At 36.1% G+C, this 288,358-nt stretch overlaps 3 pseudogenes; 2 read left to right on the top strand and 1 right to left on the bottom strand.

The window, feature by feature from the left end:
* The first annotated feature begins 180,920 nt into the window (after positions 1–180,920).
* Positions 180,921–181,282, top strand: LOC140507801 (small ribosomal subunit protein eS24 pseudogene; annotated as a pseudogene).
* A 6,397-nt stretch (positions 181,283–187,679) lies between these two features.
* LOC140507800 (group 10 secretory phospholipase A2 pseudogene) lies at positions 187,680–188,105 on the bottom strand (annotated as a pseudogene).
* A 90,979-nt stretch (positions 188,106–279,084) lies between these two features.
* On the top strand, positions 279,085–280,183 carry LOC140509089 (THUMP domain-containing protein 1 pseudogene; annotated as a pseudogene).
* The last annotated feature ends 8,175 nt before the right edge of the window (positions 280,184–288,358 follow it).

The raw sequence follows: 288,358 nt of genomic DNA, 5'->3' as shown, positions 1-288,358 counted from the left end.
AGCCAGAAAGTAACAATTCGAGTATTGTGCAAACACAATCAGGATAACACAAGATCTAGCAACTTCCACATCAAGGGATTGAAGGGCTTGAAATTTGAAATTCCAGAAGTCAAAGGAACTGGGATTAAAACCAAGAATCACTTACCCAGCAAAACTGAGTATAATACTTCAGGGGAAAAAATGGTTATTCAATGAAACAGAGGACTTTCAAGCATTCTTGTTGAAAAGAACAGAATTGAAATGAAAACATGACTTTCAAACACAAGAATCAAGAGAAGAATGAAAAGGTAAACAGGAAAGAGAAATCACAAGGGACTTACTAAAGTTGAACTGTTTACATTCCTACATGGAAAGATAATATTTGTAACTCTTGAAACTTTTCTCAGTATCTGGGTAGTTGGAGGGATTATACACATACACACATACAAACACACACACACACAGAGACAGACAGAGAGACAGAGAGCACAGGGTGAGTCGAATAGGAAGGGATCATATCTAAATAAATAAAATTAAGGGGTGAGAGAGGAATATATTGTGAGGAGAAAGGGAGAAATGGAATGGGGCAAATTATCTCTTATAGATGAGGCAAGAAAAAGCTTTTCCAATGGAGGGCAAAAGTGGGGAGGTGAGAGGGAAAAAGTGAAGCTTTACTCTCATCACATGTGGCTCAAGGAAGTAATAACATGTACATTCAACTTGGTATGAAAATCTATCTTACACTACATGAAAGTAGGTGAGAAGAGGATAAGCAGGGTGGGGGGATGATGGAAGAGAGGGCAAATGGACGAGGAAGCAATTAGAATAAACACTCTTGGGGAGGGACAAGGTCAAAAGAGAGAATAGAAGAAATGGGGGGCAGGATAGGATGGAGGGAAATATAGTTAGTCTTACACAACATGACTATTATGGAAGTCACTTGCAAAACTAAACATATATAACCTATACTGAACTGACTGCCTTCTCAGTGAAGATGGGTGGGGAGGGAGGAAGGAAGAGAAGTTGGAACTCAAAGTATTAAAAACAATTGTTGAGAATTGTTTTTGCATACAACTGGGAAATAAGAAATACAAGTAATGGGGTATAGAAATTTATTCTTGCCCTATAGGACAAGAAAGAAAATAGGGATAAGGGATGGGAGGGGTGTTAGAAGGGAGGGCACATTGGTGAAAGGGGAAATCAGAATGCAAGGCATTTTGGGGTGGGGGAGGGCAGAGATGGGGAGAAAATTTGGAATTCAAAATTTTGTGGAAATGAATGTTGAAAAAAATGTAAAAAATCTGAAAAAAATAAAAAAATAAAATAAAAGAATCTTTAAAAAAAAAAGACTATATGGGGAAATAAGGAAAAGAATAGGGAGCAATTTTATTTAAATTTCTCTTCCTCAGTGGTTAGCATAGTGCAATTAACACTTTTGCAACAGGGGATAGAGGAAAACAAGTTTATACTAACTGTTATGTGCAATAGACATAAACCCCTTCTCTCAAGAATATATTTCCTGTTAAAATGTCTACCTCTGGGAGTAGGTATAGACATAACAAGGAAGATTATTTTTTTTATTTTTTTATTTTTTTTGAATTTTTAAAAATAAGTTTTTATTCATATCTTCTGTTTCTTACAGCCATCTCATATGATAAATAATTTTTTTTATTTTTTTTTTTTATTTTTTTTTTTATTTTTTTTTTATATATTTTTTTTTTTATTTAGCTTTTAACATTCATTTTCACAAAATTTTGGGTTTCAAATTTTTCCCCTTTTCTCCCCTCCCCCCCCAAACGCCAAGCATTCTAATTGCCCCTATGACCAATCTGCTCTCTCTTCTATCATCCCTCTCTGCCCTTGTCTCTGTCTTCTCTTTTGTCCTGTAGGGCCAGATAGCTTTCTATACCCCTTTACCTGTATTTCTTATTTCCTATTGGTAAGAACATTACAGCTGATCCTAACACTTTGAGTTCCAACTTCTTTAGCTCCCTCCCTCTCCACCCCTTCCCTTTGGAAGGCAAGCAATTCAATATAGGCCAAATCTGTGTAGTTTTGCAAATGACTTCCATAATAGTTGTGTTGTATAGGACTAACTATATTTCCCTCCATCCTATCCTGACCCCCATTACTTCTATTCTCTTTTGATCCTATCCCTCCCCATGAGTGGTGACCTCAAATTGCACTCTCCTCCCCATGCCCTCCCTTCTATCATCCCCCCCCACTCTGCTTATCCCCTTATCCTCCACTTTCCTGTATTGTAAGATAGGTTTTCATACCAAAATGAGTAGGCATTTTATTCTTTCCTTTAGTGGAATGTGATGAGAGTAGACTTCATGTTTTTCTCTCACCTCCCCTCTTTATCCCTCCACTAATGAGTCTTTTGCTTGCCTCTTTTATGAGAGATAATTTGCCCCATTCAATTCTCCCTTTCTCCTCCCAATATCTTTCTCTCTCACTGCTTGATTTCATTTTTTTTTAAGATATGATCCCATCCTCTTCAATTCACTCTGTGCACTCTTTCTCTATGTGTGTGTGCGTGTGTGCATGTGTGTGTGTGTGTAATCCCACCCAGTACCCAGATACTGAAATGTTTCAAGAGTTACAAATATTGTCTTTCCATGTAGGAATGTAAACAGTTCAACTTTAGTAAGTCCCTTATGACTTCTCTTTGCTGTTCACCTTTTCATGGTTCTCTTCATTCTTGTGTTTGGAAGTCAAATTTTCTTTTCAGCTCTGGTCTTTTCATCAAGAATGCTTGAAAATCCTCTATTTCATTGAAAGACCAATTTTTCCCCTGAAGTATTATACTCAGTTTTGCTGGGTAGGTGATTCTTGGTTTTAGTCCTAGTTCCTTTGACTTCTGGAATATCCTATTCCATGCCCTTCGATCCCTTAATGTAGAAGCTGCTAGATCTTGTGTTATCCTGATTGTATTTCCACAATACTTGAATTGTTTCTTTCTAGCTGCTTGCAATATTTTCTCTTTCACCTGGGAGTTCTGGAATTTGGCCACAATGTTCCTAGGAGTTTCTCTTTTTGGATCTCTTTCAGGCGGTGTTCTGTGGATTCCTTGAATATTTATTTTGCCCTCTGGTTCTAGAATCTCAGGGCAGTTTTCATTGATAATTTCATGAAAGATGATGTCTAGGCTCTTTTTCTGATCATGGCTTTCAGGTAGGCCCACAATTTTTAAATTGTCTCTCCTGGCTCTATTTTCCAGGTCAGTTGTTTTTCCAATGAGATATTTCACATTATCTTCCATTTTTTCATTCTTTTGGTTTTGTTTTGTGATTTCTTGGTTTCTCATAAAGTCATTAGCCTCCATCTGTTCCATTCTAATTTTGAAAGAACTATTTTCTTCAGTGAGCTTTTGAATCTCCTTTTCCATTTGGCTAATTCTGCTTTTGAAAGCATTCTTCTCCTCATTGGCTTTTTGAACCTCTTTTGCCAATTGAGTTAGGCTAGTTTTCAAGGTGTTATTTTCTTCAACATTTTTTTGGGTCTTCTTTAGCAGGGAGCTGATTTGCTGTTCATGCTTTGACTTCATGTCTCTCATTTCTCTTCCCAGCTTTTCCTCCACCTCTCTAACTTGATTTTCAAAATTCTTTTTGAGCTCTTCCATGGCCTGTGCCCATTGAGTGGGCTGGGACACAGAAGCCTTGATTTCTGTGTCTTTGCCTGATGGTAAGCATTGCTCTTCCTCATCAGAAAGGAAGGGAGGAAATGCCTGTTCACCAAGAAAGTAACCTTCTATAGTCTTATTTCTTTTCCCTTTTCTGGGCATTTTCCCAGCCAGTGACTTGACCTCTGAATATTTTCCTCACACCCACCTCACCTCCTGATCCTCCCAGCCAGTGTTTGGGGTCTGAGATTCAAATGCTGCTTCCAGCCTCAGGGCTTTGGGCGGGGGCAGGGCTGCTATTCAGTGTGAGATTAAATTCAGATGCTCAGGTGAGGGCAGGGCTGCCTCTCAGGCTCAGTTCCCTCAGCGAGTTTATGCACAGACCTTCAACAATGGATCCAGGCTCCTGCCTGCTTGGAGAGCCCTGGTCTGCCGCTGCCCCTCAGCTTCTGTCTCCCGAGGGGGCCCGAGCCATGGGGGCACCCCACTCCCCCCTCGACCCACCAAAGGGACTCTCTCACAGACCCCCGTCACCTGTGGTTGGAGGTACTTGTGCGGCCGCTGGAGATCCCGTCCCTGAAGCCCGCTCGGATCTGTTCCTCTCGGTGCCGCGGCCACGGCAGGGCTGTACTCAGCTCCCAGTCCCGGCGCCCAGTCCGCAGCACGAAGGACCTTTTACGAGAGGTTTGCAGGTCTCTCCGGAACAGAAATCTCCCTCGCTCCAATGTTCTGTGGCCTCTGGGTGCAGAATTCGCCGTGAGTTACTTCTTTGTAGTTGTTCTATGGGTTGTGGGTTCGGAGCTATGTGTATGTGCGTCTTTCTACTACGCCATCTTGGCTCCGCCCCCCAACAAGGAAGATTATTCAGGAGTATTGTGGCAGAAAGTCAAAAGAGATTGAAGAAAAAGGGATAGTTGAGTGATCACTTGTGACATCAAGTACAGATTATCTTTTTAAAAAATTTAAAAAATGCTATTTTGAACTTAAATACAAAAAGTAAGAAGAAAAAGAACAGTTCCATGTACATTGCACAGCATAAAAAGATGATTCATTATAAAACCATGAATTTCCATTTTATCTTGTTAACTTTCTTCAAAAATCTATGAAATAAATACTACATGTTGTTTTCAAATCTACCCTGCTTTTCTGTGCTTCCAAATTTTGTTTTATTCTCTGTGGCACATTTTTAAATATTTTTGATTAGTTTATTCTAGTCTTCAACATTTATTTCCATAAGAGTTTGAGTTCAAAATTTTCTCCCCATCTCTCCTTTCCCCCAACCTCAACATGGCATGCATTCTGATTACCCTTGCCCTCCCCTCTATTATCCCCAATTCCCCCTCCTATTTCCCTAACTCTTACTTTCTTATAGGGCAAGATAGATATCTATACCCCATTGCCTGTACATCTTTAATAGCAAGGACCTTCCTACAAAATAAATCTCCCATAATCAAACTTCCCTTAATGGGCAGGCCCATTAATGGGTGGGGAATATCTTTAACTCTCATTAACATAATGAACATAACGACATCTTATTTCCCAGTAGCATGTGAAAACAATTTTTAACATTTGTTTTTAAAACTTTGAGTTCCAAATTCTCTCCCTGCTTCCTTTCCCCCCCACCCTCACTGAGAAGACAAGCAATTCAATATGTTACACATCTGTAAAAACTTATGCACAACACTTCCATAATAGTCATGCTGTGAAAGACTAACAATATTTCCCTGCACCCTATTTTGCCCCTCTTTTATTCTGTTCTCTCCTTTGACCCTGTCCCTTTTCAAAAGTGTTTGCCTCTGAATATCCCCTCCCCCACTCTGCCTTCTTTTCTATCACCCCCCCCCCCCCATCACCTTCCCTCTACATTCTTGTAGGGTAAGACACCCAATTGAGTGTGTATGTTATTTCCTCCTTAGGCCAAATCCAATGAGAGTAGGGTTCACTCATTCCCTCTCACCTCCCCTCTCTTCCCCTCATTGTAAAAACTGTTCCTTGCCTCTTTTATGTGAGACAATTTACCCCATTCTATCTCTCCCTTTCTCCTTCTCCCAATATATCCCTCTCTCATCTCTTAATTTTATTTTATTAGGTATCATTTCTTCATATTCAACTCACCCTGTGCTCTTGTAGTATTAATTAGATCTTCCCTGCCCATTGGTAGACCTCAAATACATTTTGTTAATTTCTATTGAGGCACTGGGTAAGAGTGTCCTGATCTCCAGCTCTGAAAAAGTGAATAAATACTCTGAGGTGAGGTTTTTTGGGGGGGCTTAGTTTTTGGAAGAAGGTGTGTGCCAGATGAGATTCTGGGAAACCATAGAGAAGTTAAAGAATCACACAGATTTGAAAACCCAGAAGTTGGTGCTTCCCTCTGTGGCAACTAAATAGGTCTTACTTAAGGTCAGACGGTTGGAAGCTCTATCAGTGGATCTTTATTTCTCTGCTTGTATTTTCTCTGAATTTCAGGGTGCTGATTTTTCCCTTGAATTAAGTGAATGATAAGTGGTTGATTAAAGTGATTGTTGACCCCTCAAAGGTTTTTTCCTTTTAGAAATGCAGATCCAAGAGCATGTATATACCAAGGTCCCTGCTGATACAGTGCTCTGTTTACACACACACACACACACACACACACACACATACATACATGTACACACCTATAGACATATATAGACACATACATATATAATACACATGTATAAATATGTATGTGTTTACACACACATATATATAGGTGTTTAGAATAATACATACATATGTATGTATGTATATACATACTTATATACATACAGTTATACATATACACACATACATACATACATGCACACACATATATAGCTACAGATATAGATATAGAGATATATTAATTGCCCTAATACTGAAAAATATCTCTTGAGTCACAAACATCATCTTTCCATGTAGGACTATAAACAGTTCAACTTTAATTAGTCTTTTATAATTTCTCTTTCCCGTTAACCTTTTCATGCTTCTCTTCATTCTGGTATAAGAAAGTCAAATTTTCTATTCAGTTCTCGTCTTTTCATCAAGAATATTTGAAATTCCGCTATTTCATTGCATGTCCATTTTTTCTTCTGAAGTATTATACTCAGTTTTCTGGGTACGTGATTCTTTTTTTAAAAAAATTGAATCATTTCTTTCAGTGCTCAACAATCACTTCCATATATTTTAGATTTTTTTCCCATTAGTTCTCCACTCCCTCCCTGAGAGGGCATGTAATCTTATATAGGTCCTATATGTACATTTCTATTAAATACATGTTGCATAGAAGAATTAAAATGAATGGGAGAACCCATAAAACAAAACAAAACATAATACAAAAGAAAATGATCTGTCTCTTTCTGCAATCCAATTTCCTAGTTCTTTCTCTGAATGTGGAAGGCATTTTGCCTCAAGAGTCCGCTGGAAATTTTTTAAGTCCATGCATTTCAATGAAGTACTAAGTCTACCAAGAAAATTCCTCACACACTGTGGTTGTTGCTGTGTACAAAGTTCTCCTGGTTCAGCTCCTTTCACTCAGCAACATTTCATATAAGTCTTTTCAGGTTTCTCTGAAATCTTCCTGTTCATCGTTTCTCATAGCAAAATAGTATTCCATTACATTCATGTACCCCAACTTGTTCAGCCATTCCCTAAGTGATGGGCATCTCCTTGATTTCTAGTTTCTGGACACCACAAAGAGAGCTGCTATAAATACTTTTGTACATGTGGGACCCTTTCCTGTTTCTATGATCTCTTTGGGATAGAGTCCCAGAAGCGATATTGCTGGGTCAAAGGGTATGCACATTTTTGTAGCCTTTTGGACATAGTTCCAAACTCTTCTCCAAAATGGTTGGATCAGCTCATAATGCCACCAATAATGAGTTAGTGTTCCAATTCTCCCACATCTTCTCCAACATTTACCATCTTCCTGTTTTCTTATGTTAACCAATCTGATAGGTGTGATGTGGTACCTCAGAGTTGTTGTGATTTGCATCTCTCTAATCAATAATGATTTACAGCAATTTTTCATATGGTTATAGATAGCCTAAATTTCATCCTCCCAAAATTTACTGTTCATATCCTTTGACCATTTATCAATTGGGAAATGATATGCATTCTTCTACATTTGACTCAGTTCTCTATATATTGTACAAATGAGGCCTTTATCACAGACACTAGTTCTAAAAGTTCTTTCTCAGTTTTCTGCTTCCCTCCTAATCTTGTTTGCATTGGGTTTGTTTGTACAATGACTTTTCAATTTAATGCAATCAAAATTTTCCATTTTGTACTTCATAATGTTCTCTGTCTCTTGTTGGGTCACAAATTTCTCCATTCACCATAAATCTGACAAATACACTATTCCTTGTTCCCTTGATTTTTTTCTAGTATCAATTTTTATACCTATATCATGTATCCATTTGGACTTTATTCCTGTGTACGGTGTCAGGCATTGGTCTAGGCCTAATTTCCACCACACTGTTATCCAGTTTTCAAAGCAATTTTTGTTGAACAGTGAATTCTTATTGCAGAAGCTGGGGTCCTTGGGTTTATCAAAGGGTAGATTGCTATATACATTAACTACTAGGTCTTGAGTACTTAACATATTCCACTGGTCTACCCCTCTGTTTCTTAGCCAGTACCAAGTGGTTTTGATGATTGTTGCTTTACAATACAACTTGAGAACTGATAGGGCTAGGCCACCTTCCCTAGCATTTCTTTTCATTAGTCCCCTTGATATTCTGGACCTTTTGTTCTTCCAGATGAATTTTGATATTATTTTTCTAGCTCTATAAAATAATTATCTGGTAGTTTGGTTGATATGTTACTGAATAAGTAAATTAATTTATGTAGAATTGTCATTTTTATTAAATTAGCTCAGCCTACCCAGGAGAAACTGATGTTTTTCCACTTACTTAGATCTGGCTTTATTTGTAAGAAAAGTGTTTTGTAATTGTGTTCGTATACTCCCTGGGTTTCTTTTGGCAGGTAGACTCTCAGGCATTTTATAGTTTCTACTGTAGGTTTAAATGGGATTTCTTTTTCTATCTCTTACTATCGGACTTTGTTAGCAATATATAGAAATGCAGATGGTTTATGTGGGTTTATTTTGTAACCTGCAACTTTGCCAAAGTTGTTTATTATTTCAGGTATTTTTTTACTTGATTCTCTGGGATTCTCTAAGTATATTATCATATAATCTGCAAAGAGTGATAGTTTAGTTTCTTCTCTGCCTATTTTAATTCCTTCATTTTCTTCTATTACTACAGCTAGTATTTCTAATACCACATTGAATAACAGTGGTGATAATGGACATCCTTGTTCACCCCTGATCTTATTGGAAATGCATTTAGCTTGTCCCCATTGTATGTAATGCTTGCTGAAGGTTGTAGGCAGATACTACTTATTATTTTATGGAAAGTTCCATTTATTCCTATGCCTTCCAGTATTTTCAGTAGGAATGGGTGTTGTATTTTGTCAGAAGCTTTTTCTACATCTATTCAGATAATCATGTGGTTTCTTCTAGTTTTGTTACTGATATGATCAGTAATGCTAATAGTTTTTCTAATAATGAACCAACCCTGCATTCCTGGTATAAATCCTACCTGATCATAATGTGTTATTCTCATGATAAGTTGCTGTATTCTTTTTGCTAATACCTTATTTAAAATTTTTGCATCTATAGTCATTAGAGAAATTGGTCTATAATTTTCTTTCTCTGTTTTGTCGCTTCCTGCTTTAGGTATCCAAACCATATTTACATCACAAAAAAGAATTTGGTAGGACTCCATCTCCCCCAAGTTTTCCAAATAATCTATATAGAACTGGAATTAACTGTTCTTTAAATGTTAGATAAAATTCATTTGTAAATTTATCTGGCCCTGAAGATTTTTTTCCTAGGGAGTTCATTGATAGCTTGTTCAATTTTCTTTTCTGAGATGGGGTTATTTAAGTACTCAACTTCCTCTTTTGTTAATCTGGGCAATTTTTAGTTTTTAAAATAGTCATCCATCTCATTTAGATTGTTGAATTTGTGGGCATAGTGTTGAGCAAAGTAATTTCTATTTCATTGAATTTCCATTTCTCCCCTGAAGTATTATACTCAGATTTCTGGATAGTGATTCTTGCTAGCACTTCTGACCTCCAGAATATCATATTACAAGCCCTTTGGTCTCTTAAATTAGAAGCTGCTAAATTCTGCATTATCCTGATTGTGTTTCCACAATACTTGAATTGTTTCTTTCTGACTACTTACAGTATTTTCTTCTTGACCCAGGAACTCTGGAATTTGGCTGTAATATTCCTAGTAATTTTCTTTTTGCAATCTCTTTCAAGAGGTGATAAGTGAATTATTTCCATTTCTTTTTCCCCCTCTGGTTCAAGAATACCAGGGTAGTTTTCCTTGATAGTTTCTTTAAAGATGATGTTAAATCATGGCTTTCAAACAGTCCAGTAGTTTTTCAATTATCTCTCTTGCATCAATTCTCCATGGTGGTTTTTCCAGTGAGATATTTCATGTTGTCTTCTATTTTTTTTCCTTCTTTTGGTGCTGTTTTATAATTTCTTGATTTCTCATAAAGTTATTGTCTTCCCTTCACTCCATTCTAATTTTTAAGGAATTATTTTCTTCAGTAAGTTTTTGGACCTCCTTTTCCATATGGCCAATTCTGTTTTTTAAAACATTCTTCTCTCCATTGGCTTTTTTGGAACTCTTTTGCCATTTGGATTAGTCTGCTTTTTTAAGGTGTTATTTTCTTCAGTATTTTTTGGGCCTTTTTAGGAAGCTGTTGACTCATTTTTCATGATTTTCTTACATTACTCTCATTTCTTGTCCCAATTTTTCCTCTACATCTCTTACTTGATTTTCAAAATCATTTTTGAATCCTTCCATGATCTGTGATCAATTCATACTTTTTGGAGGATTTTGATAGAGAAACTTTGGTTTTGTTAGCTTCCTCCAGGTGTATGTTTTGATCTTGTTTGTCAGCAAAGCAAGATTTTGTAAGATGAGGATTATTTTTATACCATTTGATCATTTCCCCAGCCAAATATTTTACTTTCTAACTCTTTTTTAAGGTAGGATTCTGCTTCCACATTGTTGGGTGTCCTTCCCCAGATTCAGGGATTTTCTGCAGCTGTTTTCAGAGATGCTTCCAGGGGCCTATAAATTTTCATTTCTTCTAAGGTGGTATGATCAAAGTAGAGGTGTTTACTCCTTCCTGGTTTATACTATGGCCTGTGAGTGATCACAACCACTCTTTTCTGCTTTGGGACTTTGAGGAGGATTCTCTCTCCACTGCAGGCACAAGCTCTGCCACATCAGTGTTCCTCTTTGCCCTAGGACCACCATGCAGGACCATGATCCAGATCCAAGCACGGGGAAAGCAAAAAAATCCTGTCACGCTGACAGCAAACAGTTGCCTGCAATAGCCCTCTAATCAGCTGTTCAGTCCTCATGCTTTATGTGGGCCAGAAACTCTGGGAACAGCTGCTGTTGCTGCTGCAGCCACCACCACCACCACCTCCACCACCCTGGGGCTGGGAGTGGATCATGCTCCTCTCTCACCATGCTCCAACAGAATTTTCCCACTAACCTTCTATGCTGTCTTTGTCATTTTTTTGGCTGAAGAGTTGGAAAACCACCACAGCTGTCAGTAATTCAATCCCTTGAGACCTTCTCTGACCTGTCTATGCTGGTGCAGTCCATGCTCAAGTGTACTCTGCTCCCAAAACAGTGTGATAGACCCTTCCTCTCAACCTTCCAGGCTGGAGATTTGTTTCACTCCATCATTTTGTGGGTTCTGCAGCTATGGAAGTTTTTAGAGTCATTTTTAAAGGTATTTAGATAGGTTTGGGGAAGAGCTCAAGCAAGTCCCTACTTTTACTCCAGCATCTTGGCTCACACTTAACAAATTATCTTTATAAAGACTCTTGTTCATCTTTTGACAGACTGGGAAAAACATGGTAAGGCAAGTGAAGCATTTTCATGATTTTTCATAGGGCATAGCAAAAGTAGGAGCTCCAAAATATTTGAATGGTTCACTAGATCTTTATGCAAAAATAAAAGATTGTACCAGGTCTCCTTTCCCATAACAGATAAAAGCAAAGCATATGTCTTAACGTTTTTCCCCATGGGATCTGAGAATTGGACTAATTCTCACACACACATACACACACAAAATTTACATGAGTTTCTACATATATGATTGTGTGTATGTATGTAACTTTAAATAAATAAAGTATATAACTGTAATACGACAACCAGAGGCCTGTAATCTTTCTATTTATTCCTATTTTCCTAGAATTAAATATTTTGCTCATATGGCAAGTAATCCTAGGATCTCCTATGATGTAAGCACTATTTTGTCCCTGCTACTCTCTAACAGATTCATTGAATGAACCAGTTTGGTCTCCTTACCCTCTCTGAAACATGAGATACTTTCTTCTTAGATCCAAGAATCTAGATCAATTCAGATCTAAATTCAGATCTAATAAGATCCATACCCTCCCATCTCCTTTAATCATTCAAGTTCTACCCATTCTCCAAGCCTTGTTTGAGGCTAATACTCTGCATGAAATTTTTTATTGTGGTTCTGACCTTATCATTCTCTAATCTCCAAAAGCACTTATGGCCAGTGTAATACAGTTTGAATCACATTTTAAGGGCCATTCTAGAGATCATGCACCTGGAGCTCCCCTGGAAAATTTTGGGACTTTCATGAACAGTATCACTTTTTTTTTTTAGCACATAATAAATTATAAAGTACTTGGCTTCTGCTGGACATATCTTGCTAAAGTGCTGAAAGAACTTTGAATTTTGATATTATATGACAAATTCTGAGTATTGCCTTGCTTTTTCACTTAGGAACCAGGTAGAGCAGTGGAATGAGACATTAGGTAAAAAGAAGGACAGCTCCCACCTCATTCTTTTGTGTTCTGATATACAGGTAAAATCACAAAACCATTAGATATCTATTGAAGGAAGAGGACAAATTATTGTTCACTTTAGATTATCATGACCTCAACAGAGCATCTAGTGCAGGGAAATTCAAGTAGACAAGCGTGTGACTGTTACCAAACTACCTTTTCTGCTTTTATGTTGTTCTTTTTTCATCTTAGGTAAATAAGTGCATATCCTAAGATTCATGTATCTAAGTTTAAAGGTAACTTTCCAAATTAACAAGAACTGATGACTTCAAGGCAGAGCCAAGATGGTGGAGTAACAGCATGCACTTTCTAGGGCACTGTCCCCAAACTCTGTCAAATACCTATAATAAATGTCTCTAAACAAATTCTCAAGCTGCAGAACCCAAGAATGACAGAGTGAAGCAAATCTCTAGTTGAAGACAACCTGGAAGGTCACCAGGAAGTGCCTATAGTGCCATGTAGGGGGCAAGGCACAGTCCAGCTTGGGCCATGCCTGCACAGATAGAACCTCAGCAGGCCTTGGGGAGACTGAATCTCTCATGCCTGTAATGGTTTCCAGACTTCAGGACCCTGGTGAGGACAAATTGGAAGGTCAGTGGAAAAAGCCTGTGAGACCAGTGTAAGAAAGTGGAGGGTCCAACCCTAGCTTCAAGGTTTCAGAATAGGAAGGGTGTGCTGAGCAAGCAACAGCAACCACAGCAAGGGCAGAGACGGTGACTGTTTCTGGGGCTCTAGGCCCACAGAATGCAGGGGAACAGAACAGCTGAAAATATACTCCCACTTCCACTAGAAGTAGACATTTACCTTGACAAAGATCTCAAAAGTCAAGTAAATGACTGGGGAAATGAGGAAAAATTGAAAAAAAGAATCAGACTATAGAATCTTACATTGGTGACAAGGAAGACCAAAACATTCAAACAGAAGACAATAAAGTCAAAGCTCCTCCATCCAAAGCCTCCAAGAAAAATATGAATTAGTCTCAGGTCATGGAAGAACACAAAAAGGATTTTTAACATCAAGTAAGAGAAGTAGAGCAAAAGTTGGGAAGATAAATGAGAGTGACACATGAAAATTATGAAAAACAAGTCAACTGCTTGCTAAAGGAGATCCAAAAATCATGAAGAAAATAACACTGTAAAAAATAGACTAATCCAAATGACAAAAGAGATCCAAAAATCCAATGAAGGAAAGAATGCCCTTAAAAGTAGAATTGGCCAGGTGGAAAAGGAGTTCTGAAAACTCACTGAAGAAAATAATTCCTTAAAGGTTAGAATGGAGCAGATGGATATTATGAAAAATCAAGAAATTATGAAATAAAACCAAAGGAATGAAAAAAGAGAAGGCAATGTGAAACATCTCATTGGAAAAACAACCTTCCTGGAAAATAGATCCAGGAGAGGCAATTTAAAAATTGTGGGACTACCTGAAAGATATGATCAAATAAAGGTACCATCCACCATCTTTCAAGAAATTTTCAGGGAAAATTGCCCTGATATTCTAGAAGCAAAGAGTAAAATAAATATTTAAAGCTTTCACTGATCACCTCCTGAAAGGGATTCCCAAAGAAAAACTGTAGTCAAATTCCAGAGTTCTCAGTCAAGGAGAAAATATTGCAAACTGTCAGAAAGAAACAATTCAAGTACTGTGGAAATGCAATCAGGATGACACAAGATCTAGCAGCTTCTACATTAAGGGTTTGCAAGTCTTGGAATATGATATCCCAGAAGTCAAAGGAACTGAGATTAAAACCAAGAATTCCCTACCCAGCAAAACTGAGTACAATCCTTCAGGGGAAAAATTGGACATTCAATGAAATACAGGACTTTCAAGCATTCTTGATGAAAGGACTGGAGCTAAAGAGAAAATGTGGCTTTCAAACACAGGAATCAAGAGAATCATGAAACAAGAAAGAGGAATCATAAGGGACTTACTAAACTTGAACTGTTTATATTCCTACAGGAAAAGATAATATTTGTAACTCTTGAGATTTTTCTCAGTACTAGAGTAGTTGGAGGAATTATATACACATAGACAGTGGGCACAGTGTGAGTTGAATAGAAAGGAATGATATCTAAAATAGTAAAATTAAGGTGTGAGAGAAGAATATATTGGAAGGAGAAAGGGAAAAATAGAATAGTGTAATTTATCTCTCACATAAAAGAGAAAATAAAATGCTTTCTCGATGGAAGGGAAGAAAGGGGAGGTGAGAGGGAAAAAGTAAACCTTATTATCATCACATTTGGCTGAAAGAAGGGATAACATGCATACTCAATTTGCTATGAAACTCTATCTTACACTACCAGAAAGTAGGAGAGAAAGGGAGAAATGGAAGGGGGGGGGAATGAAAAGAGGGCAAATATGAGGAGGGCATAATTAGAAGTAAATATTTTTGAGGAGGGATAGGATCAAAGAAACAAAATAGAATAAATGGGAGGGAAAGGACAGAATGGAGGGAAATGTTTTCCACAACATGACTTTTATGGAAATCTTTTGTATAACTACACATGTATAACATATATATCAAATTTCTCACCTTCTCAGTGGGGATGAGTAAGGATGGAAGAAGGGAGAGAATTTGGAACTCAAAGTTTTAAAAACAAATGTTAAAAATTATTTTTACATGTAACCAGGTGTAATATATACAAGCAATAGGATATAGAAATCTGTCTTGTCCTCCAAGAAAATAGAGGGGATGGGGATAACAGAAAGGAGGGATTTATTAGAAGGGAGGCAGATTAGGGAAAGGAGTAAATCAGAAGTCATGCTGTCTTGGGGTGGGCAGAGGGGAGAGATGAGGAGAAAATTTGGAACTCAACATCTTGTGGAAATGAATGTTGAAAACTAAAAATAAATAAATAAATTAGAATTTTAAAACTATCCAATTACTGATGACTGCATGGGTTTAGGATGTCCACTGGTCTTGGATCCATGAATAAAACTGGCTGGGATCAAGAAGAAGTTCTTTACAAAAGAAATCCAATAACAGGGAGAGGACTGTAACATATTACCCATTTTACCAGCTGAAACATATCAAAAAATTTGGGGGGCAGTAAAGTGCCAAGGTAAAATGTAAAATTCCTAATCATAATACCCACAAGCTGCTTTATATTTTAATTATGTTTAAGCATCAAGCTCTCAGTAGATTATAACAGTAATTCTTTTACTTTAGGAATATGGGAATTCTTATTTTTAATTGAATACCCACCTTTTTTCATTATAGTTAGGTTCAGAATTGCAAGGTAGGTCACCTTGGCCTACATTTTGAGTTTCTCTGTTCTTCAAAATCACATTATTGCATTCCCCCCTGTGGCTTTTAATGGATTCAGAAGAGTCTTGTTCAATTGGAATTTTCTTGCTTTTATATAGAAAAATTTTGTTCCCCGTTGCTGCAGACTTTGTTGTTCGTTTGGAGAATTGTTCAATTTAACCAATATGTATGTGTCTTGAAGTCTGCAACACAGGATTTTCTTGTAGAGGTTTTGCATGGATTATTTTCAATTGGCACTTTGTTTTTGTGCATGTGTTCAGAAGTTCTAGGCCATATTTTATTATTTCCAAATTTATGATGTTCACATTTTTGACCTTTCGTGTTCATCTGGGATATCAATAATCTTAAAGCTGTTTTGCTACTTCGTTTCTTCAATATAAAAATCTTTTGTGTGTATAAAAATTATTTTGCAATGGGCTTACTTTTTTATTTTCTTCTAGTTTGTTTTTCATTTCCATGTATCTGCATTCCCAGGGTTTGTGTTCAAGTAAGACTAGTACCTTTGGTGTGGGGGCTTGCCAAGCTCCTTTCAGGGCTTCTCATCTAACTTTGGTGTTCACCTTCACTCAACTCTCATCTGTACCTCCAAGCAGATATAGTATGCATAGTGATCACACCGCAGTAAACCATTTCAGCAGATGCGCTAAACCAGGGTTGAGGGTAACCAATGGGCCTTTAACCACAAATGAGTTAGAAGGTGTACACTCTAAGCATGAAAAGATTTCCCTGGGTAGAATGGGTAGATGAGAAAAATTTGTCCAAATGACCATGAAGGCAGCTAAAGCAGACACTGTGGAGTCCTTAGAGATTGGTCTGACATTGAAGAAGCCAAAGTCATCTACTACATCCTGAGCCACTGCCAATTGTCTTGGATTTCTTTCTTGTTGCTGGGTTTCAATGACTCTGGAAGAGAGCATGAGACATAATTTTGTGCATCTCTGCCTCACATAAATCTAAATCATGCACAAGTCAAGGCATCATCACATGATGTAATTGGCTCTCTTTAACAATGATAATTTGAATTTCCATTCAATTGTGTCCTCTTTTGTTTCCTTGGTAACACTTGTCATAATTGATTAAAATTTTTCTGTTTTGTCAATTATTTCTACTATGCAGGCTACAAATTCTGCTTTCACAACTCTTGTTTCTCTTTTATACCATTCAAAAATATCAAGATGAGTTTTGAAGACCTCTTGTGAATTTACAGGGTTCTTTGACTCATTTGATGTTGATTAATTTTCCTTTATCTTGTAATAGTTTTTCATAGATATTTGAAATGTTTTATCTAATCTGGAGGAGGCATTCCCTTCTCCTACTATTTTCCCTGTGTGCTTATCTGCTTATGTTTAGGGTCAGCCACTTATTAAATGCCTACTATGTACCAGGTACTATATTAAACAATGGAGTTATTTAGAAAGGCAAAATACAGTGCTCTCAAAGAATGCAGAATTTGATGGGGAACAAACCACCATGCACAAATTAGATATTTTCTTGGAAAATTGGAAATAAGCCACAGAGGGAAGACACAAGACTTTTGTGATATAAAGTTTGAAATGTCTAATAGGCAGCTGGAGATATGAGACTAGAAGTCAGCAGAGAGGTTAAAGCTAGATAAGTAGCTATTAGAATTGTCAGCATAGATAATTCACAGAAAAGGTTTCCTCTAGAATGTGGAATTGAAGTTGCAACTTTACAGAAGCCAGAGAAACAAGGAGACAGAGATAAAGGGGTAAAGTATTCTAGGCGTAGACAAAAACCAATTAAAGAACCTCTAGAATTAGAAGCTTTAGTGTTTTGTGTGAAGGATAACAAAGAGGCCTTTGTCACTACATCCCAGAGTACATGGCAGGGATATACGGTGTAAGATAAATGTAAGTGGAAATTTTATAAAGGGAGATTGCAAAGGACTTTGAATGCCAAAACAAAGGATTTTTATATTTTATCTAGGAGATGATAAGGAGTCACTGATGTTGATTCAACGTGGAGGAATGCTATCATTGGAAGTGAACTTTAGCAACGTCGTTTGCAGGATGTTGAATGGAGGAAAGAATGAAGTGGGGAGAAGCATAAGACAGAGACCCACAGAAAGGGGCCAGGTATGAAATAATGAGGACCATTACCGAGATTTTGGCAGTGTAAGAGAAGAGAATGATGTTTATGTCAGGGATGAAAGTACAATTGATGGACCTGAGTTTATGAGCCTAGATACCTGGGGGATTGATGGTACCCATGAAAGCAATAGAAAAAAATAAATATAGGGAAGAATTTGCAAAGAAAGATGAGCTCAATTTTGTATACTTTTTTGTGATATAAAGTTTGAAATGTCTAATAGGCAGGTGGAGATATGAAACTAAAAGTCAAGCTAGTTAAAGAGGTTAAAGCTGGATAAGTAGCTATTATAATTGTCAACATAAATAATTCAACTTGTGGTAGCTGATGAGATCATAAAGTGAAACGAGAGAGAGAAAGAGAAAAATAGAGAGACAGAGGCAGAGAGAGAGAGAGAGAGAGAGAGAGAGAGAGAGAGAGAGAGAGAGAGAGAGAGAGAGAGAGAGAGAGAGAAAACAGAATTAAGGAAAAGCTCAAATTATATGTTTACTGTATTCCATTGATTTACCTTTCTATTTTTTAGCCAGGATTAGATAATTTTGATAATTTTTGCCTAATAATATAGTTTAAGATCTGATACTGTTAAACAAACTTCTTTTACATTTTTAAATTATTTCTTTTGATGTTTCATATTTTTTACTTTTGTTCTTCCAAATGAATTTTGTTACTATTTTCTATCTAATTCAGTAAAATAACTTTTTGGTAATTTAATTGGGATATCATTGAATATATAAATTAGATTGTGGAGTACAGAGCCAAAATAGTGGAGTAAAAGCAGAGACTTCCCTGAGTTCTCCTCCCAAACCCTCCAAATACCTGTCAAAAATGACTCTAAGCAAATTCTAGAGCTACAGAACCCACAAAAGGACCGATCCCTACCTAGCCCAAGACACCAGAAAGTCTACAGGAAGGGGTTTCATACCAGGAGCACAGTACAAAGTGGGCCACACCAGCACAGATGGGCCAGAGCAGGTCTCAGGGGACTGAATCATTGACAGCTGTGGCAGTTTCCAGACTTCTCAATCCAAAAATGCCAAAAGGTCAGCGGGAAAATTATGTGGGACCTGGGTGAAAGTGGAACACATAGCTTGCCTGGGTCTGGCCCCAAGGTGGTGGGATTGGTGGAGGCATCACCCAGTGGTTGCAGAGGCAGTAGCAGAGGATACTTACAGAGCTCTTGGCCCATAGACAGTGTGGGATTGAGTTGCTTATATAAAATCCTTGAAGGGGGGATAGTACACCTATACCACCACCCCCTCACTGGAAGCAGAGTCCTACCTTAAAAAAAGAGTTAGAAAGTGAAGTGTTTGGTTGGGAAGATAAATAAACATTGTAACATAACTCAGACTATAGAATCTTTGGTGACTAGGAAGATTAAAACATACAACCAGAAGACAACAAAGTCAAAACTTCTACATCAAAACCCTCCAAGAATAATATGATTTGATCACAGACCATGGAAGAGTTAAAAAATGATTTTTAAAATCAAGTTAAGACACATAGAGAAAAAAATTGGAAAGAGAAATGAGAGTGATGCAAGAAAATCATGAAAAATGAGTCAACAGTTTACTAGAGACCCCCAAAAATGCTGAAGAAAATAACACCTTAAAAATAGACTAACCCAAATGGCAAAAGAAGTTCAAAAAGCTAATGGGGAGAAGAATGACTTAGAAAACAGAATTTTCCACATGGAAAAGGAGGTCCAAAAGACCACTGAAGAAAATAATTCCCTCAAAATTAGAATGGAGCAAAAGAAAGCTTCATGAGAAATCAAGAAATTATAAAATAAAACCAAAAGAAGAAAAAAAAATATAGTATAATGTAAAATATCTCACTGGAAAAATGACTGACCTGAAAAATAGTTCTAGGAGAGATAATTTAAAATTTTGGGACCATTTGAAAGCCATGATCAAAAAAGGAGCCTTGACATCATTTTTCAAGAAATTATGAAGGAAAACTACCCTCGTATTCTAGAACCAGAGGGTAAAATAGAATTTGAAAGAATCCACTGATCACTTCTGGAAAGACATCCTAAAAGGAAAACTCCTAGGAATATTGTATCCAAATTCCAGAGTTCCCAGGTCAAGTAGAAAATATTGGAAACAGCCAGAAAGAAACAATTTGGATATTGTGGAAATAGCATCAGGATAGCACAAGATAAAACAGCTTCTACGTTAAGGGATAGAATGGCTTGAAATATGATATTCAAGCTATATGTTTTGCTTTTCTATACTCAGCAGAGGGGCAACTAGGTAATGCAGTGGATAGAGCACCAGTGCAGGCGTCGAGAGAACCTGAATTCAAATCTCATCTCAGACACTTGACATTCACTAGCTGTGTGACCTTGAGCAAGTCACTTAACCCCAATTGCTTCATCTTGGGTTATCTCCAGTCATCCTGATGAATATCTGGTCCCTGGATTCAGATGGTTCTGGAGGAGAAGTGAGGCTGGTGACCTGCACAGCCCTCCCTCACTCAAAACAAAGTCAAGTGCAAGTCACGTCATTATTTCTCTGATGGCATGGTCCTCTTTGGCAATGAAGGAGGAACACACACACTCAACAGACAAATTTAATGTAAAACAAAGACGTTTACTGAAATGTCATAAAAAAACAAAGTGACTACAAAGCACTCTGGAAGACATTCTTCCATACATATTCATTACCAATAGGCATAGTGGGCATACACAGAAATCACAAAAAGATAGGCATACATGTAGGTTTTGATTCTCCTTGACACAGTCTGGCAGGGAACCTAGAGAAGAACTTCAGTAGAATCAAAAGCAGGAGACAATGAAGATTATGGTCAAATGAAGGGACCATTTTTCTAGTAATAGGAAACAATAATAACCAAAAAAAGAATATTTCCCAGTGAGCTCAGCAGAATGACATGTTCAAACAAGACATTTCACCTAGCAAGAAGTCACTAAGGAACTTGCCAAGAGGATGTCAATATTCTTTCAGCCCTGTATGGACAGAAATAGGAGTTTCCAGTTCTTGCATATGTCTTAAACACATTTAACCTATATGTATGCTCCCTCTCTTTATATCCTCTGGCTATACATGCTTCCTATGTGTGTGCTTTCTACTCATGATGTGAATACACTGGTATACTGGTAAATGCTTAGCAATTAGCTTTCTGGGTAAGAAAAATAAATAAGTAAAAGTATGCATGTCACACTTTTAATTTTAACCTGAATTATGAACATTACTTCATCATTTTCTAAAATCCAGACAATCAACAAGACAATCAAGCCCTGATTTGTAGAATTTGCCGATTTTTGAGGTGTAAGTGATCACATTGAAAATTTAACAATTGGCCCTCTCTCACAGAATTGAGCAGACTCTGGAATACCTTTGCTAATGTCTTCACACTTTTCCTCAGGTTCGAGCACTCTTAGAACTGTAGATCACAAGACTCCACTGATGAGTTTAACTTTCAGTAGTTGGCTACAGAATATAATTAGCTTAAAGTAAAGCCATTTGCTGCAGAGTATACTGTAAGAGGACTTAAAATACACTATTTTCTCATAAATTGCAATGCCTTATATGTCTGGCCACTTTCAAACTGTCACTTGCAGGTCAAGTACCACAGGGGAAGACAACTATAACTTTGCTCAAGATATTTTCCTTTCTTGGAATTTACTCACCTTCACTTCTAAGTCTTTGAATTCTTTGGCTTCACCATTGCTCAGCCTCAGTACCTGACCGATTTTTTATGAAAGTTTTCCTAACTTCCCTAGTTATTAGTCCTCTGTCATTCTTAAATTATCTTATTAGCTGTTTTTAGCTATACAGCCTATATGTGTCCATCTTACTAAGATATTCCTAGCTATATAAGTTATATGTGTCCATCTAGGTCTCACTGTAAGTGATCCATAGAGATGCATGAATAGAAATCTCTAGAATCTAGAGATATCTCTAGAGGTGTGGTCCTTTGATTTAATCTAAGTTTCACTAAACAAATCCCCTTAATAAAAGAATTTGTTTTGTAAAACTTGGACTCAGTCAAAAGACTGCACCCAAGGACCTAGAAGGCCATATGTGACCTTGAGGTCTAGAAGGCCATATGTGACCCCACCTCTATTGTAGATTCTCCTCTGTCTACCACTCTCTGCAGTGTAAGTTATTTCTTGCCATACCAGTATCAGGAGATGAGACATGAAGCTAGCCCCTTTAATCTTCCAACAAATGGGTAATAAGTTATAATTATATCTCTCTTTTCCTCTAAATTCTGTTAGTCTAAGGGAAATGATTTTTATATTCAAAGTACTCCTCTGGTTCCTATTCTTTTAACTGGGAAGGAGTACTCCAAGTTAGAGCCAGAAGTCACTGACTCACTTCCAACCAAATCCAAATTGCACAAAGAATTTATACATATCAAATAAGAAATAAATTCATTTATGAAATTCAATAGCAAATATAAACTGGAGAAGTTATTCACATTAGGATACCCCAGCAATAAACAGAATTAACGAGCTCTCCCACTGAGAGCAAGATTGGTCAATCAAGAGAAACTCCCTGATCTCACTGAAGGATAATTCGCCTAAAGTCTCTAGTGTGGTAATCAAGCATTTGGACAGGGACATGCTCATAATGCTGGTTCTTCTACTGACAGCTTCTTCCCATAATCTTTCTCTACCTTCTGGGTCCTCTCTGAAGATAGCCTAGAACTTCCTGTGTCCTCTTTCAATACCAGAAGCCAGAAGAACAAGAATTAACCCTCCCTTGTACCTAGACTGCTACATAACCTGCTGGATGTTCTATCTGTGACAAGTCTCTCCTTACTCTAGTGTATCCTTCATTAGGAAACCAGAGTGATTTTCCTAAAGCATAAGTCTGACCTTATGACCCCACTGCAGAATAAAATTCATTGGTTCCTATCACCTCCAAGATCAAATGCATGTCATCTCTATGGCATTCAAATTCTTTCCCAACCTAGCCTCCCTTCACCTTTCTACTCATCTTACACCTTACACTGGCCCACTCTCCCAACACATTATTTGATTCATCACCTCACTCCTCCTTGCAGGTATGCAAACAAGACACTCCATCTCTCAGATCTAGGAATTTTGTGTGACTTTCTGCCATGTCCAAAATATTCTAACTCTTCATCTCTACTTCCTGACTTCTCTGGATTCTTTCAAGTCACAGATAAAATCCTATCTTCTTTAAGAGGCATTTTTCAATACTTCTTAATTCTAATGCCTTCACTCTATTAGTTATTTCCTACTAATCTTGTATCTAATTTGTTTGTACATATTTGTTTGTTTGTTGCCTTCTCAATTAGAATGTGCTCCTTGAAGGCAGGGACTGTTTTTTGTTTCTCTTTGAATTCCTTTCCCTCAACATAGTGCCTGTCACAGAATAAGCATTATTGACTAACTAGCTAATTACTTAGATGATTATTAATTGTTCCAATTAATTTATTTGAACATCTTGGGTTCTAAGATTAGAAGTTACGTGAGAAAAATATATACCAGTTCTTTAATAAAGGTCTTATTTCCAAACTATATAAGGAACTGATTTAAATTTATGTGAATGAGTTATTCCCCTCTTGATCAATGTGCTCAGTCTGACTTCAAACAATTATTATCTGTGTTACTTAGGGCAAGTCACTTAACATGTTTGTCTCAGTTTCCTCATCTGGAAAAAGTAGATTAAAATAATGCCTATATCTTCAGTTTGATGAGAATAAAATGAGATAATTTTTATAATGCATTTGACATACAGTAAGTGACATATTTTTGTTGTTCAGTCATTTTTGACTCTTTGTGACTCAATGGACCATAGCATGCCAGCCAATACTGTCTGTGAGATTTTCTTGGGAAAGATACTGAAGTAATCAGTTATTTCCTTCTTCAGTGGATTAAGGCAAACAGAGTTTAAGTGACTTGCCTGGGTCAAATATTAAGTATCTGAGGCTGGATGTGAACTTAAATCTTCCTGACTCCAAGTCTCTTGATCTGTACACCAAGCCCTTTAGCTTCCAATAGTTTGCTATTGCTATTATTAGTATGCCATCTCATTTTTTAAAAAAATCTTTAATTTATTTCTTATTCATATTTTTGTTATTTTGTCTAGGTATTATTTTGGCCTTTGTCTTCTATTATGGTCTTTACTCTAAAAAAAAATAGTAAGAATTTTGACTGTACTTAGATGTCTGATTCACAAATTAAATTGGCATTTGACCAAAAAAGAGAACACCACATTAAAAATATTTGTTTCCTCTTTTAGATATCAATTTCATTTCTATTTCTGTACTTTTGGGGCTTAGCTCTTAGCACAATGACTGGCACATAGTGGACACTTAATAAATGTTTATTCATTGTTTGAGTCAAATGTTAAAAAAGAGTAATTTGGACTATAATAGTGACCTTTCAGTTTCTATTTTGATAGAGATTGTGTGTGTGTTTGTCGTTCATTGCTGAATAAGACCATGCCATCAGAGAAATGATGACATGACTTGCACCTGACTTTGTTTTGAGTGAGGGAGGGCTGTGCAGGTCACCAGCCTCACTTCTCCTCCAGAACCATCTGAATCCAGTGACCAGATATTCATCAGAATGACTGGAGACGACCCAGGATGAGATGATTGGGTTAAGTGACGTGTCCAAGGTCACACAGCTAGTGAGTATCAAGTGTCTGAAGTGAGATTTGAACTCAGATCCTCCTGACTTCTGCACTGGTGCTCTATCCACTGCACCACCTAGCTGCCCCTTAATAGAGATTAGTCCCTTGATAGAAATACCAATGTGTTATATCCACAAGTAAGAAAGAGATCAGGTCTGGGCTCATGTTTCCATTACACTACAGGGAAATAAGATTAGAAGTCAATATTTCCCACCACCACCACTGGGGTTGGAGGACCAAAGAGGGAGCTGAATTCTAATAGAAAAAAAATTATCATACATGGCTTGAATTTGGATAGGCTTTTGTGTATAGAACATATAATCCAGAAAAAGATCAAATCCCTTGTTTTATTGCTAGAATTATGAGTTCTTCAAAAGAGAGATGTGATTCACATTTACAAACTAAGTGAAAAATTTCTAGTTCCTTCTTTTTGCAACATAGGATTAGAATGAATAATGCAATGTTATAATCTGGACAATTAAATTCACTAAATATTTATTAAATACTTAATATCAGCAAAGTAGAGTATGAGGCAATGAAGTTACAGAGATAGAAAAAAAAATAATTCTTGCTCTACCAGAACCTGGGATTCTACTGTGGGATATAACATAAAAATATATAAATATATATTTATAAAATATAGAATATAAATATATAGCATAAAATAGTCATATAACTCCTCAGTGGGGGAAAATATTGTTTTGCTATACTTTTGTCCATATCTGAGTTGCTGTGAGGCAATTCATTGACTAAAAGGCACAATTATTAGAGAGTTGACCCTAGAGTTAAGAAGATCTTAGTTCAAATCTGGCCTCAGACGCTTGCTAGCTGCGTGACTTTTCCTCTTAAAAATCCAGTTATTGATCATTTAACAATAGACAGTTGGATAGGGAGCACCTAAAAGGAGTTTATAATAGTACATTTCTTTTGATGTCTTGCAAATAAAATAAAAGGGTTAAATTGAAAAGAAAGGTGGGGAGGGAGGAGAAGAGAAAATTGTCAATATATATGCAACGAGTGAAATGCCATGAATAGTAGCTGTACTGTCCACAAAAGAATAGAAATTGAGATACTTGAAAGTTCAAATGAGGAAAAAAAATCCAAGGAAAAAGTCTACAGTAAAACTCAAGGTCTGTTAGAGTAGAAAATATAGAGGCTTTTAGTAAGATGAGCTGGGTTCAAGTGTACTTTTAACATTTTCACTTGAAACACTTGGACAAATTAGTAATCTCCCTGGGCATTGGTTTGCTCATCTGTAAAATAAAGGAATGTTGAGTTCCTTGAGGGAAAAACAAACTAACAACCAAACAAAACAAAACTTTTCTTCTAAAGTTTCTTTGAGTCCACAAAATTTAGTACAATTCCTGGAATATAGCACATACTAGTAAATGTTTCTGGGATAATTTGCTAATTCTCTGACTCTAAAAAATACACTAAGTATATGCAAATAGAAAGATGAACTAGAGTTCCTAATGAAAGGAAGAAAATTTGACCATATGTAGTCACAGGGAAGAACAGACTTGAGTAGAACAGAATAGCAGAAAGGTATTCTTTATTGTTTTTTTAATGATATACAAAATGAGGAGAAAGGAGTAAATGCCTCTTTATGTGTTAGACACTGTGGTAGGCTCTGAGGATAAAAAGGTAGGCAAAAAAAATTTTTACTTTTCTAGGAGTTCATAGTCTAATGGGGATGGCAACATGTAAACAACTATGTTGAAACAAGAATAAATGATAGATAAATTGGGAGTAATCTCAGAGAGAGGGAACTAAGTTTAATTATTAGTCTAATAGAAAGTGTTCAAAGGGTTCTGAGGAAGAATATTCAGGATCATACAGGAAAAAATCTGATTGGGGAAATCAAACCAGTATTAAATTCTGAAGGCAAAAAGAGGGAGAGAAGAAAAAGATGAATTTTCTGAAGAAACCAATGTATATGTACAGAGAACTTGCCAACTAAATAGCTAATTATAATTAGTGCTTATATAGAACTTTAAATTTTGTAATGTACTTGAAATATATTAATTTATTTGACTTTTGCAACAGATCTACCTGGTAGCTGCTATTATTACCTAAATTTTACAGATTAGTAAACTGAAGTTTATGAAGGTTAAGTGACTTACCAAAGTCATCAAACTAGTAAGTTTCTGAGTCACCATTCAAACTCGGGATTTCTTAAGTCCAGGACTCTATCCAATGCTATTTAGCTGTTTCCTACATAGAAAAATATGCCAGGTCTAGAGGCCTGAGGGCTACCCGAGTCTTACCTTACCTATCGCAGGTCTTCGGCTGGCCAAACCGGATAAACGTAGGAGAGAAGAGACTTTCCAGAGTCGAACAAGGGTTAGGCTTTATTCAGGGTCCTGGTTACATGTGCAGGGGGATCTCTTCCTTAGGAGAGAGAGAGAAATCTCCCAAGGAGGCAAAGATCTTACAGTAAGAGAATGAAAGCAGAAGTGGAAGTGGGGAGAGAGGGGGGAGGGAAGAGCGAAGAGAGGAAAAGGGGTCTTCTGTCCTGTAAGGGCCCCTCAGCGCTAAGAGAGCCTTCGGGCTTTCCTGACCCTACTTAAGCTCCCCTGCCATATCGTTTGCACCTCAATACCGTGCCTGTTAGATGACAATAGGTGTGCCCAGATCCGGGCCAGTCTGGAGGGCGGGGATGCTCTCTCCCATCACGTTCTCACGGGAAGAGGCGGAAATACACGATATCTCACTCCTCAATTCCCTGCTGTTTCCTGGGGGGCCTCATGAGAACTCTAAGGTTTTAGAAGTCCTCACCTTTACCCGTCCGAGACTGTCCACATGGAACTGAGCTTACACCCCCAACAAAAATATATCTATAAAAATGAAGGTAAGGGTTGGTAGCAGTGGATGAATACAAAATTGTTGCTCTAAGTGCAGAAATATAAATGTTTAAATTCAGGATGAAGTGAAGCTAGTGTGAATAGTTAAGGTGAATTAAAAGAGTTGTGCTTGTGTGCTTCTGTTTCTCTTTTTAGCCATATTTGGGAAAAGAAAAAGAAGGGATAGAACCAAAGCATAGTACAGGAGTGAATAAGGACTAATGATAGAAAGAAGGTGGAGTACTTAAATTTTTATTCACAACCTCCCACCCTCATTTCGTTTCTGCCAAGAAAAAAATATTGGTGGTTAATTGGGGAAAATGGTTAATTGGGAGCTGAAATCTAAAACTATAATTACAAAAAAGATAAAACATAAATAAATTAGAGGATCAATGAAGAAATTTATTATCACAAATATTGGTCAATTATAGTTCATGACCAAACAATGGTTAAAAAAGGATCACAGATGATGACAGGGACAATTTTATTATAGAAAATTTTAAAAAAAAGTTATTTTTTCCACAAACACTGGTAACCTAAAGCCCAAAGAGATCAAAGAAAGAGGAAAATATCCTATCTTTGCAAAATATTTCCAGAAGCTCTTTTGTGTGTGTGTGTGTGCGTGATGAAAAAGAACTGGAAAGTATATTGATGCATAATTGCCAAACAAAGTATATTTGACTGAACTGCAATAGTTTTCCAATAACATAAGAAGTGTTGAAAAGAAAGTTTCAGAGAAACCTGAGAAGACTAGATTAAACTGATGCAGAGCAAATAAGAAGCATCAGGAGAAAATTGTATAAGATATAACAACATGGTAAAAACACAATACTTGAAAGAATAGAGAACTCTGATCACTTCAGTGATGAACCATAATTTCAGAAGATTGCTTATAAAACAGACCATGAACCACCTGAGAGAAAGGGGATAGACTAAATATACTGAATGAGACTAATTTTTGGACACAGCCTTGGGGGAATTTGTTTTGCTTTATATGCATTTGTAAAGACTTTTTTTTTTCTTTTCCAATGGGTGAGGTAGGGAAGAGAGAAAAAACACTTGTAAATGGAAAATATAAAATAAAATTTAAATTAAAAATGGAGCATGTTTGTTTTCTGTTGACATATTTAAATATTAATCTGGCAACAATGAACAGGAGAGATTAGAGGGGAGAAGATGGAGACAGTGTTACTAGTTAGATTACTGAAGGTGTCCAAATGTGAGGGCCTGATTAGGGATTGAGAGTGTATTAGAAGTGATAAATGTGAGCATTATCACAGAAGGAGAATTAGAACTTAAGTTGGAAAAAAGTCTAACAGAATATGAGGTGGCATGTTTTTTCTTCTGAACTAAAGGGAAAAAATCTGAAAAAAATCCTCAATTGTCATAGGTATAGTGGAGTCTAGTACCATAGATGAAGTTATTTTTCTATTCATTAAGTGTTATTTGAGAAGCTTGAAAGTTAAAACACCGTTTCTCAGGCCTGAAATAATGTTTCTGTATGTATAAGTACAAATTTTATAATAACACAATTTTGAATAGAAAACAAAAAACCCAAGCAAATCCAGTTTGGAATGATTTGCATTGCTTGGATGATAATGAAGACAGAGGCATAACAGTTTCAATTTGGTGCCTCAGGACTGACTTCAATAACCCTTCAGAGACCAAAACCCTTATAATCTCATAGGAATGGACATGCCCTTTATGGAAAGGGAAGAAGAGGGGGCAGAGCATTGTCTTCTTAAATCAAGCTATTTATTGTCATATATTAAAAAAAATCTTTATATCATTGTTTCATTTTTCTTTATTGAGATAAAAAATACCTTCAAAGATCAGAGGTGCTAAGAAACTCTTCATACTCTACTCCTTACAAAAACAAAGCGAATCAAAATGTTTTACTATTTGTTAACTTTATGATTCACACTTGATTGTTGGAATAATTAACTGATCACTCCAGTGATGCAGAAATATAATTCAGCATGTCAGAGAAAACAGAAGAATATATACTTGGTGGTATAAATGTGAAGTGAATTCATAAATAATATGGGTAAAAGTATTTTAAAAACTATAAAGCATTATGTCAGTAAGGAATAGATACTACTATCATATTACTATTGTCATTATTAGTATTAGTACTCCTACTACTACAACCACTGCCAATGCCATCCCCACTATTCATTCTACCAAAGCCACTGCTCCAACTTCTCTTATTCCTCATCTGTCTCCTCTATCCTCCTACCAACATTGTTACTGCTAACAGTATTATAACTATTATTTTTTCCCACCACCATCACTATTCCTATTCCTGTTACCACTGCCATAACTATGATGGCAACAAAAACTATGACCACTACTATCAGCACTACCACCACTCTCACTACCACTACCATCTTCATTACTACTGCCTTCACCACTCCTGCTACTATCCCAACTACTTGCACATCTTTTCTTTGACTACAACTACTATTACTACTGTTTTTACTACCTCCACCCCCCTCACCACCACCATTACAGCTATTACTATTACTGCTATATCTAGCACCAGGAAATTAAAGTGAGCCAGGGGACAAGGTAGATAGAAAGCTGGGATTTAAGCCTGAAGATTCTGGGTTTAAGTCTCATGTACCTGTAGACAAGCATTTTATAGAGTCCTAGTGAGTCTTTAAACCTAAATTACATAACAGCTGATGATCTGGTGGGAAAATTCTACCAAATGAATAAATTACAGACCTAGACAAAATGTTGTTATTTCATTCTTCCTATGTCTAAGTTTAATGTTATTGGACTGAAATGTTTCAAGTATTCAAGTGGCTGTTTTATTTTTAATATTAGACATTCTGTTACATGCTTCATTGATTGTGGGTGACAGTTAAGCTTTTAAGTTTAGGTTTGTTGCATGGGGGCTTATTGTCTATTAGTTTCTGAAAAATAATGAGTTTCTAGTATGCAGTTCCAACTACTTGGTTTTTCTTTCTAGATATTTGTAGGTGCTAAATTCTGAAAACTTGTAGTAAGATGTGAAACAATTTCTGTGGACTGAAATATCTTCATATAATGAACGATGATGCTTTAGGAATACTTTTCTGTAGTTTCTACAAGTAATTATTTGATCTTGTATTGCTTCCATCAATCCCTGCATTTTGGAAAAAAAATATATATTTGAAAGCACGCTGTTCAACAATTGCTAGTATATTTTGGTTTGAGTTCATGTGAATGTCACCTATACATTTTGGTTCCCGTCTTTGATCTTCAGTTTTTATAGGTCACATCTGTTATGAAAAAAATGTATACTTATATATACATACACACACACACACGCACACACACACACACACACATACAGAGAGAGGGAGAGAGAAAGAGAGAGAGAGAGGTTTTTTCTTGCTTTATGAAGTAGTATCTCTGTTCAGGATATAGCTTGTAAAAGTTTATCTCTTTATGAAGAACCATAAGAATAACTATCAGTTTTTTTTTCTTCTAGGACAAAGCAATCCAAGGAAGTGTTTCTTGTTCTGGCTGTCTTTGGTAGTGATATCTTTGCTAAATTAATGTTGTATGATATTTTATTTGAATTCTTTATAAAATCTATTGTTTACTTTATTTTTCCAAAATATTTTATTAATATTGGGAATGTATTAAATGCTCAAAATGTGTTTAGCTCTAGTCTTTTGATATTTACTACCGCTACCTTCTCCCCAAAAGTTTTGTGCTCAATGTGTCTTTCCTTAAAAAATGGAAAAAATTAATCTCATTTATTAGTTTCATTTGACACCTGATTCAGGCTAAAAGTTTTCATTCTTTATTATTTGTTGGTATATGTTGATCATTTTTTAATTATTGTGTCTGAATTATATTTTGATAACCCTGGAAAATATATCTGTGAAACAAAAAATATTTAATGTTTTATTGAGCCATAGAACTTGATATTATGCACATATATCAGGTGGTAAATGGGATGTTTTAATGACTCCCTCTTTGATTTCAAAGCCATATTCATGTGAATATAGAACTGATCATAATGACTTTGAGTTTTGTTGTACTAATAATGGTTTAAGTGTTCTCACTGAATCATACTCATTTAATGCCATTCTTCTTGACTTTCTTATATCAGATAGGGGCAGCTAGGTGGTGCAGTGGATAAAGAACTAGCTCAGGAGTCAGAAGGATCTGAATTCAAGTATCACCTCAAACACTTGACACTCACTAGCTGTGTGACCTTGGGCAAGTCACTTAACCCCAATTGCCTCATCCTGAGTCATCTCCAGTCATCCTGACAAATATCTGGTCACTTGATTCAGGTGACTCTGGAGGAGAAGTGAGGCTGGTGACTTGGTGACTCCGTCACTCAAAACAAAGTCAAGTACAAGTCATGTCATTATTTCTCTGATGATATGGTCTTCTTCAGCCATGAAGGATGAACATACCCATTCCTATATCAGGGTGTATGATTTTAATAGTGAACAGTTTTCCAGGTACATATCAGACACTCAGATATTCTACTATTCTTACAGTAACTGCATCCATTTCATTATATCTATTTAATATATAAATAATCCAGGAGTTCTAATTCAATCCAAAAGCTTTATGGGAAAAGAAAACAAAATAAAACAAAAGCAATGTAAATATTATAGAGCTTTTAGATAGCTTCATCAATAAGTATCAAGTACATAATGACCTGCTCTCCATACTCCTTGGGCTTTGGAGAGAGCATTTTTTTACTCCTCAGTCAATATACTGTGAATCTTTGTGTGTTATAAATTTGGGGAGAGATACTACATTTGATTTCTTTATATAGGGTACATTAATATGTAATTGGCCTTTATTTAGAGGGGTCACTGGTGTTCTTATCTTTCAGAAATAAGTAGGGGGTGTGATGCCAAAATGGTAGAGTAAAAACAGTGACCTACTACAGCTCTCTCTCCAAAACCCTTAAAAAACCTATAAAAATTACTCTAAACAACTTCAAGAATAGCAGAAGGACAAAATGACAGATTGAAGCAAATTTCCAGCCTAAGACAAACTGTGAAATCAATGAGAAGGGTCTGTTGCACCAGTGGGAGCAGATCATAGTATGGCATGGATCATGCTTGTGTGGGATGATCAGGAGCAGGTCTTAGGGGATTGAAATGGAGGCTGCTGCTGTGGATTCCAGACTTCTCAACTCACAAATGCTAAAGACAGCTTCAAAAGTCAGTGGGAAGGGTCCATCATCTGGCTGAAAGAAGATTGTGGTCTTTCCCAAGGATAGGGCAGCTGCAACAACTGCTCTTGTAGTGGCTGCTTCTGGAGCCCTCCACTGAACAAAATTCAAACATCAAGTAATTTGCTGGGAAACAAGAAATCAGGGGAAAAAGAAACAGATTATAGATTCTTACTTTCTTGGTGAAGAGATATTTTCTTACTTCATTGGTGATGAAGAAGATCAAAACATACAGTTAGAAGAAGACAACAAAGCAAAAGATCCTGCATTCAAAGTCTTTAAGAAAAATATTAATTGGTCTCAGGCCACGGAAAAACTCAAAAAGGAATTTGAAAATCAAATAAGAAAGAGGAAAAACTGGGAAGAGCAATGACAGTGATACAAGAAAATAATGAAAAATGAGTCAACAAGCTGCTAAAGGAAATCCTCAAAAATGTTGAAGAAAATAACCCTTTTAAAATTGGATTAACCAGGGGGTGGAGCCAAGATGGCAGAGTAGGATGGACCTGTAGAAGCTCCCCTCCCAATAGGTCATAAAATACCTGTAAAAATGACTCTAAACAAATTCTAGAGCAGCAGAACCTGCAAAATGACAGAGTGAAATATATTTCCAGCCCAAGACAGTATGGAAGGCTGACAGAAAAGGTCTACCACACTGGGAATGGAGTGGAGCCCAGCCAAGCCTTGGCTATGCGGTACAGCAGGGCTAGGACCAGAACAGGCTTCAGGACACCAGCAGCAGCAGAAGTTTCCAGATTGCTCAACCCATAAACGCCAAAAATGGTTTCAAAGGTCAGTGAGAAAGCTCTTTCACCTGGTTGAGAAGGGAATGCAGTCTGACCCATGAAGCAACAACCACTGCAGAAACAGCATGCATTTTTGAAACTCTCAACTTCAAGACCTGGGGAAGTGGGTCTCAGCCCTGAGTGTCAACCCTGGCATGAGAAAGAGTACTGGCTGCGGCAGTGCAGGTGGTGGAAGCTCTGGAGTGAAAACCCTACTCACAGATCCCGGACAGAAGAGTGCTTGTGCTTGCTCCCAGACCGGAGCACAGGCCAGGAAAGGAGGAAACTCCTCTCTCTTGATTGTGACGTGTTGGAGGAACTGAGAACTTATAGGTCCCCAGAGTATACCTTCCACCTGACAAAAGGACTTAAAAGTGAACTGGCTGGGAAAATGCCCAAAATAGGGGAAAAATGAGACTATGGAAGGCTACTTTCTTGGTGAACAGGTATTTACTTCCATCCTTTTGAGTAAAGAAGAACAATGCATACCATCAGAGGAAGACCTAAAAGTCAAGACTTCTTCATCCAAAAACTCCAAAATAAATATGCAATGATTTCAGGCCATGGAGGAGATCAAAAAGGATTTTGAAAATTAAGTAAGAGAGGTGGAGGAAAAATTGGGAAGAGAAATGAGAGAGATGCAAGAAAATCATGAAAAGCAAGTTAACAGCTTGCTAAAGGAGACCCAAACAAAAGTTAAAGAAAATAAAACTTTAAAAATAGGCTAACTCAATTGACAAAAGAGGTCCAAAAAGTCAGGGAGGATAAGAATGCTTTGAAAAGATGAATTAGCCAAATGGAAAAGGAGGTTCAAAAGCTCCTTGAAAAAAATTGTTCTTTAAAAATTAGAATGGAAGGGGGGGAGCCAAGATGGCGGAGTAGAAAGAAGCACATACGCTTAGCTCTTACCCCATAGCCCATAAAATACTTGTAAAGAAGAACTCTCAACAAATTCTAGAGCAGCAGAAGCCACAGAACAATGGAGTGGAGGAGATTTCTGTTCCAGAGAGACCTAAAAAACCAGCAGAGAAGGTCTGTCTCACACCAGCCTCAGGACAGAGTCCAGCCCTGCCTTGGCCAGGCAGCACTGAGAGGAGCAGATCTGAGCAGACTTCAGGGACAGAACTCCAGCAGCAGCACATGTCCCTCAACCCACAGGCACCAAAGGTCAGTGAGAGGGTCTTTTCAGCTGGCCAAGAAGGGAGCAGGGTGTCCCCATAACTCAGGCTCCCTCAGGAGGCAGCAGTAGAGGCAGCAATGGACAAGGGCTTCCAAAGCAAGCAGTAGCTGCATCCATTGTTGAAGGTCTCATTGTAAACTCCCTGAAGGAACTGAACCCTGTGTGGTGGCCCTGCCCCCACCTGAGCAGCTGAACTTAATCTCACACAGAATAGCAGCCCCGCCTCCACCGAAAACCCCTGAAGCTAGGGAGCAGCTCATTTGAATCTCAGCCCCCAAGTGCTGGCTTGGCAGAGCTGGAGGTAATGTGGTTGCAGAGAGGAAGCTCAGAAGTCAAGGAACTGGTTGGGAAAATGCCCAAAAAAAGGGAAAAAATAAGACCACAGAATGTTACTTTCTTGGGGAACAGGTGTCTCCCCCCATCCTTTCAGACAAAGAAGAACAAGGCATGCTGTCAGAGGAAGTCAAGGCTCTTGCCTCCAAAGGGAACTTAAACGGGGTGCAGGCAATAGAAGACCTTTAAAAACAAGTTAGCAGCTTACTAAAGGAGAACCAAAAAAATGCTGAGGAAAATTACAGCTTTAAAAAGATGCTAACTCTAGATGGCGGACTAGAAAGTCACACTTACACAGGCTCTCCCCACACAGCCCACTAAATACCTGTAGAGAAGGACTCTCAACAAAATCTGGAGCAGCAGAAGTGGAGAACAACAGAGTGGAGGGGATTTCCAGCCCATGGTGACCTGAAAGGACCATGGGAAATGCCAGTTTCAGAGCAGAGTGCGGAGCCCAACCCAGCCTTGTCCATGTGGAGCTGCTCGACGAGAATCTGGGAGGAGGACACTTTGGGGGTGGAATCTCCAGTTACAGAAGCGGGTCCTCAGATCTCTCAAACCACAGGCACCAAAGGTCAGTGATGGGGTTTTATGAGCTGGTCAGGAAGGGAGAAGAGATTTCCCATAGCTCTGGCAGTAGGCAGTGGCCACAGAGGCTGCACACCAGCCTCTTCATTGTTGGAGTGTAAAAACTCCTGGGGCCACTGAAGATCAGAGTCTTATCTGAGCCCTAGGTGGAGGCCCTGGTGGAGCTGGTCTTTGTCTCACACTGAATGGCGGCCCTGCCCATCCAGATTATCTGAAAATCAGCCCCAAGCACTGGCTTGGAGGAACTGGAGACCAGGTGGCTGTGGAGAGGTAAATGCTAAAATTCTGGGCACAAAAATAACTCTCTCCATCCAGACCAGTACACGCTTGATCATGCCACCTTGGAGGAACTGAGGTCTCACAGATTCCCAGAGTATACCCTAGTCTTGACAAAGGACCCAAAAGTCAAGTAACTGGTTGGGAAAATGCCCAAAAAAGGGAAAAAAAGTAAGACCATAGAAGGCTACTTTCTTGGTGAACGGATATCTCCTCCCATCCTTTCAGATGAGGAAGAACAATGCTAACCATCAGGGAAAGACATGAAAGTCAAGGCTTCTGCATCCCAAACACCAAAAATAAATATTCAGTGGGCTCAGGCCATGGAAGAACTCAAAAAGGATTTTGAAAATCAAGTTAGAGAGGTGGAGGAAAAACTGGGAAGAGAAATGAGAGAGATGCAAGAAAGCATGAAAAGCAGGTCAACATCCTGCTAAAAGAGACCCAAAGAAATGCTGAAGATAATAACAGCTTGGAAAATAGGCTAACTCAATTGGCAAAAGAGGTTCAAAAAGCCAATGAGAAGAAGAATGCTTTAAAAAGCAGAATTAGCCAAATGGAAAAGAAGGTTCAAAAGCTCCCTGAAGAAAATAATTCCTTAAGAATTAGAATGGAACAGACGGAGGCTAATGATTTTATGAGAAACCAAGAAATAACAAAACAAAACCAAAAGAATGAAAAAATGGAAGATAATGTGAAATATCTTATTGGAAAAACAACTGACCTGAAAAATAGATTCAGGAGAGACAATTTAAAAATTATGGGACTACCTGAAAGCCAGGATCAAAAAAAGAGCCTAAACATCATCTTTCATGAAATTATCAAGGAAAACTGCCCCGATATTCAGAACCAGAGGGCAAAATCAATATTGAAAGAATCCACCGATCACCTCCTGAAAGAAATCCAAAAAGAGAAACTCCTAGAAACATTGTGGCCAAATTCCAGAGTTCCCTGGTCAAGGAGAAAATATTGCAAGCAACTAGAAAGAAATAATTCATGTTTTGTGGAAGTACAATCAGGATAACACAAGATCTAGCAGCTTCTACATTAAGGGATCAAAGGGCATGGAATATGATATTCCAGAAGTTGAAGGAACTAGGACTAAAACCAAGAATCACCTACCCAGCAAAACTGAGCATAATACTTCAGGGGAAAAAATGGTGTTTCAAAGAAATAGAGGACTTTCAAGCATTCTTGATGGAAAGACCAGAGCTGGAAAGAAAATTTGACTTTCAAACACAAGAATCAAGACAAGCATGAAAAGGTAAACAGCAAAGAGAAGTCATAAAGGACTTACTAAAGTTGAATTGTTTACTTTCCTACATGGAAAGACAATATTTGTAACTCTTAAAACTTTTCAGTATCTGGGAAGTTGGTAGGATTACACACACACATACACACAGACACAGAGCAGAGAGTGAATTGAATAGGATGTGATCATATCTTAAAAAAATGAAATTAAACATTGAGAGAGAAATATATTGGGAGGAGAAAGGAGAAATGGAATTGGGCAAATTATCTCTCATAAAAGAGGCAAGCAAAAGACTTTTCAGTGGAGGGTAAAAGAGGGGAGGAGAGAGAAACATGAAGCTTAATCTCATCACATTCAACTAAAGGAAGGAATAAAATTCACACTCATTTTGGTATGAAAACCTATCTTGTAGTACAGGAAAGTAGGGGAGAAGGGGATAAGCAGGGTGGAGGGGAGGATGGAAGCAAGGGCAGTGGGAGGAGGCAGCAATTTGAAGTCAACACTCTTGGGGAGGGACAGAATCAAAAGAGAGAATAGAAGAAATGGGGGGCAGGATAGGATGGAGGGAAATATAGTTAGTCTTATACAACACAACTATTATGGAATTCATTTGCAAAACTGCACATATATGGCCTAAATTGAATTGCTTGCCTTCTCAAAGGGAAAGGGGAGGAAGGGAGAGATGAAGAGAAGTTGGAAGTTAAAGTTTTAGGAACATCTATGGAGTATTGTTCTTGCTACTAGGAAATAAGAAATACAGGTAATGGGGTACTGAAAGTAATCTGGCTCTATAGGACAAAAGAAAAGATGGGGACAAGGGAAGGGAGGGATGTTAGAAGAGAGGGAAGATTGGTGATAGGGGTAATTACAATGCTCAGCATTTGGGGGTGGGGGATGGAAGAAATGGGTAGAAAATTTAGAACCCAAAATCTCGTGAAAGTGAATGTTAAAAGTTAAATAAATAAATAAATTTAAAATTTAACAAAAAAAAAAAAAAAAGATGCTAACTCAATTGGAAAAAGTGGTCCACAAAGCCAGTGGAGAGAAGAGGTTTTAAAAAGCAGACTTAGCCAAATGGAGGAGAAGTTTCAAATTCTCACTGAACAAAATAGTTCGTTAAAAGATAGAATTGAGTTCAGGGAAATGAACGACTATGAGTTAAAGCAAGCAGTTAGTAAACAAAACCAAAAATTTAAAAAGGTAGAAGATAATGTGGAACAACTCATTGGAAAAACAACTGACCTGGAAAATAAATTCAGGAGAAATAATTTAAAAATTATGGGACTATCTGAAAGCCATGATCCAAAAAAGGAGCCTAGACATTATCTTCCATGGAATTATCAAAGAAAACTGCCCTGATGTTATAGAATCAGAAGGCAAAATGGATATTGAAAGAATCCACTGATCACCTTCTGAAAGAGACTCGAACAGAGAAATTCTTAGGAATATTGTGGCCAAATTTCAGCATTCCCAGATCAAGGAGAAAATACCACAAGCAGCTAGAAAGAAACAATTTTAGTACTGTGGAAATACAATCAGGATAACAAAGGTTCTGGCAGCTTCAACATTAAGGGATCGAAGGGATTGGAGTAGGATATTTCAGAAGTCAAAGGAACTGGGATTGAAACCAAGAATCACCTACCCAGCAAATCTGAATATAGTACTTCAAGGGAAAAAAATGGTCATGCAGTGATATAGATGACTTTCAATCATTCATTTTGAGGAAAAGACCATATCAATATTTAAAAATTTGAATTCCCAAGACAAGAATCAATAGAAGCATGGAAAGGTAAACAGAAAGGAATAATCATGAAAGACTCTCTAAAGCTGAACTGTTTACATTACCACATGGAAAGAAAATATTTTTAACTCTTGAATCTTTTCTCAGTATTTGGGGAGTTGGAGAGATTGTACATGTGCACACACACACATACACATAGATAGAGAGTACAGGGTGTGTTATATCAGAAGAGATGATACACACACACGCACGCACGCACACACACACAAATAAAATAAAATAAAAATTAAGGGGTGAAGGAGGAAAGTTCCGGGAAGAAAAAGGGAGTAATAGAATGGGGCAGTCTATAACTCCTAAAAGAGATAAGAAAAATCTTATTCAATGGAGGAGATAAGGGAGAAGGAGAGAGGAGGAAAAATAAAGCTACTCTCCCCACACATGGCTGAAGGAGGGAGTAACATGCTCACTAAATTTGATAGGAAAATTTATATCACACCACAGGAAAGTAGGAGAGGAGACAACAAGTGGAGCGAGGGGAATGTTAGAAGGGAGGGCAACTGGGAGAAGAGAGTCTCTAGAAATAAACACTTTTGAGAAGGCACAAGGTCAATTGTAGGGGGAGAAACAAGGGGGGATACGGTAGGTCAGAGGGCAATATATTTAGTATTACACAACATGATTATTATGGAAGTCTTTTGCAAAACAACACATATTCAATCTGTATTGAATTGTTTGCCTTCTCAATGGGGCTGGGAAGGGAGTGGGGGAGGTAAAGAATTTGGAATTCAAAGTATTAGAAACGAACGTTGAGAATTTTTATTCCATATAATCGGGAAATAAGAAATATAGGGAATGGGATATAGAAATTTATCTTGCCCTGCAAGAAAAGAGAGAACATGGGAATAGGAGAGAGGCAGGGTGTGATGAAGGGAAGAGAACATTGAGGGAAGGAGCAATCAGAAAGCAAGGTATTAGGAAGCAGGGGGAGGGGAGTGATGGGGAGAAAAATTGGATGTTACAAAGTGAGGTAAAAAGCAATTAGGATTAAAACAATAGACTGAATTAGTTACGAAGAACAAATCAGTGACATCTTTAGTTTGGAGAAAAGAATTTTAGTCTAAATTTCCTAAAGGAAGGTAACCTTGGGTAAAATTTGGCATTGATGGAAAAGTCAAGGTTTTAATGGTAAATTTGATTTTATGATTGCCATTTAATCAAGAACTAGAACATGCATAGAAAGGCATGTAAGCCACTTAAGACCTACCTCAAAAGATGTTCCTTAGTCAAAGTGAAGCTATAATCACATTTGAAACCTGGTTATTGGAACTTTCCATTTTTAGATGCTATGGGACTATTAAGTGACTGTTCTTCTGAGTCTAACTCCAGTCATGGGTAGCAAGAAAGGCGATCTGAGCCTCCAATCCATGATGCCAGTAAGCTGATGAGATGCTGGTACGAACTGCATAGGTGATCTCAAGGGAAGGGTAGGAGAGTGGCTGTTCAGCATGGCCTGAGGTGGGATTCTCCTGAGTCAATTTCCCCACTGACACCTGGAAGACTTTAAGCCTGACTGAATGCAAATGGATAATCTAGTCCTGTCTGGAATTGACATGAAGTTGGGGAGATATTGTATCCCTGCAATGTTCTTCGTATTGGTGGCAATTTCCTACAGTCAAAAGGTTTGTAAGCTTAATACCAGATCTATTCAATTATAGATCATGGGTAGGGGAACATCCAAGGTTGTCTAAAATTAAGCTATTAGGCATAGGACTTTAGACCAACAACAATAAGTTAGGGTCCTTTAATTCTTAGTAATACTGTGGAGAAATTAGGTCAAGAGCTTGTGAAGTTAGCAACATAAATATTATTTGTGTCTCAGTTGGTTAATGTTTAAAAAATAATAATTCCTTTGGGGTCCATATTGTAAATGCTTTAAAAAGAAATATCACTTGACCAAAAGTTTGAATTGCTTTATCTGCTATAAACTGTGTTAAAAATAAATAGTAGTAAAAAAAATTATGGCCTATATTGAATTGCTTACCTTCCAAAGGGAAGGGGTGGAGAGGGAGGGAGGTAAAGAAGTTGAAACTCAAAGTGTTAGGATCAACTGTCGAGTAATGTTCTTGCCACTAGGAAATAAGAAATACAGGTAAAGGGTATAGAAAGCTATCTGGACCTACAGGACAAAAGAGAAGATGGAGACAAGGGCAGAGAGGGATGATAGAAGAGAGAGCAGATTCGTCATAGGGGCAATTACAATGCTTGGCGTTTGGGGGGGAAGGGATAAAAGGGGAGAAAATTTGTAACCCAAAATTTTGTGAAAATGAATGTTAAAAGTTAAATAAATAAATTTAATTAAAAAAATTAGATGGAGTAGATGGAAGGCAATGACTTTATAAGAAATCAAGAAATTTCAAAATGAAACCAAAAGAATTAAACAGTAGAAGATAATGTGAAATATCCTATTTGAAAAACAACTGAATTGGAAAATAGATCCTGGAGAGACAATTTAAAAATTATGGAACTACCTGAAAGCCATGATCAATAAAAGAGCCTAGACATCATCTTTCATGAAATTATCAAGGAAAATTACCCTGATATTCTAGAACAAGATGGTAAAATAAATATTGAAAGAATCCACTGATCACCTCCTGAAAGAGATCCAAAAAGAGAAACTCCTAGGAATATTGTGGTCAAATTCCAGAGTTCCCAGGTCAAGGCACAACTATTGCAAACAGCTAAAATGAAACAATTCGAGTACTCTGGAAATACAATCAGGACAATGTAAGGTCTAGCAACTTCTACTTTAAGGGATTGAAGGGATTGGAATATGAAACTCCAGATGTCAAAGGAACTAGAATTAAAACCAAGAATCACTTACTGAGCAAAACTGTGTATAATTCTTCATGGGAAAATGGTCATTCAATGAAACAGAGGATTTTCAAGCATCCTTGAGGAAAATACCAGAGCTGAAGAGAAAATTTGACTTTCAAACATAAGAATCTAGAGAAGTATGAAAAGGCAAAATCATAAGGGAATTAGTAAAGTTGAACTGTTTACATTCCTACATGATAAGATAATATTTGTAACTCTTGAAATTTTTCTCAATATTTGGTTATTTGAAAAGATTATGCACACACACACAGATACACAGACACACAGAGGGAGAGCACAGGGTGAGTTGAATCGGAAGGGATGATATCTAAAAGAATAAAATTAAGGTGTGAGAGAGGAATATATTGGGAGGAGAAATGGAATAGGGCAAATTATCTTTTATAAAAGAGGCAAGAAAAAGCTTTTTATTGGAATGGAAAATGGAGGAGGTGAAGGGGGAAAACTGAAGCTTTCTCTTGTCATATTTGGCTTAAGGAGGGAATAACATGCTCACTCGATTTGGTATGAAAATCTATCTTACACTACAGGAAAGTAGGGGAGAAATGGATAAGTAGGGTGGGGGGATGATAGAAGGGCAGGCAAATGGGAGGAGGGAGCAATTAGAAGTAAACACTTTTGGGGAGGGACGAGGTCAAAAGATAGAATAGAATAAATGGGGTGCAGGACAGGATGGAGGGAAATATAGTTAGTTTTACACAATATGATTATTATGGAAGTCTTTTGCAAAACTACGCATGTATAGCCTATATGGAATTGCTTCTCAAAGGGAATGAGTGGGGAGGGAGGAAGTGAGAAAAGTTGGAAATCAAAGTTTTTGGAACGAATGTTGAGAATTGTTTTTGCATGCACCTAGGAAATAAGAAATACAGGTAATGGGGTATAGAAATCTATCTTGTTCTACAAGAAAAGAGAGAAGATGGAGATAAGGGAGGAGAGAGGTGTGATAAAATGGAGGGCAGATTGGGGGAAGATGTAATCAGAATGCATGACATTTTGAGGTGGGGGAGGGGAGAGATGCTGAGAAAATTTGCTACTCAAAATATTGTGGAAATGAATGTTGAAAACTAAAAATAAATAAATATTCAGAAAATTAAAAAATAAAACAAAAATTACACTAATCCAAATGGCAAAAGAGGTCCAAAAGTTCACTGAAGAAAATAATTCTTTAGAAATTAGAATGGCACAAATGGAAATTAATGACTTTATGAGAAATCAAGAAATTATAAAACAAAATCTAAAGAATGGAAAAAAATGGAAGGCAAGGTGACATATCTCATTGGAAAAACAACAAAAAAACACCAGACCAACTGGAGAATTGATCCAGCAGAGATAATTTAAAAGTCATTGAGCTACCTGTAAGGTATGATTGAAAAAATAGCCTGGATATCTTCTTTCAAGAAATTATCAAGGGAAACTGCCCTGATAGTGTATAACCAGAGAGGAAAATAGAAATGAAAAGAATCCACTGATCACATCAGAAAAAGATCTCTAAAGAAAATCTCCTAGGAATATTGCAGGCAAATTCCAGAGTTCCTAACTCAAGGAGAAAATATTGCAAGCAGCCAGAAAGAAACAATTCAAGTATTGTGGAAACACAGCCAGGATAATACAGGACTTAGCAGCTTCTTGACCAACTGATCAGGGGTTTGGAATATGATATTCCAGAGGTCAAAAGAGATAGGATTAAAAGCAAGAACCACCTACCTGGAAAAACTGGGTATAATACTTCATGGGGAAAAATGAATCTTCAGTGAAATAGAAGATTTGCAAGCATTCTTATTCAAAAAATCAGAGCTGAATAGAAAATTTGACTTTCAGTTGCAAGAATCAAGAGAAGCATGAAAAGGTAAACAGGAAAGAAAAACCATAAAGGACTTATTAAAGATGAACTGTTTAATTTGCTACATGAAAAGATGGTATTTGTGACTCATAAGATCTTTCTTTGTATTAGGTTAGTTGGAGGGAATATATATCTTTATATCCATATATATTTATTTCACATATATATATATATGTTTTGATATCTATACTTATCTCAAATTATATCTATCTATCTATCTATCTATCTATCTATCTATCTATCTATCTATCATCTGTCTATCTATCTATCTGTCATCTATCTATCTATCTATCTATCTATCTGTCTGTCTGTCTGTCTGTCTGTCTGTCTGTCTGTCTATCTATCTATCCATCTATCTGTCTGTCTGTCTGTCTATCTATAGGGAGAGACAGAGAGAGAAGACACAGGGTGAACTGAATATGAAGGAATGGTATCTCAAAAAGAAAATTATTAGTTGAGAGGAATGAACTAGGAGAAAGAGAAAGGGAGCGATACAATGTAGTAAGCCATCTCTCATAAAAGAAGCAAGAAAAAGATTTTGCGGTGGAGGGGAAGAAGGGGAAGGTGAGGGAATAAGTGATCCTTCTTTCCTTGTATTTGGCTTCAGGAGGGAATAACATACACATTCAATTGGGTACAGGAAAGCAGAGGGGAAGGGAATAAGAAAGAAGGAGTAATAGAAAGGATAGCAGATTGGGGGAAGGGGTAATCAGAAGCAAACACTTTGATAGAGGGACAGGTCAAAGTAGAGAATAGAATAAATGGAAGATGGGACAGGATAGAGGGAAATATAGTTAGTTTTTCATAACATGATTGTTATGGAGTTGTTTTTTATGACTATACATGTATAACCTATATCAAATTACTTACCTTCTCAAAGAGGGTGGATGAGGAAGGGAGAGAATATAGAACTGAACTAGAAAAATTTGTATCAAAAATATTTTTTACATGTAACTAGAAAAATTATATATAGACAATCGAATATGGAAATCTATCTTAGCACACAGGAAACTAGAAGGGATGAGGATGGGGGGGAGGTGATAGAGGGGAAGACAGATTGGAGGAAAGGGCAATCAGAAAACAAGGTGTCCTGGGTTGGGGGTAGGGGGGAGTTGGGGAGAAAATTTGGAAAAATTTTGTGAAATTGAATGTTGAAAACTGGAAATAAATTTATATAAAAAAGAAATAAGAAAAAATGTGACTGAATTTTTCTGCAAAATAAAAATGGCATCAAACTTAAATCGGAGATGATGTTATGGAAGTGCATTGCTAGCAATCCACATATTCCTATGAAGCATGAATGGCAAAAATTATACAGTGTGTTTCAATTATGAGTTTTATAGGACTTCTTTCCTGATAATCTATAAAAAGGAAAACTCAATGAACAAGATGAGGCTATAAAATCTATATTAGGAGGGTTGTTTCACAAGGAGGAATTATTTCAGAGGTATCTAAACAGCTAAAGGAAACTTGTAAGTGGGAAGAAAGTAAACCTTGGAGAAATTCAATTTTCTTTATCTTTATTAGAATATATAAAGTATAATGTAGGAAGAGACACTTAGTAGCACATTCATATAGTCCTTCCTACCATGGGTGACTATCATGGTGAATCAGTTAAGCTTGAGTTTTGAGAATCAGTGGGAAAAGTCATTCAGGTATTTACACTAAGTCCAAAACAAATATGATGGATCTCTGAGACCTGGCGATGGTCAAGTTGCCTAAAGGACAAGTAAACTGGATCAGGCCAGAGATAGAGAATGTCAAAGCTATCATACTGAACTGGTCCCCAACCTCTTAATTCCTCAGCTTATTCTTTTCACACGATTTACTCCTTTACCTGACCACGGCCATACACAAAGATGACCATACCTTTTATCTTTCTTTTACACACACAGACTCCCAGAGTTTCTTTTACACACACAGAGTTTTGGGGCAGTTAGGTGGTGCAGCGGATAGAACACCAGTGCAGGAGTCAGGAGGACCTGAGTTCAAATCTCACCTCAGATACTTGACACTCACTAGCTGTATGACCTTGGGCACACAGATGGCTCTGGAAGAAAAGTGAGGCTGGTGACCTGCACAGCCCTCCCTCATTCAAAACAAAGTCAAGTGCAAGTCATGTCATTATTTCTTTGATGTCATTGTCTTCTTCAGCAACGAAGGATGAACACACACACAGAAATGTCACTTTCATGTTTGTTAACTCTCTTTGTTTGATTAAAATCTATTGTTATTTCACTTGTCTCTCTGATTTACAAGCCCAAACTCTGTTCTTCATCCACACAATGACATCAAATTCCTCAAGCTCTCAGTTCTTTCTCAGGTCACCATCCTTGCACTACCTTGACCCTTTAGTGAATCAATTTAATTCTGAAGTGTTCTCTTCCTTTGAGGTCCCTGCCCCCTCACTATATTGATGAATCTACCATACAAAGTCTTAGATCGGAATCATTCTCACCAACCATTTTTTCCCCTTGGCATGTACAACTGAATAAAATTGGAGAAAATCTCAAAATTGTCTGACTGGGTCTACTGCAAATTTATGTGATATGACCTGAAATGGGACCTCACTTTCACAGAGCAATCCATTAATACCTTCTTAATTAGCTTACTATCGTATCTACCTTCCCTTCCAAATATTTTCATCCCTTTTTAAACTTTCCATACTTATCTCTCCCTCACTTCTCAGCTAATAACCTTAACTCTTATTTCAATGTAAAAAATCAAGGCAATTATCCCAGCATTCCCTTTTGGAGAAATTCTCCTCCTCTTCCTGTCACTTCTTCCAGATGCCTTCTACCACTATATTTTGGTTTTTGCATTTACCTCTATCTGAAATCTGCTTGTCCAGCTCTAACTCCTCTATTGACTAATTCTTAGAGGGTATGAAAACTAAAAGGATAAACATGAGTTATAACTGATGTCCATTGTACAACTATTTATATTCTGCAGAAAAACTTGGTAATCAAAAGTAAAGGTAGGCGAAGATAGGTGGAGGGAGGGGTTTTTTCCAGAGAATATATATATATACAATTTTAAAGACTTCCTAGAAGTTTTAAGAATGATAAAAAGCAGGAGAAGATCTCAGGAGATGCATTAAGGTAGTTACAGTCTGCCTGTTTTAGATCTCTGAACTTTATTTTGGTATGTTTCTGCTATTTTTGTTTGCTTTGAAATGCCTTGGTTACTATGGAAACTATCCTTGAAATGGATGGAGGATATGTAGCAATAATAGTGCAGTCTGAAGTCAGTTTAATAATAACTTCTTTTGCCCCATGTTTCTAGGTCTTGGCTAGTGTTTAGAAGAGGGTGAGAAGGGTTTAAAATTATAACAATGTTAAATATGGCATTACTTGCAACTTGAAGATGAAAAGATAAAAGAATCATAGAGCTAGAACTGGAAAGAACCCCAGTGACCCTCTTGTCTAATCTTTTCATTGAACAGATGGTGAAATTGGGGCCCAGGAAAGTTAAGTAAAGATCTGTCCAGAGTTGACAAAAACAGAGTCGTTTTACAGCTATTGTTTGGGGCCAAATGGTGATAAATAATTTGTACAGATCATACATGCCACTGCGTTCAGGAAAATTGGGATGGAAACGAAAGTCGTCTCAGATTCCTCTTTCTTTGCTTGTTTGATTCACGCGATACCAATTTCCTGGCCTGATCACACCCACTGCCCTCATGTGCTTTTCAGCACTACTATTACCACCAGCAGCAAAAGCAGCAGTTCAAGGTATTATGAACCTGCCATCCCTCTTTAGCAAAATCTGCTGTGGAAAAAAAAAAAAAATTCTGTTGTAAGTCACTTCTACCTTAGAGTGAAATTAAATCAGTATATCTCTTTATCTTAAACTAAAAGGATTTATCCCTTTTTAATAGAATTTAGGAGTTAACTGTTTTGTGTTTACTTCTTTGTTTTCTGTAGGGGAGAAAAGGAGATCTTCCCTGAACTCCTGGTATAAAACATCACCACCACCACCACTACCACCACCACCACCACCACCACCACCACCACCACCACCACCACCACCACCACCACCACCACCATCATCAAAATAATCTCTCAAACACCTATAGAATATTTAGTACTATTCTAGTTTCTGATCTGATTATTAGAGAAAATCTGGGTATACAACATACTCACCAATTACTTATGTACTTCTGAACTCCACAGGAGTTCACTTCAAGTCTCTGACTCTTTTTTCACCTTCTTCCTTTACTGCCCTGTCCTTTTCCCTTTTATTTTCCTTTTCCCTTCTGTTCTCTCCACTCATCTCCTCTCCTCTCTCTTCCTTTCCCTTCTTTTTCTTTCATTTTTTCCCTTTTTTCATTTCTCCTTTCCCCCATCTCCCTCTCTATTTCTACCACATGAAAATCAAGCAATACATCTGTAAATTATCTGCCTTTTTGTAGTACAAATAATAAAATGTTGTCTCTAAATAAAATATTAAATTTCTACATAGAGTAGTTAAATATACAAGTTAGAAGCATAGACTGTACAAGTATGGGCCTAGAGGTTGAACCCGGGTCTCTGCTTAGTCATTCACACATATGCACCTTTATTTCAAACCACCCACAGAAATAAGAGAACACAAGCATATGCCTGTCATAAACATACCTAGGAGTTTTCTCCTAAACATGGATTTCCTTTGAAAACAATACGCACAAGAGATTGAAAGCAGAAGAGGATATTACATGTTTAAGTATACTGCCTGATTTTTACCTGAGCACTACTTTCGTTGACCATTTTTGGTGTGTGTGTGCGCACACGTGTGTGTGTGTATGTGTGCATGCATGTAACTTTTGGTTATCATGGTTTTGATATATTGGGATTAACGGGAGGAGGGTGAAACACTTTAACTTGGACATTTTGTGGTATTTCTCTTCCAGTATAATACAAACCTGTGGTCTCACCTTTCATAAAGTTCCGAATGAGAGGATCATTACTATAGAGTGGATATTGGAATATGTATCTTATACGTATATGTGTGGTTGTATACACACGTGTACACACTTACATATGCAGAGCCTGAGGAATGGCCATGAATAGGTAAAGTGCAGGACTTAGCAAGTTTACTAAATCTGGACAGAAGTTTCTGAAATTTGCGGCCCTACATCTGTTTTATAAACGGATATTTGCTGCCCTGAACTCCAAAGCTGCAGAGCTTCCAGGCTAAACGTTTATACAGAAGTCCATGAATAACTGTTTCTCTGTAAAATTCTGAAGATGAAATTCCAGATGAGACCACTGAGTGGAGCCCTGAGCAAGATGATTAAAGATATAAGCTTCTTGTTAGCTACAAACCTAGGATGCACTGGCATTTATTTTAGAAGTCTGAATTTTAGCCTTCATTTCCAGGAGGGTTAAGGGAAGAAAGCTGGTCTAATTGAATGGATGTGACAATTGTTTTGGTGATATAAAGAGAATTATGACTAAGTTCTTAGGATACCTTTTCAGTATTGCTTCACTGGGTTAATTCTGCAAGAGATAAATTGGCATTTTATTTATCAGACAGTAATGTAGGTTTAAATTATGTATCCCCCAAGTAAAAGGTCCAGAAAATGCCTTTAATACTGCATAGATATACAGATAAACAGAGTCTCTTTGGTTTCATATGATTATGTCATATTAATAACAATAATCTTTGGAAATGAAGTTTGTTTTTGCCTTTGAGATATTTTCTCTGAATTAAGAGAGGAACTATATTCCCCACTCAATAGCTCATATGAAACTAGACTATTCCCATGACTGTCCTATGCCTTTATTGTTTCTCAATAAAATGTTTAAATATTAAAGATTTCAGTTTTTAAAGGACTGAAACTAAAACTATAAAGAATTGATTTGAGGTCCTAAAAGTTCTGATTGCAAAATTCTGGAAATAAAGAAAACTTCTGGGCCCACCATAATTTTTGGCTGGGAATTACAAGTCAAAAGCACCCAGATAATTTAAAAGCAATTCTCCATTAGAAAAATATAGCTCCCAAGGCTAGCTTGAGGAAGCAGACAGAAGAAGACACATCATATACAATGATATCCAAGGAAATTCTATTAGAACATTTGAAGGATATAGATAATATATGTAAAATACAATCCAGTTCTTGTGACATTCTCTCTTATAATGACTCTGTCTTACTTTGTGTGTGTATATGTATGTGTATGCATGTATATATGTGTATGTATATATGTATATTTATGTACATGTATATATATGCTTACATGTATATGATTATATGTGCAAATATGTGTGTACATATGCATATGTATATATTCATGTATGTATACATGTTTACATGCTTATATGTATATATGCATTTGTATATCCATCTGGTAGCCAGCCTTGTGATTATGGACTTCTGTAAATCCAGGTAGGCATCTGAGTGTCTAGAAGTGAACATTTTACATATTGGATGCACTGAGCCTGCATTCTATTAACATAAGTCAGTGTTTTCACTTTCCTCTTGCCCCTTCATCAAGAGAATTCTTAATTCCTCTTCCCTTTCTGCCCTCAGATTTGTATTATCTTCTTACCTGAGAATTTTTTCTCTCCTCTTGGTTGAAACATTTTTTTCCTTCAGCCTGACATTTTACATAATGTACACTGCATATAAGTTAAATAAGTAACGTGACAATATACAACTTTCTTGTACTCCTTTTCCAACCTTAAATCAATCAATTGTTCAGTTCTAACTATTGCTTTTAGTCACTCTCTAAAGATTGCACCTTACTCCCTAAGGCAGTATGGAATCCAGACTCTATAACACTGGGATGCTGGAAAATTCATTTGATGACCTTTTGAACTAGATCATGAGGCTGTACTCCCTTCATATAGAACAGAAACCAAACCAACATAAAAGCTAAAGAGTGAGATTCACTTTTCACGGCCATATAACATAAGAAGGGAGAAGGCACTGAGACTGAGCCTTCCATAGCATGGTCTCTCATGAGACCTTGCTAATGAAGAAATCCCTCAAAAAACCGTGTGAAAAAAGAGAGGTAAAGAGATGGCTAAAGCTGAATCAGACCTTTCTGAAAACACTGGCAGTGTCAGGTATACAGCCAATTGGAAAAGACACTTCTCAACAATGAAGTTAGCTAACTGATAAAGTAACAAATATCATATTCCATATTCTATCCAAGGCAAACTATCCAAATTCCTCTAGAAGCAAGCTCCAAAATATTCTCAACATGAAGGATTTTATCAGTTGAGGAAATGGATAGTTTCACATGAGCCAGGCACCCATTACTCTAGTAAAAATACGGATTATTTTTAAAAGAGTAGGACCAATTCACAGATACACCAAGCGGGACAGGAATGAAGTATATAACACTTACTATGTGCCAGGCACTGCACGAAACACATTGTAAATCTATTCTCATTTGATCACCAGGAGAGTATTAGCTTTTCTGTCTTTTTACATCTCCCCTAACTTCTGCCATTTCCCATTCATCATCTTTGTCAATCTGATTGATATGGGGTGAAATCTGAATGTTGTTTTATGTTTCTTCTGTTATTAGAAATTTGAGGCATTCTTTCATGGGGCTGTTGAAAGCTTTCATTTTTGACAACTGCCTATTTGCATCTTTTGACATATCACAATCTATATTAATATATTCATATGTATTTATGAATGCATATCATGTTTATATGAAATATAAACAACATATATATATCATTAATTATAAAAATAAAATGCTACATAAATATCATGTATGTACTATATATAGTTTCTGGCTTGTATGTATTTATATATGTGCATACACATATATTGGTGCGTGTATTGTGTATCTATACACACATCTACACACACATGCACACACACATACACATATATATATTCATTAACTTAGATGTACCTTTTTTTTTTTTACAATTCAGGCTGAAGCTTTTGTAATAACATGCAGGGATATCTTTCCAACTTTATTTTTTCTTCTAATTTTGGGATCATATGTACTTGTTTTATGACTATATGGAGAGACGCCTTTTTAAACTGAGCGCTTTGTTTGTAAGGATTTATCTCCTATCCTTTTAGATACTACCCATTTCATTTTCTATAATGTTCTTTGATACTCAGTACATCCAGTACATTTAGAATTATGCCTATCTTTGACACAGCAAGAACTCTACTTGGATTACATCACAAAGGGATTCTAAAGCTAAAGAAAAAGACCTATGTTGCACGAAAATACTGATAGCACATCTTTTGGGGATGGCAAAGAATTAGAAATTAAGGGGATTCTCATTATTTGGAAAGTGGTTAAAAAATATTGTGGTATATGATTGCTACGGAATAGTGCTATGCTATTCAGAAAAAAACCAGCAAGACTTATTTGAACTGTTGCAAAGTGAATTGAAGAGAACAGAACCAAGACATCACTATACACAGTAACAGAATGGCTGCATGATAATTAGCTCCGAAAAACTTAGCTTTTCTGATCAACACAATAATTCAAGACAATTCTTAAGGACTTATGATTTTTAAAAAATATTGGTGTTCATCTCCAGATATATAATTGATAGAATCTGAGTAGACATGGAAGCATATATTTCTTTATTTTCCTTGCTTTCATGACAAATGGCTAATATGGAAACATATGTTGCACAATTCCTCATGTATAATTGATATTACATTTTACTTGCCCCATCAATGGGATGAGAAAGTGCAAAATGGAAGGGGGAAATTCAGAACAATTTTTTTAAATAATAAATTAGGAAAAATAAAAAATAAATTAATAAGTAGCCCCCAAACAATGTATAAAATAACTCTACCAGCTCCTATATTTATCTCTGCAAAAAAGCAGTTAGTTCCTATTTATGTATGTGTACAACATTACATATCTATAGATATGCCCCTATATATGTATAAATGTCATGTTTTTCAGTCTGTATGAGTATGAATAAAATATATGCATATGTGTTTGCATATGTCTTATGTCTTTGAGTGTGTTGTAACAATAATTTAAATAGAAAATCTTTCTTATTCGTTAATAGGCCCATGTGACCTGCCTGGGTCACATGGAAACCTGAGTTGCGTGAGTCTGAGTCATGTGGAGCCTGTGGTGGGAGGAGTTTGCTGAATGGGTAGAACAGGAAGAGATGGAGCTGGAGCAGAGTTGAGAGGAAGTTATTCTTGAGAACAGTCAGAGCTAGGAAGAATACAAACAAACAGGCAGCTGGCTGGTATGAGTGATTCTGTGATTGTTTGTGATTTGTTTAATGGAAATGATTTGTGGGAAGCCTAGCAGAAGGAGGTTTGGGGATGGTGTTGTTCTCTGCATTGTTATTGTGTATAGATTTTTGTTGCTGTGATGGATTTGGATCTGAATAAATGTTTTGGTTCTGCTTTCCTTGTGGAGAGTCTGGTATTTCATGATTCTGAACTGCAACATGATATTCACGATTGCCATGGATGCTGTGAATATCACATTGGTGCTATATGTATACGCACATTTGTGTGTATACACACCTGAAGACAAAAGAAGCATAGCTTACAACATTGGGTATATATAGACTACAGTCCAGCAAACAGGTGTACACGTATGTACATATATATTATAGATACACAAGTAAGAAGATAAGCATATACAGAAGACAGGAAGTACAACCTGTTCATTATCTTTGTATATATATATACATATATATATATATATATATATACACACATATACTTAGTCACACACATGTACACACACATAAATATATACCAGAAAATAAAAGTGAAGTCAGCTTATTATCTCTGACATAAAGTCATCTACTCTACCATAATTTCTTTAGCACATTTACTCTAAATAAAATGGTTACTACAAAAAAAAAAAAGAAAGAAAGGCAGAGAATCCATTTTAACCTTCAAATACTTAATCTCTTTGCTGAGTAGAGAGACATGGTAACCAAGAAAAATACTGTTTTAAAATCCTTTGCAAAAATGGTGGAGAAAGATAACTTAAGGCTTTGATGCATATCATTTCATGAAATGGCAGGAAGTAGTTTGGGAAAAAACAACTATGAAAAGATCTTAACATGAGATAAAGTCAGTTATACTAGTTAGTACAGTTAGTACATTATTCAGTGAGCATTTTTGATGAGACTAGAGTACAACAGGCAAAACTGAAGGAACAAACATGCTGGTGTTTTTATAATGATGCATTTTCATTATGAATAACAGTGGAACCACCATATCTTTACTCCTCTGGTTTGGTAATCATTGGATGGGAATCTAACCATGTGAGGAAGCAAGCAATATTGGAGAACATAAAATTGGAAAGAATGTTCAATATAAACAGAATAATTCTGTGACAAAAATGACACAATTTTAAAAGCACTTGGGGATATATTTTCAGGAAATCTCAGAGAAAGGATAATTTATGAATAATACAAAAGATATAGTCATGCTGACATTAAAATAAAATTTAAATGGGCCAACTGAGATGACACTGATTAATGACTTATTTTTGTCTGCTTAATTTTGTTTAATATCTTAATGAGAGAAGGGAAGTAATATGAATTTAAGTAGTATTTACTATTTGCCAGGCACTGTACTTAACACTTCACAAATACTTTCTTAATGGAAATATTCTATGAACAAATCAGGATATTCTTGATGGAAATATGGGAGACGGGTAGCTGGGTGGTGCAGTGGGTAGAGCACCAGTACAGGAGTCAGGAGGACCTAAGTTCAAATCTCACCTCAGACATTTGACACTCACTAACTGTGTGATCTTGGTCAAGTCACTTAACCTCAATTCCCTCATCCTCGGTCAACTCCAGTCAACCTGATGAATATCTGGTCACTGGATTCAGATGACTTTGGAGGAGAAGTGAGGGTGATGGTCTACACAGCCCTCCTTCACTCTAAACAAAGTCAAGTGAAAGTCAAGTCATTATTTCTCTGCTGGCATGGTCTTCTTCAGCAATGAAGGACAAACAAACACATGGGAGAGCAGCCAGTAAGTTTTCTCACATGATCTACTTTTTTTTCTTTCTTTCGGATTTACTTACTATTTATTTAGTATTTAGCATACAAAAGCAATTTTAACATTCAGTTTTAAAACTTTTGAGTTCAAAATTCTCTCCCTTTTCCATCCCAAGCCCCTGTATTCAGAAGCTAAGCATTTTGATAAGTTATACATACACAGTCATGCAAAACATATTTCCATATTAATTATTTGAAAGAAGACAGACCAAAACCAAAAACTCAGGAAGAATGAAGACTTAATCTGTATTCAAACACATCAGTTCTTTCTCTGAGAACAGATAGTGTTTTTCATGATAACTTCTTCAGAGTCATCTTGGATTGTCGTATTGCTGAGAATAGCTAAGTCATTCTAAGTTGATCATCTTACAATATTGCTGTTACTCTGTACACAGTACATTTCATTTTGCATCAGTTCATGCAAATCTTTCTAGGTTTTTCTGAGAGCATCCTGCTCATCATTTCTTATAGCACAATAGTATTCTATCACAATCACATAACACAATTTGTTCAGCCATTACCGAATTGATAGGTTTCCCCCCAACCAATTTTCAACTCCTCACCACTAGAACAGAGTTGCTATAATTATTTTTATACACATCAGTCCTTTTCACTTATGTTTTTAAAATTTCTTTTGGGATACAGACCTAGAAGTTGCACTGCTTGTTAAAAGGGTATGCACAGTTTTATAGAACTTTGGGCATAGTTACAAATGTGTCTAAAGGATGATTGAATTAGTTCACAATTCCACCAACAGTGCATTAATATCTCATTTTTCAAACATCTCCTCTAATATTTGCCATTATCTTTTTCTGACCTCTTAGCCAACTAATAGGAATGAGACAGTACCTCCCAATTGTTTCAATTTGCATTTCTCTAACCAGTAGTGATATAGAACACCATCATATATGGCCATAGACAGTTTGATTACTTCAGCTGAAAACTGTTCATATCTCTTGATCATTTATCAATTAGGGAATGGCTTCTATTTTTATAAATTTGTCTCAATTCTCTATATATCTGAGAACTGAGGTCTTTATTAAAGAAACTTACTTCAAATTTTTTCACAGTTAAAATTGCTAACTGTATTTCCCTTCATCCCATTCTTCTATCCCATTTATCTTTTTCTATCTCCTTTCACTCTGTTCTTCCCAAAAGTCTTTTGCTTTTGGCTACTGCTTGCCCCAATCTGCCCTCCCTTCTGTTACCCAGCCCTTTTCTTATCTCCTTCCCCTCCTGCTTTCCTGGAGTGTAAGATAGATTTCTATACCCAATTGAATGTATACATTATTCAATCTGAGTCAATTTTGATGAAAGGTTCACTCACCACACCCCCATCTTCTCCTCCTTCTTTTATGTGAGATAATTTACCTCATTCTACATCTCCCTTTGCCTTTCTCCCCATCCGTTCCTCTTTCTCATCTCAATCATATTTTGGAGATATCATCCCTTCATATTCAACTCACACCTCTGACTTCTCTCTATATATACCTCTAACTGTGCTAATAATGAGAATGTTTTTATGAGTTACAAATGTCATCTTCCCATGTAGGAATGTAAACAGTTTAACCTTATTAAGTACTTTATGATGCCCTTTCCTGTGTGCCTTTTATGTGTTTCTTGAGTCTTATATTTGAAAATAAATTTTTCTATTCTACTCTTGTCTTTTCTTCAAGAATTCTTGAAAGTCCTTTACAGAATGTCCATTTTTTCCCCTGCAGCAATATATTCAGTTTTACTAGGTATGTGATACTTTGTTGTAATCTTAACTCCTTCCCTCTCCTGAATATCATAGTCCAAGCTTTTTGAACATTTAATATAGAAGATCTTGTATTATCCTGACTGTGAATGTGCAATACTTGAATTGTTTCTTCTGGTTGCTTACAATATTCTCTCTTTCACATGGTACAGGCTTGGAGAACCTGTGGCCTGAAGGCCATATGTGGCCCTCTAGGTTCTAAATTGTGGCCTTTAGACTGAATCCAAACTTCACAGAACAAATCACCTTAATAAAAGGATTTGCTCTCTAAAACTTGGACTCAGTCAAAAGACCACACCCAAGGACATAGAAGGCCACATGCGACCTTGAGACCACAGGTTTTACATGCCATGAATCCTCAGAGTTCTAGAATTTGGCTACAATATTCCTGTAAGTTTTCAATTCAGGAGGTAATCAGTGACTTCTTTTAATTTCTGTTTTGTTCTCTGGTTCTAGAATATCATGGCAGTTTTAAATGTTGATTTCTTGAAAGATGATGTCTAAGCTCTTTTTTTTTTAATCATGGCTTTCAGCTAGTGCAATAATTTTTAAGTTATCTCTCCTTGATCTATTTCATAGATCAGTTGTTTTTTCAGTGAAATATTGCAGTGTTTTCTATTTTTTTCATTCTTTTGGTTTCATTTTATTGTTTCTTGATTTCTGATAAACCATTAGCTTCTATTAGTTCCATTTTAATTTTTAAGAAATTATTTTCTTCAATGAACTTTTGTACCTCCTTTTCCATTTGTCCAATTCAACTTTTTAAGGAGTTGTTTTCCTCAGTGAATTTCTGTGCCTTTTTTTTTTTTTCCATTTGGCCAGTTCTGCTTTTCAAGGCATTCTTCTCCTCACTAGCTTTTTGTAACTCTTTTACCATTTGGCTTTTTCTGTTTTTTAAGGTGCTATTTTATTGAGGCTTTTTTGTGTCTCCTTCACCAAGTGATTGACTCATTTTTCATGATTTTCTTGCATTGCTCTCATTTCTCTCCCCAATTTTTTCTCTACCTATCTTACTTGATTTTCAAAATCCTTTCTGAGCTCTTTCATGACCTGAGACTGATTCACATTTTTCTTGGACACTTTGGATGCAGGAATTTTGACTTTGTAAGTTTCTTCTGAGTGTGTGTTCTGAATTTCTTTGTCACCATGATAACTTTCTATTTTCAGATTACTTTTTCTGTTGTTTTCTAATTTTTCCAGTCTATTTCTTGACTTTTAACTCTTTGTAAAAATAGGATTCTGAAATGAAAATGAAGAGCAGTGTCCCAAAGTTCAGGTTTTTTTATGCAGCTCTTTTTCAGAGGTAATTCTGGGGACTTGTAAGTTTTTTCTTTTTCTCTTCCAATCTGGTATGATCTAAAGAGAGGTGTGTTTAATATTCTTTTAGCTTATGCTCTGTTCTGTGAATCTCCACAAGCACTCTTTTCTGTCTTGGAATTGTAATGAGCATCCCTGAATCACTGCAGCCACAAGTTTTGGTGTGCTAGTTCTCCTCCTTGTCCTGGGACTCCCATCCAGGATTGCAACTGGGATTTGAGTATGGGCAATGCAACAGAATCCTTTCTCAGTGCTAGCAAAGAGAACCCTGTTATCTCCTTCTGATTAACTGTTCAACCCCTTTACCTTCTGTGGGTTGCAAACTCCCGTACTACTATTGATTCACTGCCTTCCAAGGTCCTGGTTTGCTAATGCCATGCCTGTAATAACCTGTGTTCCACTCTCACTCAGTTGTGACAGACCTTTCTTGCCAATCTTCTAAATTGTCTTTGACTAGAAAATTATTTCATTCCATCCTTTCTTGGATTCTACTCCTTCAGGTATTGTAATATGACATTATCTATCTAAAGGTGTTTGGAGGGGTTTTGGAGAGAGTAAAGGTGAGTTGCTGCCTTTTCTCCATCACCTTAGTGCCACCTCTCTCAGATGATTTTCTACAGTAGATTATACTTTTGTCATATTTATTAGTAGTGTAAACATCCTAGGAATTTCGTAGACATTTAAGATTTGTAAGACACTTCATATACATTATTTCAGTTGACCTTTGGCCAAGTAGATAAATTCTATAGATAATTTTATTTCTGTGTTATGGACAAGGAAAATGTGGCTAATCCTTATACATTTTACAAGTTAAGAAATTTTTGTTTGGCCTTAAAGTTATAGAGAATATATTTCCATTTTGTCTTTTCATTATTATTTTTTTTTAAACCATTTAGTTTGGTAGAACAAAATATAGTCTTAAGGTCACTCTTCAAACATAGTGACTCAAACAAAGACTTGTAAATTATATGATTCTATGATAGATCCTTCATAAAAAAGTCTTCCCTCAATATCTCCTTGTACCACCTAACTTCTCAAAGACTAGGCCAGCATAGCCTGAGCTCTGGCAGTTTTGATAATATTGGCAACACTAAATACAAATCTGGAGCTGATCTTTATTGCTTAAGGAATGTCCTTGATAAGTTTAGAGAGACTCATTACCTAGTTGGTCACAAAGTCATGATTTCTTTTCAGTCATAGCAGCTCTCAAAGACCAATTCATAAGTTGTAAACAGGTTTGAAATCCATCAGATATAATTACACATCTTTAGCCTTTGGGAGAAAGTCAATAACACATCATACTATTAAAATAAATTTTTTCCTTCAGCAATTTTCTAAGTATCTACTTTCAAGAAAGACCTCAAATAAAGGAGACATATGTTCACTTAAGTGTTTGCCATTGTCAATGAAGAAATTTCTTACAGAGTTCAAGCAAAAGAAATATGAATAATCATGTTAACAATATGCAATAACCCTCTCTAGTTACAACAAGTCTCCAACACTCAGCAGTGGAATCCGACACAATTTAAAAGTGATTAGCCTCACTGTACTCACTGAGAAATCTAAGTAAAAGAAAAATATGTCTCTCAATTTCTGACCTATCACTAAATTCTGAAGTGTAGTATATTTAGTTTATTAATATTACTCATGTACCTATTCTTCAGATGCTATACATAAACAAAGAACTGGGCCCAGAATTGAGTAACAGAAAAAAATATCAGTCTAGAATGCATTTGGGAAATTGTTGGTTGCTGTCCTTCATCCCTGAAGAGGGCCAAAATGACATGAAATTTCAGTGTGTCCAACTGTGGCTGATCAGATCAATGCAAGCTCGGAATGCTCTATCACAGGTTGGGCACAGATAGTCTGTATGAATGTTTAGGGTGGATATCCCAAATTTGTGCATCCGGCATTTACTTTGGGCTGTCTCAATTCTGTTTTGCTCAAAGAGCACACCACCTGATGTGGGCACACCATGCTGAATGGTCCTGTGCCAGTGTCTCCCATGTTGCACAGTCAAATCCAAAGTTCTTGAAAAAGACCTTAACAGTATCCTTTTATTACTTCTTCTGGCCACCATGTGATCACCTGCCCCATGTGAGTTCTCCATAAAATATTCTTTTTGGCAAGCATACATTCTGCATTTGAACAGTGTGACCAGCCCTTAATAGCTATGCTCTCTGAAGCATAGTTTGAATACTCGGCAGTTCAGCTCAAGCAAGGACTTCGGTGTCTGGTACCTTATCCTGACAGGTGATCCTCAGAATCTTCCTAAAACAGTTCAAAGGGAAGCAATTCAGTTTCCTAGCATGGTTCTGGTAGACTCTTCATGTTTTACAAGTATATAGCAACGAGGTCAGCACAACGGCTCTGTAGATCTTTAGTTTGGTAGTTAGAAATTGTACACTGCTCTTAATGATATCAAATTGTTAAGTATAGTAAAAACCATATCTTTAACTCTAATGTTTTCCTGTGATGCTTCATAGGTATAAATTGGGGAATAGCACCATTTCAGAATGGTAATATCATAAAAGATGACAGAAGCTTGCATAGTGAACATAATCAGGCACCAATACATTATAAACAAAACCTTGTATGTGAAAAATGTCTTGAATGACATGAAGAACATGTATAATCAGGAGGTCAGACTGCCGATGAGATAACAATGAGAACTAGCAGATGCAAAGCCTGAGAGTTTGCCTTGTATCTTTGAGCTATTTAAAGAACCAGGAGAAGGCCTACATCAAGTTAGATGGATCATTTCTGCAGAATCTGAATGTTTATGGAAAGGAATAGATACAAATCACAAAAGTTTCAAGGGAGCCATTCTGTTATAATCATATTCTTTTGGATCTCCAACATTTAGTACCTTGTCTGATGCATTTTATGCATTTAATAAATTCATGTTCATTTATTAATAAAAGCTTGCTGGCAGTTAGGTGGAACAATGGGCATAGTCTTGAACTTGAGGACAGGAAAGTCTTGAATTAAAATCCATCCTTGGAAAATTACTATGTATGTGACCTTGGGCAAGCCACTTAACCTCTCTGTGTCTCAGTTTCCTCTTCTGTAAAATGAAAATAACAACAGGACTCATCTGCCTACCAGTGTTGTGAGGATAAAATAAAATACTATTTGCAATGCACTTTGCAAACTTTAAAGTTTTGCTAAATACTATCTCGGTATTATTGTGTGTGTGTGCGTGTGCGTGTGTTCATCCTTCGTTGCTGAAGAAGACCATGCCATCAAAGAAATAATGACTTGACTTGCACTTGACTTTGTTTTGAGTGAAGGAGGATTGTGCAGGTCACCAGCCTTACTTCTCCTCTAGAACCACCTGAATCCAGTGACCAGATATTTATTAAGATGATTGGAGAAGACTCAGGGTGAGGCAACTGGGGCTAAGTGACTTGCCCATGGACATACAGCTAGTGAGTATCATGTCTGAGGTGAAATTTGAACTCAGGTCCTCCTGACTCCTGGACTGGTGCTCTATCCACTGTATCACCTAGCTGCCCATTATTACTGTTTAGTTATTAATGAAGAATACTTAGATCATTAAATTATCAATACATCAAATTGCTTCAAAAAGAAGAACTACTGAAAAATATGAGTGTTTTATTGTTCCAACAATGTGTTTATTGTAAATTCCAAGCAGCTCTTGCTATTGAACTGACTTCGTGGTACTAAGGCAGCAGTCAAGAATCTGAATTCCTCTAGTGTTGGTAATTCATGTGTTGCATTCCTAGAGAAGCTTTTGTGGAGCTGTTCCATAGAGGACAGCAGAAACTCTGTTGTCTTTAATATAACCAAAGGAAGCTAACATTGCCTAGCATATGGTAGGGACCTCATGAAGGATTCATGATTGACACTCACATGGATTCTCCAAATGTGGGACATACTTAGACCCCAACTCTAACTTGATTCTAGAACACTTAGAATCATTCCTGAGCTGAAAAATTTCACTCAGTGGGAGCTTTAGGGATGTTTTATTGCTTTTCTACTCCCAGTGACATAGTTTTCTCCCACTGTGATTCTGTTAATAAGTGTATACTCAACAGGCATGTGGTCCATCATCTAGCTTGTCAGTATTGATCCTTTCTATAGTGAAAGATACCAAACTGCTTCACACTTTATGGGAAGCACAAAATATTGTTTTATTAGACTTTAATTATCTCTAATACACAATGTGTGGATGATAGAAAAGAATTCTATCTCTTGTAAGCCTTGAATTTATGTATGGGAACTATAGCCTTTTTTCAAATATTTCTCCTCAATTACAAAAAGGTTTCTAGAGGGGTAGATTATTAATTATGAATGCATACAAAATAATCATATAATCTCCTTCTCTCTATGTCTATGCACCATTAAGCAGATTTAGGATCTGGAAGGATTTTAGGGATCATTAACTGCAAATGCTTTATTTTTGTTTTGTGAAAATATAGGCCATAGTCACTGACTTGGTCTCAGTTGTGTATGGAATGGGTGTTTCTGTAGGCCAAGAAAAGGCAGCTGGCCATAAAAATTGTGATTTACAAGTTGTTTCAGCTACTTGCACTTATTGCTCATAGATTCTGGATAAAAGTGTGAAATTTACTTCTACAAGTGCTATATTTTTTCTATTAATTATTTACCATTATATTTTATGCACAACTGATGTCTCCACTGGGCACCGAATCTGATTATTGAGGGAATGACAGATGGAAAAGAGACATTCCCAAGCTAATTACTAAGGCTGGCCAGGTTTAGCAGCCAGCACAAAAGAAAAGCAGCAGAAAAACAACACTGTTCCACTTTTGACTCATCTGGTTAGGACACTGGTGAGAAAGTGCTACCACAAAATTTCTGAAGAAGCTAAGAGAGCTATAACAAAAAATGAATCATTTCTACATTCAGTGTGATGCATATTCAAAGTCAGTGAGTGGGGGAGGGACACTATGATTCCCCTTACACTACCATAACATTTTCCTTTCCCAGGTTTAGGTACCAGGGAAAAATCTATTGGTCAGTCAAATCTCCACCACCTAGGATAAATCATAGTTTATTAGAAGAGGAAAATGGAGATCATCTAATCCAGGGGTTCTTAATCTTTGTGGTGTGTGTCTGCGTGTGTGTATATGTGTTGCTTCTAGCAGTCAGATAAGTCTGTGGACCCATTATCAGAATAATGTTTTTAAAATTGCATAAAGTAAAATATGCGAAATTATAAAATTGAAGTGCAATTGTGAAAATATTTAAAAACATGTTTCATGGACCCTGTGCTAACAACCCTGGTATAGTCCAACCCTTTCATTTTATGTGTGAAGAAACTGAGGTATAATAAAAAGACCAGGTCCCTACAAGTAATAAAAGATAGACTTATCATTTTCCTGGGTTTTATAATGCTTAATATAATGGAGAATTACTGCATTTTGATTAGATTAAAGCATATCAGTGATTCAAAATTAGCCAAAATCTTTGGTGATGAAGATGAACTTAGTGTATTGTGTAAGAGCTGACATAAAACTGGTCTTAAAATTAATCTGTGTGGAGAGGTGGATTAGATAAGTGGAAGGTTTCATATTGTAGATATTAAATATAATATTATTATTATTGCTGACATTTCTAGCCTTAATATCTATACTATGGTGATTGATTGGTTGATTCAGGATCTTAAGATGTTTCAGGGTCCTCATTATAAGACCACTTTTCTTATACTTTAGAGGTAGGTGTGGATATTGGACTATGTGTATTTACTAAAGCTAGGAGCTAGCTTGAAAGTTATGTTGGCTTGGTTGTTTTAACTGAATCACCAATGTGAGTTTCTTGTACTGTCATTTGATTATTTCTCCTAAAATCTATGTGATGAGGGAAATCATATTTAATTGAGAGTCTCGGTTTGACTGGCTTAGGTTATTCAAGATTGTTCTCTATATCCTAAAACACTAAATAAGATATGGGAATGTTAAAAAATCTTCCTGAAAGAGACAGAATTGTTGTTATGGATTTTCCTGAACTCCAAAATAGCATTAAGTATGTCAAATGCTGCATTAAAATTGATTTGCATTCAGTGGGAGGATACTTGAATCATAATGATGCTGTTTTATCTAGTCATCCATAAGCCTGCTTTTTCTTTCTCCTTGTTGGAAGGATCTGAACACATGTAATCCTGAGTACAATTGAGAAAAAAGATTTCCTCCATCATCTCTGGTAGTTTATTGGCAGCCTTGCACCAAGAATATCAGATTCAACTTGTTTTTATTTTAATACTTATCAATGCAGTTATTCACAATTCTCATACCTCCAAGAACTCTCACTCCTGTTAATGGTGGTAAGAGAATAACAAAAGGAAGGAGGATTTTCAAAAATCTGTTCTTTTTTGGAACATAGTGGAATCTTCAATTAAGTGTGTGCACATAGTCTTTAATCCACTGTCCAATTGAAGCACTGCTTATAGGTAGTAAGAAGTATAAGTCTTTGTTTTTTTCAATTGTGTTAGTTTTGTTGTAGCAAATGGGAAACAAGGTGACTATTTCTGTCAAACAGTTGATAGTTACAGGGGTTCAGTTTTAAAACACCACCAGCATTGCCACTACCACCAACAACAACAAGAACTATTCCACCACAGATCTCACCACTACTGCCAGCATATCTTTCATTGTACTGAGTTAGATAAACTAAACACATTTGTGATTATACTCAATGCTTACTGTAGTCATTCTACTGCTGTTGTGCTTGAAAAATTGAATATCCAGTTAGGTCAATGGGGGAAATATCATCTAGGATTGGTAGGAATTCTACAGCTACATGGACTTGGGCTTAACACAAGGACTATTATTAAGGTAATAAAGATAGTCCAAAAGTCTGACAGGGAATTTGGTTTTTAAAAATGGGTAAAGAACAATATTTAATGAACAAATTAAGTATTATTATGGCTACCAGGGGAATTTAAAGAACTAAGAACCATAAAGGCTCACCAAATTAATCTCTTGCCAATGAAGTACCTGGCCTTAATCCAAATGGACACAAAATTGATAGTGCTGCCTAAGGAAGGCCAATTGATGTCCAGTGGATGATAGATCAGGCATCCCAGCTGAACAGTATCCTGAACTACTAGCTGAGATTCAAAAGTACTGCAAACAACATCACATAAGCAATATACTTTCAGATCTACTATAATTTTCAATGCCAGAAAAACAATCTCTTCAATAACATGATGGGAGAATTTTCATAACATTTTAATTCCATTTTTGTAATATTTCAAAGTACAAGATGAATATCAACATATAAGTAGTATAGGTAAGTTCCCATTTTAATTTTTTTCATCCTATAATTTCAATGATAAAGGGAAATCTTGAAGAAAATTCCCACAACTATCTGAACAATACAGATCTTCAATTGTTTATGAAATTATACTCTTAGAAAATAATCTTGGGGGAGAGAGTGTGGAGCTAAGATGGAAGAGAGGAGGGAGATTCACAGTCAAACTCTCCCAACATTCCCTTCCAAACAACTTTAAAATATCACCTCAAATTTAATTCTGGAGAGGCATAGTCAAGAAAAAGTAAGGGTGAGAATTTTTTTCAATCCAAGACAAATCAGGAGGTTTAAAGGAAAGGTCTATGATGGTGGAATAGGGGCTGCTCTGGAATGCATGCCTCTGAAACACAAGCTATAGGACTTGGAGGTAGCTGTAATAGTAGTAGAAGCAGCTTTGGAGCTCTCAGTACAGAGATGCTGAGGGAGTACACGACTGGTTGCTATTTGGCTTTTACATTGGAGAGGCATATGAAAGATACGAGACATCACTTGAACCTTAATCTCTTCTGAACTGGTTCAGAGAGGGAAGAATAGATAGAAACATAGATAGATAGATAGATAGATAGATAGATAGATGGATAGATAGATAGATAGATAGATAGATAGATAGATAGATAGATAGATAGATAGATAGATAGATAGATAGATAGATAGATGGATGGATGGATGGATGGATGGATGGATGGATGGATGGATGGATGGATGGATGGATGGATGGATGGATGGATGGATGGATAGATAGATAGATAGATAGATAGATAGATAGATAGATAGATAGATAGATAGATAGATTAAAGCACTCTTTTTCAATGAATGTCCATTTTTCTCCTGAAGGATTATACTTAGTTTTGCTGGGGAGGTGATTCTTGGTTGTAATGCTAGCTCCTTTTCCCTCCAGAATATCATATTCCAAGTCATCCAAACCTTTTTTGCAGAAGTTGGTCAATCCTAACCCTGGTATCACAATACTTGAATTGCTTTTTTCTGGCTGATGGAATATTTTCTTCTTGATCTCAGAAGTCTTGGAATTGTCCATAGTATTCCTGGCACTTTTCATTTTGGGATTTCTTTCAGAAGGTGATTGGTGGATTCTTTCTACTTCTATTTAACTCCCTGGTTCTAAAATATCAGGGTAATTTTCCTTAATTTCTTGAGAGATGGTGCTTAAGCTCTTTCTTTTAGAATACCTTTGAAATAGTCCAAGGAGTTTTAAGTTAACTCTCCTAGATCTATTTTCTAGTTGAGTTGTTTTTCCAATGAGCTATTTCACACTGTATTTTTTTTTCATTTTTTTGGTTTTATTTCTATTGTTTCTTGATTTCTCATAAAATCAATAGCTTCCATTTGCACCATTCTAATTTTTAAGGAATTATTTTCTTCAGTGAGCTTTCAGAACTCTTTTTCCATTTGTTCAATTGTAGTATTCAAGTCATTCATCTCTTCATTGGATTTTTGGACCTCTTTTGCCATTTGACCTAGTCTGTTTTTAAGGTGTCATTTTATTCAGACATCTTGTGTGTCTCCTTTACCAACCTGTTGATTTACTTTTCATGATTTTCTTGTATCACTCTCATTTCTCTTTGAAGTTTTTTTTTTCTCTACCTCTCTTACCTGTTATTAAAAGGAAAGAGCTTTTTGAGCTCTTCCATGATCTGAGACAAATTCATATTCTTACTGGAGGCTTTTGTTTTAGGAACTTTGACTTTGTTGTGTTCTTCTGAGTGTGTGTTTTGCTTCTCCTTGCCACCATAGTAGTTTAATACAGTTAGAGTTTTTTCTCCATTGTTGACTGAGTTATCCAGCCTATTACTTAACTCTCAAATCTTTGTTAAAAATGGGGCTCTGCTTTCCAGGTGCACTGTGCCAGGATAGGGGTTTCATGCAGCTGCTTCAGATACAATTCTAAGGCCCTGTAAGTTTTCTGTTTTTCTTATGTGGAATGACTTAAAAAGAGGTGTTTAGTACCCTCCTAGCCTGTGATTTGATCTGTGAGTGACTACAAACACTCTTTTTTGCCCTTGAACTTTGAGGAGAACCCCTTTCCACTGTGGCCTCAAGCTCAGGTCCACAAGTGTTCCTCCTCACACTGGGGCTGCCACCCAGGACTGTGACCTTGATCTAAGTATGAGCAAAGCAATAGAGTCCTTCCTCAGAACTGGGAAAAAGACCTCTGTAATGTGTTTCTGACCAGTCCTTCAATCTCTTACTGCCTGTGGGCTGAGAGCTCTGGAAGCAGCAGCAACTGGTGCTGCTGCTAATTAGTCATTCCCTTACTGTGTCCAGGGCTATGCTGGTGTGGTCTATGTTGGACTGTGCTCCACTTTCACCCAGGCTTAACAGACCTTTCCTGCTTCTAAATTGTCTTTGGTATCTATGGGCTGAGAGGTCTGGAAACCACCACTGCTGCCAGTGATTCAGTCACAACAAGGCCTGCTACTAGTTTGCTGGGGTGTAGTCTGCAATGGTATGGCATAAGCTTGTCTCTGCTCCTCTCTTGCTTTGATGTAACAGACCTTTTCTTCTGACCAAGTTGTCTTGGGTTGGAAATTTATTTCACTCCATCTTTTTTATGAGTTCCCTTTCACTAGAATTTGTTTAGAATCATCTTTAAAGGTATTTGGAGAGATTTGGGACTGAGCTCAGTGAAATCGCTGCCTTTGTTCTGCCATCTTGACTCTGTCTCCCCTACCCCACTGTTAAGACAAATAAAGACAGAGCTAAATAATTGCTCATGGGTAGGCCAAGTCAATATAATAAAATAATTCCACACAAATTAATGTCCTTAAATTTGGTGCCATACCAACCAAAGTACTAAAGAATTATTTTTATAGATATAGAAAAAATGATAAAATTCATCTAGAAAGACAAATAGTCAAGAATATCAAAAGAATTAATGGAAGAACAGTAAAGGTGGGTAGCTTAGCAGCATCAGATTTCAAACTGTATTAAAAAGTGGTTGTCATGAAAATAATCTGTTACTGGTAAAGAGAAAAAGGAGAAGATCAATGAAATAGATTAGGCACACAATATCCTATGGTAAATGATCACAGTAACCTCATGTTTGAGAAACTCAAAGATCCAAGCTTTAAGGACAAGAACTCTAACAAAAACTGTTGAGTAAACTAGAAATTGGTTTGGCAAACACTAGGCTTAAACCCATATCTTGCATTATATCATACACCAAGATAAGATCAAAATGATTTAAACATATCATGTGGTAACATAAGAAAATTTCAAGAATATAGGAAATTTTACTTCTCATTTCTATGAGTAAGTGAAGTAATTATGACTAATCAAGAAATAAATAGAATCATGGGAGGTTAGATGGATAATTTTGACTACATAAAACTAAGAAGGTTTTGCATAAAAAAAGTGAAACAACCAAAATTGTATGAAAACAGGAAACTGAGAAATTTTTTCTAGCAAGTTTCTCTAACAAAGTCTACATTTCCCAAATATATAGGGAATGGTAATTCATTTATTAAAATAAGAACCAGTCTCCAACTGACAAATTTCCAAAGGATATGACTTGGCAGTTTTCACCAGAAAAAAGAAAAGCTATCAATAATCATGTGAAAAAAATGCTCTAAGTCAATATTTATTAGAAAAATAATAATTAAAACAATTCTGAGGTAATCACCTCTGGTCAATCAGATTGGCTAACATGACAGGAAAGGTAAATGGTAAATACTGGATGTTATGTGGAAAATTTGATACAATAATGCACTGTTTGTATAACTGTGAAGTGGTACAATTCTGGAAAACCATTTGGGACTATGCCTAAAGGACAAGAAAAACTATAGATACTCTTTGACCCAGCAATACCACTAGGTCTATATCCCAAAGAAAACACTAGAGAAGAAAAGGGGAGAAAATACAACAGGAGACAGTGTGTGACCCAGGACCACCTAGAAGGTTGACTGAAAGGATCTGTTGCATGGGGCTGGGGAGCACATAGCACACAGCATACAGATTGCACCAGCACAGACCCCACTATAGTAAAGGCAAGAAGGAAGCCATGGATGATCTGAAGTAGCAGCAGCACTGCAAATACTCAAACATATCAGACCAGAATGGGTGTTCAGTGGATCTGAGTGAGAGAGCACAGAACCCCAGGTAACAGTAACAACTACTCCTGAGACTATCAGCCTTCAGATTAAATGTCTGTAAGTCACCTACTTGAACTTCCAGTATCCAAGATGTTAGAGAGATCAGGAAATGCTATCTCTCTCCCCTTGTTGACCTGGAAAAACCCAGAGAATATTTCCCCAGGAAAAATCCTGGAACAATGGGATCAACCAAAGGAGTAAATGGTCTCTTAGCCAGAGAAGCTAGGAAAATTGCAAAAGTGGTGGGGGGGTCCTTTTTGCTGTGGCTGAACAGGACTGGTGCAGGACTGGAGCTGTTCCAGACCACCCCACCTCAGCAAATTAGGAGGAGATCCTGAGCCCCAGGGGCGTGAAACCCATAATCATCAACACCAGTATCCCAGGTATACCTCCACACAGCCAGGAGAACAAGACACTAGCACAGAAGGATTTCACTAATGGCTGAGCTTGCCTATGCTATAGCTTAGGAGACTAGATCTGTGCCATCAGATCACCCCCCCCACACACACACTTAACAAAGCTAGCTCTAGGCTAACTCCAGGGAAACTCAGAAAATACTCACTTGGCCTCTGCTTTGGCACATCAATCAGCTCAGCACCAGGTAACGTGCAGCATTTTAGCTTCTAGGTGAAAGAACCAGAGGCCACAATACACAAAGCCTCAAATTCTAAGCATAAAACTGTGCGGCAGAGCCCTCTGTGCCCCAAAAGCAGAGATACTCTCTAAAAGTCAGGAAAATGGTGATTATCATGAATAAGAAGCAGACCAGAAAAGATCATAGAAGCTTATTATGGGGACAAGGATCAAAACACGAAGAGTAAAGAGGTCAGCAATGAGATTGCACTTCCATCTGAAACTGTAGAAGGGTATATGAAGTGATCTCAAGCACAAAGAGCATTCTTGGAAGAATTCAAGAGGTATTTTCAAAACTAAATTAGAGAAGTAGAAGAAAAACTGGTCAATGATTTTAAAAATATGAAAAAAAAGAATCAAAGAAGAATTTAAAAGGAAAATTGGACAAATGGAGAAGGAAGCACAAAACTTAGCTGGGAAAATTAGACAAATGAAAAAGCAAGTACCAAAACTAGCTGGAGAAAATAACACCTTAAAAGTAACATTTGAACAGATCGAAAAAGAGATGCAAAAGTTAACTGAAGGAAACAATCTATGGAAAATTACATTTGGGCAAGTAAAAGTTAATGACTCTCTAAGGCATCAAGAATCAGTCAAACAGAATGTGAAGAGTGAAACAATAGAAGAAAAAGTAAAATATCTCATTGGAAAAATAACCCACCTGGAAAAGAGATGAAGGAGAGAAAAATCTAAGAATTATTGGTGTACCAGAACACAGTGGTGAAAAAAGAGCCTGGACAATATCTTCCAAGAAATTATCAAGGAAAACTGCCCAGATGTCCTAGATCCAGAGGGCAAAATAGTCATAGGAATAATCAATTGAACACTTCCTGAAAGGGATCCCAAACTTAAAACACCAAGCAATTTCGTTGCCAAATTCCAAAACTATCAAGTGAAGGAGAAAATACTGGAGGCAGTCAGAAAGAAAAAAATTCAGATGTTGAGGAGGTGAGTCAGGATCACATAGGATGCTGCAGCTTCTATATTAAAAGATCAGAGGGATTGGAATATGATATTCTGTAAGACAAAGGAGCTGAGACTACAACCAAGGATCATTTACCCAGCAAAACTGAGCATAATATTTCAGACAAGGAGATGGACATTCAATAAAAAAAAGGGATTTGCAGGCCTTCTTGATGAAAAGGTCAGAACTCAATAGAAAACTCTATATTCAAACACAAGTAACAAGAGAGGTATAAAAATGTAAACAGAGGGAATAAAAACCTTATTATTCAATTTGGGTAAACACTTTACTTCCCTTTAAGCAAAGATACTACCTGTTAATCTTGAGAATTGTATATTTATTAGGATATTTAAAGGGGATATACATAGATAGAGGGAGTGGACATAAATTAAATGATGTAATGATAAAAATGTGATTTAAGGGTGTGAAGAGATTTTAATGGGAGATATGAAAAGGGGGAGGCACAAAAAGATAAATTATATTATATCACAGTACGAGGCAAAAAAAACCCATTATAGTAGAGGGAAAGAAGGGAGGTAGATGAGCATTGCTTGAGAGTTAATGTCATCTGATTTGGTTCAAGGAGGGAACAAGAAACTCAGTTAAGTATAGAAATCTAGCAAGAGATTTCTATAGAAGGCAATAGAATGGGAAAGGAGAAAGAAAAGGGAGGGGAGGTAAAAGGGAGGGAAGAAGCATTAAGGGAAAAGGGGAGTAAAAGGGAGGTGGTCTGAAAGAAGGAAGGGAAGACTGAGGAAGGTGCTGGTCAGAAATTAAAGCTATAGTGGAGAGTAAGGGAGAAGGAAGAACTAAAAGCATAAATGGGGAGAAAGAGGATGGAGGGATAGACAAAGATAGTAATCATAAGTGAGAATGCAAATGGGATGAACTCTCTCATAAAATGAAGGTGTATAGCAGAACGGATTAAAAACCATTACCTAACAAAATGTTGTTAAAAAGAAACACATTTGAAACAAGGAGATAAACAAAGGGTAAAGGTAAAAGGTTGGAGCAGAATATATTATACTTTAAAAAAGCAGGGATAGCAATCCTAATATCAGACAAAGCAAAAGCAGAAATAGATCTAATTAAAAGAGAGGAGGAAGGAAACTATATCCTGCTAAAAGGCACTAGAGTGGAAGAAGCAGAGACACACTTTAAAAGCCAGGAAAAGGGTGATCATCATGAGCAAGAAGCAAATCAAAAAAGACCATAGAAGCTTGCTTGGGGACAAGGACCAAACTACAAATGGCAAATTGGTCAGGAGTGAGTTTTTCCTCCCATCTGAAACTACAGAAGGAAATATGAACTGGTCTCAAGCACAAAGAGTAATGAGGCAATATCATTACTAAACATATATGCTCCAAGTGTAATAGCATCCAGATTCTTAGAGGAAAAGTTAAGGGATTTACAGGAAGAAATGGACAGCAAAACTGCACTAGTGGGGGACCTCAGTGTGCCCCTGTCTGAACTTCACAAATCTATCCTCAAATAAACAAGAAAGAAGTTAAAGAAGTAAATAAAACTCTGGATAACGTAAAAAAGATAGCTCTCCAGAGAAAACTGAATGGGGATAGAAAGGAATATACCTTTTTCTCAGTGGTACATGGCACATATACAAAAGTTGACCATGTATTAGGGGATGAATTCTCACAATCCAGTGCAGAAAGGCAGAGATGGTCAATGCATCTTTCTAAGAATCTAAAGCAATATAAATTATGTGCAATAAAAGGCCATTTAAGGATAGACCAAAAATTAATTGGAAACTAATCTAATCCTAAAGAATGAGTAGGTTAAACAATAAATCATAGAAACAATCAACAACTTCATTCAAGAGAATGACAATAATGAGATAACCTTCCAAAGCTTATGAGATACTGCAAAAGCAGTTCTTAGAGGAAGTTTTATATCACGGAATGCCTACATGAACAAAATAGAGAAAGAAGAGGTCAATGAATTGGGCATGCAGCTGAAAAACCTAGAAAAAACACAAATAGAAATTCCCAAGTAAATACCAAATTAGAAATTCTGAAAACCAAAGGAGATATTAATAACTTTGAAATTAAGGTAACTATTGAATTAGTAAATAAAATTAAGAGTTGGTTTCATGAAAGAAAAGCAATAAAATTCATAAACCTTTCATCAATTTGATTTAAATAAAGAAAGAAAACCAAATTACCAATACCAAAAATGAAAAAGGTGAACTCACTTCCAAAGGGGAGGAAATTAACACAATAATAAGAAATTACTTTGCCCAACTGTATGCAAAAATGTGACAATCTAAATGAGATGGACCATTATTTTAAAAGATATAAATTGTCGAGATTAACAGAAGAAGATGTTGAATACTTAAATAACTCCATATCAGAAAAAGAAATTAAACATGACATCACTGAACTCTCAAGGAAAAACCTCCAGGGCCAGATGGATTTATAAGTGAATTCTATCAAACATTTAAAGAACAGTTAATTCCAATACTCTATAGACTATTTGGGAAAATTGTTGAAGAAGGAGTCCTACCAAATTCTTTTTATGATACAAATATTGTTCTGATACCTAAACCAGGAAGTGCAAAAACAGAGAAAGAATAGACCAATTTCGCTAATGAATATAAATGTAAAAATTTTAAATAAGGTATTAGCAAAAAGAATATAGCAACTTCTCATGAGAATAATACATTATGATCAGGTAGGATTTATACCAGGAAATACAGGACTGGTTCAACAATAGAAACACTATCAGCATTATTGATCACATCAATAACAAAACAACAGAAATCATATGATTTCCACAATAGATGCAGAAAAATCTTTTGACAAAATACAACTCACATTACTATTGAAAACACTGAAAAACAAAGGAAGAAATGGATTCTTCCATAAAATAATGTGCAGTATCTACCTAAAACCATCAGCAAGCATTATATGTAGTGGGGATAAGCTAGATACATTTCCAATAAGGTCATGAATGAAACAAGGATTTCCATTATCACCACTGTTATTCAATATGGTACTAGAAATGTTAGCTTTAGCAATAAGAGAAAAATAAATTGAAGGAATTAGAACAGGCAAAGAAGAAATTAAGTTATCACTCTTTGCAGATGATATGATGTTATACTTAGAGAATTGAAGAGAAATAATAATAAACAACTTTGGCAAAGTTGTAGGTTACAAAATAATCCCACAAAATCATCTGAATTTCTATATATTCCTAACAAAATCCAACAGCAAGAGACTGAAAGAGAAATCCCATCTAAAGTTACAGCTAACACCATAAAATATCTGTGAGTCTAACTGCCCAAACAAACCCACTGACTACATGAACACAATTACAAAACACTTTTCACCAAATAAAGTCAGATCTAAGTAAGTGGGAAAACATCAGTTGCTCATGGGTAAGCTGAGCTAATGTAATAAAAATTACAATTCTAACTAAATTAATTTGCTTATTCAGTGCCATACCAATCAAACTACCAAAAATTATTTTATAAAACTAGAAAAAATAATATCAAAATTCATCTGGAAGAAAAAAAGGTCCAGAATATCAAGAGAACTAAAGAAAATAAATGCTAGGAAAGGTGACCTAGCCCCATCAGATCTCTGTATTATAAAACAGCAATCATCAAAACCACTTGGTACTGGCTAAGAAATAGAGGGTAGACCAGTGGAATCAGTTAGGTATTCAAGACACACTAGTCAATGAATATAGCAATCTACTGTTTGATAAACACAAGGACCCCAGCTTCTGGGCTAAGAACTCACTTTTTGACAAAAATTGATGGGAAAACTGTGTAAAAGTATGGCAGAAATAGGGCATAGAAAATACCAGACACTGTACCCAAAAATAAAGTTGAAATGGATATATGATCTAGGTATAAAGACCGATACTATAAACAAATCAGGGGATCAAGGAATAGCATATTTGTCAGATTTATGGAGAATGGAGAAATTTTTGACCAAACCAGAGATAGAGAATATTATGAAGTGCAAAATGGATAATTTTGATCAAATTGAAAAGATTTTGCATAAACAAACCCAATGCAACCAAAGTAAAAGGGAAGCAGAAAACTGAGAAAGAATTTTTGCAACTAGTGTCTGTGATAAAGGTCTCATTTCTAAAATATGTAGAGAACTGAGTCAAATTTGAAAAAAAATACAACTTATTCCCCATTTGATAAATGGTCAAAGTATATGAACAGGCAGTTTTCTGAGGCAGAAATTGAAGCTATCTATAGTCATATGAAAGCATGCTCTAAATCACTACTGATTAGAGAGATGCAAATCAAAACAACTCTGAGGTATCACAGAACAACTATCAGATTGGCAGACATGACCAAACAGGAAGATGATAAATGTTGAAGAAGATGTGGGAGAGTTGGAACACTAATTCTTTGTTGGTGGAGGTTGGAGCTGATCCAGTCATTCTGGAGAGCAACTTGGAACTATGTACAAAGGGCTGCAAAAATGTGCATACCCTTTGACCTAGTAATATTGCTTCTAGGACTGTATCCTAAAGACATCATAAAAATGGGAAAGGGTTTCACATGTACAAAACTATAACAGCTCTCCTTGTGATGGCCAAGAACTGGAAATTGAGGGGATGCCTATCAATTAGAGTATGACTGAATAAGTTGTTGTATATGAATGTAACGGAATACAATTGGGCTATAAGAAATAATGAACAGAAGACTTCAGAGATGTGTGGAAAGTCTTACATGAACTGATGCTGAGTGAAAGGAGCAGAACCAGGAAAACTTTGTACACAGTAAGACCCACAGTGTGCAAGGAATTTTTCTGGTAGACTTAGAACTTCATTACAATGCAAGGATGTAAAGAATTCCCAATGGTTTTTTAAGGCTAAATGCCTTCCACATCCAGAAAAAGAACTATGGAATTGTATTGCAGAATGAAACTGACCATTTTCTCTTGTAAACAAACAAACAAACAAAATGATAATTTCAAAAAAAAAAAAAAAGTGGCAAGACCTATATAAAAAGTACCAGGAGATCTTTGTACACAGAAATAGAAATTTTTAATAATGATCAACAGTGAAAGTCTTGGCTATTTTGCTTAATGCAATGATCTAAGACAACCTCAAAGGGCTAATGATGTAATCTATGTATACATATGTATATATAGGTTTCATCATTAGTTTTCACATTCATATACATTCATATTCACGTGAAATATATGTATATAGATATATACAAATATATCTACATTCACACACACAACTATGAATATATATATACATGTTTTGTACACAGAAATGACCTCTAAGTATAAATTAAAATATAATTTTCCCATTTTCTTACTTTTTGCAATATAGTTAATATGGAAATGTGTTTTCCATGATTTCCTTTGTATAGTTGTTGCAATTTTGCTTGTCTTCTCAGTGGGCATGTTAGAATAGAGAAAGAGAATTTAGAGTTCAACTTCAAAAGAAAATAATGTTGAAAATAATAAATTTGTTAAAAGGTTTTCACTGCTATCAAAAATTACAGTACAATATTATATAATTGGTATTGCATTACAGTCATTTACCCTAATTTGTCCAATCATTTTCTTTCAAATACTTTCTCTTTTGTAGCTTTGAAAACAAGTGTTTCTGAGTACTTTTTACATATGTGATTTTCTTCTTCCTTTTATCTCATTGGGATAGATCTCTGAGGATATGACTTAGTGTTGAATATTTTGAGCCATGAAATATGTTTTAATAAACAGAATTGGATTCAGGAATAATAAAATAAAATAAATCTCAAGCTTTCTTGTTTCAAAAAAAATAATAACATATTCAAAAAATAAGAGCCATTTTCCCCTAAGAGTTTGGTAGCTAGCATTAGTAATAATCAAAGTTGGTAGGGCAGGAGGCCCAATAAAGTCATTTCATCAATAAGAGGCCCTGGTGTTACAAGTATTCATGAAAGAGATGGTTTTCCTTTTGGTGTTATTCTTTTGGAGGGGTTTTGTTTATTTGCTTTTTGTGCTTTTTTTGTTTTGTTTTGTTTGTTTTCATCCAATGACTAAACTCTGAAATATTAGAAATGTCCCCTGCATTTACAAGATACTATATAGGGGAACAACATATAATTCCTCTGCTGCCTACCCATTAGAGGGCAATGTTATCATATGTATTTGAAAATTTGAGTATATTTCATAAAGGTAAAACCAAGAAAAATTATTTTACTATTTGATTTATACTACATAAAAAGTGAATGTAACTTTATTTTTATGAAAGAATTATGCCTTCTATGTCAAGTTGTGTGTCTTAAAGCCACTTTATTCTAGAACCATATAATCATCAAGTCTTTTGTATGAGGACCTGACAATGATTCTTTGTTTATTTTTTTTAATAATTATAAATTATTTGTGTTCAGTTTTCAACAATCACTTCCATGAATCTTAAATTTTCTCCCCCTCGTTGCCTCCTCTCTGCCTGAGATGGCATACAGTCTTATATGGTTTCTACACCTACATTCTTATTAAATACATTTTCACATTAGTCATGATGCATAGAAGAATTAAAATCAATGGGAGAAACTATGAGAAAAATCAAACCATAACAAAACATAACAAAAGAGAAAACAGTCTGCTTCACTCTGTGTTCTGATTCCATAGTTCTTTCTCTGAATGTGGATGGAATTTTGCCTGAAGAATCCTTTGGAAACGTTTTGGATCCTTGCATTGCAGTAAAATGCTAAGTCTGTCAGAAACAGTCCTAGCAGACTGTGGCTGTTACTGTGTATTATGTTCTCCTGGTTCTGTTATTTTCACTCAGCATCAGTTCATTTCAGACCATCTGAGTCTCTCTGAAGTCCTCCTGTTCATCATTTCTTATAGCACAATAGTATTCTATTACATTCATATACCACAGCTCAGCTGAGGGGCATCCCCTTGATTTCCAGTTCTTGATCACCACAAAGAGAGCTGATATATATATTTTTGTACGTGTGGGACTTTTTCCAGCTGTATCAGTAAGTACCCCAACATGCACAGGGGGGGCCTGCTACCACAGGTTCTTCGATCTGCTTCTCTATAAGGAAAGGCAATCTTTGGGGGAGGGGTTAACAATCACTTTAATCAAGCATAGGTATCAAAGAAAATCAAAATTTCAGAGAAAATATAGAGAAATCAAAAGTCAACAGACATGCTTCCAAAATGTCTTACCATTAACATACATGCATCTTACCAGAGAAGGAACATCTGGGTTTTTCAAAGCTGGGGGGCTCCTTAAGCAGTTTCCAAGAATCCTTATCTTACCAAACACTTCCAGTTAGTAAGCCCCAAAGTAAAACCATATCCTCAGAGTATTTATACACATTTTAGAGTCAGAGGGCATAGCCTTCTGACCCAGTGCCTCAATAGAAAAACAAAAGGTACTTGGAACCCTCCTACAAAGCAACTCCTCTAATCAAACTTCTGTGAATAGGCAGGTCCATCAATGAGGAAGGTCTTCTTCTTTGTTTTTTAAGTATTCTCTGCCTTTATTTTTTAAATTAATTTATTTAACTTTTAACATTCATTTTCACAAAATTTTGGGTTCCAAATTTTCTTCCCATTTGACCCCTCCCCACACCCCAAAACACCAAGCATTCTGATTGCCTCTATCACCAATCTGCCCTCTCTTCTATCATCTCTCCCTTCCCTAGTCCCCATCTTCTCTTTTGTCCTGTAGGGCAAGATAACTTTCTTATTTCCTAGTAGCAAGAACAGTACTCAACAGTTGTTCCTATAACTTTGAGTTCCAACTTCTCTTCATCCGTCCCTCCCCACCCATTCTTTTTGGGAAGGCAAGTAATTCAATATAGGCCACATCTGTGTAGTTTTGCAAATGACTTCCATAATAGTTGTGTTGTGTAAGACTAACTATATTTCCCTCCATCCTATCCTGCCCCCCCCATTGCTTCTATTCTCTCTTTTGATCCTCTCCCTCCCCAAGAGTGTTGACTTCAAATTGCTCCCTCTTCCCATTGCCCTCCCTTCCATCATCCCCCCCACCCTGCTTATCCCCTTCTCCCCAACTTTCCTGTATTGGAAGATAGATTTTCATACCAAAATGAGTGTGTATTTTGTTCCTTCCTTGAGTCAAGTGTGATGAGAGTAGACTTCATGTTTTTCTCTCAGCTCCCCTCTTTTTCCCTCCACTAAAAAGTCTTTTGCGTGCCTCTTTTATGTGAGATAATTTGCCCTATTCCATTTCTCCCTTTCTCCTCCCAATATATTTCTCTCTTACCGCTTAATTTCATTTTTTTAAGATATGATCCCATCCTCTTCAATTCACTCTGTGCATTCTGTCTCTCTGTGTGTGTGCATGTGTGTGCATGTGTGTGTGTGTGTGTGTGTGTGTAATCCCACCCACTACCCAGATACTGAAAAGTTTCAAGAGTTACAAATATTATCTTTCCATGTAGGAATGTAAACAGTTCAACTTTAGTAAAGTACCTTATGACTTCTCTTTGCTGTTTACCTTTTCATGCTTCTCTTCATTCTTGTGTTTGAAAGTCAAATTTTCTTTTCATCTCTGGTCTTTTCATCAAGAATGCTTGAAAGTCCTCTATTTCATTGAAAGACCATTTTTTCCCCTGAAGTATTATACTCAGTTTTTCTGGGTAGATGATTCTTGGTTTCAGTCCTAGTTCCTTTGACTTCTGGAATATCATATTCCACGCCCTTTGATCCCTTAATGTAGAAGCTGCTAGATCTTGTGTTATCCTGATTGTATTTCCACAGTACTCGAATTGTTTCTTTCTAGTTGCTTGCAATATTTTCTCCTTGACCTGGGAACTCTGGAATTTGGCCACAATATTCCTAGGAGTTTCTCTTTTTGGATCTCTTTCAGGTGGTGATCAGTGGATTCCTTGAATACTTATTTTGCCCTCTGGTTCTAGAATCTCAGGACAGTTCTCCTTGATAATTTCATGAAAGATGATGTCTAGGCTCTTTTTTTGATCATGGCTTTCAGGTAGTCCCATAATTTTTAAATTGCCTCTCCTGGATCTATTTTCCAGGTCAGTTGTTTTTCCAATGAGATATTTCACATTATCTTCCATTTTTTCATTCTTTTGGTTTTGTTTTGTGATTTCTTGGTTTCTCATAAAATCATTAGTCTCCATCTGCTCCACTCTAATTTTGGAAAAACTATTTTCTTCAGTGAGCTTTTGAACCTCCTTTTCCATTTAGCTAATTCTGCTTTTGAAAGCATTCTTCTCCTCATTGGCTTTTTGAACCTCTTTTGCCAATTGAGTTAACCTATTTTTCAAGGTGTTATTTTCTTCAGCATTTTTTTGGGTCTCATTTAGAGAGGTGTTGACCTGCTTTTTATGCTTTTCTTTCATCTCTCTCTTTCTCTTCCCAGTTTTTCTTTCACCTCTCTAACTTGATTTTCAAAATCCTTTTTGAGCTCTTCCATGGCCTGAGCCAATGGAATATTTGTTCTGGATGTTTGGGATACAGAAGCCTTGACTTCTGTGTCTTTCCCTGATGGTAAGCATTGTTCTTCCTCATCCAAAAGGAAGGGAGGAGATACCTGTTCACCAAGAAAGTAGCCTTCTATGGTCTCATTTTTTTTCCCTTTTCTGGACATTTTCCCAGCAAGTGACTTGACTCCTGAGTTTCCTCTCCACACTCACCTCACCTCCAGATCCACCCAGCCAGTGCTTGGGGTCTGAGATTCAAATGCTGCTTCCCAGCCTCAGGGCTTTGGGTGAGGGCAGGGCTGCTGTTCAGTGTGAGATTAAGTTTAGGTGCTCAGGTGGGGGCAGGGCTGCCACAGGAGATTTGGTTCCCTCAAGGGGTTTATGTGGAGACCTTCAACAATGGATCCAAGCTCCTGCCTGCTTTGGTAGCTCTTGTCTGCTGCTGCCTCTGCTGCTGCCTCCCGAGCGGGCCTGAGTTATGGGGACATCCCACTCCCCTCTCGACCAGCCAGAGAGACCCTCTCACTGACCCTTGTCACCTGTGGGTGGAGAGACCTGCACAGCTTCTGGAGATTCTGTCCCTGGAGCCTGCTCGGATCTGCTCCTCTAGGTGCTGAGCGGCCAAGGCAAGGCTGGGCTCTGCTCTGGGTCTGGTGCACAACGGACCTTTCATGTCAGGTTTTCAGGGCTCTCTGGAACAGAAATCTCCTCCACTCCATTGTTCCGTGGCTTCTGCTGCTCCAGAATTTGTTGGGAGTTCTTCTTTACAGATATTTTATGGGCTGTGGGTTTCAGAGCTAGCATATGTGTGTCTTTCTATTCTGCTGTCTTGGCTCCTCCCCCAAAGGTCTTCTTTAATTGCATTCAAGTGGAGGCATTATATTTCTTGATTATACTCAAACAAAAACAGCAGAAGATCATAATTTAATTGCCATCACACTTCAGTCTTCCAAGATTCTTGGCCTTACAATTTAAATGGTCATGGATCCTGGAAGAAACAGGAATTAACATTTCTTAAGTAAATACAACATAATTCACATTTACAGAATACATAACATAGCAACTCATTACCAGGGGGACAAAAGGCTTTAACAAACACAAAGATATATGAACAACATAACATCATTCTTTAAGGCGAGAGCAGCTACCGCCCCCCTTCTTCAATCCCAAACAGAAATGTCTAAGCAAGTTCATCTTGGGGAGAGGGGTGTTCTCCCCACCCTGCACTCTCAGGTAGAGGCATCTAAACAATGCTCCAGGCCCAGTTTCCAAGTCTGAGGAATGGCTGAGCAACAAAGCCAGTGGGGTGAGATCTAGCTACACAACCCCAGTCTTGCCCCAGGGATGAATTTGGAGTTCCTGGTTTCCTCCACCCCCAGCAGGAGCCAGCTGCTCCCAGCTCCAGCTTGGGTCAAAGTGCTGGCTCCTATGTGCTCCCATTTCTCTCACCTCACCAACATCAGCACATAGGCCATTCTCCACTTTTGCTGGGTCATTCAGCAGGCAGTTTTTTAATCTTGTTCCATGGCCTTTCTCCTCTTCTGCTGGGTGCTTCAGCATGCACTTTTCAGATCCTGTTCCAAGTCTCTGCATACAAAACAATCTCAGGGCATTTGACTCCATCACAGTCAGGAGCCAAGGTAATCCACTCAAGCTCAGGTTCTAGCCAACCCCATCTCCCAGACTCCAAAGAATCAGAGTCACCACAATTAGAAAGCAACAGACAATTATCCCAGGCCCTATGCTTTCCCTTTAATTTATGCAGATTCCATCAGCTACTCCATACTGTAACAGTAAGCAGCCCAACAAACCCAGGGGGGCCTGCTGCCACAGGTTCTTTGATCTGCTTCTCTAAAATGAAAGGCAACTTATGAAGACTTAATGATCACTTAAATCAAGCATGGATATCAGAGAAAATAAAAATCAAAATTTCAAAGAAAATACAGAGAAATCAAAAGTCAAAAGACATACTTCCAAAATGTTTGACCATTAAGATGCATCCTCACCAGAGAGGGAACATGTGAGTTTTTCAAAGGGGATGGGGGGAGGGGGGGCGCTCTTTAATCAGCTTCTCAGAGTCCTCCACAGGCCAAAAAACACGTCCAGTCAGTAAGCCCCATAGTAAAACAGCATCTTCACAGTATTTATACACTTTTTAGAACCAGAGAGCATAACACACTGACCCAGTGCTTCAGTTGAAAAACAAAAGGTATTTGGGACCCTCCTATAAAACAAATTTTCCAATCAAACTTCCCTGAATGGGCAGGCCCATTGATATGGGTGAGGAAGTTCTTCTTCAATCACATTCAAATAGAGGCATTATACTTCTTGGTTATACTAAAACAAAAACCACAAAAGATCCTAATTTGATTGCCATCACACCTATTTTTATGATGTCTTTGGGATAGGGTCCTAGAAACAATATTGCTGGGTCAAAAGGCAGGCATATTTTGTAATCCATTGGTCAAAGTTCCAAAATGCTCCCCTAAATAGCTGGATTAGCTCAAAGCTCCACCAACAATGAATTAGTGTTCCAACTCTCCCACACTTTCTCCAACATTTATCATCTTCCTGTTTTACAAGGTTAGCTAATCTGATAGGTGTGATGTGGTACCTTGGAGTTGTTTTGATTTGCATCTCTCTAATCAATAGTGATTTAGAGCATGTTTTTCATATGATTATAGACAACTTTAGTTTCTTCCTCTGAAAACTGACAATTCATATCCTTTGACCACTTATCAATTGGGGAATGACTTGTATTTTTGTACACTAGACTCAATTCTTTATATATTTTAGAAATCAGGTCTTTATCACATCCGCTAGTTGCAAAAATTCTTTCCCAGCTTTCTGCTTCCCTCCTAATCTTGGTTGTATTGGGTTTATTTGTGCAAAAACTTTTCAGTTTAATGTAATCAAAATTACCCATTTTGCACTTCATAATGTTCTCTATCCCTTATTTGGTCATAAATTTCTCCACTGGCCTTTGATTACATATATGTTTTATTGTATTATGATCTGAGAAGGATGCATTGACTATCTCTGCCTTTCTGCGCTGGATTGTAACCTTTTTATGCCTTATGGCCAATTTTTTTTTTTTTTTATGTATCATGTGCCACTGAGAAAAACGTACAACTCCTTTCTATCCCCATTCAATTTTCTCCAATGTTGTATCATATTTACCTTATCCAAAGTTCTATTCACTTTCTTCATTTCTTTCTTGTTTATTTTTTTTGAGGTTAGATTTATCAAGTTCAGAGAGAGGGATGTTGAAGCACTTCACTAGTTTAGTTTTGCTGTCTATTTCTTACTGTAACTTCCTTAACTTCTCCTCTAAGAATGTGGATAGTATACCACCTGGTGCCTTGTCTATGGTGCCTTTTAACAGGATATAATTTCCTTCCTTATCTCTTTTGACTAGATGTATTTCTGGTTTTGCTTTGTCTGAGATTAGGATTGCAACCCCTGTTTTTTGTTTTGTTTTGTTTTTACTTCAGTTGAAGCATACTATACTGTGCTCCAATCTTTTACCTTTACTCTGTGTGTATCCCCTTTTTCAAGTGTGTTTCTTGTAAACATCAAATTGTTGGATTATGTTTTTTAATCCATTCTGCTATCCAACTCCATTTTATATTAGAGTTAATCCCATTCACATTCAGAGTTATGATTATTATTTGTCTTTCTCTCCATCCTATTTCCCTGTTTATGCTTTTAGCTCTCCCTTATGCCTTCCCTTCCATAAGAGTTTTAATTTTTGATCACTACCTCCCTCAGTCTTCCTTCCCTTCTATCAGCCCCCCTCCTATTTATCCTCATTTTCCCTTACTCCTTCTTTCCTCTCTTCTAACCTCTCCTCCATATTCTTTTCCCTTTCCCCTCCTACCACCTATAGAGACAGTTAGATTTCTATACTTAACTCAGTTTGTTGTTCTATCCTTGAATCAAATCAGATCAAAGTGAACTCAAATTTAAAATATTTTAAAACATCTTTCCCTCTACTATGATGTGTTTTTGTGTCTTTTCTTGTGATGTAATTTAGCTTTTTCTGCCTCTTCTTTTTCACATCTCCTGTTACAATCCTTTTGCACCCTTGACTCACATTTTTTTTATCATCACATCAGTTAATTTATATGCATTCCCTCTATCTATGTATATCCCTTTCAAATATCATAATTAATATACAATTTTCAAGATTAACCAGTGTCATACTCCCAAAGTGTAAACACTTTGTCCATATTGAATAACAAGTTTTCCTTTCTCCCTGTTTACCTTTTTATGCCTTTCTTGAGGCTTGTATTTGAAGATCAAATCTTCTATTGAGTTCTGGTCTTTTCATCAGGAAGCTTTGTAAAACACTTATTTCGTTGAACTTCCATCTCTCTGCCTGAAATATTATGCTCAGTTTTTGTGGGTAATTGATCCTTGGTTATAGGCCAAGTTTCATTTCTGGTCTTTTATCTGGTCTTTGTAGAATCTGCAAGGCCCTATGTGATACTGATTGTATTTCCTAAATATCTGAATTTTTTTGCCTGCTTGCAGTATTTTCTTCCTAACTTGATAGTTCTGAATTTACAAACTATATTCCTTTGCATTTTCAGTTTGAGATCTCTTTCAGTTTGAGATGGGTTGATTCTTTCAATGACTATTTTGCTGTCTGGGTCTAGAACTTCAGGGAAGTTTTTCTTTATGATTTCTTGGAAGCTTTTGTGCAGGCTGTTTTTTTCATCATCACTTTCCAGTAAATCAATAATTCTTAGTTTTTCTCTCCTAGATCAATTTTCCACTTCAGTTTTTTCTCCAATGAGATATTTTACATTTTCTTCTATGTTTTCATTCTTTAGATTCTGTTTGACTGATTCTCGATGTCTCATAAAGTCATTACCTTCTACTTGTCCAATTCTAATTTTTAATAGATTGTTTTCTTCAGGTAACTTTTGAATCTCCTTTTCCTTTTGTCCAATTGTTCCTTTTAAGGAGTTATTTTCTCCATTTAGTTATTGTACTTCCTTTTTCATTTGTCCAATTTTCCTTATTAAGTAGTTGTTCTCTTCAGTGAATTCTTTCTTCGTATTTTTAAGACATTGGCCAATTAATCTTCAACTTCTCTAATTTGGCTTTTAAAATCCTTCTTGTGCTCTTCCAAGAATGCTCTTTGACCTTGAGACAAGTTTATATTCCCTTCTGAGGTCGCAGATGTGAGTACAGTCTCAATGTTGACTGCTTCTGTATTGGTCTTTTGGTCTTAATCTCCATAGTAAGAGCCTATGGTCTTTTCTGGTTTGTTTCTTGCTTAGGATGACTGACATTTCCTGGCTTTTAAAGTGGATCTCTGCTTCTGGGCCACAGGGGGCTCTTTTCTACAGTTCTTGTGCTGAGAACTTGAAACTTTGTGAGCTGTGACCTCTGGTTCTTTCAGCTAGAAGCTAGAATGCTGCAACTTACCTGGTGCTGAACTGGCTGGTGTCCCAAAACAGAGACCAGGTGAAGTGTTTCTGAGTTTCCACAGAGTTACTGTGGAGTTTGCTGCATGAGTTGTGGTGAAGAGGTGGTTTGACTGCAAGAGGTCTCCTCCCCTGAGCTAAAGCACAGGCAGGCTCAGTGCTTGGTGAACCACCATCTGTGCTGTTTTCTTTCCAATTTTCCTGGATGTGCTAAGGCATGCCTTAGATCTTAGGGTTGGCACTTATGGGCTCCACTCCCCGGTGGCTCTGTATCTCCTCCTATTTCACTGAGGTGAGGCTGTCTGGGTCAACTTTGGTCCTGTTCTGGTCCCCTTCAGCCACAGTAAGAAGGTCTCTCCTTGATAATTTTTGTAACCTCTCAAGCTGAGAGACTGTTTACCCTCTTAGCTGATCTTACCATTCCAGAATTTTTCCTGGGGAAAGATTCTCTGGGTTTGTCACTGTCAAGAAGGGGTTGGGGAGAGCACTTACAGATCATTCCACAATCTTGGCTTCCAGAAGTTCAAGGAGGTGACTTACAAACATTTAATTTGCGGGCTAATAATCTCAGGAGTGGCTGTTGCTATTACTGGGAGTTCTGTCATTTCCTCTTACTCAGTTCCATTGGACTCCCATCCTATTCTGATATATTTCAGAATCTGCACTGCTGCTTCTGATTCAGTCTGCACTGAGGTTCCTGCTAGTCTTTGCTACATTGAGGTCTGTACTGGTACAGCCTGTGTGCTCTTTATCTCCACCAGTCCCATGTAACTGATCCTTCTTGTCAACCTTCTGGGTTATGCTGGGCTGAAAAATCTGCCATGCTCTGTCTCCTAGTGGATTCTGCCACTCTAAAAATTTTTTCAGATTCTCTTTTTAGAGGTATCTGAAGGAATTTGTGGTAGAGTTTAGGTGAGTCCATGCTTTCACTCTGCCATCTAGACTTCACCTCTCATGTTCATCCCTTTTACCCAGGTGAGATGAACCATTATTGCCAATACTTCAAGACCCCTGGGCAACAAGATCATGCCACCTGGCTCAGATTTTCCAGTATTTGTCTTGGAATTCTATTTTAAGGTTGTCTGGAGCTGAATATGGGAGAGCTACAGCAACTTACTTCTTACTCTGACATCTTGGCTCCTGGAAATCTACTGCCAGGAAAGATAATTTAAGAATTATTGGACTACCTGAAGGTCATAAAGAAAAGTAACACTAGAGAACATCTTTCAAGAAATTATCAATTGCCATGACATTGTAGATCTAGAAAGTAAAATTGAAATTGAAAGAAATCACTTATCACCTCCTGAAAGAGATCGCCAAGTGAAAATTTCTAGGAATATTATAGCCAAATTCCAAAGCTTCCAGGTCAAGGAGAAAATACTGCAATCAGCCAAAAAGAAACAATTTAAACACTTTGGAGCCAAGTCAGGATAACATAATATTTAGCAACTTCAAAGAGATTGGAGCACTTAGAATATGATATTCTTTGGGGCAAAATAGTGAGATTTATCACCAAGAATCACCTACCTAGCAAAAGTTAACATAATCCTTTGAGAGAATAAATGGAAATTCAATGAAATAGAGGACTTCTAAGAATTCCTGATGAAAAGACCAGAGCTGAATAGAAAATTTGACTTTCAAATACAAGATACAAAAGATGCATGAAAAGGTAAATAGAAAATAGAAATGATAAGTGATTCAGTAAGGTTAAACTCTTTTTATTCCTACATAGAAAAAGGATATTAATAGCTCTTAAAAATCTTTCTCATTATGATAGCAATTGGGAGTGTAAATAGAGGGAAAACAGAGCTATGAGTTGAATGTGTAGCTAATGATTAGCTAAGAAAATAAAATGAAGGGATGAAGAAAAAGAATGCACTGGGAGAAGGGAAAAGGGGACTAAATGAGATTTCAGAGTGGAGGAAGAAATGGGGTAAATGTGGAGGGAAAGACTTGAACATCACTCTCATAAAAATTGACTCAAAGAGAGAATAATATAGATATTCAGTTTGGCATAGAAATCTCTCTTAGGAAACAGGAAAGTAGGAAAGGAAGAGGATAGGAGAAGGGAGGGTAGTTTTGCAGAGATAAAAGTCAGAAGCAAAGCACTTTTTGAGAATGGACAGTGTAGAAGGAGAGGGAGAGTAGGATAAATAGGAGGAAAACAGAATGGAGGGAAATACAGTTGGTAATCATTACCATGAAAAAATTTACATTGAGCTTCTCTCAAATATTTGGAAAGCTGAATCAAATTTACAGAAGAACCATTCCTCAATTGATAAATAGTCAAAGGATAGTTTTCAGACAAAGTAATCAAAGTTATCTATAGTCTTATCCTTTTGGGGTGTGTTATGGTCCCCTGTAGCAATCTAATGAAAGCTAGAGATGCCTCCGAATAATATTTTAAATATAAAAATAAATTGCAAAAAATAAAAGAAACCAAAGGTTAGTGAAAATTAATATCTATTTTTTTGCCATCTAAATTGGTGAACCAACTGAAGATTATCCATGGATTCTACTTTAAGGACTCTCGTACTGTATAACATTTACATACTTTCTCAGATTCTAAGATTGTGATAATCTTGGGCAATAATGTTGGGCAAATTAAAATTCATATAATTTTTGCAGCATGAAAGATAGTAGGATCATGTGTCTTAAAACACCAGAAATACCAGTTTACTAGAAAAAAACTTAATTTGATTAATTTCTGTACATATGTATGTATGCATCAGTTCATGGGAACCTGAATTGTCAATATCTAGTGTTAGAGAAGGGAAGCAGTAAGTGGTTCAGGGCTCAAAAGAATATAACTTAGTGATAGTGTCAGGCTCTTCCCTTTTGAGAAAGGCATAGGCAAAACCAAAGAATATTGACTTGAATGTTTTTAGATGGAAGTTTAATCATGGAAGAAAGTTATATGTATGGAAACAGAGGAAGAAGGAATTAAGTATTATCAAGTCAAATGAAAACATTAAAAATTCTCTCTCCAGGGAAACATGAAGACCAGTTTTGCAGACAGTCATGAGAGTTTTTTCCTTTCTTTCTATTGTATTTGATATCACCTATAAGTGGCTTTAACCTGTAATTTTTAATACAATGTTACATTTGTTTATATAGACATTCTAGGGCAAGTAGGAGAATGTTTTAAATTGAAACTTCAATATAAAATGAAATTGGAACCTCTCACTCTAGAAAATAGATTTTTAAAGAGGTATAGGTCTTTTTTTTACTTTATATAAATTTATTTTCAACTTTCGATATTCACTTCCACAAAATTTTGAATTTCAAATTTTTCCCTATCTCCCCACTACCTCCACCCCAGGACAATGTGTATTCTGACTGCTCTTTCCACCAATCTGCAATCCCTTTTATAACCCACCCACCCTTTATTCCCTTACCTTTTATTTTCCTGTAGGGTAAGATAGATTTCTCTACCCTATTGCTTGCATATCATATTTCCTAGTTGCATGTAAAAGTAACCTTTAACATTCATTTTTAAAGCTTTAAATTCCACATTCTATCCCTTTCCCTCTTCCCTCCCACCCTTATTGAGAAGGCAAGAAATTCAATAAAGGTTGTACATGTGTAGTCAGGCAAAAATATCACATAACAGTGATGTTGTGAAAGACTAACTACATGTCCCTCTATCGTGTCACACCCTCCATTTATTCAATTCTCTCCTTTGACCTGTCCCTCTACCAAAGTGTTTGCTTCTGATTGTCCCCACTCCCAATCTGCTGTCCTTTCTATTATTTTGCCCCTCTTATCTCCTTCCCCCCTCCTTTCTTCTAGGGTAAGATAAACTTCCATACCCAATTTAATGTGTATGTTATTTCCTCCTGAAGCCAAATCTGATCAAATGAAGGCTCATTTTTTCCCCTCTCACCTTCTCCTTCTTCCCCTCCATTGTGAAAGTTTTTTTTGACTCCTTTATGTGAGATGATTTACTACATTCTACTTCTCCACTTCTCTTTCCCCTAGTACATTAGGAGTCATAATTCTTTAAATATTGTGTCTGTACAGTCTCTTCTTAGGTAGCTATAAGGACAAGAATTAGATCATAAGGATAGTGAAGACTAACAACAGAACAGTAAGCTTCCCAAGGTCCTAATGCATTGCCTACTCCTGCTCTCCATTGTCAGATAGCTGTTTTCTTTTCAAATAATACATATTTTCCCTTGGACAGATGAAATTGACTTAGATGAGCATGAATGGAGTTAGATGAATTTACTCATATTAAAAAATTAAGTAACGTTTGTGGCATTGATAAATATGGACTCATTGATTTCTGGAGGAGATTAAATAATTGTATTGATGCCCAGACTATATCCATTACTTATCATAATGTCATTGTTGTAGAAAGTATTTCTTGTCAAGGGAATTGTTAATTTGGGCCTTAGCATTACTTCTAAATTCTGAGTAAATCTCTTAACATTAATGAAAAGATTCTGAGGTTTCTCTTCATATACAGTAATTGTTCAATGTTGGAGTGGGTAAATAATTATAAGAATATGAATACACCAAAGGGAGAATTTATCCAATCATTCTATAAAACAATTCAAAATTATTCATATAAAACAAACAAATTCTGACCAAAACATTTTTACCCTTGACATACACATATTCCTCCAAGTAGGGAAAAGACAAAAAGGTCCCATATCCATAGTAATATTTTTATGTTAAAAAATAATTGAAATATAGTCAGTATAAATTGGTTAAGGAAATGCTAAACTGTGATATACAGGAAGATGGTTCATCAAAATCCAACAACATATCAATTCCATTTGATAGTATGTATCAAGTTCAACGGGGAAAAAAGTAGAGGGAAGAGAGTTAAAGGATAAGATGCAGGTCCAAGGTTGGTCAAAATCTTATAGTATTCTGATTCAGTGCATTGTTGTTGTTTCTTTTACATCATTGTAGACTATGTGTATACGATATTGCGGTTCTGTTTATTTTGTTTTCTATCAGTTCAATTTAGTCCTCCAATTTTTCTCTGAATTATTAATATTCAACTTTTAAAATATGGAATGTTATTACATCTTATCCAATTACTTCTCTGTGAGGAGATAAGTAACCTTTGTACTCCAAAGATGCATTGCCTTACAGTATGGAGCATTACAATATAATATAGCAGACTTTCAACATAAATTCTATATGCTAGGTGTATTAGGTGTTGGAGATAGAAAGATAAAAAATATATAACAAGCAAATTCTTTCCCTTATAATCTTCTAATTGAATATACACACCACACACACATACACACACACATTTATATATACAAAGATAGAGGCACAATGAGAGAGTGAGAGGCACAATGAGTGAGACAGAGAGAGAGAGAGAGAGAGAGAGAGAGAGAGAGAGAGAGAGAGAGAGAGAGAGAGAGTTTGGACAAAAGTTACTTTTCAGATGAAGGGCAGCTAGGTGGTGCAGTGCATAGAGCACCAGTGCAGGAGTCAGGAGGACCTGAGTTCAAATCTCACCCCTCAGACACTTGACATTCACTAGCTGTATGACCTTGGGCAAGTCACTTAAAGCCAATTGCCTCATCCTGGGTCATTTCCAGTCATCATGATGAATATCTGGTCACTGGATTCAGATGGTTCTGAAGGAGAAGTGAGGCTGGTGACCTGCACAGCCCTCCCTCACTCAAAACAAAGTCAAATGCAAGTCATGTCATCATTTCTCTAATGGCATGTTCTCCTTCAGCAATCAAGGATGAACACACACACACACACACACACACACACACACACAGTTTTCAGATGATTAGGGGAGACATAACAGAGGAAGAGAGAAGGGCCAAGCTGAACTTCAAAGGATGATAATAGTTCTAAAAGATCCAGGTAAGACATGAATTTTTTCCAGCCTTGAAAAGGTTTGGAGAAAGATTGAGTTTGAGGAAATCACAGTATACTAGTTTGATTGGAACACAGTATTTGTAAAGGGGAACAAAGTGAAAGAAAATTGGGAGGGCAGCTAGGTGGCACAGTGGATAGACCACTAATCCTAGAGTCTGGAAGACCTGAGTTCAAATTCAGCCTTAGATGTTGACTTACTTTTTGTGCCTCAGGAAGTCTCAACCTCAGTTTGTCTCAGTTTCTTTATCTGTAAAGTGGGGTGGCAGTACCATCTTCTCAGAGATATTGTGAGGAACAAGTGAGATAATTATAAAACACTTGGTACAGTGCTTGGCACGTAGTAAGCACTACAGAAAATGTGAGCTATTATTATTATAATACCTAAATGAAGAAAGACATAAAACAATATATTTCTCACCAACACTCACATATTACTTGCCATCCTGAAGAATTCAAGAATAAAATGACAAGCTGAAGTGATTAAACAAACCATGAAGACATATGGTGATGAAGTCTCTTGGAAATTCCTTCTCTCTAACATCATTTCCCTTATTCTGGCAAAACAAGGAAATTAAAGAAACATTTTTATTTTTCTATTTATGTTAGGCACAAGAATCTCTCTGTCCACTGTGACTTTTTTTCCACAGCTAAATATATTCTCTTATAAATATTATTCAGAGTTTCTTATACCATTGAAACGGCAGGTCCAACAAAATAAAAAAAGTCTATATTATCTTTACTGTTGGCATCACCCACATCCTATCTCCCAGAACAATCAGCCCCCAAACCCCAAATCCTCCCCAACCCATTGTCTTCAGAATCTCTTGTCCCTTGGTTAACCAGCTGGTGAGTATTTTAATAGTCCTGTACTTGGGGGCAAGATTGTAGATAGAATGCTGGTCCTGGAGTCAGGAAGACATCTCCTAAGTTCAAATCTGGTCTCAGCTTCTTATTGGTTGTATGACCGTGGGCAAGTCTCCTGTTTGCCTCTGTTTCCTCATCAGTAACAAATGACCTGGAGAAAGAAATGGCAACTCATTCCTGTATCTTTGCTAAGAAAACTCAAAATGTACTCAAAAAGGGTCAGATATGACTGAAATGACTGAACAACAACAACCTGTAGTCACAAAATAGAATAAGTTATCTTACTGTTTAGAAGTTGATGCACTGGGGAAATTGACTAATTAAACACATTTTTATTGATTCTTTTATGTACATGGTAATGTGCTAGAGACATAGCCTCTGTGGACCCAAATGATACATTCATGTTTTCCCCATTGGTGCTGATATCCACATCATCTAGCATATATCTTAGAGTCTAATTACAACCTGAAAACTATTCCTCCCCATATCAAAGCTGCAACCACTTGCCTTCTAATCACACCTTCCAGGAGCCAAATTCTACCTTGGGGGCTGCTATGTCTGTCAGAGCCACCTGAGTGTCACTGAAACTCCTATGGGATCCACTGTACCAGGTTATTAGATCCAGGATGAGGTTTCAGATCTGGAATTAACTTTACTCTTACTACCTATTATTTCTGATAGGAGAAGTGAAGGGATGTACTGATCTCTATATCTGAGAAGCAATAGAGAAAGTGTGTTCCAGCCATTTGTAAAAGAGTGAATTCATTTTTCCCCATAGAAATGTGATTTAGATGTGGCTGTTAGCTAGTCACATTATGAATTAAATTTTAAGGCTAATTTAGAACATAGCCACCATTTATTTGTGGAGGCTAAATAGGAAAAGTACAGTCCTAGGTAAGATAGTTGACAAGCATTACACTTTCCTAAGTTGGAGATCACTCATTTACAATCCTGCATGTCATTAGGAGGTGTTATCTTATGTATTTATCATACACCAAATAAGATCATGCTAATTTGAAAGCCACTTACTTCAAAATGCATGTTCAAATTTCCCATTGAGACCAATTAACTTTAATATACAAAGACTTTCCTCTTGAATTTATGTGAAAACATTAAAAGACTAAGGTTATCAGATAGAAATACAATTCATCCCCTCAAGATTTAATTATAGGATATAACTCCAAATCTTAGGCTATGTGTGTGGGAAACAAGGGAATACACAAAATAGTTCTTCCTGTTACAGTTTACCTGAAATAAATTCAATTCATATGAAGAAAGAATATTGTTTTCATGACAAAGCAAATTCCATAGGATAACACACTAACCAATACTTTTAATTATCTCATATGTCAAATCTGTGACAGGAAAGGCATAAGAATCATAATACAAATGGAGATCAATAGTCTATCTTTTATAGACCACTGCACATACCTACATCAATTTCTGGTGCTGAGGTTTTCAACGTGCTCATATTCTTTTGATCAATTCTTAGGAAGCGCAATGATCCTAATTTATGAATCTTTACATTTCAGTACAATCTCAAGCCATGTTTCAAGTATCAATTATACCAATTTTAAAATCATCACTGAGCAAATACAATAAATGATAATCATCTAAGTTGCATTGTTAATTTCTCTTGATTTTTTGAGGTGAAGTTCAAGTTTCCTTGACAACAATGGATGTACGTTACAAGATGTTTGTTAATTACTCTGCCAAGGTGAGAAGATCACTAACATTAAGTATATCCAAAAATGCCCTATTTACACGGAAAAAATGTGTTGACAGAAGAAAAAATAGCCTTGGAACAGATTTGTGTTAAAAAAATATGATTTTTTGTTTGTTTTGTTTTAGTCTATCTGGATTTTAATTTTCATTGGCATAAAGAGCTCACAGTGAGGAAAGTACCTCTATCAACGCATATCATTATCTGTTTTTCAATTTATAGTAGCATGTTGCTTAAGGACGCAGATTAAACAATCTATCTAGGACCAGTCAGTCATTATAGGTGTCAGATACTACTCAAACAAGGTTTTACTTTATTCTGAGTCTTGTCCTTTAATCATAATGTCATACTGCACCTCAAAAACAAACAAACCCAAATCCACTTTAGTGGTTATTCATTTTTGAGGGAAGAGAGGGAAATTTGTGATTATATTTGATTATGGAATTCCAGGCATGGCCCCTCCATCCATTGATGTAGAATCTATAACTTGTAGGTTTAATCGTTTGTCTAGGGACACTGAGAGGTCAAAAGAATTGCCCATGTTTACACAGTAAGCTATTATATGTCAGAGTCTGGGCTTGAATGCAGTTCTCTATGACTCCATATCCCCTTTTCCATCTATGTCCTAGTGCCTCTCTAGGAGACAAAAACACTAAAAACCACAAAACACATTGTTTTCTTGTAAACAATCATAAATAGCTGGTTGTGGTTAATAAAAATAGTTATAATTATGAAATACCTCTGAAAAATCAAATCTCTCTAAATTTTCTTAGTTATCACTAGTAAAATTGGGTCAACCAACCATTCCCTAAATTTGCCTCCAAATTGTGACATCTTTTGAATTTCCTTTCTTTAACTAGAGAGGTGCTAACCACTGTCTTTACTTTTTTCTTCCTCCTAGTATTTGTCATTGAATGGTCAAAACTCCTTGTACTGCTTTGGTGAGGCAATGATCTAAGTAGGAGTAGAAAATGTATTACAATAAATGCCTTCAGATACCATAGAAATTCTGTAACATGGAAAACTTTTTGACTTGCTCTCTCCCTTAGTTTATTTAAATATGATTCTGAATTTAATCACTAAAGAGAAAAAAAGGATGATTATATATGAAACTATTAATTTCCATTGCATACTAATTAGTAATAAGTTCCAAATTTTCTTCCCCTCCCCCAACCTCCCCAAGGTAGCATGCAGTCTTATAAGGGTTCTATACAATCATTCATATTAAACACATTTTACATTGGTCATGTTGCATGGAAGAATTAAAACCAATAGGAGAAACCATGAGAAAAACAAAACAAAGGAGAAAAGTCTGCTTCATTCTGCATTCTGACTCTATATTTTTTTCTCTGGATGTGGATAGCATTTTGCATCATGAGTCCTTTGAAATGTTTTAGGTCCTTGCATTGCTATGAAAGGCTAAGAGTATCAAAAACAATTCTCACACATCGAGGTTGTTGCTTATCGTGTTCTGCTGGCTCTGCTCACTTCACTCAGCATCAGTTCATATGAGTTTTCCAGGTTTTTCTGAAGTCTGTCAGTTTGTCATATCTTATAACAGAGTAGTATTCCATTACATTCATATACCACAACTTGTTCTGCCATTCCCCAATTGATGGGCATCCTCTAAATTTCCAGTTATTGGCCACAACAAAAAGAGCTGCTGTAAATATTTTTGTACATGTGGGTCCCTTTCTTATTTTTATAATCTCTTTGGGATACAGCCCTAGAAGTGGTATTACTGGGTCACAGAGTGACTCAGAGTTGTTTTGATTTGTATCTCTCTAATCAATAGTGATTTAGAGTATTTCTTCATATGACTATAGGTATCAATAATTTCTTCCTCTGAAAAATGTTTATGCATATCCTTTGACAATTTATCAATTGAGGAATAGCTTTTATTCTTGTAAATTTGACTCAGTTCTCTATATGTTTTAGAAATGAGAGCCTTATCACAGACACTAGCTATAAAAATTCTTTCCAAGTTTTTTGATTCCCTCCTAATCTTGGTTTTATTGGCTTTGTTTGTGCAAAATCTTTTCAAATTGTTGTAATCAAAATTATATGTTTTGCATTTCATAATGTTCTCTATCTTTTGTTTGGTCATAAATTTCTCCATTCTCCATAAATATGACAAATAAACTATTCCTTGATCCCCTAGCTTGTTTATAGTATCAATCTTTACAATTTTTGTTTCCATTTGGACTTTGTTCTGGTATATGGTATCAGGCATTGGTATATGCCCAGTTTCCACCACACTAAACATATTACTTTCAAATTTTTGTGATACTCTGTGATTCCTTCTGAACTTTCTTCTGTTTTTTTCTTTGCATTTTATGTGTGTCAATGGCTATTTTTTTCAGGATATAGAACAGTATTGCTAAGCCCCATCTCTCCTACTCCTCCAAATAAAGAAAAAAGTAAGACAAAAAAGATATATAATAAATAAGTACAGTGAATCAAAACAAATCCACACAGTAGTCATGGCCATTTCAAGAAATGTATGTCCCTTTCTGTATCTTGTGTCCATTATCTCTTCTGGAGACATGATTACCATAGTATTCCTTAAAGTTCTTAGGTCTTTCAAAATTGCTTTTTTGTAACATTTTTTTCTTTATATTAATTGTCCTTCTGGTTCTGTTCACTTTACTCTAACTCAGCTTTTTCTACCCAGGATTCTCTACCAGTGTCTTTCATAATTTACTTCCAGGTTTCTATTGAATCTTGTGTTTGTATTTTAAAGTCTCTACTTGCTTCTGTTATGTTCATCAAAAGTTTTTAAAGTCCTCTATTTCATTAAAAATAAATTTTCCCCCATAACATTATAGTTTGCTTTTCTACTGTTGTTCCTAGTTTTGACTGCATGTTTTTGGCCTTATGGAGTATTTTATTTCAAGATTGGCTTTTATTTATAATAGAAGTTAACAGGTCTAAGGCAATCCTGACTAATGGTACTTGGGATTTTAACTCCTTGCTACATGTTTAATTCTTTTGCTTTCTGGTTCCAATAGACCTAGGCAGGTTTTTTTTTTTTTCAGGTCAAGTGATACTTCTTTTTAAAGCATTTACAATATGGACAACAAAAGAATTTTTTTTTAAACATTAACCAACAGACACAAATGATATTTATGTTGCTAATTTTACAAGCTCTTGACTAATTGTCTCCACAGTATTATTAAGAATTAAAGGACCCTAACTTATTGTTGTTGGTCTAAAGTCCTATGCCTAATAGCTTAATTTTAGACTTAACCTCGGATGTTCCCCTACCAATAATCTATAATTGAATAGATCTGGTATTAAGTTTACAAACCTTTTGACTATAGGAAATTGCTACCAAGAGAAGGGATATTGCAGGGATACAACATCTCCCCAACTTCATGTCAGTTGCAGGCAGGATTAGATTGTCTGCTTGCATTCAGTCAGGCTTAAAGTCTGTCAGATGTCAGTGGGGAAATTGAGTCAGGAGAATCCTACCTCAGCTCAGGCTGAACAGCTGCTCTCCTACCCTTCCCATGAGATCATCTTTTGCAGTTCATACCAGCATCTCACCAGCTTACTGACATCATGGATTGGAGGCTCAGATCACCTTTCTCGCTACCCATACCTGGAGTTAGACTCAGAAGAACAGTCACTTGATAGCCCCATAGCATTTTAAAATGGCAAGTTCCAATAACCAGGTTTCAAATAGCATTATAATTTCACTTTGGCTAAGGAACATCTTTTGAGACAAGCTTAAGTGGCTTACATACCTTTCTATACATGTTCTAGTTCTTGATTAAATGGCAATCACAAAATCAAATTTGCCATTAAAACCTTAACTTTTTCATCAATGCCAAATTTTACCCAAGATTACCTTCCTTTAGGAAATTTAGACTAAAATTCTTTTCCCCAAACTAAAGATGTCATAGATTTATTCTCAGTAATTAATTCGGTCAATTGTTTTAATACTAATTGCCTTTACCTCATTTTGTAACATGTCTAATCTTTCTCCCCATCACTCCCCTCCCCCTGCTTCCTAATACCTTGCATTCTGATTACTGTTTCCCTCAAGGAACCCTCCCTTCTATCACATCCCACCCTTGTCCTATCCCCATCTTCTCTTGTTTCTTTTAGGGCAAGATAAATTTCTGTACCCCATTCCCTATAGTTCTTATTTCCAGATGATATGCAATAAAAATTCTCAACATTCATTTCTAATACTTTGAATTCCAACTTCTCTCCCTCCCTCCCTCCCCAGCCCCTCTGAGAAGGGAAACAATTCAATACAGACTAAATATGTGTTCTTTTGCAAAAGACTTCCATAATAATCATGTTGTGTAATATTAATTATATTGTTCTCTGTGCTACTCTATCCTCCCTAATTTTTTTTTCCCACAATTGACCTTGTCACTTCTTGAAAGTGTTTATTTCTAGTGACTCTCTTCTCTCATTTGCCCTCCCTTCTAACATTCCCCTCACCGCACTTGTTACCTCCTTTCCTACATTCCTGTGGTGTGATATAAATTTTCCTATCAAATTTAGTGAGCATGTTATTCCCTCCTTCAGCAACATGTGGAGAGAGTAGCTTCATTTTTCCCCTCTCTTCTTCTCCCTTTTCTCCTCCACTGAATAAGATTATTCTTATCTCTTTTATAAGTTATATCCTGCCCTATTCCATTTCTCCCTTTTTCTTCCTGGTATTTTCCTCCTTCATCCCTTAATTTTTATTTTATTTTATTTTATTTTGATATGGATGTCATAAACACCTTGTACTCACTACCTATCTATCTATCTATCTATCTATCTATCTATCTATCTATCTATCTATCTATCTATCTATCTGTATGTGTGTGTGTGTGTGATCTCTCTATCTACCCAAATACTGAGAAAAGATTCAAGAGTTAAAAATATTTTCTTTCCATGTAGTAATGTAAACAGTTTAGCTTTACAGACTCTTTTTATGATTTTTCTTTCCTGTTTACCTTTTCATGCTTCTCTTGATTCTTGTCTTGGGAAGTCAAATTTTTCTATACAGATCTGGTCTTTTCCTCAATATGAATGATTGAAAGTCCTCTATATCATTGAGTGACCATTTCTTCCATTGAAGTATTATACTCATTTGTTGGGTAGGTAATTCTTGGTTTCAATCCCAGTTCCTTTGATCTCTGAAATATCCCAGATCCTGTGTTACCCTGATTGTATTTCCACAGTACTCAAATTATTTCTTTCTAGCTGCTTGCAATATCTTTTCCTTGATCTGGGAACTCTGAAATTTGGCCACAATATTCCTAGGAGTTTCTCTGTTCAGATCTCTTTCAGTAGGTGACCGGTGAATTCTTTCGATATTTATTTTGCTCTCTGATTCTAGAATAACAGGGCAGTTTTCCTTGATAATTTCATGGAAGATAATATCTGGGTTCTTTTTTTGATCAGGGCTTTCAAGTAGTTCCATAAGTTGTGTCTCCTGGATCTATTTTCCAGGTCAGTTCTTCCAATGAGATGTTTCACATTATCTTCTATGTTTTCAAACTTTTGGTTTCATTTTCTAACTTCTTGGTTTATCTCATAGTCATGAGCTTCCCTGAATTCAATTCTCTCTTTTAATGAACTATTTTGTTCAGTGAGCTTTTGAACCTTCTCTTCCATTTGGCTAATTCTGCTTTTTAAAACCTCCTTCTCCTTGTTGGCTTTTTGGACCTCTTTTTCCCATTGAGTTAGCCTCTTTTTAAAGCTGTTATTTTCCTCAGCATTTTTTTTTTTGTTTCTCCTTTAATAAGCTGTTAACTTGGTTTTTAAGGTCTTCTACTGCCTGAGCCCAATTTAATTCCCTTTGGAGGCCCTGGAGGGAGAGGCCTTGACTTCCTCTGACAGTATGCCTTGTTCTTTCTCATCTGAAAGGATGGGGGGAGGCACCTGTTCTCAAAGAAAGTAACCTTTTATGGTCTTATATTTTTCCCCTTTTTTGGGCATTTTCCCAGCCAATTACTTGACTTCTGAGTTTCCTCTCCACACCCACCCTACCTCCAGTTCTGCCAAGCCAGTACTTGGGGGCTGAGATTCAGATGAGCTACTCTAAAGCCTCAGGGGTTTTAGGCAGGGGCAGGGCTGCTATTCAGTGTGAGATTAAGATCAGCTGCTCATTGGGGGCAGGGCCTCCACACAGGGCTCACTTCCCTCATGGGGTTTACAATGACACCTTCAACAATGGATGCGGGCTACTACCTGCTTTGGGAACCCTGTCTGCTGCTGCCTCCTGAAGAGGCCTGGTTTATGGGGACACCCTGTTCCCTTTTTGGCCAGCTGAAAAGTCCCTCTCACTGACCTTTGGTGCCTGTGGGTTGAGGGATCTGCGAACTGCTGCTACTTACACTGGAGATTCTGCCCCGGAGGGCTGCTCTGGTCCTCCTCCCTATGCTGCATGGTCAAGGCTGAGTTGGGCTCTGCTCAGCATCCCAGTGGGACAGACCTTTCTCATTGGCCTTCCAGGTCATCCTGGGCTCCAAATCTCCTCTACTCCATTGTTCTGTGACTTCTGCTGCTCTAGAATTTGTTGAGAGTCATTCCTTACAGGTATTTTATGGGCTGTGGAGGAAGAGCTGGAGTATATGCATCTTTCTACTCTGCCATCTTGACTTTGCTCCACCCCATTCTCTCTTCCAAGCTATTGATTCTCCTAATTCTTTCATCCAGAGTTTTAAAATTTTTTTCATCTGTTCCTTTGATTTTTAGGTATTCATATGATTATTTTGGGCAATGTATTTCTGCTTGAAGTTGTTTTAAATTCTAAATGTTTGGGGGCATCTTTATATCTATACTTATTTATATAAAGGATGGTTGATTTAATTCATCAACTTGGGATTTGTGACAACGTCAGGCTCTATTTTATGCTATCCTTTTGTTTAGTATGTTCAGACCTAATTGTAATTACCTTGGGTCAGCCCAGTTCTTGAGCTGACTTTATCCTCACACCTTAGCCTCATCTTTAATTTTTGAAGTACAGATCCCTGGACCTTGAAGGCCCTCTACAACACCTTAGGACAGAGTTCTAGAAACCTTAGAGCTCCTGAGCACTTGTGTTGTCCCATTCCAAGTGCTGGTTGCCATTATCCTTCATGGTTTCTAAAGTCCCCAATCCAGGTCTTAAAAAAAATCTATACTTCCTCAGACAAAGCCTCAATTCTTGTTATCTTTGGATAAGAATTCATACAGGCTTCAAGTGTATCTGGACATCTCTGTTCTTACTGAGAAGTTATTAACTTATTTTCCTGCACTGACATTGTCTTTCTTGGTGTGTCCCTTTCCCATTGAACATGGATTTCTGGCTGCTTTTTTAGTTTCTTTGTTTGTTTTGAGGTGTATGTGTGTGTGTGTGTGTGTGTGTGTGTGTGTGTGTGTGTCTGTGTGTGTGTGTGTGTGTGTGTGTGCCTGCAGGTCTAGAGTAAATTTCACTTACATAATTTCTCATTGGATTTCCCAATTATTATTTCATCTACTACAAATTTCTACTTTTTCTTGGAATAGATCCAGGGAACTGGTCTGTCTGTATCTATTCAGCCAACCATTTTGGCTAGAAGTCTGCACACCCTATTCATAGTAATTACTATTAAAAATAATCCTATGACAGCATGTTTTTAGAAATCACCACATTTTATTGTCTTGTACAATTATAGAATTCTCCATCTATGCAATCTTATTTCCTCAAAGGTAATGTAAATTCCCCAGAGGCAGATACAAGGTCTGGTTTGTCTTTCTATTCTGCAGATAACATAATTCTATAAAAACAAACAAACAAACAACAAATCCCCCTACCAATCAGTTTCTAAATATCTACTGAATGAAAACAGCACCAGCAGGATTTTACTTAGTTATTAAGTCGACTTAAACATCTATATCTCTTTTATGAAACTGATCATAAATATTTCTTACAAAAATCTTTGTTGGTAATATAGTATAACTTAGATACAACATGTATCTCTATTTTCTTTTAGAATGAAAGCAAAACTTGAACTTTCAAAATTTGGCATTTTATGACTTGCAGCCCTACAGCATCATAGGAAGGATATTGCTATTATATAGGGCCCTTTCTATAGATAGAGGTTAAGGCTATTAAAAATATGGATTTTAGCCATAGTTATTTACAGTATAGACTTCACAAAATGGCTCTAATTGCCTCAGGTAATAATTTTTAACATTCTAATTTTATGACTTGAAGTATTTATACTCTTTCCAAAATTTTTGTCTTGTCTTGTCCTTGACTATCAATCAGGTAATGGAATCATGGACTTAGAACTTTTGGCAGATACTTTGAAAATCATCTTACCCAATCCCCTGATCGTTAGATGAAGAAACAGAGGCCCTGTGAGGTTAAGTAATTTCACCAAAGTCACAAAAGTACTAAGTGGTAAAAGGTACAAAATACTAGTACTTAATTCAAGTACTGAGTCACAAGGTATTAGGGTGATTTCTCCAAGGTCACAAAGGTTCTAAATAACAGAACATGATTCTCTGACTTCAAATTTATCAATCTTCCCACAGTCTAAAACTGTTTCTTTAATATTTCCTCAATAGTTTGTGAGGATGTGTCTAACTTCAATTGGTAATTTGCTAAAGTCATCATGGTTGACTTAAAAGAGAGGTGTCAGTTTTCAGACCTTTAACTTTCTACTTCAGGGGAAAGAAACATTATATGACACATCTACTATAAACTTACTAATAAATGTAGAGCATTTCTCAGGGCTAATATTATCCCCAAGCACACACTTAAGTAAATCATTTTAATCTCCCTTGTTTATATGGTTCTTCCTAAAGCCTTAAATTATTTTACTGCCTGCCTTTTCCTTTAACCACTTTTTTTAAAGTGATAATTTCACTATGGGGATAAAGTCCTAAAGTAGAAAGTTAACTTTTTTTATTTGTTAAACGAAAATGCATGCTCTGCAACAAGAAAATACTAAACATAAGGCTGCATAATTTCAGTAACCAAGCTTGGATGTAAAAAGGTAGCACAAGGAAATTCCCCACTTTTTTGGGGATAAGAGAAATCATCAGCATGGAACTGCACATAATGGGTAGACAGATATTTGCTTAGTTTTCTTGATTTTTTCCTCTTTTTAAATTTTTCTGTTAAAAGGGATGACTCTTTGAGTAGGGGGACATAAATCAATATGTTGGGGGCATTATAGATAATAGAAAAAGATATTATTCCATAAAAAGTAAGTGAATATTCCATTATAATGAGTCAGCCTTCCAGCTTCTGACACATTTTTCTGTCTTTAAGAAATTAGATATTTTGCAGATTTTAAGCAGTGTGGCAACCATCCAATGTTGCAAACTTTAATTGGTTACAGTTTTGTAAGCTTGTCTCTGAATTCTCTTGGTCTTCCTTTTTATTCCTTTCAATCAATGGAGAAAGTGTTACTTTGATTTTGAGAATCACTTTTATGTAAGGAAATGTGTGGTTTCATGAAAATCTGCTTTGAACCATGGCAACTTTGAAGATGCTTCTGTGCTCCCACTAAAATTTATTTTAGAAGTGTCTGGCCCTAAATAAAACTTGAATTGTGACTTTGAGAATCCTTTCTATTTTTTAAAATTATTCCTGCAATGTTTTTTTTTCAAACAATAATTGATAACTGTGATTCACAAAGATCCAACTTAGTAATAAAGAATGTGTCTATGCAAGGACAAGTGTAATATGCTACCTAGCTATATTTCCATTGTGTATAAGACATGCAATGCAATGCAATGAAAAAAGCCAACATGTCTTTATTTGAATATGGTTCTTTTCCCAGATATACTCCTGCTGCCAAGGGCTAGATGAAATTAGAGCACAATGCAGTATTTGCACAATGGATTGTGTTTTAATTGACATTTTGCATTTTGGGAGGTGAAATAGAAGACAGACAGCATGGAATAAAAGACTTGTGTCTAGAAATTCTGTTTTGTCACTTGACATAACAGAATTATATTTTTCTTTCTGTGTAATTAGTAGTAAAGTGTATCAATCACTTCTATTTCCTTTCAAATGTCAGTATCCAAATTTTGTTAATAAATTTTATTTTGCTGGCATAGGAAATTTTCTCTCTCTCTCTCTCTCTCTCTCTCTCTTTATATATATATATATATGTATATATATATATATATATATACGTATACATATACACACATACATAAATACAGTTGCTGTAGTAAGAAATTAAGGGACTTTTAATAGAGACACTTCTGAGTAATTTATAAAATTCTTATATGACATTTGAAGAAATCACTCCCCCTTTAAAATGCAGTATACCAGGTGGTTTTTTCAATCTTAATCTTCTTAAGTACAGTTCTTCAATATGTCATTGGATTCATGATTCATAGTTTGATTGGGTTAGGAATTCACACAAATCTGTGCCTTCCTATACTGTGTGAGTGGTGGCTATATCTTCTCATGGTTGGTTGTTGGTTTGTTGTTATCCATCACGCTCAAAGAATACAAAAATGACATTACTATGCCAAGATCAAAGTGCAGTGGGTCTGACTGTGATTTATTAGACCAATATGAGTTTGGAAGAGTACTACAGATTGGGCACAAATTGCCCAAATGAACATTTGGATTGGGGATGTCTCTAAATTTGCCTATCCAATGTTTCTTCTGAGTTATTGTGATTCTGCTTTGATCTTATTGCTCATAGAGCACAGAGCCTTCTGTGATGTGGGCATGCCATGCTCAGCAGTCCTGTGCCAATGTCCCCCATGTTTTATAATCAATTCCAAAGTTCTTCAGAAAAACCTTGAGAGTATCCTTGTGTCATGTCTTCTGACTTCTTTGCGAACATTTGTCTTATGTGAGTTCTCTGTAAAATAGTTTTTAAGCAAATGCTTGTTTGTCATTCAAATGTGGTTAACCCATGATATTTGCTTTCTCTGCAGCAAAGTTTGACTGTTTGATGGTTCAGTGCAAGAAAGGACCTCAGTATCCAAAACTTTATCTTGTCAGGTGGTCTTTAGAATCTTCCTAAGGCAATGTAAATGGAAGTGATTCAGTTTCCAGGTATGGTGATGGCATACGTCTAAATTTCACAGTCATACAACAATTAAGAACAATGACTTTCTAGACCTTCAGAAAGGCAGCCTAATATCTCTTTGTAAAGGCAAGTATAATAGAATCTTTTGCTGTTTTTGTCTTAGTATAATCAAGAAGTATAATGCCTCTATTTGAATGTGACTAGGTAAGATTTTTCCCACCCATTGAGAAGATTTGTAAGAAGGTCCAAACCTTTTGTTAATGAGGCACTGGTTCTCAAGGGATGGATTGTCCTCTGCCTCTAAAAAGTGTATACATACTCTGAGGGTGAGGTTTTACTTTCGGGACTTAGTGTTTGGTAAGGTTTGAGTGCCAGGCAAGGATTCTGGGAAGCTGCTAAAGAGCCCCCCAGCTTTATGAACCCAGATGTCATGCTTCTGTCTCTGGTAACAATGGTCAGACTGTTGGGGTTCAATTGTCTGTTGAGTTCAGGAAGAGGAAGCCATGTCTGTTGATCTTTTGATTCCTCTGTATTTTCTTAGAAATTCGTGGTGTTGACTCCCTGAATTAACTGAATGACACATGTACTTGGTTAAAGGAATGATACATGTGCTTGATTAAAGTGATTACTAACCTCTGAAAAGTTGCCTTTCCTTTTATGAATGCAGATCTAAGAACCTATGATGGCAGGTCTCCCTGTGTATGTTGGGATGCTTATTGATACATTCTTGTCTCCAACACTTTCTTTGGGAAACTCCAAAATTTTGAGATTAATTTGGCAATGTGTGTGTGCCAACCTCATTCTCTATGTGAATATCTCTGGAAAATACACTGCAAGTTAAATAAACTTATCCCCAGCATTCAAATTTCTCCATTTGTTGAAACCAAACGTTCCACATAGGGATAGTGCCATGATGCGTGGTGGAGAATCTATGTTTTCTTGGTGTTAATTGTCAGGCTAAAATTAGCACAAGCAGCACAAAAATAACCCATAATCTGTTCCATCTCAGCCACAGAGGATGAATTTAGTGTACAATGATTGAAAAATAAGGAGCTGATCACCAACTCTCTCTCTGCTTTAGGCTATATCCTTGCATAAGTCTAACTGAGAACATCTCTGCTATGTGCTGTAGGTCTTTCAACTGGCCAACTGCTTTTCTTGGCTCTAGGTATTTACCTGAACCACATCTTTTCCAAACCAAATATTATCCTGATATATGCTTGGTCCCTTGCCTATTTTTTTCACCTGGCTGTACTCATTAGCACAAGAGCATGGAGATTGGAGGTGGAATGTTAAATTGTATGAGGTATATAGAATAGAAAAGCAAGCATAGATTCATGATTCAGTAGCATGTAAATAGAAACAAAATAGTCTGGAAGTAATCAGTTAGGGTGTGGACAAGATATTACTGATGATAGGACAAGATAAGAGATTTAAAAGGAGAGGGCAGACTAGAGATGATTTGGTTCATCAATGAGTCAAAATTAGGAAGAGCTAAAGCAAGAGTGATAGTCTAGGACAGAGTTTCAGATAGTGCTGGTAGATGGAGGGATTGAAGTTTATAGTAAGTAAGAAGACTAGTTTTAGGAGCAACAAGACATAAGGAGAGACAGAAAGATAAACTATTAAGAATAAAGGAAATTCAAAAGTTCTTGAACGTTGTAATTGAACACTTGTGGGTAATGGCTATTACTATTGTGGGTAGAGCAGAGATAGAATGGAAAATAAGTCACAGGAGTAGAGTAGATTGAGTAACTTTGAAGCAAGCATAATTTAGGGAACACCAAGACATATGATGGAGTTCTCCAGAAAGAGTTGAAGTAGAGAAGTCTGTGATTTTGTTATTGAACTCACTGAGCAAAGAATGTTTTGAGGATTAGAATGTAACAGCTATCAAAATTTGGGCTGGTGGGAATATTTGGATTGCATAAACACAAGACAGGAGAGGTTGTTGAGTGATAGTGGTAGACGAAGGATACAGAAGTAACAACTGAGAACAAGGAAAATGGGTATGAGCAAAAATGCAACCAGAACTGGAAAGTATAGGCAAAGGTACTGTTGTCAAAGAGCCAGGTTTCAGCAAGAGCCAGAAAATGGAAGATGCAAAAGAGGAAACAGTGTGAAATGTAAGAGCATTTTAATTATGAAGCTGGCAGTAGAAAGTGGAAAAGATGGGAAAGATCTTGGATATATAAATGTATGCATGTATGTTTATTTGTGTGTGTGTGTGTGTGTGTGTGTGTGCGTGTGTAAGGGGATAGGGAAGCAGAGAATGGAAATGAAGGAGTAGTTTTCTGCGTTCAGAAGGGCATTTGTTTTTAGCAGCTAGGGTTTGAGTATCGCAGAGATGGATTGAGAAGTAGATGTACTTCACTTATGCTAACAATTGGAGAGAGTTCAGGGAGTTTAACAGTGAAGTCTGTTGATGAAAGTAGTGATTAAAAGTTTTAAATTTGGCTTTCTAGACTTCAACACAATCATCAACTACCCTACCTATAATATTACTGTATCATAGTCTGTGTCTATGTATGATAGGTGGGTATTGTAGATGATACCTGCCTTTCTCCAGACATGAGCATCAAGGGTAGACTTTGAGTCTGTTTGGTAATGGGCAGGATTGGGGTGTAAGACTTGCTCTGTTGGCACTAACCAGATGATCACTGAAAAAAAAATTCTCTCTCTTTGTTTCTACAATAGGATCTATAAGAAATCTGAAGTGCAATAATTTGGTACTGATGATAATTTTAGTTTCTGTTCAGGAAGATGTGGGATGCCTCATGGTCAGTATGAATACATCAGACATTGCACACACATTCCCTGAATGTTAACTCAGGGCATTCTAACCATATGTCAAGGAAGAGAATGTGGGATTTTTTGTGACCCATTCATTTTATCACATCTAAACTTAAATGTCTTCCATGACCTATCTATCAGGAATTTAGCATTTCCTTAACATTGAGATCTTAGAATCCTACCCTCCAACCTTCAAAATCTGAGGGAGAAGAGAATTTTAAGTGATATATAGTGATGCAGATCCTGAATTAGAGGCAATAATGAGTATACTTAATATTATGAAAAATAGCTAATTGCTCAATATAGATCAGTGACGAGATTGTCTGTATGAAATTCATTTAAAATGTTATTTATTTTTGTTGTTCTCCAGTGACTACTTGGACAGACTGTCAGGCATAGTTACCATAAGAAACAATCAAAAGATGCCAGGCCTAGAGGCCTGAGGGCTACCTGAGTCTTACCTTACCTGTCCCAGGTCTTCGGTTGGCCAGACCAGATAAACGTATGAGAGAAGAGACTTTCCGAAGTTGAACAAGGGTTAGGCTTTATTCAGGGTCTCGGTTACATGTGCAGGGGAAGCTCTTCCTTAGGAGGGAGAGAGAAAATCTCCCAAGGAGGCAAAGATCTTACGGTAAGAGATTGGAAGTAGAAGTGTAAGTGGGGAGAGAGGGGGAGGGGAGAGCGAAGAGAGGGAAAACGGAGCCCTCTGTCCTGTAAGGGCCCCTCCCGAGCTAAGAGAGCTTTCAGGCTTTCCTGACCCTAATTAAGCTCTCTTGGCCGCATAGTTTGCACCTGAATACCGTGCCTGTTAGATAATAATAGGTGTGCCCAGATCCGGGACAGTCTCAAGGGGGATGCTCCTCCCATCACGTTTCTCACGGGAAGAGGCGGAAATACACGAGATTGCTCGGTCTCACTCCTCGATTCCCTGGTGTTTTATGGGGGGCCTCATGAGAACTCTAAGATTTAGAAGTTCCCACCTTTACCTGCCTGAGACTGTGCACATGGAATTGAGCTTCCATCCCCAGCAAAAAGATTATAGCAAATGAAAACCAGGTGATAATTATTCCTTTAATCGTGAGCCAAACGATTATAAAGGTCATCTACATAGGTAAAGCTTGAAGCTTGTAACTGAAACTTACTGCTTTTCTCTATATCTCTGAAAGGTTATTATTCCAAGATATAGTGTTCAGATCAAGAGGAATGGCTGTAGGACCACACAAATAACCTTTGTATAGCATACTATTGCTCATAGTATCTAGTCAAATTATTCTGGACTAAGGCTAAATCAGAGTAGTTCAGGAATTAAAACCCAAGGTTAGAATACAGTAAGTCTTCTATGGACCATAAAATTAAATTAAAATGGCTGTACTAAAAGTAAAGTTTTTAAAAGTGTATGACTGTTTTTAAAAGTATTTTTATCTTTAGTTCCAAATTCTCTTCCTCCTTCCATCCATTGAGAAGGAATATATGATAGTCATTATACATATGAAGTCATACAAAATATTTCCACATTAGTCATGTTGTGAAAAAAAGAAAAAATATATTTCATTTTGAATTCAGAGTCCTTAAGTTTTCTCTCTGGAGATGGATAACATTTTTCATTATTTATCCTAGGAATTGTTGGAATTACTGTATTGATCAAAATACTTAAGACTTTCACAGTTGATTATCGTTGCAATATTGTTGTTATTAAGTACAAATTTCTCTTAGTTCTATTGACTTCACTTTCTAGAATTCATATAAGTCTTCCCAAGTATTTCTGAAGCCACTCCCTTCATCATTTTTTTTTGATTGAGTAGATTTTAAAGGAGAGTAGCATTCCATCATAATCAAATACCATAACTTGTTTAGCTATTCTTCAATCGATGGGCATTTCCTCCATTTTCAATTCTTTGTTACCAAAAAAGAGACACTAAATATATATTTTTACTCACCTGAGTCCTTTGTTATTATGATCTCTTTGGAGTACAGGCCTAGTAGCAATATTTCTGGGTCAAAGGGTTTGCACAGTTTCATAGCCTTTGGCTATGTTCCAAATTGTTCTTTGGAATGATTGGCCAGTTTACAGATCTACCAACAGTACATTAGTAAATCCACATGCCCTCTAGTGTTTGTCATTTCAATTTTCTGTCGTTTTAGTCAATCTGAAGGGTTTAAGGTCGCACCTCAGAGCTGTTTGAATTTGTCTTTCTTAGGTTTTTAGTGATTTGGAGCATTGTCCCCTATAATTATGGATGTTTATTTTCTTCTTAGGGAAACTGCCTCTTCACAACTTTTGATCATTTTTAACGAGGAAATATCTCTTATTTTTGTAAATTTGACTCAGTTCCCTATACATTTGAAAAATGAAACATTTATCAGAGAAACTTCTTAATTTTTCCCACTTTCCTGTTTTCCTTAGAATTTGGCTACATTGGTTTTGGTTCTGAATTTTTTTTTTAATTTAATGCAATAAAATTACAAATTTTACCTCCTGTGATTCTCTCTATCTCTTGCTCATTCATAAACCCTTTTCTTGTTCAGAGACAAAGTAGGCAATTTTCCCCCATGTTGTCCTAATTTGCTTATGATATTCCTTCTTTAACATCTAAATCATGTATGCCTTCTAAGTTTATCTTGGTACACAATGTGAGATGTTGATCTATGCCTAGTTTCTTGGATTTGGGGCTTTATCAAACAATAGATTACTGTAGTTATTTGCTTCTATATTTGTTGTTCAGGTATTTAAGTCACGTCTGATTCTTTGAACACCATTTGAGGTTTTGTTGGCAATGATGTTGGAGTAGTTTGCCATTTCCTTCTCCAGGTCATTTTACAGATGAGGACTCTGCCCAGGGTTACCTAAATAGTAAGTATTCGAGGTTACATTTGAACTTAGGAAGATGAATCTTCCTGACTTCAGTCCTGGCATTCTATTCTTTGTGTCACCTAGCTGCCTCTTGGGTCTATATATTGTCTGTGTAATCTATTCCATTGATCCACCATACTATTTTTTTGCCTAGTACCAATTGTTTTGATGATTATCATTTTGTAGTATAGTTTGAGATCTGTTACTGCTAGAGGGTGCAATTCTTAAAGTTAAAAAAATATAATAATTCAGATTAAAAGTCTGCTTCTTTATGATTCTGCATTCACCATGTAAATAAGGCAGTTGGGTTGGAAATGTGTTATCTGCAGGGCAGTAGGAGCTCTAGCTAAACGTCTGACACAAACTCCTCATAGACTGTACTTCTTTTTGTTTATGCTGACAAGGAAATCAGATTCACAAACTCTTTAAAGGATGAGCCCAGTTTATATAAAACAGGTGTGATTCCTACTATACTGTGCATCCATGTTATTTCTGCATAATCTTTATATTAAGGTTGTGATTTTAAAGGCATGGTCTCATTTTATTGTTCTCCAACAGAATAGTGACCTTGTGCCTTGAATAAGGAGAGAAACTAAAGCTGACCTTTCAGATGTGAAAGACATCATTGCTTATATGTAACGACCTCAGCCAAGACTGATTTGCCTTCAGTTTGTGAATAAATGTTTCTTGCCTCTAATACATACTCCCGCTGTGATTTTGATTCAGTAACTATCTGACCCTCATTCATTCATTCATTCAATAACATTTTTAAGCACCTAATATATCTGAAGACCTGAGCTGATACAGAACCAAAAGTGAAGTAGATAAAGATTAAGAACCCCTTGCCTAGATTATTTCTAAGACTTTATTTTATTGGACCCTGAGAAAAAGTTACTACCCTTACATAGATATTCCTGATACTCTGGGCTAAAGTGGAAGAGCTGAAGCCTTCTTTCCTCTCATTCCACCAAGCATTTTTATATTGAAAAGATCTGTAAGATAAGTGGATCCCATTTCTTAATTCATAACTTCTACACCATTCCTAACAAGTAGTTAATAATCTGTTGCTTTTACTAAAGGAAAATTCACTATTTAACAAAACAGTTAATTCTGTTCTGCCCTCTAGAAGGAGAGATATAATTCTTATTCAATTTGTTATCCTTTCAAATATTCAATGAGTGATATGCTTTCACTCAAGCAGATCATAAGTCTTAAAGTGCAATGTAAATATCTGCTATTATTATCAATTTCCTAATTTCAAATTATATTACCATTATTGGTGGAGTATAAGTATGTATTAGCATTTCTGGCAGTTATATCACTGCTGATTCACACTGAAGTCGCAGTCAACTAAAATCTCAAATTTGTTTTTCCTTTCAATTATTTTTTGTGAGATTCTTCCTAACTTATGAAGTATAATTTTAAAAAAAAATAAACTTCAGTACAATAATTATGTTTATTCCTATAAAATTTCTCTTCACTCCTGTCCTACTATTCTAACATATGCAGTTAATTTGCTTGTTGATTCTGTAACCTAATGTATTTGAATTTAATCCACACATTGTGTTATCAAAAGCAGTGAGAGGGGCAGAGCCAAGATGGTGAAGTAGAAAGACGCACATACACACAGCTCCGAACCCACAAACCACAGAACGGCTAGAGGGGACCAACCCAGGGCAAATTCTGCACCCAGAGACCATAGAATATTGGAGTGAGGGAGATTTCTGTTCCAGAGAGACCTCCAAACCTCTCGCGGGGGGTCCTTCGCGCCATGGACTGGGCGCCGGGATTGGGAGCAGAGGGCAGCTCTGCCGCAGCAGCGACACTGTGAGGAAAAGATCCAAGCGGGCTACGGGGACGGGATCTCCAGCGGCCACGTGGGTCCCCCCACCCACAGAAGGACCTGCAAACCTCTCGCAAAAGGTCCGTCGCGCTGCAGAGACGGAGCCCAGCCTGGACCTGCGGCGGCCGCGGCTCCGAGAGGCACAGATCTGAGAAGGCTGCAGAGACGGGATCCCCAGAGGCGGCACAAGTCCCCCCCACCAACAGGTGACTGACGAGGGTAGGTGAGAGAGTGTCTTTGGCGCGTCGAGAGGGGAGTGGGGTACCCCCATGGCTCGGGGCCCCCCCAGGAGATAGAAGCTGAGAGGCGGCTGTAGACAGGGGCTCCCCAAACAGGCGGGAGCCTGGATCCATTGTGGAAGGTCTGTGCATAAACCCCCAGAGGGAACTGAGCCAGAGAGGCGGCCCTGCCCCTGACCACCTGAACTTAATTCTCACACTGAATAGCAGCCCTGCCCCCGCCAAAAATCCTAAGGCGGGAAGCAGCATTTGAATCTCAGTTCCCAAACGCTGGCTGGGAGGACCAGGAGGCGAGGAGGGTGTGAGGGGAACATTCAAAGGTCAGGTCACTGGTTGGGGAGAATGCCCAGAAAAAGGAAAAGAGATAAAACTATTGAAGGATACTTTCTCGGAGAAAAGACACTTCCTCCCTTCCTTTCTGATGGGGAGGAACAATGCTTGCCATCAGGCAAAGACACAGAAAATGAGGATTCTGTGGCCCACCCAATGGGCTCAGGCCATGGAAGAGCTCAAGAGGAATTTTGAAAATCAAGTTAGAGAGGTGGAGGAAAGACTGGGAAGAGAAATGAGAGGGATGAGGGAGAAGCATGAAAAGCAGATCAGCTCACTGCTAAAGGAGAACCAAAAAAATCTTGAAGAAATTGACCCCTTGAGAACTAGCCTAACTCAGTTGGCAAGGGAGGTGCAAGGGGCCAATGAGGAGAAGAATGCTTTCAAAAGCAGAATTAACCAAATGGAAAAGGAGATTCAAAAGCTCACTGAAGAAAATAGATCTTTCAAAACTGGAATGGTACAGATGGACGCTAAGGACTTTATGAGAAAGACAGATATCACAGAACATAGCGTGCAGATTCGAAAAATGGAAGATAATGTGAAATATCTTATTGGAAAAACAACTGACCTGGAAAATAGAATCAGGAGAGACAATGTAAAAATTCTGGGACTACCTGAAAACCATGATCAAAAGAAAAGCCTAGACATCATCTTCCATGAAATTATCAAGGAAAACTGCCCTGAGATTCTAGAACCAGAGGGCAAAATAAATATTCAAGGAATCTGCAGAACACCGCATGAAAGAGATCCAAAAAGAGAAACTCCTAGGAGAATTGTGGCCAAATTACAGAATTCCCAGGTGAAAGAGAAAATATGGCAAGCAGCTAGAAAGAAACAATTCAAGTACTGTGGAAATACAATCAGGATAACACAAGATCTATCTCCCTCTACATTAAGGGATTGAAGGGAATGGAATAGGATATTCCAGAAGTCAAAGGAACTAAGACTAAAACCAAGAATCACCTACCCAGCAAAACTGAGTATAATACTTCAGGAGAAAAAATGGTCTTTCAATGAAATAGAGGATTTTCAAATTTTCCTGATGAAAAGACCAGAGCTAGAAAGAAAATTTGACTTTCTAACACAAGAATGAAGAGAACCATGAAAAAGTGAACAGCAAAGAGAAGTCATAAGGGACTTACTAGAGTTGAACTGTTTACATTCCTACATGGAAAGACAATATTTGTAACTCTTGAAACATTTCAGTATCTGGGTACTGGGTGGGAGTACACACACACACACATGCACACACACACATACATAGAGACAGAGTGCACAGAGTGAATTGAAGAGGATGGGATCATATCTTAAAAAAAAAATGAAATCAAGCAGTGAGAGAGAAATATTGGGAGGAGAAAGGGAGAAGTTATATGCGGCAAATTATCTCTCATAAAAGAGGCAAGCAAAAGACTTATTAGTGGTGGGATAAAGAGGGGAGGCAAGAGAAAAACATGAGGTCTACTCTCATCACATTCCACTAAAGGAAAGAATATAATGCACACTCATTTTCATAGGAAAACCTATCTCATAATACAGGAGAGTGGGGGACAGGGGCACAAGCAGGGTGGGGGGGAGGATAGAGGGGAGGGCATGGGGAGGAAAATGCAATACGAGGTCGACACTCATGGGGAGGGAAGGACCATAAGAAAATAGAAGTAATGGAGGACAGGATAGGATGGAGGGAAATATAGTTAGTCCTATACAACACAACTAGTATGGAAATCATTTGCAAAACTAAACAGATTTGGCCTATATTGAATTGCTCGTCTTCCAAGGGGAAGGGTTGGGGAGGGAGGGAGCTAAAGAAGTTGGAACTCAAAGTGTTAGGACCAAATGTAATGTTCTTACCACTGGGTAACAAGAAATACAGGTTAAGGGGTCAAGAAAGCTATCTGGCCCTACAGGACAAAAGAGAAGACGGAGACATGGACAGGGAGAGAGGATAGAGGAGAGAGCAGATTGGTCACAGGGTCAATTAGAATGCTTGGGTTTGGGGGGGGGAGGAGATAAAAGGGGAGAAAATTTGTAACCCAAAATTTTGTGAAAATAAATGTTAAAAGTTAAATTAAAAAAAATTAAAAAAAAAGCAATGAGAAATAAACTTTCTATGTCATCACTAAATCTCAAAAATGTTCATAGTTTAATATACTGGAGAAACTTCTTTTTCCATAAAGAGTTTGTCTTGTCTCTGTCTCTTGATATCTCTCTCTCATATGCACATACATATTTATTATATGTATATATACGTATATATGTACGTATATACATAGGCATGCATCTGTATGAAACCAGAGCCTCCTAGCTGTAATACCAAAGTTACTAGCTATATAAATAAGAAAACAGTCATAATTATTTAGAATGTTTCAATTACAAGAAATAATAGCAATAAAGACCTATTGCTCATACTATTGAATTTTTCTTACTTTTGCAAAACACCTATAACTTGGCTGTGAAGATGTCAATCAAATTAAATAGTGTTTTATTTTCCCCAGTTAGAGGTCAAGAAAAATTTTAGCATGCAGTTTTTAAAATTTATTTTTAGATTTCGACATTCATTTCCACAAAATTTTGAGTTCCAATTTTTCTCCCCATCTCTCCCTTCGCCCCAGCCCATAATACCTTGCATTCTGATTACCCCTTCCCTCAAAGTACCATCCCTTTCTATCACACCCCACCCTTCCCTTATCCCCATCTTCTGTCTTTTCTTGTAGGGCAAGACAAATTTCTATACTCCATTACCTGTGTTTTTTGTTTCCCAGTTATATGCAATAATAATTCTCAACATTTGTTTCTAATACTTTGAATACCAACTTCTCTTGCTTCCTCCCTCCCAACCCATCCCCACTGAGAATTGCAGCAATTCAATACAGGTTGTATATGTGTTGTTTTGCAAAAGAATTCCATAGTAATCATGTTATGTAAGACTAACAATGTTGCCCTCCAGCCTACCCTCTTCCTCCCTTTTGTTCTCTTCTCTAATTTGACCTTGTCCCTTCCCAGAAGTGTTTACTTCTAGTTACTCTCTTCTCCCATTTGCCCTCCCTTCTATCATCCTCCTCACCTCACTTGTCCCCTCCTCCCCTACTTTCCTGTAGTGTAAGATAGATTTTCATACCAAATTTAGTGAGCATGTTATTCCCTCCTTAAGCCACATGTGAAGAGAGTAAGCTTCACTTTTCCCTTCTTACCTCCTCCCTTCTCTCCTCCATTGAACAAGATAAGAGTGATAGCCTGCCCCATTCCATTTCTCCCTTTCTCCTCCCAATATTTTCCCCTCTCTTATCTCTTAATTTCTTTTTTTATAGATATCTCTTCTAATTTAACTCAACCTGTACTCTCTCTATGTGTGTGTGTGTATGTGTGTGTGTGTGTGTGTGTGTGTGTAATTGCTCCATCTGCCCAAATACTGAGAAAAGTCTCAAGATTTACAAATATTATCTTTCCAAGTAGGAATGTAAACAGTTCAGCTTTAGAAAGTCCTTTATGATTTCTCTTTTCTGTTTACCTTTTCATGTTTCTCTTGATTTTTATGTTTGAAATTCAAATTATCTATTCAGTTCTAGTCTTTTCATCAAGAATGCTTGAAAGTCCTCTATAACACTGAATGACCATTTATTCCCTTGAAGTATTATACTCATTTTTGCTGGGTAGGTGATTCTTGGTTTTAATCCCAGTTTCTTTGACTTCTGGAATATCCTATTCCAAGCCCTTCTATCCCTTAAGGTAGAAGCTGCCAGATCCTGTGTTGTCCTGATTGTATTTCCACAATAGTTAAGTTGTTTCTTTCTAGCTGCTTGTAATATTTTCTCCTTGACCTAGGTAGTCTGAAATTTGGTCACAATATTCCTAGAAGTTTCTCTTTTCAGGTCTCTTTCAGTAGATGATAGGTGGATTCTTTCAATGTTTATTTGCCCTCTGACTCTAGAATGCCAGGGCAGTTTTCCTTGATAATTTCATGGAAGATAATGTCTAGGATCTCTTTTTGATCATGTCTTTCAGGTAGTCCCATAATTTTTAAATTGTTTCTCCTGGACCTATTTTCCAGGTCAGTTCTTTTTCCAACGAGGTGTTTTACATTATATTCTATTTTTTCATTCTTTTGGTTATCTTTTTTAACTTGATTTATCTCATAGTGATTAGCTTCCCTGAACTCTGGTCTTTCTTTTAAAGAACTATTTTCTTCAGTGAGTTTTTGAACCTTCTTTTCCATTTGGCTAATTCTGCTTTTTGAAACCTCCTTCTTCTCATTAACATTGTGGACTTCTTTTTCCAATTGAGTTTGCTTATTTTCAAAGGTGTTATTTTCATCTGCATTTTTTTTTTTGGTTCTCCTTTAACAAGCTTCTGAGTCACTTTTGAAGCTCTTCTATGGCTTTAGCCCACTTCATATTCATTTTGGAGATACTGGAGTCAGAAGCCTTGACTTCCTCTGACATTATGCCTTGTTCTTCCTCATCTGAAAGGATGGAAGGAGACACCTGTTCACCAAGAAAGTAACCTTCTATGATCTTATTTTTTTCCCTTTTTTGGGCATTTTCCCAACCAGTTATTTGATTTCTGAATCCTTTGTCAAGAGGAACATCTTAATGCTCCTCCTCCTCCTAGTACCATGCTCAAGGCAAAGATTCAGATCAGCTATTCAATTCCCCCAGGGGCTTTAAGCTGACCTTCCTGGGCAATTAACCCAGGCTGCTTTTGTGGCCACTATAGTCACCCAACACCCACTGCTGCTGCTACTGCTGCCACCGCTTCTGCCACTGCCTGGGGCCAGTGTTGAGGGGACCCCACTCCCCTCTCACCCAGCTGAGAAAGCCCTCTCACCCTGACCTTTAGAGCTATCTTTTGTCACTTGTGGGTTGAGGAATCTGGGACCCTCCCTTCTGGGAATTCTGTCCTGGAGGTCTGTTCAGGTCTTGTTCCTCCAAGTGCCACAAGACCAGGGCTGATCTCCCTTCTGCTTACCTCAGTGTCCCATGAGATAGACCTTTCCTGTCAGCCTTCAAGGTTACCTTAGGCTGGAAACCTCTTAGACTCTGTTCTTCTGCCCTAGAATTTGTTGACAATCATTTTATACAGGTATTTTGTGGACTGTGGGGGAAGTGTTAGAGTATATGCATCTTTCTACTCTGCCATCTTGGCTCTGTCCCCAGCATGCATTTTTACAAGATTTTGAGTTCCACATTTTTATCCTTCCCTCTCTTCCCTCTTTTGAAATGCTAGGGAGTTTGATATAGTTTATATATATATATATATATATGCTATTATATAAAAATATTTCCATATTAGTCACCATTGTGAAAGGAGAAAAAGATCAAAAAGAAAGAAAGGAGAATATAAAGTCAGTGAAAAATATGCTTTGATCTGCATTCAGAGTCCACAAGTTCTTAATCTGGACATGAACAGTATTTTCCTTTGTGAGCATTTTTTACTTGAGTTACTCAGAGGGGTTGAGTCACTCATAGTTGATCATCACACAATGTTGCAGAGAATGTGTGCAATGTTTCCCTGGTTCTGTTCATTTTATTTTGTATCACTTTGCACAAGGTTTTCCAGATTTTTTCTGAAATCTGTTCCTTCATCGTTTCTTATTGCATAATAGTATAATATTGCATACTAGTATACCATTACATTCATATAACACAGCCTGTTCCCAAATGATTCCAAATGATGGGCATCCTCTCAATTTCCAATAGTTTGCTACCAAAAAAGGGTTGCCACAAATATATATATATTTTTTGCATGCAGCTCCTTTTCACTTTTTTATGATCTTTTGGGATACAGACCAAGTAGTGTTATTGCTGGGTCAAAGGATATGTCCCGTTTGTTTGCCCTTTGGGCAGAGTTCCAAATTGCTCTCCAGAATGCTTGGATATGTTTGAAACTCCACCAATATTGTCTCAATTTTCTCACACCCTCTCCAACATTTATCATTTTCCTTTTCTGCCATATCAGCTAATCTGATTGATGTGAGATTGTACCTCAAAGTTGTTTCAATTTACATTTCTGTAAACAAAAGTGATTTAGAGCATTTCTTCTATATGACTATAGATTGCTTTTATATCTTCATCAAAAACTGCCTGGTAATAGCTTTTGATCATTCATGAATTGGGAAATGGCTTGCGTTCTTCTAAATTTGATTGAGTTCTCTACATATTTGAGAAATGAGGACTTTATCAGAGACACTTGCTATAAAGATTGTTTCCTATCTTCCTGCTTTCCTTTTCATTTTGGTTGCATTGGTTTTGTTTATAGAAAAGCTTTTTAATTTAATATAATCAAAATTATCTATTTTATATTTGTAATGGTCTCTGTCACCTGTTTGGCCATGAATTATTCCCTTCCCCTTAGAGTTGATAGGAAGGCTACTCTTTGCTGTTCTAATTTGTGTAGTGTGTCACCTTTTATGTCTAGATCTTGCACCAATTTGGCTATATCTTGGTGTGCAGTGTGAAATATTGGTCTATACCTAGTGTGTATTCTGTTGTTTTCTAGTTTTCCCAGCAGTTTTTGTCAAAAAATGAGTTCTTATACCAAAAGCTGGGGTCTTTGGGTTTATCAAATACTAGATTATTATGGTCATTGACTACTATCTCTGGTGTAACTAATCTTTACCACTTTTCTTCCACTCTATTTCTTAGCCAGTACCACATACATTTGATGATTGTAGCTTTATAATATAGTTTGAGATCTACTATTGCTAGAAAGTCTTCCATGTTCAGTCTTTATGATTTTATAACATTTTGCTTTTGATTTTTATGTTTGGTAGATTTTAGCTCTGTTTATCTCACTTTACATCAGTTTGTGTAGAACTTTCCATGTTTCTGTGAATATGTTGCATTTTTAATTTCTTACAATACAGTAATATTCCATAGCATTCATTTACCATAATTTGTTTAGTCATTCCTCAATCTGTGGATATCTATATATCTTGTTTCCAATTATTTTTTATCACAAAAGAGCTGTAATGGGATTTTATTTACAATTTTTGAATTGATATTTTTCTATCACCATAGATATTTGCATATTTCAAAGCATTCCTCAATTTCTTTTTGTAGCATATAACTTTGTATGATAGGTTGTGATTATTATTTTTACTTGGTTTTGTTGTGATATGACTTCACTCATTTCCTATTTTGTTTATTTAATTTTTTGCCTTCTTTGTAACTGTATTGATTCTTGGTTTATAAATTGTAGTATTCTTTTCAAAGAAGCAGCTTTTAGTTTTGTTTATAATTTCCATGTAATTTCCTTCTTTATTTCTCTGTTTTTAAAATACGTTCCTTAATTACATATTATTTCTTAAGTTTATTTGTTATTTTTACGTTGTAATATATATTTAATTTTCTCTCTTCTTATTATCCTTATGTGGCTTAGTAAGAATATATTTTTTTTCCTGAGAACTATATATGCTACATTCCAGAAATGCTGGAGTGTATTTTTATTGTTATCATTTTCTTTCACATTATTATTAATTATTTCTGTAATTTGTTTTCAACTAACCATTATTAAGATTTAATTTTTAAGTTTACTTTTAAGTCTGTGTCTTTTCCCCCAGGACTAATTATTATTTTTATCATATTGTTGTTTATTAAGAATGGATTTGTTATTTCTCTATTTTTACATTTAGTTGAAATATTTCCATTCCTTATTGTATTGCCGTTTTAAAAATAAAAAAATTCATGGAGTGTTGGGGAATAAGTATAATATTTAGGTTTACAATTTCTTAAAATTTTTCTTGTGCTTTTGTTGTTGAATCATTTTTCAGTTGTGCCCAACTCTTTATGATGTTACTTGGAGTTTTCTTGGTGAAAGTACAAGTGTTTTGTCATCTGCTTCTTCAGTTCACTTTTTTTTTTTTAATAGTTGAGAAAACTGCGTCAAACAAGGTTAAATGACTTGCCCAGAATCATTCAGCTAGCAAATGTTTGAGGCCAGCTTTGAAGTCAGGAAGATGATTCTTCCTAATTCTAGGTTCTGCATTCTATCCAATGCATTACCTCACTGCTCTAGAAAACTGGAAGAGTCTTTACATACAAGGCATTCATCGGATGATAAATGTTTTTCTTGATCGTGCATTCTTTGAAGATTGTTGCTGTTTTCTTCCAAATTGTCTTTCACTTCTACGTATTTGTGGTCCCAATGAATTATTTCCCTCCCCCACCCCCCTTTTTTTGTGAAACACTGCTGAATACTAATTTTTGTTTCTAACAATTATTCCTGCTTTGCAGGCCATCAATTCTGCTTTCACAATTGTTCTTTTTTAAATTATTTGGGAAAATCCTGTTAGAGCTCCATGCTGTCTTCTGAATTCACAAGGTCCTCCACCTCATCAGGAGTTGTTTTTCTTGCTATTGTTGTTTTTTTATACATATTCTAAGATGCTTAAGTCATTTACCTGCTTCAGAGGCCATATTTCCTACTCTTATTAATATATTTCTTATTGGTTGATCCTGCTTATGCCCAAAGTCTTTCATTGAAATAATTCTTTATGAGATCTTTGGTAATATTTGTTTGCTTACCTTACAGGCTTGTGTAGATTGAATGACATATTTGTAATGACCTTACCACACTGCATTGCATTTAATAGGCATTATAAAAATACTTATTTTATAACAGATATATAAAAACAGTGATTATATAATCTTTTTATAAAATATATAATTTATGAATGCATATATAAATATATATATATTTTGTATATGTATGCAAATATGTGTACATGTGTATATACACATATTTTACATTAATTACATGTGTGTATACACATACACACTCTGTGATTTCATCCTATAGGGAATTTCTAATGAGGAAATTTTCACTAACAATGCAGATCAACACCTACTCTACATTTTCTACTCATAGAGAGTTATTTGACGCTATTGCACAATAATGTGTCTTGCCTATATCTGTATAACTAGAATATTTCATGAATAGAACTTAACACTTTAATAATGGAAAAAGTTATATCACTTAATGCATGAAGTTCTTTGAAGGTTCGCTAATTCAACAGGTTTTCATCTTTGCCCAATCTTGGTTCCTTATTTCCTACTTATTTCCCATAATGTTTTTGACCATATGTAAGATATATTGTAAGTGATCCTGAAATATCAGCTCCCTTAGGCAATTTCCCACAACTTGCTGGTGTCTTGGGGAAAGGAATGAAGATCAAAACCATAGTTCAAGTAAAATGAGGTATTTGGTGTAGAGGAAATGACTGAGTAGTTATAAGAAAGCTTCTCATTGACCAGAATAATAGATGGTTCATTCTCCCCCTTGGTTTTTGCATGGTGATGATAAGTAAAAGATAGATTAACTTTTACTAGGAATACAATAATAGAAAATAAAATAATTTCACAAACTTGAAACCCTAACTTGATGTGAGCAAATGTAATGAGAGTGGAAAACTTCTTTTGCATATGACCTAGGATATGTGGGAACTACATTGGTCATTTCATCCACACCTCCTTAGCAGGAAAAGTCCTGCATTAAAGTATTTGGTGCTAAGGATGATCTGTGAAGCCTCTGCAAAATAAACCAATACGTGGGATAAAATGATGCTAGCAGTCCATGAATGCCATAAATTCTCAAAAATCAGTTGTGGGTGTGGATATCCCCTACTCCAATATGTCATTGATGTCTCATGGGTCCTTGTTCTCTTAACCTCATAAGACCTAGTGTATGTCCCAAGAACTGTATATTCTCCTGCTCAAATTTTAAGTTTGTGGACAGGTGGTTTTGCCACAGCTCTTGAAGGCAAATAAAAATGCCATTGAAGTACATTTCTTCAGCATACCCTGAAAGACTGAGTTTATGAAAGACTAAAAGAAAAAGAAACATAGAGGAGGTGCAAAATCTGAATGGCATGATCCTGAACTCAAACTGTCATTGAGAGAAGTCTGAAAACTCGGTTTTGCATTAAGGCTTATAACTGAGCATGAATAAGATTGTAGTCCCTCTAAAGACAGCCTTTAGTGTACAAAACAGCCAGGTCCCTTCATTGGAGAAAATGGTCAAAGTAAAATTTTTTGAACCATAGTAGTATACTGGGTCTCATACTCATAAAAGAACTTTAGGTTTTTTGTTAACTTTCTGGGTATCAGAGTTATAATTGATGAGCTGAAGGGATGGGTGGGCTTTTTTGTGTTTTACTGCAGTCATTCCTAGAAGTTTCAGTTCTACTTAGGGAATAGCTAAGCTTTTCTTGAACTAAAATATTCCCCAAATTCTTGGGTTACTACTAGAAAGGGAGAATGGAGGATACTCTCATCCTGATGGCCCTAAATATGCCCTGCTTCTCCTGGTATTTAGGTGGCAGTGATCCAAAAATTCTGAGAAGGTAGGTTGATATGTGGTCTCTGGCTTTTGTACTAGTTGTTCAATAGATAATAGATGCCATAGTAACTAACATTCTAAGAAATGCCTGAAAAGTGCTGAGCCAGTCACTTGATACCCAGGAGTGATGGAAACATGAAAATGCATATAGAGAGTGAAATACTACCCCTGATGCACACATGCAGTGTTATCTGAAGCCTAGTTTCTGTCCATTTCTGTCCAGTCTTTGATGGCTTCTACTATCGCCACCTTTATTTAGTGTCACATCTATTCCCTTCTAGTTAGTTTTATATAAACATCAGGTGTAAAGAGTTGGAGAAAGCCTAGACGTTTAACATATGTCTTCATGGACTTTCATATAAAGGGACACTAATGGTGGGAATCTTTGACAATACATTGGGGACCTATGAAGGATTTGGTTCTGTGTGCACCCTAATTGTAGAATTCTGATTCTTTGATTACTTGTTCAGGTATAAGATCTAAGAAACTTAAGGAATTGGGCCTATTCTGCTAAAGGTAGTTTGGGTCAGACCAGGTGATTTCTTTGGTAAACAGTCCTAGAAGCCATATTGCTGAGTCAAATGGTATGCACAATTTTGTAGCCCTTTGGGTGTAGTTTCAAATTTCTCTCCAGAATGGTTGGTTTAGCTCACAACTCTACCAACAATGAATTAGTGTTCCAACTCTCCCACTTCTTCTCCAACATTTATCATCTTTCTGTTTTGTCATGTTAGCCAATCTGATAGGTGTGATGTGAAATTGTAGATATGTTTTGATTTACATCTCTCTAGTCGATGGAGATTTAGAGCATTTTTTTCACATGACTACAGAGAGCTTTAATTTCTTCCTCTGAAAACTACCTGTTCATATCCTTTGACCACTTATCAATTGTGGAATGACATATTCTTGTACATTTGACTCAGTTCTCTATATATTTAATAAATGAGGCCTTTATCACAGACACTAGTTGCAAAAATTCTTTTCCAGTTTTCTGCTTCCCTCCTAATTTTGGTAGCATTGGGTTTGTTTGTGCAAAAACTATTAAATTTACTGTAATCACACATGCATTTTGCACTACATAGTGTTCTCTATCTCTAGTTTGGTCACATATTTCTCCATTCTCCTTATATTTGACAAATACACCATTACTTGCCCCTCACATTTGTTTATAGTATCACTCTTTATACCTAGATCATGTATGTATTTGGATTTTATTCTTGTGTATATTGTCAGGCATTGGTCTAAGCTCAGTTTCTGCTGCTCCCTTATCCAGTTTTCCCATACTTTTTGTCAAACAGTGAGTCCTTATTGCAGAAGCCGAGGTCCTTGGGTTTATCAAATAGTAGACTGCTTTATTCATTGACAATTGTGTCTTGAATACCTAACATATTCCATTGGTTTACTCTTCTATTTCTTAGCCAGTACCAAGTCATTTTGATGATTGCAGTTTTATAATAAAATTTGAGATCTGGTAGGGCTAAGCCACCTTCCCTAGCATTTATTTTCATTAATTCCCTTGATACTCTGGACCTTTTGTTCTTCAAGATGAATTTTGATATTATTTTTTCTAGCTCTAGTAAATATTTTTCTGGTAGTTTTATTGGTATGTCACTGAATAAGTAAATTAATTTAGGTATAATTGTCATTTTTATTATATTAGTTCAGCCTGCCCAGCAGCAACTGTTTTCCCACTTACTCAGATCTGACTTCATTTGTGTGAAAACTGTTTTGTAATTTTGTTCATATAGTCCTTGGGTTTGTTTTAGCGGGTAGATGCCCAGACATTTTATAGTGTCTACTACAGGTTTAAATGGGGTTTCTCTTTTTATCTTTTACTGATGGGCTCGGTTAATAATATATAGAAATGCTGATGATTTATGTGGGTTTATTATATAACCTTCAACTTTGCCAATGTTGTCTATTATTTCAAGCAGTTTTTTACCTTATTCCCTAGGATTCTCTAAGTATACCATCATATCATATGCAAGGAGTGATAATTTAGTTTCTTCTTTGCCTATTCTAATTTCTTTAATTTCTTTTTCTTCTCTTATTGCTAAAGCTAATATTTCTAGTACTATGTTGAACAACAATGTCATGGACATCCTTGTTTCACCCCTGATCTTACTAGGAATGCATCAAGCTTATCCTCATCACATATAATGTTTGCTAATGATTTTAGATAGATACACCTTACTATCTTATGGAAAGGTACATTTATTCCTATGTTGTCCATGTGTTTTCAATAGGAATGGCGAAATTTTGTCAAAAGCTTTTTCTGCATCTATTGAGATAATCATGTGGTTTCTGTTAGTTTTGTTGTTGTTGAGATCAGTAATGCTGATAGCTTTCCTAATATTGAGCCAACCCTGCATTGCTGGTATGAATTCTACCTGATCATTATGTATCATGTTCATGATAAGTTGCTGCATTTTTTTGCTAATATCTCATTTAAAATTTTTGTGTCTGTATTCATTAGAGAAATTGATCTACAATTTTCCTTCTCTGTTTTGGCTCTTTCTGCTTTAGATATCAGAAACATATTTGTATCTTTAAAAGAATTTGGTAGGCCTCCTCCTTCAACAATTTTCCAAAATAGTCTATATAGTATTGGAATTAACTGTTTTTTAAATGTTTGATAAAATTTGCTTGTGGATCCATGTGGCCCTGGGAATTTTTTCTTAGGGAGTTCAGTGATGGCTTGTTCAATTTCTTTTTCTGAGATGGAGTTATGTAAGTATTCAACTTCCCCTTCTGTTAATCTGTCCAATTTGTATTTTTTAAAAAAAATATTCATCCACCTCAGTTAGATTGTCAAATTTATGAGTATACAGTTGGGCAGAGTAATTTCTAATTGTTGTTTTGATGTCCTCTTCCATGCAGGTAAGTTTACCCTTTTTGTTTTTTACATTGGTACTTTGGGTTTCTTTTTTCTTTATTTTAATAAAATTGACCAAAGGTGTATCAATTTTATCATTTTTTTTCATAAAACCAACTCTTAGTTTTATTTACTAGTTCAATAGTTTTCTTAATTTCAATATTATTAATCTCTCCTTTTGTTTTCAGTAGTTCTAATTTGGTAATTACTTGAATGTTTTCAATTTGTTCTTCTTCTAGCTTTTTCATACATGGCCAATTCATTGATCTCTTTCTCTATTTGATTCATGTAGGCATTTGTTCTTCTTCTAGCTTTTTCATACATGGCCAATTCATTGATCTCTTTCTCTATTTGATTCATGTAGGCATTTGTTCTTCTTCTAGCTTTTTCATACATGGCCAATTCATTGATCTCTTTCTCTATTTGATTCATGTAGGCATTCAGTGATAAAAACTTCCCTTAAGAAGTGCTTTTGCAGTATCCCTTAAGTATTGGTAGGTAGTCTCATTATTGACACTCTCTTGAATGAAGTTATTGATTATTTCTATGATTGCTTGTTTAACCTACTCATTCTTTAGGATTGGATTATTTACTTTCCAATTAATTTTGGTCTTTCTTTCCATTGCCTTTTATTATACATTCTTTTTGATGCACTGTGATCTGAGAAGTATGCATTTAATATCTCCGCATTTCTGAACTGGATTATGAAGTTTTTATGCCTTAGTTCATGGTCAAGTTTTGGATATGTGCCAGGTGCCACTGAGACAAAGGTATATGCCTTTCTATCCCTATTCATTTTTTCCCAGAGATCTGTCATATCTACCTTCTCTAGGTTTCTATTCACTTCCTTCACTTCTTTCTTGTTTATTTTGAGATTAGATTTTTCAAGTTTTGGGAGGGGGACACTGAGGTCCCCCACTGGTATAGCTTTTCTATTTCTTCCTGTCATTCCCTTACCTTTTCTTCTAAGAATTTAGATGTTATACCAGTTGGTGCATATATGTTTAATAATGATATTGATTCATTGTCTTTGGTGCCTTTTAGCATGATAGAGTTTCCTTCCTTATTTCTTTTGATTAGAGATATTTCTGCTTTTGCTTTATCTGAGACTGGGATTGCTACCCCATGTTTTTTTTTTTTTTTTGCATCAGGTGAAGTGTGATATATTCTATTCCAACCTTTTACCTTCACTCAATGTGTATCCCCCTGTTTAAAATGTGTTTCTTGTAAAAACATATTGTTGGATTATGGTTTTTGATTCCACTATCCACCTCTGTTTTATGAGAGAGTTCAGTCCATTCATACTCACAGTTACGATTACTCTCCGTGTCTTTCCCTCCATCCTATATTCCCCATTTATGCTTTTAGTTCTCCCCTCTCCCTTCCCCTCCATAATAATGTTTTAGTTTTTGACTAGCACCTCCATCACTCTTCCTTCCCTTCTTTCAGCCCCCTCCATTTTCTTTCCCTTTTCCCCTCTTACTGCCTATAGAGCTTGTTAGATTTCTATACTTAACTGAGTTTGTTGTTCCCTCCTTGAAGATGAGAATGAATCTCAAACATCACTCATATCTGTCCCTTCTTTCCCTCTACTGTAATGTATTTTTGTGCCTCTTCCTGTTATGTAATTTACTTTTACATGCCTCCTCCTTTTCCTGTCTCCCATTATAATTCCTTCACATCCAGAAATCACATGTTTTATCATCACATCACTTAATTTATACCCACTCCATGTATCTATCTATATCCCTTTTAAATATCATGATAAATATATATTTCTCAAGATTAAAAATATCATCTTCCCTTATAGGGATGTAAACTGTTTGCCAATATTGAATAACATGTTGTTTTTTTCCCCTCTTTACCTTTTTATGCTTCTCTTGAGACTTGTATTTGAAGATCAAGTTTTCTATTGAGCTCTGGCCTTTTCATCAGGAAGGTCTGGACTTCTCTTATTTCATTGAATATCCATTCCCTTTCCTTAAATATTATGCTCAATTTTTCTGGGTAATTGATCCTTGGTTGTAGTGCAAACTCCCTTATGAAATATCATATTCCTGCCCCCCGCCCCCATCTTTTAATGTAGAAGCTGCAAGGTCCTATGTGATCCTGACTGTAGTTTCTTAATGTTTGAATGGATTTTTTTTGGCTGCTTTCAGTAATTTCTCCTTTACTTTACAGTTTTGGAATTTGGCAACAATATACTTTGGCGTTTTCAGTTTGGGATCTCTTTCAGGAGGTGATTAGTGGATTCTTTCAATAACTATTTTGCCCTCTGCATCTAGGTCCTCAGTCAGTTTTCCTTGGTTTCTTGGAAGATATTGTCCAGGCTCATTTTTCCATCATGGCTTTCTGGCAAACCAATAATTCTTAAATTTTCTCTCCTGGATTTATTTTCCAGTTCAATTGTTTTTCCAATGAAATACTTTACATTTTCTTATATTTTTCATTTGTTTTAGATTTTGACTAATATTTGAGGTCTCATAGAGTCATTAGCTTCTACTTGCCTAGCTCTAATTTTTAAGAGATCATTTTCTTTAGTTAACTTTTGCATTTCATTTTCCATTTGTCCAATTGTTCCAGTTAGGTTTTGCTTTTCTTTATCACTTTGTCCAATTTTTAAAAATTCTTTCATGAAATCTTTTTTTAATATATTCAAAATCATTAGCCAATTTTTCTTCAACCTCTCTAATTTGGGTTTTAAAGTCCTTCTTGTGCTCTTCTTAGAATGCTCTTTGGGCTTGAGATTAGGTTATCTTCCCTTCTGAAGTTTCAGAAAGTACATTCTCAGTGCTGATCTCTTCAGTATTTATGTTTTGGTTCTTATCCCCATAGTAAACGTTTCTGATCTTTTCTTTTCTGGTTTGCTTTTTGCTAATGATGGTCATCCTTTTCCTGGCTTTTAGAGTGGATCTCTGCTTCTGGGACTCAGAGTTTCAGTCCCATATCTTTTGTGCTTTGCTCTTGAGGCTTTGTATTTTGTGACCTCTACTTCTTTCAGCCAGAAGCTAGAATGCTGCAGCTTACCTGGTACTAAGTTGGCTGGTGTGCTAAAGTGGATACCAGATGAAGTCTTTCTGAGTTTCCCCAGAGTTATCCTGGAACTTGCTGCATGAGGTGTGGGTCAGGGGTTGTCTGGTGCCAGGAGGTCTTCTTTCCTAATCTAGAACACAAACAGGCTCATTTGTTGGTGAACTCCATCTATGCTAGTGTCTTCCTGATCCCCTTGGTTGTGCTGAGGCATGCCTACGTTCCCCGTGTTGGGGCTTACTGGCTCCACCACCATAGGGTTCAGGATTTCCTCCTGGTTTACTGAGGTATGGATGTCTGGGATAGCTCTGTTCCTGCACTGGTTCCCTTCAGCCACAGCAAGTGGGACCCCCCTCTGCAATTATCCTACCCTAAGAGACTGTGTACTCCTTCTACTTATCCCACTGTTCCAGGAATTTTCCTCTAGATTTCTCTTGGTTTTTCAATGTCAACAAGGAGAGTGGTAGAGCGTTTATAGATCACTCCACCATCTTGGTTCCCAGAAGCTCAAGTAGGTGACTTACCGACATTTAATCTGGTTTGATAATCTAAGAAGTGCTGGTACTGTTACCTGGGGTGCTCTGCTTCTCTCTCACTCATTTCAACTTGACTCACATCCTGGACTGATATGCTTGAAAATCTGCAGTGCTGCTGCTGCTTCAGACTACCTGAGATTCCTGCTCAGTTTTGCTATGGCAAAGTCCATGCTGGTACAGGACAAATATTTAGACAGTCCCTTTTATGTGCCACACAATATACTAATTGTTGAGGAAATAAAGATAGAAGAAAATGCTGTGCCTACTCTCAAGGAACTTATATTTTGATGGATAGATTATATCTATATCTAAATTTATAGACAGACATGTCTATAGACATGCAAACAAATATATATGTATGTATGCATATATACACACATGTTGCAAGGGAAATCCTCTAGTAGCTGGATGTGGAGTGCTCAGGAAAGGCCTCCCATAGAATTCAGTGCTTGAGATGAATCTTGCAAGAATTCAGGGTTTACAAAGATGAGAGAAGAGAAAGCACTGAAAACAAGACAAAAGCAAAAACAGACAGTTTTTTGCGGGGTATGGAGTATCAGGTGTATGAGAAAGAGTAAGCAGGTATCTTGGGATAAACCACTGAGAATATGAAGAGGAGTATTGCATAAAAAAGTAGTAGAGATCAGGTTGTTAAGAGATTTAAATGCCAAAGGAGTTTGGATGTGTTCCTTAAAAATAACTAAGGATTTTAATGGAATACAATTTCAATAGGAATTATTTGTGTGACATGGAAACCAAAATTTAGAGTGCATAAAATGAAGGATCATCTTGTCTACAACAAGAGAGATGACAACTCTGCTTTGCCTTGTGAGATCACATCTCATCCTTGTATATTAGGAAAGACTTTGAATAACTGGAGTATATCCAGTAACTGGAATATATTGAAGGGCAATAAAGATATTGAGGGAATGGAAACCATGTCATAAAATTTCATTTGAAGGAACTGGAGAAAAGTAGACTTCAGTGGGACATAATAGCTGTCTTTAAGAGTTTAAACATCTCATAAAGAAGACTGGACTTATTTTACTTGTCACTTGAAAGTAGAATTGGATACAAAAAGTAGAAGTGCAAGAGGAAGTTTTCAGCTGAATAAAAAGGAAAAACATTAAAACTCCCTAACAAAGTAAGCTTTCCCAAAGTAGAGTGGACTACTTCAGGAAGTAGTGAGTTCCTCAGTATAGAGTCTGGAGGAAGTGAGTTCCTCATTACCTGGCATCTTAGATTAGATAATGCCCATTCTAGCTCTATGATTCTGTGATTTAATGAATGTCCTTATTTAGAGACTCTTTATCTCTTGAGAATCTGACTATAGATCCTCATTATTGTCTTCTAGAATTTTTTGAATTTTTTCCTAAGTCTTAGTCTAGTTGCAGGGGTGGGGAACCAGAGGACTACACTTGATGACTTAGAAGGCTATATGTGGCCTCAGGGTCATAGGTTTTCCACTCCTGGTAGGGATTACTATATCTAGTGTTGCTTTACTTAACCATTATGATTTTGTTTTTAAATGGTCATTTCTCCCAAGCTTACTGCTCCTTTCTCTTTACCAACTTATTGCTCTTTATTCCTCAGAATTAATTTAAGAACATTTCCCTTTGTTTCTGCTTGGTTGAGTAAGAGATGCAAACCTTAGTTTTGTAATTTGCTTTTTTCTTCATTGGATTATAATTTCTAATAAAATCAGGATTTAGTGTCTTTCATCTAGTACTGATGAGCCATTCCTATGGAAAAATGATATAGAAAGGTAGAATGAGAAGTTTCATAAAGAATAATATAGGTGTTTATCCAAAGGGGATAAGATTTTTTGAACAGCTACATTTTAAAAATTCTGCTGAATGCAAAAGGAAAAGGTTTTGTGTGTCTCCCTACATTTTTAATTCAAGGGTCCTAATATAGAAGGAGTAGAGTTATCATATGTAATGAACTCAGTATGTCCTTGGATTAGAATTCATGTTCACAATCTTTAGTATTAGATAAGGTACACTAAACATGAAATTCATAAAATTATCAAATACAAGGGTACACGCATGCTTGAGATATTTCATCCCAAGGGTTGGAAAGAAAAAATAATTAAATGTGAACAATTTTATCATTATCAGAGTAGAGAAAGAAAAGAAAGGGAAGACAAAAAAAAATTGCTAGTACTTCTAGGCTCCCCCCATGTTTGAATTGCTTCTAGAACCACTAACCTTGTTAATTGCATATGATATTCTGTGAGAGAAATTGAGTTTAATTTTTTAAGCTATTGGAGGCTTTACAAAAGCTACAAACATTAGGAAGGTCTGAGACTATGCTTTCTGAAAACCTTGAGTTTTTCCTTAAAGTAAATTCACTGATTCTGGCATAGAGTACTTTGCTGATTATGGGACAGATAGTTCCTTCTCTGTTATGTAAGAAGCAGCCAAGACTGTTGAAATTACTAATTTCTCACCAAAATATTGAGTCCTAATGAGCATTATGAGTACAAGGCTGGCTGCTGGGGTCAAAATTTTTGGAACTCTGTGGGGGAAGAGACCATTCCATTTTATAAACTGTATTAGGGAAGGAGAACATAAACAGTCATAAAGTCTGACATGATCTTGAGATTTAGGTAGAGCATCTTCGAAAAGACTCAGCAAAAGGATGAGTAGTATTTTGTGGACTAAAATTCTAAAGTGCAAATCAATCTAGGAGGGATGAAAACTTTCCAGAATGTAACTCTGAAGAGACAGAGAAAGAAAAATTCAACAGAGAAAAAGAGGAAATTGCATGAAGAAATTGATGTGGATACATGAGAACATAATTGATTAACATTTTTAAAAGATATGTACAGGTGATGAAAGTAAGGGCAAGCAATAAGTTTTGAATACAGAATCTTAATGTGGTCCTGTATGAATAGTGGTTGGCATACTCAAGGGAAGGGTGTTTATTATTTTCTTTATGTTGACTTTGCTGTTATTGTCATTGTACATTGTTTTCCTGGTGCTGCTCAGTTTCATCCATGACTGCTATGCTAGTCTAGAAATGGAGCCCTTTTTGTTATGGAATGTCATTCTTCCTCCTCCCCTGGCACTGGTGTTTGCCTCATTCACCCATTATATCTAAGTCTGTTCTTCAGCTTCAGTTTACTTTCCAGCTATCTAATTAAAGTCCACTCCTACAAATATCTCATTGTCCACTGAGAATTGCTGTTCTCAATATCATTTACTGGATCTTCATCATGTAGGGCATGCCTAATAACTACAGGTCTCCCTCAAGGCTCCAGTTATCTTTTCCCTCTAGGCTCTTTCAACTGGTGATTTCATGAGATGCCATAGGTTCAACCATTTTCTCTATGAATCTCGGATCTATTTATATGATCCTAACATCTTTCTTAATTTTCAGTCTCACAAAGCCAGCTGCCTATTGGATATATCAAAATGGATGTCACGTGGTGTAAAGCTGAGCAAAGAAGAATTTTTTGCTGTTTTTGTTTTATTGAAAGTGCCTCTGATTGAATAATGTGATTGAAGAACATCTTCCCCACACATTGATGGACCTGTCCATTGAGGGAAGTTTGATTATGGGAGTTATTTAACAGGAGGATCCCAAGGACATTTTGTTTTTTCTAATGAGGCTTTGGATCAGAGAGTCATGCCCTCTGGCTCTGAAAAGTGTACAGGACTTACTGACTGGAAGTGTTTGTTTGGCCAGATGAAGGCTCTGGGAAACCACTAAGGAGCTCCCTAGCTTGGAAAATCCAGATGTTGGTGTTTCCATCGCTAGTAACTATGGTTAGACAGTTGGACCTGTCTGTTGATTTGTGATATATGGATTGATTACAGTCAGACAGAGGAAGCTATGTCTACTGATTTTTGATTTCTCTGTATTTTCCTTGGAGTTCAGGGTGCTGACTTTCCTGAATCAGGTGAATGACAAATGTGCTTGATTAAAGGAATGATATGTGTGCTTCATTAAACTTACTGTTAACCCCTCAAAAGTTGCCTTTCCTTTTAGAGAAGCAGATCAAAGAAACTGTGAGAGCAGGACCCCTGTGTATGTTGGGGTGCTTATTGATACATGTAGACATCTCAAACTTACCGTGTTTGAAACATAATTCATTCTCTTTCCCCTCTTGAAACCTCCTTCTCTTCAAAATGTTCCTATTGCATTTGAGTATAACACTATCCTCTCAGTTATCTGTACTCATTATCTCTTTACTTACAGTAACCCCATATATTCAATCCATTGCTAAGTCTTGTCATTTCTGATTTCATAGAATGTCTTTTATATGTCTCCTCTTCCCACTTGCATAGCCACTAATGAGACAGAGGCCCTCATAATCTCTGACCTGGACTATGGCAAAAACCTTTTGATTGATCTTCCTCCCTCAGTTCTCTCCCCAGTGTAGTCTATCCTCCAACTAGCTGCCTAATTAATCTAAATAAACTGTACACATGACCATGTTACCCAACCCCCTTATTCAACCAATTCCAATGACCCTCTATTACCTCCAGAATCAAAAATAAAATCCTCCATTTGATATTTAAAGCTCTTCATTTTTATTTAACATTTTCTCTGACTTTACTTTGGCTCTACCAACTCTAGCATCTAGAATCCATCAAACAGATGAATTTATATTTTATCCTAGGGAAACACAGAAGCTTCTTGAGCACTTAAGAGACATAATCAAACATTTTAGCAACTGTGAAAACGATGATCTGAAGAGGTGAAGAGACTTGAGGTCAGAGGCAATTGCAACAGTACAAATAAGAGTGATAAGGCCTGAAACAAAATAGTGGCTGTGTGAATGGAAGGAAGTGACAGAGGAAAGGAATGTAGAAGAAACAAAATCAAAAGGACCTGGCAACTGATAGGGCTTGGGAGTGTGGCGGGGTACAAAGGACTATGACTCCAAGACTGTAAACTTGTAAAACAATGGTAGTACTTAAATAAAATCAAAAGGGAGAGGGGGTGAACTTAGGATGAGAAAAGTGCTGTTCTAGACATGTTGACTTTTTACATGCTCACAGGACAACCAGGAGGAGATGTCCAGCAAGCACACAGTGACAGAGGGTCAGAGTTCAAAAGAAGCCTGAATATATAGATTTAAAGGTAATTTACACAAAAATGGTAATTAAATCCCTGGGACTTAGAGACCAAAGAGAAAGAATTTTTAAAAAGAAAGCCAGGAGAGAGTTCTCCTCTGTCCCTCACTCTTCATAAATTCACTCAGAGGACTAATCTAATAATCTAATGTATAAAAATATAAGCAGGAAATTTTTCCTGTATTTGAATTTAAAGTCTGTGCTTTCTTGTCAAATTGAAGTCTTTAAGAAGATTTCCTTTTCCTTTTTCTCTCCTATAAGCCAAAAACTTACTACCAGCCCATCAAGTAGGCTTCTACAAGTCAAACCAATATCTATCCTGCTTCTAGAGTTGATGAATCCAATGGTTCCTTTGAAAATTACTAGCCAATATCATAATGTAATCATAGATTCTTAAGAGTTAGAAGGGCCCTCAGAGTTCATCTAGTTCATCTTTTACTCAAAGCAGGAATTATCTCTACCACATCATTGAAAAATGGTCACCCATCCTCTGCCTGACTATCTTTGGTGATATGAAATTCACTTACCTCAGAGGATGTTTTTGAAGACATCAGATGCCAAACTTATGAATTCTACTCTTCACAAGATAACCATCAACCTTCTTTCAGTGAATATAAAAGTAAACATAATGGGCAGATTGTGAATAAACAAAAATAAAACTAATGGCATACAGATAAATTTAAAAGGAACTGATGATATGCTCGTTAACTTGGTTAATCCTAAAGAATGAACAAATATAATCAATGAGGCAATAAATATATCAGCAATGATTCAGACTACAAAATAAACCCTCAAAAAGATTTGCATTTCTATATAACAATAGCAAAACACAAGAAGCAATAATAGAAAAGGAAATCCCATTCCAATAACTATAAAATAATATCTGGGGACAAATAAAGCAAAAAAAAAAAAAATCCAAAAAACTTACATAGATTCAATTACAAAGATCTCTTAAAGGAAATAAAAAACAGCTCAAATAACTGGAGGAATATTAAATAATTATGACTGCTGCTTGACAATATTATAAACAACATTACTATTAAAATTAATTTGTGATTTTAATGTTACAGCAATTAAATTATCAATATAATACCTTACACAAATGGATAAAATAATAACACATTTTATTTAAAAAAATATCAAGGGAAATGATAAAAAGGTAAAGATGAAGCAGCAAAACTTTCTATTTTCAGTATAAAAATAGAGTCAGATCAATGAAACATCTTAGTCAAGGGATAACCTGAAACCATAAAACTCAATAACCCAGGGCTCAATAAAGTAGAAGAATCAGTTTTCTAGCAAAGAACTCCCTATATGACAAATAAACAAACAAGCAAAACTTCTGGGTTAACTAGAAAGCAACTTGGCAGAAATTAGACTTAGACAAGCAACCTATAACTATTCCACAATATATTCTAAAGAGATATCTGACTTTACCATTAAAGATCATGCTATTAAAGCATATATCATGTATTCTGAAGTAAATATGAGGTAAAGTGAATAAGAATAAAATGTGATACCTGATTACATGAAATTAAAAACTTTCTCTTCAAATAAAAGTAATGCACTTAGGGATAAGAAGGTGAGCAGTAGAATCAAAAAATCAATATTTGTATATTTTCTTTTATGAGTGTTATCCAAAATATATTAAAAATGACATATGTTCATGTATATACACATATGCATTTAAATCCAAAAGCCATTCCCCAACAGGGAAGTTCTCAAAAGATGTAAATAAATAGTTCTCCAAAGAAGAATTTCAAATTATTGACAATTATATTAAGGAATGCTACAAATGACTCATAATAAGAGAAATGCAAATCAAAACAGCTCTACATTTTTCCTTCACCACCTTGTAAATTGGCAAAGGAAAGTAAACTGGAATAGTGTTAGAGAAATTGTGGGAATGTAGGTTTACTAGCGCATTGCTGATGGAGCTATGAATTTGTATAACTTTTGGAAAGCAATTTATAATTATGTAAATACAGCGAAATATTCATACCCTTTTTCTTGGACATTCCACTACTAGGCTCAAACATTAGTAGAACTTTCAAAAGAAAGTTCCCATATACATCAAAATACTTTTAGCAGCACTTTTTGGGATAGTAAAGAATTTGGGGGGAAAAAGTAGATGTCAATCAACTGGGGAATGGCTAAAGCAGTTATGGCACATGGGTAAATTAGAATATCACTGTCATATAAGTTGTGACAAATGTGATTGATACAGATACATATAGAAAGATCAGTATGAACAAATGCAGTATAAATTAAGCAGGGGCAAGACAAAATTTATGAAATAATTTCAATAATTTCAATAAAAAACAGAAGAAACACAAAATTTAATATTGCCAAATTATACAGATCATATGTGACTTAGAAAAAGGAATATATGAATAAACTCCTACTCACACTCTTTCAGAGACAGGAGGTTCCCATGTGTTGCATACGGCATGTATGTTCAGACTTTCTTTGATGCATTGATAAGTTATACTGCTTTTTCCTTCTTCCTTCTGTATCTTATAAAATAATCTTTGTCATACAATTGGCTCTCTGGGAAAGATACATGATGAAGTGCTAGGAGAAAATTTTTGTGATAAAAAGGTACAAATAAAAACTTGTTTATTAAACAACAAACAAAATGAATATTGTGTCTAGAACCAGAGGACTGGATTCAGTCCTCCTTCTCACTGGCATCTTATTAGCAATGTGACCTTCACAAGAAGTTTGCCCTTCTGGGTCTTAGTTTCTTCATATGTAAAATGAAGGGGTTAAGCCAGATGACCTCTGAACTTTATCAGCTCTAAATATGTCATCACTTTATTCTGTGAGTTTTTAACCTTGACACTTAGGATAGATTTATTTTTAACTGGAAATATGTGACAATCTCTCTAAATTTACAAATATTGAATTTTGTGTAAAAGTAAGCATATGAAAAAGAAGTTTATTTTACAGTTTATTTGCTTTGAATATTCCTATGACTCTGAATTTATACCTTCAAAAAAGAGAAATCTTGAATTCATGAAGCCTTATAAAACAGAACTTTGATAAGTTCATTTGTAAATGGATATGGAATTTTGAAAGTGATTTGCCACATTGTTTAACTGAAACTTTGTTGTTGTTTTGCATATTTCCCACCATCTCAGGCAGCTAGGTGGTGCAGTGGATAGAGCACCAGTGCAGGAGTCAGGAGGACCTGAGTTCAAATCTCACCTCAGACACTTTGACACTCACTAGCTGTGTGACCTTGGACAAGTCACTTAACTCTAATTGCCTCATCCTGGGTCATCTCCAGTCATCCTGATGAATATCTGGTCACTGGATTCAGATGGCTCTGGAGGAGAAGTGAGGCTGGTGATCTTCATAGCCCTCCCTCACTCAAAACAAAGTCAAGTGCAAGTCATGTCATCATTTCTCTGATGGCATGGTCTTTTTTGGCAACAAAGGATGAACACATACACAATTCCTACCATCTTCTAAATCCTTCAGTGTCCACTTGGTAGCTCTACAAAGCAGCTATGGTGGATAGATCTGTGATTGACATAAATGCTAATTTCCAACCAAGTTACTTATATTACATTTGTAGCATTTAAGGTCATGTTTGATGAGAATCAGCTTCAGAAGAAACCACAGCTCAAAAATGTAGATCACAGAAATGTAAGAAGACAGGAAAGTGAACATCAGTGTTTGATATGGTATTCTATTAATATAAATAAAGAGAAATTTTTTAGGAAACAATTTGTATAAGAGAAAAATGGCTTACTCTTCATAAGTTGTCCTTTCTCTTAACACAACTGGATCTAAAGAAAAAATTTCATTAAGCAGGCTCTGTTGTAGTTTGCAAACTTTGAAAGAATCATGGTATTTCATTAATTTCCATTTATTTTATCAGTGCTGTGGTGCTCGTTGATTAAAAAAAAAAACCTCTCTGATAATAAATCTTTTTACACGCCACTTTTTTTAAAAGGAAGAAAGCACCCATATTCAATACTGATCGGAAAAGTCTGCCATACAGTTAAATATCAGTATCTTCTGTGAATGGCAGGGTATAAACTAGTTAATGAAATTTTCAAATATCAGTTGATATCATTTATTTTTTATTGCCTCCCTTTACCAAGTCACTAAACTAAGGGATAAATCACATTTGCCTATTGTTATTATAGTAATTCAATATTTTATTACAGCATTGTTAATACAACACAAAATAATTCCTCCTGTACTGAAGTGAGTTAATATGACTTAAAAGTATCTAGTTTCCAAAGAACAATTTGCTTGGAGAATATGACTGAATATAACTAAAATTGTGAGGTACATCTAAAGTTTTATATGTCATTGGTTGCTATTCCAAAAGTTCACATATTGAGAATTCTGTGGACTTTATTACAGGCTGGAAATGAAGTAATCACTTTCACTTCCACTGTTTTACACAATTTCTTGGTCGTTGGGATGAGTAAAAGATGGTAGATCTTTAAATTATACTGACACTCATTTGGTGAACTTCTATTTCTTCTAGGAGCTAGTTACCCTCATATATTCATAATATATAGCTTTCTTGTGTTTCAGGTATGTCCTTACTAAACTATTACAGTTATGTTTTTAACACAGTGATTTTTTCTGATAGTTTATTGATGGACAAGCACCAAAGCAACTTAGAAATTTAGACAAATTAGGTTTATAAAGCATAGACAATTTTTGAACTCCGTTGTTTATTTCCACAAAATCAGGGGACAGTGAAGGGATTTACTGTAATGTTTAATGGCTCCATTGTGGCAAACTTATAGGAGGATAAGAATGGAAGTAATACAGGGAAAGTGTCTATGTGGTTGTGATCTACATCCTAAGAAAATATATTCACATTCAAGGAAAACAAAGATTCACTGGAATATTAGAACATTCATAGTCTGGCTCTGATCTTTTTTTAATGGAGTGTTAAAATATTTACATGGTTTTGAATTTGTGCATAGGATCATTGGTACTGTTGAAATATATTTTCAGCTGAATTCATGAAATCAGAGTATCTTTTTCCTTGTTTGCTTCTTCATTTTTTTCTTTCCCTCTTTCAGTACAAAATTGGGATGAGTCATGCATCATACACATCAATTCAACTGAACAATTCTTTTGCCTGTTGAAAATGAAAACAATTTTTTACTTCAAATGACCTGAATACTCTTCTTGTCCAGGGATTTGTAGTTCACAGTAAAAACAACTCTGACAAGGGACCCTAAATATCTGATGCTGTATGCATGCTGTAGAGAGTACATATTAAGGATGAGAAATATGCCTGGAAGAGATACAGCAAATCTTGTTGGTGGTGGTGGTGATGAATAGATACTACTCTAAGGAAGTTTTTAGTTAGGACAGAGAAGAAAACTATTCTATTTTCTTCAGAGATTTTTTCAGACAAAATCTTCCATGTTTCAAAATATAATGTATTTTGGGAGCATCAAGAGTCATTATGAAATTCTAGATGTGGAGGAGTAAGAAACATTGCTGCAGATTGATGCTTTTATTTTTATTTGATTAATATATAATCTATTATAGCAGTTGACTGTATCCAGTGTTTTCATTTGACTTTCTGCTTTTGAATCAACCACCCTGTCTTTTGATTAACTCAGTAATAAGTTTTCACTATTTCCTGCGTTGATTCTGTTACCAAAGAGTCATTGATCTGAAGACAGGGTGTCCTCATCACAGCACCAGACAAAACATATAAACAAACAATAAATAAATTCCATGTCTAGGTATATGGCTCAAAAATTTAGCCTTAGAAAGTACCTTAGAGACCTTCAGTCCAACTCTCTCACCAATGAGTAAACAGCCCCAGACCTTCCCATAGTCACACAGGTACTGAAAGAATTTAGATATGAACTCAGGTCTTGTGTCTTCAACTATAACATTCTTTTGTTACCAACACTACCAATATTTTTGACCATTCTATCACTTCAGTGTTTCCATTGGATATGCATTAAATTAATGAAAATTAATACAAAATGCTAGTGTCAAGTTTCTTGCCTTCATTCTTTTTATAGAACCATATAAAATTTTAATTTAATACCTTATACAGGAAAATGATTCAATCTGCAAGAAAAAACATTGAGATAAACCCTTAAACCAATAATTCATTATTATTATTATTATTATTATTATTATTATTATTACTATTATTGTTAACTTCTTGACACCCTCGGATGATTTAGACCTAAGATCTTCACAATCTGAGATGTCCCTTACTCTAAGCCTTACTTACAGAAACAGAAGGGGCAAAGTAAAATACAGAGTTTCATTGGATGATAGACCTTACTGTTGACCCTTCAGGAGGACTAGAAATGATGCAATAGTATGGGAAGTCACAGGATGGGCAAAGCAAGGGGCATCTTATTTAAGTGGTCACAAAATGGACAACACAAGGGTCATCTTCACTGATTAAGTGGTAATAATTGGCCCCTTCTCATGTTGTGCAAGAGAGGGTAGTCCAAAGATACAAAACTAATTTGAGGAACTTTTCATACCATATCAAGACATCTCATCTATGCTAGATTTGGTCATCAGCACTCTTGTGATATTTCGTAACTGGAAAATAAATGGCCAATAGTGAATTTATAGGTTTTAAAGTTTGAGTCATACTAGAAAGAATCTATCTTATATAATCTCTATGATATAGATAAAATTAATTAAGGTGTGTTATTCTTATATTAATATTAATTGATTAAACTTACTAAATGTATATTATTAGAGGAGTAGGTCACTAATAATTGCTAGCAACCACTACCCGCTAAGGAATCATACTGATTAATACTGATTGGAACACAAGAGGTGTCTAATTAAAGTAATTTTTGCCAGTTGCAAAGTTTATAACCTAAGGTTCAGTGAAATCTCATTAAGCTATAGTGAGTGATATGGCATTCTACAGTATTGTAAATTTTTGTTCATTGATAAATGTTTCATTCCAAAATTTGGACAAAAGAAGCATAATGAAAGTTACACATGGAAAATTTAAACCTATTCTGCCATTGTTTGGCAGAGATAGAACTAACTATCTGAGCTTAGAACTGCAGAAAAGAATGCTGATCTTTCATTAGGTGAGGTAATTTCCTCAATGGGAATCTCACTACGCTTTATGAAATTAAAGGTCCATGAAAAATTAAAGTTTGAATCATGTCCATAACACATACAATGGCGTGTTACTCTGATTTCATTATTGTAGGGATCTTCCCGGGAAAAACTAATTCAATTAACACAGAACAAGACATTTTCTGAAACCTATATTTTTACAGGTCCATCTGGGGCCCTGAGACAGTAACTATGGGAACATCATAGTGCCATTGTGTGTCAGGGAGTGGTCATAAACACACTTCTTCCTACCACTGAGGTCGGCTCTCTATCAACTGTACTACATTGACTCAATACTTAGAATAAATTTAGAAATACTTTACCAGGGAGTGACAAAAACATGGCTTGTTTAAAATTGAATGGTTTGATGTCTTGGATATCCTCTTGCCAGATATCTGCATTTTCAATCTGCTTTCATGCTCTGAATGACATGTAAAATGTCCTACTTTAGTTTATAGTTCAAGGATGGTTTTTTCTCCCATCAGATATGTTTTCAAGTTCATATTATGTTTTATGGACCAACTTGTTACAAATAGCAAATCATTCAATGTATTAACAACAATATAAAAATATTGAACATTCACTTATTTCATAATATGTTTCTTTAGATCTTACTTCTCTTTTGACTTTAAATTTAACTTAAATCTAAGAAGATGTTTCAACTAAAATAGAATTTTAAAGATTTCCAAAGAGTTATTAAAATACCTGGGTACTGGTGGGAGTACACACACACACACATGCACACACGCACACATACATAGAGACAGAGTGCACAGAGTGAATTGAAGAGGATGGGATCATATCTTAAAAAAAAATGAAATCAAGCAGTGAGAGAGAAATATTGGGAGGAGAAAGGGAGAAGTTATATGCGGCAAATTATCTCTCATAAAAGAGGCAAGCAAAAGACTTATTAGTGGTTGGATAAAGAGGGGAGGCAAGAGAAAAACATGAGGTCTACTCTCATCACATTCCACTAAAGGAAAGAATATAATGCACACTCATTTTCATAGGAAAACCTATCTCATAATACAGGAGAGTGGGGGACAGGGACACAAGCAGGGTGGGGGGGAGGATAGAGGGGAGGGCATGGGGAGGAGAATGCAATCCAAGGTCAACACTCATGGGGAGGGAAAGGACCATAAGAAAATAGAAGTAATGGAGGACAGGATAGGATGGAGGGAAATATAGTTATTCCTATACAACACAACTAGCATGGAAATCATATATATATATATATACATATATATATATACGTATATATATATATACATATATATGTATATATATGTATATATATATATATATATATATATATATATATATACATATATACACACACACACACATACACACACACGTATACATGCAATTTTCTCCCTTCCCATACTTTGATTCCATGTATAAATTATCTGATAAATATATTCTTACTGGCCTTTGGTAAGTATACTCCATCTCTGCCCAGATATTTGTCAAAACCATATTGTAAGCTATGATTCAGAAACCCAAATAACATTCTCAGACATCATCTTTTTAGCCAAAAAAGATTTTATTTTTTTTTATTTAACTTTTAACATTTATTTTCACACAATTTTGGGTTACAAATTTTCTCCCCTTTTATCCCCTCCCCCCCCCAGACCCAAGCTTTCTAATTGCCCCTGTGACCTATCTGCTCTCTCCTCTGTCCTCCCTCCCTGCCCTTGTCTCCGTCTTCTCTTTTGTCCTGTAGGGCCAGATAGCTTTCTTGACCCCTTAACCTGTATTTCTTGTTACCCAGTGGTAAAAACATTACATTTGGTCCTAACACTTTGAGTTCCAACTTCTTTAGCTCCCTCCCTCTCCACCCCTTCCCCTTGGAAGACGAGCAATTCAATATAGGCCATATCTGTTTAGTTTTGCAAATGATTTCCATACTAGTTGTGTTGTATAGGAATAACTATATTTCCCTCCATCCTATCCTGTCCTCCATTACTTCTATTTTCTTATGGTCCTTTCCCTCCCCATGAGTGTTGACCTTGGATTGCATTCTCCTCCCCATGCCCTCCCCTCTATCCTCCCCCCCACCCTGCTTGTGTCCCTGTCCCCCACTCTCCTGTATTATGAGATAGGTTTTCCTATGAAAATGAGTGTGCATTATATTCTTTCCTTTAGTGGAATGTGATGAGAGTAGACCTCATGTTTTTCTCTTGCCTCCCCTCTTTATCCAACCACTAATAAGTCTTTTGCTTGCCTCTTTTATGAGAGATAATTTGCCGCATATAACTTCTCCCTTTCTCCTCCCAATATTTCTCTCTCACTGCTTGATTTCATTTTTTTTTAAGATATGATCCCATCCTCTTCAATTCACTCTGTGCACTCTGTCTCTATGTATGTGTGCGTGTGTGCATGTGTGTGTGTGTGTGTACTCCCACCCAGTACCCAGATACTGAAATGTTTCAAGAGTTACAAATAGTGTCTTTCCATGTAGGAATGTAAACAGTTCAACTCTAGTAAGTCCCTTATGACTTCTCTTTGCTGTTCACCTTTTCATGGTTCTCTTCATTCTTGTGTTAGAAAGTCAAATTTTCTTTCCAGCTCTGGTCTTTTCATCAGGAAAATTTGAAAGTCCTCTATTTCATTAAAAGACCATTTTTTCTCCTGAAGTATTATACTCAGTTTTGCTGAGTAGGTGATTCTTGCTTCAGTCCTAGTTCCTTTGACTTCTGGAATATCCTATTCCATTCCCTTCTATCCCTCAATGTAGAGGGTGCCAGATCTTGTGCTATCCTGATTGTATTTCCACAATACTTGAATTGTTTCTTTCTAGCTGCTTGCCATATTTTCTCTTTCACCTGGGAATTCTGGAATTAGGCCACAATGCTCCTAGGAGTTTCTCTTTTTGGATCTCTTTCATGTGGTGTTCTGCGGATTCCTTGAATATTTTTTTTGCCTTCTGGTTCTAGAATCTCAGGGCAGTTTTCCTTGATAATTTCATGGAAGATGATGTCTAGGCTCTTCTTTTGATCATGGTTTTCATGTAGTCCCAGAATTTTTACATTGTCTCGCCTGATTCTATTTTCCAGGTCAGTTGTTTTTCCAATAGGATATTTCACATTATCTTCCATTTTTCGAATCTACACGCTATGTTCTGTGATATCTGTCTTTCTCATAAAGTCCTTAGCGTCCATCTGTACCATTCCAGTTTTGAAAGATCTATTTTCTTCAGTGAGCTTTTGAATCTCCTTTTCCATTTGGTTAATTCTACTTTTGAAAGCATTCTTCTCCTCATTGGCCCCTTGCACCTCCCTTGCCAACTGAGTTAGGGTAGTTCTCAAGGTGCCAATTTCTTCAAGATTTTTTTGGTTCTCCTTTAGCAGTGAGCTGATCTGCTTTTCATGCTTCTCCCTCATCCCTCTCATTTCCCTTCCCAGTCTTTCCTCCACCTCTCTAACTTGATTTTCAAAATTCCTCTTGAGCTCTTCCATGACCCGAGCCCATTGGGTGGGCTGGGACACAGAATCCTCAATTTCTGTGTCTTTGCCTGATGGCAAGCATTGTTCCTCCCCTTCAGAAAGGAAGGGAGGAAGTGTCTTTTCTCCGAGAAAATACCCTTCAATAGTTTTATTTCTTTTCCCTTTTCTGGGCATTCTCCCCAACCAGTGACCTGACCTCTGAATGTTCTCCTCACACCCTCCTCGCCTCCTGGTCCTCCCAGCCAGCGTTTGGGGACTGAGATTCAAATGCTGCTTCCCGCCTTAGGGTTTTTGGCGGGGGCAGGGCTGCTATTCAGTGTGAGAATTAAGTTCAGGTGGTCAGGGGCAGGGCCGCCTCTCTGGCTCAGTTCCCTCTGGGGATTTATGCACAGACCTTCCACAATGGATCCAGGCACCTGCCCATTTGGGGAGCCCCTGTCTGTAGCCGCCTCTCAGCTTCTATCTCCTGGGGGGGCCCGAGCCATGGGGGCACCCCACTCCCCTCTCAACCCACCAAAGAGACTCTCTCACCTACCCCCGTCAGTCACCTGTTGTTGGGGGGGCTTGTGCCGCTGCTGGGGATCCCGTCTCTGGAGCCTTCTCAGATCTGTGCCTCTCGGAGCCGCGGCCGCCGCCGCCGCAGGTCCGGGCTTGGCTCCACGTCTGCAGCGTGACGGACCTTTTGCGAGAGGTTTGCAGGCCCTTCTGTGGGTGGGGGGACCCGCGTGGCCACTGGAGATCCCATCCCCTTAGCCCTCTCAGATCTTTTCCTCACGGTGTCGTGGCCGCGGCAGGGCTGCCCTCTGCTCCCCGTCCCGGCGCCCAGTCCGCGGTGCGAAGGACCCCCCGCGAGAGGTTTGCAGGTCTCTCCGGAACAGAAATCTCCCTCGCTCCAATATTCCGTGGTCTCTGGGTGCAGAATTTGCCCTGGGTAGGTCCCCTCTAGCCATTCTGTGGTTTGTCAGATAAGAGGCAGAAGAAAAACTGGGAAAAGAAAAGAGATATGTAAGTTATCCAGTAGTTTTGTAAGGGAAGGAGAAAAATTGGCTGAAGAAAATAATTCCTTAAAAATGCAATTGGCCAAATGGGGGAAGACACACTGGGAAAAGCACTTCCGTAAAAAGTAGAAATGGATCATAAGGATAATACACTATAAGCAGGTAGAATTTTTATCAGGAATGCAGGGATGATTCATTAGGAATACTATCAATATAATTGACCATATCAACAACAAAACTAAGTGAAATCATATGATTATCTAAACAGAGGAATAACAAAAGCTTTGGATTAAAATAAAACACCCATTGCTATTAAAAAGAGCACAGGAATGAATGGAGTCTTTGCCAAAAGGTTAAGTAGTAGCTATCAAACACCACCAGTAAACATTATATGTAATGTGGGTAAGTGAGAAGTTTTTCCAATAAGATCAGGAGTGAAACAAGGATATTCACTATCACATTATCAATACTATGCTAGAAATTTTACCTTTACTAATAGGAGAAGAAAAATAATTTGAAGGAATTACAGTTGCAAAGAAGAAACAAAACTATCACCTTTTGCAGATTATATGATGGTATACTTAGAGAATCAAGTAATAAAAAACTATTTGAAATAATAAACAACTTTAACAAAGTTGAAGGCTTTAAAATAAACCCACATAAGTCATTGGCATTTCTATATATTACTAAAAAAACTTAACAGCAAGAGACAGAAAGAGGAATTCCATTAAAAGTTACTCTACACATCATAAAATTTTTGGTCTATCTGCCAAAACAAACCCAGGAACTACATGAACACAATTACAAAATACTTTTCACACAGATAAAGTCAGATCCAAATAACCGGACCAAAACATCAGTTGCTCATGCATAGGTGGAGCTAATATAATAAAAATGACAATTCTACCTGAATTTATTTGCTTATTCAATGCCATACAAGCTAAACTATCAAATCATTTTATAAAGGTAGAAACAATAGCAACTAAATTCATCTGAAATAACAAAAGGTACAGAATACCAAAAAAATTAATGAAAAGAAAACCAAGTGAAAGTGCTCGAGGCATACCAAATCTTAAATTGTGTTCTAACTCAGTAGTCATCAAAACTACAAGCTAGTGGCTAAGAAATTGAGTGGTGGATCAGTGGAATAGGTTAGGTACAGAAGACACAGTAGGCAATAACTATAGTAATCTACTATTTTATAAACCCAAGGATTCTATCTTCTCTCTCTCTCTCTCTCTCTCTCTCTCTCTCTCTCTCTCTCTCTCTCTCTCTATATATATATATATATATATATATATATGTATGTATATATATATATATATCCTAATTTTTCTTTACAACATGAATAATGTGAAAATATGTTTAACATGAATATATATGTGGAGCCTATATCAGATAGTACATCATCTTGGGGAGTGGGGAGGGGATGTACAGGGAGAAAATTTAGAACTCAAAATCTTATGGAAATGAGTGTTGAAAACTAAGAATAATTTGTCATTTTCCTTTTCTATCATGTTTGCTAAGTGCTAAGTGTGAAGTAGTACTTCAAAATTGTTTAAATTTGCATTTCTCTAATCAATAATGATTTAGAACATTTTATATGACTATTGACAGATTTGCTTGTTTTCTTCTGAAAACTGTCTATTTATATTTTTGACTAATTAGAGAATGCCTCTTTTTTATAAATTGGTCTCAGTTCATGATATACTTGAGAAATGAGACATTTATCAAAGAAACATGTTATAAGTTATTCCCAGTTTTCTTTCTTTCCAATTTTTGGTGCATTTGATTTATTTGTGTAATGTTCTCCTGGTTCTTCTGCTCAATTCATTCAGCATCAGTTCATGTAAGTCTTTTCAGGTTTTTCTGAAGTCTTCCTATTCATTATTTCTTATAGTACCATAGCATTCCATTATATCCATATGTCACAACTTGTTCAGCCATTTCATAATTCATGAGCATGTCCTCAATTCTTGGCCATCACAGAAAGAGCTACTGTAAATATTTTTGTACATGTGGATCCTTTTCCCATTTTTCTACCTATCTTAATATTGATAAATTTCTTAGGAGTTGCGTGTATTATCTTCACCACATAGGAGTATGAACAATTTAAGTTTATTGAGTCTCTTATGTTTTCTTTTTTATATTTATCATTTTATGCTTTTTTTGAGTCCTGTATTTAAAACAAATATCTTCAGCTCTAGTTTTATCATCAGGAATTCTTGAAAAGCTCTCTATTTCATTAAATATCCATTTTTTCCCCTTAGGGGTTGTATTCAATTTTGCTTGGTAGGTTAGCCCTAGATCCTTTGCCCTCTAAAATATCATATTCCAAGGTTTCTGTTAATGGTAGCTGCTAAATTTTGTGTAATTCTGACTGTGGCTTCACAGTTTTTGAATAATCTAATTATTTCTGTTTAGAGTATTTTCCCTGTTAGTGAAAACTCTGGAGTTTGGCTATAACATTCTTAGGAATTTTCATTTTGTGAATTCCTTCAGGTGGCAGTGGATGCACTGCTGCCATTTTCATTTTACCCCTAGTTCTAGAATTTAGGGACAGTTTTCTTTTATAATACTTGAAATATGATGTCTCAGCTCTCCTTTGCTCATACTTTTTAGTTAGTCCAATAATCCTTAAATTATCAGTCTATGATCTATTTGCATGGTTGATTGTTTTTTTCCAATGAGAAATTTCACATTTTATTCTCTTTTTTCATATTTTGATTTTGCTTTGTTGCTGTTGAAATTTCATGGTTTCATAGTTTCCATTTGCCCAATCTAAATTTCAAGGAATTACTTTCTTCAGTGAAGTTTTTTCCCCTTTTTCCATTTGGTTAATTCTCCTGTATAATGTGTTACTTTCTTCACCACTTTTGTGCCTTTTTTACCACACTATTTGTTGGTTATTTTTTATATGTAATTTTTGCATTGCTCTCATTTATTTTCTATTTTTTCCCTATCTCTCTTATTTGATTTTGAAAAAATATAGCTATCCTAGGAATTCTTCTTGGTCTTGTGCCCCATTCTGATTTTATTTTGAGAATTTGCTTGTAGCTGTTTTGATATTTTCTTCTGAGTTCATCTTGATTATCATAAATGAAATCTGCAATAACTGAGGAAACAAAAGTTCAAATTCCTGAGCATATCTATTTGTTGCCAAGCTACAAAGTTACACAATAAATCTGGACCAGTCTCTAATCCAGGTTGCAGTAGACCTCAAGTACAGATTTCACATAAATTTTATACATTATTAGAAAACAATAGACAGGATACAAACCAGGATATAAGATTATGTAATCTGATTTCTTATTAGTTGAAAGATTAGGGACTTTCATATTTGCAAGGGGAAGAGTGAGTTTTTGAACTTCCTCGTATGTGAAGCATAATACCACTCAGTTCCCAAATTTGGGAAGGGAAAGGTAGAAAATGAAACCTAAGTCTCAAAGTAGAGTCAGTTTTACAAGACAGAGTCAGTTTGACTGGCATGATATCCACATGATCTTCCTTATCAGCAAAGTAACTTCTATTGGCCATAGTTTTGTTATTATTGGCTTATTTTTTCTAGCCCATATCTTGACTTTGAATTTTATGTCAAAGTTGTACTCTGTTCCTGGTGTGGAGGGGAGAAAGGCACTGTCCCTTTTACATTGCTGTTTTTGGAGCTCATACTTGGGGTTTGGAAGCTTTTTGTGATCTGGGGAAAGGTGTGGCCACTGCTCTCCTGTTCTGGTCTCTGGTCTATACATAAAAAGGGTACCTGATCTCTTGGGATTACAACCAACACTGTTCTTCAGGCCCCCTGCTCTCTTGCAAACAAAACCAACAGTATTACCCTGAGCTCCTATTCCCTTTGGACAGGAAGTAATCATGCTCCCCATGGTCCTTGCTCTCTTATAACTGAAAGTGTTCTTTTGCACCATTGGACTTGTGACACAGAAGTTCATACAGGCAATCAAATTGCCAAAAAGTGTTCAATTTTTTGCCCAGTGTTAACACGGAGGTCCCCTGTAATGTCCTTTGGACCATATGCCCAATCCCCTTAACATCTCTGACTTCAAAGCTCCTGAAGCTGTCCCTGTTGCTGTTGACTCCATCATCAAATTCCACCACTGGTTCTGCATCCATGTGGACCTGGGAGATCCCTCCTCCAATATCACAGATCTCTCCTTACAACCTCTTTAGTTGTTTTGGGCTAGAAGAATGTATTATACAGACTTTTAGTTGGCTCTGCTGCTCAGAATTCTATTGAGGCATTATTTCAAAGTTGTTCAGATGAGAATATTCAAATGGTTAAGCTGTAGTGCTTTCTCTACTCTGCCATCTTAGCTCTACTCTCTGAAATCTCCCTCTGCAATTTGTCACCAGAGTAAAAGTCTTCAACTTGATTTCATCCCCAGGGTAGGGAAGACCTATTACTCAACTCCTGAGGCATCAGTGGCAAAAAATGAATGGACAAGAAAAAAATCAGAAAGGACATTTTTTGTTAAAGATGAGCAAGGCACAACCCTAGAAGAGAATAACTACAAAATACCTATAATACAAATGAAAAAAAAAAAGAAAACAACACAACTTGCCTAAAAGGACAATTAGACTTCTTCTTAGAAATGATACAGGAGTTAAGAAAACACATTATGAAAGAATTTGGAACTGCAGAGGAAAGAAATGGAATACTGAACTACAGCTTAACAGAAGAGAAACAAGATCGCCTTAGTAACAAACTCTAAAATTCAGAAGCTTTCTATGACTTTCTTTAAACCTCCCACAGGAAAGCTCTGCAAAAAGTTTGGGCATTTATACTGGATCTTTTAACAGTTTATGAATATGAGAGCAGCAGCTGGGATATTCATCTCTTATTTCTTCAATTTTAAACATTCTATCTGCTTTTCAGACTATCAGTGCTTTTGATGATGCCTTCTCATACTGCACGTCATTATTGAAAACATTGTTACAACTTTCACCTTTTTTTCTCTTGTCCCTTGTGGAAAAAGGAACTGAAAACTCATAATTCTAATGCTTAGTACAGTGCCTGGCACATAATAAGTGCTTAGAAAATCCTTGATAACTGACTGAGTTCATTGACATAGAGCAATCCTGATGATGATGATCCTGATGAATCCTGAGGAGAAAACTTAGTCTATTTATGGAGGTCTGTAGCTATTAAAGAGTTGCCTAGGATATTGACAGGTTAAGTGACTTCCATAAATCACATACCCAATGTATGTCAAACGAGGGACTTCAATCTCCAGGTTCTTGGCTCTGAAACTAGTACTCTAAAAATTATACTATGCTTCTCACATTTTCTCTTGTACTATCTTCAGTTTTATTTTTTTACAGTGATGGTATATAATTATTTAGAGATACAGTATTTCATTTGGGGAACCCTATGATATATCAAGGATATTTAGTTTTGTGTCTGCATATACTTCTAACACAAATCACTACTCTTTTATAACTTATTTTGTGTTCCATAAGAATCATTTTCACAAAAAATTTTAATCTTCTTATGACTAACATTGTGATAAGCTGAATTTAGCTAGTCTGGTCTTTGAATGACAGACATGTAGCTCACAGTAAAGCCCACAGTCAAATATTTCATAGATTTGCAAAAACTTATCAAAAGTTTTGTTCTGCTGGCAGAAGCTTCCATGTTCTTCTTGGTTCCACAAGAAATTTTTGGAGTAACAATTTATGGAGGCTTTGAAGGAATAGTAGACTTAACATTGCACAATTATCCACATACAATCCTTTTTTCTTCTCACATCCTCTTCAGTTCCTAACCCAGGTGACTCTCCATTGGAAGTGTCTAAGAAATATGCGCTGCAGTAGGTTGTCCAACAAAATCTGTACTAAAATGTGTGCAATGTACATCTTCTATTCTATTTGTAGCTGCTTTATTGATGTTAAGGCTGCTTAATTTTTAAGTGACCAGGAGTAAGTTCTGTGTCAGTCAGAATCTCAATGGATCCCACAAATCATAACCAATGAAAAATAATATCTGCAAAATGTTACTTTACACAAAGCATCCTTTCCTACCTGAACACTGCTCATGCCAGATTGCATGATGCTAATAAATGCTTTTAGTAATTGTGAAATAACACATTTACCATGGAATGTTATTTTGGTGATCCACAATTACTTCTTTCATGGATTTCATTAATGTGAATATAATTTCAAAGGTTATATAATACAACCCACAAGTATCTTGATAAGATTCTTTTTCATGTTTTCCTAAAGAACTTCAATAGAAAAGTTGATTCACCATTCTAAGAACTTTATTTAGATCTCTTGAAATTTTGGGGGCATCAGTAGAGAACTGATTATCCATCAGATAATAACTGTTCTTAATAAGTTGTTTGCCCACACCTTTCCTGTCATGCATTCTTTGGATTAAATCCTTAGTCCTATCCTCTGGCTCATAATTTATAAATAATATGCTCCAGTCAGTATATTTCCATCATACATTTCATTTATCTTTGGTGGAACCACAATTTTAATTCTTTGAAGAATGTGATTCACAGTGGTATAGCATTGCCAGAATAAAAAAAAAAATTATGTTAAAATGATGAAACTTTGTTTCACAGAACAGCTTAGAGCTATTAAAGACAATGCAAGGTTTTCTGAATGCAATCCAATTCATTCTTTACCTTTTTTTCAATTCCAGACCCAATTCACTGTCCAGACAAAATGTCTGTCCAAGCAAGATGTATTGAAGAATGGGTGGTGCATCCAACTGCATATCAAAATAGTCTGCAGAATTAGCATTTTTCTCCACTTCTTTTTCTTATGTGGACATACTCTCAATTCTTTTACTGATTTTGAAGTCTCTTTCAAATTCTAGGGCTTTTTGTAGTTAGCTTCACTTCCATTTGCAAACAATAATATTTTTAATATGAGAAGCCCTTAAGATGGAATTTTGCTCTAGCTAAACAAATGATTTTTCAAGTGAATAAACAAGCACAGTCAAATCTTGCATTCTCTACAAATTTCAGCCAACTGTCTGACTATAATGATGAGGTATATTGTAGAGCATTATAAGTAAAATCAAGTATGACATTTTCTTTTCCACATTTTGAACACAGACCTTTCTACATATTTAGAGATTATTTTATAAATATTTTGCATAAATGCAAAAAGAAGCAGTGAATTGGTAGTTTTTTTTAAGTTTGTTGTTTTATAATGATAATATTCAGATTTTTTTCAATACCCTTTTTTTGTTTAAACATAATGTGTCTCAATTCATCAACACTCTCAAAACTGCCACTTATAGTACTTTTCTAATCTATATATACTTGGTCTCATCCAATTTTTGTTTTTATTAGTACTATTTCTATTTCTTCATAAAGAACACTAGGGGACAGTGATGTTTGAGGGTAAACGTAGTATCTCCAGTGTCATTGATGAAGAAAATATTTTTTTAGAAAACCTTTTGAGTTTCCCATTACTCTTTTATATAATCTTGGAAATGCTAGCCCTCATAATCATACAAGAGAAAGAAAAGATAGACAAAGAGGAAAGTATGCCATACATGTGTGCTAATGATGTAAAAAGCTACCCTTTTTAAACAAAAATTCTGGAGAATTAACAAAGAAACACATTCAGTCAATTAATAGCTTCACAACAAATCCTTCAATAGATAGAATTTCTATATAGTTCAATAAATCAAAGATGCAATAACAGAAACAGAAGTCCCATTCGAAGTAATTTGCATATGAACTATCTCAGAGTCAATTCATAAAAACACCTTAAAGAACTGTACAGATATAATTTCCAAATATTCCTTATATAAAGAATGTTGTAAGTAATCAATAATCAGTGATCTCAGCAGATCCATGACAGTTTAAAATACTAAAAAATATAATTTATAGAGTTAGTGCTACATCAATTAAATTACAAAGAGGATACTTAGTAGAGATAAATAAAATACTAAGGGAAGTACAAAAGTCCTACAACCATTTTTTATTTTGTTGTTTGTCCACTTTTTAATATTTATTTATTTATTTTAATTTTCAAAATTCATTTCCACAAAATTATGAGTTACAAATTTTTCCCTATCTCTCCCCTCCCCCACCCCAATACACTATGAATTCTGATTACCCCTTTCCCCAATTTGCCCTCCCTTCTATCACACCCCTCCCTTCCCTTGTCCCCATCTTCCTTTTTTTCTTACTTCCCAGTTGCATGCAAAAACAATTTTCACCATTTGTTCCCTAAAACTTTGAGTTGCAACTTCTCTTCCTTCCTACTTCCTATCCCTACTGAGAAGACAAGTAATTCAATATAGACCATATATGTGTAGTCATGCAAAAGACTTCCATAATAGTCATGTTGTGAAAGACTGCCTTTATTTCCCTCTATCCTATCCTGCCCCGCATTATATTCTCTCTTCTGAATTTGTCCCCCCTCAAAACTGTTTGCTTTTAATTACTCCCTCCTCCCACTTGCTCTCCCTTCTATCACCCATCACACACCTCACTTATTCATTTCTCCCATACTTTCCTGTAGTGTAAGATAGATTTTCATACCAAATTGAGTATGCACGTTATTCCCTCCTTAAGCCAAATGTGATGAGAGTAAGCTTTACTTTTTCTTCTCACCTCACTCATTTCCCCTCCAATGAAAAAGCTTTTTCTTGCATCTTTTATTGGAGATATTTTGCCCCATTCTATTTCTCCCTTAACCTTTCCAATATATTCCTCTTTCACCCCTTAATTTTAGTTTTTAGTTATCATCTCTTCTTATTCAACTGAACCTGTGCTCACTCTCTCTCTCTCTGTCTCTGTCTCTGTCTCTGTCTCTGTCTCTCTCTCTCTCTCTGTCTCTGTCTCTCTCTCTCTCTCTCTCTCTCTCTCTCTCTCTCTCTCTCTCTATATATATATATATATATATATATATATATATATATATATATATATATATATATGTATGTATGTATGTATATATAATATGTATCTATTCCCTCCAACTACCCATGTACTGAGAAAATTTTCAAGAGTTGCAAATATTATCTTTCCATGTAGGAACGTAAACACTTCAACTTTAGTAAGTCTCTTATATTTTCTCTTTCCTGTTTACCTCTTCATGCTTTTCTTGATTCTTGTGTTTGTAAGTCAAATTTTCTATTCAACTCTGGTCTTTTCATCCAGAATGCTTGAAAATCCTCTATTTCATTGAATGATCATTTTTTTCCCCTGAAGATTTATACTCAGTTTTGCTCCGTAGGTGATTCTTGGTTTTAATCCTAGTTCCTTTGATTTCTGGAATATTATATATTTCAAGCCCTTCAATTCCTTAATTTAGAAGTTGCTAGATACTGTGTTATCCTGATTGTATTTCCATAACATTTGAGTTATTTCTTTCTGGCTTCTTGCAATATTTTCTCCTTGAATTGGGAACTCCTAGGAGCTTTCCTTTTGTGGTTTCTTTCAGGAAATGATTGGGGAAATTCTTTCAATTTCAATTTTACCATCTGTTTCTAGAATGTCAGGGCAGTTTTCCTTGATAATTTCATGAAAGATGATATTTAAGCTCTTTTATTGATCATGGCTTTCAAGTAGTCCCATAATTTTAAATTGTCTCTCCAGGATCTATTTCCAGTTCAGTTGTTTTTCCAATGATTTATTTCACATTGTCTTGTACTGTTTCATTCTTTTGGGTTTTTTTTTGTAATTTCTTGGTTTCTTGTACAGTTATTAGCTTCCATCTGCTCCATTCTAATTCTTAAATACTATTTTCTTCAATGAGAAAGAATGGAAGAAAGCAGTCTTCCATAGTCTTAATTTTTTTTTTCCATTTTTTGAGCATTTTTGGAGCCAGTTACTTGACTTTTGTGCCCTTTGTCAAGTGGAGGGTATACTCTAGGGACCTGTAAGTTCTCAGTTCATCCAAAGTGGCACAATAAAGGGAAAGGAATTTGCTTCTCTCCTGGCCTATGCTGTGATCTGGGAGTAACCACAAGCACTCTTCTGCCCCACATCTGAAGTAGAATTCCCTCCCAGAGCCTCTACCAGCTCCACCAGTCAGTGCTCCTCCTTACCCTAGGACCATGACTCAGGACTGAGACCTAGATCAGAGGTTCAATTTCCCCAGGTTCTTTAGGTGAAGGGCTCCACAAGTGGACACTGCTACTACCTGAGGCCGGGGCTAGAGGAAGACCCTGCTCCCTTCTCTCCCAGGTGAAAGAGCTTTCTCATGGACCTTTATAACAGTCTTTGGTGTTTGTGGGTTGAGAAATATGGGAACCCCAGCTGCTGCCTGTGATTCTGTACCCAGTCCTGTCCCTCCCTTATCCTGGAAATCTCTTTCACTCTGTCATTTTGTGGCTTCTGTTGCTCTAGAATTTGTTTAGTCATTTTTTACAGGTATGTTATGGTCTATGGGAGGAGAACTACAGAAAAATCCCTCTTTCTACTCCACCATCTTGGCTCCGCCAAAAGTTTTGTAATCTTAATGGATGATTTGAAAAAAGAAAGTAGGCAAGAAGGAAGAATAGTACCTCCAAACCTCAAAATACATTATAAATCTCTATCAAAACTCTCTGGTACCAGTTAAAAGTCAAAAAGTGAAATACACTAGAAAAGGAAAAATAATATTACAGCTGAATAGCCCAGTGCTCAATAAACATAAATGACTGGAATTTACTATTGAATAAGAATTACTCAGAAAATTGGAAAATAATCTTGCAGGAAGTATGTTAAAAACACTTGATGTCCTGTACCACCAAGAAACTCAAAATGGACATGTAACTAGATTATTAAAGGTCATACAAGAAAAAGTTAGAGAACAAGATCATTTTCCTTTCAGAGCTACGGATGTTTAGTGAATTCTCAACAAAAAAGGGATAGAGCTGATCACAAAGGAAAAGTAGAGCATTTACATTATCTCCCATGCAACCAAAAATGATAAATATCAGGAAAAGAAAGAAATCAGCATGGAGAGAATTTTTGCATTATTTATCTCTGCTGCTAGTGATCTGGTAACCAGGATATATCAGCACCCAAGAGGAATGTCTAAAGCCAATAGTCCCTGAATAGTAGGTGTGTTGTAGTAAGATATGAATACGTTACCAAAAGAGTACTTGTAAATTTTTAATAATCACTTTAAAATTATTTAAATCATTAATGAAATTAAAGGAAATCAGAACAGTTTTGTGGTTTCACTTAATACCTAGAAAAATTTTAAAGAGTCCAAAGATATAAAAAGTAAATATTGGAGGAATTATAGGAAGGGATACACTAAGGAGCTATTGATGAGCCTTTGAATTAGACTGTCATTCAGCAAAGCAATTTAGAACCACATGAAGAAAGTAGTAAAAAGGTTTATGCCTTATTCTTGCCCAACAATCCCACTATTAATCGTATATTTATGGAGGTCAATGATAACAAGAAAGGTCTCATATATACTGAAAACATAGCACCACAGTTTTGAGGTAGCAAAGAACTGATAATAAAGTAGATATCAAAACCCATGAAATTTTCTGTACTTTCAAAACAATCTGTGCTTCTAAATAGACTGGGTTTTGGAGGTTTATATTACTCTTTGATTAATCATGAAATTGAATCACAGTTTGAGATTCATAGAATCTCAAAAATCATGCAGTTCAAATATCACTAGGATCAAAATGACCTTTACCACATCCTTCATATGTTCTCATCTGGTCTCCAAACAAAGGCTGCCAGCAACATAGAATCAATTATTTCCTGAGGACACAAATTATACTGTTTAGATAACCTTAATTATAGTTAAGCTACTCTCCACCTGAAACAAAATCATCCCCAACTTACCTCTGCAACCTCCTGTAACCTTTGCCCATTGCTCCTGGCTCTGATATTCATGGTCAAGATAAGAAAATTCAATTCCTGTCAAATGTGAACCCTTCAAGTTCTTGAAGACTTGAGTCATATAGCCTCACTACCATTCCTAAGTACTATTTTAACCTCTAGTCTTAATAGTCCCAGTACCTTAAGCAAAATCTTTATATGGCACTGTAATAAGTCCTCTCAACACCCTACTCTGCCACTCGCCACTGAACCTCTCCTTTTTGTTCTTTTTTAGATATCATCCCTTTCTATTCAATTTATCTTGTGCTCTCTCTCTGTATGTATATAATCCCTCCACCTACTCAAATACTGAGAAAACTTTCAAGAGTTACAAATATTATCTTTCCATGTAGGAATGTAAACAGTTCAACTTTAGGAAGTCTCTTATGATTTCTCTTTCCTGTTTGCCTTTTCATGCTTCTCTTGATTCTTGTGTTTGAAAGTCAAATTTTCTATTCAGCTGTCCTCTTTTCATCAAGAATGCTTGAAAGTCCTTTGTTTCACTGAATGACCATATTTCCCCTGAAGAATTATGCTCAGTTTTGCTGGGTAGGTGATTCTTGATTTTAATCCTAGTTCCTTTGACCTCTCCAATATTATATTCCAAGCCCCTTAATGTAGAAGCTGCTAGATCTATTCATTGTGCATTTCCACAATGCTCAAATTGGTTTTTTTTTTGGCTGCTTACAGTATTTTCTCCTTCACCTGGGAACTCTGGAATTTGGTTACAATATTCCTAGGAGTTTTTCTTTTCAGATATCTTTCAAGAGGTGATAGGTGAATTCTTTCAATATTTATTTTACCCTCTGGTTCTAGAATATCAAGACAGTTTTCCTTGATAGCTTCATGAAAGATGATGTCTAGGCTGTCTTTTGATCATGACTTTCAGGTACTCCCACAATTTTTAAATTGTCGCTCTTCAATCTATTTTCTAAGTCAGTTGTTTTTCCAATGACATATTTCACATTGTCTACTATTTTTTCATTCCTTTGGTTTTGTTTTATAATTTCTTGTTTTACATAAAGTCATTAGCTTACATTTGCTCCATTCTAATCTTTGAGGAATTATTTTCTTCTGTGAGCTTTTGGATCTCCTTTTCCATCTGGCCAATTCAGGTTCTCAGGGCATTCTTCTCCTTATTGATTTTTGGATCTCTTTTGCATTTGGATTAGTCTATTTTTTAAAGAGTTATTTTCTTCTGAAATTTTTGGGTCTGCTTTAGCAAGCAGTGGACTCATTTTTCATGATTTTTTGCATCACTCTCATTTATCTTCCCAATTTTATTGTAATTCTCTTATTTGACTTTCAAAATTATTTTTTAGTTCTTCTGTGCCCTGAGACCAATTCATATTTCTCTTAGAGGTTTTGGAAGAAGCAGCTTTGACTTTTTTTCTTCTGTTTGCATGCTTTGGTCTTCCTTTTCACCATAGTAAGATTCTACAATCTGATTCTTTTTTAGGTTTTTACTCATTTCCCCAGCCATTTCCTTGACTCTTGAGCTCTTGGTCAAGGTAGATCTCTGTTTCTTGTGGAGGTGGGTGGAGTATAATTTCAGTTTCTTGATTCCCCCACAATATGTTTCTACATACAACTGAGAAACAAGAAATACAGGCAATTGGGTATACAAGACAAAAAAGAAGATGAGGATTGGTGAAGAGGGTAATCAGAATGCTTGGCATTTTGAGGTGGGGGGAGGGAAGAAATGCGAAGAAAATTTTGAACTCAAAATTTTGTGGAAATGAAAGTTGAAAACTAAAAATAGATAAATAAACAAAAAAATGAAATTTTCCAGGAAAAGTGCCCTGACATCCTAGAACTAGTCAGTGAAAGAATCCACCAATCACCTCCTGAAACAGATCCCAAAATGAAAATATATCCAAATTCCAGAATTATCAAGTTGAGGAGAAAATTCTGTAAGCAGCCAGAAAAAACAAAACAAAACAAAACAATTCCGAATCAATTAGCCACAGTCAGGATTACATTAAAGGATCAGAGAGTTTGGAATATGATACCCTAGAAATCAAAGAAGCTTAGATTTCAACCAAGAATCAATTACCAAGAATTATTGAGCACTATGTTTTAGGCGAGCAGATTGACATTCAATGAAACAGGGACCTTTCAAGCATTCTTGATGAACAGATGAGAATTGAGCAGAAAATTCGATCTTCAAATACAAGGCTCAAGAGAAGCATAAAATGGTAAAGAGGAAAGAAAAAAATGTAATTCAATTATGTTAACCTGTTTATATCCTTACATGGAAAGATGATACTTATAAATATTTGGAACTGTATGATTATTAGGGCAGTTAGAAGGAGTACATATAGAAAGAGGGGGTGGGTATAAGTTGACTTTGATGTGATGATATAAAGAAAAGGTAATGATGCTTATAGGTAAAGGTGCTGATAGAAGGGAAGGAAGATGGAGGGAAGTGTTGGACAGAAGAAAAATACTAGTGAGGAGGGAAAGCATGAAAGGAGAGAGAAAAGTATAAATGGGAGAGGGAGCAATAGGATAGAGAGAAAGACACAGTTATAGCATAACTATGAATGTGAATGGAATGAATTCACCCATTAAATGGAAATGGATAGCAGAGTGGATTTAAAAACAGATTCCCATAATATATTACTTACAAAAAACACATTTGAAGCAGAGAGATACACAAGAATAAAAGTAAAAGGTTGGAGAAGAATATATTATATGATTAAGTTGAAGTAGAAAAATAAGAATAGCAATTTTGATCTCAGATAAGTCCAAAGTAAAATTAGATCTAATTAAAAGAGATAAGGAAGGAAAATACATCCTACTGAAAGGTACCATTGGCAATGAAATAATATTAGTACTAAACATATAAGCAGCAAGTAGTATATCCCCCAAATTTTTATAGGAGGAGTTGTTAGTTACAGGAAGAAATAGACAGAAAAAAACTATACTAGTGGAAGACCTCAAACTCACCCTCTCAGATCTAGATAAATGTTTTTTTTTTCAGAAGGAGTACAGATCATCTTTATTTAATTTTTTATTTATTTTTAGTGTTCCATGATCACTACCATACAACCTAGATTTTTTTCTTTCCCTCCCTCCCCCTCCTTCCTCCCCAGTTCCCCTCTCCCTCCTGAGATGGCATACAATTTTCTATAGGTTCTACACATACATTCCTACTAAATACATTTTCATTATAACCATGCTGTGTAGAAGAATTAAGATGAATGGGAGAAATCATATAACAAACCGAAACATAATACAAAAGAAAATGATCTGTTGCAATCTGCGACTGAATTCCATAGTTCTTTCTCTGGATGTGAAAGACATTTTGTCTTAGAAGACCACAGGGAATTTTTTAAGTTCTTGCATTGCAATGAAGTTCTAAATCTACTAGAAAAAAATCCATCCATTGTGGTTGTTGTTGTGTACAAATTTCTCCTGGTTCTTCTCCTTTTGCTTAATATCATATCATATAAGTCTTTCCAGACCTCTCTGAAGTCTTCCTTTTCATCATTTCTTATAGCACAAAAATATTCCATTACATTCATATACCACAATTTATTCAGCCATTCCCCAGTTGATGGGATCCCCTTTAATTCCAGTTTTTGACCACCACTAAGAGTGCTGCTATAAATATTTTTGTACATGTGGGACCCTTTCTCATATTTATGATCTCTTGGGGATACAGTCCTAGAAGTTAAAGGGCATGTTCGTTTCTGTAGCCCCTTGGGCAAAGCTCCAAACTGCTCTCCAGAATGGTTGAATCAACTCACAGCTACACCAATAATGAATGTGTTCCACTCTCCCTCATCTTCTCCAACATTTATCATCTTCGTGTTCTATCATATTAGCCAATCTGATAGGCATGATGTGGTATCTCAGAGTTGTTTTGATTTGCATCTCTCTAATCAATAGTGATTTAGAGCATTTTTTTCATATAACTACAGATATCTTTATGAAGTGGAAAATGGATAATTTTGATTACATTAAATTGAAAAGTTTTTGCACAACCAAATCCAATATAATCAAGATTAGAAGGGAAGCAGAAAACTGGTAAAGAATTTTTCCAACTAGTGTCTATGATCAAGGTCTCATTTCTAAAATACATAGAGAACTGAGTAAAATGTAGAAAAGTACAAATCATTATCCCATTGATAAATGGTCAAAGGATATGAAGGGTAGTTTTCAGAGGAAGAGATCTAGATAAATCTAACCATAAAATAAATAAGAAACAACTTAAGGAAGTGAATAGAATTATAATAGAAAAGTTAAAGACCTCTGGAGACAATTCCATGGGGATAAAAAGGAACATACATTTTTTTCTCAACAGTATATGGCACCTACACAAAAACTGACCATGGATTAGACCATAAAAACCCTCACAACCAAATGCAGAAAGTCAGAAATATTAAATGCATCCTTTTCAGACCATAGTGCAATAAATATTACATGCAATAAAAGTCCATGTAAAGAAAGACTAAAAATTAATGAGAAACTTAAATAATCAAATCCTAAAGAAGGAGTATATCAAACAACAAATCCTAGAAACAATCATTTCATCAAATAGAATGACATTCATGAAACAACATATCAAAACTTATAGGATGCAGCAAAAGCAGATTGTAGGGGAAATTTTGTATCTCTAATTGCTTTCAGCAATAAAATAGAGAAACAAGAGATCAATGAATTGGACATGCAGCTAAAAAAAGGTAGAGAAAGAACAAATTTAAAAATTTTCCAATTAAATACTAAATTAGAAATCCTGAAAATCAAAGGAGAGATTAGTAAAAACGGCAATAAGAAAATTGTTGAACACATAAAATTAAAGGGAGGTTTTATAAAAACAAACATATACAATAGATATATCTTTGGTTAATTTGATTTTTAAAAAATGCAAAGAAGAGAACCAAAATCCCAGTACAAAAAATGAAAAAGACCAATCCACCATCAATGAAGTGGAAATTAACACAATCATCAGGAGCTAGTTTTCCAAATGTATGCCAATCTGTATGGATATTAACAAAAATATAAATTTCCCAGATTAACAGAAGAGGAAATAAAATATGCAATTAACCTCATTTCAAAAACAAACAAACAAACAAACAAACAAATTGAACACGACATCAGTGAACTCCCATAGAAAAAATCTCCAGAGTCAAATGGATTATTTATAAGTCAACTCAGCCAACCATTTAAAGAACATTGAATTCCAGTACTATTCAAACTATTGGGAAAATAGGCAAAGAAGGAGTCCTAATAACTCCTTTTATGACATAAATATAGTGTCAATACCTAAATCAGGAAAAACCAAAACAGAGATGGAAAGTTATACATAAATTTCTCTAATTAATATAGATGCAAAAGTTTTAAATGAAATATTAGAGAAGAGATTACAGCATTTTATCACCAGGAAAATGTACTATGTGCAGGGAAGAGTTATACTAGGAATGTTGGGCTGGTTCAACATTAGGAAAACTATCAGCATAATTGACCATATCAATAAGAAACCTAACAGAAATCATATGATTATATCAATAGATGCAAAAAAAGCTTTGGACAAAATACAGTACTCATTCTTATTAAAAATACTGGAGAGCATAAGAATAAATGGAACCTTCCTCAAAATTATAAGTAATGTCTATCTAAAACCCTCAGCAAGCATTAACAGTAATGGGGATAAGTTGGAAGCATTCTCAATAAGATTGGTGTAAAATAACGATGCTCATTATCAGCACTACTATTCAGTATTATAGTAGAAATGCTTGCTTTAGCAATAAGGGAAGAAAAAAATAAATTGAAGAAATTAGACTGGGCAATGAGAAACAGAGCTATCACTCTTTGAAGATACTTGAAACAACAACTTTAGCAAAAATGCAGGATATAAAATAAACCCGCATAAATCATTAGCAATTTTTACATACTACCAAAAATGCCCAGTAGCAAGAGATAGAAAGAGAAATTCTATTTAAAGTTAATGTAAGTATTATAAAATATTTGGGAATCTACCTGCCAAAACAAACCCAGGAACTATATGAACACAATTCCAAAACACTTCTCTCAAATAAAGTCAGATCCATATAATTAGAAAAATATCATTTGCTTATGGGTAGGCTGATCTAACATAATAAGAATTACAATTCTACCTAAATAAATTTGCTTATTCAGTGCCATACCAATCAAACTACCAAAATATTTTATACAGTGAGAAAAAATAGTAACAAAATTCATCTGGAAGAACAAAAGTCAAGACTATCAAGTGAATTAATGGGATAAAAGCAAGAAAAGTGATCTAAGCATATCAGATCTATTATATGGTGTCAATCATCAGAACTATTTGTTCCTGGCTAAGAAATAAGTTGGTAGCTCAGGGGCATAGGCCAGGAACTTAAGGCACTTTAGTAAATGACTATAGTAACCTACTGCTTGATAAACCCCATAACTCCAGCTTCTGGCAGAACTCACTATTTCACAGGAACTCTTGGGAAAACTAGAAAATAGTGTGGCATAAACTTGGCATGAACCAACATTTCACGTGCCATACCAAGATAAGATTTAAATGGGTACAAGATTTACAAAGAAAGGGTGATTTTTAAAAGCAAATTAGGAGAGCAGGGAATAATTTCTCTCTGAAATCTATGGAAAAGGGAAGAATTTATAGCCAAACTAGACATAGAGAACATTATGAAATGCAAAATGGATAATTTTGATTTATCAAAATTAAAATGGTTTTGCATAAACAAAACCAACACAACAAAGATTAGAAGAAAAACAGAAATATTGGGAATAATTTTTACAGCCAGTGTTTCTGGTAAAGGCTTTTTTTCTCCAATATGAAGAGAATTGAACCAAATTTATAAGAATCAAGTCATTTACCAATTCATAAATGATCAAAGGAAATGAAAAGGCACTTCCAGGTGAAGAAATCAAAACTATCTCTAATCATATGAAAAAATTGATTTAAATCACTATAGATTAGAGAAATGCAAATTCAAACAACTCCAACGTACCACCTCATACCTATCAGATGGGCTAATATGATAGAAAAGCGAAATGATAAATGCTGGAGAGCATGTGGGAAAATTGATGGAGTTGTGAACTGATCCAACCATTTTGGAGAACAATTTATAACTCTTCCCAAAGGGTTATAAAACTGTGATTATTCTTTGATCCAACAAGACTACTACTAGGTCTGTATCCCAAAGAGGTCATAAAAAAGGGAAAATGACCCATATGTACAAAATATTTGTAACAGTTCTTTTAGTAGTGGCAAAGAATTGGAAATTGAGAAGATGTCCATCAATTGGGGAATAACTGAACAAACTGTGTTACATGAAAGTAAGGGCTTATACTATTATTCTATAAGCAAAGAAAATTAGGCAGATTTCAGAAAAAACCTGGAAAAGCTTACATGAACTGATGCTGAGTGAAGTGAGAACCAGGAGTGAACCAGGAGAACATTGTACACAGTAATAGCAATATTGTGTGATGATCAGCTATGAATGATAGCTCTTCTTAGCAATAAAATGATCAAACATAAGTCAAAAAAACTCATGACAGGAAATGCTATAAACATCTGCAGAAAGAACTATGGTGTCTCAATGTAGATCAAAACATATTAATATTACTTTTTATTTGTCATGTTTTTTTCCTTTTCTTTTGATTCCTCTTTCACAAAATGAGGAATGTGAAAATATGTTTTACATGATTGTACATATATAGTCTATATCAGATTACTTGCTATTTTGGGAAACAGGAGAAAGAGAAGGAGGGAAAAAATTTGGAGCTCCAAACCTTACAAAAAATGAATGTTGAAAATTATTTTAAAATGTAATTGGAAAAAAATAAAATATTAAGTGCAAAAAAGAAAAAGAAAAATGGGGTAACATCTGGTTTTCAAGAAACTTAATTTAACCTCTTTATCATTTGCTCGTAATCTGGATTGCTCTGAAATTACCAGAGTCATTACTATTATGAGGTGTTCAGTTTTGTCATAGTACATCAGGATTTAGAAAATTATGCCAAAATAACTCCTGCTGCCTGATGCATTCTAGTTGAATTCCTCCACAACCACCACACTTTCTCTGATGACAATCTTGTAGCAGGTGATGCTTCTTCTTTCCAGAAGAAGCACCTGGCAAAAGTGTGGGAGATCCACCACTCCAACATAAACTAGTGCTATTAGATTTTGGACACTTCTTAAAGTCTTTTGCTGCACATACTGCCTCCGTACCTTAGATGAGGGCTCTTTCCTATTTATTGTATCAGAAGTAAAACTTTCTAGTTGCATCTCTGGGAGAAATGGTAGTCATTTTGCCCTTCTCTCATTTTATCTCCTTCCCTGATTTCTTCTTCAAAGATATTGAGGGGGATGCCCTTGGGGTCACCCCCAAATATCTGCCTAATTTTTTCTTCCAAATTGTTAAACAGATTGTGAGTTTAGGTTTAAAAAGATTATGAAGCAGATCATATACCAGGATGACAGTGAAGAGTCAATTTAATATGACTTAAGACCAAAGATATTTCCTTCTCCCAGATTTTATTTGAAAGTGGTATATACTTCGCTTCATAGTGGCAAGATTATGTGGGAATTTTTGGTCTAAATGAAGTTGATACACATGTTCTAGGACCATAGTTTTTAAACTTCCTATTTATCCCATTATTCTCCTGAGGGTTTCTATAGCATCCCACATACAATTCCCATCATTATTGCAGAGTAAAATAGCATTAACAGGATGGTCATGAGATTAAAGGTAAAGGTATCTTTATTAAAGGAGACAGGAATAAGGTTGGGGATGTTACAGCTTTTACTCTAATTTTACCAGTGAGGAAACTGAGGTAGGAAATGTTAAAGGACACAAAAGAGAAACATGCTTTTAGTAATATTGAGTGGAAGACATTGTCAGCATCCTGTTGTTTCTAAAAGCTTGACAGGATGGCAAAGTTCTAAAGCTCTAATTTGAATAATTCCCATAGAATTTCTACAACTTCTTCTTGTAAGTTAATAAAGGTGCAAGAAACGATGTTAAAGAACATAAATGGCAATTTAAGGAAAATAATACAATTCCAAAGAAAGATTTCATATTCCTTAAATTGGTGTTAGTTTGGCATTTGATGGTATTTTATTCCTTATTTGCATAAAAGGATAATCTAATCACTCTAAATGCCTCAACCAGTAAGGGGGAGGAAGAGTCTGTCATATATATTTGAGTTTACAGCCTGATTTTAATGGAATCATCTGGATGGGTGTAGAACAAACATCTGTGTCCTTTTCTTTTGCAGAAATCTGTGTATAATTTTGGAGAGGGACAAGGAAAAGAAAAATTGGAGTGTTCAGTGTTTCAAAATTTTTTAAAGATGTTTTTAGTTCAGAAAACATAACCTACAGGGAACTGATCTTTAGATCAGATTGTGGGTGATAAATGTCTCATTTTTCTGTACTTGGTACTATATGTTATAACAGAAAGAAGAGGCAGGGACTTGTTTCCAAACATTATTTGAGATCTTTTCTATTACTACTTTTACATAATTCATTTAAATTTGATCTTCTTCAGAGGGAGAAAATTAAAAGAAGGAAGGGAATTTATGATAGCTATAGAAGAGACATCAAAGACCATCTATTTCAACCTGTTAATTTTATCGTTATTGAAAGGAAGGTTCAGAGAGTTTAAATGACTTGTTCATATTGTTCATTGTCACATATTTATTAAATGTGAGAGGTAGGATGTGATCCCAAGTCTTCCTGAATCCAAGTCTAACACATCCATTACATCATTCTACATTTAAATGGGATGGAAGAAATCACAAGAGATGTGATTTCAGTCATATCTTGAATATTTTCTTTTCTCAAGATGATAACCACACAGCACAAATTAAGAGCTAGAAGGAATCTTAGACATCAAATCTTCCCTCTTACTTAAGTGAAGAAATTAAAACTCTTGAGGGAGAAGTAACTTGTCCAAAGTCATATTAATAATAGGTCCCCGTAGAACCAAGATTCAAATCCAGAACTTGTAACTCAAAATCAGATCTCTCCAAGAGGCTATCCCTCAATAGGATTTGGTTCAATTCACTCGCAAGAGAAGAAAACCCTAAGTGAAGGAAGAGGGAGAGGAACAATTTTACAATCATTTTTTTTTACTTAATGTGCCCTAGACCTAAATGTCAAATGAATGAATGGGTGGGTATTGGCTAGATTAATTTATTTGTTGAATCTCTAAATTCTTTACAGTGGATGACTTATTTGATTTGCTCCTGGGAAAATTGAAAGAAGACCACAAAGCTACAAAATTGATTTTATATTTATTTTACTTAACCCTATTATTCTGGTAATGATCACGACATTCCTGAAATGTAAAGAGCTTTGACAATATCTATTTCATATAAAAATAGAACTTTATAAAACAATGAAGCAAAATCTTTCCATAAATACTCTTACAAAATAAAATTTCATTGATATTCACTTAGATGCCTATTTTCTTTTCAAGTGTTTATCTTCAGACTCCCATGATTCCTTTGGGGATCATATTCCCTCACCACTAAAATGCAAGAGTTGAAGTAAGTTACCACTAAGTTTCTTTCCAGATCTGTCGTTCCATGACTTCTTTTGTGGTCTCTTATTATTGATTGCCACTTGTGTGTCACTATTGGGAAGAAGTTAAAGAAAGTGAAATTTTGAATCGATATTATCATAGAAGGGGCATCCTCAACTTATATCAGTAGTCTGATATCCTGATGCAACTTCATCACTCCTTTTGCCTCCTGGGTCATTTCAGACAATGGATGGAGACGCTGAGTTCAAACACAAAAGTGACAAAGCTTAAAGGAAAAAGTGAATATGTAAAATGGCATCAGGAAGGGAGAGTGTAACACATCACAGGCCTATCGGTATTCAATCTGGATACTCTTATAGTCATCTTTTAGTTTTGTTTTTTTTTCCTTTTTAATGAAGAGGGACTTCAAGGATATGTAAGGGATAAGAAGCCAAACTAATGAATGTCTAAGCCTGACTGTTACACATTGGAGGTATAACTGTTGCAATACTTAGTATGGCCAGAATGTTGCATTCGAATGTAACTGTTAGAAGTATGCTTAACCATCAAGAGATACCTGTTTCAGGGACCTAATTATGAAAGAACCCATACAAAAAACATAATGAAACAAAAAACAAACAAACAAACCCAAAGTGTTATAAAGTGTTTGCAATACTGTTACAAATGTGAGAAGTTACCTACAATTACATCTGTTGGATCTGTTCCTAGAAAGCTTTAGTCAACATCCTGCTGACCTGCTCAGAAAGAGCTAGATGGTTCAGGGAATAGAGAGCAGGGCCTGGAATCAGAAAGGTGACCCTAAAAGTAGCAGAGTTACTAGAGTTTCTACAATTCACATCCAAGTGCCCCAAGACCCTGGCTACTAAATGACTTATCAGTACCATTGTTACATAACAGTTAGATCTGTTTTGATTGGTTGCCTACTAAGTTCTGCATTAGTATAAATCTTCAAGTATAAATTTGATGGTTGTCCAAGAGGGGACTGTTTCATGTTTCAAGAAGGGTTTGTTCCAAACCCCTTCTTAGTTTGTACGTATGTGTTTGTGTATCAATACACAAACTCTTGACTGACATCAAAAAGAACATAAACAAAGAAAATATATAGTCAAATATGATAAATGAAACTTCTTTCGGAAACCAAAGGTACTAGTTTTTCCTTCTTTGCTCATGTTAAAAGAATTTATGTTATCTCCAAATATACCATTCTGTGACTTCTTTTGTGAGATCATGAATATCTGCCAAATGTCTGTTATTAATGGGAAGAAGTGAAAAGATTCAGGCCTGATAGCCTTTTCAATCAGTCAGCAGAACAAAATTTAGCATATTACTAATATGATAAAGAGTACTGAGAAACTATAGTCTGAAATGGAAAGTGCATATTCTGGTCTGAACTCACAGCAAGTTATTTTTAAGCTGTTCTTCCTTATTCTTTGGAGTGGTAGTGGTAAACATTTTACTTTTCAAAATAAATTATAGGATGTCTTTTACTTCTTAAAAAAAGGCAAGCAGTGCCTTACCATTTCAAACTCTAGGATGGATTTACAATAGTGTGTCTGAACAAGGATAATATGAAAAGGAGAAAAGAAGTAGGCATTTAAGAATATGTTCTCTATGTAAAAATAAAAAGTGAAAGAGAAAGGCAAACAAAAAAAAAATCTAGAAATAGAAATGTTCCAGAATAGTACCATGTCACTGAGGCAAAGCATGATCTGGCTTGTTTTAACAAGTACTTGCTAATTCTACTGGGCCTATAAACAATTCAATCTTAAAGAACACTTTGATGATGGGCATTAGAAAAGTTGAGAGCGTTATCCTAAAAGCAAGGTGTTTTTTTTTAATAGAAATGTCATAGATTTATGTAACCTTTCCTCTGAAAAGTTTCAGTAATTTAGAGATATCTTTATTAGATTTTCTCAAACTCTATCCTGTCTCAAAACAATCATCAAAGTAGTTTCAGTCTAAAGAAGATAAATAACGTTTTTGTACTGCAATTTGATTTCTTGATAAATGCGATGATAAACCATCCATTAGTCTCTAAAGCTTTGTTTTCTATTATTAAAAATTCAGATACATTTGGAAATTAAAATAAAACCATAAAATAAATGTTTGAATTTGGACAACTCAGCCCAATAATAATGTGCTTTTCTAAAAGATATGCCTTTTTCTATGCATGAATAATGGAACTGAGATTATAATTAGATGCTATGTGGTTTAAGGATACTTTTCTGACTGCTTACTTCTCTGTTGTAACTGGTCTAGAAGTCTAATCATTTGTCAGTAGCCTAGGTTAAACCAGAGTGGAGATTGGGAGATGAGGGAGGTGTAGGACACATCGCCACTGGATCATAGGGGATGGGTGGTAGAGATGAAGAATGAGAAAACAGAGTATTTTCAATCTTTTTGAGAGGTCTTGATTCTGTTTCCTTCAACTAAATTAGTGTAAAATACTTTGGAATAACCTTTCCCCTTCTTGTCAACAAAGTCTGAGGTGGGATAATGATAAGGCATTTTTCTGATCTCAAATGATGAGAATCTTTGGATCAAAGTTTCAGCATGCTACCTTGATGTTACACTGTTCTTTGTTCCCAACTGCATGTAGCTGTTCTTAATGCTCAATTTAATCTGATTTTCAGTAATAAAATTAAAATGCTTGTGGAAACTGAGATATCTATTTAAAGAATCTTTAGATTAGTAGATGTTATTGTGTTAAGGAACAGATATTTTGAATACCATTTTCATTTATCTTTAGGGCATTTTTTTCTTCAATTATTGTATGCCTTAAATAATCCTCCCTTGCAGGTCGACCATTTTAGGAAATAGAGCAAGTATTAATAATGTGGGAAAATATCCTAAATGGAGAGGAAAAATAGGCTTGTATTCATAGTACAAACAGAGAATTGGGCATCTAGGTCTTCTGAACATAAAATATGCTTTTTTAGTTAATATATTTACAGAAATGACTGTTAAAGTTCTTGTCTAGGATTTTCCTGAGACAGCATCTACTGATACAAGCAAAGAAGTGTTTTGATATATGTTAGATGAGAGTTGTCTAGGGCACTGAGAAATTATATAACCTACTCATGCTTATACATCCAATATGTGTCAGAGGCATGACTAGAATCCAGTTTGAGCTGGTATCCAAACCAGATCTCTACCCATTATGACATACTGCCTGCCCATTTATAAGACTATATTCCGTAAACACAGGATAAACATCAGATTATTATTCTGGCACTCAGACCTTTAAGACAACCAGGATAAGATTTTGGAGCAGCAATGCAAGGAGAAAAAGGAAAATTAGATAGAATAACTTTAATTTTGGAGTAATAATAATCAAAGGACAAGCCCATACATTGTGATAAGAACAATTTACATTACACATTTGCCCTGGGGAGAAACCAGTTATTTCTCCTGGTAATTACTGGAAGAAATTGCTAATACAATCTCACATTTTTAATAGATTTTAAAAGTTATTTTTCACACAAGCAAACAAGATTAAAGTTCTAAAAAACAGAAAAATCCCTTGACTAAATAAAATTGTCACATCACTTTAAGACAACAAATCTTGATAATATAGTAGTATAATAAATAATAAAATGTTATTTGGAAAGAAAATAGATGTTCTGGAGAATAGAATCAGATAATTTGCTTTATATATATAGACTCATATTATGATAGATTTCTCAATTGAACATATGAAGATTTCAGTAATTCCGTAAGACCAAATAACTCAATAAATGAATAACCTTACCAGCTATAAGCAACTCATGGTGGTCAGTATTTCAGAGAGTGTTTTCTCTCTCATCTGAAATGCAGTTCTATGCATCTTATTTCAGTGTCTGCTGTCACTTTAAACTCATTGTATCTAATATTAAATACATGATCTTCCTTCCAAAATGAGCTTAGCCTCTATCTTTCTCTATCTTTCTCAATAGCTTAACCATTCTGCTATATGATCAAGATATGCCAAGGTTCTACTTCCTAACAAGCAAAGTTCACACCCATATACCAGGCTTGAAAAGAACTCTGAAAATAAGGCATCCCTTATTTCACATTACACCCCTCAATACTTCAAGTGTTTTGATCTCCTCTATATTTCTCATATATCAGTCTTTCTTTATCTCTATGCCTTTGATCAGGATGTTCCCTATATTTGGAATTTTTTCCTCCACTTCAGGTAAAAGTATTTTTATTGTTGTTAAAATGATGCTCTTATTGTTGTGAGTCTTCCCAGTCATCCTTGTCATGCTTTTGGGGATCATTCACGATTTATCTTGTCAATAATCCCCCTAAGACATTTTGTGTCTTCAAGACAAACTAGAAAATGGTTACTGGGAACATAGCACATTTTATGGTTCATCTAGTCAAGTTTACATCTGATTTAGGTTCTTTATATTATCTTCAATTTAAAAATACCCGTATAAACTTAATATCACCAACACATTTAGCAGACAAAAAATAGTTTACGGAATCTAACAAATGTCGTGTCTCATAAACTCCCAGCAAAGGATTGATATGTATGTTTATTTCTAAAAATGATTTAATCATCAGGAAGATTGCATTCCACAATGTATGTAGATTTACTAAAGCAAACTGAACATGTGATCTGCATAAAATAAGATTTAACATCAAAAAGTCAAATTACATCTACTAGTTTAGTGAAATAAATTATCCATTGGTGGCATTATATTGAGTACATCAATTTCACATTGTAATCAAGATTATATAAAGTATTTTTGGAGAAGTAAGTATTTTCTGAATAGAGTTAAGAAAATGAACTATTTGTAGAGCTATGGGAGACATTTTTTTTCCAATTAATATACTTAACACAGTAGATTTCCAAAAAACAAGAATTTCTTTTAAATGCTGACTGGGGAAGGGGCAACAATCTTAATAAAAATCTTTCTTATTTCCTGTCCAATAAAAGGATTTGGGTTTTCCATATTTTAAAAATGTGTATTACACTTATATTACAAATTCCTAGAAAAAGTCAGTAGGAGGCAAAAGATTAGAAAAAATTTTCAGAAATCACATTTATTCTTAGATATGTTTTTGACATACATGTAAAATTCCCAATAAAATTTGGTGTACCATACAAAAGAAAATTTCAAGTTAAGAAAAAATATGCTATTGCTTTCATAACGATGTTTTCTCTCAGGAGCTTCAAGGTACTCTCTAAGGATAAATTTTACCTTAGACTAGTCTTCATTTCACTAATGGGAGTATTCTTCTACAGTTATATGCTGCAATATCCACATCCTCTTTCATTCTTTGCAGTTCTTGACAATATCTATCAACAAATCCTCCCCTGTGAATCTATCCGATTCGTAAGAGGTCCTCCTTTCATTCATTGACTATTATGCAGTTGGTAATATGCTGCAAACTATTTAGGTACAAGTATCTTTCCATTACATCTTGAATTACTTGTCATTTTGATTTATTCAGTATCATGATACCTCATCCATCAGCACCACCAGAACAATAATAGTATTAAAGTTATGGGGTTTTGTGGCTTCTGACAGTTTAGGATCATTATCATTCAGTAGCACATATTGAAAATATATAGTCGAAGGACTAACTCAATAAGATACCAACCTAACTGCAGGTGATAATTAGAGCAAATGTACTACTCACTTGCTTTAATTTTGTTGATTTGTTTATTTTTATCAACATAGATGGTAAAAACTATTTCTTTTTCTTATTGTCATGTGTTTCACTGAGAAATTATGTTAATAATCTAAAGGCCATCAATGATAGTACAAATCCAACAGTCAATAAGATCATTTAAAAATTATAACCATTAACAGATGATCAAACACTCACATATATGATTCACTCAAGAAAGAGATAGTGATATTGAGAAAATTATAAAGTTAAAACAGACAAAAATTATTTCTATATTGTTAACCCTGAATTATTAGACTGTTATGAGTCTCTCAATATTCAACCTTCTGGGTGTTGATGATATTTAGCTGTATGAGGACAGAGGTCCACTTCAGAACAAGCAGACGCAAGTATAGCTTGTGCATGTCCACAGTGAAGCCAGGAGCTATCAATTCAAAGATCTGGTCAAGGAAAGGCTAGCAAAGCGTATTTATGTTACTCTTTAGTCTTGATCTCTTCCTCCATCCCCCCTCCCCCCCATTTTACTAATACTTATTGAAGCAACTTTTTCATGTTGTGTTTTTAAAGATACTATGTCTATAATCAATGTACTTTTTCATGCTGAAGAACTAATAATATCTTTTTTCTAAACTATGCCTTAGTTGAGAAGTTAAGATTCACTAGAATGTTGGAAGGCAACATGATAGAGTGGGGGAAAATGCTGTATATATTTCAAGGATCTGCATTTAAATCCTTGCTCACTCATTCAACTATTTTTGCATAATTTGACAAATCCCTTAACCTCTCAGGGCCTTAGCTCTTCATTGATAAAATGAAAAATTTGAACTAGATTGTCTCATTCAGATCCCTTAGGGCAGGAAACCTATGCTCTTATTTAATTTTTGTTCTTGTATCCCTAGATACAATGTTTCCCTAGAACAATGCTTTGACAAGATTATATACTTAATAAATGTTGAATTGAATCCTAAAGGTTTTACTTTAAATTAATACATATTAATAGAAGATGGTAAATACCATTTTTATATCATTACTTCCCACTCCACTTCTCTTCTCTGGATTGTCCATTTTTCTGCTGAAAGTAATGAAACTGTCAGTGAGGAAATAATGGCCCAGCTTTTACATCAACTACATGTCACCACCAGGAACACATCACAGTGGCAGAAATAGCTCCAGGCCCTTAGAAGTTGTTCCTTTGGGTTTTATATTTTAGGTATCTAGTAGAGTCCTGGGTATCTAGTTATATATAAAAGCATGTGCTTGACTGAATCATTCTAGATAAATGGAAGGAGCTTAAGAATAAAACCAGCAATGAGGGAGAGGGAGTGCATCATATCTTTGCTTTTCCAAGAGTCAATGTGTTTGTGGAAGTCAGTACTACTAGAACTTTGTTCTTTATATGTAAAGCCATTTATGACTTCCTGAACATTAATAGTGTGCTATAAAAGTCAGCAATTATCTTTCTGGTAAGCTATTGGTGATTTCATGAATCGAGTATAATTAGGATAATTAAGCAAAATCCATTCAGCTAATGTACTTCAGAAAGATGTACCTCTAAGCCAAACCTCAACTTATCAGAATCATTGAGTTTATGGTTAGAAAACTAAGTGACCTCACTTTATATACATGAATCCTACCTAGGGTTATGCTTCCACCCAACTTCATGTCCTCATATATTTCAGTAGTGAATGTGAGTAACCCTATAGTTCCATCTTTGCACCGTGAGTTTCTGAACATTCTGCCACCTTAAATACATTTGGAAATAAGGCTATTTTATCCATGGTATTTTGTGGTGAAGATCTTATGCTAAAATTGAGTAACTTAATACATTTTCCAATGGAAGTCTTAATTTGGAGGGTCCTTACTGTTGTTACAAGTAACAGTGGAGAGATGACTAAACCTATAGAGTGAAGATCAGTTCAAGACTTGCCTCTGACATATAATAAATATGTGACTGTGTTCAAGAAATGTAATATCTTTATGTCACAGAAAACTGTAGGATGTTAATATAAACTGCAAATATTCATTGATAGATGAGGATTCCATACTGGAAGGTCATAATATACATATGGCAACAATTACAGACCACAGAGCAGAAAATGCAATGTTGCTAGATAGCTGACTACTGATCGCCATACATTTAATAGGATCATATATCTAGAGCTGATGCATAATCCATCATTGCTCCCTAGTTCTACGAATGATGAAAATTAGTGTGATTAAATAATTTGTCCAGTGTCATGCCTTCCTTCTAAACTTAACTTTGATTCACATTCTATTTAACTTATCTATTCAAAGTTGCTTGTGTGTGGTCTCCCCAATCAGAATGCAAACTTCTTGATGGCAAGAATTATATTTTTTCTTTGTCCTTTCTTTGTATCCTGAGCACTTAATTCAGTCCCTGGAAGATAGGAAGAACTTAGTAAATCCTTGCCAACTGGCTGTTTCCAAAGCCAGTGCTCTTTATACTGTCCATTTCAATAAATCAAATACATAGTTTATTATTATTATTATTATTATTATTAAGAAAATAACAATGATAACTACATCTGGTAGTTAGGCATGGAGAACAAATTTCTTATTTAAAATATTCTACAAATAACATTTTTCTTAAAACATATAGTAGATCTGAATTATCTCAAGTGATAAGGGAAAAAAGTCTTCCTGGCAATGCAAAAAATTTCATTCTAATAACTTTTACATACTATACTCCCTTCAAACATCATTAAAACTTTATGAGGTATTAGGAGTAAGCATATAACTGATAAAATTAATTTACAAGGTTGATCCATTACTTGTACTAGTGAGCTCCCAAGCAGTACAAAGAGGAAGAAGAAAGAAAAATGGAATGAATAATCTCCAGACTGGATAATCAAGTGACTCATAATTGAGAGTTGCTGGAACACTTTTTGGAATCAGAAAAAAAAAAATGCTGACATTCCTAAAACACATTAGGAAAAAAAAATCGTCTTGTTCTATGTATTTTGTCATCTCAAAGCTTTTCCAGATACCATCTGCTGAGGTTATCTTTCTCTTTTAGCAGCATTTTCCAGTGTTCCTTGCAGGATTATCTCCAGTATGACCCACTTCCAGTACTGGTACACCCTAGTGCCCTTTCCTGAACTCTATCCTGTTCTATCCTTATGTCCTCTCTAGTGAAATCTCATTAGAGTTTTTGGATGCTATTGATGATTTCTAAAATTATACAACCAGGCTCCTTCACTGCTAAATTATAACAGGAATCTTAATATGCTTGTTCTATGGGCATCTCAAATTCAACAAATCAAAATTGAAAAAAAAATCTTTTCTCTTAACAGTGTTATCATGGTACATTTTATTTTATGTTTTTTTTTTTTAAATTTTGACACCTTAGCTGTTAGACTGAGAGACTGGAAAGACGGTGTTGTCCTCTAAAGTAATAGAAAAGGAAGTAGTGAATCGGGAACATTTAGGAGGAAAGATGATAAGTTCAGTTTTGGATATATTGAGTGTAAGATGTCTACTATTCATTAAGTTCAAGATGATTGAATGGCAGTTGTAGATGTGAGACTGTAGGTCAGCAGAGAGGTTATAAAATGATAGGATGAATTTAAAATCATCATCATAGAGACAGGAGTCAATTTTTAAATTTCTAGTAATGTCACTTAATTCTATAGAGTTCATAATCATCCATCTATTCAGCCCACATTTCATCCTCCCACTTTTTCTTTTCTGTCACTATCCATATCCAATCAGTTGCTGTATCTTACCCCTTCTACTTCTATAGGATCTTGAGAATTTGTCTCCTTCTATTCATTCACCTGGGTAGCTCTCTAATTTAAGCTCTCTTTACCACTCTCTATGAATATTTCAGTAGCCTCTTAGTTGTACTCCCTGATTCTATAACCTCTCCTCTTTCCCAATCATCTTCCAAAGAACACCCACATTGACATTCTTAAAACACATGTCTACTCATGGAACTTCCCACTTAAGAACAGTTTAAGAACAAAATATCAAATCATTTGCTATATTATCATTTCATGAATATTGAATTTGACATTTTAAATCATATGCATTACTAATATTGCATTAATTGAATTTGTCATCTTTACTTCTTTTGAGGATCTTTGTATATTATAGCGATCACTTGTTCTTATAATATTTAATAAAATACACATGTAAAAATTTCTGATCTTGTTATTCTATCCTATAGATAGCTATTGTCTCGTTTAGTTAGTCTATTAAATTCATTTGTTTAAGTGCTCTTTTATTTATCATTTTGGATAGTTTAGATTTTTTGATATTTCAATTTCTTTTACATTCTATGCTTAGATAGTAGATAACCATAACAGATTAACACATAATGTCATCTGAAATGTTTTTCAATTTATTCTCCATTATGATGTACACTTGCCTATTAAAAAAAAATCTGGTAATTTCAATTTTTTCCTTTTTTTTCTTTTTAGTTTAAATATGTTGTAATCTATCACTTTTATCACAGCTTAAAAAAAGTTGTCTTTGCTTTATTTGCTTTCAGTTTTGTTAATTTCTCTTTAGGTCAGTTGCTTTTTTATTCACTGCTTGGTCTGAGAATATTAGACAATCAACATCAAAAGCTTATTATATGTCAGGCATTATGCACTGGGGAAATGAAAGGATAGTGCCTAGAGTAAATGAACTTACATTCTCATGGGAGAGACAATAAGTAGACACACATACAGAAAAGTTACATACAGAATAAACATGAAATAATTGAGAGAGAATTCACTAGAATTAAAAGTGCTGAGGATATTTGTATAGTATATGATGGCATTTTATTTGAGACTTAAAGGAAACCAGGGAACCCATTATGTGGAGATAAAGAGGAACAAATATTCCAAGTATGAGAGAGGGCCAAAACAATGCCCTGAGCCAAGAAATATAGTGTCTTGTTTGTGGAATGGCAAGGAAGTCAGCATCACTGGTTCAGAGAGTACATGGCAGGGTACAAGGTCAAAGACGATTAGAAATGTAGAAAGGGGGCTAGGTTGTGATCAAGCCAAATAAAAGGATTTGTTTTTGAGCCTAGAGCTGGCAAATAGTTACTAGAGTTTCTTGAGTAGGGGTGGCTGTGTGCTTTAACAAAATTAACTTTAGGAAAAAGATTGATTGGGATGCTGAGAGACTTGAGACAGGCAGATCAATCAATAGGCTATTACAATAGTCTAGGTTTAAGCTGCTGAGGGTCTGCACTAGAGTGGTCATAATATCATAGGAGAATAGGGAACATCATTTAAAGATCTTGCAAAGGTGAAAGCAATAAAACATGGAAACTGACTGAATTTCGAGGTTAAGAGATAGTGAGGAGCAGAAACAATCCCTTAGTTGTGAGCCTAAGACATTGGGAGCACGGTGTTGCTTTCTACTGTAACAGGGAAGGTGGGAGGGAGGAAGCATTTAGGGGCAAAGTTGATCAGTTAAATTTTGAATATATTGAGTATAACATGTCTACTGGATATCAAGTTCAAGGTATCAGAAAAACAATTGGAGATGCAAGATTGGAGGACAGCAGAAAGGTTATAGCAGGATAGAAAAGATTTAAAGGTTAGGAATAACAATTATATCTAAGCAGCTAATGAGTTCATTAAATAAATAATATAGAGGGGGAAGAGAAGAGAACCCAGGACAGAAACCTGTGGAACACCTATGGTTAGAGGGTGTGATGTGAATGAGAATCTAGCAAAGGGGTTGAAAAAGGAGTCAGACAGGTAGGAGGAAAACATGTTGTCCCAAAAGGATAGAGAGAAGATAATAGTGAAAACTGAGTGAACTCTGAACAGACTTACAGGCTGCAGAGAGGTCAAAGAAGATGATGACAAGAAAAAGGCTGTTGGATATGCCAACTAAGAAATCATTGCTAAACGTAGAGAGGGAGCATTGTCAGTGGAATGAAAAGATCAAAAACCAGATGGCAAGATATTAATAAGGAGTGACTGGAGAGAAAGTGAAGGTACATTTTATAGACAGTCTTTTAAAGAAGTTCAGCCACAAAATTCAAAAGAGATATATGATGATAGAGGGGATGGAAAGATTAAATGAGGATTTTTTGAGGATGGGGGAGACATGGGCATGTTTGTAAAAGTAGAAAATCCGCCTGTAGATAGGGATAGATTGAAAATAAGAGATGGAATGAGAAATGGCAGAGGGATAAATGTGTCATAAAGGGGGAGATTTGAATGACATCATTTGAACAAGTAGAAAGGTTAGCCTTGCTAAAGTGGAGGGCTGCCTTTTTATGTGAGACAAGATTAAAGGTATATATGAGGGAAGGAATTGAGAAAAATTTTGAGTCAGGTACCACATTCATTGAGGAAGGAAAGGGGGTAACATAGAAGTCTGCAGACAGAAGATATCATAATTTTATTTATGTAGTAGAGATGAATTTCATGAACTTCAAAGGAGAGGTTATTAAATGACAGAGGTATGGAGAGAACTGGGAAATGTCAGTAGGAACCAAGGAATAGTCCAGGTACTACTCCCTGACCAGTGAACCTAGAAGAATAAACGAAGATACATACTGTACTGGAAAGGATGGTCAGGAATTCTACGTTATGAGAGAGAGTTAAATTTAAGAAATAGCTAGAAGATGAAAAGAATGGGAGAGGAGCCCCTTTCCCTCTCCTGCTGCTAGAGGAGCCAGTCATCACCATGAATGACACTGTAACAATCAGAACCAGGAAGTTTATGGCAAACAAGACTTCAGTATAAACAGATGGTTATAGATGTCCTTCATCCTGGAAAAGCCACAGTGTTGACGACTAAAATTTGGGAAAAACTGACCAAGATGTACAAGACAGCTCTAGAGTTCATGCCTTGGCATGACTTATGATTCCCTTGACTATGGAAAGAAAAATGATCCAAAGCACAGACTTGCGAGGTATGACCTGTATGAGAAGAAAAAGACATCAAGAAAGCAGCAAAAGGAAGACAAGAACAGAATGAAGAAATTCAAGGGTACTGCCAAGTCAAATGTAGGAGCTGGCAAAAAGAAGGAACACAGGGCACTATGATGTTGTTTATCAATGAAGATAATTTTTCATCAGAGCATAAATAAACCATGCAAAAACTTTTTTTAAAAAAAGAGTTGGAAAGGAAACATTTAGGATGAAGGGAAGTTTGTTGCCTATGGGATGGGCATTGCAGAAGGTGCAGTGGAAAGGGTGGGTAGTATTTGATTGGAAATTTTTGGTGGGAGGTTTGAAGAGGATAGGGAACAAAGAAATGTGTGGTAGAGGTTGTAGGAAGGTTAACATCCCGATAACCTTACAGGGGATCCAGAATCACTGATGTGTAGAGCAGGTGTGAAAATATTCATCATGCTAATTTGTTTATTAACAATTTTTAAAAGACCTAAACTAAATACAGGTTTTCTCAATCTCTTTTTTTTAACAAGAGCTTTCAGGAATAAAATTTTGTCTCTGAGATTCATGTTAGATGTATGTAATATATTTTTATATGTACCCTTTATATTGTCATTGTGCTTAATATAATTTTTTATAATTCACAAGCTAACCCACATATTAATTTTGAAATTATTTTTAGACTCCTTCATTTGCTGTCCTTTGATCATATTTCCATTTATTCATTGCTATTTTTTATCGTATAATGGTCTGCAAAATCAATGCTTATAATTTCTGACTTTCTGTATTTCTTTAGAAACTATTAATACCTAAAAACAACACTAAGTTTTGTAAAACCCCAATGAAGGTTTGAATAGATAGTAAATCCCCACAGAAAAATAACAGATTGAGAAAAATATTCATGGCAAGAATAGATAGAATTGTACATCCAAAATATGTGTGAATCTTGAAAATGTGCAAAGTTAACTTCCAGGCCACAATGGAAAAATGATTAAAGAGTTTAAACAAAAAAATAAGGAAAGGAAATAGAAATTATTACTAAACAGTTGAAAGAATCTTCAAAAATAATAAAAAATGAGGAATCCAAATTAAAACCATTTCGAAGTTCCATCTCATAGCCACAAAAATGATAAATATAGTTAAGTGAAATTAGTCTCAAAGTAGGAAGGAAGGAGGAAGAAAAGGACAACAAGAAGGAGAGAACAAAAAAAGAATATAATTAACGCTAAGAATGTAAGTGAATAAGATCCAAAGATCTCAGTAAAGTGGGGTTTCAGAAATTTGGATCTACAGAGATCTATGGGTAGAATTTGGGGAGAGCAGGTTTTCTGTCAGCTTGGATAGGAAAAATAAATCTTTATTTCCACTAACACTTAGTTGTATTTCTTATCAGTTGCTTAAAAACATTAATGTATAAAATATTATTCTGTGAAAACATCTCTAGGATTTATCAGAATGCCAAAGGGGTTGATGACAGACAAAAAAGATTAAGAATATCTGTAATAATGACTTGATACGATTAAAATTTGTAATGATAATATATGCATGAGTTAATGGATGTAAATATAAATATTTATAAGTCAATTTAAATTTCTTGTAAGATATTTGTTATTGTGCTTATATTAAATCACAGTAAAAATAAGCTAAATTCTATTTTTCTATTTAGCTCTCTCCAAACACTTATAAAATTCTAAGGTTTTTAGTATTCTTTTAAAGTAAGAATACTCTTTCTTTTTCATCTCTTTCTTTTTGCAGTTTATTTATTTAAGTTTTCAACATTCATTTTCACAAAGTTTTAAGTTAGAAATTTTCCCCCTATTTCTCCCCTCACCCCGTCCCAAAATGCTGAGCATTCTGATTACCTGTATCACCAATCTGCCCTCCCTTCCAACATCCCTTCCTTCCCTTATCCCCATCTTCTCTTTTGTCCTGTAGGGCAAGATAAATTTCTATACCCCATTATCTGTATTTCTTATTTCCTAGTTGCATGCAAGAACAATTCTCAACAGTTGTTCCTAAAACTTTGAGTTCCAACTTCTCTTCCTCCTTCCCTCCCCACCCATCGCCACTGGAAAGACAAGCAGTTCAACACAGGCAATATCTGTGTAGTTTTCCAAATGACTTCCATAATAGTCGTGTTGTGTAAGACTAATTATATTTCCCTCCATCCTATCCTGCCCACTATTTCTTCTATTCTTTCTTTTGATCTTGTCCCTCCCCAAGAGTGTTGACTTCTAATTGTTCCCTCCTCGCATTGCCCTCCCTTTCATCATCCCCTCCACCCTGCTTATCCCCTTCTCCCCCATTTTCCTGTATTATAAGATAGGTTTTCACACCAAAATGAGTGTGCATTTTATTTCTTCCTTTTGTCAAATGTGATGAGAGTAAGCATCATGTCTCCTCTCTCAACTCCCCCATTTTTCCCTCCATTGAAGTATTTTTCTTGTCTCTTTTATGAGGGATAATTTGCCTCATTCCATTTCTCCCTTTCTCCTGACAATATATTCCTCTCTCACCTCTTTATTTCAGTTTTTTAGATATGATCCCATCCTGTTCAACTCACCCTGTGCTCTGTGTGTGTGTGTGTGTGTGTGTGTGCTCCCACCAACTACCCAGATACTGAAAAAAAAAGTTTCAAGAGTTACAAATATTGTCTTTCCATGTAGGAATGTAAACCATTCAACTTCACTAAGTCCCTTATGATTTCTCTTTCCTGTTTGCATTTTCATGTTTCTCTTGATTCTTGTGTTTGAAAGTCAAATTTTCTTTTCAGCTATGGTATTTTCATCAAGAATGCTTGAATTTGACTGAATCATCATTTTTTCCCCTGAAGTATTAGACTCAATTTTGCTGGGAGGGTGATTCTTGGTTTTAGTCCTAGTTCTTTTGACTTCTGGAGTATCATATTCCATGCCCTCTGATCCCTTAATGTAGAAGTTGCTAGATCTTGTGCTATCCTGATTGTATTTCCACAATACTTGAATTGTTTCTTTCTAGCTGCTTGCAATATTTTCTCCTTGACCTGGGAACTCTGGAATTTGGCCACAGTGTTCCTAGGAGTTTCTCTTTTTGGATCTCTTTCAGGCGGTGTTCTGTGGATTCCTTGAATATTTATTTTGCCCTCTGGTTCTAGAATATCAGGGCAGTTTTCCTTGATAATTTCATGAAAGATGATGTCTAGGTTCTTTTTTTGATCATGGCTTTTGGGCAGTCCCATAATTTTTAAATTGTCTCTCCTGGATCTATTTTCCAGGTCAGTTGTTTTTCCAATGAGATATTCCACATTATCTTCCATTTTTTCATTCTTTTCATTTTGCTTTGTGATTTCTTGGTTTCTCATAAAGTCATTAGCCTCCAACTGTTCCATTCCAATTTTTAAAGAACTATTTTTTTAGTGAGCTTTTGAACCTTCTTTTCCATTTGGCTAATTCAGCTTTTTAAAGCATTCTTCTCTTCATTGTCTTTTTGAATCTCTTTTGGCAGTTGAGTTAACCTGTTTTTAAAGGTGTTATTTTCTTCAGCATTTTTTTGGGTCTCCTTTAGCAAGTTTTTGGCCTGCTTTTCATGATTTTCTTGCATCTCTCTCATTTCTCTTCCCAATTTTTTCTCCACTTCTCTTACTTGATTTTCAAAATCCTTTTTGAGCTCTTCCATGGCCTAAGACTACTGAATATTTATTTTAGATGTTTGGGATACAGAAGCATTGACTTTTATGTCTTTCCCTGATGGTAAGCATTATTCTTCCTCATCCAAAAGGAAGAGAGAAGAAATTGGTTCACCAAGAAAGTAACCTTCTATAGTCTTATTTTTCCCCCTTTTTTGGGCCTTTTCCCAACCAGTTACTTGACTTTTGGGTCCTTTAACAAAAGTAGGATATACTCTGGGGGTCTGAAAGATCTCAGTTCCTCCAAGGTGGTACAATCAAACGTATACACTGGTCTGGGAGCAAGTAGAAATTTTTGTGCCCAGAATCTGAGTAATAGAGTTTCTTCTTCAGAATCACCTTGCCTCCAGTTCTGCCGAGACAGTACTGGGGGCTGAGATTCAGATAAGCTACAGGGGCAGGGCCACCATTCAGTGTGACATAAAGATCAGCTGCTCACATCCCTCAGGAGTATTAGATGGGAGCAGGACCTCTACACAGGGCTGAGGTAAGAGTCAGTTGTTCAGTGCCCCCAGGGGTTTTACTATCCAACAATGGATGCAGGCTGCTTTAGACATTGCTGTGAAAGCTGCTGCCACATGCCTGATGTGCCCACTGCCTGAGGCCAGAGCTATGGGAAGACCCTTCTCCCTTCTTGGCCTCTGAAAAAACCCTGTCACTGACCTTTGGTGCCTGTGGGTTGAGAGCTCTGTGAACTGCTGCTACTGCAACTGGGGATCCTGCCCCAAGGCCTGCTCGCATCCTCCCCCAGAGCAGCACTGTGAGGCCACGGCTGGGCTGGGCTCCACTCTGTGTCCTCTGGGACATACTTTCTGGTCGGCCTTCCAGGTCACTCTGGGCTGAAAATCTCCTCCACTATGTTGTTCTGTAGCTTCTGCTGCTCTAGAACTTGTCAAGAGTCTTTCTTTACAGTTATTTTATGGACTGTGGGGGAAGAGCTAGGATATGTGCATCTTTCTATTCCTCCATCTTGGCTCTGCCCCTCATCTCTTTCTTATTTGCTCATGATAGGGTAATGAAATCTCCAAGTATTATTATTATTTTCATATAATCTTTTTTGCAACACAAATAATTGCAAGTACAATCAAAATAAAAGCTTTGATGTCCGCATGTGGGGATTCCATAGAGGTAATTATTTAACACTCCCCTCCTGCTACTTTGCCATCCACATGTAGCATTTAGATTGTTGAATTTATAAAAGCTTTTGGGATTTACTGGATTGACAATCTCCTTCAAATTTGATTTGTATATGTAAATACCTACATCAAGCCATGTATTACTTTGTACAAATAATTTGAATTATTAAGACATGCAAAATGTTAATCTCTTTTCTTCAAAACATACCCTAAAATAAGCTAGGTATTCATTGTAAGGATGAAGCCCAATTTCCATACATACACACATATACAAACATACATGGATGTGTGATTATACACACATATAAATACACACATATTTGTGTGTGTGTGATTCTTTGTCTTGGGTGATAAATCCTATGCAATTTGGAATGGTGCACCTTTATAGGTAATGTTTTATCCCTGGCGACAGACAAAACCATCTTTTTCTTCTGGTATTAGAGATTGATAATAAATCTTTACAAGTTGAATCTGAACTTCATCCTTTTTAGGATCCTAGTGATTCTGTTTATATATAATCTACTCCATAATTTCAATATTCTTGTACATTTCACAAAAATAAAATCATCAGAATTCTTCATTCTTTACATTTTTTTTATTTTTATATTTTTTGTAGTTCAGACATTTATTTTTCTGTACAGAGAATCAATGCTAGACGCCAGGAAGGTAAAGAATTAAGGAAAATATAGTTTACAGTTTATCACTTCTAAGATTATCATTATAACAACAGTTTTGTAAACAGGTAAATAAGTTTTGATCTAGTTACAAGAACTTGGAAAGAGAAAAAAGAGGTAGTTTTTGGCCTGTACCTTATCTCTACTTCTTAATAGTTCTAATAGGAAATCATACTTATATATCAATTTCTTTGACAATTCATTCTAATAATAGCTAGTATTTATATAGCATATATTTATATAGCATCTACTATGTGCCAAGCACTTTATAAATATTCTCATTTGATCCTCACAACTTTCCTGGGAGGTACGTGCTGTTATTGTCCCCATATTTTACAGTTGGGGAAGCAGATTGACAGAATTCAAGCGACTTGCCCAAGGTCACACAGGTACTGAGTCTGAGGCCAGAATTGAACTCAGGTCTGCTTGATTCTAGGACCAGTACTCTACCTCACCACCTAATTACTTGGGAGCCTTAGAGTAAACTGGATAAAAAATGCTTATCAGTTAAAATTTCTAAAGGTTAAGAGAAGTCCATGAAAAATATTGGGGGAGAAAAGCCAATATATGACTATAAAACCACAATTTAAGAGATTAAGCTTTTGTTTTATAAAATGTTAAACCTCAGACCATACAGGGAAATAAGAGGTTTGTATTAAAACCCATATCTTCTGATATATTTATTAGACCTGCTTTCTCTTAAACTCAATCATCTTTGCCTTTCTCCTTAGATTTAAATCACCACTGAGTAGGGGTTTAGCATTGTCCCCAGAAAGGCAAAAATAAAAATATAGGTAAAATGGGAAGAATTCCCTTAACCTCCTATTCTCACAGTAGAGCAGCTCAGTTTCTTGGATTTGTCCATGAGTTGAAAGTAAGGAAATGGCCTCCAGCTAGGTTTCAACTGAGATGAAGTATGACAATACACGAGGTCCGTACCTTAGGCCTATGAGGGAGAAGTAGTTAAGAACCTTTATTTTGCTCTTACCGGGAACACTGGTACTGCTTTCTGTTTAGGTAAAATCATTTTTATATACCCACAACCAAAAGAAAATTTCCAAGATATGTCAGTCTCACTTGGGCTGCTTATTTCCACAAAGAGCATGGAGGAAGAAAAAGTACTTTGCATTATATTCTGCTGTGGCCAAGCAGTGGGCAACTTCCTGGTTACATTTGCACATCATTTCTTGGCACTTGTTCAGGTTGGCACCACATTCTACCTTCTGGTCTCTGCATTCCCAATTATAGCGTTCCATCTTGGGGGAACAGCCAGCCTCCTCAACCTTGTTATTACAGCAGTCATGTTTTTGGTAGCACCAGTCACTTTTGTCCCAGGGCCAGTCAGTTCCTCCAATACCACAATAGCAGCCATAGCTCATAAAAGCCAGTGCTGAGCAGCTTGTGGCAGAGTTGAGAGCTCCTTTCAGATCTAAGAGTCCCTTCTGATGCACATGAGATTTCCCTGAAACCTGTACTTTGGGAGCCTTCCTAACAGGCATATTTCAAGTAGTTGGTAGTTGGGAAGAAGTAGAGATCTCAGCCAGGGAAAGCAGTTGAGAAGGGCAGTAGTAGCAGGGGAACAAGTTCCATCTCATCTGGGCTGCAGGTATAAGTGCCGCTCTGGATGGCTGACCCCCCCCATTCTTATTGACTAATAATGTTTGAGGTATCAAAATCAGGGGCAAGAGTCTTAAGGCCTCTGATCTTTGACTTTCTCATTTATAAAATAGGCTTAATGACACAATTTTTTGTGGCTGTCTCAAAAGGTTATTGTGAGATTTAAAAGACAGAATGTGTATAAAGTGATCTACAAAGTTTAAAGCATTGTAAAAGTGTCAATTATTATTTAAAAAATCTAATTTCTCTCTATTTCTGTCATCTTTTTTAATGTTATCAAGATTTTAAAAAATGGTTGTGTTGTCATTTGATTTTGCTGTCTCTCCTGCTTATTCAGTCATTTTAATGGTCAGCAGAAGCAATTTTATTTCAATGTGAATTCACAAATGTATTTACACTTTCCATAGACATTTCCATTAAAATTACTTTTGTTGCTATTTTGCTTGTTACTCTATAAATAGGAGTCATCTTTATTGATAACTACTGTGTATTTACTGATATCCATTTCTTTTCCTTTTCACTTTCAGTGTGCTTTTTCATTCAAACTGAGTTGTTTTACCTCAGTAAAAAAAATAGAGCTTCATTTCTATAATACTTATCCATGATAATTGCTTTTGATTCCTATCTTATTGTAGTATCTTGAAATTAGTGCATTCCACATTATCCATTTATTTCATTGGAGGTTTTTGTTACTATGTATGTTTTCCTATTCACTTGTTTCCCCTCTCCTTAATCTTTGCTTCCACTATTTTCTTTTCTAGGTGGCAATTCTATTTGAAGAACTTCAGTTAATGATCTACTCCTCAATTCTCAGTTTGCAGGTGTCTCTGTCAGTGTTCTAGAACAGGAGGTTAGGATGCTATGATGCTTTATAAACTATCACTTTGATAGTTTTCCATGAATCTTGGAACTTATATATTCTTCATCTTTTTAATCAGTTCTGCAACTGTAGAGATATAGTCTGATAGTAAATTTAATGTTTACTTGTTTTCCTTTCACATTTTCATCAAAGAGATTTTATGTCTATGAGAAAGCAGGTTAGTGTCTTCAGTCATCTTTAATATACGTGAATATTTTAAAGTTTGTTGACTTCATGCCTTTTAAATTTACCCTAATACTTATTTTTCTATAGGGATTTGGTAATTTCTGACTATTCTTCTTGATTTTATTTCCTAACTGTTATTTCTATATCCTTAGAGAGCTTATAAGGTATTCTTCTACTACATTCTAGATATGACAAGTTTGCTGACATTATAGAAAACAGGTACAATATTTATTTACACATTTTTCTCCATACAGTTTCATCCATAAAACACTTTCAGAATGAACTCACTCAATTGAACATCATGCCAAGATATCTGAAGATTTATTTAAATTGCCATTGTGTTTGTTCCCATTTTATGAATCAATACTTTTATGATATTCCATCATTCTTCTACATACTACTTTCCAAATGAACTTGTACTATAATCCAATATTTCCTTTTGATTTCGTGCCTCAACTACTATAAAAGAAACACATTATTTACTCACCAGGTGATTTCTATAGCTTTTTGGCCTCCTTGTCATATTTTAATGGTTTAAAATTTTCTAAGAAGCTGTGATAATGAGAGTAAATGTTTTCTTGTTTTTGTTTACTTTCCATTTCTCAAAATAAGCACGTTACTTAAATAAAGGAGGTTTGGTCTGATGTAATTTTGTGAAAAATCTTTTTTAATTTCTTCAAATGTTTTGTTAATTTTTGTCTTTGTTTGAAATACCAAAGGGAAAACAAAACAACAAAAAAATGCATTCACCACTGTGCTAAGATCATTACAAATATTTTCATTTTATCTTCACAACAACTTTGTGAGGTAGGTTCTGCTATGACCTCCATTTTATATTTTAATAAACTGATGTGCACAGAGGTTAAATGATGTACCTAGTGTCACATAACTAGTAAGTGTTTGAGTCTGGTTTTGAACTCAATTCTTCCTGACTCCAGACACAGGAATCTAATCCACTCTACCACCTAGAGGGGGTGGTGTCAGATATTCAAAAGATCTTGAAAATACTGTGGTAGCTATAACCATAGTATTTTTATCTCTTAAGGCATAGGGCTTTTAAAGTGGCCATGATTAGGAGAAAGGAAAAATTAAAAAAAAAAAACAAAACAACAACAAAAAAAACCCTCTGTCATTCCACAGTGTAGTTGAGAAAGTTATCATCATCTACAGGAAGAAGGAAGAACTATTTCACTCAATTTACTTCTTTTATCCCCTTGTACCATGGAGAATTTTTTTTTGGACTAGGAAACAAGCACAAAAATGTTAACAGGACACTGAAAAACAAGATAAGGGGAAATGAAGTAAAAGATTACCCAACTGTTCTCAATTACTTTAAATGATCAATTGCAGTACTAAAAATATAAGAGATTTATTGTGTCATTATTGGTGATTTCAAAAATTTTGGCTCAGAGTTTACCTCTGAGCCAATGCTCAAGTTTCATAATTCAAGAGTACCCTATATCAATGGGAAATACATCTTACTGAACAGGACAATTGGAAGAAAAATAATCGGGCGGAGCCAAGATGGCGAAGTAGAAAGACACACATACACATAGCTCCGAACCCACAAACCACAGAACAGCAGAGGGGACTAATCCAGGGCGAATTCTGCACCCAGAGACCACGGAATATTGGAGCGAGGGAGATTTCTGTTCCGGAGAGACCTGCAAACCTCTCACGGGGGCACCTTCGCGCCGGGGACTGGGCGCCGGGGCGGGAAGAGGAAAGCAGCCCTGCCCCGGCAGCGACACCGTGGGAAAGAGATCCGAGAGGGCTGCAGAACGGAGTCTCCAGTGGCCACGCGGGTCCCCCCACCCACAGAGGGACCTGCAAACCTCTCGCAAAAGGTCCGTTTCGCTGCAGAAGCGGTGCCCAGCCCGGACCTGCGGCGGCGACGGTGGCCGCGGCTCCGAGAGACAAAGTTCTGAGAGGGATCCAGAGGCAGGATCTTCAGCAGCTGCACGGGCCCCCCACCAACAAGTGACTGATGGGGGTAGGTGAGAGAGTCTCTTTGGCGGGTTGAGAGGGGAGTGAGGTGCCCCCATGGCTCGGGCCCCCCCGGGAGGTGGGGGCTGAGAGGCAGCTGCGGACGGGGGCTCCCCAAACGGATGGGAGCCTGGATCCATTGTGGAAGGTCTGTGCATAAACCTCCTGAGGTAATTGAGCCAGAGAGGCGGCCCTGCCCCTGACCTCAGCACCTGAACTTAATTCTCACACTGAATAGCAGCACTGCCCCCGCCAAAAATCCTAAGGTGGGAAGCAGCATTTGAATCTCAGTCCCCAAACGCTGGCTGGGAGGACCAGGAGGCGAGGAGGGTGTGAGGAGAACATTCAGAGGTCAGGTCACTGGTTGGGGAGAATGCCCAGAAAAGGGAAAAGAAATAAAACTATTGAAGGGTATTTTCTCCGAGAAAAGACACTTCCTCCCTTCCTTTCTGAAGGGGAGGAACAATGCTTGCCATCAGGCAAAGACACAGAAATTGAGGATTCTGTGTCCCAGCCCACCCAATGGGCTCGGGTCATGGAAGAGCTCAAGAGGAATTTTGAAAATCAAGTTAGAGAGATGGAGGAAAGACTGGGAAGGGAAATGAGAGGGATAAGGGAGAAGCATGAAAAACAGATCAGCTCCCTGCTAAAGGAGAACCAAAAAAATCTTGAAGAAATTGGCACCTTGGGAACTAGCCTAACTCAGCTGGCAAGGGAGGTGCAAGGGGCCAATGAGGAGAAGAATGCTTTCAAAAGCAGAATTAACCAAATGGAAAAGGAGATTCAAAAGCTTACTGAAGAAAATAGATCTCTCAAATCTGGAATGGTACAGATGGAAGCTTTGGACTTTTCGAGAAAGACATATCTCAGAACATACTGCGCAGATTTGAAAAATGGAAGATAATGTGAAATATCTTATTGGAAAAACAACTGACCTGGAAAATAGAATCAGGAGAGACAATGTAAAAATTCTGAGACTACCTGAAAACCATGATCAAAAGAAGAGCCTAGACATCATCTTCCATGAAATTATCAAGGAAAACTGCCCTGAGATTCTAGAACCAGAAGGCAAAATAAATATTCAAGGAATCCGCAGAACACCACATGAAAGAGATCCAAAAAGAGAAACTCCTAGGAGCATTGTGGCCAAATTCTAGAATTCCCAGGTGAAGGAGAAAATACTGCAAGCAGCTAGAAAGAAACAATTCAAGTATTGTGGAAATACAATCAGGATAGTACAAGATCTGGCACCTTCTACATTGAGGGATAGAAGGGAATGGAATAGGATATTCCAGAAGTCAAAGGAACTAGGACTGAAGCCAAGAATCACCTACCCAGCAAAACTGAGTAAAATACTTCAGGAGAAAAAATGGTCTTTCAATGAAATAGAAGACTTCCAAATTTTCCTGATGAAAAGACCAGAGCTGGAAAGAAAATTTGACTTTCTAACACAAGAATGAAGAGAACCATAAAAAGGCGAACAGCAAAGAGAAATCATAAGGGACTTACTAAAGTTGAACTGTTTACATTCCTACATGGAAAGACAATATTTATAACTCTTGAAACATTTCAGTATCTGAGCACTGGGTGGGAGTACACACACACAAACATGCACACACGCACACATACATAGAGAGAGAATGCACAGAGTGAATTGAAGAGGATGGGATCATATACTAAAAAAAAAAATGAAATCAAGCAGTGAGAGAGAAATATTGGGAGGAGAAAGGGAGAAGTTATATGGGGCAAATTATCTCTGATGAAAGAGGCAAGCAAAAGACTTATTAGTGGTTGGATAAAGAGGGGAGGCAAGAGAAAAACATGAGATCTACTCTCATCACATTCCACTAAAGGAAAGAATATAATGCACACTCATTCTTATAGGAAAACCTATCTCATAATACAGGAGAGTGGGGGACAGGGGCACAAGCAGGATGGGGGGGAGGATAGAGGGGAGGGCATGGGGAGGAGAATGCAATACGAGGTCGACACTCATGGGGAGGGAAAGGACCATAAGATAATAGAAGTAATGGGGGACAGGACAGGATGGAGGGAAATATAGTTAGTCTTATACAACACAACTAGTATGGAAATCATTTGCAAAACTAAACAGATACGGCCTATATTGAACTGCCTGTCTTCCAAGGGGAAGGGGTTGAGAGGGAGGGAGCTAAAGAAGTTGGAACTCAAAGTGTTAGGACCAATTGTAATGTTCTTACCACTGGGTAAGAAGAAACACAGGTTAAGGGGTCAAGAAAGCTATCCGGCCCTACAGGACAAAAGAGAAGACGGAGACAAGGGCAGGGAGGGAGGATAGAAGAGAGAGCAGATAGGTCACAGGGGCAATTAGAAAACTTGGGTCTGGGGGGGGAGGGGGAAAAAAGGGGAGAAAATTTGTAACCCAAAATTGTGTGAAAATAAATGTTAAAAGTTTAATAAAAAAAAAAAAAGATAAAAACGAAAAATAATCAAGGAATAGGGTGACAACAAGAGAGTGGGCAAATTAAAGGTGCTATTAGAAAAATGAGACCCTTAAAAGGGATCAAGGGAAAAAATAAATAGAATATGATTGAAAGAAATGAACACCAATTATAATTATGAATATGAATACAATGAATATTCTTAAAATGAGAAAGTATAATAGAATGGTTAGAAACAACAATCCAACATTATTGTTTTTATCCCATAATTTTTAAATTGTCTCTCCTGGATCTATTTTCCAGGTCAGTTGTTTTTCCAATGAGATATTTCACATTATCTTCCATTTTTTCATTCTTTTGGTTTTGTTTTGTGATTTCTTGGTTTCTCACAAAGTCATTAGCCTGCATCTGTTCCATTCTAATTCTGAAAGAACTATTTTCTTCAGTGAGCTTTAGAACTTCCTTTTCCATTTGGCTAATTCTGCTTTTGAAAGCATTCTTCTCCTCATTGGCTTTTTGAACCTCTTTTGCCAATTGAGTTAGCCTATTTTTCAAGGTGTTACTTTCTTCAGCATTTTTTTGGTTCTCCTTTAGCAGGGAGCTGATCTGCTTTTCATGCTTCTCTTTCATCCCTCTCATTTCTCTTCCCAGTTTTTCCTCCACCTCTCTTACTTGATTTTCAAAATCCTTTTTGAGCTCTTCCATGGCCTGAGCCAATGGAATATTTATTTTGGATGTGTGGGATACAGAAGCCTTGACTTCTGTGTCTTTCCCTGATGGTAAGCATTGTTCTTCCTCATCCAAAAGGAAGGGAGGAATTATCTGTTCACCAAGAAAATAGCCTTCTATAGTCTTATTTTTTTCCCTTTTCTGTGCATTTTCCCAGCCAGTGACTTGACTTCTGAGCTTTCTTTCCACCCCCACCTCACCTACAGATCTGCCCAGACAGCAATTGGGGTCTGAGATTCAAATGCTGCTTCCCATCCTCAGGGCTTTGGTCGGGTGCAGGGCTGCTATTCAGTGTGAGATCAAGTTCAGGTGCTCAGGTGGGGGCAGGGCTGCCACTCGGGGCTCAGTTCCCTCAGGGGGTTTATGTGGGGACCTTCAACAATGGATCTGGAGGGGCGGAGCCAAGATGGCGGAGTAGAAAGACGCACATACACATAGCTCTGAACCCACAACCCATAGAATGGCTACAGGGAAGTAACTCACGGCGAATTCCGCACCCAGAGGCCACGGAACATTGGAGCGAGGGAGATTTCTGTTCCAGAGGGACCTGCAAACCTCTCGCGGGGGGTCCTTCGCGCTGCGGACTGGGCGCCGGGACTCGGAGCTGAGTGCAGCCCTGCCGCGGCCGCGGCACCGAGAGGAAAAGATCCGAGCAGGCTTCACAGACAGGATCTCCAGCGGCCACGCGGGTCCCTCCACCCACAGAGGGATCTGCAAACCTCTCGCAAAAGGTCCGTCGCGCTGCAGACACAAAGCCCAGCCCAGACCTGCTGCGGCCACGGCTGCGGCACCGAGAGAAACAGATCCGAGCAGGCTTCAGGGACGGGATCTCCAGCGGCCGCACAAGTCCCTCCACCCACAGGTGACAGGGGTGGGTGAGAGAGTCTCTTTGGCGGGTCGAGAGGGGAGTGGGGTGCCCCCATAATACAGCCCCCCCCCCCCGGGAGGTAGAAGCTGAGAGGCGGCTGCAGACAGGGGCTCCCCAAGCGGGCGGGAGCCTGAATCCTTTGCGGAAGGTCTGTGCATAAACCCCCTGAGGGAACTGAGCCTGAGAGGTGGCCCTGCCCCAATCTCAGCACCAGATCATAATCTCATACTGAATAGCAGCCCTGCCCCCGCCAAAAGCCCTGAGGCTGGAAGCAGCATTTGAATCTCAGACCACAAACACTGGCTGGGAGGATCAGGAGGTGAGGTGGGTGTGAGAAAAATATTCAGAGGTCAAGTCACTGGCTGGGAAAATGCCCAGAAAAGGGAAAAGAAATAAGACTATAGAAGGTTACTTTCTTGGCGAACAGGCATTTCCTCCCTTCCTTTCTGATGAGGAAGAACAATGCTTACCATCAGGCAAAGACACAGAAATCAAGGCTTCTGTGTCCCAGCCCACCCAATGGGCTCAGGCCATGGAAGAGCTCAAAAAGAATTTTGAAAATCAAGTTAGAGAGGTGGAGGAAAAGCTGGGAAGAGAAATGAGAGACATGAAGTCAAAGCATGAACAGCAGATCAGCTCCCTGCTAAGGGAGACCCAAAAAAATGTTGAAGAAATTAACACCTTGAAAACTAGCCTAACTCAATTGGCAAAAGAGGTTCAAAAAGCCAATGAGGAGAAGAATGCTTTCAAAAGCAGAATTAGCCAAATGGAAAAGGAGATTCAAAAGCTCACTGAAGAAAATAGTTCTTTCAAAATTAGAATGGCACAGATGGAGGCTAATGACTTTATGCAAAACCAAGAAATCACAGAACAAAGAGAGAAGAATGGAAAAATGGAAGATAATGTGAAATATCTCATTGGAAAAACAACAGACCTGGAAAATAGATCCAGGAGAGACAATTTAAAAATTATGGGACTACCTGAAAGCCATGATCAAAAGAAGAGCCTAGACATCATCTTTCATGAAATTATCAAGGAAAACTGCCCTGAGATTCTAGAACCAGAGGGCAAAATAAATATTCAAGGAATCCACAGAACACCGCCTGAAAGAGATCCAAAAAGAGAAACTCCTAGGAACATTGTGGCCAAATTCCAGAGTTCCCAGGTCAAGGAGAAAATACTGCAGGCAGCTAGAAAGAAACAATTCAAGTATTGTGGAAATACAATCAGGATAACACAAGATCTAGCAGCCTCTACATTAAGGGATCGAAGGGCATGGAACAGTATATTCCAGAAGTCAAAGGAACTAGGACTAAAACCAAGAATCACCTACCCAGCAAAACTGAGTATAATACTTCAGGGGAAAAAATGGTCTTTCAATGAAATAGAGGATTTTCAAGTATTCTTGATGAAAAGACCAGAGCTGAAAAGAAAATTTGACTTTCAAACACAAGAATGAAGAGAACCATGAAAAGGTGAACAGCAAAGTGAAGTCATAAGGGACTTACTAAAGCTGAACTGTTTACATTCCTACATGGAAAGACAATATTTGTAACTCTTGAAACATTTCAGTATCTGGGTACTGGGTGGGATTACACATGCACACACGCTCACATACATAGAGACAGAGTGCACAGAGTGAATTGAATAGGATGGGATCATATCTTTAAAACAAGATGAAATCAAGCAGTGAGAGAGAAATATATTGGGAGGAGAAAGGGAGAAATTGAATGGGGCAGGTTATCTCTCATAAAAGAGGCAATCAAAAGACTCATTAGTGGAGGGATAAAGAGGGGAGGTGAGAGAAAAACATGAAGTCTACTCTCATCACATTCCACTAAAGAAAAGAATAAAGTGCACACTCATTTTGGTAGGAAAACCTATCTCACAATACAGGAAAGTGGGGGATAAGGGGACAAGCAGGGTGGGGGTGATGATAGAAGGGAGGGCATGAGGAGGAGAGTGCAATTTGAGGTCGATACTCATGGGGAGGGATAGGATCAAAAGAGAATAGAAGTAATGGGGGACAGGATAGGATGGAGGGAAATATAGTTAGTCCTATACAACACAACTATTATGGCAGTCATTTGCAAAACTACACAGATATGGCCTATATTGAATTGCTTGCCTTCCAAAGGGAAGGGGTGGGGAGGGAGGGAGGAAGAGAAGTTGGAACTCAAAGTGTTAGGATCAACTGTCGAGTAATGTTCTTGCCACCAGGAAATAAGAAAAACAGGTAAAGGGGTATAGAAAGCTATCTGCCCCTACAGGACAAAAGAGAAGATGGAGACAAGGGCAGTGAGGGATGATAGAAGAGAGAGCAAATTGGTCATAGGGGCAATTAGAATGCTTGGTGTTTGGGGGGGGAGGGGATAAAAGGGGAGAAAATTTGTAACCCAAAATTTTGTGAAAATGAATGTTAAAAGTTAAATAAATAAATTTAATAATAATAAATAAATAAATAAATAAATAAATTTCAAAAAAAAAAAAAAAAAAAACAATGGATCTGGACTCCTGCCTGCTTGGGGAGCCCTTGTCTGCTGTCTCCTGAGGGGGCCTGAGTTACGGAGACACCCCATTCCCCTCTTGTCTGTCACCTGTTAGTGGAGGGACCTGCATGGCTGCTGGAGATTCTGTCCCTGAAGCCAGCTGGGATCTGCTCCACCCCATGCTGGGTGGCCAAGGCAGGGCTGGGCTCTGCTCCAGGTCCAGTGTGTGATGGACATTTCACATCAGGTTTTCAGGGCTCTCTGGAACAGAAATCTCATCTGCTCCATTGTTCTGTGGCTTCTGCTGCTCCAGAATTTATTGGGAGTTCTTCTTTACAGATCTTTTATGGGATGTGGGTTTGGAGCTAGCATATGTGTGTCTTTCTACTCCGCCATCTTGGCTCCTCCCCCCAACAGTATTGTTTTTATGAGAAACACACTTAAAACAGGAAGAGACACTCAGGCAAGAACTAAATAGGCAATCTATATTTTGTTAAAAGATGAAAAATCTGTGTGCAATGAATTAATATTAATTATTTAGTGAATATTTTACTGATCAGTAAAAAAATGCAATAAAATTACATCAAAAAAATGACCTTTGAATGAAAAAATAAAGTGAATGGGAAAATGAACAATTAAATATAACTAATTTAAAGATCAAAGAAAATAAACAATGAGATTCATTAAAGATAATGACAAAAATTAGACAACATAACAAAATTTGTAGGGTATAGTCAACTCAGTAATTAAAAGGAATATCATAGCTGTACTTTGTCTGAACAAAAAAAGAGCAGATCAACAAATTAGGCCTGGAGCTAAAAAGCCAACTAGAAAAGCAACAAATTAAATAACTTCAACTAAATGCCAGGATAGAAATCATGATGATCAAAAAATAGATTAACAAAATTGAAATACTTTTGACTTAATAAAAAGAACTGTTTTATGAAAAAGATAATAAACTGGATAATGTACTAACAAAGTTGATTAAGAAAAAGAAAGGAACATATCCAGTAACAAACTCAAAAAGTGAGTTTACAATCAATGAAGAAATAAAACCAATTATTAGAAACTATTCCGTGCAACATACATTCATTAAAATGACAATTTTAAAATATGAATTTTTACAAAAATGTGAACTGCCCAATGTAATAGAACAGATGATGTAATAAACCTATTTTAGAAAATGAAATTAAGCTACAAGTGAACTTCTGAAGTGAAACAAAAAAGACCAGATAGGGTTACAAGTGAATTCTTCCAAAATTTTAAAGAATAATTAATTTCAATATTACACAAAGTGCTTGAAAAAAAGTTAAAAAGGAATCCTAAAATGTCTTTTATTACACAAACATGGTTTTATTATTTTATTTTTAGAATTTATTGTGAACTTAAAAGAAGGAAAAAAAAACATTTCTACAATAGAACATGAAAAAATATTATGTGGAACTGTGAATCTTCATTACACACTGCTCACTTTTTAAAAAATTACATAATAAATTTTATATATTATTTAAAATTTTTCTATCTCCCAGAAAACTATGGCATACAATGAATAAAATTTTAGGGGAGGAAAAACTCAACACAACTCACAGAAACTTTGGGAAAAGTTCAAAATATGTGAAATGTCTAACATGTGGAACTCCCACTTTCAGAAAAATATGGCTTGGGCTTGCTTTTCTTATTTCTCCTTATTTTAAGCTTGCTTAACCATTATAATTTTGTTACATTTACTTTTTTATTTTTTCTGTTGTTCTTTGCAATTAACGTGCACATTCTTTTCCTGCTCTGCTTACATCTCTGTGCATTATCATAGATATCTTTCCAAACTTCTTTGTGTTCCTCACACCCAACTTTTTCCTTTTTTGTTTTTTGTTTTTACATAGCGATATTCTGTTATGTTCATGTATGTTTAATCATTGCCTCAAATGATGAGCATTTACTTTATTTCTAATTCTTGGCTATCATAAAAAGTGCTTTTTTGCTGTATATGGAGACTTTCTTCTTATTGACGGCTTCCATGGTGTATATTTTGTAATAGTGTCTGGTTCAAAGGGCATGTCTGTTTTTATCACTTAAATTGAAATTTCTTTCTTTTGGAAAGCAGTTTTGTTTTTACCCTTTCATTTGTATTCATATTATTATTAGTGCTTTGAAGAATTTTTTTTCATGTTTGTGGATACTTACCTATTCTTATTTGGTGAACAGGTTAATCATATATTTTGACAAAATACCTATCAGCAATGGCTATCAGTCACATATTTGTATGTTTGTGTGTATGTATATTGTTTATGAATCTTTGATACCAAACACTTATCACAGAAATTTGAGACAAAGGTTTTCCCTCATTTGACTGTCTTATCTGAAATATATTAACTTTTTCCTGTTCAGGAGTGTTTTACTCTCAAGTAATACAAGTTATGCATTTTGTCTCTTTTCCAGTTAAGATTATGTCTCTTTTCCATAGTTGTAAGAGGTATATGCTGTGTTGGTCTAAGCCTAATCTCTTCCAGACTACTTTCCAGTTTTCCCATTTGATTTCATCAAATAAGGAGTTTTCTTTCCCTAGGTAATTTATGATTTCACTGTATAAAAATACTGGGTTACTTAGTTTTATTGCTGCTGATTCCCCCTTGCCTATTCTGTTGAAATGATCTATTTTTTTTAATCAACATTTCTTTTATGGCTGCTGTTGTTTAATATACCAAGAGGTCTGGGAATACTATTCCACTCTCATCCTTACTACTTTCCATCATTTCCCTGGATATTTTAGTTGTTTTTTTTTTTTTCTAAATGAATTTTGCTGTTACTTTATCAAATTAAATAAAGTATCCCTTGGCAAATTGTTTGGTATAGCACTAAAATTTTAATTTAACTTAGGTAATAGTCATTTTTCCCTGTGTTGACATGGCTTATCCATAAACACTGACTATTCTTATAGCTTTAAAAGTTGTTCTTTACTTTTTAAGGAGGATTTTGTAATTAAATCTATATAACTTTTGTGTGCATTGATAGTTACATCTCCAGATAGTTTGTACATTTTGTAGTTATTTGAACTAACTTTCCCTTTCTTCTATTGCATCTTATGCTTTGTTATTATTATGTAGAAATATGGCTGATTAGGGGGCATCACATTTGAAGCTTATAATATTGCTGAAGTTATTAATTGGATCAATTAGCAGCTTTGATGATTCCCAAGGATTTTCCAAGTAAGCCATCACATCATGAACAAATAAGGATAATTTTATCCTGTCGCTACCTATGTCATGCCTTTAATTTCCTTCTTTTATCTTATTCCTGCTGCTAGCATTTCCAGGACTATATCAAACAATAAATGGGAATGTGGGCCTTCTTCTTTCATGCTCTTATTTATAGGAAAGAGTACAGTGTACTCCCATTGAATATGAAGCTTTCTTTTGGTGTTCTATAGATGTTTTATATGTCATGTTTAAAGATCTATCTCTGATTATATTTTATATGGATTTTGGTATAATAGTGGTATACTTTGTCAAAATATTTTCTTCATCTATTAAGATGATCATGACATTGTGGAAGTTTTAATTTTTAATATGATTGATCATGTTGTTTCCCTCATGTTGAACTATTACAGCTCATATAAACACCACTTGGTAATAATGAATGATTTCTGGGGTAAATCACTGTAGTTTATTTGACAGGCTTTTCACAAAAATTGTCTGAGTCAGTTTTCATTAATTATGTTGACTTAAAGGTTTCTTTCTGTGTTTCCTTTCTTTTCTTTGATGTTTATGTATTAGGATTATATTTGTGTAAAGAAGGGATTCTGGGAGGATACTGTCTTTCTAAGTTTTTCAGAATAATTTTTAAAGGATAGCTACTAACTCTTCTTTCAAAGTTTGATAGAATTCTCTTGTGTATCCATCAGGACCAGAATTATTTTGTTCGTTTATTTATTTTGGTTTTTGGAAGTTTTTTTTACAGCTGGGATTGGGTTAACATCTCAAACATGCCTCATGATAGTTTGGATATTTTATGTTTTTGAAGATATTCTTCCATTGCTTTCATGTTCTTGGTTTTAGCATAGCTGTGAAATTGTGTTCTGATTTTTTAATTCTGTTTTTGCTGTGATTCCATGTTATTTCCTAATTTATTAATTTGACTTTTTTCTCTTTAAATCAGGTTAGCTAATGGTTTAGCAATTTTATTTGTCTTTTCAGAAAAAGAGCTTTTACTCTTACTTATCAATTTCTATTGTTTTAATTTCCAAGTTCTCTTTCCTTTCCAATTTTAATATTTTCTCTTTTGTGCTTATATTAGTTTCTTTTGTTGGCTTTCAAAATTTTAAAATGCATATTCAACTCATTATCCTTTTTTCCCTGTATTATTCATTTATGTTTGTAAGGAGGTTATCTTTTCCCCAAGGACTGCTTTAGCAGAATCTCTGCAATTTTGTTAAATTGTTTTATTATCATTATTTTCTTTTATATAGGTATCTATTGTTTCTATAAACTATTCTTTGACTCTCATTATTTAGCATTTTATTGTTAAATCTCCATTTGTGGAGCCTATGGTCCTGAGGAGACATGTGACCTTTTGACTGAGTCCAAGTTCTACAGAACAAATCCTTTTATTAAGGAAATTTTTTTCTGTGAAATGTGAATTCAGTTAAAGGGCTGCAGTTGATGACCTAGAGGACCACATTTGGCCTCAAGACTGCAGGTTACCCACCCCTGCTTCACATATATTCCACTCCCTTAGTTGCCTCTCCACTCTGTTAAATGGTTAGATGGTAAAACAATGAATTCTTCCTAATGTCTTCCTTTATAAAGGACTTAGAACTTTGCAGAAAACTTCCTTTTCTATTAGCAGCTCTGTTTGGTTTCATGCAATGAAACATCAGGTCCCCTTGCTAGGTACCCCATAGGGTCCCTGCCTACCTATCCCATATTTTTCAGCTTTCTTTTATGTGTTGTTTTCCCTCCATTAGACTGTAAGCTTCTTGAGGGTAGGGTCCATTTTTCTTATTTGTGTCCTGAGTATTTAACACGGTGCCTGGCATATAGTGTGTGTTTAATAAATGCTTATTGAGTTGATATGTATCACCACTGTTATTTCCTGAGAATACAAAGACTGAAGAGAAAGTAGCCACTACCCTCATTTAGTTGTTTGAGAGATACTATTATTTAAAAAGATAAGCATATACAAAATAATCTGAGGACATGAAAATCTTCTAAATGAAATGGGACATTCACTGAGGCACGAAGAAATCTAGGATTGTATATTTAGCGCCAGAATTGCTCAAAGAGGTTTTCTAAAGCAACTCCCTCATTTTGTAGGCAAAGGAAAGTGAAGTGCAGAGAGGGTATTTGACATTTTATTTCCAATGCAATATTCATAGCACCAAAGGTGACTATGAATATGCTGGTGTAGTTCTGAATCACAAAGTATAACAGACCTTCCATATAGAAGGCAAGAAAAACATTTATTCAGACAACAGAAAGCCAAAAAAAGTGAATACACATTAGCACTGCAGGGGACGAACTCATTCCCAAACCTTCCCCCCAGTCCCTTCTGGTGTGGCCTTCCCACAAACAAACACAAGACTACCTTTGCCTGCCTGTGTCCTCTCTCCTCCACCCCAAACCACTCTCACCAAATCTCTCCCAGTTCTACTCCACTCTCCCTGTTCCACCTGTTCAACAAGCTCCTCCTACCACATGTGACTTAGACTTCCATGTGATTTAAGCAGGTCACATGGGCCTATTAATGAATGGGAAATATCTTCCCATTTAAATTACCATTACATTCAGCCCCCAGATCTTTCATATTCATTATGTAGATCAGTAGGACAACTGGCATTAACTGAATTGTAACAGGGATAACAGAAAATAAGCATATTAAACAATATCTTAGGCAACTGATGTCACCAGAATTTTGCAACAATATAACAGAAAGCAAACAAAATAATCCCATAACACAACATCTTAAGGTGAAGCCTGAGCACAAGTACCCTATCATTCTGCCTTGAAATTAATGGGGCCTGAAATCTTGGGGTAAGGGGCAAAGGTCTCTTCTTCCATATCTACTGCTGAAATTGGATGTAATATTGTCCCTGCCACAAGGGGCCCCATTTGAGAGGTCATTTCTTTATCTGGCATCTGGAGCTGGGTAAATGGCAGGTCCAAGGGTAACATATCACAGTTGTGGACAGGGGGTGACATCTGGCTTAAGTGATCAGGCATCTGCAAAAGGGGCGTATTAAACCTGAAGGAAACAAGTCTAAGAAACAAGTTTAACAGATGAAAAGCCAAAAAGAAACAAGGAGACAATAACCAGAAGAAGGGTAGATAGGGTCAATCAAGAACCCACAGTCACAGTCTCATTCATAGTAGAATATATGAATTAAGGGTATAATTTGGTAATCATCTTCTACTAAATAAAGAACAGTTACAGTATTATTTTTTCACATGTGCTATAATTTCCTCAGCCTTTGGAACATCACCTGACTTCCATTTTACCCATACTTTAGCTCCCAATTTTATTCTGACAATTAAACCCAACCCCTCAGTTCTTCTGCTTGTTATTTCAGAAGGAGGGTAAGTTTCCACAAGGAATATTGTTTTACAAGGCATAATAATCAATTGAACTATTGTATCCTTTTTATAAAACTGTATGGGTTCTTTACCTAAATTATGGAATATCACAAAAATTTGTCCTTGATAGTTAGAATATGTCACTCCAGCCAACACATATTCCTTGAACTGCTAATCCTGATTTAGGTAATTTCCATCCAAAATTATTTTTAGGGATTCTCATATATATTCCAGTAGAGCTTTTTCTTATTTCTTTTCCATCCAACCAAAAGTCCTCTACACAATGCAAATCATGTCCTTCCAACCCAGGTGTCCCTGGATATGGTGCTGGGACATCTGACCTCATAGTCCCATACTCAATATTTGGGATCTTATGTGCCTATTATTTTCTAATTTGCAGATTTAGGATCATAATTCTGGTCAAAGGTGTACTTCCTCTCAATGTGCTCTTATTCAAATTACATAAAGCAGTAAACAAATTAGTTTTCCAATGTTGATAAGAATTATTAGAATTTAACTTCTGTAACTGTTCTTTCAATAACCTCCTCATTCTTTCAATTAACCAAGACATTTGTGGATAATTTGGAATATGATATATTCATTCCTTATTTTTTATTATGTAATTTCTTCATTTCATTACCTTTGAAGTGTGATTTATTGTCACTTTGAATCTGCATTGGGGTTCCATAATATAGACTTATGCTATCTTGAGTTTTTCTAGGTGACATTCTTAGAGAGATAAGACGCCAGTATACCCAAATAGGTGTAAACACAAGTACATATAAATTTGCACCTTTTATCTTGAAGTAGGGGCCCAATATAATGTATTTGCCAAATTTGGGCTGGTAATTTTCCCTTTTATATGTCTCCATTTACTACTCAAGGAACAGTTCATTCTTTTTCCAATTGACATGTCAATTTTTTTCCAAGTAGTTTTATTTGAATTTCAAAAATTGTCCTAGATGTGGTATGTAATGTCTCCAATATCCAAATAATTCTAAAAACTTTTGGAACTCTTTCTTATTGGTGGGATAAGAAAATCCTTGATCTTTCACTGGACTTGCAGGAGAATCTCTTGCAACTGCTTATTTCATTGTATACCTCAAAATTTTGCAGTTTGATCTGGCCCTTGAATCTTTGCAGGGTCAGTTTCCCACCCATTGCTTTTCATATGCTCAGTTAAAAGCATCAAACTCTTCTCTATTTCTTTTATAGCTTTTTTCCCCCCCTGTATTATAATAACATCTATGTAGTGGGAATGCTATACATCAGGTAACTCTAATTCATCTAAATGTTCAGTCACAATGCTATGACAATTCATGGAGCTATGCAGATGTCCTTGTGGCAATAGTGTAAAAGTATATTGTCAGCCCTGCCAAGTGAAAACAATTTGGTCCTATCGTTTAAAATCTGTTGGGATATTAAAGAAAGCAGTGACTAAATCAATAAGTACATACCTAGTCCCATCATATGTCTGGATCCTTGCTATTAAGGTAACAATATCTAGAACACCAGCATGCAAGGGAAGAGTCATGTTATTCAGTTGTCTATAATCTACTTTCATCCCCCATGTCCTACTGACTTTGATACTGGCCAGGCAGGATTAGTCATTGAGTGGTTGTAGGGACTAACATTCCTGCCTCAACATATTCCTTTATAGTATTGGTAATTTCATCTTGACCACCTGGTGCACAATACTGCTTTAAAGTAATTACTTCAGAAAGTTCAGGTAAAGTGATTGGGTCCATTTTTATTTTACCCACTAAAACTGTATTAATTCCTATCTTCCTTACTGCAAAATGGTATCTCCTCTCAGGTAAATTTAAAGTCATGCTTTTCAGGATCTATTCCAATGATGTATTCAGCAATGGGCACAATTGCCACAGTATATTCTTTCTTAAGTAATTATCCATTTTCATCATTAGTTTGACTTGTTTGGCTACTATTTCAGCCCCTCCTGGCCTTGTGGTGGTGATAGGAGCTCCATATTTAAACTTATCAGGGTTTCCATATATTTGGGAGGCCTCTACCCCAGTATCTACTAATGCCCTAGTTATAGCCTTTGGCCCATTTTGCTAATATATGATGAAATGAAAATGGGTTCTGTAATCCTGTTTGTGTATTTCTTTAATATGAACTGGGTCTTGGCCAATTTCCTATTCTACTTGAAGGTGTGATAAACTTGGTTACAAGGGATCAGGAGGATCTGTAGGAGCAGTTCTTACTTCTCTATTCCATCTAGTGTCAGGCCCCTTTTCTCAGAACATTTCATATAGTTCATTAGTTGGAATATGATCCATATTTCCAAAATCTAGCCCTACTCTCAATAGAGTAGTAAATAATTATTTTCTTGTCACTGTGGTCTGACTTTGAATCTACTACCTATTCACTCTTCTCTCTCAAAGGAATTTATCTTTTCTCCAGTTCCCTAAGTCACTTAACTGTGAAATCTTGTCCAGTTCCTCTGAAAGAGGGTGTCCTATTACCCCAATTATTAGGGTCAGAACTAGGTGCTTGTAAGCAGAAGAGCTGCCTTCACTATTATATTGCTATCGGAAACTGTTAAGGGGGTATCATAATATGCACCTGTGTTTCTGACCATTACGGCAGTCTTCATTACCTCTTCTTTTAACTTTCTCAGATAGTCCCTAAGTGAATACTATGGTTTATCTCCACCAGGCCACTGACTAATACCTGTACATTTCAAACAATCCACACCATCTATTGATAGTCCTCTGGCTCCTTCATCATTGATTCTCATCATTCAAAATGTTTACAATTCTGCCATTCTGTGGGTGAACTGACTCAAAATATTTGTGACCTCCTGCTGGGTAAAATCCTCAATTATCTCCCTAATGTGTTGCTCCCCTTCCTTCCCCTAGTTCTCTTGTTTCTGCCTTAGTATTAGGTGTCCTTCTGCCTGAGAAACATCTCCCTCTAACATCGCTTCATATTCCAACTCTGACTTTGTTGCATTTTCCTCCCATGCACTCTCCTGGCATTTGTTGCCGTGATAAGTAGGCTGAGTCTGTACAAAGTTGCATACACACTTCTTTTTCCAGCTTTTCTCTTCTGCTGAATTAAATGTACAGCTTTTTCTTCTATCACCTGAGACCCTCCAGCTTATTCTTTTAAAGGAGAGGCTGAATGCTGAGAATTCCCACGCAAATTAACTAACTCTTTTTCCATCTGAAATTTCTGCAGCATCTCTGCTTTTATATAATATGGTAACCTATTAATAAAATTCAGCTTCTCCTAAACACTCCTGTCAGTTCTTACTCTGGTTTTATTGGTATTCCTTGCAAACACTTTTCCCAATATCTAAGTTGCCCCTTCTATAACCTCACTTCCTAGTTTTCACTTGGTTTAGTGCTTTTAGCCCTTTCCCTTGCTAGAGAGGAATAGGGTAAATCCTCCCATCCTGGGATATGTGTTTATTCTTCTAAAGCTTTCCTGCCTCCCAATAGAAATTTTATACCCTGTAATACTATATGTGACCCCAAATGTATCTCCAAGGCAATATTCACAGTACCAGTGATGACAATGAATATACCAGTGTAGTTTTGAATCACAAAGTATAACAGACTCTCCATATAGAAGACAGAAGAAAATCACTTTTTCAGAAAACAAAAAGCCAAATCCCCAAACCAGAAAGCTAAAGGTAACCAAGAAGTCAATATACATCAGCACTGCAGGGAACAAAGCCATTCCCAAGCCTCCCCTTGCCCACTCCATTCTGCTGGCACCTTCCCACAAATAAACACACCCAAGACTAAATGTGCCTGCTTGTGCCCTCTCTCCTCCATCTCAAATGCTCTCACCAACTTCCTCCCAGTTCTGTTCCACCCTTCCTGTTCTACCTCTTCAGCAAATTCCTATCACCACATGTGACTTAGGCTTTCATGTAATTTAAGCAAGCCACATGGACCTATTAATGAATGGGAAATATCCCAATGAAATTACCAGTATAGATATTTGCAGTGCTATACGTTGATAGAGCCAGATCAAATGACATTTCTGTTACTCCTACCTCCATACTCTGATGTAAGAATAAAATATTATTTAATATAGATAACGACAGTTTGTAAAGCACTGAAAATTCACTTTCAATTCAGGAAAACCTGTGTTCAAAGCATGCTTTTGACACAATCTTGCATTATGAATCAGGGCAAGTCACTTTATCTCTCAATGTCTAAAACAACTTTCTAAGTTTATCACTTATAGAGAAAATGTCATTCTGCATCAATGGAGGGAGTTTTCACACCAGGAATTCTTTATACAAATGAAATCACAGGTATACATAAACATGCACATATGCATGACAAACACTTGCAGGAAAGAGGACAGTAACAGCTTAACTTGAATAGAAAAGCTGTCTGATGAGCATCAGTAGATACATTCTGATGGTCTAAAGCTTCGTGTGTTAAATTCTTGTTTTTGCCACTTATGTGACCTTAGTGAAGTCACTTAACCTCTCTGAATCTCAGATTCCCTTTATCTAAACCAAATATATTAGCCTACCTGATTTCCAAAGTGTCTTCCCAGTGCTAAATTCTATGATATCAGCCAACTTAAGCATCTTTGCCTTAGACCATGCTTTGAGTTGTCCAAAACTTTAGCAGGAACATAAAAGATACCAGCACATTTGTATTTAGTTGCACAATTGTTCAAATCTTTTCTTCACCTTTGTTCTTTTTTGATTTGGGGCTTTGGTTAAAAAACAAAGTGTGAATAATCACATTAATAAAGTAACATAACAAATGCTATACTGGGAAAAAGTGCTAAGCTGGTGAGAATTGAAAGCCTTCTATTTGTACCTGCTATCTTTCACAATGCAATTATCTACCATCAATCACTTGACTAATAGGGTGATAACATTCAATCATTAACTTTCCTGAAAGGATACTGCTTCACAAGAAATGCCCTGACAATTAGAAGTAAATGTCCTACTTAGAGGTGAGAAAGTAGGAGGGATACAATTATTATTTGTTGCCAGGATTGCATGATGATATTTTTCAATTACTTATAGCTGGTCCACTGCTACTATTAAGTAATACTCCTCTACTACCATAAAGAAGGGACAAGTTATTAAAATTTTGTATGCTTTGCTTCTTTGAGTTCAAATGAATGGAGTCTAATGGAAAGGCAGTTTATTTCTCATTCTTGTAGAAAGAAAACCAATGGTTTGATCAAAGCAATTAACTTGATGATGCTTCATGATATAATCATAGCCTAAAAATACTAAAGCTGGAAATGATCTATGAGGTCATTTATATAGATTGAAGTTCAATTAAGTTTAACATTAATTAAGTCTCTATAGTGTTCAAGAAAATGAATAGAGATGAAAATGATACCTGTTCACAAGGAGCATATAACTGAAAGGATCCTGGAACCCCCCACTTTCGCTATGCCAGTATAGGGTGATTTTCTAAACATAATTATACAAATATGGAATGGGGCCCAATTAGGCCATTTTCTGTTAACAGATTAAGCTTTAATCTTAACTTGAATAGCAGTGCATCTGATTGAGGTATATCAGTCTCAGCTGCTTCCTCTTATATACAGAAATATCTCTTTCCTCCTACAGATTCCTATGTAGTAGAAAAGGATCAATAATCTGGCATAGACTGCAAGGTGTTACAATCTCACTTGTCACATGACTCCCTCTTCCATCACCCAGTGGTAGTTCTCTATCATGTCTCTGACAACTGCTCCCTTCTTCATCATCTTCAAGCTCTTGATAAAACTGCCACTGCTATTCAACTACACCTCTGCAAAGGCAATTTCAATTCTCAGATTTCTTCAAATGAGAAGAGGGAATACAAGTGGGGTTAAGTCATATAGGGTAGCTAGGTGGTAAAATAGATAGAATGCCAAGTTTGGAGTTGGGAAAACTTCCTGAGTTCAAATCTCCTCTCAGATACTTACTTGTTGCATGACCCAGGGCAAGTGATTTAACTCTGTTTGCCTCAATTTCCTCATCTGTAAAATGAGCTGGAGAAGTACATGAAAACTGCGCTAGTAGATACCAGAATACCCCAAATGCTGTCACAAAGAGTTAGGCACAACTGATAAAAAGTGAACAATAACAAATATATTGCTAGAAAAGGAAGTAAAAACAAACATTATTCTCACTGAAATATGTTAAAGGTTACATGGAGAAGAGAAAGTAAATGAGTAGTTCATGGCAAGAAACATCTTACAGTGAGCACTGCAGTTATGGAAAATATTACATCCCTACCCCATCCTTATTGCCCTTGTGCTGCTTCCCAAGCTTATGGAGTAACAAAGTACTTGTACAGAAATTATACAGCTCTAGGTAAAAGTTATGAAAAATGGGTCTTCTACGAATACATAATCTAAGTGCTCTTGACAATCTGAACAAAGTGCATTATGTTCAATAAATCACGTACTATTCTCCTCTTATTCAATCCTATAGTATGTAAAGGCATCTCTCCTCTCTTTTCTTCATTAAATTTCATTCAATCATCTTTTTCCAGAGCACAAACTTAGGCTGTAATTTACTTTCACTATGCAGTCAATAAAAAGTCCGCATAGCCCCAGCTTCTTGCTTGCTCTACAATTAACATATTAGCTTCCGATAGTCACTATTTATTCCTAGTTCCATAGCTAGGTCTTATCCTTTATTTTGCTGCCAGGTATTATTCTTCATTATCATTCTCTCCTCTCCTCTTTATTTCAACATAAAAAGTCTCTTATCTATCCTTAGAAAGTAATCAAATATTCTACTAAGAAAAGGTTAGAAACAAATAGAAACTGGGTCTCCAAGCTTTCCTTAAACCACTAAGTCCATTTCTTTGGAACAGAAGGCACAGAGGAAAAAGTTACAGGGGTTAAAGATAAAGAAAATGAGAAAGCAACAATGCAAGTTAACAAGTAAGTCAAGGGTAGAGGATGGAGCTTTTTGAAACATATATCTAAAACATTTTATAAAAATGTAGCAAACATTATATAAATATAATATGTATGTTGCATTATGTGTTGTACATATATGTCAAAATGAATATATATGTGAATATACATTTATGTAAATTTTGTATGTATGTGTGTGTATGTATGTATTGCAATGGACCATGTTTTCAAGAATATTTAAGAATTTTTCATGTGTGATTCTATGTGGGGAAAAAGTTATATGAGAGATCCTAAGACAGGAGAGGAAAGTAGGGCCCCAAATCTCCATAGATATATTTACTTAACCAGCTCCTTTACTAGTCACTTTTTATAGAAAAATAGTTATTAATATTACTGTTAAAAGTTTGTTTCTTTCCTTTAGGAAATATTTCATTAGAAATTTGCCTCTTGATTTATAACTTGTCAAGAGAATGATTTTGAGACAAATGGAAGAACTTACATTTTGTCATCCTAGAAACTACAAAATAGACTAATCATTTTATGGAATCATGGTGACTTATAAAGTATGATCAAAGTGATACTATTTCTTAAATTTTTCCTTTGAAGATTTAGCAAAAAGATCTATAAAACTCATGAAAAAACATACAGCACACTAAATTAGATTATATTCAGGTTATTATAAAAGCAGTTGTATAGATTCAAATAATGCTTATGAAATGAATCACAGAATTTTGGGACAGAGCAGGATAGTCTATACTCCCCATAATAAATTCTGTTCTAGCCCTACCTCATTTACTATTCATCTTTGTCTTCCATTTTCATTGTTAGTAACCTACTTTTTGTGATGAAATTGAAAAGTCATTAGGTTTAGAGTTAGAATATTGGCTCTATGTAGATTAATCTTTCTTCTCCTTTCCTATACAGGAATGAGGCTAGACTAAATATCTTCCAAGCCCTCTTTTAGTTTTTTTTTATTTTTTATTTTTGTTCTGGTGTTTCTTTAGCTCTTGTTCTCAAATTCTTTCCATCTTCAAATATTATTGAAACCTACACTTCTCCTGGAGATATTGATTTCTTGTCACTCTCTTCAAGGCTGAATATTCCTTCTCTTACCATTGCTTTCATACCATGCCAGGAGAAGAAGTTAGCATATTCCTTGTTTTCCACTTCTACTTTCAAACATTCTCTCTGATACCATCACTTGACAATAACCTCTTGTCCTTTGAAATTCGTTCTATCCTGTCCATGCTGTTATTGCTATCCATCTTCTTCAGGTCAGCATCTATACTCCTCTATAACTGGCTCACTTTCCTCACCTCAATCGTTGTTCCCTTCAAACACATTTACTTCCCATGTTCTGAAACTTTTCATCCACCATGATAGTAGATAGAAGTGGCTATATCTTAGATAGTTCTTTCCTATCTAGCTTAACAATTTCTTCAAGTATCAAAATTTCCATTTGCAACTCTTCTATAAGGGAACTCAGATAATTTCTCTACTATTTAAAAAATCTCAGTGAATGGGAAACTACTAATTCCTATCCTCTTCCACTTTCAGGCAGTTCTCATTATTTAAATGAATTTTTTCTTTATATCAAATCTAAATTTCTCTTGCTGTTACTTTTATCTACTCCATCTCATTCTGTTTTCTGCAACTAAATAAAGAAATTATAATGCCTTTTTCACGTTAAAAATCTCTTGTAATGGAGCCAAGATGACAGAGTAAAAGCAGGGATTTGCTTGAGCTCTCCCTCAAACCCTTCCAAATACCTGTAAAAATGACACTAAACAAATTCTAGAACAGCAGTAGTCACAAAATAATGAAGTGAAAGAAATTTCCAGGCCAAGACAACCTGCAAGGTCAACAGGAAAGGCTGTTGTACCAGAGAAGAGTTCAGTCCTGGCACAGACCAGCCTGAGCAGAGCTCAGGGGACTGAATCACTGGCAGCTGTGATGTTTTCCAGACTTTTCAACCTACAAACACCAAGGACAATTTAAAAGGTTAGTAGGAAAGGTCTGCTGGACCTGAGTGAGAGAGGAGCATTGTTCTAGCCCTAACCCCAGGGCAGTGAATGTGGTGGCAGTAGCTATTGCTTCTGGAGTGCTTGGTTCACAGACCCTGGAGGGATTGTGCAGCTGATTAGAGGGGGTTGCAGGGATCTCTTTGCTGGCACTGAGGAGATTCTCTTGCTTTGCCCTGTCTGGATCAGGGTCACAGATGTGGGTGGCAGTCCTGATGTGAGGAGAAGCAGAGGCAGAACATGAATCAATAGTGGAAAGGGAATCCTCCTCAGAGTTACAGGACAGAAGAGAGTGCTTGTGTCTGTCACCCACAGACCACAGCACAGACCAGGTGAAGAGTAACCACCTCTCCTTTGATCATGTAACCTTGTAAGTAGTGAAAATTTATAGATCTTTAGAAATATCTCTGAAAGTAGGTGCACAAAACCCCTGAAGCTTGAAACAGCATACCCTCCACCCTGAAAGCAGAGACATACTCTAACAAAGAGCTAGAAGCTCAAGTAATGTGTTGGGAAAATTAGCAAAGTACAGGGAAAAAAATAAGATTATAGAATTTTATTTTGGTGACAAGGAAGATCAAAACACGCAACCAGAAGAAAATTACAAAATCAAAACTCTTACATCCAAAGCCTCTAAGAACAGTCTGAATTGGAGTCAGATGATGGAAGAACTCAAAGAGGATTTTGAAAACCAAGCAGGAGAATTAGAAGAAAAATTGAGAACGGAAATGAGAGTGATGCAAGAAAATCATGTAAAACAAGACAGCAGCTTGTTAAAGGAGGTCCAAAAAAATGCTGAAGAAAATAACACCTTAAAAACTGACTAACCTAAATGGCAAAAGAGATCCAAAAAGTCAATGAAAAGAATGCCTTAGAAAACAGAATTGGCTAAATGGTAAAGGAGGTCCAAAAGCTCACTGAAGGAAATAATCCCTTCAAAATTGGAATGGAGCAAATGAAAACTAATGACTTCATGAGAAATTCAGAAATTATAAAACAAAACCAAAATAATGAAAAAATAGAAGACAACTTGAAATATCTCACGGGAAAAATCACTGGTTAGAAAATAGATCCAGGACAGGTAATTTAAAAATTTTTAAAAAAGTCATGATCAAAAGACATCATCTTTCAAGAAATTATCAAGGAAAACTGTCCAAAAATTCTAGAACCAGATAGTAAAAACAAAAACAAACACACACACACACACACACACACACACAACATTGAAAGAATCCAACAATAACCTTGTGAAAGAGATCCATGAAAGGAAAACTCCTAGAAATATTGTAGACAAATTCCAGAGCTCCAAAGTGAAGGAGAAAATATTGCAAGCAGCCAGAAAGACAATTTGAGTATTGTGGAAACATAATCATAATAACACAAGATTTAGTAGCTTCTTCATTAAATGACTGGAGGCCCTGGAATATGATATTCTAGAGGTCAAAGGAGTTAGGATTAAAACCAAGAATCACCTACCCAGCAAAACTGAGTACAATACTTCAGGAGAAAAAATGGTCATTCAAAGAAATAGAGGCTTTTCTCCCAAAGGAAAGGGGAAAGGGTCCCACATGTACAGAATTATTTGTAGCAGCTCTGTTTGTGGTGGCCATGAACTGGAAATTGAGAAGATGCCCATCAACTGGAGAATGGTTGAACAAGTAGTGGTATATGAACGTAATGAAATACTATTGTGCTATAAGGAATGATGAACAGGAAGACGTCAGAGAGGTCTGGAAGAACTTACATGAAGTGATGCTGAGTGAAAGGAGCAGAACTGGGAGAACTTTGTAAACAGCAACAACCACAGTGTATGAGGAAGTTTTCTGGTAGACTTATCCCTTCACAGCAATGTAAGGACCTAAAAAATTCCCAATGGAATCTTGAGGCAAAGTGCTGTCCACATCCAGAGAGAATTATGGAATTGGATCTCAGAATGAAGCAGATTATTTTCTCTTGGGTTATGTTTTGTTTTCATGATTTCTACCATTCATTTAAATTCTTCTATGCAACATGACTAAAGTGAAAATATATTTAATAAGAATGTATTTGTAGAACCTATATAGGATTGCACGCCATCTCAGGGAGGGAGAGGGGAAAGGAGAGGGAGAGGGGACTATCTAAGATATATGGAAGTGATTGTAGAAAACTGAAAACAAATAAATTAATTTTTTTTTAAAAAAAGAAACTATAACAAAAGAAGAAATAGAAGACTTTCTAGCCTTCTTGTTGAAAAGACCATAACTAAATAGGAAATTTGACTTTCAAATATAAGGATCAAGGGAAGCATGAAATGCTAAAAAAGAAATAGAAATCATAAAGGACTTACCAAAACTGAACTGCTTGGAAGGATGACACTTCTAACACATAAGAACTTTCTCAGTATTAGGGTAGTTGGAGGGAATAGACAGAGGTCAGAAAGTGAGTTAAATATGAAGGGATGATATCTAAAAAATAAAATTAAGAGCTGACAGAGCAATGCACTGGGGGAAGAAGAAAGGGAGGGGTAGAATGAGGTAAATTATCTCACATAAAAGAGACAAGAAAAACCTTTTACAAAGGAGGGGAAAAGGGGGAAGGTAAGAGGGAATGAGTGAACCTTATTCTCATTGGATTTAGATTAAGGAGGGAATAACATACACACTCAATTGGATATGAAAATCTATCTCACCCTACAGGAAAGTATGGGAGAAGCTAAGAAGATCTGGGGGGGATGATAGAAGGGAGGGCAAATGGGAAAAGGAGTAATCAGAAAAAAACACTTTTGAAGAGGGAAATGGTCAAAGGAGAGAACGGAAGAAATGGGGGGGGGATAGGATGGAGGGACTATTAGGGAAGGGTTTGCAAGACTACATATGTATAACCTATATCAAATTGCTCCTCTTTTCAATGAGGGTGAGTGGTAAGGAGGAAGGGAGAGAAAGTGTAATTCAAAGTTTTAAAAGCAGATGTTAAAAAGTATTTTTACATGCAACTGGGAAATAAGATATAGAGGCAATAGGGTATAGAAATCTATCTTGCCCTACAGGAAAATAGAAGGAAAGTGGATAGGAGAAGCAAAGGGATAGAAAGATAGGCAGATTAGGGGAATGGGTATTGAGAGTGCATGCCCTCTTGGGGTTTGGTAGAGATGGGGGGAAAATTTGCCACTCAAAGTCCTGTGGAAATGAATGTTGAAAACTAAATTAATGATTTATAAATCATTATATAAATGATATAATGATTAATGATAAATGATTAATTAATCATTAATTAATAAAAAGAAAAACAACAAAAACCCCTTCAAATACATTTACTCTAAATTAATACTTGATATGCTTATCTGCCACTGAAATATCTCATTATACAAATGTTCTTCTCCAGTATCACATATACACTCTGTATTTGTGTGTATGCACATATACATACACACTTATACATATACATACATACATACATACATACATGCATATATACATATATGTGTGTGTGACTTTATTTCTATTCTATAGATACACATTCTATCTGAGGTCCTTACCACCTCTTACTTGAACTGTTGCAACTGTCTTTTCTACGTATTGTCTGTCTGTAATTTCCTACCCAATGTCTCACCAATCCATTTTCCACAATACTGACACATTTTCCTACAATACAGATTGGACTATGACACTCCTCCCCCAAAGAATTATTTAATAACTCTCCAATACTTTCATCTGAAATGCAAAGTCTTTATCTGTTCTTCCCTCAATGTGCATTCTCAGCTTCATATCTGTAATGTTCCAACTAAATCAGACTTCTTTCTTTTTTCCCCAAAGATAACTGCTTTTCTACAATAGTTATTGCAGCTTTCCTCTGTTCTGAATTTATAAATTATATTCATTCTTTAAGAGTCAACTGAAGTATTATCTTTCATAGGGTCATATATCAGAAGCTAGAATGTTCTTTAAAGAAGGTAAAATCTAGCCCACCTCATTTTGTAGCTCAAAAATATCATAGTTCCTCTAATAAACAATGAGTGTTGTTTGTGAAGAGACCATGGTTTACTTATTAGCCCAGCACTCTATATATGATAGGTTCTCAATAAATATTTTTGAAAAAATAATAGCTATTGAAATGTCATGGACACTATAACATAAGATTGTGAAGACAAGTTTTTAGCAACTTAAGAATTTGTTTAAGAATCATGAATTATTCGTTTAGCTATTTTCTATAACTCTATTTGTGATGAATGAAGGGAAGTATTAGATCACTAAAAAATATTTTTAAATGAGATGAGATACCTTCATAAATAACGTCTGAACAACTTGAAAGTGCTAAGTGATCGAGTACTTACTTCATACTGAAAGGAGAATAAAACTATCTTGTCCCTTTGGGAATCTCACCATATCAGTGGGTCATAAAGCGAAAAAAAACCTAAAGAGTCAAAAATGAAGGGAGAGTGTCACAGGAAAAGGTCACACCATAATGATAATTTGGGTAGAGAAAATGAAAATCTCATGGACTTCAGTCCTATCTGAGCTGGGCAAGGGAAGGTTGGAATAGAAAACAGTAATGCATAAAAATGAAAGAAAGAAAATAAGCAATGAGTGACAAGGGAAGAGGGAATAATGTGTTTTAAGAGAAAGGATAAAGTTAGAGAAAGTTTTGTCCCAATCAAAACAATCCAACTATAGAGAGATGATTTCAGAAAGGAGTTAGACAGAAGGGAAGGGAAGGAAAGAAGGAGATAAGTGAAGGAAATGAGGTAAAGCCTGATTCCTATCAACAGATCAAAGGATAAGTATGAGACTTTTCTAATTAAAGATGATTACTGTTGATTTTATTTATCTATTCTACTCTTTTTTTTTTCCTTTTAAAGGGAAGAAGAACTTGGTTATGATGAAACAGGTTGTGATGAAAAGAAAAAAAATAAACTTAACAACAGTAGCATAAGATGTAGCTACCCATAAAATGAGGAAATATGGAAGAATGGAATTTTAAAAAAATTCAAGAATATATTTACCAAGGACAATGAATAAACATTTAAGTATTAAAATAGAAGTGTGAATTAGAATATATTATTTTGCTAAATCATCTCCTCCCCCCCCCCAAAAAAAAACTGGGGTGGTAAATATGATCCTAGATAATGGAACAATAAAAATAGCCATAGTTAAGAGATATAGACAGGGAAGTTAAATATCAAAGTTAAATGTATCACACATGATATGAAGATAATGATAGACTGATGAGTCAGCTAGGATGAAAGATTATACTCTTCAACCTTATGTTTGTGATAGCAATCAAAATAAGATCTTTTGCTCTTTTTTTTTTTTTTAGTATAATCAAGTGCCTGATTGAATCTTGCCTTTATCAATCAAGAATCTTTGCAAGGAATAAAGTACAGAAACAAAAGTTGTTTTTTTTTTTTTTTTAATTAGAAACCGTATGCGTATTTGTATTGTTGATGTCTTTAAAGATTTTCCCCACCATGGTCATGACCATTAAGGGCAGTTTAATTAGGGAAGATTTGTAGAAATACCCACAGCTTTTGTTAATGAGGCCCTGGCTCTCAAGGATTGGGAGGCCCTCTGGCCCTAAAAAATGCATAAATACTCTGAGGATGAAATTTTACTTTGTGGTTTAATTTTTGATAAGAAGATTAGAGTGCCAGATGAGGACTCTGGGAAGCCACTAAGGAGCCCCAAGTTTTGAGAACTTAATTGTCATGTTTCCCTCTCTAGTAACTAGTCAGCCAGCTGCACCTGTCTTTTGAATTATGGTCAGGCAGAGGAAGTCATGACTATTGATTACTTTGGGGCTTACTGACTAGAGCTGTTTGTTTGGCCAGATGAGGACTCTGGGAAGCCACCAAAGAGCCTCCTGCTTTGAAAACCCAGAGGTCATGCTTCCCTCTCTGGTAATGATGGTCAGACATTTGTGGTACAATTGTCTGTTGAGTTCGGGCAGAGGAAGCCATATATGTTGATCTTTTTATTTTTCTTTGAAATTCAGGGTACTGACTCCCTGCACTAACTGAATGATATATGTACATGGTTAAAGGAATGATACATGTGCTTGATTAAAGTGATTGTTAACCCCTTGAAAATTGCTTTCTTTTTATGAATGAAGATCTAAGAACCTGCGATAACAGCTCCCCACCCCATGTATGTTGAGCTACTTACTGATACAATACTTTAAAATAAGTCAATATGGAGTAGAACCAAGATGCTGGATTAAAATTAGGGACTCATATGAACTCTACAAAATTTCTTTCCAAACAGTGTTAACACAACACTTCAAAATGAATTCTGAAGTAGTAGGACCAATAAAAATGGGATGAAATAATTTTCCAGACTAAAACAACTTAGAAAGTCAAAAGGAAATGTCTGTCTCATAGGGTTGAGAATAAAGCATAATCCAGTGCTTCCAGAGCTCTTAACCTAAAGATGATAAGGGGTTTGATCAACCGGTCATAAGGAGATTAGAGGTGGACCTTTGCTGGCAATGGAAACAAGATTCTGTTGCATTGCCCATATGTGGTTCAGGGTCATAGTCGCAGGATGAGGAAGTGCTATAGCAGGAGTGGGGCCCAGAACACAATTCCAGGGTGCAAAAGTGTACTTGTGAAAGAAAAGAGTACTTGTGGTTACTCACAGATAAGGGCAAATGACATGAGAGCAGTGACTAGAAGTGAAAACTTGCAGACACCTAGAATGACATCCAAAAACAGCAGTACAAAAACCCTAAATCACAGGACAAGGATTCCTGTACTCCAAGAGCAAAGCCAAACTTTAACATAAACTTAAAGAGTCAAGAAATAAGATAAAAAATGAACAAAGAGCAGCAAAAATTAGCATGTTGATAGTTTCCAAAGTGACAGGAAGATCAAAATATAAATTCAGAAGACATCAGTGTGAAACAGTGATATGAAAAGCCACAGCAATCAGAACAGTGTATACCATAAAAGCAATATTGTATCATGATCAATTATGAATGACTTAGACTTTTTTTCCAGAATACAATGATCTAAAACAATTCCAAATGACTTATGGTGAAAAACGCTCTCCACTTTCAAAGAAAAAAACTGATGGAATCTGAATGGAAATTGAAGTTACTTCAACTTAACTTAAACTTTATTTTACTTTAGTCTGTTTTCTTTCACAAAAGTACTAATATAGAAATATATTTTGGATGACTGCGCATGTATGACCTATATCAAATTGTTAGCTTTCTTAATGAAGAGATAGGAGAAGACAGGAGGGAGAGCATTTTAAATCAATTTTCAAATTAATGGGAAGTTGTTTTTTGTTTTTTTGTTTTTTTTTTTTTTGTTATGTGTAATAGGAAGAATATATCTTAAAAATTTTCAATATATTAGACTCTGACCACAGAAATAAGTTTGGAATGAGTGCTGATTTCTATCAATGATCAGAAAATCTTCTTCTTTGATCCATTTTACATAAATTTATTACGGAAGATGTGTGTTCGTCCTTTGTTGCCAAAGAAGACCATGCCATCAGAGAAATGATGACATGACTGGCAACTTGACTTTGAGTGAGGGAGAGTTGTGCAGGTCACCAGCCTCACTTCTCCTCCAGAGCTATCTGAATCCAGTGACCAGATATTCATCAGGATGACTGGAGATGACAAAGGATGAGGCAATTGGGGTTAAGTGACTTGCCCAAGTTCACACAGCTAGTGAATGTCAAGTGTCTGAGATGAGATTTGAACTTAGGTCCTTCTGACTCCTGCACTGGTGCTCTATCCACTGAGCCACCTAGCTGCCCCTTTATGGAACATATCTCTGAAGCAAAGGAATCCTTCTCCATTGACAATAGAAGACAATCCTTTCAAGTCATGGCCTACTAGGAATAATACTTTTGCCTCTAACAGCTGGATAAAAAAAGAAAAAAGTCATTTAGTTTTACCTTTCTTGCTTCAGTGGTCTTACTGCATATACCAAAGTAAAGTAAGAATGAGTACATGATTTAGGTATAAAGGCTGATACTATAAACAATTTAGGGAAGGAAGGAATAGTTTGTCTGTCAGATTTATGAAGAATGTATGAATTTATTACCAATCATGAGATAGAGAAAATTATGAAATGCAATATGAATTATTTTGATTATATTTAATTGAAAGTTTTGTTTTTGTTTTTTGTTTTTTGTTTTTCACAAACAAAGGCAATGCAACCAAGATTAGGAGGGAAGTAGAAAACTGGGGAAGAATTTTTACAAGTTTTGTTTCTAATAATGGTCTCATTTATAAAATATATAGAGAACTTAGTCAAACTTACAAGAATACAAGCCATCACCCAAATGATAAATGTTAAAAGAATATGAACAGAGGAATAAATTAAAGCTATCGATATTCATATGAAAAAATGATCTAAATCACTATTGATGAGAGGTATGCAAATCAAACCAACTCTGAGGCACCACACCACACCTATGAGATTGGTTAACATGACAAAACAGGAAAATGATAAGTGTTAGAGAAGATGTGGGAAAGTTGGTACACTAATTATTTGTTGGTGGAGCTGTGAGCTGATCCAACCATTCTGGAGAGCAATTTGGAACTATGCCCGAAATGCTATACAAATGTGCATACCTTTTGATCCAGCATACCACTTCTAGGGCTGTATCCCAAAGAGATCATAAAAAATGGGGAAAGGACCCACATATACAAAAATATTTATAGCAACTCTTTTTTCTTTTTTAGTTTTGTGTAATCTACTTTATTTTTTTTTGTTATTTTATTTGTTTTCAGTGTTCTACAATCACTTCCATATAACTTAGATTGTTTTCCCCCTCCCTCCCTTTCCTTCCCCCTTACCACCCCACTCCCTCCCTGACGTGGCATACAATTTTATATAGGTACTACACATACATTCCTATTAAATACATTTTCACCTTAGTCATGTTGCATAGAAGAATTGAAATGAATGGGAGAAATCATAAAACAAACCAAAACGTAATACAAAAGCAAATCTGCTACATTCTGTGATTGAATTCCATAGTTCTTTCTCTGGATGCTGAAGGCATTTTGCTTTAAGAGACCATTTGGAATTTTTAAGTCCTTGCATTGCACTGAAGTTCTAAGCCTACCAGAAAAATCCTCACACTCTGTGGTTGTTGCTGTGTATAAAGTTCTCCTGATTCTGCCCCTTTCACTCAGCATCAATTCATGTAAATCTTTCCAGGCCTCTCTGAAGTCTTCATGTTCATCATTTCTTATAGCACAATAGTATTTCATTACATTTAGCCATTCCCCAATTGATGGGCATCCCCTTGATTTCCAGTTTTTGACCACCACAAAAAGAGCTGCTATAAATAGTTTTGTACATGTGGGAAACTTTCCCATTTTTATGATCTCTTGGTAATACAATCCAAGAAGCAATATTTCTGGGTCAGAGTATGCTCTCCAGAATGGTTGGATCATTTCACAGCTCCACCAACAATGAATTACTGTTACAACTCTCTCACATCTTCTACAACATTTGTCATCATCCTGTTTTGTCATATGTTTAGTCAATCTGGTAGGTGTGATGTGGTATCTCAGAGTTGGTCTGATTTGTATCTCTCTAATCAACAGTGATTTGGAGCATTTTTTCACATATCTATAGATAGCTTTGATTTCTTCCTCTGAAAACTGCCTGTTCATATCCTTTGACCATTTGTCAATTGGAGAATGACTTGTATTTTTGTACATTTGAGTCAGTTCTCTATATATTTTAGAAATGAGGCCTTTATTATAGCAGCTCTTTTTGTGGTGGCTAAGCACTCAAAATTAAGGCCATGCCCATTATTTGGGTAATGGCTGAATAAGCTATGGTATATGAATGTGATGGAATACTACTGTGGTATAAGAAATGGTGAACAGGCGAACTTCAGAAAATCCTGGAAAAACTTATATGAACTGATCCTGAGTAAAGTAAGCAGAAGCAAGAGAACATTGTTCGCAGAAACAGACAAAGTGTATGATGATTGATTTTCACAGACTTAGCCCTTCTCAGCAATGCAAAGATCAAAAACAATTCCAAAGGACTCATGATAGAAAATGCCATCTACATCCAGAGGATGAATTATGGAGTTGGAATACATAGCAAAGCAGATTATTTTCTTTTTTCTTTTATTTTGTTTTGTTTTTTCTTTCTCATGGTTTATCTACTTTGTTATAATTCTTCTATGCAACATGACAAATATGAAAAGGTGTTTGATAGGAATGCATGTCTTATCAAATGTAGAGTCCATATCAGATTGCATGTAGTCTTGGGAAGGGGGGGGAGAAAATTTAAAACTTACAGAAGTCAATGTTGAAATCTATAAATAAATAAGTGGAAAAAAAAAGTAATAGTAGAAGGTGTCAGCTGCCAAATCAGAACTGAAAAGGCTTTGTAACCATTCATGATCTCATTCTTTATGGGAATTCTTTTCAATGGTACAGAAATCAACCCATACATACTATCACATACTATGCCATTCTTAATCATGACTTGTAGAGATGTTTCATAGAAGTTTTACTCTCCCTAAAGGGCACTACAGAGTGTTGCTAGAGACCTTCCTCTATTTCTTATGAGTTCTATTTAAAAAAGGATAGTGAACAGAGATAGTGAAAATAAAGGCTTTTGAGGACTCTTTCTCATCTGGGTTGATTCTCTAATTCCTAGACCCTTCCTTTCCCCAAAGTACACCTGCTGATACTATTCCCAGTCCCTTCTTGCAGTCTGGTAACTATGGAGAACATTGAAATGACCCAGAAGGCAAATGTTGGTTGATGGCATGAAGGTGATAGGTGTCTCAGAAGAAGGCTGAGCTCTTTCATGAGGAGTGCAGCATGCTCTTTGTGACTTGCAAGAATTTAATGTACAGGGAAAGCAAAAACTGATATTACAAGCGTAATTTGTCCCTTTGGTATGGGACACTCTCCTTATTGGTAGAGATGAAGGTCCTGGGCTGCCATTCCCACATTTGAACTCTTCATGGACAGTTCCCTTTGGGGACTATTCCAGCAGGAGGTCCCCTTTGAATTTTTTTAGGGACAGTGGCTTTTGGGAATGGTCAACATTAAAGTGGAAGCATTGAGATGCTTCCAGTAAACCTCACTTCTAACTTTCACAAAGATGGAAGAAGCCAATCCTATTTTGGGTTACTGAAAGAAAAGACTCAGAGAAGAGTTAAGGGAAGATGGCAATCTCTGTCATGTCCCTATTGCCACCTTGCTGCACTAGAGACTGTGGGGACTTTCTATTTGGATGAGATGCAAGACCGACTTTCTGTCTCTCTCTCTCTGTCTCTCTGTCTCTCCCTCTCCCTCTCCCTCTCCCTCTCTGCTGAGATGAGTTATCTTGCTTCAAATGGGAGCACTTACTTCACTTTGGATTGTCTGGTATTCCTATGTATAGCTTCTCTGGTTTCTATTTTCTACAATTCAGAAAAATGAGTTTCTTTGTTATTCACTATGTATATTCATTATGGAACAGATATTAGGTATAAAAAGATGAAGCCTTGGATATAAAGTTTGAGTTCCTCCTACCCTTCAAAATAGAAAAGTGATCAGAAGTTAGATGGAATCTGATCATATCCTCTAAACAAGCAATGTTAAGGGAACAGACAGATATACTTCTAGCCTAGTACTCCCTCTTTCTGAGAAGAGCAGAGTAGTAACCCCTGATTCCAAACTCCCACCTCCTCTCTAGGCAAGAATGAAGATCTCCCTTGGCAAAGAGTGCTGAGAGAAGAAAGTAGAAATGTGTATTCTGCCTTCCTTTGAGGCACACAACAAGCCTATCAATATGCACAAAGCCTACACATCTGCGGGTCCCTCTTCTGGTACACAACAGGAGAATAAACCTGGTCAAAGATAATCAAGAAAACATCAAGTATTGAAATACGATCCATCTACAAGCAATGTTGCAAAATTATTGGGTTAATTTTTAATAGCCACGGCATAATGTAAATAATCCAAAAGACAAGAACTTCTAGTTTAAAATGAAGTGAGACTGCTTCTAGTACTTTGCTAAAATGGCCTACAGTGATGAGTGAAAGCAAACAGATAATTCCCAAGGAGCTCAGCAAGAAGCATTTAATGTCAAGAAGAAGAGATACAGTCTATTCATCCAATTCTCCTGAACCTAGCTCTTAATTTTTCAGTATTTTATTATGCGAAACTTCACAACACAGGGCTTGTCTGAACTTGGGCTAAAATAGCTTGAGGTGAGGCAAGTCAATCATATTTTTATTCTTTTCCAGACTCCACCCCTTACTCTCCACAGAAACCTTCTCTCACTCACTTCTCAACTTCCTTTTACATGTTATCTTTTCCTATTTTAATGTCATCTCCTTGAGGACTGGGACTGTCTCTATTTCCCTTAGTATTAGTATTCTCAGAAGCTAGTACCAGGGGTGACACATTTGCCTCTTGAGTGCCTAATAAAGACTTATTGACTTGACTTCACTTGTTTACTATCTCAGAACTTGACAGAGTGAAGAATTATGCAGTTGCTTAGAAACAACTTAAAACTGTGGACATTGGAGAGAATAGCAAGAAGTCTGTGGTGATGTAAAAGTACAGAAAAATACACATGCAAGGTGTCATCCTTTCTCTTAAGAATTCTTTCTTACACATTTACACTGCTAATACTTACAGCTGTATTTAGATTTCAAATAGTAAAAGAATCTATTCTTGTGTAAGAAAGCAACTATCATCTTTTTACTCTGCAGCTTTGGAAAGGTTCATTTTTTTTTTTTTTTGGTTTGTCATGACCTTCCTGAGATATTCTTACAGCTACAGAAAAATAATAATAACTTCTTTTCATGTAAATGAATTTATTACACAAACTTTTGTATAGGGCTAAAATGTATCTATATTGTAAGCATTTGAATAAATTCTTTAAGCAAACATTTTGTTTTACAGTGAAAATATAGTTTCTTGAAACTTCAACATACTTTTTATTCCCCTCCCCCTCTTTTCTCATTACTACTTTATTTGTATTATTAGGCTATTCCAAATAGCAAACAATCTTAAAATGCTTCTCTTATTTATTCTTTTTTTTTAATTTTGCAAAGAACTTTATAAAAATTTTATTTTAAAATCACAACAAACTTACAAAGTAGATATTACAGGTATCATTTTTATTTTACAAATAAGGAAACTGAGCCTTAGAAAGGTTAATTGATTATCCATGATCACATAGTTAATATCAGAGACAAAATTGAAACAGTTCTTTCTTATTCTTTTTTTTTCCTGATACTGGGTCATTTTATTTTAACTAGGCTGGAACTGCAGGGATCACTCACAGGCTATATGCCATTTCTTTTTTTTTTTTTCCATTTTTTTAAATTATTTTTTAATGATTAACAATCACTGCCATACAACTGAGATTTAATCCCCCCCACACCTGCCTCCCACTACCCCCCTCCCTCCCCACGACTGCATACAATTCTGTATAGGTTCTACATATACTTTCCTATTGAGTACATTTTCACTATAGTCATGCTATGTAGTCAGACTAAAATAAATGGAAGAAATCATATAACAAATCAAAACATGATACACAAAAACATACGCATACACAAACATGATTTGCTACATTCTGCGAATGACTTGCATATTTCTTTCTCTGAGTGTGGAAGGCATTTTGCCTTGAGAACCACCTTTGGGATTATTTTTTTTTTTTTAAGAAGTTCTTGCGTTATTACGAAATTCCAAGTTTACCAGAAAAAACTCTCGCACACTGTGGTCGTTGCTGTGCACAAAGTTCTCCTGCTTCTGCTCCTTTCACTCAGCATCAGAGAGGCCTTCCAGGCCTCTCTGGAGTCTCCTTGTTCATCATTTCTTATGGCACAATAGTAATCCATTACATTCATATACCATAATTTATTCAGCCATTCCCCAATTGATGGACATCCCCTTGACTTGCAGTTTTTGGCAACTACAAAGAGTGCTGCTATAAATATTTTTGTACATGTGGGACCCTTTCCCATTTTTATGATCTCGTGGGGATACAGTCCTAGTAGTGATATTGCTGGGTCAAAGGGTATGCACATTTTTGTAGCCCTTTGGGCATAGTTCCAAATTGCTCTCCAGAATGGTTGGATGAGTTCACAGCTCCACCAACAATGAATTAGTGTTCCAACTCTCCCACATCCTCTCCAGCATTTATCATTTTCTTGTTCTGTCATGTTTGCTCATCTTATAGGTGTGATGTGGTACCTCAGAGTTGTTTTGATTTGCATCTCTCTAATCAATAGTGATTTAGAGCATTTTTTCATATGATTATAGATATTTTAATTTCTTCCTATGAAAATTGCCTGTTCATATCCTTTGACCATTTATCAATTGGGGAATACATTTGAGTCAGTTCTCTATATATTCTAGAAATGAGGCCTTTATCCCCGAGCTTAGCTGTAAAAATTCTTTCCCAATTTACTACATCCCTCCGAATTTTGGTTGCATTGGGTTTGGTTGTGCAAAAACTTCTCAGTTTAATGCAATCAAAATTATCCAGTTTGCATTTCGTAATGCTTTCTATCTCTTCTTTAGTAAAAAATTCTTCCCTTCTCCATAAATCTTATAAATACACTATTCCTTGCTTCTCCAGTTTATTCATGGTATCAATCTTTATACCTAAATCATGTGCCCATTTGGACTTTATTCATGTGTATGGTGTCAGGTATGGGTCTATGCCTAATTTCCACCACATTGTTATCCAGTTTTCCCAGCAATTTTTGTCAAACAGTGAGTTCTTATCCCAGAAGCTGGGGTCCTTGGGTTTATCAAACAGAAGGTTGCTATATTCCTTGCCTACTGCATCTTGAGTGCCAAGTCTATTCCACTTGTCTACCTCTCTGTTTCTTAGCCAATACCAAGTGGTTTTGATAATTGCTGCTTTATAGTACAATTTGACGTCTGGTAGCACTAGGCCACCTTCCCAGGCATTTCTTTTCATTAGTCCCTTTGATATTCTGGACCTTTTGTTTTTCCAAATGAATTTTGATATTATTTTATCCAGCTCTAGAAAATAATTGTCTCATAGTTTAATTAGTATGGCACTAAATAAGTAAATTAATTTAGGTAGACTTGTCATTTTTATTATATTAGCACGGCCTACCCATGAGCAACTGATGTTTTTCCACTTACTTAAATCTGACTTTATTTGTGCAAAAACTGTCTTGTAATTGTGTTCATATAATCCCTGGGTTTGTTTTGGCAGGTAAACTCCTAAGTATTTTATACTGTCTACCCTAGCTTTAAATGGGATTTCTCTTTCTATCTCTTGCTGTTGGACTTTGTTGCTAATATATAGGAATGCAGAAGATTTGTGTGGGTTTATTTTGTAACCTGCAACTTTGCCAAAGTTGTTTATTATTTCAAGTAATTTTTTACTTGAATCTCTGGGATTCTCTCAGTAAATCATCATATCATCTGCAAAGAGTGATAACTTAGTTTCTTCTTTGGCTATTCTTATTTCTTCAATATCTTTATCTTGTCTAATTGCTACAGCTAATATTTTTAGTACCGTATTGAATAATAGTGGTGATAATGGAAATCCTTGTTTCACCCCTGATCTTATTGGGAATGCATCTAGCTTATCCCCATTGCATATAATGCTTGCTGAAGGTTTTAGATAGATACTGCTTATTATTTTATGGAAAGTTCCCCTTATTCCTACGTTGTCCAGCGTTTTTAGTAGGAATGGGTGTTGTATTTTGTCACAAGCTTTTTCTGCATCTATTGAGATAATCATGTGGTTTTTGTTAGCTTTGTTGTTGATGTGATCGATAATGCTAATAGTTTTCCTAATATTGAACCAGCCCTGTAATCCTGGTATGAATCCTACCTGATCATAATGTGTTAATCTCGTGATAAGATGCTGTATTCTTTTTGCTTAAACCTTATGTAAAATTTTTGCATCTATATTCATTAGGGAAATTGGTCTATAATTTTCTTTCTCTGTTTTGTCTCTTCCTGGTCTGGGTATCAAAATCATATTTGTATCATAGAAAGAATTTGGGAGGACTCCTTCTTCCCCAATTTTCAAAAATAGTCCATATAGTATTGGAATTAACTGTTCTTTAAATGTTTGATAGAATTCCCTTGTGAATCCATCTGGCCCTGGAGATTTTTTTCTAGGGAGTTCATTGATGGCTTGTTCAATTTCTTTTTCTGAGATGGAGTTGTTTAAATATTCAACTTCCTCTTCTGTAAATCTGGGCAATTTGTACTTTTTAAAATATTCATCCATCTCGTTTAGATTATCGAATTTGTGGGCATAAAGTTGGGCAAAGTAGTTTATCATTATTGATTAAATTTCCTCCTCATTGGAAGTGAGTTCACCCCTTTCATTTTTAATATTAGTAATTTAATTTTCTTCTTTCTTTTTTTTAATCAGATTGACCAAAGGTTTATCAATTTTATTAGTTTTTTCATAAAACCAACTATTGGTTTTATTTATTAATTCAATAGTTTTCTTAATTTCAATTTTATTAATCTCTCCTTTGGTTTTCAGTATTTCTAATTTGGTATTTACTTGGGGATTTTCAATTTGTTCTTTTTCTAGCTTTTTCAACTGCAAGCCTAAGTCATTGATCTCCTCTTTCTCTATTTTATTTATGTAAGCATTCAAAGATATAAAACTTCCCCTAATAACTGCTTTTGCAGTATCCCATAAGTTTTGGTATGTTGTCTCACTATTGTCATTATCTTGAATGAAATTGTTGATTGTTTCTATGATTTCTTCTTTGACCCAACCCTTCTTTAGGATTAGATTATTTAGTTTCCAACTGATTTTTGGTTTATCTTTCCATGGCCTTTTATTACATGTAATTTTTAATGCATTATGATCTGAGAAGGATGCATTGATTATCTCTAACTTTCTGCACTGGATTGTGAGATTTTTATGTCCTAGTACATGGTCAATTTTTGCAAATGTTCCATGTACTGCTGAGAAAAAGGTATATTCCTTTCTATTCCCATTCAATTTTCTCCAAAGATCTATCATATCTACCTTATCCAGAGTTTTATTTACCTCCTTAACCTCTTTCTTTTTTATTTTGAGGTTAGATTTATCGAGTTCAGAGAGGGGGAGGTTGAGGTCCCCCACTAGTATAATTTTGCTGTCAATTTCTTCCTTCAACTTCCCCAACCTCTCCTCTAAGAATCTGGATGCTATACCACTTGGAGCATACATGTTTAGTAATGATATTGCTTCATTGTCTATTTTAGCAGGATATAGTTTCCATCCTTATCCCTTTTGATTAGATCTATTTCTGCTTTTGCTTTGTCTGAGATTAGGATTGCTACTCCTGCCTTTCTTACATGAGCTGAAGCATAATATATTCTGCTCCATCCTTTGACCTTTATCCTATGTGTATCCCCCCATTTCAAATGTGTTTCTTGTAAGCAGCATATTGTTGGATTATGGCTTTTAATCCATTCTGCTATCCGTCTCCGTTTTATGGGAGAATTCATTCCATTCACATTCACAGTTATGATTACAATCTGTGTATTTCCCTCCATCCTCTTTCCCACCATTTGTGCTTTTAGCTCTCCTGTCTCCCTTCCCCTCCTCAATAGTATTCACTTTTCACCCCCTCCTCCTACAGCCTTCCGCTCCTTCTTTTAGCCCCCCTCCCTTTTACTCCCCTTTACTCTTATTGCTTCTTCCCTCCCTTTTAGCCTCCCTCCCCTTTCTTCCCCCTTCCCCTCCTACTACCTATAGAGCTAGTTAGGATTAGCTACTTAAGATTATTGTTCCCTCCTTTAAACAAATCAGATGAGAGTACCTCTCAAACAATGCTCATCTCCCTCCCCTCCTTCCCTCTACTATAGTTTTGTACTTCTTCCTGTGATGTAATTTGCCATTTTCTGCTTCCTCCTTTTCACACCTTCTATTACAATCCCTTCTCATACTTAAATCATATTTTTGACATGGCATCATTTACTTTGTACCCATTCCCTCTATGTATATCCCTTTTATCATAATAGCTGCACAGTTCTCAAGATTAACAGGTATCATCTTCCCTTATAGGGAGGTAAACAGTTTGCCCTAATTGAGTAACAAGTTTTTGTTTTTGCTTTTTCCCCCCCGTTTGCCTTTTTATGATTCTCTTGAGACCTGCATTTGAAGATCAAATTGTCTATTGAGTTCTGGCGTTTTGGTCAGGAAGCTCTGGAAATCCCTTATTTCGTTGAATGACTTTCTCCTTGCCTGAAATGTTATGCTGAACTTTGCTGGGTAGTTGATCCTTGGTTGAAGTCCCAACTACTTTGCCTTATGGAATATTGGGTTCCAATTCTTTCGAACTTTTAATGTAGAAGCTGCAAGGTCCTGTGTGATCCTGACTGTGTGTCCTTGATATTTGAATTGTTTCTTTCTGGCTGCTTGTAGTATTTTCTCCTTCACTTGATAGTTTGTCCAGGAGCTTAGGTGAGTCGTTGCTTTCACTCTGCCATCTTGGCTCCACCCCCTCTTATTTTTTCTTTATGGTTTAGGAGGAATCTGAGTCAGCTAGAATATACAGTGGATAAAATACTAGATCTGGAGTCAGGGAAAACTGAATTAAATTCTAGCTTCAGACATGTTTTATTGTTGGGGGTGTAAGCTCAGTTCCATGTGGACAGTCTCGGACGGGTAAAGGTGAGAGCTTCTAAACCTTAGAGTTCTCATGAGGCCCCCCAGGAAACAGCAGGGAATTGAGGAGTGAGATCTCGTGTATTTCCGCCTCTTCCCGTGAGAAACGTGATGGGAGAGAGCATTCCCGCCCTCGAGACTGGCCCGGATCTGGGCACACCTATTGTTATCTAACAGGCACGGTATTCAGGTGCAAACTACGCAGCCAGAGAGCTTAAGCAGGGTCAGGGAAGCCTGGAAGGCTCTCTTAGCGCTGAGGGGCCCTTACAGGACAGAAGGCCCCTCTTTTCCTCTCTTCGCTCTTCCCTCTCCCCTCTCTCCCTACTTCCACTTCTGCTTTCATTCCCTCACTGTAAGATCTTTGCCTCCTTGGGAGATTTCTCTCTCCCTCCTAAGGAAGAGTTCCCCCTGCACATATAACCGAGATCCTGAATAAAGCCTAACCCTTGTTCGACTCCGGAAAGTCTCTTCTCTCATACATTTATCTGGTTTGGCCAGCCGAAGACCTGTGATAGGTAAGGTAAGACTCGGGTAGCCCTCAGGCCTCTAGGCCTGGCATTTTATCTGTGTAGTTAGGCTATATGGGCAAAGCACATGATCCCTGCTGCCTCACTTTCCTAGAATATAAAATGAGAATAACAAAAACACAGGTTTGTTGTGATGATAAAAAATGATACCATTTTGGAAGGAACAAAATGACAAATCTGGTACTGGGTCAAATGGAAAAAACTTTGAAATTTTATTACTGGGATCACAAACTGAAAGATACCTTCTGTAAAAAGTGCTTGAGACCATTAGGTGCTTGGGACAATAGGGGGTGTCTTTATTCTTCAGTTTTTGCTGTTTAAGTTGATTTTTTCACCTTACTATGTAATAAAGCAAAATAAAACTGCTAGAATATAGGGTGTCCCAAAAGGCTTCATCCAGTTTAATGCTGTTAAAGTTGTCCTTTTGTAACAACTGGCAAAAGTCAATGCTTTTAGCAGTTTAAAGATCATGTCATTTCTTAATATACAACAAAGAGAAAAAAACTGAAATATGTAAGGCCAGATCAAATATTTATAGTATATAATTATTTATATTATATATGTATATATATATATAATATATTATTTATAGTACTTTTCCTAATAGCCTTGTGCACAAAACTGTGTTAAATGACAGTTACTTAGAGGACTTTAATCACTTTTATGTTTTGTTAATCACAGAGTGATAATGTAGAGCTATTACACACACACACACACACACACGCACACACACACACATAACATTAAAAGTGCCACATAAAATTTTGAACTCAATCTAGTATCTTTAAAAGGGTACAAAAATTAGCATTTTAAAATCTAGTTCAGAGAGGCAGAACCAAGATGGTGGAGTAAAGGCAGGGACTCATTTAAGCTCTCCGCCAAACACCTCCAAATACCTTTACAAATGGCTCTAAATTAATTCTAGAGGAGCAGAACCCAGAAAAATATGGAATGAAACCAATTTCCAAGGCAAGAAAACTTGAAAGGTTGGCAGGAAAGGTCTGTTATACCAGAGTGAGAGAGGAGTGCCTTCCAGTGCAGGTGTAGACCAGGCCCTAGGAAACTTGGAACAAGCCTCAGGGTAACTGAATCAACAACAGCCATGGTGGTTTCCAGATCTTTCAGTGCATAGACAACAAAGACAATGTAAAAGGTAAGCAGGAAAAGTCTATTGCACCTGGGTGAAAGTGGAGCACAGTCTAACATAGGCCACACCATCACAGCCCTGGCCACAACAAAGAAGGAGTAGGCCTTGGGAGTCCCTGAACCAGCAGTGGTAACAGCTGCTTCCAGAGCTCTTAGTCCATAGAGACTCAGGGGGTCAAACAACTGTTATTCTAGAAACAGAAGGTAAAATAGAAATGGAAAGAATTCACCAATTATCTCTTGGAAGATATCCCAAAATGAAAGCTCCCAGTAATGTTATAGCTAAATTCTAGAGCTTCTACATCAAGGAAAAACATTATAAGCAACCACAAAGAAACAATTCCAGTATGGTGGAATCACAGTCAAGATAATACAAGATTTATTAGCTTCTACATAAAAGGATCAGCAGGCTTGGAATGTGATATCCTGGAGGGTAAAGGGGCTAGGATTACTATCTAGAAGTACTTAACCAGCAAAACTGAGCATAATCTTTCAGGGAAAAAAAAAACAACAAAACAGGTATTCATCAAAACAAAGGACTTTCAAACATTCTTGATGAAAAGACCAGAGCTAAATAGAAAATTTGAATCAAATACAAGACTCAGGAAAAGCATGAAAAGGTAAACAGGAAAGGAAAATCATAAGGAATTCAATAAGGTTAAACTGCTTACATTCTTACTTGGAAAGATAATACTTGTAATTCATAACTGTGTCATTATTAGGGCAGATAGAAGTATAGATAGACAGACAGATAAAGGGCATCAAGTTGAGTTGAATATGAAAAGATGATATCTAAAAAATAAAATTGTTGTATTTTGTCAAAAGACTTTTCTGGATCTACTGAGATAATCATATGTTTTCTGTCAATTTTGTTGCTGACATGATCAATTATGGTAAGAGTTCTCCTAATATTGAGCCAGCCTTTGCATTCCTGGTATAAATCCTACCTGATCATAGTGTATTATTCTTGTGCTAAGGTGTTGGAATCTTTTTTGCAAATATTTTATTTCAAATTTTTGCATGTATATTCACTAGGAACATTGGTCTGCAATTACCCTTTTTGGTTTTGGCTCTTCTCTGTTTAAGTATCAGCACCATATTTGTGTCATAAAAAGAATTTGGTAGGACTATTTTTGCCTAATTTTTGCAAATGCTCTATGTAGTATTGGAATTAACTTTTCTTTAAATGTTTGAAAGAATTCAATTAGAAATCCACCTCGACCTGGAGATTTTTTCCTTAGGAATTTATTGATGGCTTATTCAGTTTCTTTTTCTGAGATGAGGTTATTTAAGTATTTTACTACCTCTACTCTTAATCAGGGCAACTTATGTTTTTGTGAATATTCATCTATTTCACTAAGATTGCCAAATTTATGGGCATACAGTTGAGCAAAATAATTTCTAATTGTCATTTTAATTTCCTCATCATTGGAGGTTACTCTTTTCATTTTTGGTACTAGTAATTTGGTTTTTGTCTCTCTTTTTTTTTAAACCAAATTGACCAAAGTTTTATCAATTTTATTTTTTTCATCAAACAAGCTGTTAGTTTTATTTATTATTTCAATAGTTTTCTTAATTTCTATTTTATTAATCACTCCCTTGATTTTCAGCATTATTATTTGGTATTTAATAGGGGAATTTTCAATTTGTCCTTTTTCAACACTTTGCTAAATGAAATCCCACTGAAGACAATACTACCCTTAAATTAGACCAATCCAAATGGCAAAAGAGGTCCAAGAAGCCAATGAGAAGAAGAATGTTATAAAAAGCAGAATGGGCCAAAAGGAAAAAGAAATCCAAAAGCTCATTGAAGAAAATAATTCCTTAAAAATTAAAATGGAGCAAAAAGAAAATAATATTTTTGTAAGAAATCAAGAATATATAAAACAAAACCAAAAGAATGAAAAAAATAGAAGACAATGTAAGATGCCTCATTGGAAAAACAACGGAGCTGGAAAGTGGATCCAGAAGAGATAATTTTAAAATTATTGGACTATCTGAAAGTTATGATCAAAGAAAGAGCCTAGACATCATATTCCAAGAAAATATCAAGGAAAACTGCTGTAATATTCTAGTACCAGAGGATAAAATAGAAATGTACAGAATCCATCAATCACCTCCTGTAAGAGATCCCAAAAGGAAAACTCCTAGGAATATTGCAGTCAAATTCCAGAGTTCTCAGGTCAAGGAGAAAATATTAAAAGGAGCCAGAAAGAAACAATTCAAGTGTTATGGAACACAATCAGGATAACACAAGATTTAGCACCTTCTACACTAAGGTATCAAAGGGATTGGGATATGATATCCCAGAAATCAAAGGAGACTGGATTAAAACAAAGAATCACCTACCCGGCAAAAGTGAGTATAATGTTTCCAGCGAAAAAATGGAACTTCAGTGAAATAGAGGACTACCAAGCATTCTTGTTGAAAAGACCAGAGCTGAAGAGAAAGCTTGACCTTTAAATACAAGAATCAAGAGGAGCATGAAAGAGAAACCCTAAGGGACTTATTAAAATAGAAGTGTTTACATTTCTATGTGGAAAAAATGATATTTGTAACTTTCTCAGTATTAGGATAGCTAGAGAGAATATGTACATATATGTATGTATGTATATGTATATATGTACACATATTTACATATATGTATATATACAAATATGTGTGTATAAATATATATACACATACATACATATACACACACGCATGCAGAGAGGAAGCATAGGGTGAGCTGAAAATGATGGGATGATTGTCTAAAAAGACAATTAAATGTTGAGAGAAATATACTAGGAGAAACAGAAATGGAGAGTTAGAACATAGTAAATCAGTAAGTCATCTCACATTCTTTTATTTTTTTCTATACTTCACTGCCTGTACATCTTATTTTCCATTTGCTTGCTAAAACAATTTTTCACATTCATTATTAAAGGGTTGAGTTCCATAATCTCTCCCTTCCTCCCTACCCACTCACCCTTATTGAGAGAACAAGCAATTCATTATAGTACCTACATGTGTAGCCATGGAATTTAGCTGCAATAATTCTGGGAGTTTTCCTTTTGGGATCTCTTTCAGGAGGTGGTCAGTGAATTATTTCCATTTCTATTTTACCATCTGGTTCTAGAATATCAGGGTGGTTTTCCTCGAAAATTTCTTGGAATGTGATGTCTAGGCTCTTTTTTTAAATCATGGTTTTCAGGAAGACCATTAATTTTTAAATTATCTTCCTTGGATCTATTTTCCTGTTCAGTTGTTTTTTCAATGAGATATTTCACGTTGCTTTCTATTTTTTCATTCCTTTGGTCTGTTTTATAATTTCTTGATTTCTCATCAAGTCATTAGTTTCCACTGCTCCATTCTAATTTTTAAGGAACTATTTTCTTCAGTGAGCTTTTAAACCTGCTTTTCCATTTGTCCAGTTCTGATTTTTAAAGCAGTGGCTTTTTGGACCTCTTTTGTTATTTGGGTTATTCTATTTTTAAAAGTATTATTTTCTTCAGCATTTTTTTGGATCTCCTTTAGCAAGCTCATGATTTGCTTTTCATGACTTGCTTGCATTGCTCTCATTTCTCTTCCCAGTTTTTCTTCCAGCTCTCTTACTTGATTTTCAAAATTCATTTTGAGCTCTCCCATGGCCTGAGGCAATTGCACACTTATTCTTGGAAATCTTGACCTGTCTTCCTCTGATTGTGTGCTTTGCTCTTCCTTGTCAGAAATTATGGAAGAAAATACCTTTTCACCAAGAAAGTAACCTTCTATAGTCTTATTTTCCCCCTTTTGGGCATTTTCTCAGCCAGTTACTTGATGTTTGAGTCCTTTTTTCAAAAGGTGGAGGGTATGTTACCCTAGGCTTCAGAGGTTATGTGCAGCTCTTCTCTGTGATAACTCTCAGAACCTGTAAGTTCTCAGTTCCTCCAAGGTGGCAAAATCAAGGAAGGGTTATTCTTCTTCTGGCCTGCACCCTGGTCTATGAGTAACCTAAAGTACTCTTTTCTGCCCTCAGACTGCTAGTAGCATTCCCTTTGCACAGCCACCACCAGCTCTACCATGCCTGCACTCCTCCTCACCCTCATCTCTCTCAGGACTGAGACCCAGATCAACTGTTCAGTGCCTCCAAAGTCTTTATGTGGAGGGCTCTTAAAATGGATGCTGATGTTGCTGCAGTGACTACTGCCTTCCTGATCCTGGAGCTGGGGTTGGACCTTACTCCCCTCTCACTCTATCAGGTGATAAAGCTTTCTCACTGACCTTTGAAGCTATCTTTGGCGTTTGTGGCTTGAGAATTCTGTGAACCATAGCAGCTGCCCATGATTCCATGCCCTGAAGCCGGCTCCAGTTTTGTCTGTTCTGTGTGGCCCATACTGGGCTGCTCTGTACTCTGAGAATGTTGTGATAAATCTTTCTTGTGGGCCTTTCAGGTTATCTTGGGCTGGAAATAATTTTCATTCTGTTATTTTGTGGCTTCTATTGTTCTCTAATTTGTTAAGAGTCACTTTTGCAGGTATTTTAAGGGCTATGGGGGAGAGCTAGAGCAGGTCTGCCCTTCTACTCCACCATATTAGCTCTGCCCCCACCTCAAAACTTTAAAAATGAATGTTAGAAATTTGTTTTTGAATTCAAAATATTGATGGGATGGATCTGTTATACCAGGCTGGGGAAGCACAGAGTTTGATTAGGTACCAGCCCAGACCTAGCCGTAGTAGAGAAGGAATAGCTCTGGTTGGCCTGAATCTCCAGTGGCAGTTTGGATTCCCAAAATGTTCCACATAGGATAAGAGTCAAACAGAACCAGGTGAGAGAGAAGTAGAGGGCCTGTGAGAGCTGCTGAAGCTACTCCTGGGGCTATCAGGCAAAATACTAAATGTCTGAAAGTCACCTACTTGAACTTCTGGAAGCCAAGACAGTGGAGCAAACTGTAAGTGATCTCACCCTCCTTAATTATTCTTGAAAAGCCCAGAGAATATTGCCCCAGGAAAAGTCCTGGAATAGCGGAGTCAGCAGAAGGGGTAAACAAATCTTTTTGCCTAAACAAGAAGGGTGGAGGCTTGGGAGACCTGAGAAGGGTCCCTCTGGCTGTGGCTGAAGGGTATCAGTGTAGGACAGAAACAGTCCCAAGAAGCCCCACCTGAGCTATAACCAGGAGATGCTGAGACCAAGGGGGAGTGGAGTCAATAAGTACCAGCACCAGGACCCCAAGTGTACCTTAGCAGAGCCAGGGGAATTGGGCAGACACAAGCGCAGGCAGGTTTAGGGAAGCTGAAGGGAGGGGGAGACTTCTAGCAGTCAGATAACTCCTCTCCCACACCTCACATTGTGAGCTTAGGTATAATCCTGGAGAAACTTGGAAAGGCTTCACCAGTTATCCACCTGGGCACACACCAGCCGGCTGAGCACCAGATAAGCTGCAGTATTATGTAGCTTCTAGTTGAAAGAACTAGAGGCCACAGAACAAAAAACCAGTAAGTAGGACTCACGTTCCCAGCACAAGTAATATGGCACAGAGCTCCCTGTGCCCCAGAAGAAGCAAATTAGAAAACAAAAGATACACAGAATCTTATTAAAAGGAAAGAGAAGAACAAAATGTAAATTCAGAAAAAGAAAACATTGATACTGTACTCACATATGAAACCTCAAAAGGGAAAATGAACTGGTCTCAAGCCCAAAGAGCATTCTTGGAAGAGTTCAAAAAGGATTTTAAAAGCCAAATTGAAGAGGTAAAAGAAAAACTAACCAATGAATTTTAAAATACATTCAGCTACTTAAAAAGTAAAATTGGCCAAATGGATACGGAGATACAAAACCTAAATGGAGAAAATAACTCTTTACAGAGGGAGGTACAAGAGCTAACTGAAGAAAACAGTTAAAATTGGGTAAAAAGAAACTAATAATTCCATGAAGCATCAAGAATCACTCAAAATCTAAAGACTGAAAAAAATGGAAGAAAATGTCAAATATCTCATTGATAAAACAACTGACTTAAAAAATAGATCGAGGAGAGAAAAAGCTAAGAATCTTTAATTCTTTTGGTTTTGTTTTATAATTTCTTGGTTTCTCATAAAGTCATTAACTTCCATCCGTTCCATTCTAATTATTAAAGAACTATTTTCTTCAGTGAGCTTTTGAACCTCCTTTTCCATTAGATCAATTATGCTTTTTAAAGCACTCTCCTCTACATTGGCTTTATCAATGTCTTTAGTCAATTTGATTATTCTACTTTTAAAGATGCTATTTTCTTCAGCATTTTTGGGGTCTCCATTAGAAGCTGCTGACTTGTTTTTCATGATTTGCTTGCATCGCTCTCATTTCTCTTCATAAGTTTTCCTCCATCTCTCTTACTTGATTTTTGAAATCCTTTTTGAGCTCTTCTGTGGCCTGAGATCATGGCATAATTTTTTTTGTAGGTTTTGGATGTGAAAGCCTTGAGTTTGATGTCTTCCTCTAATAGTATGATTTGCTCTTCCTCATCTGAAAAGATAGAAGAAAATACCTTTTTACCAAGAAAGTAACCTTCTATAGTCTTATATTTTTTCCCTTTTTGGGGCATTTTCCCTGATAGTTACTTGCTTTATGAGTCCTTTGTCAAAAAATGGATGGTATACTAACCTAGGCTTCAGAGGTTTTGTGCAGCTCTTCTCTGAGATATCTCCATAGGCCTGTGAGTTTTCACCTTCTCCAAGGTGTCATAATCAAGGGAGAAGAGTTTCCTCCTCTTCTGGCCTGTACGATGGTCTCTGAGCAACCACAAGCAATCTTTTATGTCCTATATCTGCTAGTATGATTCCCTCTCCACAGCAACCACCAGCTCTACCATGCCAGTGCCCCTCCTTACCCCATAACCTCTACTCAGGACTGAGACCCAGGTCAGCTGCTTGTTTCCCCCAGTGTCTTCAGGTTGAAGGTTCCAAAAGTGGATGCTGCTGCTTCAGTGGCTGCTGCTGCCCCAGGGTCTGGGCTGGGCTGGACAATACCCCCCTCTCACCCAGGTGACAGAGTTTTTTTACTGACCTTTAAAGTTGTTTTTGGCCTCTGTGGGTTGAGAAATCTGGGAAATGAAGCAGTTACCAGTGATTCCATGCTCTGAAGCTTGCTCTAGTCCTGTCTGTGCCTCATGGCCTATGCTGGGCTGTCTTGGGGTGGAAATCTGTTTCACTCCTTCATTTTGTTGTTTCTGCTGCTCTAGAATTTGTTTAGAGTCACTTTATAGGTATTTTATGGACTATGAGGGGAGAGCTTTTACAGGTGCATCCTTCTGCTCCACCATCTTGGCTCCACCTCCTCCATTTTAAAATCTTAGCAAAATGGATGAATATGTACAAAAAATGTAAATTACCTGGATTAACAGAAGAGGAAATAAAAAACTTAAATAGCCCCATCTCAGAAAAATAAATTGAACAAGCTTTCAGTGAACATCCTTGGAAAAAAATCTCCAGGGCCAGATGGATTTTCAAGCGAATTTTATCAAACATTTAAAAAACAGTGAATTCCAATATTATGTAGACTATTTAGGAAAATTTGGAAAGGTGTCCTACCAAATTCTTTCTATGAAACAAATATGGTGCTGATATGTAAACTCAGAAGAGCCAAAACAGAGAAAGAAATTTATAGATCAATTTCCATAATGAATACAGATGCAAAAATTTTAAATAAGATATTAGCAAAATAATTAGTCACTTATCATGATAATAATACACTTTGAATATGTAGTATTTATACCAGGAATGCAGGACTGGTTCAATATTAGGAAAAATATCAACATAATTGATCATATCAAGAATAAACCTTATTAAAAGCATATGAATATCCCAGTAGATGCAGAAAAAATTTTGACAAAATACAACACTCATTCCTATTGAAAGGACTGGAGAGCACTGGAATAAATGGAGACTTCCTTAAAATATTAAGTAGCATTACCTAAAACCCTCAATGTTATACATAATTGGGACACGTTAGATGCATTTCCAATAAGATTGGAGGTGAAACTCCACTATCAACACTGTTATTCAATATGGTACTAGAAATTTTAGCTTTAGCAATATGAGAAAAAAAAAAAAACCTGAAGGAATGAGAATAAACAAAGAAGAAACTAAGTTATCACTATTTGCAGACCATATGATGATATGCTTAGAAAACCTTAAGCAATCAAGAAAAAAAAAACTATTTGAAATAATAAACAACTTTGGCAAAGTAGAAAGATACAACACAAATCCACATAAATCACCTGCATTTGTATGTATTACTCACAAATCCCAACAGAAAGGGGTAGAAAGAGAAATCCCATTAAAATTTAATGTAGACACGATAAAATATTTGGGAGTCTACCTGCCAAAACAAACACAAGGAGTATAATATCAGCACAATTACAAAAAAACTTTTCACACAAATAAAATCAATATGTAAATAATTGGAGAAACATCAGGTACTCAAGGGTAGGCCAGCTAATATAATAAAAATGACAATTCTGCCTAAATTAATTTACTTCTTCAGTGCCATACCAATCAAAGTACGAGAAAATTTTCTTATAGAGCTAGAAAATATAATATCAAAATTCATTTGGAAGAACAAAAGGTCCAGAATATCAAGGGAATTAATGAAAAAAATGCTAAAGAAGGTGTTCTAGCTATACCAGATGTAAATTGTATTATAATGTAGCTATCATCAAAACCACTTGGTATTGGCTAAGAAATAGAGGGGTAATGGAGGGGAGGGCATGGGGAGGAGAATGCAATACGATGTCGACACTCATGGGGAGGGAAAGGACCATAAGAAAATAGAAGTAAAGGGGGACAGGATAGGATGGAGGGAAATATAGTTAGTCCTATACAACACAACTAGTATGGAAATCATTTGCAAAACTAAACAGATATGGCCTATATTGAACTGCCTGTCTTCCAAGGGGAAGGGGTGGAGAGGGAGGGAGCTAAAGAAGTTGGAACTCAAAGTGTTAGGACCAAATGTAATGTTCTTACCACTGGGTAACAAGAAATACAGGTTAAGGGGTCAAGAAAGCTATCTGGCCCTACAGGACAAAAGAGAAGATGGAGACAAGGGCAGGGAGGGAGGATAGAGGAGAGAGCAGATAGGTCACAGGGGCAATTAGAATGCTTGGGTTTGGGGGGGGGAGGAGATAAAAGGGGAGAAAATTTGGCAATTAGAAAGCTCGGGTTTGGGGGGGGAGGGGATAAAAGGGGAGAAAATTTGTAACCCAAAATTGTGTGAAAATAAATGTTAAAAGTTAAATAAAAAAAAAAAAGAAATAGAGGGGTAGATCAATAGAATAGGTTAGTTGCACATGACACATTAGTCAATGAATATAGTAGTCTACTGTTTGATACACGGACCCCAGCTTCTGAGATAAAAACTCACTGTTTGACAAACACTGCTGGGAATCCAGAAAATAATGTGGCAGAAGTTAGGTGTAGACCAGTATAAAAGCTGACACTCTAAAGACATTAGGGGAGCAGGCAGTAGTTTATTTGTAGATTTATGGAGAATGGAAAAATTTACCACCAAATAAGAAATAGAGAACTTTATGAAATGCAAATGGATAATTTTGATTACACTAAATTGAAATTTTTTTGCACAAACAAAACCAATGCAATCAAGATTAGGAGGGAAGCAGAAAACCGGGAAAGAATGTTTATAACTTGTATCTGTGATAAAGGTCTCATTCCTAAAATATATAGAGAACCGAATCAAATTTACAAAAATACGAGTCATTCTCCATTTGATAAATGGTCAAAGCCTATGAACAGTTTTCAGAGGAAGAAATTAAAGTTATCTATAGTCATAAAAAAATGCTGTAAATCACTATTGATTAGAGAGATGCAATTTAAAACAACTCTGAGGTTTCACATCACACCTATCAGATTGGCTAATATGACAAAACAAGAAAATGATAAGCATTGGAGAAGATGTGAGAGAGTTGGAACACCAATTCACTGTTGGTGGAGCTATGAGCTGATCCAACGATTCTGGAGAGCAATTTGGAACTATTCACAAAGAGCTTTAAACATGAGAATACCCTTTGACCCAGCAACACTGCTTCTAGGGTTGTTTCCCAAAGAGATTATAAGAATGGGCAAAGGACCCAGATGTACAAAAATATTTATGGCAGTTCTTTTTCTGGTGGCCAAGAACTGGAAATTGAGGAAATGCCCATCAATTGGGAACGGATGAGTAAATTGTGTTATATGAATGTAATGGAATACTGTTTTGCTATAAGAAATGATGAACAGGTGGACTTTGGAAATACCTGGATAGATTTATATGAACTGATGCTGAGTGAAGTGAGCAGAACCAAGAGAATACTGTTCACAGAAACAGCCACAGTGTATGAAGACTGTTTTCTGACATGCTGTCCTCCACAGTAAGGCAAAGACCCAAAACATTTCTAAAGCATTCATAATTTTGATATTATTTTTCTGTGTATTTATATATGTATGTGTATATATAAATATATGTTATATATATAAATACTTCTACGAATACCTATTTGTATCTACTTATTTAGATATCTATATGTAAATAGATATATTTATAGATATCTATATATAGATATCTATATCTATTTACAAACACATAAATATATATATTCATAAATGCATATCTATGTGTTTCCAAATACCATTAAACATTTTATATTTTCTTAAAATATAGTTTTAAAAAATTGTTTTACATGTAACTGGGGAGAGAAAAATATCAAAACCAAGTAGTTCATTCTTAGCGTGACCTCCATAATTTACAAAGCCCTTTCCTCACAACAACCTCATTAGTTTTGCCAATATTACTGTCTATATTTTGGAAGTGAGGAAAATGAGGGTGAGAGATTCAAATGCCTTGAATATTATTTATCATGTTATATGTATATGGCAAAGCTAGGACTCTGAATGAAATTATCTGACTCCAAATTCAATTTTCAGCTTCACATAGTGCGAATACTCAGACTGTTATCACTAAAAGGAACTTCTTTGAGAAAGATATCATTATTGTTTCCAGGGGAAGTATATGTACACACACACACACATGTACGCACACACACGTATATATACATATATGCATGTGTGTGTATATATACACACATATTTGTGCATGTATATGTATGTGTGTGTGTATGCATGTATGTGTGTAGCAAGGTTACTAAAGTATGAAGTCTGTTTTGTAAAGTCCCTCCATCTTGTGCCTGGTCCTAATTTTCTTCAAGGTTCTGCCCTTTTCACTGCTCCAGAAGTATTACAACAATCAAAACTCTTACTTATAGATGTCACAACTTCTCCCCCAAACCACAGAATGTTTTAATTTTATGCCTTTCTGATAACCCTGAGACAGTCTGGAGTCACCTCGCATGTCCCCCCTTCCCATCTTCTTCACCCTAGTGTATAAAAGCTTATTTCCCCAACCCTAAAATGTAGTCCCATAATACTGCCTGTGCAAACATATTCTGGGTGATTGTGATTTGTTGGACTTCATAATAATATTTTTCTAATTCTCTCTGTCTGTGTCTGGCTATGACTCTACACAATTTAGCTATTTTTTCTTTTGATCATTAAAAGGATCATTCCCTGACCACTTCTTAAAAAGGCCTATCCACTCAATGGACTTTGCCTCCCCCTAAGTGAGTATGTGAAAAGGCCCTGCCTAAAAAAGCCAAGGTCTCCCATTGCTTCCTGGGCCATCTCTAGTCCTCCTGATGAATATCTGGTCACTGAATCCAAATGGCTCAGGGGGAGAAAGTGAGGTTGGTGACCTTGCATAGCCCTCCCTCACTCAAAACAAAGTCAAGTACAAATCATGTCACCATTTCTCTGATGGCCTGGTCTTCTTTGAAAACAAAGGACAAACACAATAACAGCAACACTTATGAAATATAAGACAGTACTTTTTTAGTCTTTTACCTCAAACAAATCAATGTCACTCATATAGAAAAGACAGAGCATCAAAAATTTCTTCTGAGAAATCAACAATTATCTTTAATTGATTTTCCTATGGAAAGGAAAGAAAGGGAAATAAAAGGAAGGGAGGAAAGAACAACACTGAATCCTCATATCATATAAGCATCAGTCTCCACATTGGCCACATCCAAAATTATGTTTCTCATTTTGCATTTCAGTTCATCTTTTTTGTCATGAATCTACATTGCTAACGAACTTGTTATTTTTTTCTTTTGTAACTAACAATCTTGTCGTTGGAGAAGAGATAATGAAGTAGCTGGTCATTTCCAACTACTTTAAAATATCTTAGGATTTTCACCAAAGATATATTTCCACCTTAATGCTAAGGAGTAATGAGCTCACATCTCTATTTAAAATAATGTTATAGCCACAATACCACCCTAACCAACATATTGAACTAATTAAGCATAAAAATAATTATTTTCCTATGCAACATTAATTTTGTCATTTATAAATTACTTCAAAATAAGTCTCAAATTTAAAAGAATGCATTTGCTGATGACTATGTCAATTGTTTACGTTTTCTGAGTCTCATTAGAGAATTAGAAGAAAAAAACTGATGTCATTAAAAGTGTATTTTTAAGAGAGAAAGTCCGTTTTGTTATAAGAGAGGTAAAGCTTAAATGCTCCATCAGTAGTATCATATAATAAAAACATCTGCAGTAGTAACAACTATACAAAATAAAAACTATCACCATATGAGGTAGATTGAATAACAATTTATAGGCAAACTTAGGCAAGCAATGAAAAGAGAGTGAAATTAATTCATCATTGTTTTCTATGTGGGTACAAAGAGTGTCTACATGCTTAAAAAATCCATCAAAGTATGAAAGTTAATGAAGAGAAAGTATATCTTAGATATTTGATATCTAGAAAAAATACAAAAGTCAAAGGAATAAATTATAACTAATTATAATTTGTTCCTGTAAAAGACATATAGAATTGTATGGTGAACATATCAGAGATCTAGGAATAAGGATGATTTGGGTTTAAATTTTTTCATTGAAGAGTACTATAGTTATGTGACCCAACGTAAGACACGACCTCTCAATGCCTCCAGCAACTCATACACAAGTATGGCTTGATAGAAGAGACCTGAGAAGACACTCCCAACCCACCCTTTCCAGACATTGATGTTCCAAAAGTATTATACACTGAATATATTGTCAGACTTGTGCAATTGATTGATCCATCATGATGATTTTTCTGGTTTTGGGTAAGGGCAGAGATATTGAGGGAAATTATGATGATGTTTAAAAATATGAACAAAAATTTATTTTAAAAACCTATCTTACTTGTACCATCTTTATTTTGCTACCCATGGCTAAAAGACTCATCCAGTCAGGGAATGAGACATCATAGGTAAGTAGAAACTGTATGAGCACTACTATCTAGTTCTTTTTGTAATGTTTACCTTTCATACAAACTATTATCCACTGAAATATATTGAGTTCTTCAAAGAAGTATTTTGGGGCTTAAGACTAATTCATATTCCTTCCTATGGCTTCATACATAGGCCTTTTGACAGTGTTGTCCTCTTTTGAGTTTGTGTTTTGATCTTTCTTGCCACCAGAGTAACTTTCTATGGTCAAGGCTCTTTTCTGGTTTGTTTGTTTTTTGTTTTTTGTTTTTTTTTCTATGGTAATTTTCATCTAGTTTGTGACTTTTAAAGTTGATCTCTGCTCCTGGGGCATAGGAAGCATTGTAGCAAGCTTCTTGCACTGGAGGTCAGGGGTCTTCTCACTGGCTTTCTGCTTCAGGGCCTCAGATGTTGGTGGCTTGCCTACTGCACTAAGGTGGCTTGGCCTATTTGCACCTGCTATTCTGGGGTTCTGAGGCTGGCAGTTTGCCCTCTGTGATCACTCTAGAGGCCTCACAACTGGCTTGCTGTAACACTAGTCTGCTGAACCAGGACTGAGGGACCCCAGTTGCTGATCTGCACTGTAGCTTAGGGCCTTCTGCTGGCTTGCCCAGTACTGTCCACACTGAGCTGAGCTTTCCTCTTATCCAAGGAAGATGGACTTTTCCTGAAGTCCTTCTAAATTATCTTAATTTGGAAAGTTGTTTCACCCTGTATTTCTGTATGTTCAGTAGCTCCAAAATCTATTCAGAGGCTTGATTTAATGTTGTTTCTAAGGGAAACTGGGGAGAGGTCAAGCAACATCCTGGCTTTTCTTTGCCATCTTGGCTCTACCTCACAGAAGTACAATTTCACTTGAACAGAAAGGAAAGGACAAAAATATCCAATCACGATCCAGAAAACTTCTACATTTGGCAGAGTATGCAAAAACTATTTTTCACATTATGGTCTTCTTTTCAGGATGTATTTAGGCCACGTTAGCAATTTGTTCAAAATGATATTCTCTTTGACTGGCATCAAGAAGTGTAGAAAAACACTTTACCATCCTCAAGTGGATATGCAACCTAAATGTTTTTTACTGCATGCTAATGAACATACTATGGCCAGTGAAACCAGAAAGGGAAAAAAACATAAAACATAGTAGAGATGACATATCACTTTCCTTGTATATTCATAAAATTCCACCAGTAATGATGTCACCAACTTTAATCCCTTACCTAATGGTGTTTGGGAAAAAAATGATTTTTAACCCTCTGATTTGCATATTAGAGTTTGGAAAATGGGAAATATGCAGACACTTATAACCAATATATCTCATAGTTGAAAGAAGCTTGCTACGTAGATACATCTTCAGTGTGAAAGAATGCTAAAAGAAATTTAAAATGGTATTGGTGCCTGTGTTCATTGTTAAGATTTCAGTAAGGTGACAGAGTTCTGCTGAGAAAAATGTGCATTCATTAGATACATACATAAGCAGAACAAGGAAAAATTGCTCTATGCCTTGTTGTAGAGACTAGACAATTTGCCTGTTTAATAAACGATGCTAATAGTTGGTATTTGCTCTGTAAAGATAATCCAACACAAGGACTTATTTGCAGTTGGTAAATTAGTTGATTTTCCTGACTGACAGGCTTAGATTGTGATTTTGATCTCATGAGACTAAACAAATGTGATTCCTTGTGAGTTACAGAAAAAGTGCTGGGTCTGCACAATGAATCAGAAACAGACACTATAAAGAAACACATATGTAGTAAACCCCTAAAACCATTCAAGTTATGATAGAAGACTAAACCCATAGGCACCAATTTTTTTACCCAATGTTTCCGCTCTAGTTTTTCCTAGGGTCAGACATACTTTTCAACTGATGGTAACACTGCATGTGAGCTTAGTCTCCTTATAGATTCAGATTTAGGTAGAGAAGACGATTCTTTTGATATAGATTATGATCAGCCTATTACTTAGGATTAATACAGGTATAGGATTAGACCAGTATATATGTAATCAGAAGGATTAGGACTATATGAACAGCAACCAGACTCATTTTTGATGTCCTAGGAGAAACTCAAGAAATATTTACACAAGTAGTCAAAAGATAATGACAATATTACTTATTGAATATATGCTTTGAACATAATTAGCATATCACGAGTTGCAAATGTTTCATGTTTAAATATGCTCCTATTTCTTGCTATCTTCTCATTACGTTTAATTGTTTTGCATTTGCATTCTGTAGTTATTGAGGCAACATTTGTCTGTTAATTATGGATATTTTGCAGTTACCCATGTCTATTTTCTAGGATTGCATGTTCTGCTGTGACACAGAAATATATTATAACTGGTAAGTAATTTAGACCTGTAGCCAATAGAGTAGCCTGCTAAGTGATGCTTTGTTTGGGGTTATATCTATAGCATGTGTTATTGCTTTTTGTCTGTTGTAAATGAAACCAATGAGGTGCTAAGTACTCACCCTTATTCTAAGTGATGATACGTCATTTGATGCTGTGATGTATAATTATAGACATCAGTTATACTCTGACACATTTTTCCAGGTATTTCAAAATTCTAATCCCTTTGAAAGTTATTTCCAGATAGCCTATGTATTTTGTTTTACATAAGTTATAAAAATACCAAAAATTTGGTATACATACCTGAAGTTAATAGGAAGTGTAATTTTTTTCCCCCTCAATTGGAATGGGAGACTAAATGATTATGAGAAGCCAGTGCAAGGAGAGGAAGATGACTGGAACTGCAAATGTACACCAGCAGGTTTAGGTGTAAGTGAAAGGTGATGTTACTCTGAATTGAAAATAAACATGAGTAGCTGAAGCTTTGTCTGACTCATTAATTTGCTTAAGGAGTGATCTGCCTAGTGTGCCTGAATATGCATGACTTGCCACACTTCTGGGACAAGGTAAATTTATCCATTCTCAACTTCTCTCTCCTTTGCCAATACTTGCATGGTGAATAAACATTACATGTCATGTAAATCTTCTGGTTCTTCATAGACTTTAGTTGTTGTCTATACTTATCGAATAGACTTTATCTCCAAATAAAAGTTGAGCTATTTTTTTTATTGAGTTCTGAATGTGTTTGTTTTGGAGGAATGCAAATGAGAAGGGTTATGTAAATAAGGAAAGAGGTAGACGCTATAAGACTACTTACTGTAGAATTTTAGGAAAAAAATGTAATCCTCTAGTAAACTGAGTGGTAAGACAAAGTAGGACTTCTCCTTGGATGGACTTTTAGATCACTGTATTGAACTCCTTCCTTTATTGCCAAACTCAAGTGATCCTTTCATCATAGACTCTTACTGCAGATAAATGTGATTTCTCCTTTTCAACTTTCTTTTGAAAAATTGCCTGTATTTGTTCTTAATGTTGAAACCATTTTTTATTTGCACCACAGTAATTTATGTAAACATAACAGATTATAACTGTATTATATGAAAGATCACACCATGTTTGTCTTTATACCTACATCCTTTAGTACTAAGTAGTAAATATAAGTTGTTTATAGTTTGTATAGAATAAGTTTTGTGAATAGTTATGTGCATATAGTAAGCTTTTAAGAAATAATTATTGTCCTTGATTTCCAATTTCTATTAATCTGAGTCTATCTAATCTTGTGTTTGTTTTTTTCTTTTTTTAATCTCTTGGCCACATGAACTAGTTCTCCATTACAAAGCTGACTTGAAGTATTTCTGAATATTCAAAGTAAATCAATGAGCATTATTATTTCCTTCCTCTTTTTAAATACTCAGATAAAAATATGAGCTGGATACTGAATTCATTAAAATGTTTAACCTTTGGTAAATAATAAAAGCTGGCATAAGAAATCTCAAGGAAGGCACTAAAGAGTAAACTAATCTAAATAAGCTGATTTTATATTAATATTTTCTTGACATTTCAGCTAGTTGCTGAAAACATGTGTTGTCTGCCCTTTTTGAGATGGGACCTACTCAGGGAAGTTGCCTTCTCTGAAAGGGTCTTAAAATGAAATTTGTATCTTTCATCCATCCTTTTTTTTTCCTTTTAACATCTGCCTCAGATGGTTGCTTTCTGCCATACATATCAGAATTACATTTTCATGCAGAACCCAACTGATGGTATTTCTTTTTTTCAGTAATGGTTCTGATTTCTCTTCTCAGAGTCATTAAGTGCAGAGCATCTTTTCAAGAAGTTCAACTGAGGTATCTCTTTTAGGATGTGATGTTTTAAATGTATAGGGCCTTTGATCATTTTGATTTTACAGTTTTCCCACCTGACACAAGGTATTGCTTCAGTTGCATTGGAGTTAATCCATCAGTAAAATGCAGGCAGTGCAGTTTAATTTGAAATAAAAATGGATGATGTTAATAAGCTAAACTTCCATGCAATATGGCTTCAATTAAAGCCATTCCTCTGGGAATTTGAATTAGCTTGCTTTTGGCAGTTCTCAAATCTGGAAACCTAAGACTTTATGGAAACACAAGCCTTTTACTTTGCATTTGGGAATATCTCTTGTGATGAAACTAAAAATCTATTAAGGAAAGCAGATTTTCACAACTATAGAAAATTTGAATTTCAAGTGGATGGAATATTTGTAAAATAAAAATAGAACGAATGCATTTTCATATATCACATAATTCATTGTTGATTTTCAGAATTAAAATGTATAATCATTCTCTGAGACTGACTGATTTTGTATTTCATGTAAAACATACAAATTATTTAATTTAATGTCCTTAATAATCAGGGTCAAACATAGCTACAGTATAATTTTAAAAAGATGTTAATTTAATGTGGAGTTCACTATTTGCTATCTAGTATATGAAATGATACAGTACTGACCTATATACATTGTTATGTGCAATATTGCTTTATAGGGCAGCTAAGTGGTACAGTGAATAGAGCATCAGTTCAGGAGTCAGGAGGACCTGGGTTCAAATCTCACCTCAGACACTTGACACTCATTAGCTGTGTGAACTTGGGCAAGTCACTTAACCCCACTTTCCTCATCCTGGGTCATCTCCAGTCATCCTGATAAATATCTAGTCACTGGATTCAGATGGCTCTAGAGGAGAAGTGAGGCTGGTGACCTGCACAGCCCTCCCTCACTCAAAACAAAGTCAGGTGCAAGTCATGTCATTATTTCTCTGATGGCGTGATCTTCTTTGGCAATGAAGGATGAACACACACTGTGATTTACATGAAATTATAGTCAATATGTTCATTTTAAGAATATCAGAAATTTACTCTGAGTATCAAATCACATAGTTTAAGAGGAGGGTCTAAGATATAGCTTTTAAGCATTTTTTTAAAATAAAGGCACTTATGGAAAATGCATTTGTTAATGAACATAATGAAGACTTATTTGCTCATTAAAAAGTAAGGTTCAGATGTTAATCAAATAAAATGATCTGGAACAAATATCAAAATTTATTTATATTTGGAATTGCTCTTATCAGTTCATTCATTTAATATTTAATTATTCAGTATTTCCTGCAGAGAAAAACACTACACTAGGTACTCAGAAAAGAAGATAAAAAGCATAAGGAGTAGCCCCTGACTTCAGGGAAGTACTTCATTCTGTTTTACTTATTGTTGTATAGATATTGCAGAATGGGATATTCTAAGACTATAAACATATGAAAAATATAAGGAAATAAGGGGACAAAATCAGTTCAACCTGGTGAGCTCCATGGAGGAGGTGACAACTGAATTGGACTCTGAAGATGGATGTGATTTCAATATATAAGTATGGAGGGGGAGGGGGAGCTAATTCCTCATATATACAATGAAACAGAGAGGGAGGAGGGTGAGTACAGGGATGATGTTAAATTTAGTTGGAACATAATGTAAACACAGGGAATAAGTTTAAGATAAGGTCTGAAAAGTAGTGAGGTACTACTAAGTTGTAGGAACACTTAAAAATCAGTCTAAGGAGTTCAGATTTTACAATGTTTAGTGTAAAATGGAGAGTCATTGGCACATTCTGATTCTGGGGAAATAGTAAGAAATAGGCTATCTGTAGGTCAGAGGTACTTTAGTATGCATTTTAAAAATCGGATTTTCTTTTACATGCTGTTACTGTTTATAACTTTTGTGTTTGTCTAGGTATATGTTGAAATTTTACTAGAATCAGGTTTTATGTAATTTAGTCATGGTAAATTTCATTTCTGGGAAACTAGGTGGGATGGTCAATAGAGTGCAAGGCCTAGAGTCAGGAATACCTTAGTTCAAATTCAGCCTCAAGACAACTGCTAGTTGTATGACTCTGGGCAAGTCACTTAACTTTGCCTCAGTCTCCCCATCTGGAAAATGAGCTTGAGAAGGAAATGGCAAACTATTCCAGTGTCTTTGCTAAGAAAACCACAAATGGGGTCATAAAAAATCAAATACGACTAAACAAAAATTTCATTTACATTTAAGTTTATCCCTTGACTGTTTTGTGATAACTAACACAATATATTCATCTTGGAAACTAGAATAAAATTAATGAATATTTCTTAAATGCCTCTTCATTATTTGTCAATGAAGATACAAAATAAAATTAAACAAATAGCCCTGCTCTTGGGAAGTCATAGTCATTAGAAGGATATTCCAAAGACAACACAAACATACACACATGCACACATGTATGTGTGTATATCTGCATGTACATGTGTTTCTTTGGGTGATCAGAGTAGCCCTGTTAGAAGAGGTATCCTTTGAGTTGAGTCATAAAGGAAGACACAGATTACTGTAAAAGGAGGATGATGATGAAATACATTGTAGGCATGATGGACAGCCTGTGTGAAGGCAAGAAGAGAGGAAATGGACCATTGAGTTTAGGAACAGTGAGGGAATAAAGTAGGGCAGAAACGATTTTTTAATAGGATTTTTAATTTCTCTGGTATAGGCAACTTCCAAGAAGGGAACTTCTACTGCCAATACAGATCAGCAACTATTCCATAAGCTGGCAGGCTGGGGCACTGAAATACAACTTGTTGTTGGGGATGAGGAGAGTCAGAAGACTGACTGCATGACCATGCACAAGTAACTTCTTGGTACCCCCAAGCAGCTCTCTAAGGCAGAAATTAATATGGCATATGAATAAAGTCAATCAATAAAAATTCATTAAGTACATCCAGTGCTATGCTAAGTGCTGTGTATGCTTGTTCCTAATAGTCCATGGGGCTCTAATATATACAGCAAAAGTCCTCCCAATTTTAGATAACAAACACAAAGCCATCTGATGAACTTGTGGGGTTATTGAAAAAAATACAATTCCTCAGTACACTCAATATTGTTCAGAGATTTCAATGTCACAAATATAATGAACAGACCTGTGAGGTCACTGCTGTTTCTACTGAAGAGTTGTTGTGCTGTCTGAAAACTGACATTTGGGAGAGTCTTTTTTCGATAATGTTCTAGGATTGCCTTTTACCCACTGCTCACAGTGCTTCTTTTCACCACGCACTTTGTGTAAACCAAATTGGCCATTCAAAGAGGCCTAAAACAAGACCCTAGGTAGTAAGGCTACATCAGTTCATTCATGTGACAGAAATTAAACAAACCAAATAAAAAGAGTTTATGATCTTCACACAGACCAAGAACTCTATCCAACAAACTCAGCAGAGTTTGCAATGAGGAAATCCAAGATTCCCAATATCTGCTCATGACTTTAGACATTCCAAGCTACAGATAATTACACTGACCTCTGCTTGCAAGGTCAGAAAGCAGATTCTGCAAGAATTGGCACCCGTATTTCTCATTCAAAAGGACTAACAAAATCTTTATTCCTTTCTAGCACAACTCAATGACTACTTCTATGGAAAGACTTTCCTGATATCCCAATTGTTAGTTCTTCCCTCAAAATTATTTTTATAGTTATTTCGTATACACTTTACATTTTCTTATCTATCTGCCTATCTGTCTGTCTATCTGTCTGTCTGTCTGTCTGGATCTCTGTGTGTGTATGTGTGTGGTTCTTCCCTAATAGATTGGAAAATTGAGGGCAGAAACTCTTTTGATTTTGTGTTGCCAGCACCTCCTCAAATCCCTGGCACTTAATTGGTATTCAATGGATGTTTGTTGAATTAAATGAAACACAATTGAATTAAGAGAATTTAAGCCATTCCTAAATACTGTCACTGCCTATTAAGCATTGCAAAACCCTACAATTCTAGTATATTCAGTCAGTGGCAAGGTGCCTCAGGAAAAGGCCATATTTGTAGTAGTACTCATAAATCATCAGGATAGCACTGAACACCTGTTTCAGAATATCACTAGTCAATAAAGTTTCCTATCCTACCAATATTTTCACAAAATTCTTTGCCAAGGTAGTTGAAATCACTGTGTGTGCAGTTTCTCCTTCCCCTACCCAAAAGCCCCAACAAAAACAAAAACATACTCCTAAAATCCTTGTCACTTAAAAATATAAAAGAACGAATGAAGAAATATATCCAGCAGTGCTGCATTTTATATATATATATATATAATCTTAAATTATATCAGTAGCTAACAATAAGGAAAAGGCATTATTTTATGGTTCATAAAGATTAATGACCTTTATGAACTATACAATATCAAAAAGATTAACTAGTAGAGGGTGTCATACCAGTTAACAAATAATAGTTAAGAAGAAAAAAACAGCCTAAAGTTCAAATTTACAACACAAAAGTTTAAGAAGGGCACAGGAAGGAGAATGTACATCTATATAGGTCAAGGCGATGTAATGATAGTAAACATATATGTTAGTGTTTAGATGAAGCAGAGATTATGGATTGATAGGTCTCAGTTTAAGTCTACACTGTGATGCTTACTGCTTGTTAAATCTTGGGCAGTTCAATTAAATTCATGGGGCTCACTTTCTTCATTTGTGAAATAAAGGCTCTGTCTTGGAGACAGCTTTTTTGCATTCTCTCTTCATATCTATTTATCTATCTATGCACATATACATACACACACATATATATGTATATGTATATATATGTATATGTGTATATATATATGTGTGTATATATATATATATATATATATATATATGTATATGTTGAGAGAGAGACAGAGACAGAGACTAATGGTCCTGCAGCAATTGGCCTGAGTATTAAAGTCATAGAGGATGCTAGCAGGGGGTGATTTGGAGGGAAAGACCAGAGAGACATACTAATGTCATTGAGAAAGTTATAATAATGAAGATTAATATATGGTAGCAAGGATGGCAAAAAAAGTTTTAAAAATAGAATGTGTGAACCTTAAAAGGAAAGAGATATAGAACAAAGATAATCAAATAATACTCTGGAAACAGTAACAGGAAAAAGAAATTGGTTCGCTGATAATCTTGGTACTATGAGTCCAGGGTGAGCAGCCTAAAGGAGCGACAAAAGTGAAGTAGTATCATGTTAAAGGTTGCCAGCATTAAAAAAAAGTCTGGTGAAATCTCTATGAGGATTCCAAACAAAAAAGTCAGAAAGGAAGGATGGAGGTGTCAAATCCATGGTCTTTAAGCCCTTACTAGTGTGACTGTAGCCAGAATAAAATGTAATTTTGAAGTGCTCAGCAAAATGAATAAAAAGGTAAGAAAAGATTGATAATGTTAGTGATTTTCTTTTTTAAATTGATTTTCATTTTCAATTCATGGAACAAAACAAGCATTTCCATAACAGTACAATAAAAAAGATGTTTCACATGAAACTGCAAATATACCATATACAACTTGTCATTCCCTCCAAACTTATGTTATCATATAAATTTATTTTTCCCCTTTTTTTCTTCCCTCTCCCCTTCAACCTAGAGATGGAGGCCAGTAAGCAGAACTACACACACACACACACTCACACACATGCACACACACACGTACACCTACATACACATAAATACACATGCATATACACATACATACAGATATATGTATGTATGTTAAGATGTAAAATTATCCTATACATTTATTTATCAGTTCTTTCTCTGGATACAGATGGCATTTTTCTTCATATGTCCTTTATTTTTAATTTGTATATTTATAATAATCAAAATTACTTAATTATTCAAAGTCTTTCTTAAAACAAACAATATTGCTGTTACTGCATACAGTGTTCTCTTGGTTGTGTCCACTTCACTGTTCATAATTTTGTGCAAGTCTTTCCATGCCTTTCTAAGATCATTTGGGTCATCATTTCTTATAGTACAGTAGTATTCTGTCACACCCATGCACCACAACTTGTTCAGTCATTCCCCACTTGATGCAGGGATTCTTGCAATTTCTAGGTCTTTGCCACCACAAAGAGAGCTGCTACAATCCCATTCACATTCAAAGTTATAATCAGCATTTGTCAGTTTCCCTTCATGCTACTTTTATTCACTATCTTCTCTTTCAGTCTTTCTTTATACCCTATCCTTGTTACCTTATGTTATCTTCCCACCTTGGGTTTCTAAATTAATATAGGACCCACAGAGATTCATTTCTGTTTGAGGAAGTTTAACAACACTGGGATAGGAAAAAAGTAATGTAGATGGGCATGGCACTGATTTCATTGAAAATGAGGCTTAGGGAGGAGACAGTGTGGGTACATAGGTTGCATTTAAGGCAGTAACATGGGAGAATTAGAGAATCTGTAGTAATAGAAAGCAAAAAGACACAACATACTCCATTAGCAGATTTTCAGTAATAAAGATGTAGCAGAATTGATCTACCCCAGGGTCCACAAAAACATTTGGATTCTTATCCTTGGTAAGATGCCTTCATGAGATCTCAAGTGGCATTTGCATTTTTGATAGGGTTTCAGGGCTTCCAACATCAGTTTTAGAGTATGAGAAGGGTAGCTGCTCTTAAAAAAATTAAGTAATTCTTAATAAAATATTAGTGTTTCTTTATAAACCTAAATGGCTCAAAATCTGAGTCTCCTCTTAACACATATTCAAATGGACTCTGTGAAAGAAAGCATGAAGCATGGAAATACAAATAGACAAACAGAAATTGAATTTTATAATGAGACTGAAAGCACTGAATTAAAAAAAAAGAAATAGAATCAAATTAAACTATAAATTTATCTTAATATGTATGTAGTGGATAGATAATGACTAACTATATAGCTGGTGGCAAGATTCATTCTTTAACTTAGCATGAAAATGTATGAATCGTTTAGTCTACCTGGTTAATAAGGATTTTGCTCTAGATCTATTTCCCAGTGTTCCAGGGAATGGTAGTCAACTGCATCTGAATTCAGGTTTCTTAGCAACACAGCCTGGATAAACTGTACTTTGCTGTCTCTTGGGTCCTTAAAATAATCTAACCAGCTTTCTGTGCACCCATCTGGCCTAAAAACTTTTTAATCTAGAAACAAATGAATAAAATGATTTTGTATAATAATGATTGACAAATGCAATAATGAAAATGCATGTAACAGAATTCTGTTAATGTGGAATTTTAAATGAAATGGCTTAGTGTTTTCTGGCTTTTAGGAGTTAGATATTTTAGCCTCTCAGACATAAAAATGGTATACTGTAGCATTCCTGGTATCTTTAGTTGGAAGCATTACTATTCTAAAAATGAATATTGTTGATCAACTTCTATGTAAATTTCCAACATTTGCTATTCTATTATAGTATTTGAATACATGGGGAGACTAGGAAATCAATCAGCATAGGTAAGGAATTCAGTTGGCAAACTGAAAAGTAGGAGATTGCCCTCACATCATAACAAGCAGATGAAATGTAAATAGGAAGATAAGAAGTGTTTGATCTGAGCATGTGAAATATATTTGATAATGGCTTCTCTCCCCACCCCACCCCTTTCCAAAATCCCAAACTATGTATCACAAGTTCAGCCCGGCTATGGACCTTCCCCTGGCTAGAATGAAATGTTAAGCGTTGCCAGGAGACAAGTTGAGGTGGCTAGCCAAAATTAAGAATCTTTTCAGGATCCTTAACTGTGTCTAGTTTGAGCCTCGCACACACACCTTTCCTCAAATGAATGGTATATAGGTTTTTCAATCCAGTAATAGAAATAAAATGGATTTTCTGGCTCAGTATGCAGTGTTAGAATAGCCTCTCAAGCCTAATACATGTTGTGGACTGTTGTGTTCTAGAAAAGTTAGGACAGTACTGAAAATATTTTCATTTAACAAACTTCAGTGCAATTTACTGTGTCAGCAAAGAGCATACATTGATGTTTGATGACTAGGCAAGGTTGTCAAGGCAAAATTCTGAAGTAGGTGATTAATCTTCACTACTACCTTTATAGTGCTTTTTACTAAGTATCCAATTCCAATGCCTTTTTGCTGTCATCCTTACTTCCCTTTCTCCATCACCAGAATTTCCCCCTGCACCCCCTATATTCTTCCAACAACTAACCTGCCCTATTATCATAAACTAATGTTATTCTCTGTGCTAATGGTAGAGGGTGAGATATCTGATCCCCTTCAACAAATGTACATTGCAACTGGCTTTCTGGAGACCATATATTCAATGTCCTTGACCAATTTGTATTGTCTCTAGTTCTCACAATTAATGACAGTAATTAGCCTCCAAGAACAATTAATTCTGAAAAGTTCTTCCCTGACCATAGCTAACTGTTATTCAACCACAATATTGTTTCTCTTGAATTTATTCCTTGCCCTGATTATGACTTAAAATTCCCTAGTATCTTCCAATTTTTAGTAGAGACATACGTAAGAGTGTATTTTACCACTTGTTATACAAAGATCAGTTGAAAAAAAAAAGCTATATTTCTTTACCTTAGTGAAGAAAAGACAATATGGCCATGATTTCAGTCGTCAAATGTCTGGTGGACTATAGTCTTGAAGAAGAATTGGGTACAATCCAGGGGTTTGCTTAATTGCATAATTGACTTATGAGGGCTCACAGTTAGATTGTCATTGTGAGCATTTGCACCTCAGAAATCAGCCAAAGTTACAAGCCAGGGCTTAATTTATTGTTTTGTTGATTATCTAGACTTAAGAAAGCATTTGAGACAATGTAAAAAACTCCAAAAGCTAACAATTGTGTCATGTGAATAGTTTCCATCTTCTCACTCCTCCCACAAGAAACCTGATTCTTTAACATTTACTAGTAGACCTCTGGTATAGCCTATTTTGCTCCCAAGGGCAGAACTAGGATGACTGGGCACAAGTTGTAAAGAAGAGGCTCTAGGTTGACATAAAGAAATTTTTACCATTGGCAGATCACCAGCCTTGCATAATAGAAGTGACTATTTCACTAGATATCTTCAATTAGAAACTGGATGAACTCTTGTTATGGATGATATAGAAGGATGTTTAATGATGGTTAAGATTTGTGGGCTTTGAAATCCTGTCTAACTATGAGAGTTTGTGATCTTTCAATCTCATCACCCACATTCTGAAATCATTCTCCACCCTATGCTCCTATTCCTGTATTTCCTCTATAGCTTGATTGTTTTTTTTTATTTCTCTTTTATCAACTTGAGTTTTTAACTCCTATTCATCTTAATAATCTCCATCATTTAGTACCTTTTTCTATATATCTTTCCTTATTCTGTTCCAGAGCAACTATGAATCCCTGCTTACCAAGCATATTCATAGTTCTTTCTAATAAAGATTAACTGGTAGAGAAGCAAATACAGCATAGGAAGACTGGAATAACTGGAAATATAGTTATAGTTCTAGAATAACTGGAAAACTAATTATTCTTCATGGAATACAGAGGTGTGCTGGACCCAGCTCAAACCAGATCATAAAAAGCAATAGCTAAATTTTCAGTATGAGCATTTCTATCTCAGAAATTGTGAAATAGTATAAATCATACCTCAACTTCTTATTTAATTGATAATGTAGACTTAAGAAAGTGTCAGGAAATATTCATAATGAAGATTAAACTTAAAAGTATAAATTGTTAGTAATTTTTTTTCTTTTCTGAGTTAATTTTTAAACTTTTACCAATTATTAAAGACCAGTTTTCAAACAAAATTGCCGGAGACATAATATACAGGACAATAAAACTAAGATCTTAGATGACTACTTTAAAATGCACAAAAAATAAGTAAAATAAATATCGGAATCCTAATGCAAAGAGATACATTTGATAGTATATGTCTCAATTATGGTAAGATGAGACTAACTTCTAGAATATGGCTCTGGAAGTACATATCTTCCTAAAAACAGATAATATAGAAGGGAATTGAGTAGTTTAGAATATTGTATTTGCATGGGGAAATCTATAAACTTCAGTGGAGAAACATGGAGATCACTGACGGGAAAAAGAGAAATGATATTTTCATGTGTACACAAGAAAGAAAGGAAAAAATATGTCACAATTCTGACATAAAGCAATAGTCATTAAAAGTACCATTATCTAACAATCTGCTAGGATTCTCTCTCTGCCAAAAGCAGAATAGCAGGTATGGTCTTAACTTGCCTTATTAATAACTTAATTTCTCATAATTTGGAGAAGATCATAAAGGGAATGTTACACTGAGCTTGATTCTAGCTAACAAGGAAAAACTTATTGTTGAAGCAGATATGTTAAGAACTTCAGGGGCAAGTGATCACATGTTTTAGAATTTGTGATAGACAAGAAAAGGAAGAGATGGAGAAAAAGAAGATAGAATTAAGAACAATGATGGATGTCAAATAGAAGATTTAGCATGATATGCAAAATCTTCCTAAGAACATCAAAAACAAAAACACTGCAAAGGTGGGAAAACTTCCCTTGGCAGGTGACATATATGTATACTATTACTGAAGGAGTTATTTTGTTCATTTTTTAGGCATTTATTTATTTTTTAGAATTTAAACAAATACTAAAATTGAATACACACTAAGAAAAGGAAAAGAAACATATTGCAAACTTAAATATTAAAACTTGAATATAAAATAAGAAAAGGGAAAAGAAAGCATTGCCATGTGCACAGCAGAATGTAAGAGAAGATCCAAAATATACAACGATAAATTTTCATTTCAAGAAACCTTGTTTAATAAATAGTATTTATTGTGTTCAGAGCAGTCTATCTTTTCTTTGCTTTCTAGATTTTCTTCTGTTCTCTGTTGTGTGCTTTTCACCTCCTCCTCCCCAAGAAAGCTCCAAGTAAGCATGGAAATATACAGATAGACAGACAGACAATCAGATAGATAGACAGGTATATAAGATATAGATATACACATATATACACACATATATGTATATATACACATGTGGGTATATATGCATATGTACACAAATATACAATATATATGCTCATACACATGCACGTACAAAGATGCATATAAACACAAAGATATATGCATATGTATACATACACAGATATATACTTAGGTATCTAAAATCATACTTATATTAGACATATACATTCACACGCATTTATGTAACATCATATTAAACTTATTTGTCCTCTATTTCTCTGAGGGTGGATAACCTCTTTCATAAGTCCAAGTCTTTCCATATCTTACTAAGTCCACCAACTCATTATTTCCTACACCACTCTACACCACTCCAACTCTACACTATGTAGTTATTTTAAATAGTCTACAACAATATTGATCAATATAGCTGACATATTGCAGTTCCCCTGTTCTTCTTTTTTGATTAAATCTATATAACCTTTAACTTTGACTGAGATCAAAATTATTAACCCTGATTTTTCCCTAATAAATTCTACTCTTAATATCTACTTTATGTTTGTGTCTCTTATTTCCTATCCCTCCTGACTCTTCAACTTTATTTCCACTCTCTAACTTGCCCTCCTATTACTTAACCTACCCCTCTCCAAGGATCCTATCTTGTCCTCCCATTCCTGTTAATCTAAATCCTTCCTATCCTCTTATCCTATTCTCACATCCTTCCCTCCAAAAAATTCCTCCCGTGTCCTCTCCCTCCATCCCCTTAACCTTTTTTCCTTCCTGAATTTAGAAATCTTTTGTACCCTTCTAATTATATATGTATTGTTCCCTCTTAAACCTATTCCCTATGAAAGTAAACTTCCAGAAATACCAGCTCTCCTCCCCCATTTAATTCCTCTGTGTCAGTTCTTCCTTTTTTGCCTCATTTTTATAAGACAATAACCCTTTATACCCTTTCCTAGATGTTTTTAATTTTTAGATTCCTATCATACTCAGGTCTACCTCAATCTTTCTCCTGAATTACCCAATTACTAATAACAGTCTTAGACATATGTTTTACATTTCCTCATATAAAACAACAATCTGTCCTAATTGAGTTCCTTGTAATTAGTCTTTGATATGATCTTGTATTTCTCTTGAATTTTCTATGTCGAATCTGTTAAGCATTTAGTTTTTAACACTTGCTGAATTAGTATTATCAGCTGTGTTATAGAATCATTTCTTACTCAAGGATGCATGGACTGAATTTTTCTGATGTCAGTTTTGGTGCTGATTATATGATCACCTATTACCTGCTTTTTTTAGAAAAAAGTCAAGACTTTTACCCAAGGGGTCAACATCTGGGAGGGAATGGTTGTCTCTCTTCCTCTATGGTTATCTGACTTTCTACTTATCAGCCACATGTTCATCTGGCACCTGTGGTGGACTGCCATTTGCTTCATCCTAACTTCATTCACCAAATAAATTTTCTGTGTGCCCGAATCATTGGTTATTACCCTCCTTCCATAATTTCAGTTATCAGTTAAATTAAAATGGGATTTCCAGAACCAAGATGGAAGAGTGAGGAAGGAACCATTTGAAGTCCTACCAGAGTCCCCTCCAAATAACTTGAAAACTGCCACAAAACTGATTGAGGAGCAGAGAAGCAGCTTACTGGCACAGGAGGAAAAGTCTGTCTCTTTGGGATGGAAGTGGAGTGAGGTTCAAGAGCTGCAGCATCCACCTTCATAAGAGGAGGTCAGAAGCAAGACTCTAAGCCTGGGACAATTCATTAGTGAAGTCCTCCCTCATAGAAACCAGCAGCCTGCTAGGCAAGCCAGCAATCTCTGCAGCATAGCAGGACTCCACCACAGCAGCCCCATCCACAGCACAAGCCAATAGCCAGGCTTTGACCCCTTTGTTAAATAGTTGTGAGGTTCTTTTTTAGGGTTGATCAACATTAAACGGTAAACCAAGGCCTTCCCCAGAGGCCCTGTTTCCATATCAACCCCAAAGTGGGGGCTCACACTTGGGGGAGCAATAGGTCCCTCCCTAGGGACTATTAACAGACAGACAGTTTCCACAGCAACTCAGAAATAAAATTCAGGTTATTAGTGAAACCCCAAACCCTGGGAAGGTCAACAGGGAGCTCCACCCCATAGCATAAGCCAGAAGAGAAGCATACCCTCAAGTGCAAGCAAGCAACTTGCTTCTGAATTCCAATGAAAGCCAGAAGCAAGACCTTAAGTCTCAGATCAAAAAAGCCTTGGGACAGTGAAGGAACAAAACCTAACTCTTACATAAAAACATTGAGGCACTAAATACACAGAACAAATAGAGCAAAAAACAACAACAACAACAACTTAAAGTAACTATGGTGACAGGGAAGGTCAAGGCACAAATTTAGAAGGGGACAATAGTGTCAAAATGGCTACCAGTGAGGCCTCAAAGAAAAATCTAATTTGATCTCAGGTTCAAAAAGAACTCATGAAAGATTTAAAAAGAATTTAAAAAAATTAGAAAAGTAAAATAAAAATTGAGAAAAGAAATGAGAGCATTGTAAGAAAATCACAAAAAAAGAGTGAATGGCATCGAAAAAGATATACAAACATTCAGTGAAGAAAATCACTGCTTAAAAATAGAATTGATCAAAGGGAAAAGGAAGTACAAAAGTTCACTGAAGAAAATAATTCCTTAAAAATTAGAATTGAACAAGTGAAAGTTAATGATTCCATGACACATCAAGGTATGATAAAACAAAATCAAAAAATTAAAAATGAACTAGAATAAAATGTGAAATTCCTCATTAGGAAAAAAAAAACTGACCTAGAAAATGGATCCAGAAAAGATAATTTAACAATTATTGGACTACTTGTGATGGTAATTTAAATGGGAAGATCTTGCCCATTTATTAATAGACCCATGTGACCATGATAGAAGGGAGGGAAAATGGGAGCAAGCAGAAATTAGAAGTAAATACTTTTGAGGAGGAACAGGGTAAAAAGAGAGAATAGAATAAATGGGGGAGTAGGGTAGGATGGAAGGAAATGTAGTTAGTTTTTCATGACTGTTGTGGAAGTGTTTTGCATGACTACACATGTATAACCTATACCAAATTGTGTGCCTTCTCAGTGGGGACGGGTGGGGAGGGAGGAAAGAAGAGAAGTTGGGACTCAAAGTTTTAAACATGTATGGGGACTAAGACATAAGAACAATGGAGTAAAAATCTATCTTGACCTACAAGAAAACAGGAGAAGGGGATGAGAGAAGGGAGAGGTGTGATAGAAGGGAGTGTACCTTGAGGGAGGAGTTAATCAGAAAAGCATGCTCTCTTGGGGTGGGTGGAAGGGAGTGATGAGGAGAAAATTTGGAACTCAAAATCTTGTGGAAGTGAATGTTGAAAACTCAAAGTTAATTAATTAATTTAAAAAATCCATGTAAATGGGAAGAATTCACACATAAAATGGAAGAAGACAACAGAATGTATTAAAAACCAGAATCTTACAATATGTTATTAATAAGAAACAAAGTTGAAACAGAGAAACACAGACAGGGTAAACATAAGGGACTGTGTCAGAATCTCTTAAGCTTTACCTGAATTAAAGAAAGCAAGGATAGTAGTCATGATCTCAAACAGAACAAAAGCAAAAATAGATCTAATTAAAACATATAAGAAAGGAAAATAAATATTTGTGAAAGTTACCAGACTTCCAGGAGCCAAATGACAGAGTAAGCAGTAAGTTGCTCTCATTCTCCCTTACTGACCTTGAAAAAACCAGAAATCCCACCCCAGGAAAAATCCTGGAACGGTGGAGCCAGCAGAAAGGTAGAGTGAAGCAGTTTTGTGGCTCATGAGGCTAGGGGGATTAAAGCAAAAGGTCTCTTTTGCTGTGGCTGAAGGGGAGCAGTACAGGATGGGAGGCATCCTGGAAAGCCAGTGGTAAGACTCACCTCAGATGACCAGTGGGAGATCCTGAGTCTCAGGGTGGTGGAACAGGAAAACAACTACACCAGGACCCTAAGTGCTTTTGCACAGAAAGGGAAAACAGTAGACACCAGTGGGGTGAACCACCATTTGCATAGAGGAGAGGTGTTCACTAGCAACTGAATCTATCCATGTTCCACCAATGTGCAACGTAAAGAGGCCACATCCAGTGGCCAGACTGCCCTCACCCACACTTTACCTTGCAAGCTTTGCTGTAACCTGGGGGGAATGTAGAAAAATCCTACCAGATATTGGCACACACCAGCCCCACCACCAGTTCAGCACCAGGTAAGCTACAACCTCTACAGCCTCCAGCTGCCAGAACCTGAGCCCCCAGCACACAAGGTCAATAACCAAACCCCTAACCACCAACACAAGAAGTGTGAGACAGTGTACCCTGTGCCCCAGAAATAGAGATCAACCTTAAAAGCCAAGAAAAGGCAAACATCATGAGCTGGAAGGAACAAAGAAAATTGGAGGCCATTGATTTTTATTATGGGGATAGATAAAATTAAAACAGAAATTCACAAGTCAGAACTGCCACTATACCCACATTTGAAATGTCAAAGGAAATATGAACTGGTGTCAAGCTCAGAATGCCTTCTTGGAAGAGATAAAGAAGGGTTTTAAAAGTCAAATTAGAGAGGTGGAAGAAAAATTGAACAATTTCTTTAAAAATACAATTGACAAAATGGGCAGAAAAGTACACTGAAGAAAAGAACTCCTTAAAAAGTAGAATTGGCCATAGGAAAAAGGAGGTACAAAAGGGAACTGAAGAAAACAATTTATTAAAAATTAGAACTGGGTAAGAAGAAACTAAAAACTCTATAAAAAACCAGAATCAAACAAAATGAAAAAAAAATAGAAGAAAACATAAAATACCTCATTGATAAAAAATGGACTTGGAAAATAGATCCAGGAGAGATAATTTAAGAATTATTGGACTACCTAAAAGCCATGATGATAAAAAGAGCCTTTATAGCCTTTTCCAAGAAATCAAGGAAACTGTCCCAAGCTCTTAGAACCAGAGGGTAAAATAGTCATCAAAAAAAAAAAATGCACTGGTCCCCTCCTGAAAGAGATCCCAAAATGAAAATGTCAAGGAATGCTATAGCCAAATTCCAGAATTATCAGGTCAAGGAGAAAATACTTCAAGCAGCCAGAAAGAAACAATTCAAATAACACAGAACTATAGTAAAGATTGGGCAAGATCTATATTAAAAGATTGGAGGACTGGGAATGTGGCATTCCATAAGGCAAAGGAGCTTCAATTATAACCAAGAATCAACTACCCAGCAAAACTGAACATAATATTTCAGGAAAGGAGATGGACATTCAATAAAAAAGCGACTTTCAGACCTTCCTGATGATAGGAGCACAGCGTAATGGAAAATTTGATTTTCAAAAACAAGACTCAAGAGAGGCGTAACAAGGTAAACAGGAGAAGAAAAAAAGGGGAAAACTGTTTACATCCCTACATGGGAAGATGATATTTGTAAATCTTGAGAACAGCATTTTTATTATGACATTTAAAAGGGATATACATGGACAAAAGGTGTGGACATAAATTAACTTATATGGCAATTAAAAAAACTAATTATGGAAAAAAAGGGATCATAATAAGAGAAAAGGAAAGGAGGAGGAAGAAAAGAGTAAATTATATCACAAGAAGAGGTACAAAAATATATTAGAGTAAAGGAAAAGAAGGGAGGGAGATAAGCATTATTTTAGCTTTACCATCATCAGATTTGGTTCAAGAAGGGAATAACATACTCAATAAAATATAGAAATCTAATTTGCCCTACAGGCAGTAGGAGGGGAAAGGGGAAAGAAAAGGAAAGGAGTGGTGAGGAAGGAGGGAAGAAGTGGCAAGGGAAAAGGGGAAAAAAGGGAGAGAGCTCATAGAAGGGAGGGAAGATTAAGAGAGTTGGTGATCAAAAGCAAAAGTCTTTTTAGAAGGGAAAGGGGGAATGGAGAATAAAGGAATATACAGGGAGGGGGAAACGGGATGGAGAGAAAGACACAGATAGTAATTATAATACATATATGTAATATATAATATGTGTGTGTGCGAATGGGATGAACTCTTTCTTAGAAGAGAAGAAGATGGCAGAATTGATTAAAAACCATAATCTTACAATGTCGTTTACAAGAAACACATTTAACAAAGGGAGACAAATATATGGCAAAGGTAAAAGGTGGGAGCAGAAAATATTATGCTTTAGGTAAAGGAAAAAAAGTATGGATAGCAATCCTAATTTCAGACAAAGTAAAAGATAAAAGTAAATCTAATCAAAAGAGATAAGGAAGGCAACTATATCCTGCTAAAAGGCACTATAGAAAATGAAGTAATATCATTACTCAACATATATGCACTAAATGGTATAGCATCCATATACTTGCAAGAGAAATTAAGGGAGTCACAGGAAGAAATAGAGAGGAAAACTGTATTACTGGGGGACCTCAACCACCCCCTGTCTGAACTTGAAATTTATTTGCCTCCTTTCATGTGGCAAAACACCTGGTGCTGATTCTCTTCCACTTGAGATTTACAGGTAAGGGAACCATTGCTTGCACAAAAGCTGACTGAAATTTTCCAGGTTATATGACAAGAGAAAGTTATCCCCCAGGAGTTCAAAGATGCTTCCATTGTCCATCTCTATAAAGGTAGAGGGAAGAGATTGTCCTGTCACAATCACAGGTGTGGGAGGGGGGGGAGGTCTTTCTTTTACTCATTGCTAGAAAAATTCTTGCTAGAGTTCTCCTTAATTGGCTGATCCTTCACCTGGAAGATGGTCATCTATCTGAGAGTCAGTGTGGCTTCAAAAAGGGCTGAGGAACAGTCAATATGGTGTTTGTTGCATGACAACTCCAGGAAAAATGCCAGGAGCAGAACAGAGGTCTGTGCACAACATTTGTAGATCTGACCAAGGTCTTTGACATTGTTAGTTGTGAAGGCTTATGGAAAATTATATCAAAATTTGGTTGCCCAGAGAAGTTCATTAGTATTGTACGTCAATTTTGCCTGCATTCTGGAGAGTGAACAATGCTCTCGTGCCTTCCCAGGCTTCAGTGGAGTGAAACAGGGCTGTGTGCTTGCTCCCATGCTTTTTAGCATGATGTTTTCAGCCATGTTGTCAAATGCTTCCAATGAGGATGAACACAGCATCAAGGTCAGCTACCGTACTGATGGTAAATTCTTCAATTTGAAAAGACTACAACTCAAGACCAAAATGGAGGGAGTGTTGGTGCATGATTTTCTGCTTGCAGATGATTGTACACTCAATTTATCCTCTGAAGTTGAGATGCAGCAAAGTGTGGATCAGTTCTCTGCTGCCTATGCTAATTTTGGGCTAATAATTAACAGCAAGAAAACACAGGTGCTCTATCAGCCACCACCACACCATCCATATGTGAAACCACTGATTACAACAAATGGAGAAGTTTTGAATGCTGTGGATAAGTTCACTTACCTTGGTAGTGTACTTTCCAGGGACGTACATGTTGACAATGAGGCTGACGCATGCATTGCCAAATCTAGCTCGGTGTTTGTGAGGCTCCGAAGAAAAGTTTGGAAGAGAAGAGGTATTACTGACTACCAAACTGAAGGTCTACAGAGCTGTTGTGCTGACCTCATTGTTATATGCTTGTGAAACATGGACAGTCAGCCAGCACCATGCCAAGAAACTGAATTGCTTGTCTTGAACTGTCTTAGGAAGATGCTGAGAATCACCTGGCAAGATAAGGTAGAAGACACTGAAGCCCTTGCTCAAGTTGAACTGCCAAGTATTCAAACTATGCTTCAAAGAGTGCAACTCTGATGGGCTGCCACGTTGTTTGAATTCAAAACGTACACTTGCCAAAAAGACTTTTTTATGAAGAACTCTTGTTGAGGTAGGTTGACACATGGTGGTCAGAAAAAGTGATATAAGGACACTCTCAAGAACTTTGGATTTGATTGTGCAAGATGGGATACACTGGCACAGAACCACTCAGCACGGTACACCCACATCAGAAAGAGTGCTGTGCTCTATGAGCAAAGCAGAATTGAGACAACGCAAAGTAAACATAGGATGTGCAAATTTGGAGTATCCATCCCAAATATTCACATGAACTAACTGTAACTAAACTGTGGTAGAGCATTCTGAGCTTGCATTGGTCTGATCAGCCACAGGCAGATGCACTGGAACTTTACTTTATCATGGTGATGTCATTTTGTTCCTCTTCAGAAATGGACAACAACCAACCAACTGGCCTCTACCTAAAACTAAAACTATCAGCAAGCATTATATGTAATGGAGATAAGCTAGAAGCATTTCCAATGCAATCAGGGGTGAAGGCAGGATGCCCATTATCACTGTTTTATTCAATATTGTATAAGAAATATTAGCTAGAGCAATAAGAAAAGAAGAAATTGAACTAATTAGATTAGTTATTGAGGAAACAAAACAATCACTCTCTGCAGATCATATGATGCTATATTTAGACAATCAAGTGAAAAACTGTTTGAAATAACTTTAGGAAGGTTGCATTGATAAAAATAAACCATCAAAATTTCTACATATTGCCAGTTAAGTCCAGCTTTCCTTTTAAAATAATTGTAGACAACATAAAATACTTTGGAATCTACCTTCACAGACAAACCCAGGACCTATGAACACAAAAATAAAAACAATTTTCACATAAAGTCATATCTAAATAGTTGGAAAAATCTTAATTGTCCATGGGTAGGCTGAGCCAATATGAAAAATACAAATTCGACCTAAATTATTCAGTGCCATGCCAATAAAACTACCAAAAAAGTTATTTTGGGGAGCTAGAAAAAATAATAACAAATTCCTCTGGAAGAACAAAAAGTCAAGAAGATCAAGTGGACTAATGGAAAAAATGTATAGGAAGGTGACCTACCCATACCAGATATAAAACTATATTATAAAGCACCTATCATCAAAACAGCACTGGCTAAGAAATAGAATGGTAGATCAGTGGAATAGATTAGGCACCTAAAACACTATAGCCCCTGAGGTGATGAGAAGCTCTGATGTGGTCCAACTGGAAGCAGCTGTGGTGAGGGAATTCTAATTGCAGATTCTGGGCAGAAAAATTTTTGGTTGCTTCCAGACCAGTGTGGAGGCCAGGAGAAGAGTAAACCCTCTCCCTTGGTTGTGCCACGCTAGAGGACCTGAGTACTTGCAGATCCCTAGAGTACACACTCCTGTTCACAAAGGACTCAAAAGTCAAGTAACTGGCTGGGGAAATGACCCAAAAAGGGGGAAGAAATAAGAATATAGAAGGTTACTCTCTTGGTGAACAGGTATTTTCTTCCATCCTTTTTGATGAAGAATTGTTAAAATGTCCCTCAATTGAAGGGCATGCACCCCATTTCCAGTTCTTAGCTAACACAAAAAGAACTGGTATAACTAGTTTTGTACATATAGGTCCTTTTCTTTTTTTCTTTTATGTCTTTGAGATACAGACCTAATACTGGTATTGTTGGATCAAAGTGTATGCATAGTTTTATATCCCCCTGAACATATTTTTCCCTTAATAGTATCTTATTTTTTCCAATTTAATTTAAAGACAGTTTTCAGCATTATTTTTTTGTAAAATTTTTAGTTCCAAAGTTTTCTGCTTCCCTCCCCATTCCTCAAAACAGCAAAAGAATCAAAATAAAAGGGGAAAACCATCAGAAAGAAAAAATTAAGTATACCATCAGAGAAAGTCAAGGCTTCTGCATCCAAAACCTCAAAAATATATATGCAATGGTCTCAGGTGATGGAAGAGTTTAAAAGGATTGTGAAAAGCAAGCAAGAGAGGTGGAGGAAAAATTGGGAAGAAAAATGAGAAAGATGCAAGCAAATCATGAAAACTGAGTCAACAGCTTGGTAATGAAGACCCCGAAAAATATTGAAGACAATAACACCTTTAAAAATAGAAAAGAATCATGAAATCATGAAAAGAAGTCCAAAAAGCCAATGAGGAGAAGAATGCCTTGAAAGGCAAAATTAGTCAAATGGAAAAGGAGGTTCAAAAGTTCACTGAAGAAATTGGAATGGAGCAGAAGGAAGCTAATGACTTTATGAGAAACCAAGAAATTACAAAACAAAACCAAAGAATAAAAAATAGAAGATAACGTGAAATATCTCTTTGGACAAACAACTGATCTAGAAAATACATCAAGGAGAGAAAATTTAAAAATTACAGGACTACCTGAAAGCCATGATCAAAAAAGAGCCTAGACATCATGTTTTATGAAATTGTCAAGGAAAACTGTCCTGATATTCTAGAACCAGAGGGCAAAATGAATATTGAGAGAATCCACCAAACACCTCCTGAAAGAGATCCAAAAAGAGAAACTCCTAGGAATATTGTAGCCAAATTCCAGAATTCCCAGGTCAAGGAGAAAATATTGCAAGCAAATAGAAAGAAACAATTCAAATACTGTGGAAATGCAAACAAGATAACATAGGATCTGGTAGCTTCTACATTAAGGGATTAAAGGACTTGGAATAGGATATTCCAGAAGTCAAAGGAACTAGGATTAAAACCAAGAATCATCTACCCAGCAAAACTGAGTATAATACTTCAGGGGCAAAAATGGTCATTCAAGGGGCTGAGCCAAGATGGCGGAGTAGAAAGACTCACATACACATAGCTCCGAACGCACAACCCATAGAACATCTGTAAATAGCAACTCACTGCGAATTCTGCAGGACCAGAGGCCACAGAACATTGGAGAGAAGGAGATTTCTGTTCCAGAGGGACCTGCAAACCTCTCGCAAAAGGTCCTTTGCACCGCGGACTGGGAGCCAAGTACAGCCCTGCCGCGGCCGCGGAACCGAGAGGAGCAGATCCGAACAGGCTTCGGGGATGGAGTCTTCAGCAGCCGCACGGGTCCCTCCACCCACAGGTGATGGGGGTTGGTGAGAGGGTCTCTTTGGGGGGTCGAGAGGGGAGTGGGGTGCCCCCATAACTCAGGCCCCCTCAGGAGGCATAAGCGGAGGTGGGAGCAAACAGGGGCTCCCAAAGCAGGCAGGAGAAGCATGAAAATGGTAAACAGGAAAGAAAAATTGTAAAGGACTTTCTAAAGTTGAACTGTGTGCATTCATACATGAAAAGATAATATTTGTAACTCTTAAGACATTTCTCAGTATTTGAGTAGTTGGAAGGATTAGACACACAGACACACACATACCCACACACATATAGACAGAGATCACAGGGTGAGTTGAATAAGAAGGGATGATATTTAAAAAAATAAAATTACACGGTAAGAGAGAAATATATTGCAAGGAGAAAGGGAGAAATGGAATGGGGCAAATTATCATTCATAAAAGAGGCAAGAAAAAGTTTTTTCAATAGAAGAGAAAAGAGAGGAGGTGAGAGGAAAAAAGTGAAGCTTATTCTCTTCACATTTGGCTTAAGGAGGGAATAACATGGTAACTCAATCTGGTATGAAAATCTATCTTACCCTACAGGAAAGTAGGAGAGAAGGGGACAAGTGGTATGAGGGTGATGATAGAAGGGAGAGCAAATGAGAGGAGGGAGTAATTAGAAGTAAACACTTTTGGGGAAGGACAAGGTCAAAAGAGAGAATAGAATAAATAGGGGTCAGGATGGAATGGAGGGAAATATAGTTAGTTTTATACAACATGACTATTATGGAAGTCTTTTGCAAAACTACACATTTACAGCCTATATTGAATTGCTTGCCTTCTCAGTGGGAATGGGTGGGGAGTGGGGGAGGAAAAGAAGTTGAAATTCAAAGTATTAGGAACAAATGTTGGGAACTGTTTTTGCATACAACTGGGAAATAAGAAATACAAGTAATGGGGTATAGAAATCTCTTTTGTCCTACAAGAAAAGAGAGAAGATGAGGATAAGGGAAGGGAGGGATGTGATAGAAAAGAGGGTATATTTAGGGAAGGAGTAATCAGAATGCAAGGTATTATGGGGTGGGGAGAGGGGAAAGATGGAGAGGAAATTTGGAACTCAAAATGTTTTTGAAAATGAAAATTTAATACTAAAAATAAATAAATAAACATTTTTTTTAAAAAAGCAATTGACCAAGACAACAGGTCCTAAGAATTATTAGACTATCTGAAAGCCATTATCAAAAAAAAAGCCTTTACATCATCTGTAAAGAAATTATCAAGGAAAACTGCCCTGATATTCTAGAACCATAGGGTAAAATAAACATTGAAAGAATCCACCAAACACCTCCTGAAAAAAATCCCAAAATAAACAACCCAGGGATATTTTGGCCAAATTTTAGTACTTTTGAATCAAGGAGAAAATATTGCAAGTGGCTAAAGAGAAACAATTCAAATATCATGGAGTCACAGTCTAGTTAACACAAGATTTATCATTTTCCACATTAAAGGATCAGAGCTCTTGAAGTAGGATATTCTAGAAGGCAAAATAGCTGGGGTTACAACCAAGAATCACCTACACAGAAAAACTGAACATAATAATTCAAGGGAAAAATGAAAATCAATGAAATAGATGACTTTCCAGCATTCTTGAAAAAAAGACTAGAGTGGAATAGAAAATTTGACTTTTGGTTACAAGACTCACTTGAAGCTTAAAAATATAAATAGGAAAGAGAAATAAGGGATTCAGTAAGGTTAAACTGTTTACATTTCTATATGGGAAAATGATACTTGGAACAAATAAAAATTTTCTCATTACTAGGGCAGTTAGAAAGAGTACAGAAAGACAAAGGGCACAGGTGTGAGTTGAATATGATGTAATGATTATCAAAAGAAAGTTAAGTGGTGAGAAAGAGGAATACAATAACAGATACACCCAGTTGTGTCTAGAATTCTATCTTTGCAGAAAAGTAGGAGGGGAAGGGAATAAGGAAGCAAGAGAAAAGGAAGAAGCAATGGCAGGAAGGGCAAATTTCGGGATATAAAAGTCAGAAGCAAAACACTTTTAAGAATGGACAGAGTGAAAGGAGAGGAAGAGGGAGAGAGAAAAGGAGAGGGAGAGAGAAAAGGAAAGAGAAAGAGGGAGAGGGAGGAGAAAGAGAGAATGAGAGAGTGAAAGAGAGAGAGAAAGAGAGAGAGAGAGAGAGAGAGAGAGAGAGAGAGAGAGAGGAGTGTGAGTAGTATAAACAGGAGAAATGGAATATAAGGAAGTACAAAATTAGTGATTATTGTGAAAAAAAATGTTTATAGCTAGTTTCTCTGATAAAAGATCCCAATTCTCAAATGAGACAAATATGGAGAAATAAGGATCATTCCTCAGTTGATAAATGGTCAAAGGATATGAACATGCAGTTTTCAGATGTAGTAATCAAAACTATCTATAGTCAAGAAAAAAGTGCTCTAAATCACTAGTGACTAGAGAAATGCAAATTAAAACAACTCTGAGGTCCTACCCCACACCTATCAGATTGACAAACACTACAGAAAGGGAAAATGTCAAATTTTGGAGGAGATATGGGAAATTTAAGACACTAATACATTGTTGGTAAAATTGTACACTGATTCAACTTTTCTGTAGAGTAATTTGGAACTCTGTTCAAAGGGTTATAAAATAATGTGCACCCTTTGACCAAGCTACAGACCACTATTAGGTCTATGTCCCAAGGAGGTAAAAAAAAAAAAAAAAAAAAAAAGTAAAAAAGACCTAACTGTACAAAAATATTTACTTCAGTTCTTTTAGTGGTGGAAAAGAATTCAAAATTGAGTAGATGCCCATCAACTGAGAAATAGCTGAATAAGGTGTTGTATATCATTGTAGTAGAATATGATTTTGCTGTAACACATGACAAGCAAGATGCTCTCAGAAAAAGCTGGGAAGACTTACATGAACTGATGTAAAGAGAAACGAGCAGAGCCCAGGAGAATATTACATGCAGTAATAGCAATAGTGTATGTTGATTAACTGTGAATTTCATCTATTCTCAGCAGTATAATAATTCAAGAAGATTCTGAAGGATTATCATGAAAATGCTATACACCTCCAGAGAAAGAACTGATAGAGTCTGACTATAGATCGAAGCATACTTTTCCTTTACTTGATTTTCCTTTCTGTCTGCATTTTCTTTCATGACATGACTAATATGTAAACATATTTTTGCATGACTAAACTAAACACATGCAATTTATGGCAAATTCTCTATGTGCTAGATAGAGAATTTGGAACTCAAAATTAAAAAAAAAGAATGTTAAAGTTATTTTTACATATACTTGAAGACAAAATAAAATATTAAATTAAAAATAATTTTAAAAAGAAAAGTGAGGATTCTATGAGGTGGAGGATAAGGAGGAAGAGTGTTCCAGGCATAGAAGATGAACCTGTGTTAAGGCATAATGTTCATAGAGAAATATGTCTGCTAGAAGGGATATTACACTATGATCTTATAAACCATTATACCAACGTGCAGGAGGCAGGAAACCAATTGCTTTACCTGTGGGAAACTGGAAGAAGCATGGCTCGTCTGTATTATAGAGTGAACGATAGGGAGGGGAATGTATAATAAGGATGGAATGTTCAGCCATGTAGTGAGACATTAAAAACTAAAAGGAAGAGTTGTTTTTAAAGGCAGTTAGGAAACCATTCAAGTTTATTGTTTGGCAGCTTGGTTGTGCAGTGGATAAAGAGCCAGGCTAAGAATCAGGAAGACTCATCTTCATGAGTTCAATTCTGACCTCAGACACTCATTAGCTCTCTGACCCTGGGCAAATCACTTAATCTTGCTTCAGTTCATCATCTGTAAAATGAACAGGAGAAGGAAATCACACATCTATCTAGTATCCTTGCCAAAAACCAAAACAAAGCAAAAACCTCCAAATGGCATAAAGAAGAGTCAAATGAGACTAGAAGACTGAATGACAACAAAAGTTTATTGTTTAGGAAAATGAAAGTAAGATCTGTTCTTAAGGATAATCATTTTGACAGTATTATGGAGAATGACTTGATATTAAGAGACTTATTTAAGGCCAGGGCACCAGTTAAGAGGATTTTTTTTTTTTTCCGTAATGATCTAATTGAGAGGTAATGAGAACCTGAGACTGTCAGTATGAGTAGAGTGGAACGGGAGACATATTGTGTAAGTAGAAATGGCAGAACTTGGCAATTGATTGGATATATGGGATGAGTTAGAGAAAGGAATCAAAGATAAAAGTGAGGTTAGGTCATGGATTAGAGAACGTTAGGTTCACATCCTTTCACCTCAATAAAAATAAAGAGCAAATAAATTCATATATTGGACTAGTTAATGCATTGAGTTAGTATGAGTGTCAAATTACTTGATACAATGTAAGAGTTCACTGCCATTATGCAAAATTGAAGAGCCTTACAAAGATGCAAACTTGATGAGTGTTGAATTAAATTGGGGAGAAAAAACTGAGGGATAAATACAGTGAACTAAATAGGCACAATTGCAATGTTGGCACAAGTTATTGAGAGGATACCAAATGAGGGATAAGTGATGAAATTCAAAAGTAGATTCTTAGAAATTTTTTTTTTTTTGTATTTTGCATTGCGAACATTATTCAGCAATCTACGTGTTAAGAAAATAATTGTGATATTTAGATTCTTATTTCAGTGCATCTGTGACCTTGTCAAGATGGGCATGATGTAATGGAAAGAGTGTTGACTTTGGAGACGGTTTAAATTGATATCTTGATCCTGTGTGGGGAAAATATATTATTATTTATTATTTGTTAATATTATTTAAAGGTAGCTTTGTGTGGCTGTAATACTGTGTAATCCAAAACTTCCAGCAGAGGGCAGGCTGATCTCAGAGATGCTCAGGGGACATTGGATCGCTGCAGGGAATTCTTAGATTTCACCTAGGTCTTATTTTTGGTCTATCCAAAACTTTTTTTAAGTTCCCCAAATTTGAATGTTTATATTGACCTGATGTTATACATCTCAAATTGCCATAATGTCTAATTGAGGCCAATCAAGCAAATATCCTTATGACCTTATTTGAACTCTGTATAATATAACTTCCAAAAGAGGGAGCCATACCTTTTTTTCCTTGTCCTTTGCCAAATAACCTAATAAAATTCTTTTGAAAACTATTTCAGTTTTTGGAGTCTATTGTCTCCTGTAATTAACAAAATCTGCCAGCTGATAGCTGTGTAATCTTACACAAATAATTTAGCCATTTTGGGTCTCATATTCCTCATCTAGAAAGTGAGATTGCAAAAATAGATAACCTTTAAGATCATTTCTAGATTTAAACCTTGGATGCTTTGAAAATACTCTATAATGGTGAATAGCAATGCATCCATGTTTTCTCATCCCTATGTGATACCATAACGGTCTATTAGTATAGAGGTAGTTCAATTTTTAAAAAATATTTCACATAAACATATGCAAACATATATGCATATAAATGCAAATGTTCATATATACGTAAATGTATTTATATATCTATATTTTGTCTATCTATTGAGAGAGAGAGAGAGAGAGAGAGAGAGAGAGAGAGAGAGAGAGAGAGAGAGAGAGAGAGAGAGAATGTGAGATAGTTTCATAACCTGGATTTGAATCTTGGCTGTTCCATTTACTCCCTGCGTGATTTTTACATAAATCACTTAACATTTCCAGACCTCATCTATAAAATAAAGATGACATTTAAGTTTATAGGCCCTTTCAGTTCTAAGTCTAAGACTGATAATTTTGCCTATGCCCTTTTATTTGTCTCTTCCACAGATGATCTGTTTATTGTGCTGGCGGTCTTCTACTAGATTTTTTGTTAACAATGTTGAGTACCACCATAGCATCCTTTCCTTCCCCTACAAAGTTAGCCTACTTGCTTCCTCATGTGTTTCTTAGACTTTATTTATTTTTTCTTCTACATTTTCTCACAAATGCAAGCATCACTTGTCGTCTACTTACACATATCATATTATCATCATTGCTCTTTGGATAATAGCAATGATTCCTCAGTTATCACAATAAAGTAGATAAGTAGGCAAAACCCAAACTGGAATAGGATCATATGGCATGAGCCTTAAAAAACAAAAAAGAAAAGACCTAATGAGATTCTATAGCAAGCCTGCTGTGTTATAAGAGTTGGGGGTGAGGGTGTTAATTGTAGTGATTCATAAAAAGCTGCTTGTGTTATAGTATTTGAGTGGTGTTAAAAGGTTATCTGCACCATTATTTTTTTCTCTACTGGCTTGCTATGGAGTTTAATATGCATTTTCATATATCCTGCGTCCCTGCCCCACTGAGGGAGCACTATGGAACTGTCTCCCAGTGCCTTCTCCCTTTCCCGCCCCACCTAGCCCCCTCACCAATGCCCCCTCTTTCTGAATGATGGCTGCTGCTGAGGAGCCACCCCGACATGTGGGCAGGGTGAAGCAAAAAGGGAAGGCCCAGTACAGCCAAGTAAGGGGGGCCGGGTGCTAGGGCCTGCAGGGGTGGCCCGAGGCATCTGGAACTTGGGCTTCAGGGCATCCTCATTTCCTGTAACATGAATAAATGCAAGTGAGTGGATGAGGCCTACAGACTTGTCAATGAGTACAGAAAGACCTGTAGGGGCCGAGAAGTTTGTGGACAAAGATAAGCAACCATCTCGAAGTGAGAAGGAAGAGAAGATGATACAGAAGCTGCTTGGAAGAAAGAAGTCAGTGAGATTCAGGCCTCTATAGAATTGATATTAAGAAGATTCCAGTCATTGGAGAGTGGAGCAGATAACATGGTCTTCATTAGAACACTTGGCATAGAACCTGAGAAACTTGTGTATCACATTCTAAAGGATATGTGCACAACCCAGAAGAAGAAAACAAGGGTTGTTCTACACATGTTGACCATATCTGCCACATGCAAAGCTTTCTTAGAAGATATGAAAAAATATGTAGAAACCTTCTTGGAACCTTGGTTTGAAACACCAAATAAAGCAACATTCCAGATTATTTACAAAGCATGAAATAATAGTCACAGGAGCAGAGAAGTTATTAAAGAGCTAGCAGTCATAGTGGGCTGTCTCAATACTGAAAATAAGGTCGATTTTAGTCATCTCCAATATACCATTGTAGTAGAAATCATTAAGGCTGTCTGCTGACTGAGTGTTGTCAAGGATTACATGTTGTTCAGAAAATACAACCTTCAGAAAGTGGTCAAGAGTAACAAAGAGTGGTCTCAAAAAAACCCTGGCCAGGATGCACAAGTAAGAAATGAAAACAGGCAAAATTGGAGTTTGGAAACACAGATAAGGAGAATCTCAAGTCAAATGAAAGTGACTCTGCAGGAGAAAAAAAATAATGCCCAGGTGATAATAGAGAGTAGCAAAGAAGAGGGGCCCATTTCTGAGACCCAGGTGGAAAGTGAGAAAGGAGCCAAATCTGAAAATGGAAGCCAAGTTATAGAAGGTTCTGAACCAAACAAAAGTGACCTGGTCTTGGAGAAAAATTAACAGTTGAGGCAGGAAGTAACAAGAGAAAAGGCATATTCCAAAGACAGGCACAAAATAAGCTACCCAAGTTGAGAATGTTATCAAGTAATGAAACTTGACCTGGAGGCAAGTTTAATCTAAAGTTTTTGAAAATTATGGAAGTATTAGAAATATGATGCCATATTTCACCAGCAGCTGTTTTGGTTGAATCTGTAATGGACAGAATAGTGTGGTTATTTCTCTTGCCCACCCGCCCACCCCTCCAGGAGTGATTACTTGGTTAAATTTCTTATTCACTCTCAAAAGCATTTTCTCATCATCCAGATTGAAATTAACTTGGGGACATTCTAAAATTCCTAAAAGAGAATACAATTTTAGTTTTGGGGTCCCTGTTTAAAGACAAGAGAAGGTTAAATGAGTTAGAACTTTCCTTATATGAGTAAGGTTTAACTTAGAAGTTATTAGATTCTTGGAATGTCTGCTTTTTCAGTATTTGTATGAAATAATTTGAAGGAAAAATTTGCGCACATTATTATCAGTATCACTTAGGAAAATAGGGAGAAAATGCTTTTTATGTAAAGTTCCATCTGATGACCAGTTTTAAGGAAGAAGGTACTTTAATGGTGTAGAAGCACCAGACTCCAGATCGCTTGGAACTTAAAGACATATAAGCATATAAAGATAGCCACATCCATCTAGAATGTACTTTCGACTATTATATGTTGCCATAAAGTTGGGTCCCCTTTACATTTTAATTTTGAGAGCTCCTCTAGAAAGACTTTTTTTTTTTTTTTTTTTACATTTTCAGATTCTTAGATCTTCTTTCATATTTATTCCTGTGGTTTTGGTACTATCTGAATATTATATTTTTCATAAGCAACTCTTCCCCAAGTTAGTCATTGACACTGCATGAAGCTTTGCAATAAACTGAATTAGTTTATTTAAAAACTTGTTTTCAGGTTTATAATCTGTTTTCTCCCACTGACATTTATTTCACTTTTAAATGTCAAAATTCCATGGTACAAAATTTGATAATCTCCAATTATTTTACCGTGTAGAGAAGGTGAACTATGTGTCTTCATGTAATGTTTCATTAATACTAATGCTAACTATAATTTTTAAATGTCCTCAAGGCACATTTATTTTCCTTATTGTTTTGGTTAAATACCTGACTGCAATCCACTGCAAGATACTGTTTGCTTTCCGTTGATACTTTTTCAGAAACATAAAAGTAATTTTTATTACAGAAAGCAAAAATATAAAATGTAATAAAATGCATTATCAGTATTAGAATCAGTCTTTTGGGTTAAGACATTGTATTAGTAGGTAAATATATTTCATGGAAGAGATGACACATTTATTTCATCAACTATTATGACATTAGTATAGATTATTTCATCAAATTAACTATATGTCATCTATCAAAGAAGAGGCAACATGAAGGAATTCCATAAAGGATAAATGTTAGTGAGGTAAGTTCTTATGGAAAGGAGAAGTTTGGTAAATGTCTAAGATTTAAGCTAATGGTTAAACCAAAGGAAACCACAGTGGAGGCCTCTTTGCTGAGATGAAACACTTCAAAAGTTGTCATAAAACTCAAAATAAAAATAAAAAACACCCGAGAGATATTTATTGGTTTGATTTTTAAAGCTTTGCCCTGGTGATGGTTTTGGAATAGTCATTCAAGACTACTATTTTCAACAAACTTTTGCTGAGCATCAACTATGTGCAAGATACTGGTCTATGATTTCTGATGAACTAAACTCTCATTCATTTTTTTCAGCCACTCCAGTGTCTGAAATCACTCCAGTTTGTCCTGATCAAGAGTGAACATATTGTTGGCTTCTTTTAAAACATAAATATATTTCCTTAGGTCAGAAATGCAATGCCTTAATGCCAAAATGGAATTGAAAGATTTTCATAAAAGTAGTCAAACAACAAAGCAAATAAGGAGTACTGGTCTACTGCAAGTTGTTGTTGTTGTTGTTGTTGTTTTTACACAGACATATACTGGCAAATTTTGTCAGCAGTCAAAGCTCGGTGGTTTTCTCCTATTCTGGATACCACAGAATGATTACCAATGAGGAAAAAACTTAATGGAGATTTTTATTTACATTGCTAACACAAATCATTTTTAAATATACCAATACAAGATGATAACAATTGACACAAAATGCTTTTTTTCCCCTTGTTCCTTAGAGTATGTGCATCATCTTTCAATTAATATGAATGTATTTAAATCATGATTGATCAAGTGAGGCAGCATGATGTAGCAAAGAGAGTTCATGACTGGGATTCAGGAGACTAGGGTCCTACTACCTGTCAGATTTCTAACTAGCTGTGAGATCTTGGGCAAACAACTTTATCTTTCTGGACCTCAGTAGAGAGTAGATGATCTCTAAAGTACTTTCCAGCCATTAGGTTCTATAATCCCCAGTTTATTTTTAAGGGAATATACTATTTCCTATGAATCCTTTAGCATTATTAATATGAAACACTTCACTGAAATCTGCCCTTTGCACATCTAGAAAGATAACAAGCCATACTATGTCCCCAAACATGAAAGAGGATCCCAGATGCTAATCTTCCTGTAAAGAATTCACTCTAGGAAAGTGAAGAATCATTTTTTTGAGCTACCACTATTAAAATCTACCCTGCCATTTAAAAGTGAAATGGAAAAGAAAAACTGGCACTGGATAACATACTAATGGCTGGATCCTGGCTGTTAGCCTGTGTGTGTGAACACTAAGTATGACACCTTTGAAAGATGGGCATCTTTTGAACCACTCAACTGTAGGGACAATCTCTTTGTATAATTTTGTTTTTCCACAACCCTCCTTAGACAACCAGTATGGATTTACACAAACATGGTCAGAAAAATCCTCATACCCTCAGATAAAGAGATCACTGATATGCCTTTTGCTAACAATCACCCTTACATAGATGTAATGCTAATGAGAGTTAAAGATCTTCCACACCCATTAATAAGATAAGCATGCCTATTAACGGAAGTTGGTTAGGGGAGGGCCAAATCTTTTCTTAATTTTTAATGAGGTGCTGGTTCTCAAGGGTTGTGATGCCCTCTGGCTCTTAAAAGTGTGTAAATATTCTGAGGTGAGGTTTCACTTTGGAAGTGTTTGTTTGGCCAAATGAGACTCTGGGCAGGTGCTAAGGAGTCCCCAGTTTTAGTCAGACAGTTGGATCTGTCTGTTGATCTGTGTTTTATGTATTGCTTACAGTCAGACAGTTGGAAGCCCTGTGTGGTGATTACAGTTTCTGTGTATTTTATCTGAAGTTCAGTGTGCTTATTTTCCCCCCTGAACTACGGGAATGATATATGTCCTTAATTTAAATGACTGTTGACACCTCAAAAGTTGCTTTCCTTTTAGAAAAGCAGATCTAAGAAGCTGTATAGCATGCCCTTTTGTGTATGTCAGGGTCCTTGCTGATACAATAGAAAAATGAGGGGAAAAAACAAGTATTTTATTGAGCATGTGAGTCAAGCATTGGTTTAGGGTGATACAAAAGCAAAGTACTTCCCCTCAATGAGCTTTTCATCTAGTTGGGAAGCCATAACAAAAATCATTCATATTCAAGAAGTATACAAGAAGTATACAAGTTCAGTATATAAGTAGAAAAAAATTTTGAGGTCTTTTTAAGTTAGTACTTCAAAGGGTGCTAATTCCCATGTATACTGCCAACAGCCAAAAATTCCCACTTTCCTTGATTCTAATTCTACATTCACTCTTTCAACAATAGATGAGAAATGACACAATATATTCTCATTTGGTTTCTTTCTCTTGCCTGTTGGAGAATATACCTGTAAGCACTTCATTCCTCAATGTAAAAAAAACAAAACAAAACAAACTAATCCCAATGATATCATTGCAATGACTAAGAAGTTGGCTTTGAACTATTTATAGAATGAGTTATTGTCATTATCAGCAAAAATCTTTGGCACCCTGGGCTTGGCTATTTTACTTTAAACATGCTGGTAGATTAGGGATTTTTTTTGTTTTTTGTTTTAAGTAATTCAATCTTTCTAATCAGTGTTATTCAGAAAGATTCTTGTAAACTTCAAAACAGCATCAATCCCTCATTTGGGTAATTAATTTGGCTTACAGACCTCAAAAACCTACATAGTGTCAAATAATAACATCTGTCTTGTTATATTAGAAAATGTAACTTCATTCCATTCACACTAATTGGTATTTTGTCTCATGTTAGGAGACTACAGGGTTTTGCCATTTATTAATTTCAACTTTTTTTTATCAATTAGGAAATGGTCATTATATTATAACAAACACATGATATTTCTTCAAAAAAGAGACAGATATTTAATTTTATAATTTGATTGTTTTAAATTAAAAATGAAAAAAGAAAGGAAAGAATTTCAGGAAACATTGTTTCTCTCTGGATAATTATCTTGGTTGGAATTATTTCAATATTTTAATTCCAGATTTAAATCACAGAACCAAAAACTACCACAGTTGGAAGGAAACTTCTATAACCCATGCCTGAAGCAGAAATCTCTCTCTAATACCACTGACAAGTGGTCATCTGTAATCCCCTTGAGAATACCTCGTGAGAGGGAACCCACTGTGCCCTAAGGTAACCCACCGCTTCTTCCTCTAACATATTTGGTAGGTTCATTATTTTTTCCCCATTATTATTACTAAGTTTTAGAATTTGTCCCAGTTAACACATTCCTGACCTGCATCCTCTCTTTTTAGAACAATTCTAAGTTCAAAAGGAAGATCATTTATCTTAACCATGTTATTAGCCTCTTAGGAAACATTTAGCAGCTCATTTCCAGCATGAAATGGAAATTATATACAATGAATTTTGAAGCACATCATATATTGATTTTTGTAGTGCGTACAATATACTTCTAATAGCTTACCTCCAAACCACACTGGCAAACTTCTTGTTTCCTACAGGTACAGATATAGGTGGCATGTGTATACATATAATTTGCAATGAGGTTCATATTATCTCATTTAATCAATAAAACTACCCTGTAACATCGGAGCTACTCTTATTCTCATTTTATAGATTAAAAAACTGAGATTCAGAGATAGCAAACAGTTTGACCATGGTATAACTCTAATAAATTTATGAAGCCAGACTCAAATTCAGGATTTTAGTGTTTTTTATTTTAGTCTAAGATGAACTATCCACTATGCCACCTAGCTGCCTGCTGCTTAGCCTTTTCCAGACCTTAAAAATAATCTTTTTTTTAAATTCTAATGTATTAATTTTTAGTTTTCAACATTCATTTCCATAAGACTTTGAGTTCCAAATTTTCTCCACGTCTCTCCCCTCTACCCACTACAAGATAGCTTGCATTCTGATAATCTCTTCTCCCAATCTTTTATAACACCCCCCCCCCTTCTCATATCCCCATTCCCTCTATTTTCTTGGAGGGCAAGATAGATTTCTATACCCCATTGCCTATATATCTTATTTCTCAGTTGCATGTGAAAACAATTTTTAACATTTGTTTTTTAAATTTTGAGTCCCAACTTCTCTCCCTTCCTCCCTCCCTACCCATCCCCACTGAGAAGGCAAGTAATTTGATACATGTGATACATGTGATGTTATGCGAAAGACTTCCATAAAAGTCATGTTGTGGAAGACTAACTATATTTCCCACATCCTATCCTGTCCCTGATTTATTTTATTCTTTCTTCTGACCCCATCTCTCCTCAAAAGTATTTACTTCTAATTATGACTTCCTCCCATTTTTCCTCCCTTATATTATCCCCCACCCTCCCACTTATGCCCTTCTCCCCTATTTTCTTGTAGTGGAAGACAGAGTTTCATAGCAAATTGAATATGCATTTTATTCCCTGCTTAAGACAAATGTGATAACTTTTTCCCCTGTCATCTCCCCTCTCTTCCCTTGCATTGCAAAAGCTTTTTCTTGATTCTTTCACGTGAGAGATAATTTGCCTTATTCCACTTTTCCCTTTCTCCTCCAAATATATTCATCTCTCACCCCTTAATTTCTTTTAGATATCATCCCTTCCTATTCAGCTCACCCTGTGCCCTCTGTCTATATGTATATAATCCTTACAACTACCCTAATATTGAGAAAAATCTCAAGAATTATAAATATTATCTTTCTGTGTAAGAATGTAAACAGGTCAACCTTAGTAAGTCTCTTATGATTTCTCTTCCCTGTTCACTTTTTCATGGTTCTCTTGATTCTTGTGTTTGAAAATCAAATTTTCTATTCAGCTCTGGTCTTTTCATCAAGAATGCCTGAAAGTCCTCTATTTCACTGGCTGACCACTTTTTCCCTGAAATTTTATACTCTTGGTTTTAATCCTAGTTCCTTTGAATAGCATTCCAAAACTTTTGATTCCTCAGTGTAGAAGCTGCTAGATCTTGTGTTATCCTGATTGTATTTTCACAAACCTCAAATTGTTTCTTTCTAGCTACTTGCAATATTTTCTCCTTGACCTATGAGCTCTGAAATTTGGCTACAAAATTCCTACAAGTTTTCCTTCTGGGATTTTTTTCAGGAAGCCATCTGAGAATTCTTTCAATATTTATTTTACCCTCTGGTTTTAGAATATCAGGGCAGTTTTCTTTGATAATTTCTTGAAAGATGGTGTCTAGGCTCTTTTTTTGATCATAGCTTTCAGGTAGTCCCATAATTTTTAAATTGTCTCTTCTGGATCTATTTTCCAGGTCAGTTGTTTTTCCAATGAGATATTTCACATTGTCTGCTATTTTTTCATTCTTTTGGTTTTGTTTTATAATTTCTTGATTTTTCCTGAAATCATTAGCTTCTATCTGCTCCATTCTAATCTTTAAGCAATTATTTTCCTCCAAGAGCTTTTGGACCTCCTTTTCCATCTGACTGTTTCTGCTTTTTAGGGCATTCTTCTCTTCATTGGATTTTTGGATCTCTTTTTCATTTGGATTAGTCTATTTTTTACAGTGTTATTTTCTTTAGCATTTTTTGGGTCTCCTTTAGTAAGCAGTTGACTCATTTTTCATAATTTTCTTGCCTCACTCTCATTTCTCTTCTCGACTTTTCCTCTACATCTCCTCCTTGATTTTCAAAATCCTTTTTAAGCTCTTCCATGCCTGAGATTATTTCATATTTTTCTTGGAGGATTTGAATGGAGGTTGTCTTCTGTTTGCATGCTTTGGTCTTCCCTGTCACCAAAGTAAGATTCTGTAGTATGATTTTTTTTTTGTTTTTGCCCACTTTCTCAGTCATTTACTTGACTTTTGAACCCTTTGTCAAGGTAGATCTCTGCTTCCAGTGGGGGTGGGGGGGTGTACTGTTAGCTACTCAATCTCCCCACAATCTGTGGACCTACAGATCCAGAAACAGTAGCTCTGTCTGACCTTACTGTTGCTGTGGCTACTATAGGTTCCTCCACCCCCTACCCCCTCTGCTGCCCTGGAGTTGGGGCCAGACCAATCCACTGTCCCATGCTATTTCCACAGGCTTTTTCCACTGACCTTCCAATTTGTCCTCGCAGTTTTGGGGTCCTGAAATCTGGAAACTGCTACAAGTGGGAGAGACTCAGTCTCCCCAAGGCCTGCTCAAATCCTGTCTGTGCAGGCATGGCCCATGCTGGACTGTACCCTGCCCACACTGTGGTGGGATAGACACTTCTCCATAATCTTCCAAGCTGTCTTAGGCTGGAAATTAGCTTCATTCTGTCATTCTGTGGGTTCTCTAGCTCCAAAATTTATTTAAAGCCATTTTTTTACAGGTATTTGTTTGGGCTTGGGGGCAGTGCTCTATAAAGTATATGCTGTTACACTACCATGTTGGCTCAGCCCCCTCAGAAATAAGCTTAAGACATATTTCTTTCTCCTTTACACCCATCTCACAAAATCAAATTCATTTTCTCAACTCCAAGTTCATTGATTTTATTTTTTTTAGAACAAACCTCCAAGTTTGAAATAGTTTAGCAAGAAAATTATGTTTTTTGGTAGAGGAGAGCAAGCAGAAAAGGAGGTACATGTCCCTCATGTCCCTCTCATCGAAGCTATGTAAGACCCACATTATATAGGATTTAGATAAGGGGACCTACATACAAACCACACGTATGCAGTTAAGTAATTTTACCAAGAAATCCACTTGTAAGCAAAGCAGAAAGCACAAAGGATGGATATAAGTAAATGTAAACATTCAATAAAATTTTAGCAAAGTCAAAACACAAA

Source organism: Notamacropus eugenii, chromosome 5 (genome assembly GCF_028372415.1).
Source record: "Notamacropus eugenii isolate mMacEug1 chromosome 5, mMacEug1.pri_v2, whole genome shotgun sequence".
NCBI classification, from domain to species: domain Eukaryota; kingdom Metazoa; phylum Chordata; class Mammalia; order Diprotodontia; family Macropodidae; genus Notamacropus; species Notamacropus eugenii.
This window is presented reverse-complemented; position numbering and strand designations above follow the sequence as displayed.